Below are 252705 nucleotides of genomic sequence, written 5' to 3' on the forward strand. Positions count from 1 at the left end.
CGAAGCAAGGAAGTGAAATGCTTTGATTCAGCATGGAGGCTACTAACGCATCCAGGACAGCATATTTCTAAACAAGCGAACAGGAAAGCAAGTAATCTGGGTACATTTTAAGGTTCAAAAGGTGAGCTGAGGCAAACTGGTATCTTCCCGAAAACCAGACATCGACCCTTTGAAGCCAATAGAAAACAAGCAAAGGCATCCACGCACGTAACAAGAGATTCTCAAAGCAGGAAGCTTGCGGGAGGATCGGTGGGGCTGCTGGGTCACCAGGGCTAAAGGGAGCAATTGAGAAGGATAATGGCATTGCAGAGAAATGAATCTATTCCTTTGCATCAGTCTTTGGCCCTGAGGCTACAGGGGAGAATACCTACTCCAGAGCTTCTCTTTTGGGTAATAAACATGAGGCACTAGCAGTGAGGGAGGTGTGGGAACAAATTCATAATTTAAAGGCCTGCCCATCAAGGCTGGACAGAAGGAATAATTGAACTCTTCACACACTTACCAGTTACTGGTCCCCAGGGCAGCTGGGGCTCATTAAGGCCCCGATTCTGCAGTGTGTCAGGAGACTCCCCCCCGGATATTGGTTTGAAGTGCTCTGAAGAGGTTGACAAATGCAGAGGTTGAGTGGCCAGCAGCAGGGGAGCGAATGTACCTAACTTTAAAAAGGTTCCACGGGAGAACCAGACTATTATTGATTATTTGCATTGTGCCAGGTGCTGTACAAACACACAACACAGCCGTACTTCAGGACTAGGCAAGTCAGGACTAGAACTAGGCAGAGAGCTGTACTTCAGGATGATACTTCAGGACTGGGGTCATAGCAGACCACAAGCTAAATGTGAGTCAAGAATGTAACACTTTTGCCAAAAAAGTGAACATCCTTCTGGGCTCCCACTACAGCAGGAGTGTTGTAAGCAAGACACAAGAAGTAATTCTTCCGCTCTACTCCACGCTGATTAGGCCTCAACTGGGGTATTGGTTTCAGAGTGGTAACTGTGTTAGTCTGTATCAGTAAAAACAATGAGGAGTCCTTGTGGTACCTTAGAGACTAGCATAATCCCACGAAAGCTTATGCCCAAATAAATGTGTTAGTCTCTAAGGTGCCACAAGGACTCCTCGTTGTTTTAACTGAAGCATTGTGTCCAATTCCGGGTGCCACATTTCAGGAAGGATGTGGACAAATTGGAGAGTCCAGAGAAGAGTAACAAAAATGATTAAAGGTCTAGAAAACATGACCTATGAGAGAAGATTGAAAAAATTGGGTTTGTTTAGTCTGGAAAAGAGAAGACCGAGAGAGGACATGATAACAGTTTTCAAGTATGTAAAAGCTTGTTACAAGGAGGAGGGAGAAGGATTGTTTTTCTTAATCTCTGAGGACAGGACAAGAAGCGATGGGCATAAATTGCAGCAAGGGAGGTTTAGGTTGGACATTAGGAAAAACTTCTGAACTCTCAGAGTGGTTCAGCACTGGAATAAATTGCCTAGGGAGGTTGTGGAATCTCTATCATTGGGGATTTTTAAGAGCAGGTTGGACAAACACCTGTCAGGGATGGTCTAAATCATAGGCGCCAACTTCTAATGGCGCCAGTGGGTGCTCAACCCCCCTCTGCCCCTGCCCCAATTCCACCCCTGCCCTGCCCCTCCTGCCCCCATTCCAATCCCTTCCCCAAAGTCCCCACCTCAACTCCGCCCCCTCCCTGCCCCTCTTCGACTCCTTCCCCAAATCCCTGCCCTGGCCTCGCCTCTTCCCCACCTCCTCCCCTGAGCGCACAACGTTCCCGCTCCTCCCCGCTCCTTCCCGGAGCTTGCGCTGGGAGGTAGGTGGAGGAGCAGGGACACGGCATGCTCAGGAGGAGGAGGGGGAGGAGAAGGGGCGGGGGGTGAGGGGAGCTTGGCTGCCAGTGGGTGCAGAGCACCATTGATTTTTCCCCATGGTGCTCCAGCCCCAGAGCACCCATGTAGTCAGCGCCTATGGTCTAAATAACACTTAGTCCTGCCTTGAGTGCAGGGGACTGTGCTAGATGACCTCTCGAGGTCCCTTCCAGCCCTATGAGTCTATGAAATTGGTCACCAGGGACCAATGAAGGAAGTTAAGTGCATTGCTGGGAAGCTAAATGATTTATCTCATCAATTTTTCCCACTAAGGGTGTTGCAAGAATACCCACCCTGCACCTGCTGTTTCCTGGTAATAAGGATGAGGTGTTGTTAGACACCCAGGTATCAGAAGAAGAGATACAGGAATAAATTGATCGTTTAAAAAGCAACAAGTCACCAGGCCCAGATGGCCCAACCAAGAGTTTTAAAGAGCTATAGGCTGAGCTGCTGGGAAAAGGAAGCAATCTCTCCTGAAAAGCAGCGCCGGTCCCCGAGCATTGAGCGGGTAAGCACTGAACCTGCATTTAAAGAAGGCCTTAAGGTAGGCGTGATGTGGGGAATTACAGAGCAGCAAGTAATCCGTCCCGGGCAGAGAAACAAAGACAGCAGAATCAAACCTTGGGAAGGTGGTGATGTAATAGGGGCTAGCCAGCCTGGTTTCTGCAAAGGGAACATACTAATTCTTTAAACAGGTCAATACGGTAGTGGACAAAGGACAGCCGGTTGACGTAGGACTTTCACACCATCCCTCCCAAGAGGCTGCTGAAGGGGGTGCGTAGACCCTGGGCGAGAGGCGAAGTATTGTCAGAGATCATATACAGTCTGGTTGCCTGCACAGCCGTAATTCAGCCCCGCCGTAGCTGCACCGTCCTGGAGCACCTGCTTGTGGCACGCCACGGTATTTCATCCACTCCGCCGCTCTCTCTGGACTTCACTGGTCTAGGACAGCAGCGACGAGGCCCTCCGGCCAGGTAAGGCTACCTTTCTGGGGTAGCAACGTCCCCAACTAGCGATGTCCAGTAACACAGCGTCTTCCGCCCCTACTGGGTACCTTTTCAGCCTCACATGTCTTCCAGAGCAGCCGCTCACAGGGCTTCCCTCAGCAAGACTCGGACCCAGCCAAAAATACAAACTAAGCAACTTCCACCCATGGACTCCCTTGTAGGTTCTCCCTTCACCTGCCTCCTGCCAGGCCTTTCCCAGAGAACAGGGACTCCTCCCAGCTAGCCTTGTAACTCCTTCCTGAGCCTGACCAACCCTCCAGGGTGGGGCTCTCTGGGTCTAATGAACACTTCTCATTCCGTGTGGGTCATCAGCAGGGTTGGAATCTTAAGCTGCACCCTACAGACCTCTTGAGCCACTTGAGCTAATGAGTAACTCTCAGTAGTAGTAGGTTGTTATCCTCTGTGTCCAGCTACTGGATGCGTATTATGCAACACACACTTTATCAACAGGTTTCACAGACCTGTGCTTCTAACAGAGGAACACTGAGATTCAGGAACCTTGGGTTCCATTCCAGGTCCGGGAGGGGAGTGTTCTTTAGAGGGAATAGCCCCTTCTGCCCTGTTACCCCCCAAGACTGACCCCATCTCCCCTGTCCCCTCTAGCTTGTCCCTGACTGTCTCTTTGCTGGTGTCCAGCACCACAGTGCCAAGCACCAATTGCAGGGAGAATCCTTCTTAGCTCGTGCAGCCTCGGGATGGAACATGCTCCATCGCTCTGTGGGGATGGCACATGCACATGTGGGGATGGCATGTAGGAGCTTTGACGGGATGAAGCATCCTCAATGAACATGAAATCTAGCCACCCTACCAAACTCTAATAAATCCCAAGTGAGCATGTGCAAACTGCAATTTTTCAAAGCCTTGCAACTTGGCCAAAGTTGGGTGAATTTTCACATGGGGCAGCACCTGGCACAACTCTGACCCGAAGGTGATCTCTCCACCAGATTTCAAGCCCCTGCTCCAAAGCATGCAGAATCTGGGGCTTCTCAATGAAACTGCTGAAAGAATTTTTTTAGTTGGGGGGAAAAAACTGTATTTTTTTCCACTTCATTTGGAGAAACTGCTGATCCATTTTTGTTTAAACTTTCCCCCCAAAATTCAGTCTGTGGCAGACACCCAGCCGGAAAGATTCAAATTTGGCAAAGTTATAAGCATCTGAAAACAGGCTTTTATCATGGGAAGTGTCAGCCGACCTTAACTACATGTGCTGTTACCTGTAATAATAATTGGTCAAGAGACAGGAGACTGGGAACCCAGCTTCTGTTCTCTCTGTCGCATAACACAAAACCAAGGGGGCATTTGATGAAGTGAAGATGCAGGAAACCGATAAAAGGAAAGAGTGTTTTGCACAATGCACAATTAGACTGGGGAACTCTCTGCCACAGGATGCCAAGCCTTTTGCAAGTTTGAAACAGAGATTGGACATTTATGTGGCTAGCCAGAATATCTGGAGTTCATGTTAAAGCTAACATGCATTAGGGGTAGACCTAAATGGGGGCCAGGTTATCCCACATCTGCTACCATAGGGTACTTACTCCTTTCTCTGCAGCATCTGATGCTGGACAGGCTACTGTGTTGGCTGGATCTCAGTCTGATCCAATTTGACCATTCCTGTGACTTGCAAAAAGCCTTTGGCACAGTCCATAAAAAGAGGAAATCAATCAGTCATAGATTGGAGGGGCAAAGTTCTGGTACAGCTTGGAAACTGGCCAACTCACTACTGATTAATTATCGTGATGACCATCAATGACCAGCAGGTGCCATGGGTGGTGGTGGTGGGGGTCTATACTAGGTCCAGCTTAGCTCAGTATATTAGAAGGCGTCTCAGACAATTTGACCCATGCCAGATGGACCCCATGCCACAGCGCCTCGACGTGACACCTGTGCAGTGACGCCAGCTTGGACCAAAGCAGCTGGGAACAAACGGAGATGAACGCGGGGTTCTGCTCTCTGAGTGCAGAGGCCCACCACTCGCCTGTGAGCGAACAGACAGAGGCCCTGGGCTGGAAACCACCAGCTGTTTCTGCAATTGTTCCCACCTGCCTGGCGCTGAGCTGTGGTCCCCGCCGGGGGCCAACCGCCAGCCCGGGTGAATCAGAGAAGCCAGCAGCTGCAGTGAGGAGGCTGGGAACCTGGAAGTCACCCCAAGCCCACCCAGCTGCAATGAAACCACCTGCTGGTTGGGCTCACAACCCAGTGCTGCCTTGCTGACATGAACAAGAGCAGGCACTAAGGGGAAGATACCAGAGATGGGGAGCAGGGAGCCCATAGAAGAGGCAGGGGGAGAGGAAGCCAGCCCCCCAACAGAGCAGAGCCTGTGGTGGTGAATTTCTGCGTCTGGTTAGTTTCTGTGGTGAGCATCTCTGCAGAAAGCCAGGGGCGTAGGAGGAAGGAAGAGCAGCAGGGGTCGGAGGAGGGAGGCGCTGCAAGACCTCAACACTCCTTTTTAAGGTCTCTCTGGCTTTCAGATGCTCCTACTGGCCCAGCCAGACCCCTCCGCCTCCTTCACTTGGGCTATAAAAGCCACCATAAGAGCTCTGGCCGGCCATTCCTGCAGCCGTCGGGCTCCAATGGCTTCAATACTCGGCCTCCTATTGCTCTTCATTGTGGCCACAGGTAAGAAGCAAGGGAGGGGTAGGCTTGCTTCCCATCTCCCCCCACGTCCATTGCCAGGCCCCAGTCAGGAGCCAGCCAAGAGCACCGAAGGGTTTTAGGATCCAAGCGCTGCTAACAGGCAGGTGCATCTGCTTCTGGACCAGCGAGATGGGAGGGGGCAAACATCGTTATCGTGCAAAGGGCTCTGGGGTTTGCTGGCCAGCCAGCCGCGGGTCGGGCCCAGCCATGCTGGTTAGAACAACGATCCATTTGCTAGTTTCGCTTGCACCCCGGCTGCTGGGATCAGGTGATTAGATCAGCATCTCCGCTTTCCTTTCAGAAAAAAAGGGAGTTTCTCACCTTTGAGGCTGAAGAGAAACACGTGGACCCCAAAACATGCCAGCCCCAGAAGGCCAATAAAAATACTCCCCCCCTTATTAATTTGAAATCTCATGATTTTGGAGGCCAGACTCCTGATTTTTAGTCACTCAGGGTTGACCGCTCTGGTCCCTGAGCTAGAAGAACCCACGGAGCATTTCAACAGAGTCGGGTAGGAAGGGAAGCCAGTGAGCTGCTTTTGGATTTCCCTGTCTCTTCCTTTGATGCCTCTGGTCTTGGGTATTATTAGAGGCAGGATCCTGGGTGGGCTGGGCCCTGGTTCTGCTCTGGTCTGGCAAGTCCCACCACGTTTCTATGGACAAGGCCCCCACATATTGCAGTGCAGTTAGACCAGTTTTCCGTAGCTTATCAGCTCCTAGGGCAGGGGCTTTGTTTTTGGGGTGTGTTTGTACATTGCCTGGCATAACGGGGTCCTGGTAATTCAAATACATCATCCTAATAATATAATATTCCTCTTGAGGATTTTGGGATGCTCCAGACAGCAGCAGATCCCGCTTAGCCTTTCCTTTTGGTATCTGTTACTAGAAAGGCTCTGTTTGATTTCTTGCGCGTTAATGGAAAGGCTAATGAATGACCCACTGGGGCAGACTGCCCCCCCGGCATAACCCCACGAGAATGAACACAGTCACACCCAGGAAGACCCTGGTTCTGTACATCCCGGAGAACCTCTTATCCCATAGCCTGCCCTTCTAGGGTCTCTTTGTATCTTGAGACATCCCATCGGCAAGGTGGGGCCAGCTCTGCTCCAGGGAGACTGATGCATGCTGCATGCAGAACCTGTTGTTATCTAGAGCTGAAGATTTACCCAGCTGAATGGCAGAAAGGCTGATTGACCAGCTGTGGGGCTGGCCATGGGGACAGAGCGTGACACACCAGATAGGGGTTGGGAGGTCACGTTCTCCGGAAGCGCTCCTGGGCCAGTGAGAGGGCGTTATAGGTCCGCAGGGCTTTGCCCCCCTCCCACTTGTCTCTTTGTTGGGCAGCGTTGGCTGGGCAAGATTTGGTTCCCACGCGATGTTTGCAAGGACCCAAGTTCTGGTGCCAGGATGCGGCCACGGCTATAGAATGCCAGAGGGAGCAGTACTGCATGAGCCTCTGGGCCGCCGTTCCTCCAGTGAGTACTAGAGCCGCGTTCGTCTCTCCTCCCCCTTTCCTCGGGGGGTGCTGGAGCCGCGTCCGTTTCTCCCCTTCCCCATTTCCATGCCTTGTCCCTTCCCCACTGGCTGTCCATGCAGGGAGCGAGGGGAGGGGAACTGACTGCAGTTGGGTGACAAAAGATGGGGCAAGGGGCAGTGCGGAGGGGTGCTGGGTGCCCAGCCTGGGTGCTGCAGGCGCTCGGGGGCTAAGGGAGGGATTCTCTGGGAGCGGAACTCAGCAGGGCCCGGAGAGGGGCCTCAGGAGACACAGGGATGAAATTTCCTGAGCTCTGGGCTGCGGTGGCAATGCACCGGGTGCAGAAGGAGTTGGCTGGTTTGGCAATGGAAGGCGGGGGCCTGGATGAGTCAGAGAAGCTGGGGAGGAGTGGAAACCCCCTTCCCTGGTCTCCAGCTCTGCATGACTCCCAACCCAGCTGCCTGCGCCCCCCCTCCCAGTCCTGCAGTGCCCAGATGGGGCAGGGAGAGGGGGTCAGGGCAGCTGATGGAGCGGAGCCAGGAATGATCCCTGCTGCGGGAGCTGCTCCTGGCTGCAGCGGAGGTGGCAGGAGCCACTTATGACCCACAGGGGGGTCAGCCCAGCCAGCTGCCCTGCTCTACTCCCTGCCCCCCAGCACCAGGGAGGAGCTGAGGTAGCTAGTGAGGCAATGGCAGGAGCCAGCCACTGCAGCAGCCCTTCTACTCCATGGCCCAACTGCTACGCCCTCTGCTTCTGACCCCACTACCCTCCCTTATCCCATCTCCCTTGACCTCCACCCCCCCCCCCAGGTCAAGGTAGGTAAAACTTCGCTTGTGTTGGTGAGGAAGGGTGGTCCAGTGGTGGGGGCACTAGCCTGCGCCGCCACAGGCTCCCTGAGTAACCTTCAGCAGGTCACTTTGTCTCTCTGTGCCTCAGTATCCCTATCTGTAAAATGGGGAACATAGCACAGCCCTGCCTCCCGGGGGGGGGGGTTTGAAAGGATAAATGTAGATCTGGTTTTTTTCCCCCCATGTGAAATTTCAAGTTTTCAGCCAAAATATTGAAAACCATCGTATTTCAGTTTTTCAAACTCTGCTGCGGTGCCTCATGGGAGTCATAGTTCAGGTGCCTCATGCACCCATTCACCTCTATGGGCTGACTGGACTACATCTCCCATGATGCATTACAGTCTCTCCTCTTATTGTGGCCGCTGCCTCTCCCCGGTGCATCATGGGAGACGATGTTCAGCTGGGGAGCCCGGGCCATAGAGGAGGCTGGAAGCAGGAAGCACCTGAACTACAGCTCCCATGAGACACTTCAGCATTGAAATATTTTGGTCGCTCCGTTTTTTTGGATGAACAAGCAACATTTCTCACGGGCAGCAGACGCTTTCCGGGGAGCATTTCGCTGAGTCAAAAACCCAGTTTCCCACTGAAAAACAGCTTCAAGGGGAAACGTTCAACCAGCCTTAATAAATACACTGAAGATTGTGCGGCCCTCAAAGATTGTCTTTGGGGGCAGGGAGCGTGTCATTTTGTTCTGCGTTTGTGCAGTGCCTGGTACTGGGGCCCTGCCCCATAACCACCTTCCTCAGTGCTCCTACACTGTGAATAATGACTAAGAATAATAATTAGGGCTAGACCAACGATTGAGATAGATAATGGCGGGGATACTGCTGCCCTGTGGTCAGAGGAGGTAACAATAGACCACCTGGCCCAGCCCCACTGAGAACCCCTCTTGGGCTGGGCGTTGTCCCCCGGTTAGTGCTGCCCTGGGCCTGGCCGCACGGGTCCCTGGTCCGATAGCTGCACTACAGGGCCTCTCGGTTCTCTCTGGGGCAGTGGGATCAGCTGGAGGAGGAAGATGAGGCTCAGTCCTCTGCCAAGAAGTGCACGTTCTGCACCCAGATGGTGGAGATGCTCAAGTCGAAAGTTGGCGACGATCCCGACGAGGTAAGTCACCCAGTGCTGCTTGCGCTGCGGGTTGGCCTGCCCAGTGGTTAGAGCGGGGGGGCCTGAGGAACGATGGGATGAGGAGGGAGATGATGTAGGGAGAGAAAGGAGAGGGCGTGACGGTGATGGGAGAGTGGGGAAAGAGAGGGAGAGATGGGGAGCGGACCGGGGCATGAATCCCTGGCTGATGGTGAAGTTATGGGAGAGCAAAGGGTGGCCGGAGCATGGTGCCATAGCTTACGGGCCAGGGATCTCGCCGCAGGACACAATCAACAAGGCCCTGAAATCCATGTGCAGGGCCGTGAACAAACGCCTGGCCCGGATGTGCAGATTGCTGCAGAAAAAGTACAAAGATCAGATCACAGAGGGACTGCAGGATGGCAGTGAGGCCGGAGAGATCTGCACCAACATCAGATGGTGCAAGGAATCCCCAGGTGAGAGCACGAAGGTGGGCCACAGTTCATCCCCCACGGGAAACTTCGGGCCAGGCTCCTCGGGTCTTCTCCCAGAAACATGGACTGGGCTGTCCCTCTCCCGGCCCAGCAATTGCCCCCACTCCAGGAACTGTCCCCTGCAGAGTTCACCCCCTCCCGCATCTCCAGGGATCCTCCCCCAACTTGTTCTTCCCCCATCCCCTGGATTATCCCACTAGGGCTCAGCTGCCCCCCGGCCCGGCTCTAAGGTGCCGCACTGAGGATGCCTAGGCCGGCCTGCCCGGAGGGCTGGAGCTGCTCTGACCCGGAAACGCTGTCTTTCCCTCCAGAGTTCTTGAACTGATGCCCGCCGCTTGCCCCGAGGCCACGCCAATTCCCCAAAGCTTCTCACTGCTGCTGCTGCTGATTGTGCCCACCTGCGTTGCACAGAACTGGCTGGATGGAGCATGGCATGGGGCCAGCTGGGTACGTGATGCCCCCAAGGCAGATCCCTGGGCTGGGGGAGTGAGGTGGGGAGCAGGACCCACTGGCGCTCAGGTCTGACCTATGGCACCATGCCCTGGAGGTGACGCTGGAGCAGCAGCCGGGGCTCCTTCAACCCAGTGCCTCAGCCCGGCCCGGCCCGCTTGAGGGCTGCGGTGTCTCCGGGGCCCACGTGCTCCTTGGTCTGTGATGCCCTGGGCGGGGTGGCTGCACATCGGGGACCGGCAGAGCTTAAAGCAGGAGCTCACGGCTCCACAGCTGGGGCTGCCCCATGCTCATCTCTAGAGATCGGGCACAGAGGGGGGCCTGGAGCACACAACTGATGGCTCCATGTGCCCATGGGGATGGGTGCTCTGGGGACCCGCTCACCAGTGGGTGCTCCAAACAGGACCCAGGGTTATGTGCCCCAGGCAGTGCGGGCAGTGGGGGGCATATGGGGGGCTAGCCCAGTCAGGGCTGTGGATGGGGGTATAGCCTGGAGCTGAAGGCGGAAAGCAGGACCCTTCCTGGCTAAGCTCACAGGCTGACTGCCCCATGCTGCTGTCTCCCTCATCCAGGACCGAGGCAGGCCGGAGCAGACAACCCGAGGACCGTGGCTTTGCCAGCTCTTGGCCATCAGCTTGGCTCTGGCAGTCTGGCATCTCTTCTGCTGGATATCTTGGGCCGGATGCTGAGCTGGTGCACGTGGGCACAGCTCCAGGCCATGCCGATTTGCACCAGCCGGGCATCTGACCCCCTTTCCCCACCCCACTGCTTTTTGCTTCTTTGTGAATAAAGTGCTTTGGACAACTTGACGCTGGTTTAATGCCCCTGCTGGGCAGGGAGGGCGGGCAGGTGGAAACGAGCCTTTCGGCCCCAGAGCTGCTGATGCTGCTTGAGAAACATTTGTCCCAGCCACAATCCTGCCTCTCTCCGGTCCAGCGTCTGCATTTCCTTCCTGCGCTCCTTATCCCAGGGGCCCTGACGATGTCATGGGCTGGGCGCGGGTGGGGTGGCCCTGGCCCCTGCAGCTCCTTCCCCCCTCGCCCTCCAGACCAGAGCTGGGAGCGGGGAGCAGGAAAGGGAGCGGAAGCTGTTGGCTCAGAAGACGACGTGCCTGAGAAATGGTGAGCGCAGGAGGGGAAAGTGGCCCCCAGCGAAGCAGAAACCGCCCCGTGTTCCTAGCTCACCGTGGAGGGAGAAGAGGGACGGGGTGGGACATGGTGACTGTTGCGTGTTGGTCACCCGGCTCCCCTGCGCAGAGGAGCCTCTCAGGCCAGGAGACGATCCTGTGACAGCCCTTCCTCTGCTGTGCCAGGGGGGAGCCACCCCCAGGGTGTGGACAAGGGGCCTCCCCACGGGCGTGAGCTTCAGATTCTCCCCCAGGCTGGTTCCCGCAAGGGCGGATTCCCAATGCCCCCTGCCTCCATCACGGGAGAGCGCCCCTGCAGGACTTGCGTCGTCCTCCGTCCCGGGGCCTGCCCGCCACTCCCCACCGGGGCCCAGCGTGGAGGAGGGCACCATGGGCTGCATGCCCAGGAGAGGCCCTTTGCATCCCAGTCCCCCACCAGCCCTTGTGCCAGGATCCCCCTGGCCTCACACCCAGTGCTTAGGGAATGGCCTCGAGCTGTGCCTGGCCCTTTGAAACAAGCCCTTAGCTTCCCTCTCCCCACTGGCCCCAGACGGGGCCTCCCTCCATCCTTCCCCACTGGTCACACACAGGGGGCTGTCTTGTTTGATGGGCTCGGGTTTTTATTTCAATGGGGCTAGGCGTGGGGCACATGCCGACTGGCCGCATCACCCGTCAGTCCTCCTTCTCGTCGCCGTGGGTGATGATGTAACAGAGGGATTTGTAATCGATGTTTCCCGCCACGTCGATGGGCGTCACCGCAAACATCTGCTCCACCTGGGCAGGAGAGAGCAGGGGTGGGGACGTGAGCAGGGATCTGCTCCACCTGGGAAGGGATCCCAGCCACTTCCCGGGGTCGGGCCCACCGGGGAGGCCTCAGCCGGGGCACCAAAGATCTGAGTGGCTGGCGGGCATCCAGATCTGCCACGGGGGGCCTTGTGGTGCAAAGCCAGCGCAGCACGGAGGGGGTTCCTGCCAACCGGTGGGGTTAAAGGCAGGGGGAGCTCCTGGGACCCACACATTTGGCAGGGGGGAGAGCAGGGGCCGTCTCACCTCCTCCGGGGTGAACTTGTCTGCCTGGGTCAGCAGGAGCTGCTTAAACCTGCAAACGAAACAGGACGCGAGTGAGAACGCAGAGCCCTGGGTTTGTGCCCGCTGCCCCCGGGGCCAGGCAGGGACCTGGGGGGTTGGGGCCTAAAGGGGGTAGGGGCCAGGTCGGGGTCTGACAGACAGGGCCTGGCAAGGGGCAAGGTGGGGGCTGGAGGGGGGCAGGGGCTGGATAAGGTCTAGAAGGGGGGCAGGGTTGGTAGGGTGTGGGGGGGCGATTCCAGGGGCCAGGTCCCGCAGGACTAGACAGATCTGCCCACTGAACACAGAGACTCTTTTTCACCCCACATTTTCCAAACTGGCCTCTCAGTTGCTGGGACCCGTTCAGCCCGGCTGCTCCCCAACTCCGCGCCCCTTCCGGGGCTGCAGCTGTGGCAGCCCACGTCGCCCCCCCACGGCTGTTTCCCCATTGGGGCAGTGACCAGGGGGGCCCTGGCCCTGGAGCCCTTCTGGCTCCAGCACACTCCCCGTTTGGCCCAGGACGCCCCCGGCACTAGGATGGCACAGAGCCGGCTCTGCTCCTGGCGTTGCCATTCACCGGAGAGGCCTTGCCCTTCCCCGCGAGGCATCGGGCACCTGGGAATCTGGCCCTGAGAGCCCAGCCTGAGGCACCCCGGGCTCTGATTTGCAGCCTCCACCCCACCCCCATTGAGTTCAGTCTGATCTGGGGGCGCGCAGCCCCCCTCCCACCCCGAGACACCAGGCGAAGGGCATCTCCACCGGGGCTTCCAAAAGCCGAGGCCCCAGAAGCAGAGGCTGCTCATGTCCCTTTGGGCCAAGGGGTGCTAGGTCCCCCAGGCCTGCGACTCCCCCCCCCTCCTCCTCCCAGCTTGGGGTGCTTTGACTCACTCGTCCTTGTTCACATGGCCGGTTCCGCTGGGGTCGAAGAGTTTGAAAGCGTTGAGGATGGATTCCTCCGGGTCGGTGCCTGGGGAGGGCAGGGGGGGCTGGTTAGCTCAGGATGAAAGGCCGAGGCTCCCCAGCCACGTTCCCCTGGCTCTAGGCCCCCCCATTCCTGTCTCGGGGCCGGGGCGCGGCACTGCTTCTCTTTGCACTCCGAGCCTGTGAGGCAGGATGAGCCGACGACCCTCCCTCTCCTCAGAGGTGCTGGGAACCCACATTCCCTGCCTGCGCCCCGACTGCTCTGAGGTGTCAAAGCCACATCTCAGAGGGCAGCTGCAGCCCCCGTGCCCGCCCCCGGGGCCCCGGGGTGGGGGGGTTGGGTTCCAGCAGGTAAAAGCTGAGTTAAGCAGCAGCAGGAGACCGCACGGCTTTTCCAGCATGGATCACGTGGAGCCCGGCAGCACTCAGCCATGGCTCACGCCCAGAGCCTGGGACAGGGGACCTGGCCACGCCTAGGAGGGGATGCTGGCAAAGCTATTGAGGGAATCAGTGAGGATGCTGCAGCGGTTTGGAGGCTCGTCTGGGATGCGGGAAACCTGTGCCACCCCAGTGTGACCTTGGGCAAGGCACCCAGTCACTCCGTGCCTCAGTTTCCCCATCTGTCCCATGGGAATCATAACCCCGTGTGTATGAGGATCAATAAATCACGGAGGGTGAGGCGCTCGGATGCTCTGGCGATGGGGCCCGGAATGTCCCAGAGGTATATAGAGCCCAGATTTGAACGGACCCCCTCCAGCTCTCAGCCCCATACGGCTCCCAGAGGAGGCACCTTGGCCTACTCACCATTCAGCTTCTCCCCAAAGAGTGCGAGGAAGACGGTGAAGTTGATGGGGCCCTTCCCTTCCTTCAGCATCTCATCCAGCTCCTCATCCTTCATGTTCAATTTCCCTGGTGAGGAGGGGAGGCCCGGTGAAAGCCCATCTTCCCCAGAATGCCTCTGGCCCCCCGGCCGGAGCACCGTTCGCTTTCTGGCGGCAGGAGCGGGCCCCACCCCATGGAGCCCTACTGCTGTACAGCGGGAGGCCCGGATCCCAGCACAACCCAAGCAGGGAGGTAGCTCCAGCCAGGGAGCTGGCACATCATGCCATCGGATGACACGACCCACGCTGAGCTCTGTTCTCACTCTCTGCTACCTCTGGGGCAGCGGCTGGCTCTTGCTATGTGTCTGGGCAGCACCCAGCACGATGGGGGGCCCCTGATCTTTGTCAGGGTCGGAGCAGGGCCTGGCATGACAGTGGTACCCCCGATCTCAGCTGGGGTGGGTGCAGGGCCTGACACGACGGGTCCCCTTGATCTGGGTCGGGGTGGGTGCAGGGCCCAGCACGACGGGTCCCCTTGATCTCAGTCGGGGTCTATAGGCCGATCTCCGTGGCAGTGTCGACGGAGAGAGCCATCTCCGCAGAGCCCCCTTGCACCCTCCCCCTTCGATTGCCTTTGATAAAAGCACCAGAAGGGCCGGGCCGGGATCCGAGCTGAGCTGGGCCCGCTTCTCGGGCTGCTCTAGGAGGAGGTGCGCTTCGCCCCTGAGCTGGCCCCAGCCCCGCAGCGGGCGGTGGGCTGAGCCCAGAAGCCGATCGCCTCACTCCCCCACAGTGCAGGCAAGCAGAGCCAGCCTTATCAGCGATGACGCAGGGGAAGGAAATCATGAGATGCCAAGCTCAAGTGCCCGGTGGAAAGAGCGTGCTGGCTACTTAATCAGCGGCCCTGCCGATAAGCAGCCAGCTCCCGCTGTCAGCCAAGGGGGTGAGGGGCTGGGTATTTTTGGAGCTAGCAGCTAGCTTCCTCCATGGATTTGTAACATAAAGGCCGCGTCTTGCTAGAGCTGTGCCCCCCGGCCCCACCCGCTCCCCGGCGGTGCAGGATCCCCCAGCAGCCCATGTCCCCATTCACAGGTGCGTTACCCACTGGCCGGACCCTCCTTTACTGGGCACCAGCCCATGGGCCCGTGGTGGTTGAGAATTCCCTGCCTTTCTCCTGCTCCGAGGGCTCCCCTCTTCCTCAGGCCCAAGGGGTAGGCCCGTGCTCAGAGGGTGCGGGGGGGGGGGGCCGCATCAGCACCACAGGGCTGAGGAAGCAAGAAGCAGCTTTGTTCCTGGGGTCCCAGCGTAAGTGCAGGAGTCTCCCAGTTTTGCTTTGAATGAACTGAAAATTCAGCCCCTTTTTCGCGTCCTGTGTCTGTGCAGCACCTGGCGCCACGGGGCCACGGCTGGGGAACTAGACACCAGGCTGATACAAGGGAATACCAAAGCAAATCTCGCACAAAGCTGCCATGGCTGAGATTAAGGAATTTCAGACCCTTTCGATTCCAAGCGATGCACCGGGCCCAGGTTTGGACTGGTATGGAACTGGGGAAGTCACTTTCACAAGAGATCGGGACAACAGGGAACCTCCGCTGCCTTCCCACCAGAGGGCAAGCCACTCAAGCCAGAGCGGGTGGATGGGGATAGATAGATAGATACATAGATAGATAGATAGATAGATAGAGTGGATGGGGATAGATAGATAGATGGTGATGTCCTGACAAGTTTGTCATTCTTTGGGCACCTCTGTGGTCTGTGTTTGAAGCTTGCAGCGAGATCCAGGGCTGGGGGTTTGCTGAGGCCTGGCATTTCACGACAATGATTACTGGGGATAGCTTGGTGCCTGCCCCTGGCCAAGGAGCACTGGGAGGGTGGGGGGTGAGGTGCTCACTCACCAAGCTGGGAGTAGGTCTCCTTCAGGTCTGATTTCGTGATAATGCCGTCACGGTTCTGGTCAATGCAGCTGAATGCCTGGGAACAGAACGAGACGCTGAGCCCTGACTGCAGCCCTTGGCACCAGCCCCCTCACTCTCTCGGTAGGGCAGAACCTCCCTCCAGCTGGCATCTTCCCCTCTCCCTAGCCTTGCCCCAGCAGGAGTGGGGAGCTCCAGCCCAGCTTGCCATGGCTGAGTCCCTAGGTCACATTATTCCCTGCAGCCCCAGCCCGGCTGACTTGCGAGCGTCACGATATTTGGCATTTCCCCCTTCAAGCTTCAGCTCCCGGAGTCAGGTGATTTGGGGAGAATGTCGGCTTTGGTTCCAAACAAGTGTCTTGTGGTTGGGGAGAAGAGCTAAAAAACGTGACCACGAGAGGCTCAGAAACCAGCCGGTCAATGCAAAGTGCGGTGTATTGCAAACTGTGTGAAAAGTCTGAGCTGTCACATTGAATTATAAGGGGATTCCTGGTCCTGCTTGCAGGCTTGGGGGGCTCTGCAGGGTAGCCTGCAATCTGGGTCCCGTGCAGTCAGTCTGCCTAGAGCAAGGTGGGGTGAATTGGGCCTCGCTGCCACAGGGAGCAGCCTGTTTTGTCTCTCTCTGGTTTTGGGTCTTGTGTGTTAAGCTTCTGGATTCTAAGACATAAAGTCGTGCTATGCTACCGCCCTCCTGCAAGATGGCTGACGCTTGGGTTCTAGCTCGCTGTGTGTGTGCTGTGACTACTTGGGGTAGCTAGCGCTGAATACTCCCCCCTCTCTCTTTGCAAAGGCCATGGCCGTGACCCTGCTTTCACCACGGGCCATATCCCTGCGTGGGCACCATGTGCATTGCCCATGCTCCCCGGCATGCTGGCGTTCATGCACCATGGGCCGCGGCACCCTCACCTCCTTGAACTCCTGGATCTGAGACTGCTCGAACATGGAGAAGACGTTGGAGGAGCCCCTCTGGGCGCGCTTGGCGGCAGCTTTGCTTCGGGTCCCGGCTTTCCGGCTGGCCTGCAGGGGAAAGAGCCAATCAGAGTGCAGGGAGTCCTGCTGTCTCTGGCAGAGCCAATCAAAGCACAGGGAATCCTGCTGTCTCTGGCAGTGCCAATGAGAGCACAAGGAATCCTGCTGAGCCCAGCAGAGCCAATGAGAGGGCAGGGAATCCTGCTGTCTCTGGCAGCACCAATGAGAGCACAGGGAATCCTGCTGTCCCCAACAGAGCCAATCAGAGCACAGGGAATCCTGCTGAGCCCAGCAGAGCCAATCAGCGAGGAGCCCTGTGCCACATGCCAGCCCCAGCGAGGAGCCCTGTGGTGCGTGCCAGTGGGCACAAGCGGCAGAAGGGGAGCCCCATGCTGGCGCGAAAGGTGCCTCCCTCTCCGGTGTCTGGGACCAGCGTGATTCAAACACACAAACAGTTTTAAACCACTGATAACCCCCAGCACCTTCAAACTCCCGTCAAACCTCTCAGGGGGCAATGGGGCAGGGGGAAGGAAGGGGCTCTCTAGGGCAGGTATCTGCATGGGGGGGGGTCAGCTGCTAGTGGGTGAAGGGCTCTGGGTCTGGGGGGGTGGCAAGGGCTGGAGGGAGGCAGGGAAAGGTCCCCAGTAATCTCAGGGCTGCTGAGTTCTTCCCTTCCCTGCTTTCTTTGGCTGCATGTTCCCCACAGGGGCTGTAAGCTCTGGGGCTGGGGCTGGCAATGGGGCTGGGGGAGAGGGGGCTGGTGCCGACAATGGGGTTCTAGGGGGACAGCAGTGGAGTCTGCGGGCAGTACTGGGGTTGACAATGGGTATCTAGGGGCTGGCAATGGGGCTCATGGGGGCAGCAATGGGGCTCTGGCATGGCCCAGGCTGGTCCCCCCGAGTTAGTGTCCTGCTGCATGCCGAGGGGCTGCTCCTAGCATGTGCTTTTGCCCCAGGATGTGGGGGGCTGAAGCCGTTCTCGGGGGGGGGCATGCTCAGCACAGTGCCCCAGGTCTGATGGCTCCCACTCAGAACAGCCCCGTCCAGGAGCTGGACGTTGGTTCCAGTGAGGGGTTGGGGGGCGGGGGGGACTCACCATCCTGCTGTGTCAGCTCCTCCGCAGCGAGGGGGTGGCTGGGCTTCGCTATATACTGCTGCTTATCACCTCCGTGGCTAAATTAGGAGCAGAACAGGGGGAGAGCGCCAAACTTGGCAGTCTCGGCGCAGAGCCGGCCGGGGTGATAAGGGCTGGATGACAGCGACATTCCACTGGGGTGGGCCCCGGGGAGCCTGCTCGAGTGCTATGGAAGGGGTCCCCAGGTGGCCGCAGAGCAGCCGGGGTCTTTATACTGGTCACGGCCCGGGATTTCCCTTCCTTGGGAAATTCTGAGAGCACAAAATTTGGTTTGGCTCCGAATCAGAACAAAACAAAGTCGAACGTTCCAGTGAAACGCAGCTTTCGAACCCCGGCATGTGGTTCAGGTCGACTGGCCCGTTCTGGGGTGGGGGGGCTGCAGCCGCTCGCTCGGTCCCTCGCCGGACTGTTTAAACCGTGGCTTTCTGTTATTGACACCGGCCCAACCCATATAATACAGTGGGAAACAAAAAGGAACCGTCCGATCCGATCGGGTCGAGACGGGACCTTCTCGAAATGCTTCGTCCACATTGAGTAAGCAGCAGGGCCAGGGAGGCAGGGCGGCCTAGTGGCTATAGCACAGCGCCAGGAGGTGAGGTTGAACCCTGACTTCGAGCTAGTCGTGTGCAGCCGAAACGCAAAGTGCCCCCTGTGCCGGGTTCCCCGCCTGGCGCACCCAAGTATGGAGGCCACCCAGAGTTGTGGCCGCTTGTAAAAACATTGCCCCAAGCCAGGCTGCTGGGAGGTCTGTGTGGGAAGCCCTCGGGAAACTGAGGCAGGTAGGGAGCGGGCTGAAAGTCAGCAGGGATGGTTCTGATTTACAGGGCCCCCCATGGAGACTCAGGCTGGAGAGAGGCTCTTGCCTCACACCCGGCCTCCAGCTCCTGCTGTGAAGGTTGCTGAGGAAAGGAATGCTTTGGCTTCCCTCACCCCCCAGCACCGAGGGTGCTCTCCACGGGGGTCGCCTGTTGTGTCCCTGGCACGCGGGCTTCCCTCCCATTCCCCATTGCTCACCATGGCCTTCCCCAGCGACCCAGAGAGAGCCAGCCATCGCGTGGGCTTTGGCCTTGGACACTCCCCACTGAGAACTTCTCAGCCACTCCGGCCGGTGGGTGGGAGTCCCCCCTGGAGCACGTTTTTGGAGGAGTCGCCTCCGAACAGCTGAGCTCACCACAGGAGGAGCAAAGCGTCGGCCTCCCCTCGTGTGCAACGTGCAGGCAGACCAGCCGAGGTCTGGGCAGGGGCAGGGTTCCTCCCAAACCTACCCACTGCTGCTCCTCTTGCTCTGGGCCTCTCAAAGGGAACTGAGAAGGGTACGTCTTGGCGCCCGCACTGAAGCCGGCGCGGTTCATCTGGGCTTACGGCATCTCGGGTGCAGCAGCTCAGGTCCCTGTTAGCCAATATTATAACACAAGACAGAAGGCTTGTGCTGAACTACGACCCCAGAACTCCCCGCGTACTTTGGTCTTTAGGCTAAAGCTCTGTCATAGAATCACAGAATCTCAGGGTTGGAAGGGACCTCAGGAGGTCATCTAGTCCAACCTCCTGCTCAAAGCAGGACCAACCCCAACTAAATCATCCCAGCCAGGGCTTTGTCAAGCCTGGCCTTAAAAACCTCTAAGGAAGGAGATTCCACCACCTCCCTAGGTAACCCATTCCAGTGCTTCACCACCCTCCTAGTGAAACAGTGTTTCCTAATATCCAACCTAAATCTCCCCCACTGCAACTTGAGACCATTGCTCCTCGTTCTGTCATCTGCCACCACTGAGAGCAGTCTAGATCCATCCTCTTTGGAACCCCCCTTTCAGGTAATTGAAAGTTGCTATCAAATCCCCCCTCACTCTTCTCTTCTGCAGACTAAATAACGCCCCGTCCGTGTCTCCTATCCTCGGATCAGGTTTCGGCATGGCAACGTCTGAGCAGTTCCCCTGTAATCTTTGCTCCTCGGGCGGTCCCTTGATTTGCCAGAAGCAAGATGTAGGTTCTGTTCAGGTTTATCGGACGTGAGCTGCAGGCCAGGAAACCAGTCTGAGCCAATATGATTTGCACTTGATGGTTTCTCGTCATTGGGGGCAGTATTGGTTCTGCTCAGCCCGGATGACTCTGTAGCCTAAAAAAATAAGTCTGAAAGCAGCTCAGGAAAAGGGAGCGTGGGGCATTCCTGTTCTCCCTGTCCTAAACAAAGGGTGTATAAATCTGAGTTGAATTAAACTCACACATTGAGGCAGACACAGCCTGACAACTGCTGCAAGAACAGCTTCCCAGCGCTGGGGAAGGAATGAACCCTTTCCCGTTGGGGCTGATTTCTCTATGGGCAATCAAACCCATTGAGATAAGTCATCAGCTGTCTTATCAGTGACAAAGCTGACCCAATTGGCTCTCAACCCCTCAGCACTGCCACCTTCTCCCCCATCCAGCAGACCCTCCTATGACCCGGTAGGCCCTGCGCAGCGATATTGTCCCAACCTCGGTTCTGGGGCTAATGCATTAAAGGCCAGCATGGCCTCTGATCCCGCCAGCCCCAGTCAAGACTCCAGCTGGGAGCAAACATGTTCCCGGCTCCACATCCAGTCCCCTCTCTGTCCAGGTGTGGGGGAGGGTTTGGATTACGGATATTAACCATTAGCTAGAGGGTTCATCATCTGCGGTTATGCTAAGGGGGAAGCCTGTCTCTGCAGCCAGGACTCAGGGTCAGATCCAGCACTGAGGAGCCCCTGCTCAGACGTGGGGGGAGCAGAGCTGAATTCTGGGCTCTGCCTGGTTCCCAGCATGACATCAGAGCAGCCCCTGGGACTCCTCTGACATATGGGGGCCACCTAAGGGCCAGGCCACAGCCCAGAGAAGCTGGGGTGCAGAGTGCTCCAGCCACACCCCCTCCTACGCCAGCACAGCCTGGGGGGCTCTGTGCAGCGCAGTGTCTACTGCAGCCCCCCAGGCTGGGGTGTCCCCAGGGGCCAGCTCCAGTGAAGCGGAGGATACAGGGGGCAAATCCTCCCAGCCTGTGGTTTGCTCTCAGAGACTAGAGACGGCTCCATGCTGGCCGGGCAGGATTCCTGGTCAGCTTTTCCCTGGGGAGCTGCTGCTGCGGGGAAGTTTATCCCTTGTGCACACAGTGCTGGGGATGTTCGGCTTGAGACCCTGCCTGGGATTAGCCTCAGCGCTTTCTGTCAAGCCTCACGGCATCTTCACTCCACCCCAGGAAAGCCAACCAAGGCCGAGCGAACATCACATCTGAATTACATCCCCGCCCCTGGTATCCACCGCCCACCCCGACTCCCCTGGGCTGGAACCCCTTTGGCCATGCAGCTCTGAAGCGACCGAGCCACTGCTGGCTGGCGGTACTACAGCTGGATGAAGAAAGGGGTCGTCCCCTCTCCGTACAACTGAGGAACCAGCCTCTCCCTCCCCTGGCCCGTGCGCTGAATTGATGGGTCAGAACCAGACACCGGCCCCTGGCTCAGTTCACCGAACTCTGGCTTGGCTTCCGAGCCCTGCTGGTCAAATTGATCATACCTGCACCGGGCAGCAGCAGGAGGGGCAAGAGGCCCTGGGGCAACTGGAGAACAGCTGAGAAGGGCCGGTAGGGGAGCCGGCTGGGATTTTACCCACTTCCCCCCACCCACAGGCGTATGCAGGCAGTGGGGAGACAGGAGCCCTCCACATCTCATGCCAAGAGCTGAGCGGCTGGAGATCTGGACAAAGGTCATCCCAGAAAGGCCCACCACCTCCCGAGCAAAAGGGAGAGCGTCTGCCTCGCGACTGCGGTCCCTGTCCGTGACATCCATCCCCAAGCACTGGGAAGCTGGAGGAGCGAGGGAGGCAGGATGCCCAGCCGCATCTCCAAAGGGTTGAAAGCTTTTCCTGTTCAACTCCATTTCCCAAAGCTGCGGCTCTCAGATTCTGGCAGACCCCGCTTCCACCATCACTTTTTTCAGCCCACAGGAGACTTCTCCAAAGTTGGAGAAGTACTGAAACACTGGAGAGCGGGAAACACCAAACAAAACACTCCACACTCAAATTCCAGTCATGACAGCTTTTTTTGGATGCAATTACAAGTTTGGTTGATAAAGGTACTAATGTGGAAGTAACATACTTAGACTACTACTGTGAGGTATCTGGCTTGGTACCGCACGACATTTTGATTACAAAACTAGAACAATATAAAATTAACATGGCACACATGACATGGATAAAAAACTGGCTAACTGAGAGGTCTCAAAACGTAATTGTAAACGGGGAATCAGCATCAAACGGGGGTCCCACAAGGTTCGGTTCTTGGCCCTACGCTATTGAAAATTTTTATTAATGGCCTGGAAGAGAACAAAATCATCGCTGATGAAGTTGGCGGCTCACACGAAAATTGGGAACATGGTAAATAATGAAGAGGACAAGTCACTGACACAGAGCGATCTGGATCACTTGGAAAGCTGGACGCAAGCAAACAATATGCACTGTCATACGGCTAAAGGTAAAGGTGTACATCTAGGAACAAAGACTGTAGGCCATATTTACAAGATAGGTGACTGTATCCTGGGAAGCAGGGACCCTGAAAAAGGTTTGGGGGCATGGTGGATAATCAGCAGAACATGAGCACCCCATGCGATGCTGTGGCCAAAAGGGCTAATGTGATCCTGCGCTGCATAAACAGGGAAATCTTGAGTAGGAGCAGAGAGGTTATTTCATCTCGGTGTTTGGTGCTGATGCGATGGCTGCTGGAATCCGGTGTCCTGTTCTGGTGCCCACAATTCAGGAAAGATGGTGATAAATTGGAGAGGGGCCGGAAAAGAGCCACAAGAATGATGAAAGGATTAGAAAATCTGCCTTACAGCAAGAGACTCAAGGAGCTCTGTCTATTTAACTTAACAAAGGGAAGGTGAAGGAGGGACTTGATCCCAGTCTGTCAGTACCTATATGGGAAACAAATATTTAATACTGGGCTCTTCAGTCTAGCCGAGGAAGGTCTAACACGATCCAAATGGCTGAAAGTTGAAGATAGACAAATTCAGACTGGAAATAAGGTGTAAACTTTTGACATTGAGGGTAATTCAGCACTGGAACAATTTACCAAGGGTCATGGTAGATTCTCCATAATTAAATTTTCAAATGAAGACGCTGGATTTCTAAATGATCTGCTCTAGGAATGACTGTGGGGCAGGTCTCTGGCCTGTGCTCTACAGGAGGTCAGACCAGATGATCACAATGGTCCCTTCTGGCCTTCGACACTAAAACGAACAACAAACATCCACATTTCTGAAAACATCATGCTTTGCAAAAACCAAACGTCAAGAAAAAATCCTGATTCAGAGCGAAGTCAGATTTCCTTGCAAACTTTTTCTGCCAACAATTCCAAAGGAAACATTGTTCGTTTGAAATTTTTTGTAGGAAAATTTGGAAATAAAAGTTGGATTCGAATCAGGATTTGGGGGCTTTTTTGACTCACTCTAGTGGGAAGGATAAAGGAAGCTCCCGTTCCCCGATCCCAAAATATCATCCTCTTGTCACTGCCAGGAACAACCAGACTGCATAGGAAATACTGATGGCCAGGCAGCTCTGACAGCTCGGGGATGTGACGCAGACAGTGCCAGGAGTACACTGACACAGGGGGAAAGCAAGGGGCTGGGACCTGCCAGGACAGTCCCCTCTAGGGCCAGGAGCTTCAAAAGAGCCAGAGATCAGAGGGCAACTGCTGGCCTCTTCCAGACCTGGTTTGTGTCCTACAGCTGGCTCCTACATGACAAGTTCTGGCGTTAGGAAGCATAGCTACGTGTATATTACCTACCACAATGGCACTTCCAATACAATGCCCCTAAGAGCCCTGCAGTGGGGTAGATCGTGCTATTTACAAAGGCTGCCTAGACTCCACATGCATCTTCTCTGTTCTTATGTTGTGTTGTGTTTTGATTGAGTGAGGGGGACTTTAACCCAGGAGTACATGTCCCCCCCCACCTCCATGTCAGGGAGCCATTGCTAGGGGTGGGTGGGGATTTATTTTAACATCAAACACAGGATAAAGTCTAATACGCGGTGAGGGTGAATGTCATCGCTACTAAACAGTCACGCCCAGAGCATCAGAATGATTTTATTCCGATGTACAGAAAAAAATGAATGGAAGCCCTGTATGTCCAGCTGAGGTGTACTGCGGACGGACTGGGTACACAAGGACGGTACACGCACCCATGTGTGGGTGTATCAGAGGTGCGTGGGTACGTATGGCCCGGTGCACCCAGGCATGATGCTTATCTGACGAGCTGCAATGTGACGCACGTCCCGTGGGACGGTGAATGGATGAAGGCGTGCACCCGGTGGGCTTTGTACACGTGGGTGTGCACACTGCGCGGGAACCCGCACCTTGTGTGTGCGGGGGAGGGGGTGTGGCGATGTGTCTGGCTCACGAACAGCAGCACTAAGGAGAGGTATAGCCTAATCAACGCTAGCCTGAGAGGGCGGGAGGGGTACCTGAATATTTCAAACGCCTCTGTGAAACCAGCCCGAGGACAGCCAGACAGCACAGGGCAGGATTTACTCCGTGGTAGCCCCCTCCTTGTGAACAGGAGGTGCACCCCGGGGAGGCCAAGGACTAGGAAGAAGGCGAATCCTGGAGCTGGATTTCCGGATGGAAAGGGGTGGGCTGGGGAGCTCTCCCAGAGCAACAGGGGCAGGGATGCCAGGAAGTCCCTCTGCCGCAAGGAACATCTCTTCATTGGTGTTCATACAGCAGCCAGTGCCATGGGGCCGCCGGCCTTCGGGCACAACCGGAAGAGAGAGGATCTATTGCTATCCCTAAAGAAACCCAGGCTGCAGCACGGCGAGAAGCAGCCCCTGGACGGGACGGCCAGAGAAGGGGGTAGATCAGAGGCAAAGCTTTTGGCCCTGTTCGGCAGCTAGATCTGGAGGGACAGGAAAGGGCGGGAGGGGACCTGAAACCCTCCCAGCTGCTCTCCTGCGTGAGACTCCCGCCAGCTCCATCCCAGCCGCCTCCGCCCGCCTGTCGGCTCGCCGCCCCCCCCCCCCCCAGCACACGCCAGCCTGCCACCAATCAGGGCAGTCGCTGGCTCCTGACACGCCCCGACATCCAGGCACCCGATTGGCCGAGAGAAACGCAACCCTCGACCGCCGTTTGTGCTGATTGGAAGCCGTTTTGACGCCCCCGTCTCGTTTTAATTCCTGAGCCAATCAGAAGAGAAGGGTCAGAGGACTCCCCTCCCCCCCGCAAACCAATCCTAGGAGGAGACCTCCTCAGGAACCTATTTATTGCGTAGACTGAGAGCCCGGCCTGGCAGCAGCAAAGAGGGTTGAGGAACAGCAAGGGGACAGAGTGCAGCTGGCACGACTAGCGCGGCGGCTAGGACAGGTGGGAGGCGGGTGGGCGGGGCCAGGGACTGCCCCGCCCCTTCAATTGTTGTTTCCGCTCCTGGGCACGCGCGCTCTAAAGAACTCGCCACGGAGCCACATCCCAGCCGCGGCTGCTCCTTCCGTGGTCCTTTGGCCAACGGCCCCGCTCACCGGCCAATCAGGCAGGCCATTTTGCACGCTACCGCTGAGATCAGGGCGGCCCCCCTGCCGCTGCCCTCCTCTGACTGGAGGAAGGTGATGTCGCAGCCGGGCGTCAGCTGTCTGACGGTCGCGTGGAACTGGTCTTTGAAGCTGGGGAGAGAGGAGGCGGCGGGGGTTAGGCAGAACGGTCCGCTGAGCGTACGGAGACGCTGCTGCCACATCTCCCTGCCCTGCCCGACTTCCTGTGTGACCACGAGCAACTTACTTAGCCTCTCTGTGCCTCAGTGTCCCCACCTCTACAATGGGCACAACACTGCCCAGCGGGGCAGTGCGCAAAAATATGGTGATGGGGGTCATCTAAAGATCGATTCAGGCTCTGATGGTGCCCACAGAGGTGAGGTTCCGTTGTGCGGGGTGCTGCCCGCGGAGCGTCCGATCTAAGGCAGTTTAGACTCTGGGCCGTACCCTGGCACAGCTCTACAGTTTGCTAACCCGCCCCAAGAGACCCGCAGGCTGTGATAGCTTTTCAGTTCTAATAGCGGGCTCAGAGACTGTGCTGGTAAGTCTTAGTGCAGGTCAGAGCCAAAGTTCTCCCGGAAAGGCAGCGAAGAAAAGACAGCTGGTTCTCGGGCTGACCCCTGCCCGGCCTGACCCGCTGACTTGCTGAGGAGTGTCTGCCAGCTGATGGATCCCCCCGGCCATGCCCTCTCAAGGCATTCCAGCTCCTTTCCAGTCTGTTCCTTTTTCAGATGCTGCTCTTTTAAGATTCCCAGTTTACTCCCTTCTCCACTCCCCCCTCCCCTCTCTCTCCCCCCACCATCTAGAGGTCCCAGATCTCGGTGGCTCTTCTATGGCCCAGGAAGCTGAAGTCCAACCCCCACCAGCACCTGTGAAGCTGGCCAGAGAGTGCCTCGGCAGCACGCAATCGCTGCCGGACCGGAAGCCAGCTTCCCCAGGGCCAGCCCTCAGCGCTGTCTCTCGCAGCCGCTCATTGCTAAGGCACTAACAGTGCTGCCATTGCCCCGGATAAGGGCCAGCGCTCCCTAGTGGCCCCGCAGAGACAGGCCACCCACACGCTCCTGTCTGTCAATCATTCCGTCTGATGCAGCTTTCCAGGGAGGCCGTGACGGGGCTGGGGAGGCGGCTGCCGTTTCACCTTCCCGGTCACTTCCCCGCGTGCGACCTCACCTGGGGTGGAGCTTGTAGACCGAGCCATCGACCCCCACGGTGATCTTCAGCCGCTCCTCGCTCCGGCTTTCCCGCATGCGGTTGATCACGCCGGCCAGCCCCGCCGAGCACATCTGCGCCGCCCGCGTGGAGACGCTCTCGCACGCCATCCGCACGATGTCGCAGTCCGTGAGCGAGGGCAGCAGCTCAAAGGACGTCAGGATGTTGTAGGTCTGTTTCCGGTCATCGGCGTCGCTGGGACAGAGAGCAAAAGCATGTCAGGCTCCGGACACGAGGGTGTGCTGAACATGGGGGGCAGGCCCGGCACTGCTGGGGCAGCTGGACAAAGCCAGCGGATGGGTGCAGACAGCTAGCAGGCTCCTATGGCCTGGTCGGTAGCTGGATGGAAATTGGCTTTGGTGACTCAGGAGAGGACACGCGTTTACCACTCTGGAAAGCATTCTGCTGGTTTGCAGTGCAGCTCCTCACCAGAAGTGGCTGCATTTCAGACTGCTCATACGCCTGGGAAGAGAGCAGCAGGACAGCAGCTTGTAACAGCAACACGTGCAGTTACGTGAGATAGGGTGCAACACAGACATGGGGGCAGGGCTCAGGCTACTCTGGAATTGTTCCTAGGGGGGTTTCTTGTTCCACCCAGCCCCTGTAACAGATGGTGCTGGCCAATGTGAGATACAGGAGACTGGGCGAGAGGGCCCTTGGGCTGAGCCAGCCTGGCAGTGCCTATGTTCCTAGCTCACTCTCATCTCTACAGTACCTCCTGTAAACCCGCTTTACCAATGTCTGTGAGACTCCAGCCCCCTTCCCAATCTCCTCCAGGTGCCTCCAGCCCCTCCCACCAGATGATGTCTGGTCTCGAAGGTCTGCGAGCAGGTGTCTCTCCCCACCCCTACAAACACAGCCCTTGCTTCCGGGAGCCCGCATGGCTCCGTGTTGGTAAGGCCCACAGGAATGATTTGAGGTCTGGAAAAACTGCCACACAGTGTGAGACTTACGAAGCTCCCTTTGTTTGGTTTATCCCAGAGAAGGCTAAGAGGTAACTTGGTCACCACCTGCTAGAGATCTCTGATTCTAGATGGCTCTTTAATCTTGCCGTAAACAGCAGAAGGAGGTCCAATGGTGGGAAGATGAAGCCAGGCAAATTCAGATTAAAACTAAGGTGCATTTGTTTAGGGTAGTTAACTACTGGAAGAATTTACCGAGGGACGTGGTGGGTTCTCCATTGCTCGGAGTCTTTCAGTCTTTCTCAGAGAGCCACTGTAGCTAAGAGAGGAGTTCTGGGCTAGACGCAGGAATCTCAGGTTCTCTGGCCTGGTTCTGCCGGAGATCAGACTAGATGCTCAGAAATCCCCAGCTGCCAGAAAGGCCCCTTGTGCCGTACACTACCAGGCCTAACTTGGTGCATTTTAGAGGATTAGCCTTAGAGCTGCTCTAAGTCCCGTGATTTTAGAGCTGCAAAGGGAGGATGGTTGGGCCAGGCCCGAGAAGCTGGGCTCAAGAGGCCAGGTGCAGATAAAAACAGCCACAAATAGCATGCAAGGAAAAGTGAGCTAGGCCCCCTGTCCTAAGTGACACTGGCACAGCCGTGTGGGAGTTGTGAGCACCCTTATTAAAGAGCATTCACTGAGTGGAACCATTCCTCTGACTCCCACAATCTTGGGGCCGATTCCTCATTTCAAGTACTAACAATCCCCAGCAATTTTTTCAGCCAAATTGCTCAAAGGAGGACAGTGTCATTACAGATGGGGAAACCGAGGCACAGAGCGGGCAAGTGACTTGCCCAAAGTCACCCAGCAGAGCCGGGGATAGAACCCAAGTCTCCTGAGTCCCAGTGCAGTGCTCAAGCCAGTACACTGCAAGGTGTGAGGGTATCTGCCGCAGCTGTGTGCGAGTCCCTGTCAGAGGGGGAGCTGACATACACCCCTTCCACATCAGCTCGGAGCCCAGTGGGGAACGGTTGTTGCTCTCTCTAGTTATACATATTGCAGCTCGGTGGCTGTTGGGGGCCCCGGGAGTCCACCTCTGCTCTGGGGCTGTAGGATGGGATTACAGCTGGGGCAGGGGACAAGAGAGCAGGGGGAGGGTTTCAGGAGCCCCTGAGCTGCAGTGGGTGCGGCTGGCTGTGCATTGGGCGGTTGGGGAGGCCACCCCGTACCTTTCAATCTGCGAGACGAAGCGGGTTTCGAAACTGCCTCTGGTTTTCAGTTTCTCGGACGCCTCCCCGTGGAAGAGCAGATTTTCATTGACCAGTTTTAGCAGCACCAGCCGCACGATCTCGCCTATGTATTTGCCTCCGATCATCTTCTCGTAGCTGGGTGGGAACAGAAGAGCACCACCGGTCAGGGCCGCGAGGACACAGACCCTCCGCCTGCTCTCGGTCGGACCCTGCTCTCCTGCAACGGGGGGTATCCTAGGCCTGGAAACCTGTCTCGACACAACCCTGGTGGAGCAAGGCTGCCGCTGGCTTGCCCCTTCCTCCTGAGAGGGCAGAGGCCCTGCTCGGCTTCTCCTCCCCTTGCGTTCTGCCAAGGGGACATGTCCCTACTGCCAGCATCCGTGGGGACGGGCCTTGTGCAGGCTCAAGCAGGAGAGAAATGCCTCGGATTGCAGGCAGCAGAGCCAAAGCCAAGTATCCTTAAAAAATACCCCTAGGCTCTAGTGCAAGAATGCAGAGTTCCTGGCGTGGCCCAGTGGCTCAGGGAACCCTGTGTGCTGGGTGTTGCAGCTTCGCGAGGGCTGCCATGTACCGTGTGGTCCATACGGCCAAGAGCCCGTGCGGGAGGGAGATTCAATCCTGGAGGCCAGGGGCTTGCTCCCCTAACTGCCGCATGGCAGCAGGGCCATCCCAGGCATGTGCAGCTGGCCTCGGCAGGATGCAGCTCTCACTCTGGCAACGCAGATGTGAGCAATTCCTGCTGCCTGCAGTGCCCAGCAAATGCAATGGCCGGTTCCGGGGCTTGTGGGGGGTTGGGGTAGTTACGGGCAGGCCATGCAGAGGGAACTGGAACCAGACGCCAACCACCTGGGCCCCGCCGGAGAACCTGAGCCAGGGTTTCCATCACCCCCTCAGTAGTGTGATAGGTGAAGGAGAACAGGACAGTTACATACCAAATACGCTGACTGGCTCAAATTCTCTGCTGTCTCACCCAATGCCCTGGGGCGGGGAGAAGATGGCTTTGAGCCTCCATGATCCCTGGCTCTGCTGGGGGCCCAGCTCACCCCCCACCTCAACTCAGAGCCACCTCCGGACTGCTCTAACCTGTGCCGGCTTGTATCGGGCCCCAAGGGACCATTACACTGCAGGGGATCCCTGGAGCGTAGCATTCTCCAGTCACACCCTCCTCCATCCATTGTACCCGCTGAGCTCAGGGGGGCCAAGCGAGGGGGCACAGAGCCAGCGATTCATCCTCTGCAAATGTCTTTACGGCCCCTTTGCCCCACAGCATGGGCCAGGATCGGGCCCACTCTGATCCTGCAGCTAAGGAGATGCTTAACTCAAATGGATATGCAATTGATCGCTTATTCGGATGGCCACGCCCTTCGGGCAACAGCTGTCGGCTAATTCCCCAGCCCTGCCCCGGCACTTTTATTTCAGGCCTTGGTAGGTTTTGCACTCTTCAGCTCTTAACGCCAAGTGGCGGGTGCCCTTTCCCACCAGCGGCAGGGCACTGTAGAGCCGAAGGGACGGAAGATGCCCTGGGGAAGCAAAGCTGGAGCCTGGGGGACTCCTCTGTCCGTTCAAGGTGAGTTGGACGCTGGGCTAGGGACAGCACAAGAGAGCGAAGGGGAAGGGAAAGGAGAGAAGTGAGGAAAAGCACAAGGGAGAAATGTGTATTTGTCAGGGTGTCAGGGTGTGAGTGTCGATTGCTCTGTATATTGGTGTGTGGATACGGGATGTGTTTGTGGGCATCTGGGGGCTTGAGTGTAGATTGCTCTGGGTGTGTTTGTGTATTGGTGTGTGGATTCGGAAGTGTGTTTGTGAGGGCACCAGGGTGCGGGAATGCAGACTGCTCTCGGAGTGTGTGTTGGTGTTTTAGTGTGTGTATAGGGGAGTGTATTTGTGTGTATCCAGAGGGTGAGTATAGATTGCGGGTGTGTGTGTGTGTTTAAAGGTATCTGTGCCCTGGGGTGAGTGTACTGAGTGTGCACATGGCTGGGAGTGGATGGTTGTGTACAGGGGATGTATGGAGGTGTGTGTGAGCGTAGAGTGCAGGGGTGTGTGTGTAAAAGTATCTGTGTCCTGGGGTGAGTGTGCACATGACTGGGAGTGGATGGCTGTGTATGGAGGTGTGTGTGGGGCATATGTGCGCATTTGTGTTTCTGAAGGGAGACTGCGTGGGTGGGTAAACGGACATGGTGCAGTTATGGGTGTGTGAGGGTGTGTGTTCATTTGAGAGCATGTGTGTGGGTGGGGGGGATGTTTGCACGTGCTGGTATATTTGAGGTGTGTCTGTGGGTCTGCGAGTGTGTGTTTAGACACACTTGAGGGTGTGTGTGAGAGAGAGAGTGAGCTGGAGGTCGGGCCGGCGAGTGGAAATTGCTCTTGCCGGTTTTAACACCGCCAAGACTGATTGTTCAGTTAGTGAGGGTATTTTTTCTGAGCTGCAGGAAAACATCCATTTTTCCTCTTTGCTGGGCTCTGCACATTTCAAACATCTCCAGCATATCAGCCTCCTGCTCCCCTGCTACTGCACCTCAGTGACCAGGTGAGCCCGCCTGGCAGCACCCCCACTGGGACCTCCGAGAGAGGGCCATTCAGGGAGAGCCCCGCAGACCCACTTCTCGGCCCCTAGGCCCACACTGTCACCAAGGGCCGACTTGCCTGCCAGGGAAGTTAAAGCTGCACTCTCAGAACCAGAGCTGAGCAAATCACGTTGGAGATGAACTGCGCCCACCCTCCGCTGAATTAGGAGCCGCGGCCGGCAGAGTTCGGCTCTGCGGCCCAGGCAACAGCAGGGAGGAAGCGAGGCCCAGGGAAAGCAATAATTTTATCTGTCATGTCCCTTACAGCTGGTGCCCGGGGTTAAGTGAGGTCTCGTCCACCACGCGATCGTACTCCAGGAGGAACTCGTCCAGCTCCCCCGAGGCGCCGAAGGCCCCCCACTCGGTGTTCACGCACATCCGGCCCTCGTCCCCCTCCACCAGCTCCACATTCTCCATCTCCTCCATGTAGCAAGCGTTGCAGCCAGTACCTGGCAGGGGACACCAAGCCGGGGATTAGTCTCATGATGGCAAGTCCCAGCCAAAGCACCCTGTGACAGCTGGGGATGTGGGCTGTTCGGCGGAGAAGGCCCTGCGCTTTACTCACTGCCCGAGCAGCCAGCTGACTTTGAGTCTGTGCGGGCAGCTGGTTTACAAGGGGCAGAGGCAGGGTTTACCACAGGCTGTAGCGTACATGTGCCCACGATACAATTTCACGCCCCATCCTTATAGCCTGTTTCACAGCGTTTAAAGCCAGAAGGGAGCACTAGTCTGAGCTCCTGCATGGCACAGGCCATTATATTTCACCCGATACCCATAGCTGAGCGCAGTGACGCCAGTTAGGCTAAAGGGTTTCAGTCCTCAGGAGGCTGAAGTATTGCAGCCACAGGCAGAGAAAAGGAGAGACCACGGCGCCACCAACGGCTGAGGCCCCTGCCAGGGCAGGGAATGGATTAGGTGAGACATGCCCAGATGATGCCAGCAGACTACCCATGCCCCACACTGTGGAAGAAGGCGAAAGCCCTGCAAGGTCCATACTCCTCCTTTCACCCACTCTCAGCGACCCAGCTCTGAAATAGCCTGGCCAATGCAGGGCTATCTAAGCCCTGGGTCAGATCCACAGCCGGGGGCGATCAGTAGATCTCTGCCAATTAAGCCCAGTTGAGGCTCTGCCCCACTGGTCAGTTGGTTATCGCTCCTTGGTGTCGATCATGGTGTCACCTTTTTCTCCTGGAGCAACGGAATCTGGGGTGTCTCTGGTATTATTACTTGTGTGACCATAGTGCCTACGAGCCCCCATCATGGACCAGGCTTCCCTGATGTGAGGTGCTGCGCACAACAAAAGACTGTCCCTGCCCTGAGAGAGAACAAATGGGTACAGGCAGATGGGGGAATACAAGGAAACAGTGGGACAGTATTGATCAGCAGGGGTCTCAGCAGAGCAGCTGCCTGGCCGGTATGTTTTTTGCAGGCAAAGGAGAGTTTTAAGGAGCGGTTTGAAGGGGGATAATGAGGTAGCTTTGGGGATGTTTACGGGGAGCGTGAGGGACAGCAGGAGAGGAAATGCACAGAGGCTTGTTTGCAAATTTAACAAGTGGGCGACGGAGGCTGGGACCATGGCAGTCAACAGCTCAGTGGTGACCCAGAGAAGCAGGGTGGGAAGGGTCTTGAAAGTGAAAGTCCAGGGACCATGGTGATCTTTTTCTCTGTCTCTGCTCTCTGTAATGGTGGCCCTGCAGGGCTGAGCGGTTATTGGTGTGTCCCCTGGAAGCTGGGCCCTCAGGCTGGGCAGTCCGTTCGTCCTTGTGCACTTCTTCCAGTTGCATTGGTAAGTGACGAACATGGAGCTGCTCTTTCATAATTTAATACTCCTGTATATATTCCCAGCTCAAAACTCAGGAGTCAGGCCTCAAAAAATCATGAGATTGGCTTCGAAATCACAAGATCTTTAAAAAATAGTAAGTTTGGATTCATTTTCTTTGTCTTCTGGGTTCTGAGCCTTTAGAGTTTACCCAGGTCACACTTTGATGCTTTTTCTCTGCAACCAGGAAAGCTAAAAATGTACTTTAAAAAAACAACAACAAAAGCGCAGATTCTCATTAATCATGTGACTCCAGGAACTGGGGCTTTGAGAAAAAAACATCAAGTACCACAAGACGCGTGACACAATCACAAGAGCTGACAACTCTGCTCTTTGGGATAATGATTTCTGTCGGAATATTTTGGATGTAAGTGCTTCTCAATTAAATTAGGGATCTGTCAGGCAGGAGAAAGAAGATGGCTCAAGTTGGTCACCTGTCAGTGGACTTAAGAGTCACTAAGGGACAGTGACAGACGTATGAGCTGCTGAGTTGAACAAACTGGCTTGACAAGCAATGGAAAAAGCCTACCAATGCTTGAGAGAGACAAGGCGGGTGAGACAGTATCTTTTATTGGACCAACTTCTGTTGGTGGAAGAGACAGAGACAAGCTTTCGAGCATACACAGTGCTTTTCTTCAGGTCTAATGCGATGTCGTGGATAGGGACCCACGAATGATATCTTCTCCATCCCTCCACACTGGCTTGATATTGTGGGCAGATCGACTAAGCCCAGCATCGTGTCTGGCTCACCTCGATGGGACCGGGACAGCAGTACTGTATGAAGTTCTCTTTCCGTATTTTTTCCTAGGCCTTTTTATCCCGACCCTTTTCACCTTGCAGGGAGACTTGTTTGAAAGGGGACATTATTACAGGCTTCTTGCCCTTCTCCTCCATGTCCATGTGGGACGGGGGGGCAGCGGCTACCCCAGGCTCCTGCTGCCTCCTGCGGCCCCAGCCTCCCTGGGGCATCCCCAGGGTCAGCCAGGTGCCCCAGGCCTTCAGTGAGAGGCTCCCCTCACTGGGCTGCCATGGCCGGCCCATGCCCCTGGCAGCTGTACTCCCTCCAAGGGGCACCGCAGCGGGTTCAAGCCTCCTGCAGTACGAAGAACGCTGGCAGCTGGGAACCAACCAGTCTGACACGGGAACAAGCTGGGCAGGTCTGGAGGAGCTAGCTCTGCCTACGGGGCTATCCCTACACTTCCCGCTGCCACCAGTGCATAAGCAGAGGCAGAACTGGGTCTTCCCCGAAGTACAGGCCCCATAGCACTAAGGGAGAATCTCTGCACTAGGACTCAGGGCAAAAGCTGGGCAAACGGCACACATATAAAGTATATCTGGCTCAGGTTTATGATGGCGCCTTTTTCATCCTTTAGCGTTCACATCCCACAAACTTTCAAGTAACCGAGTTTCGTTGGCACAAATGTTTGAACTCAGTGTGGCCCCAGCCTCTCCGTGCTCAGCTCCTCGTCTGCACAGTGGGATTACAGTACTTCCTGGCGGCAGGGGGCTGCCGTGAGGATATACACATTAACAATTGCAAGGTGCTCACATACCACAGTGCTGCGGGCCCGATAAGCATGCTAGATAGCAAGCTGCTTGCATGAATATTCTTGGAAACCAAGTGTTAAATTCAAGCACACAAATAGTCATCTTCGAAGTGCCTGCACCCTCCTCTAACCAATGAGTGGAAACCAGACTGCGTAATTTACCTGATCTATCACAACTAAGCCACATCGCTTGAATTTAAATATCTCGGACGAGGGTGAACTCATTGACTAAACGACCACAAAAAGATCAGCAACACATTCTGCTGGCAAATGAACTCGGAAAGCTGCAGTCAGTCGACAAGATCTCCAGCAGAAAGAGGCAACATTTGTCAAATAAGTTCTTGGGTACAGATGATTCACGCGGTTCTACGTGTGAGACATACTTGAGCCAGTCTGACAAGCCAGTCGCTAGAGGTCATAGCTACCACTTACTGCTCCTCCAGATCACTGTACCATAGTGTTGACCTTTGAGGAAAAGAAACGATGGAAACTGAATCCTTGTCCACATGAGAAAATACTGCCTACAGGTCTATAAGCAAGTCCCCCACTAGGTCACAGGTAAGAGTGCAGGAAATCCCACCTGGAGGCAGTGACATGGCAGCACTGGCCAATCCATATTGATTCCTGTATCTGGCATTGGTGTGATCGGTACTGGAATACGGTGTCCAGTTCTGGTGACCACAATTCAAGAAGAATGTTGATAAATTGGAGAAGGGGCAGAGAAGAGCCACGAGAATGACTGAAGGATTAGAAAACCGGCCTTCTAGGGAGAGACTCAAAAAGCTCGAACTATTTAGCCTAACAAAGAGAGGCTTAAGGGGTGACTTGATCCCAGTCTGTCAGTGCCTACATGGGGAACAAGTATTTAATACTGGGCTCTGCAATCTAGCAGAGAAAGGTCTAATATCATCCAATGGCTGAGAGTTGAAGCTAGACAAATTCAGACTGGAAATAAGGTACAAATGAGTGAGGGTCACTAGCCATCGGAACAATTTCCCAAGGGACGTGGTGGAGTCTCCATAACTGGCAAGTTTTAAATCAAGATGGGAGGTTTCTGTAAAAGATCCATCCTAGTTCAAATGGGAATTACTGTGGGAAGTCCCATGGCCTGCGGTCTACAGGAGGTCAGATTAGCTGATCATAGGAGTCCATTCTGGCTTTGGAATCTATAAATCCACGGCCTGACCTGGTGATGCCAGCAGTGACAATACCCTGTTGGGGGAGCCCTCGGCCCTCACCCACCGGGGAGGTCTGTGGCTGCTTGGAAGGAGCCTATGTGTTAAACTCACCTGACTGGCAGCTCCCACTCAGAGATGAGCTCATCTCTATTCTTAGTGTGTTTGCTGAGCGAGCTTTGTTTATCCAGGGCGAGTGGAAGAGGCAGCCGTGCGAAAGGTCCAGATGGAGCTGTCGCTGGAAACACTGAGTGGCTCCCGTGCCCCATGGGGGAGGCGGCCTTGCTTCTCCACCTGGCCCAGCTGAGGGGGAGCGGGCACCACACCAGGGCTCCCTCCCCAGCTGCTGCAGGAGGGGCCCCGGGCTGCTGTCGGCTGCTATTCCAGGAGGCCGCAGCCTGCTCATGCACAGGGTATCCCAGCATTTCTAACAGTGACCTGCTGTCACTGTGCTTGGCTCAGGCTCGGTGCCTCTCCGACGCCAGGCGCTCTGCAGCATCTCCAGACGGGCTGCTCGGCATCACTACCTGCTCTCCACGACGGGGAGCCCAGCTGTGTCCGCTCAGCAAGGATCTCGTGGTGAATGCAACGGGCCTGAATCTCTAATCGCTCGCACCAGTGGTGCGCCATGGAACCACTCCTGATGAACATGGGGTGAGCAGGAGCTGAATCGGACTCGCGGGTACCTCAAGGTGTCAGCCGGCCGCCTGCAGGGGTCAGGAAGGGATTCCCCCCCAATGCACTATGGGATGGCCATGGCTGGAGATGGGACACCGGGTGGGGTGGGCCAGGGCTCTGAGGGGGCACCAAGTAGTCTCTCCCCTGGTGTCACTGGCTGGTTGTTGTTCTCATGCCCAGGGTCTCTGGGGTTGGGAAGGAATTTCCCCCCTGGTCAGATTGGCAGTGATCTCGGGGTTTTTCGCCTTCCTCTGCAGCATGGAGTACAGGTCCCTTGCCAGGATTATCTGGGGGTATCTTACAACCGTTTCCCTGCCCTTGCAGGGCACGGGTGCACCCTGGTAACTCCTAACCTCAGCCTGTGGCACACCACAGTCTAGTGTCCTGTGGGCTGTGACACCTGGGTTGTTGGGTTAGTGTGCAGGTGCTGGGTGGGGTGGGTGGCCTGTGACACACAGGCTGTCGGACTGGTGGTCCCTTCTGGCCTAAAACTCTATAACAGTGACTCTGCCCATTTGCTTTGGGCCCTGCCCAGAACTTTGGGCCCCCCAGCCTTTCTTATGTCCTCTCATTCCCGAGTCCTTCCAAGGGAGCTCTGCCTCCCGGCTCCACCTGGCAGCTCTCCACCCATACAGCCCATCTGGCACACAGGGGCTGGGCTGTGAGTAACTCCCTCAGCTCTGCTCTGTCCTCCTCATGGGAACCAGCAGCTGGCAGTGACTCTCAAGGTGATGCTAACTGCTCTTGACAGGGCAGGTTATCAGCTCACGGAAGTCAGAGGTGGAAGAGGTAATGTCCACACATGGTACTGAGTCTCAGCGTCCCAGACGTGCCCCCAGCTAACCGATTACTCAGTGAACGGCGATTTCAAATCGAACAGGCACAGTCAGCAGAACGGTCATTCCCCATCCTAGATCACAATTCACACCATCAGTGAGCCCTAAGCCCTGGTTCCAGATGCGGAAGTGCAGGAGCTCACTGCGATCTTCTTGTTTGAGCCCAGCGCTTTCTCGCCACAGTATCCCCAGAGCAATGGGGAGGCGGGGAGCGAAGCCTGTCTCCAAAGAAGCTAAGAATGATCTTTATTTAGCCAGTCCTCTAGGGACTTTGCTGTCGCTATCTGTTTTATAGGAAAGGGACCCAGATATTATGGTGATGGGTGGAAGTATTCAACCCTAAGATAGATAAATAGATCGAAACCTACTGGAGCGTAGACAGGTACCAGTAGGAGAGCAGCTTCCGCAGAACAGATGAGCAGGGACTTTATTTCCCACAAGATCTCCATTACACAAACCTACGTCAATTCCAGGCTTAACAATTCAGCTGGAAGAAATGCAAACAGAGCAGTAACGTGACTCTGGGAGATGCACAAATCCATGGTTCAGCCCAACAATCAATAACAGCTGAAAGTCAGCCAGTGTGCTCAATCCTCCCCCATGACGGAGCCACCATCACAGAGGGCAGAAACAGATGGTCAGAGAAATCAACACGGTTAGTTGAAATACCAGAGACACCCCTGGTACCGACTGATCCCGGAGAAAAAGACAACTGGATCCCGCAAGGAACAACTCAAGGGAGGCGGGAATGCATCAGCAGAATCATTGCGGACCCCAGGGTTACTAAGACCAGCGCAGAACCGTTACATCACCCCAGCTGCCGCATGTAGAGGGAGCCTGACATCACAACGCCGTTAGCCTCAAGGGATGCTCAACAGTAGTTGTGTCCAGAGAAATCCAGCTGGAGAACCAGGCCTTTGAGAATGCCTGCTGCCAAACAGATGATGTCAGAGCAGCTCAGTGGTGGGGCTTTCCTCCAGCCAACCGGCCTCCTGAATGTTGCTAAAGGTGACACATGGCATGGCCTTGCCCCAAATCAACTGAATAGCTCTGCGGCCTCCCGCCCACTCCCACACTGAGCAGGACCGAGGACGGCTCTGCTTCCTCCTGCTGCCAACAGGACTGGAATGAGCCCTGAGAATGGACCGGTGGGAATTCCACTTGGACAATCCACATCAGAGAGCCCGCGGTGTCCGTGGGCAGGTGGGGAATACACCCAGTGCACTCTGGGATGAGGGGAAACACCCAGGTGGGCAGGTATCTTACCCACTATCATGCCAACCTCACACCGGTGATCTTCATAGTAACAGGAAATCATTGTAGCTACCGTATCATTGACCATGGCGACTACGTCCATCTCAAAATCCTGCGGAGGAGCATACAAAAGAGAGGTCACGATCCCCCAGGCGTCCCAGAGAAAAGCCCAGGCAAAAGGAAGCACGCGCCCGGGTGCAGAACAATTCCAGGGCAGAACCCTGCGGCTAGTAAGGGGCACATGGAGTGCCCAGTCCACTGATCCAGACTGAGCAGCCAAGAACGCTGCTGCTGAGCGAGGATCTCTCCAGCCCACCTTCCCACTGAGGCTGTCCTTGAGGCTGAAGGAGCAGGAGGATTGCAATGTGCCCCCAGTGGAGCTGGTGAGCCCGGAGAAGCCCCAGTCTTACCCCACGAGGGCGCATCTGTGCGGAGACACCAGGGGAACTAACCAGCGTGAACAGCACAAACCATGTTTTCAGCTCACCCCTCGGCGCTTGATAGCGTCCCGCAAAAGCCCCACAATGTTGTTCCCTTCAGCTCCTGATGCTTTGAAACCCTTCGTCCAGTTCAGAAGGATCCCCTGCGGGACAAAGGGACAAAAGGGTTAGATCAAAGTGCTACAAAGAGAGAAAGCAGAGAGCTAAGCAATCAGTTCTCTGATCTCAATGGATGCGGGGTGGTGCATTACTGCTCATGCATGTCCAGCTGGGCAGTCCCAGCTCTCACAATCAGAGAATCCTAGGACTGGAAGGGACTTCGAGAGATCATCTAGTCCAATCCCTTCCACTCATGGCAGGACTAAGTATTATCTAGAACATTCCTAACAGGTGTTTGTCTAACCTGCTCTTAAAAATCCCCAATGGAGATTCCACAACCTCTCTGGGCAATTTATTCCATGGCTTAACCACCCTGACAGTTAGGAAGTTTTTCCTAATGTCCAACCTAAACCGCCCTTGCTGCAATTTAAGTCCATTGCTTCTTGTCCTGTCCTCAGAGATTAAAGAGAAAAATTTTTCTCCCTTCTCCTTGTACCAGCCTTTTATGTACTTGAAAACTGTTATCATGTCCCCTCTCAGTCTTCTCTTTTCCAGACTAAACAAACCCAATTTTTTCAATCTTCCCTCACAGGTCCTGTTTCCTAGACCTTTCATCATTTTTGTTGCTCTTCTCTGGACTTTCTCCAATTTGTCCCCATCTTTCCTGGAATGTGGTGCCCAGCACTGGACACGTCATGGAGTCCCCGGGCGATGCTCTGGAACTGCTCCCTATGAAGCCGGGCAGGACTCTGGGGAAGTCTCCTTTCTGTGAGCAGACTGTCTGCAGGACACACAGCTCACACAACTGCCACCTTCCTGGGTCTGACCTCGGAGCATTCGGCATCCTCTGCCCCTCCGTGCGCTTCCCACAGCCAGTCCGCCCAGGTGGGCTCCTGGGGAAGCCAGAGGATCCTGCACCCCAAATTCCCAGTCAGAAGTGACTCTTAGCCAGCCAGTAAAACAGAAGGTTTATTAGACGACAGGAACATGGTCTAAATCAGAGCTTGTAGGTGCAGAGAACAGGACCCCTCAGCTGGGTCCATTCTGGGGGGCAGTGAGCCAGACAACCCCATCTGCACTTCACTCCATGTCCCCAGCCAGCCCCAAACTGAAACTATCTCCAGCCCCTCCTCCTTTGGGCTTTGTCCCTTTCCCGGGCCAGGAGGGCACCTGATTCCTTTGTTCTCCAACCCCTTTAGCTCTCACCTTGCAGGGCGGAAGGGCCAGGCCATTAGTTGCCAGGAAACAGGGTGTCGGCCTTTCTCTGTGTCCAGACCCCTGCACACACCTGCCCTCTAGGGCTCTGCAATGATCACACACCCTTATCCACCCCTAGATACTTAAGAATTGCATAGGGGAAACTGAGGCACTCCCACACTATTCAGAGGAAACATTAAGAACAGTCCCGCTTCGTCACATCACAATACTCCAGCTGAGGCCTTATCAGCATGGACTGAGCTTTGGAGTCTGAAGTGTGAGATCTAGTGTAAGTGTGCAAGGGAGCACGCAGGTGTAGAGAGGAAGTGAGTGTGAACGTGACAGGGGATCAGTCATTGCTCACCTCCAAATAAAGACCCCAGCCCCTATGAAGAAAGGCCAAAGCTATTTAGGCACCTAACTCCCATTGAAATCAATGGTTTCAGAGTAGCAGCCGTGTTAGTCTGTATTCACAAAAAGAATAGGAGTACTTGTACTCCTTTTCTTTTTATTGAAATCAATGGCACTTAAATACCTTTGAGGATCTGGGCCCGAGTGTTTAAGGGATCTGCTGTGTACAGATGGGGGCTCATGCTCACACTGTGAGCCACTTTCCTGGGGACGTGGGATGCAGCTCCGTGGCTCAGGATGTGAAGGGGCAGTGAAGATCAGGCATGGTTCCTCCAGGTTGCCCACTGTCACGCTCCCTCACTATTCTTTGCAGTCTCTCTCACCCTTCACCTCTAGTTTGCCCGCGGGAGTCACCCTGCCTTGGCCTCACCTTGTCAATATCCTCATGCCTCACGGGGAAGGAGAATGTGAAGCCCAGAGGCAGTTTTTTGTGTTTCATCTGGTGTTTATCCAGGAAGTCGGAGATGCATTCGGAGATGTAATCGAAGAGCTGGAAAAGGGAGGCCCCAAGTCACTCCAAAATCATGACAACGGCATTGCTGGGCATTTCCCACCAGCCCTCCAACCACCAACCTCCTCCTGCCTCTGAGACACTGACACCTCCTCTCTGGGACAGCTGGCTCTACAATCCCTGCTGCCCCATGCTGCCCTGTTCTCTAGCCTCTACACTGGCCCATTCATTGACTTTCGGTTGCATGTTGCCTCAGTAACAAAGACTGTCAGCAATTATTGCTCAGAAAGCCACACGCACGACAAAGATTTCTATTTTTTTTCAGAGTAGCAGCTGTGTTAGTCTGTATTCGCAAAAAGAAAAGGAGTACTTGTGGCACCTTAGAGACTAACAAATTTATTAGAGCATAAGCTTTCGTGAGCTACAGCTCACTTCATCGGATGCATTATGGCGCACATGATATAGACAGGCAGATGTCTGCAGTCGCAGCATTGCCCACCAGATGGCACCCAGCCCTCTGGTATAATGTAGCAGCCATTGCAATGGCATTTCCTAATTCCAGCTTTGGAGATCAGCAAAATCTGTGCTCACGGGTAGCTCTTGCCTGTCTCGGAGCTGCCAACAGCACACGGGGTAGCACCGCTGGCCATGGCTTCCAGCCACGCCTCTTCGGCTGAGTTGATGTGTGCAGCTGCCCAGTTCTAGCTGGAGGTACAGAGGAAATGAATACTGGTAGAGGAGGCTGGGATTGGGCAGAGCCTGGTGTGTGTGTGGGTGAACATGTGTATGTGAGAGCACATGACTTTATCTCTGCCCCAAATCCAGTTGTCTGTACTCTACTGGCCTTCCTCTGACTTGCAGATTCGATGAAGGAATTACTCTTAGATAGAGCTGGGTGACATTTTCCTAGTCAAAACTTTTTTGGGGTGGGGGAGAAAAATTCTGACATGACTTTGGTGTGTCTGTACCAGGCAAGGTTAGAGGATGTAGCTGCCATGTCGTGGGTGGAATGTATTGTTACATAGAGCAGCTGAAGTCTTCAGGAACAATACCGAGATCTGTGACTGGTGAGTGCTGGAATTTGAGTAGAGGGATGGTATAATTCTGTGTTTTGATGTGAAAATTCTATTAGTTCAGTCCTCCCCTTCATATATCTAAGAATTTTGTGTCCCTAGTAATGGCTATTTTAACGCAGCCAGTAAAATTAATTATCCACACAATTATTGTCTCTCTCTGATCATGAAATATTAATCAGCTGGATGGGAGGGGGGAGACAAAAGGGTTAACCTGGGCCTCCAAAACAAAAGATTCCTAATTTCCATATGTGTCAAAAGCTACAAACCCAGAGGCAGCAGCTTTTGCTCCTCAAGACCCATACGTGAGAACTGGGCTTTCGCACCTCCGTTTTATTCTTATCACAAAGATGCTTTAGAAAAATCAAACCAAAAACACTATCTGTTTTATGGCTTGGATGAAGCTAAAACTTATTTGACCCAGCTGTCTGTCAAGCTGCCACTGAGGTTACACCTAAAAACGGGCTATCAGACACACTGGTACCCCAATCTGAGGACCTTAGAATGTACTGCCTGCCATAGCTGCCATTTGAATAACTACATATTAATAGAGCTGGTCGGAAAATGAGAAATTTCAAGTTTTTTGGCAAAAAATCATTTCAATTTGGTAATGGCTGCAGCAGTGCCTCATGGGAGTTATAGTTCAGGTCCCTAATATTCCCATTCTCCTCCACAGGCCGGGCTCCCCAGTCATACTACATCTCTCATGATGCACCACAGCCTCCCTTCTTAGTGCAGGGAGGTGATTCACTGTGGCAGCAACGTGGCCTTGGTGCATCATGGGAGATGAAGTTCTGCCATAGAAGAAAATGAGAGCATTAGACATGCAAACTACAACTCCCATGAGGCAGGCCAGCAGCATTTCACAACTGAAATGTTTCCATTTTTGAACATTCTTGTTTTGACCCCCTCCCCCCCCAAAAAAAACTCAACCCAAACCCACACACCCATATTTTATGTGGGAAGCAAGAAACTTTTTTTTGTTTTGCCTAAAACCCAATTTTCCATCCAAAAACAGTTTCAACAGAAAATTTTTGTCCAGCCCTACAAATTATATCAGAAAAAATCAATATGAATCTGCTAGGCTACCCATGTTCTGTCTAGTCTTAAATCCTAAAGTCACTGCGGTCTTTTGATCTCTTCAAGACCCTACTTCATTTTTTGTATGGCTAATGTTAGCTAAACCTGGTCTGTCCTCAGAGGCTTGTCTCTTTAGCTTTCATGAAGGATAAACAATTAAAAATCAACTAGGACAGGTTCTCCAAACTTTGTGACACAAAGAGAACTCATGCTGAGGTGCGGGAGTATAAAGGTTGTATTGGCTTTCCTTTAGCGTGGGCTGTATAACTGACTTATGGCTTCACACAGGCTCCCTAAAGGATGGCCAATTACCATGTTCCCTTGCCTTACCACTGCAGCTGGGCAAAATTTTCAGAAGAACAGCTGATTACCAAAAAATGCAGTTTTAGGCCAACTGAAACTATTCACAAATTCAGGCCAAATTTGGCAAAGAGTTCTGGCACAAAAATGAAAACAAAACAAAACAAAACATTCAGTAAAGTCAAACCATTTTGTTTTGACGTTTTTGAAATGAAACATTTCCACTTTTCCTTTCTAAACAAAGTTTCTTTTAAACTTAGTTAGATTTCAAAAAAGGATAAGACGACTTGAAAACGAAATGACACAAAAAATGAAATAATAAAAAAATTGTTTTGGAGTGAACGAAACATTTTGCTGAATGTAAAATTAAATTTTTGGAGGCTTTTCAGTGAGAAAAACAGAAAAATTTCTGTTTCGGGTCAATTTCCCCCCAAGATTTTTCAATTTAGCCACCGAACCAAAAAAAAATCAATCATTTGTTCAGCGATATTTACCACACTAAGCACAGAATATCAGAAGCCCTGCTACAGCGACTTCCTGCATGGTTCCTTTCTGGTAAAGTAAGGATATATCCATGTTTTACTCTCTGTGTTACTCTTAATATCCCATAGAAAGTGGACCCTTCCCCATCCTTTCTGCCCCTCTGAAGGAGACCTCCGATGGCCTGTTGGAGTTGGACAGATCTAGAAAATCAATCAGACAACTTAGTTTATTCTTCAGCACCTCTAGTATTGCTCCAGTCCAGTTGCCTTTTCATTTCCCACCCCAGCTGCCACCTACCCACCTTCGGTTTGGAGAGTTTGTCTAGGGGATGCCTGCCAGCATCTTGTTTTCACGGCTCTTTTGGCCAAGCTCTCGCTCACCATTTCGGCTGTTCCTGTCATGGCATCCTCTGGGATGGAATACATCTGATGCTTTGTCGTCACGCTCCACTGCCTTTCTTCCCCTTCACCCACTTTCACCAGCATCACGCGGAAGTTGGTGCCGCCGAGATCCAACGACAGGAAGTCCCCGACCTCTGCAACATCAGGATGAATCTTAACAGTTCAAGAGTTACTTAGCTGTTGTCTTGTGTTTGTACTATTCCTAGTGCAATGGGCCCTGGCCCACGACTGGGTTCCTAGGCGCTACGAAAATTAACAGTAGAATTCAGGGTTGAAAAATTCCCCCCAAAACTTTTTTTCTGTTGGAAAATTGGGGATTTGATTCAATCTGTTTTTTGGGGAGAGGGGGGAGATGTTTTTATTTTTTCCATCAAAAGGACAGAAAATTTTCAGTCCAAAACCCAAACTGTTCCCTCCCTGTGGAAAATTTCAACCTTTTGCCAAAAACCAAAACCGGAAAAACCATGGCTAAAAATCAAAAATATTTCTGTCACAAACAGTTTGGTTTTTGACTGAAATTTTAGGGTGTTTTGACCAAACATTTTCTGGCTTTTGGCCTCAAATGTTTGTTTTTTCAACAAAAGGTCAACATTTTTCATGGAGAAAAAAATCCCATTTTCTGACCAGCTCTATTCCTGACTTGTCATGTTCACCGCCTGAACCCCTGCAGAGGAAGGCAGTTAATAACTTGGAAGACTTGCTTAGAAAGCAAATGGAGAAAGACCTGCATCCGATGAATTGAGCTGTAGCTCACGAAAGCTTATGCTCAAATAAATTTGTTAGTCTTTAAGGTGCCGAAAGTACTCCTTTTCTTTCCAAGGATAGGGATTCCACCACCTCCCTAGGTAATCCAATCCAGTGCTTCACCACTCTCCTAGTGAAATAGTGTTTCCTAATATCCAACCCAGACCTCCCCCACTGCAACTTGAGACCATTACTCCTTGTTCTGGCATCTGCCACCACTGATTGATCCCTCCCCCAAGCTGCGAGCAGCACGCCCTCGGAGGAGAGGAGTGGAGGGATGGTGACCAAATTCTTATCCCAGGCTGGGTGGGTTCCTGTCTCTGTGTACCCATGGGACCAGTGATAGGTGTAGGGGGTGGGAAATTCTGCACTCTCATTTCCTCATGGGCGTCCATGCCCTGTAGGATAATGTGTTACCTGAGCCTTCAGGCGTGGAGCGTACGTAAGTGGGCAGCATTTTCACAGAGGCTTCCTCATGTGTATCCAGTTTCAACCCCCGATCCATTTCCTTTTGCATCCGACGCATCACCTTCTTCAGATCCTCCTCTTGCAGCCGGAACTCAGACAGGATCTGCTCCACCTAGGGCAGCAGAGATGCAAGTAAGCGGGGAGGGACCCAGGCGAGTTTGTGCCCGGGAAGGAAGAGGAGCAGGGGATCTAAGGCCCAAGACCTCATTCACTTACACCTAGCCTGTGCAGAAAGAACAGGCTCGGTGCATCAGGGTCCCTTGCGCAGGGAGCTCGTAGAGGCAGTGCAGAATCCAAGAGGTCTTCTGGCCGCCCAGGAGAAAGGGAAAGCCTAGAATGCAGCATGGGCATTTGGCAAGGTTCCTTCCGCACTCTGAACGCTAGGATACAGATGTGGGGACCTGCATGAAAACCTCCTAAGCTTACTTTTACCAGCTTAGGTTAAAACTTCCCCAAGGTGCAAACTATTTTACCTTTTGCCCTTGGGCTTTCACTGCCACCACCAAACGTCTAACACCGGTGACTGGGAAAGAGTTTGTTTGGAAACGTCTTTCCCCCCAAAATCCTCCCAAATCTTACCCCTCTTTTTTCTGGGGAAGGTTTGATAAAAATCCTCATCAATTTGCATAGGTGACCACAGACCCAAACCCTTGGATCTTAAGAACAATGAAAAAAACATTCAGTTTCTTAAAAGAAGAATTTTAATAGAAGAAAAAGTAAAAAGAATGTACAATCAGGATGGTAAATACCTTACAGGGTAATTAGATTCAAAACATAGAGAATCCCTCTAGGCAAAACCTTAAGTTACAAAAAGACACAAAAACAGGAATATCCATTCCATTCAGCACAGCTTATTTTCTCAGCCATTTAAAGAAAACAGAATCTAACGCATCTCTAGCTAGATTACTTACTAAGTTCTAAGACTCCATTCCTGTTCTGTTCCCGGCAAAAGCATCACTCAGACAGACACAGACCCTTTGTTTCTCCCCCTCTCCAGCTTTGAAAGTACCTTGTCTCCTCATTGGTCATTGTGGTCAGGTGCCAGCGAGGTTATCCTAGCTTCTTAACCCTTTACAGGTGAAAGGGTTTTTCCTCTGGCCAGGAGGGATTTTAAAGGTGTTTACCCTTCCCTTTATATTTATGACAGCATCCAAAGTGATCAGAGTAGAGATCAAGAAACTAACCAGAAAACCATGATAACAGCTCAACCCAGCCACTCCTGCCTGGGTGTGATTTGGGTAGTGTGACAGAGCAACCGTGGGAGAAGGAGGTGGGTAGTTATGGGTTTCACACTGTCCAAGCTTTAGGTTCATGTGCTGTCAACTGTAGTAATAATAAGGTTTTCAGGGCCTCAGTTAAATTATTTGTTAATGTTTAATTAAAATCCCCTTAACTAAGTTTCTTTTGACCTCATAGCTTTTTGATTAGAGAAAATCAACTCAATGTGGTTTTATGGCTTTTATTTAAGAGCCTAAATTACTATAAAGCTCATTAGTTAATTATACTTCCCTAAAGTGCTAAACAATATGAGAATCAGACTGAGGTTAGAACGAAAATCAGATTAATTAATCAAGGAGTTAACAATAGTACAAATTAAAATTGGTTAACTAACAATAAAAACAAGTTGAGACCAACAATGGATTCAAATCGTTGCATGAGCCCAGTTAATCATTAAATTACAAAACTATATCATACCAGTAATTGAATGGCTGACTTTTTCAATCTGTATCTTTTCCCTTGTGGAAAGAATGGGCTAAAACTAGAATTTTTACAAACCCAAGATGGCCTTCAGTGATCTGTGATAAGATTTGCATTAACATAGGTTAATTTTGTACTATGGACACACACACACACACAGAACAAGTGTCTAATGCAGGCGTTCCTGAACAGGTATCAGGAATTCTGTGAAGGAAACAAAAAGAGGAAAAGTCACTGGGGAAAAGAAAAAGGATCTGCTCTTTGTCTTGCTTGATCTGTTGAGCTTCCGAGAGCCAATGAGGAACTGCAGCGTAGGGAAGCAGGCAATGTCTTCTGGCTCAGGTACAATCATGTGAGCAGGTATCAATCTCTGGTCAACTGGCTGGTCTGTGGTGTCCTGCGCTTCACTTTCCATGAGACCAGCCCAGGGAAAGCAGGAGTGTCAGCTGTTTGGTTGTCGTTATGGGGATCTGGAGAGGAGCGCACTTCTTCCTTGCTTATCTGGTCTTTTAAGGTTGAGATTCAAGCTGGTCACACCCCAAAGGACTTCCCCAGAGATCTTCTGGGCAAATTAGGTGATCACAGGTTTTGCACCTCAACTGCATTGTCCAGTCCTGATAAAGTGAGGCCAGGCTGACCTTTTGTCCATTCTTGGGGGCCCTCCTTCCTAGGGGATTGCTTCTGTGTCCCGTCCACAAGTCCACGTGTTTATCCCAAGCAAGCGATAAGGAAATAACAGGAGCTGACACCTCCACCAAAACTGTCTCAAGCCCCCTTGAGTCAACAATCCAAGCTCCTCAATGGCTTCTTGACCATTAGGGTCTGGCCACTTTCCTGGTCATAACTCATGATCCATTATTCTTCACTCGGTCACACATCTCATGCTTATGCTTTCTCAAGGCCCAGGAGACCTCATGACCACAGTAAAAAATTACAAAACTGTCATCTGTCTGGGCAACTTCGTTAAAGGTTATTTCCCTCTATCAAAGCTAAGCTGCTTCAAAAGCGACTTTTAAACCCCATTACCGTAAACGTATTACAAATACAGCCAATTAAAGTTTATGCTTAATGTCTGCTTTGCTATAGCCTGCCAGGCTGGACATGGTAATTCCGCAGCCTTAAAACACCCTGTTTACTTCCCAGCATGTGATGCAGCATATGTTAACATCCACCCTTGCCAACAGCTCAGAACTGCAGCCACTGGTCTAATCTGTCTTTTGTAATGTTGGAATTGGCACCAGTCTCTCTGGCTGAAATGTATTTCCCAGAGGTCCTGTCCCAAAGTAAGCAACAGTGACCTTAGACAAAGAGGACCCCAGATCTTCTGGCTTGTCCTCAGAGTACGGTCACTGAGCTGTAAGGACCATCACCACTGATCTTGACTCGCTGTTTGCACAGAAAACAATGATGTGTCAGAGTTTAGCCAGCAATCTGCTGCCAGTCACTTCACACAGGCTTCAACCAATTGTGTATCTGTTCCATGCACCCACGCCTCTGCTGTGGGGCAGCAGCCGGAGCAGAGGTCACCTCTCCGGGAAGTCAAGCTCCCACTTGGAGCATGACTCTCCGCCGCTCAACCTCTCTTTCCCTTCCAGGGTGTCCTATTCTCCTTGGGAATAAAATCCCCCAAGTGATGGAATGAGTCCCTCTCCTCCCCCATAATGACAGCTTTCAGAGTAGCTGCCGTGTTAGTCTGTATTCGCAAAAAAGAAAAGGAGTACTTGTGGCACCTTAGAGACTAACAAATTTATCTGAGCATAAGCTTTCGTGAGCTACAGCTCACTTCATCGGATGGCATCAATATTTCGTGTGGGACAATCTGGTAAGTGTAAAAGATACAGGGCCTGATTTTGTGCCAGGATCACTCCCCTGCTTTCAGCGAAGTTACTCCAGATTTGCACCTGCCGGTGAGAGCAGAATCAGGTCCATTTGATGTTGTAGAGTCGTCTCATGATTTGGAGAGGGGATGGGAGGGGATTTTAAACTCATCTGCAGTTTCCTTAACCCGCCATGTCCCACTTTCTCTTTGTTTGATGTCACTTTGAATTTCCTGGTGTCTGGGTTATTAATTTATAAATTCCTTTTAATGGTTTCTTTTCCATCTGGAATGATGGCTATGTATTTCCAATCTCAATTTCATCGTAACCATTTTGTTTGTTCCCGGACACACGTACAAACAATGGCACATCTCATCTGCATCCTGCTATATTTACCGTAGACCAAATATGCTTCGATGTGAAATGAAAATGGACCATAAAGCAAATCAATCAGACAGTGGGTCCAATGGGTTTTGAGGCTATTTTAATGGGTAGAACACAGCCATAAATACTGTGAAGGAACCACATACGCCCAGTGAGGGCCAGATACACACCATGGAATAGAGAACACTGTGCACACCCTCCTAGAGCTCAGAGGACAGTTCCCAGTTCCGATGCACTATGAAAACATCACCACAGCGAGACGATCACCATTGCTTCCCAAAGGGAAACGGCTGGAGCATAACCCTTGGGGCATTTAAACTGAGCCTGGAGAAAACATTATACAAGTCCCCTAGGGAAGGACTTTGCACTGGTCCCCCAGGGCGGTACTGGATGGGACCTTGGGCGCTCTTCCACATCTAATCTAAATGGAGCGGTTCTTTCATAACTTGAGGGACTGCCAGCGGTCTGCAGGGAGGCCAGCGCCCCATATTTCGTGCTATATTTAGGACAGGCTCATGCCAGTTCCTAAATATAGAAGCCTTGCATCACCCTTGTGTTTGCAATGCCCTGCCGTTTGGTAGCCTCCCTACCTCGCCTGCTCCCAAGAGTTCACGCAAAGAGCCCCTCCTCTCCACTTTCCACTGTGCATAGTGAATGGCTTGCGAACTCCTGGGCCTGGCATTTGCACTGAGTGGGCCCCACCAAGGACACTCCAGAGCCTCAAGAGGGGCGAGAAGTGGGGAATTTAATCCCAGTGGTCAGGCAGGGCCATCACCTCTCGCTGCACCCTCTGCAGGAAGGAGAAGACACAGGATGAGATTCGGATCCCATTTCTGGAAGGAGCATGCCACAGCATCCCAGTGCTCTGATCTGTCAGCCAGAACCCCACAGATCCCTCGTTACACACTACCCCCGACCCTCTGTCTGTGGCAGGCCCTGGGGTAATCCCCATTTTCCTCAGCCAGCAGCTCCGCCATGGGTTCATCTGTGATTATAGGACATGGCCCCCTTTTTTCTCCCTTTCCCCAACTTTCTCCTCTTAGGTGGGCCCATGACACCATCCTCTTCTCCCCGTCCCACCTGCCCCTTCCCCTTTGGGTCTCGACTACCAGTCACTCTCCCCACTCCTCCCTGTTCTACTGTTTCACTGCTTCTTTCAAGTCACTTAGATCTAGCCTGGCTCTTCAGCTCAAGCTGTAGAGATCATCCCGCTTTGAGCTCTGGAGGTTCCCGGTGTTGGCCCACACAGTGGTCTGCCATCTATGTCTGGCTAAGACTAATAATCACCAGTACCCCAAACCTCTGCTGATGACCACTTTCCGCTCCGAGTGCCAGGTGGACCCCTCCACCCTGCCCTCTCTGATATAAACACAGAGTTGGGGATGAGGGCAGGAGGAGAAGCTGGATAGGACAAAAAGAAAAGGAGTACTTGTGGCACCTTAGAGACTAACAAATTTATTTGAGCATAAGCTTTCGTGAGCTACAGCTCACTTCATCAGATGCATTTGGTGGAAAATACAGAGGGGAGATTTATATACACACACAGAGAACATGAAACAATGGGTTTATCATACACACTGTAAGGAGAGTGATCACTTAAGATAAGCCATCACCAGCTGCGGGGGGAGGGGGGAGGAGGAAAACCTTTCATGGTGACAAGCAAGGTTGGCTATTTCCAGGAGTTAACAAGCATATCTGAGGAACAGTGGGGGGTGGGGTGGGGGGGAGAAATAACATGGGGAAATAGTTTTACTTTGTGTAATGACTCATCCATTCCAAGTCTCTATTCAAGCCTAAATTAATTGTATCCAGTTTGCAAATTAATTCCAATTCCACAGTCTCTCGCTGGAGTCTGTTTTTGAAGTTTTTTTGTTGAAGTATAGCCACTCGTAGGTCTGTAATCGAGTAACCGGAGAGATTGAAGTGTTCTCCAACTGGTTTTTGAATGTTATAATTCTTGACGTATGATTTGTGTCCATTTGTTCTTTTACAAAGAGACTGTCCAGTTTGACCAATGTACATGGCAGAGGGGCATTGCTGGCACATGATGGCATATATCACATTGGTAGATGCGCAGGTGAACGAGCCTCTGATAGTGTGGCTGATGTGATTAGGTCCTATGATGGTATCCCCTGAATAGATATGTGGAGAGAGTTGGCAACGGGCTTTGTTGCAAGGATAGGTTCCTGGGTTAGTGGTTCTGTTGTGTGGTGTGTGGTTGCTGGTGAGTATTTGCTTCAGATTGGGGGGCTGTCTGTAAGCAAGGACTGGCCTGTCTCCCAAGATCTGTGAGAGTGATGGGTCATCCTTCAGGATAGGTTGTAGATCCTTGATGATGCTTTGGAGAGGTTTTAGTTGGGGGCTGAAGGTGATGGCTAGTGGCGTTCTGTTATTTTCTTTGTTGGGCCTGTCCTGTGGTAGGTGACTTCTGGGTACTCTTCTGGCTCTGTCAATCTGTTTCTTCACTTCCCCAGATGGGTATTGTAGTTGTAGGAATGCATGATAGAGATCTTGTAGGTGTTTGTCTCTGTCTGAGGGGTTGGAGCAAATGCAGTTATATCGTAGAGCTTGGCTGTAGACAATGGATCGAGTGGTATGATCTGGATGAAAGCTAGAGGCATGTAGGTAGGAATAGCGGTCAGTAGGTTTCCGATATAGGGTGGTGTTTATGTGACCATCGCTTATTAGCACCGTAGTGTCCAGGAAGTGGATCTCTTGTGTGGACTGGTCCAGGCTGAGGTTGATGGTGGGATGGAAATTGTTGAAATCATGATGGAATTCCTCAAGGGCTTCTTTTCCATGGGTCCAGATGATGAAGATGTCATCAATGTAGCGCAAGTAGAGTAGGGGCATTAGGAGAAGAGAGCTGAGGAAGCGTTGTTCTAAGTCAGCCATAAAAATGTTGGCATACTGTGGGGCCAGGCGGGTACCCATCGCAGTGCTGCTGATTTGAAGGTATACATTGTCCCCAAATGTGAAATAGTTTTGGGTGAGGACAAAGTCACAAAGTTCAGCCACCAGGTTTGCCGTGACATTATCGGGGATACTGTTCCTGACGGCTTGTAGCCCATCTTTGTGTGGAATGTCGGTGTAGAGGGCTTCTACATCCATAGTGGCTAGGATGGTGTTTTTAGGAAGATCACCAATGGATTGTAGTTTCCTCAGGAAGTCAGTGGTGTCTCGAAGATAGCTGGGTGTGCTGGTAACATAGGGCCTAAGGAGGGAGTCTACATAGCTAGACAATGCTGCTGTCAGGGTGCCAATGCCTGAGATGATGGGGCATCCAGGATTTCCAGGTTTATGGATCTTGGGTAGCAGATAGAATACCCCAGGTCGGGGTCCTAGGGGTGTGTCTGTGCGGATTTGTTCTTGTGCTTTTTCAGGGAGTTTCTTGAGCAAATGCTGTAGTTTCTTTTGGTGGGATCAGAGGGTAATAGCTTGTAGAAAGTGGTGTTGGAGAGCTGCCTAGTAGCCTCTTGTTCATACTCCGACCTATTCATGATGACGACAGCACCTCCTTTGTCAGCCTTTTTGATTACGATGTCAGAGATGTTTCTGAGGCTGTGGATGGCATTGTGAAATAGCCTACCTTGCTTGTCACCATGAAAGGTTTTCCTCCTTTCCCCCGCCTGCTGCTGGTGATGGCTTATCTTAAGTGATCACTTTCCTTACAGTGTGTATGATAAACCCATTGTTTCATGTTCTCTGTGTGTGTATATCAATCTCCCCTCTGTATTTTCCACCAAATGCATCCGATGAAGTGAGCTGTAGCTCACGAAAGCTTATGCTCAAATAAATTTGTTAGTCTCTAAGGTGCCACAAGTACTCCTTTTCTTTTTGCGAATACAGACTAACACGGCTGCTACTCTGAAACCTGTCATTATGGATAGGACAGAAGAGGTTTGGCATTTATTTCCCCTGTGGGTTAATTTTGGCTTTTTAATTTCATGCATCTATTATGATGATAGGTCGTCGCCCCAGTCATGGTCCAGGTCCCCGTTGTGCCAGGCGCTGTACAAACATAGAGCAAAAAGATGGTCCCCGCCCCAGAGAACACACTATCTAAGGGTCAGACAAGATGCAACAGATAGATGCTGCAGACCAATGTGGGAGTACAAGGAAACAATGAGACGCTGGCCAGCCTGACAGAAGTGGTCTCAGCACCCCAGCGGCCAAATCGTTGTCAAGTTTTTGCAGGCGTTGTGACAAAGGAGAATGTTAAGGAGAGATATGAAGGAGAGTGTTTACGGGCAGCTCCTCCCAAACACAAGGGGCAGCATGGGAGAGAGCACGAACATGCTTGCTTTGCCTTCACGGCTCTGTGTCTCAGTTTCCCCATCTCTAGATGGCAAGTTGCAGTGAGCAATTTACAAGCCTTTACACCTTTCCAAAATACCAAGCCGGTTTTTTCCAGGACCTCTTTGAGGACTATAATGTGAGGCCGATTTGAGGATCCAAGCTCCCGTCACTTGAGAATTGAGTACAAAACCTCAACTGGAACACAGGGGAAACTGGTCTTTTTTCCCCCCACCCCCTGTTCACATCACTCAAAAGTGTCTGATCTGATTTTGCTCAAACTTTCCAGGAGCATTCCTTCCTCTTTGGACTGAGTCCGGGAGGTATTACTGCCAAAGCAGATTGTTGGGGTGAATTAGGAGCCACTGAAAAAGGGAGTGCAGGACAGACACCACAGCTCCACTTTAGCAACTGCAATTTATATGTCAAGCCAAAATATCTGAGACACGCTTCCTGCTGTATTGCCAGCGAAGGCCAATGCTCAGTTCATGGCAGTAGCTGAAGGTCTCACTGGCATTTAAAGTACTGTTGTATTTGGGCTGAGTCGGGGAGAAAAGAAAGCTTTTCTTCTTAAAGTAATATAATATCTTTCCCAGCCTGGGAAACAGATGGAAGCAGAGCACGATGGTGGCTATCCAGGAAGGATGTATTCAGCAAGTTTTCTTGTTGATGGTCAAAGAAATTAGCCCGAAATATTTTTCCCATTATGCCGCGAGCTGTGACTCTGCTCTGCCACAGAGGTCCTGTGTGACCTTGGGCAAGTCACTTAGTCGCTCTGCCGCTCAGCTCCCATCTGTGAAATGGGGATTACAGCCTTGACCTACCTCTCAGGGATGTGTGACAATAAATGTGCTAAAGACTGTGAGCTACTGAAATGCTCCAGTGATGGCGGCCAGGTAAATCTCTACCTAGTGAGCCTTGCTCCAAGTTGAGGAGGTGCGCAACCATTTAGGCTTTCATTTATTTCTAAGATTTCCTCTGGCCCTGTCATATAGTATGGGTGCACCACTTGCATTAATAAATTTATCCTTGCAACCCCCCCCCCCACAGGGTAGGGAAGGGTTAACGATCTTCATTCTAGAGATCGGGAAACTGAGGCACAGAGCACTGAAGGTCAAACTGACGTCTCCGGGAGCTGGAAGTGCTTAACAACAATCAGACCCCTGTAAATGATGGAGCCGCTGGTCCAAGAGGGCAGGAAGAGTACCTGCATCGCCTAGGCTCCAGGCTAGTGCCCTCGCTAAAACACCATCTGTGCTCTTGCTGCTGTGATGTGGAATCAACGTGCAGGTTGCCTCGTTATTTAATGAGATGCATAAAAAGCAATAAGCTGCATCCAATGCCCTGGGTCCATTTCCATAATGGCTGTCTCACAGAAGCATAAGATGCACAAGACACAAGGGGGCACCCTACAGTTACAAGGGTATTTCCAACATAGGACTGACAACCCTGACCCCTCAACCCTGACCTCCCCTCCTCCCCTTAACCACCAACACTGACTCCCCCTTTCAACCTCACACCCCAACAGACCCCTCTTCCAACGCCCACATCCCGACCAACCCAAAAGAGCAAATTCATAACATCTAAAACCAAAACAGAGTTTTGACTCTGAAAAGGAGGAGTGCCAGAGACACCACGGGACTTCGCTACGGCTACTGATTTCATGTGGAGGGTGCCCAGATACCAGGGTGACGGGCAGAAGGAGAAAGCCATCAAATAAGATAATCTTTCCTTCCTGTCCAAAAATACCTACCCCAGCAGATCATTATGAAAGCCCATCCACACGGGGCATCTCAGTCTGACCTCAGCAAAATCCCCTGCACGTGCCCAGGGAAGAGATGGGCTTGGCCTTGTAACTTCTGTAATTGAACTCACATGTTACATGCACCATTGCAATTAGCTGTGAGACCAAATGGCCCAGTGTTCATCGTGACCTGTCCAGGTCAGACTCGCCGGTTGCCATATTGGAGGCCCGTTTGGAAACGTGGCACTTAAAAGAATTAAGTTCCTGGTGTGTGTTCAGAGCTTGGGGCCACGTCCTGGCTGTGACCTCCAGGACCGCAAAACGTGACTGATTTAAAGGATGAGAAGAGCCCTCAAACAAGAGCAAAGCGGGCACAAACGCTGTCTTTCTGGTTGTGTTTTACCCCCGCTTTGCACTGGGCTGAGCTAATCTGAGCCCCTTTCCCTGTCTATATTCCCATTCTCGTGCTGCCCTGGGTGGAATTCTCCGGCCTGCGATGATATATAGGAGCTTGATGACCTACCAATCCCTTCCACCCTTAAATTCAGTGCGTCTGTGACTCTATGAACTTCCCCATCCTTTGGATCCCCTGCAAACAACCTACGGCTGGTGCGATGCTGCCTGAGGAGTTCTCTCTGGTACCCACAACTCACTGGTGTTGAGTGCAAGGATACAAAACTCGGACACGTTTTTTTCTAGATTTGTGCAAGACTAACAGTCAGGGGAGCGCTCACACAGCTGCCAGCTAAGCCCTGCAGAGCTAATGCTTTCTGGTTTGCTGCGGCCAGGAAAGCAAGCCCATTGCCGGTGTCTAGACGGAGCTCTGCAGTAACCACAGCGACAAGCTGTTTGGCCAGGTCTTCCCCATTCAATTAGGAGCGTACGCGCCTTTGGCATGTTGTGAATGGCATGAAAGGGCGTTGCTGAGCTGGGATGCGGAGAGGCCAAGCCCCTAAGCGGTGGCAGCTAGAATGTGAAGCCATGGATGGAGAATCCACCACCACCCTGGGTAATTGTTCCAATGTTTAAACTTACAAATGGGGAAACTGAGGCACAGAGTGAGCAATGACTCGCCCAGTGTCACCCAGGCAACTAGTAGCAGAGGCGGGATTTGAACCTAGGGCTCTGAAGTCCCATTCTGATACCCCAACCACTAAGCCATGCTGCTTCCCACCCGGTGCAGCAGCCAGCAAAGCTGGCCAGGCACATGGATGGGCACAGGAAACCCCGCACCCATATCGCGAGCACTCCGAGTTTGGGGAGTGTCATCCCAGCCCCTCCGGTTGAGAAGCACGCAGAGCAGTGCCCCTCAGGGATTCTCCATCTCCCCTGCCCGCCTTGGGCCTTCCGCACAGCTGCTGCTCTCCAAGGGTCCAAACAAAGGGGAAAGGCATGAAGCCCCCAGGGTCATTCCCAGCCACAGTGCAAGACCCCAGGAGCACTCACTGCTAGGGAGGCACCTGCCAATTTCAGACCCTGCCAACCATGGGCAGGACTGAGCCTGCCCTTGGCTGATGCCAGTCTTGGACTCTCAGCTGCCCTTGGCTGCAGCGCCCGTGGCAAGCCAGGCACTTGCCCCCCAGAACTCACTCCTGCTCATCTCAAGCCCTGAGCCCAGGTCCCCAACAGCCACCATCCAAGCTATCCCTGCCCACCACAGGGACTGACACCAGGCCCCCAGGGTCCTCCACCCAGGCACCGCCACTCAGCAACTGCCGGCTCAAGTGCCCTAGTTTCTCTTCGTCTGAGGTCGATGCCAGCTGGGATCTTTGGTTCCTGAGGCGTTGCCAGGAGCACCCCGCACTGCTCTGCCACAGACAGCATGCTGGGGAAAGCAGGAGAATGATTAACCCAGCACCCACTGCACCATCTCTGAGACCCTTGCTGGGAGTCCCCAGGGCTCAAAGGGGCTCTGAAAATGACCAAGCAGGGCTGCGTGCCTGAGACGAGGGGAGCGAGGAGGAGTCCCCGGGAGATGCTCTGGAACTGCTCCCTACGAAGCCAGTCAGGACTCTGGGGAAGTCTCTTTTCTGTGAGCAGACTGTATGCAGGACACACAGCTTCCACCTTCCTGGGTCTGACCTCAGAGCATTCGGCATCCTCTGCCCCTCCGTGCGCTTCCCACAGCCAGTCCGCCAGGGCGGGCTCCTGGGGAAGCCAGAGGATCCTGCACCCCAACTTCACAGTCAGACGTGACTCTCAGCCAGCCAGTAAAACAGAAGGTTTATTAGACGACAGGAACATGGTCTAACACAGAGCTTGTAGGTGCAGAGAACAGGACCCCTCAGCCGGATCCATTTTGGGGGGCAGTGAGCCAGACAACCACGTCTGCACTTCACTCCATGTCCCCAGCCAGCCCCAAACTGAAACTCTCTCCAGCCCCTCCTCCTCTGGGCTTTGTCCATTTCCGGGGCCAGGAGGTCACCTGATTTCTTTGTTCTCCAACCCACTTGCAGGGGGGAAGGTCCAGGCCATCAGTTGCCAGGAAACAGGGTGTCGGCCATTCTCTGTGTCCAGACCCCTGCATATACCTGCCCTCTAGGGCTCTGCAACAATCATACACTCTTATCCCACCACCTAGATACTTAAGAACTGCATAGGGGAAACTGAGGCACCCCCACAATATTCAGAGGAAACATTAAGAACAGTCCCGCTTCGTCACAGGTCTTTCACCTGAGGACCACCGAGGCCTTTCCAGACATCACTCAGCACAGCAGCGTTGTGACCAACGGAGAATTAATGCACCCCCATTTGACAGGGGAGGGGCAACAGAGAAGTTAAACACACTAACCATGGGCCAGCAGCAAAGTTAGGAAGAAAGGCTGGGAGTCCTGACTCCCAAGCTGGCAGTAGAACCCACTCCCTTGCTCTGCTGCTACCTGTTTGGGCATATCCCTCCCCCTCCATGCCTCAGTTTCCCGATCTGTAAAATGGGGGTGATGCGACCGACCTCCTTTATAAAGAGCTTTGTGATCTGCTGCTGCAAAGCAGCATGACCAGAGCTAGGCATGACTCCCACCCAGCATGGTCTGACAGGCAGGGAACAGCCCACCAAGTGCCTGCTTGTCCACACTACCTCGAACAGAAAATCACGCAGCATAAGGGAGATGGTGGAGGTTCCTGTGGGCAGGATTCTGAGCTTACCAGGTGCAAGGCGTCCTCCTGACTCAGTTTCATCTTTGACACTGCTCCGGTCCTTCTGCCCCCAAGAGATCGGCTGGGTCTGCTTTGCTCTGAGGACAGGAAGGAATCCTCTTGCTCTCCGCAGGCACCAAAGGTGTCTTTAGATGCCTGCTGTGAAGCTGAACAGCCTGGCTGAGCCCGTGTCTCTTGGTGCTGCACCGCTGCTGAAGTTCAAGGCTGAGGGCTGCAGATAGCACCGACAGCTTCTTCCAACCCAAAGAGACTAAAGACTCCGGAGCTGTTGAAATACACCCAGCTCAGTGTCCTGGGACTTGGGAGGTGGGGGTCGGCCCAAAGCCCGTCACCAGATCACTGACATACGTTCTGCTGCCAGGACTCTTGGCAGAGTTTCTGTAGCGCTCAATCTCTTGCGGGCCCTGTTTCAGACACAGGACTGACTCTGGCGCTGTTAGTGATTCTGAACCGTTCCTGGTTCCGGCCCTTTTTCAGGATACAAATCAGACTGTGGAAACCTGGCCCTGTGCCCCTCCAAAGTAAAATGATTAAAGGAAAGTCTCTGGGATGAAGCACCCCAAATGTGGGCTTGAGAGGGGATTTGGGAAGCAACAATGGGAGGCAATGAGGCCTAGTGGACAGAGCAATGGACTGGAACCCAGGAGACCTGGTTCTATTCCCAGCTCTGCTACTGGCCTGCTGGGTGACCTTGACCACGTCACCACTCTCCTTGTGCCTCAGTCTCCCCATCTGTAAAGCGGGGATGATGATATTGACCTGCTTTGTAAAGGGCTTTGACATCTACTGATGTAAAGTGGTTGATCAGAGCAAGGTGGGATAGTTATTGGCAGCTGGGCAGCCTGCTCCCCGTACTGCCACCTCTATTAGCATCGCCCACTTCGCTGAGCACATGAGACTCAGAAAGGGAAAGGTCACTGGAGGGCACAGCCCTGCCTAGTTCCCCCAGGGCAACAGCTTTTCCATCTCCACTTGCTGTGATGGAACTTGTGTTCAGCTCAGCAGCGAGCCAAGCCCTGGGATACTGGGTCTCCTGAGCTAACAGTACACCTTTCTGTCTTGACTTCTGAGCGCCCTTTAATAGAACTTTCTGGATAGAACCTCCTGGAGGAAAGCGTAAGGAACTGGGGTGCAGGCAGTCTGGCCTAGCAGTCACAGCTGGGCTGGTGGTGTCCACACATTAAGGTTAGCCTCAGGACTGTAGTACATAGGCTGGGGTCAGAGGAAGGGCTAGTGCCAGGTTCAATAAGCAAGAGTCAGGGTCAGAGACCAAAAGAGATGGTGTGCTCGGGAGTCGCAGCTAGCCAGACATCAGTGGAGCTGCCCAGACAACTTCAGGCACTAGGCACTGCAGACCTAGGTTCCAGTCCCATGGATCTTGAAGAGAGGGGGTCCAAAGGAAAAGGACAAAACGAGGAAGCTCCACCATGGCCAAGCAGTTGCTAGACAGCTGCCAGCTGATCTCTCTGATGCAACGTGTAAGGAAGGAGGGAGGGTCCCTTGTCTCCGTTCACATGTAGCTTGGAAGGCTCTAAGGGCAGGGGTCTCCCAAGTTTTTGGATCGCACACCCCCACAGTGCTGCCGAAGCAAGAAGAGCAGAAGACCTACCGCAGACGTGCCACAAAAGAAAGAAGGGGGGAAGACCTGCCGCAGGCGTGCAGAGCTGCCGCGGAAGAAAAAAACGGCGGAATGTCATCCGGCGGCGCTCCTCCTGCCACGCACCCCCTGGGATCCTCGTGCGCACCCGCTGGGGTGCGCACACCCCACTTTGGAGACCACTTCTCTAGGGTACCAATAGAGCTCTGAGGCAAAGAGAGGCATCATGGAGTTTAAGGCCAGATGGGAGCACTAGGTCATCTGGTCTGACCTCCTGCATATCACAGGCCACCAGCAGCAGAAAGGAGAGAGACTACTCCATGCCACAGGCAGAGAAAAGGAGGGACTGAGATGCACCAGTGCTCCAGGCCCATGCAGGAGCAGGAAACTGATTAAATGAGATACACCTTGGCAAGTGACCTGCACCCAGATGCTACAGAGGCTGGCAAAAAACCCACAAGCTCACTCCCAATCTGACCCGAGGGGGGATTCCTTCTTGACCCCACACATGGCAATCAGGGAGACCCCTGGGCAAGTGAGCAAGAACCAGGCAGCTGAGAGAAAACACTGGGTACCACCCCCAAGCCCTGGCCCACCCTGTCCGGCATCCCCATCTCCAGCTGTGGCCATCCCTGAGCTCAGTCTCGGCTGTCGTTGGCAACCCCGTAATTCTCCTTCATACATGTATCACATGTCAGCTCCCAATGTGCTGCTTTTCTTCTTTTTCATCGTTTCCTAGAGTTTAAGGCCAGAAGGGACCATGAGATGATGTAGGCTGACTCCCTGCCTAGCACAGGCATTACCGGTCACCCAAATACCCCTGTGCTGGGCTCAATTCCTTCACTTAGACCAAAACATTTCAGTCCTCAGGAGATCAAACTGTTGGGGGCTACAGGCAGGGAACAGGAGAGACCAAGGTGCCACCAATGCCTGAGGCCCCTGCCATGGCAGAGACCAACCCATACCCCGGCCAGCAGGGGGCACGGCACAAGTGGCATGGACCACTCATTTCTCAGCCAGCAGGGGGCGCTGCAAGGGATGGAAATTTGGGAGAGCCCAGCTCCCTGCATAGGCCAGCACACGGCGAACGCAGACTATGAGCCAAGCCACGAATCCCCCCGGCTCTGGGCCCTGTGTAGCTGGGATCTCCCTGCACTAGGTGCCTGCTGCCGCAGAGTTAATATTTCACAGATCACATGATGGGTGATTGCTGGGGCTCCATGGGCCCTGCCCACTCCATGCACTGCCATTGACTCCCCCAACTGCAGGGAGACAGGATGTTGCAATCCCTGAGATGGGCACACTGCTTCCCCAAACAACATCGCAGCTTGGGGGCGAGGGGACACAGACTCCTGTCTCCTTCCTTCTTGCTCCCCCACGCAGGGAGATCTCTAAGCACACAAGGGGGATGCACATGGTGTGTGTGTGGGGGGGTGTAGTTATTTGCTCTAGTTCTCAGGCTCTAACTAGGTCACATGGTAGAAGGACGCTGTAGATGTCAATGGCATGAGGTCAGTGGGCCAAGGACGCAGTGAGCCCTGTGAGACACTTCTCCTTCCTGCTACCCAGAGAAGTTAGACTCTATGGCAGCCCCGGATTGGGTGGAAATCCAAGCTGTTTGTTAAGCCTGGAGTAATCGCAGACAGGCTGGTTATAATGGGCTCCAGCGGACAGGCGGGGTGGGAGACGAGCCATTACTGGGGCTTGGAACAGGGCTGGACGGTAGACAGCCAAGCTGAGAAGCAGGCAAACAGCCCAATCGGTGATCCGAACCATAAGCCTTCCCGACAGAGCTGTGCATCGCTTCCCCGGGACTAAACATCCTGGGCACAGAACCCCCCGACCTGCAGAACCACCAAGTCCCCTCTTATATAGGACACACCTTGGAGGAGCTGTGATCTTGCCAGATCTTGTAGATTAAAAGGAACCGAGACTGCTTGCACAGGACCTGAGCCTACAGTGACTGTTGTGTGTGGGGACCCATGGGGGCGCTCTCTCTTCTGAGTCAGTGCTGGCTCCAATCAGGTGCTAAGGGGCACTGTAATACCGGGAGCAGTGTGGGGAGGTTCAGTAGGGGGCGCTCTCCCCCCTGAGTCAGCACTGCCCCCAAGGTGCCAGTGCAGTGCTGAGGGAGGGGCTCCCCTCTGTGTCAGTGACGGCCCCCATACAGTGCCATCCTTTGGATAATGAGGTACTACCGAGATGTGGATTATTAACCCCTTAATGCCAGTATAACACTTCAGTGACATGCCAACAATCCAGCTGCTGGAACCCTTCTCCTGTCCCCAAATGTCTAGACCCCTCCCTCTGCTCATCCTCTCCACATCACTTCCTTTTCCCCCAGCACAAAATAACCATTTTGGCAGCTTTAGCAGATCCACGTTCTGAGATGAGCCCAGAACCCAGTTCCACCACATCATCCACCATTTGCCAAGCGCGTCCCTCTTCCGCGCTCTTGGCACGGGGACGGCACCGAACACACCGGCTTTCAGGTGAAGCAGAACACTGACGGCCAAGCTATGCGATCCTGGGTGCAATCTCATCACAACACAGCAGCATGCACAGCTAAGACCTGCCGTCTGTTTGGACACCCCACAAAGAGTTGCTTCACCAGCGAAGCTGGAAATTAAAACTTGAACGTTCAAAGGCGCCTTCTGAGTTTGGATGCCTCAGATTTTGGGTGGCCAAAATTGACCCGGGAACTAACTGGGTCTCCAGAAATTGAGACATCCTTGAAAAATTGTGTTTCAACTTCCCTGTTAGCAGGATTTGGAGTCGAGTGGAACAAGGGATGATGGATGGGCACTAAATGAAGCTGAGGTTCCCAGAAAGGGCTGCCTTTTGCAGAGGTGCACCGAAGGAGTCCAGCACTGGCTTAGGATGGGGCCTACTGATTAATCAGCTGTTAATCCACTATCCACCCAGGCAGCACCTTCATCGTCCCATAAAGCTAAGAGAAAGAGCCAGAACTAGAAATGTTACCTTCTCCTTCTTGGAGCTGTCCATCCTGGTTCTGCGATCCAGCATTGGGGCAGCTGTCCGCAAGGGGTGGGCTGCTGGCAAATCTGTCATGCACCGAGTCAAAACACACACCACCACTTGTTTCCTTGCCCCGGAAATATTCCACCTCTTGCCCCTGAAGCAGCTGGTCCTGGGCTGAGAAGACAGGTCCCCCCTGCTGCGCTTGTGAATCCTCCACTTTCCCCGCTGGTTTATTTCAGTTGTAGGTTGATTGTTTAGTTTCCTCTTTTCTAGCACGCAAAATCAAAACCAAAGCAATTCTGCTTCTGTTTCTCCTTCTTTCCCTGGACTTTGTCTTGCCCCAGCCCCCAGGAACTCAGCCTCCTTCTGGTTTGGGGGTTCACTTGGTGGGATGGGGTGAAGGGACGTCCGTCACATCGGGATCCATTTTGTCACCCTGCATCTTGTCGGAAGAGAAGCAACGAGTCCCTTCCTGGCGACTGAAGGTCTCCTCCTCTCCTCGGGGTAATGGAGCATGGGGGATCAGCTTCACTCACCCACCTGCCCGCTTCCTCCAGTCACTTCCCAAACTACCAGGAAGTTTATTTACTTTTTCTGCTGCTGACACCCTCCCATTTTTGCCCTCAATGGGGTCCCACGTTGCATCCTGAGATCTTGAGATTAACTTTGCATTACTGGGGCAACCAGGGAAATCCTGCTGCTGTCCTGCTTCACCGAGCCCCCTCCCCACCTGGCCGTTAGGGCTGTCATGCAGAAGGCCACTGCCATGGTGATCAGTCTTCCTTCAAATTGTCATAACAACCGCTTTATCTCCTTGTTACTGAGGTAACCTCTCCACTGCAAGACTTAGCAACCTGTTCTGCTCCCATGGTGACCATGTTGGGTCAGAGAAACCCACATCCAAGTGACAAAGGTTAACAAAGAGCAGGAAGGTGCTTAGATGAGAAGTCTGAGCAAAGGCAAGGGTAAACGGGAAGCATCTGCTGTGGCAGGAATGAAACAAGGGTCCAACTCTGCATTGCTCCCCTTTCAGAGGCCAATGAGATCTGGAATAGGCAAGGAGCCGCTTGGCCCAGCGATCCTGCTAAGGCACAGTCCTGGGATCACAAATGAAGCCCAGACAGTTATTTCATTCTTGAAGTGAGCACAGCCAGCGCGAAAAGGAAAACAAGGCAGTTGCCCCCAAAAGCTTCCAGTCTAATTCAGACAGAGCCACTGATGTAACAAACCAGGTTACAGAGCACACCAGTAGGGCAGCAGATCTCTTAGGAGGCTCTGAAGAACATGTGGTGGCATCTCCGCCACTTGAAGACTTTAAATTAAGACTAGATGTAGATATAATGCAGCTCTTATAGAAGCTCGGGGCTTGATGCAGAAATTTTTGGGTAGGGTTTTCTGTTCTGTGGAGGAGGGTAAACAGCAAACAAGGCTCACCCTTGAGTATGGTGGTGCTATCACTCCACTATAATATTGACTTGAAATCAAGATGGGTAGATCTGTATTGCTCCTAGTGTGGATGCAGTTATCCCAGCACATCTGTGCGTACCCTGATATCAAGGTGATGACCCTGGTATAAAGGACCTTACTCACGTATAGTGGGGCTCATACTGGTATAGGGTGTCTACCCTGGTATAGTGGGGCCCAACCCAAGTATATTGGGGCTCACCTCAGTATAGTGAGGCCTACCCCGATATATTGAGGCAGACTCTGGTATATCAGTGCTCACCCCAGTGTTAGGGTTGCCAGGCACCCGGTCGAAAAGGGACCCTGGCAGCTCCAGTCAGCACAGCTGACCGGGCCGCTAAATGTCCAGTTTGCCGCAGCAGCTGGCTCTGCGCGGCTCCCAGAAGTGGCCGGCATGTTCCGCCAGCTCCTGGGCAGAGGGGCAGCCAGGGTCTCCATGCACTTCCCCTGTCTACAGGCACCGCTCCCGCAGCTCAGGGCCTCAACTGTGCCTGGGAGCTGGCAGGACATGTCAGCCTCTTCCGCGAGCTGCCTGAGGTAAGTGCCACCCAGAACCGCACCCCCTCCCACACCGCAACCCCATTCCCCAGCCCGGAGCCCCCCCCACATCCAAACTCCCTCCCAGAGCCTGCACCCCAACCCCCGCTCCAGCCCTGAGCCCCCTCCCACATTCTGAACTCCTCAGCCCCAGCCCAGAGCCCCATCCTGCACTCCAAACTCCTTATCCCGGGCCCCACCCCAGAGCCCGCACCCACAGCCATAGCCCTCACCCCCCTGCACCCCAACCCTCTGCTCCAGCTCAGAGCCCCCTCCTACACCCTGAACCCCTCCTTTATGGCCCCATCCTGAAGCCCACACCCCCTTCCACATTCCAACCCCCTGCCCCAACCTGGAGCCCTCTCCCACACTCCAAATCCCTTGGCCCCACCCCCCCAGCCTGGAGTCCCCTCCTGCACCCCAAACCCCTCATCCCCAGCCCCACCCCAGAGCCTGCATCCCCAACCGGAGCCCTCTCGCTCCTGCACCCCAACCCTCTGCCCCAGCCTGGTGAAAATTAGCAAATCAGCAACGGTGGGGGACAGTGAGCAACAGAGGGAGGGGCCTCAGGGCAAGGGTCAGAAAATTGGCAACCCTACTCAGTATGTTGAGGTTGATCCCTGTCTGGTGCGCCCACCCCAGTATATTGGAGCTGACCCTGATATGTTGCAGTCAATCCTTGCATAGTGGCACCCAGCCCAGTATATTGGGGATGACCTGGTGTATTAGTGCTCACCCCCGTCTAGTGGGGTTCACCCTGGTATATTAATACTGACCCTGGTATAGCAGGGCCCATTCTGATATATTGGTGCTGACCCTAGTATAGTGGGGCCCATAAAATCCTAGGACTGGAAGGGACCTCAAGAGATCGTCTAGTCCAGTCCCCAGAACTCGTGGCAGAACTAAGTATTCTCCAGACCATCCATGACAGGTGTTTGTCTAACCTGCTCTTAAAAATCCCCAATGATGGAGATTCCACAACCTCTCTGGGCAATTTATTCCAGGGATTAACTACCCTGACAGTTAGGAAGTTTTTCCTAAAGTCCAAGCTAAACCGCCCTTGCTGCAATTTCAGCCCATTGCCTCTTGTCCTGTCCTCAGAGGCTAAGGAGAACAATTTTTCTCCCTTCTCCTTGTAACAACCTTTTATGTACCTGAAAACTGTTATGTCGCCTCTCAGTCTTCTCTTCTCCAGACTAAACAAACCCATTTTTTTCAGTCTTCCCTCAGAGGTCATGTTTTCTAGACCTTTCATCATTTTTGTTGCTCTTCTCTGGACTTTCTCCAATTTGTCCCCATCTTTCCTGGAATGTGGCACCCAGAACTGGACACAGTGCTCCAACTGACGCCTAATTAGGACAGAGTAGAGAGGAAGAATTACTTCTTGTGCCTTGCTTACAACACTCCTGCTAATACATCCCGAAATGATGTTTGCTTTTTTTGCAACAGTGTTACACAGTTGACTCATATTTAGCTTGTGATCCATAACCCCCAGATCCCTTTCCGCAGTATTCCTTCCTAGGCAGTCATTTCTTATTTTGTATGTGTGCAACTGATTGTTCCTTCCTAAGTGGAGTAGTTTGCACTTGTCCTTATTGAATTTCATCCTATTTACTTCAGATCATTTCTCCAGTTTGTCCAGATCATTTTGAATTTTAATCCTATCCTCTAAAGCACTTGCAACCCCTCCCAACTTGATAAGTGTACTCTCTATGCCAGCATTACTCAAACTGGGGACCTGGACCACTGGGGGTCCACGAGGGTACTCCAGGGGGTCCACCAGTGCTGCTGATAAACTCCTCCCCGAACTCCTTCCCCTCCCTCCCACTGCCTCCTGCACATGGTGGAACAGCTGTTTAGCAGCATGCAGGAGGCGCTGGGAAGGAGGTGGAGGAGCAGGGGTGGGACACGCTTGGGGGAAGGGATGGAAAGAGGCGGGGAAGAGGTGAAGCATGGGTGGGAAGAGATGGGGCAGGGTGAGACCTTGGGGGATGGGGTGGAGTGGGGGCAGGGCCTGGGGCTGAGCAGGGGGCTTGGGGGTCCTCAGGTTGCTAAAGTTTGAGAACTGCAGCTCTATGGGGAGGCGGGGCCTCGGGGAAGGAGTGGGGCAGGAGGGTGGGGCCTCAGGGAAGGGGTGGGGCTAGGGCATTCAGTTCTGTGCAATTGGAAAGTTGGCAATCCTAATTTGGGAAGGGGCGCCCTGCGACAGGTCCCGACCAGGCCGCCTGGGTTCAGGCTGGGCTACCCTGCCCGGGTCTGGTCCGCCACGGTTGGGTCTAGGAGGCGTCTCCCTGGCCGTGGCTGGGTTCAGGCCGCACTGGCCAGGTTCGGGCCAGGGTAGGGGCGCCCCGGCCGCGGCAGGTCTGGGCCGCAGCATAGTTGGGGCTGGGGGCTGGGCTAGGTTGGGGCCAGGGAGAGGCGCCCCTCCCCCGGCCATGGCAGTCCCCGGGCGGGTTCCCTGAGTGCCTGCCAGGCACTAAATAGGGTGCTGCATGGCTATGCAGCTTACAGGGAACTTAGCCCTTAATAATGTCTCTTTGAAAAACTACCAACTCTCTTGAATTGTTTTTCCCCTTACACTTGCTGCCCATGGGATCCCGGTATATTGGTGCTGACCACAGTACAGCAGGGCCCATCCCAATGTATTGGTGCTGACCCCGGTACACTGTTGCTCACTCTGGTGTAGTCGGGGCCAATTCTGATGTAGTGGGCCCCACCCTGGCATATTGGTGCTCACCTGGGAAGAGCAGGGCTACCCCCAGGTTAGCGGTGCTCATCCCAGTGTGCAGTAGCTGACTCCACAAGGAGTGTGCCCCTGACTCCATCACACAGGCTCGGGCACTCGGACACCCTGATCTCCCACTCCCCAGGGCACTGCATGGGTACAAAACTTGGGTGTGAACCAGGCCTCAATCTGCAGCCAGAGCATGGGGGGGGGTTTCGGGTGGGCTGAGTCAGCTCCCCAGCACCTGCCCCCCCTCCAGAATCTGCCCCACTCCCCAGGGCAACTGTTCTGCCCCCTTGGGAGCTGCCCCTGCTCCTGCTCCTGCCCCCCCGGCCCTGCTCCTACCCCCCCTTTGGGAGCTACCCCTGCCCCGCCCCCTTGGGACCTGCCCCGCCCCCTTGGGAGCTACCCCTGCTCCTGCCCCCCCTTGGGAGCTGCCCCTGCTCCTGCCCCCCGGCCCTGCTCCTACCCCCCCCTTGGGAGCTGCCCCTGCTCCTGCCCCCCGGCCGTGCTCCTACCCCCCCCTTGGGAGCTACCCCTGCCCTGCCCCCTTGGGACCTGCCCCGCCCCCTTGGGAGCTACCCCTGCTCCTGCCCCCCCCTTGGGAGCTGCCCCTGCTCCTGCCCCCCGGCCCTGCTCCTACCCCCCCCTTGGGAGCTACCCCTGCTCCTGTCCCCCCCTTGGGAGCTACCCCTGCCCCGCCCCCTTGGGACCTGCCCCGCCCCCTTGGGAGCTACCCCTGCTCCTGCCCCCCCTTGGGAGCTGCCCCTGCTCCTGCCCCCGGCCCTGCTCCTACCCCCCCCTTGGGAGCTGCCCCTGCTCCTGCCCCCCGGCCCTGCTCCTACCCCCCCCTTGGGAGCTACCCCTGCCCTGCCCCCTTGGGACCTGCCCCGCCCCCTTGGGAGCTACCCCTGCTCCTGCCCCCCCCCTTGGGAGCTGCCCCTGCTCCTGCCCCCGGCCCTGCTCCTACCCCCCCCTTGGGAGCTGCCCCTGCTCCTGCCCCCCGGCCCTGCTCCTACCCCCCCCTTGGGAGCTACCCCTGCTCCTGTCCCCCCCTTGGGAGCTACCCCTGCCCCACTCCCTTGGGACCTGCCCCGCCCCCTTGGGACCGGACCGGACCGGACCTGCCCCGCCGCAGAACTACCCTAGCCCCGCCCCCGAGGGAGGGGGGGTTCATGAGATTCCCCCAGCCCCGCCCTCTGTGGGAGAGCCGTATGCCAGGGCGATGCTGATTGGCTGTCCAGCATGGGCCGGGGGGGGCGGGAGGGCGAAGCTGTCCGTCAGGCGGATGCTCATTGGCTGGTTCCCCCAGCGGCCGAGGGCATGCGCAGTGCGAGAACGCCCCGTGGCACTGACTCCCCGCCGACACTTCCGGCCGCTCCATTGTGCTTCCGGGTCAGCGCGGGGCGGCGGCGGTTCCTTCCTCCGCCCACTGCCGGGGCCGTCGCAGGAGCCGCAGGAGGGAGGCGGGACCCGCCCGGTACCGACTCCCGGGTCCGAGCGAGCGAGCGAGCTCCTGAGGGCGGGGCGGAGCCGAGCCGGGTCCGTCCTGCTTCCGGGGGGCCGGGCGGGAGCTGGAGTCTCCGAGCCCCGCGCGCCGGGGGGGGGCCGCAGCCAGGCCCTGGTCTGCTGCGGGTGTCGGGGGCGATAGGGCTGGGGGGGGGGGGGTCCCCGCGGGGGGCGGTCGGGCCTTGTTTCCTGGGTCTCTTCACCGGCCCTGACTCTGTCCTCCTCGCTCAGGCGGCCGCTGGGGAGGCACCAGGATGAAGCTTTACAGCCTAAGTGTCCTTTACAAAGGCGACCCCAAAGTGCACTTGCTGAAAGCTGCCTTCGACTTGTCCTCGTTCAGCTTCTTCCAGAAAACCAGGTGGGTCGGTCCCTGAGGCGCTGGCTGGGGATCTCTCTCCCCCGTGCTGAGCGGCCACCTCCCTGGCTGGAACCAATGGCCCCGTAAGGGCGATCGGGGGTTGGTGCGCAGGCTTGGGAGGCTGGGGTTCAAGCCCCTGCTCTGCCACGGACTCCCTGTGTGAACCCCAGCAAGTCAATTAGGTCGATCCACAAAGGAAGGTAGGTGGGTGCCTCAATCTCATTTTTGGTTTCACAGACTGGGGACAAACCCCTCTCATGAGTACAGGAGCCAAACCAGTAAGAAAGCTCAGAGGCTGCCTGCTGGATTAGGTCCCATTCAAAATCTGGCCAAAGAGGAGGAGGTGGTCTTCATGCCACCCCCTTTTATAACATTTAGCCCAGTGGTTAGAGCACTTGCCTGGGATCTGGGAAACCTCAGTTCGGTTTCCCCTCTGCTTGGTGGGGAGAAGGGATCTGACCAGAGGTGTCTCGTCTCTTGGGGGGGGGGTGTTCTAACCCCTGAGCTATGGGGTATTTGTGCTGTGGGGCTCTCTCAGTTCTTCCATTTGGAGCTATTCCTCTGTGGATAAATAGTGATACACTGGTTGGAGAAAGGGGTCTGCGTTCTACTTGCCCTGCCTCCCAAGTGGGTGCTCTAAGCGTCAGGCTGCAGAGTCGTTCTCTCTTTCACACCCAGTGGCTTGTTAAGTATTTATTCCCGGTGGAACAGTCTGTAAAACAGGGATGCTAATCTGTCCCTCTGGGGTATGGTGAGGGTAACTGCATGAGAGATTGTGTGGTGGTCATACGCTACAGTAATGACAGGTTTCAGAGTAGTAGCCGTGTTAGTCTGTATTCGCAAAAAGAAAAGGAGTACTTGTGGCACCTTAGAGACTAACAAATTTATTTGGTGAAGTGGGCTGTAGCTCACGAAACCTTAGAGACTAACAAATTTATTTGAGCATAAGGTTTTGTGAGCTACAGCTCACTTCACCAAATAAATTTGTTAGTCTCTAAGGTGCCACAAGTACTCCTTTTCTTTATACTACAGTAATGGGGCCCATAGAAGTACCTAAGATGGGCAGAATGAACATCCAATACGAGTGACCTTTTAAACGGATGAATAAGCTGTTTTTTATTATCACAGCAAAAGGCCTGTGAATATATCTGTGCCTGAGCTGGTATGTTTTTGCAGGTTTTACAAGGCTGATGCAGTGGGGTATACAAAATAAAACAGCATATATTGATGTGAATTGTAATCCATATCCTAGGTAATGTGTCAACAGATCTGTTCAGTCTCACAAGCGTCTCAGCTCATGAAGAGACTTGAAAACCAAATGGGACATAACTTGTGGGTTTCACTTTACCAATACAACTGGGCTTCTGTGACAGCTGAAGCGATCAGTGTATTTGTATTTCGCGATTGCTAGTATCATCCCACTTGTGATAACATACTATGTAGGCTTGGCACGTCCCCTTTGCTTAAGGTGTTTAGTTGTGCAGAGACTACTGCTGATGGTTCAGGCCAGAGTGCTCAAAGCTAAATGCTAATCCCAGCTCCTTGTCATCCTGGTGATTCACAATGCTCTCAGCATTAGGGTGTAATCTGTGCTTGCAGAAGAGTTTACCCATGTTACCCTTACATCAGTTAACCTGTGCTAGAAGTACAGCCCCCAACCATTAAGATGGGGTAATACCCCTAAAGCTTTTGAAAGAAGTAGTTGTATTCCCAAGTGCTTGACTGCAAAACAACTTCCCTTCTAACCTCTTGGTTTCAGATGCTCATAATTTTAAGAAACATTTGCCTTCTGCACTGAATTTTTCCATGCTTGGTGTGTGCGCAAAGGTGACTTTTAAAGCATAAGCAAACTCTCTCTTCTGTGGTTCTAATGTGCGGGAGGGCAGAGTGAGTTTGGAGGAGAAATACCATTGTTAGAGTTTATTTTATAAATGTTTACTTCCTTTGCCAAGGTTACAACAAAAATAGCTGAGGTTCGAAGCTTGGCCATTATTTGATACTTAGGCCTGCTGGGGCTTTTACTTGATGGTGGATTATGTTAGGGGGATTTGTTTAATGCTTATCTTTTAAAAAACGCACTTCTGTGCTTCTGCTGCGATTTACCTGTGCCTAAGGAAGCTGTACCCCTCTGACGTTACATATTTTCCCTGTTTGGCATGACCAGAGATCTTCCATGTACGAAGGCTGATGCATGAGGGGAAACTGCAATTTGCTAATTGAAATAAAGTTAATAAAATCCTCCCGGAAGAACTGCCTTAATGTCAGAGACAAAAGAAAATCACAGGTGCAGGAAGAAGTCACAGATCCTACAATTTGTCTGTCCAGAATCGTTGCTGCATTCTACAACAGGCTGCTAATGGGAATTTAGGATTTTTTTTAAAGAAAATCAGTTTCTTTGTATTTTTTGAAAATCACCTCAATGTAAATTGATCAACACTAGTAGAATCCCAGGAAGTCCTGTCGTATCTCCCCCTAACTCAGGCGCACTCAGATGCAAAGATGGCGTAAACTATGGGCAGTTTTCTCTTACTCATTTTAAAAAATCTCAATTGTGGGGGAAAGTAATTTCCCTGCCTTATTAATTTGACTGCTTTGCACATGCATAATCTTGTACTGATTTTTTTTTTCCTAGCTAGTATCCAAATCCTGCAAACACACACCTGCTTAACTTAATGTGCACAAGTAGCCCCTTTGAATTCAGTGTGAAAATGCTTGTAAGCAGTATTAAGGATTAACAAATTTGGCCTAAAATTTGAATTTTGTCTTAAGTTTTTAGTGTCTCCTGGTCCTGAAAAGGTAGTAAGATTTTAAAGTGAATGTTCAAATGCTTTTTTTAATTCATGGCAATCTTGTCCAGTGATGTCTTTCACGAGACTTACTGAAATGTCATAATTAAACATGGAGGGGGCAGGTGAGGGACAGAGACTGTGATCAGGTACCTCACAGAGTACCTAATTTAATGCCCCACCTGCACCTTTTTATCCGAATTGTAATTTGAGTATTTTTCAGAATTGTCACCAGGAATTAGGTTTGTTTTTTGTTGTATTATAATCAGACCTTGGATTTATTCCTTAAACCACACATACCTGGAATTTCAAATTCATACATCATCTGGCAGCCTGTATTACAAAACCTGAGACCAATAGGAATGATTCTGCAATCTTTCATTTCAAGCTCCAATGGAACACTTTCTTGAACAAAACTTCCCCTGCAGGTTTTGGAAGCCTTACGTTGCAGTACTGAGAATCTGAAAGTGACACTGACTTTTTATTCCCCATTGTCCAGACTGGGAGTAATGCGAAAAGTAAATAGTATAAATAGTAACAAGTGTATTGACTTCTTAAAACTTTCACTTTCAATAACTGAAAATGGGTAAAACAAACCGGCTTACTACACATTAATATTGTCACTTTATAGCAGTATATTATTACATTAATCCATATATTTCATCTAAGTTGTATACCGTAGAGGTGGGAGTGTAGAAGCTCTCTAAATGTGGAATGCATTGCAACAGCTTGGATTTAAACAAAACTTGTGGTCTGAACAAGTATGTGCCGAGAATGGCTTGTTATAAACTTTTTGGGTATTGGAACTTGAAAGAGGGGAGGAGAGGTATTGTGGGATGTGGGAAGATGGCTGAATAAGACAGCAGTAAAGGAGCTATAGGGGGATATAAATTATCCTTTCCAGAAGCCGTTTTTGACTTGACTTTTTTATTCAAAAAGGCCAGGTAGCGTACCTGAAAATAAAGTATGGGACTCTGGGCTTCTGGTGGGAAGAGAGCATTGCATAAAGGCCATACTTGCTACGTTTGGTTGATTAGTCTGTTCTAATCTTTGTTTTACTCCTGGGGAGTAGTCCCACTAAAACCAGTTGTGGGGTTTGAAGTTACCAGATTCTTAGCTAGACTCAAGCCTCCCTAATGGGATTCGGGACTGTGCTCTGACTAGAACCTGCTGATCCTTGCACCTGAAGCCCCTAGGAAGAGGGAGGTAGCTGGGATTTTGGCCTGGTGGACTCTGCTTAGAAGTACCATCTTTCATATGTCTGACTAGTAGGTGTCTGATAAATGTGAATGTCCACATCCTGCCTCTTCCCCCCCCCCCCCCATGCAAACCCATAGCTGAAAGGGAGAAGAATTTCTCTATTCTCAGCCCTCCAGAGCCTCCTGACAATTGGTTGGAGTGTACGTTTCTGCTAACTGACGCATGGTGCTTCCTTGTGATTAACTCCAGTGCCTGCCTGTGCTCCTAGTCTTCCCCAAGAGCAGTGTGAAACTGACAGAAGTCTTGGCAGTTTCACAGCTGCTTCCAGGGTTCTAAATGGAGGGGTGGGTTTACATCTCTCTGCAATTGTTTCAGTTTGCATGTTTCAAGACATGGCTATTGGTTTATTCTTGGTTCATGTTTTCAAGCTATCCTTATAACTGAGAAGTCTAGAAATAATGTACTTCTGAAATGAAAGCCTAGATTTTTGCAGCGTCTGAGTATACTGTGCAGGCCCCAAAAATGCATCAACCAGGGTGAATGTATGACGCGTCTATTTTAGTGCCACTTCACACTACATTAGTGAGACTGCTCTGGGATGCAGTGCATTTGCTTTTAAAGCCAGAACAAGAGGAAATACAATTTGAAGACAGCTTTGAGAAAAAGAATTTGAGACTAAGAGGAAGATTAAAGGCACTTGAATGTTTTTAAACTGAAATGGTGGTGAACTTTCACCTTCTTTCCCCTTTCCCCTCTCCTTAAAGGCAAGTCAATCTTTTCCTTCCCTCCTTTTATGGGGTTAAAACCAGGAGAAATAGCTTTTGGGGCTCTTCCATGTTAGTAATGAAGACTTCTGCTTCAGGTTTTCAATTACCACTAAAATGTCTCTCCTGCACTCCACCCCTGCAGAGTTGCTCTGGGGTCTGCATTAAGTTGGTGTCTTTCTCATGCATCATCCCCAGTAATAAAGATTCTGCAGGCCAAACAGACTCTGTGACACTTTTACAGCACCTGACACTTCTGGAAAGCCAAGGAAGGTCAAGTGATTAGGCCTTGGTAAATTCCAATGATGCACAAAAAGGGATTAAATTCAATTCACTCTCCCTGAATGTCTTGGCACTTTGGGGCTCTCAGGAGTAAAGATGAGCAATTTTTAGTCAGTAAAATCAGGAGGTCTCTTTAAATACGCACAGGGGCAGATCTTAAGTATGACGGTGTCAGTTTACTTAGTTCCTAAGTCAATGAAGGACAAATTCAACTTGGAGATTAGAAAACTCTGATAAGGCTGTGAGATGGGAATGGTCTAATGAGATTTCTGGGCTAAAGTCAGTTGTGGACAGGATATTTTAGAGTCCTTCCTGCTGGACTGATTGACCAAGTGGGCCTCTCCCTGCCACTGCACCTGTAGTTCGCCTACTCTAAAGTAATCAAAAAGTAAGTGAATACCATCCCTGTTCCCAATATCTAAACCACTGCACAAGCATAGGAGTTAATAGAGAACCATTGTAAGATACTGGGGCTTGATGGAAAAAGAAACTTGCGTACAGTATATAAGAAAGCAGAATGCCTTAGCACTGTTTGAAAAAGCCCCTCTTCATGGAGACTTGTGTCCTACATGCTGCTCAGTGGCATTCCTAAGAGAGGTTTCAGAGTAGCAGCCGTGTTAGTCTGTATTCGCAAAAAGAAAAGGAGTACTTGTGGCACCTTAGAGACTAACAAATTTATTAGAGCATAAGCTTTCGTGAGCTACAGCTCACTTCACGACACTACACGAAAGCTTATGCTCTAATAAATTTGTTAGTCTCTAAGGTGCCACAAGTACTCCTTTTCTTATTCCTAAGAGAGTAGGCTAGGATGAGAACCGAGGCTTCATGCCCACCTTTTAATGCTAGGCTGTGAAGGTGCATTGCTTTCTGTGTAGCCCTGTCTATGGGAAATGCTGCAGGCAGAGCCCCCATCCTTTGGTGCCACGCAGTACACATACTGAAGTGCATATGGTAGGGCTGGGTAGTAACACAGACCTGTGAGTTAATTTGTGTTAATCAGCAGAGCTGACGCTGGCAGTCTGGATCTGTAGTTGGCTCCTGCTAGTTGGCCCGGTTCTCAAAGTGGCCAAGGCACTATCTTGAATGCAAGATTTAAAGGAACCCTTTTTATTGGTCACCACAATTTTCCCATGAGCACCTGCTCTGCAGTGAGTTAATACAGCAACTTCTGGCAAACTCACTTTGTTCTTGGTGTCATTGCGGCGATCGGTCTGTTTGGGGGTGGGGATATGCTAGTGTAAGAGAATGTTAAGTAATGAAATGCTTTGTATTTGCAGTGTTCAGGAATTCATGACCTTCACGAGCCAGCTGATTGTAGAGCGCTCGGTGGTGTGCAGCCGAGCATCAGTGAAGGAGCAAGGTAAGAGAGGACGCAAGGGCCTTGATCACGCAGGGTTACGGTGGGTAACATACAGAATGCAGATTTTCTGTATCTTGCAAGATACAGAGCAGCTGTGTGCCTTGGAGAGTTTAATTCTTTTCCCAAGGCATCTGCTTCTCCAGAGATTCTGTTGCTGGCTACTGTCCCCCTTCCAGATCGGCAGGAGCTGTTTCTCTGGCTACGCAAGTCATGCAGGATTAGTCGAACATCCGGCCTAAATTGCTTGTTTAAAATGCAAAGCATCTAATGCCCAATGAAAAATGGACGTCTGGAGTCCTGGCTGGATGAGACACAGCTCTTAACATCCACCCTGAGGTGTGGCATGACTTGTAGGAGTTTCCGCAGTGACAGCCACGTCTACTACTGCTGTAGTACTGAACATTCCTGGCTCTGGCATCCCCTAATGGCATTGTGGCATGTGCATGAGAAATCTGGCACCAAAGGGTTAATCATGCCTATCCTTTGGGTGTGTGCTGTAGAGCAGAGGTTCTCAAACTGTGGTCCGTGGATAGTTCCCCCTAAGGTGCATGCTTGGGCGGCCACACACAAGAGATTGAAGGGCCACCCACCTAATTAGTGGAGCCGCACAGGCGTGGCTCCACTAATTAGGTGCCTGGACCCTGGAGAAGTCACACATGTAAGGTGAGTTGGTGGCCTTGTGTGGGATAGGAGGCAGGTGGGATGGAGCAGTGGGGTGAGAAGAGGGGGTAGGGGAATTTGGGACATGCAGGGCTGTGGCAGTCAGAGAAAGAGGCGACTTTCCCCAGCTCCATGGCTGCAGCTGCCGGGGAGAGATGGCCCTCCTTCCCAGCCTTGGCCATGGCAGGGGAGAGAGGGCACATCCATCGCATTAGAAAGGTAAGCCTACTGATATTAAAATATGAGTTGTGCTTTTATTTGTAGAACAAAAAAAGCTAATTATTATTAAGGTTTTTTATACAGCGCTTTTATCCAAAGCGCTTTACAATAGTTAGCTAACGGTACAAACAACATTTGGAAAGATCATTAAGCGGTCCTTCGAGACCCTCACCAATTTTCAAGTGGGTCTGTGGGGGGGGGGAGAGTTTAAGAACCACTGCTGTAGAGTATCTGGGAACTTCCTCCACTTGTAGAATAAACTCAGGGTTCCTGAGTAACCGTATTGGTCTCTGATTGGCAGTTTTGATTCCATCGGGCCAGGAGGTGCACAAAAGATTGCGAGGTGGGAGGGAGTCTGGATTTCAATCCATGCTGGACTCCGGCCAAGTCACATGCTGACTGGCGCTTCTACTGTCCCAGCTGGAAAATCAAGTAAGCGCAGGAACCTGCCTGACTACCAGATGCTGCTTTTGCGCTTCATTCCTCACCTTACCCTAACTCCACACAAGCCCTGCCGCTGAACCGAGCTCACATGTGCACTGCCTGAACTCCCCTCTCCAGCCCACAGAGCCGCTCAGATCTTCCTGCCGTTACTTTCATCCCCAGCCCTCTGCTGGCTTCTCCTGCGTAGAGTTCAAACTCCATGTCCCTGTGCTCCAGGTTGTGGACTGTGATGCTCCACCTGATACAGCCCTTGTCTTCCTGTCCCACCATTTGTACTCTTCTCTGCCATCACCTGTCTGCCCGAACTCTTGACTTCTAGCCTCATTCTGTACACCTCCCTATATGCCACATCGCCTTGCTCCAAGTGTTCTAAAATCTGTCTTCTCATGTCCCCTTACCTACACTAATAGTATGTAATAGTGAGTCATGAAATATTAACCCCCCCCGAACCAATAGAATGTGTAACCCAAACAACCTGAATGGCCTAGTTGTATGTTACCTTCTTTCCCCACCTTTGTTTAACTTAGATTGTACACGCTCTGCCTTGGTTACATTTATCACACACCATGCATGCCATGGGGGAACAGAAATTATCTAACTCACTCAGCACTCTTGTGTGCTGCCTCTGGTCTTCCCTGGGGAGAAACGCATTGCATCCCCTTCTGCTTCCTTCCTAGTGAAACCCACATGTTGCCTCTGAGCTAAACATTGCCAAAATGTGAACCCTGGATCTTAGTTTGGACAGCGGAGTGCTAGTCCATGACAGTTGGCTGATTTTTTTACACGTGGGTTGCTCTGAATGCTGCTTGATGACCCCATGCTGTGCACTTCTCTGTGAAATCTTTGCCCTTGGTCTTTGGTTCAGAATACCTCTGCCATGTGTACGTGCGGAGTGACCGACTGGCTGGAGTGGTGATCGCGGACAACGAGTATCCACCACGCGTGTGTTTCACCTTGCTGGAGAAGGTAAACTCAATTTAGGGTTCTCTTTGTTTCAGGAGATGAGCTGTGCAGCTAGGACAATGCACGGCAGGAGGAGACTTCAACTGTATATTCAGAGTCCTGAATTTGCTTCCCTTTTGGCAGAAAAGCGACTTGCTGTTGAGCATTTGAGACTCTACAAATCTTTTCTTGTCTGCTGACATTACTGTCACAAATTAGCTACATGGTGATGGTAGGAGTGAGTGGGGTAGGATCTGTTCAGGCCTAAGACTTTTTTATGGGCTGGGTGATGCAGTGGGTTAATGCATTTTACCTTGGCCATCCTGGGTTCAGTCCTGATTAGACCCCAAGAAAGAAGGGTCTGATGCTCTTTGCCTGATACTTAGTGAGTATTTGTTCTCACGGAAACATTCTGCAGTCTGGCCCAGGCTTTCAAGTGGTCAGAACTGGTGCCTGGATGTTATAGCTCTGTCCAACTTGTATCACAACTTGCATGGCCTCTGTCTGTGTTCTCATCTATGGTCACTGCTGTTAGTCACGCATCTGAACGCCAGGGTGTCCTGCATGTCCGTGAAGACCACGGGGCTCTTGGGAGAAGGGAAGTCCTTGGTATGTTATCTGAATTCTAGTGACCGTCTCCTCGTGGGACACTTAATATACTCCCAGCTTGCATTCCTCTGTAGGTTGCAAGACAGGAGTTGGGTCCCCACCCTCTTCCGTCTCTTGGTAGAGAGCAGGATGCCAAGGAATGACTCTTCCTTGACGATTCTGAGATCTCAAGCCCTGTTGTGGGTGTCTGAATGGAGAAGACAGCTGGGTGCTCACCACTGGGTTTGCTTTGCATTGCAGGTGCTGGATGAGTTCTCCACGCAGGTCAGTAGGACAGACTGGCCCTCAGGCTCTCCATCTACGATTAACTATGCAGGCTTGGACAGTTACCTTAGTAAATATCAGGTATGACATGCATTTACTGACTGTCTGGATGTGAGAAGGCAGAGAAGCAGTAGGAAAAGGGTGATCTTAGTGGGTAGGCTGCTGGCCTAGAATTTGGGAGTGCTGGATTCAGGCCCCTGTTTCTCCAGCCTTCCAGCAAATCGCTTAGTTGTGCTGGGCTTCGGTTGCCCATTTGTAAATAGGGCCCATAGCTCTGCCCTGCCCCTCGGGGTACAGAGGGTCAGTACGCCAGCAGTAGTGAGTTACCCAGCCACTGCAGTCATGGACTGGCTGAGTGCCTAAGGTGAATGCTCAGACCAGCTCTGCAGTCTGCTCCTGGCCTCTAGGCCTTCCTGGGAGTCTGAGGAGGCCTTTAGCTGGGAACTCCCAGCAATCCCACTGAGAAACATCAGCTCCATTTGCAGCCTCCACAGGAGCTTGTATCTGGGCAGGGTAAAAGACAGTCTCCCTGTGCACCCGCAGGGCGTAGAGTGCTTTGAGTGGGGGAGTCCAGCTTCCTGCTTGGCTATGTCTGGGCTCATGGGCCTGCAGACGCTGTCCTTGGAATAGCGTGTCCTACGTAATGTGCTGTGTTCTTGCTCTCCAAGAATCCCCGGGAGGCAGATGCGATGATGAAAGTGCAGGCGGAGCTGGACGAGACCAAAATCATTCTGGTAAGGGCTGCGTACACGGGAAAGGGGAGCGAGGAGGGCTTCCCGGGGGAGCTGCTGCTGTGAACCCTTAGCTTCCGTGTGTGACTCAGTCTCCTGGGAATTGGTGCTGTCAGTCTGGTATTAGACCCTGTCTGAGGACTCTGCTGTGGACACCCCCCATCTCCATTCATGAAGTCGGTTGGCCTGAGTTCCGGGGACAGCTTGACTGTCATGAGTTGTGTGGGTTCCCAGCTTGATTACTTGGAAACAAGCAGATGTGTTGGAGTCTGAAGTTAGCTTGATAACAGTCCATAGACTTCATAGGGCAGGCTGGGTCACGTAGCACCAGACTGTTCTCCATTTGAGTCCCAGGTATCAGGCTGCCAGGGCACCAGGGAAAAGAGCAAAGGCAATGGCTATCCTCCCCTCTAACGGGGAGACTGGGAAGCAGGGGCTTGAAGGACCCAAGAAGTCTCAAGCCCATGCGAGGCCTCTTCGTGTTCTTTACTGTGGATTTCCTTGTGACCTCCCAGGGCGGGCGAGGTGGCATCACCATTCACACATGCGATGTGCTGTCCTGGAGGCTAAGCACGCGGTGATTGGACAGCGCCTGCCTCTCACTTGCCCCTGGCGCGCAGTCTGGTGAGAGCTCCCCTGAGGGCTCTGGGCATGGAGAGCCAATAGCCCAGCTGGAGAGAAACTGAAAGTATTTGGCCCTGGTGCCATCACAGCCGCTGGGTGAGGCACGGGGGTCTCAGCTCTGGTGTCACTTCTCGCCCTTTGTAGCACAACACTATGGAGTCTCTGCTGGAGCGCGGGGAGAAGCTGGATGACTTGGTGGCCAAGTCGGAGGTGCTTGGGCTGCATTCCAAACACTTCTACAAAACTGTAAGTGGCTTGGCTCGGCCGCCCAACAAGCGTGAGGTGGCTAGGAGGGGTAGCGAGGGCAGAGGGCCAGCTGTGTGCTGGGCCAGGCCAGCACTTGGCATGACTGAGCAGTTTACCATGGGCAAAGCTCCAGATATAAATCCTGTTAAGTAGGCACTCGATATTACCCCGGTGTCTGATACAGGGCAGGCTGGGGCCCCGGGTGCGGGGGCTGGCTGACTAAGGCTGAATCTAGCTTAGAGTGGATGCTTAAGTGTGGAGGAGAAATATGAACCAAGACTAGAGATGGTCACCTTCTTGGGGCTGTTCTCTGGTCCCTGCTGCCAGGAGCATGCTTCTCTTTGGCGAGAAGGCTGCAGCTTTGCTCTTGCTGCAGGGATTTCCACTCAGAGTGCAGTGCCCCTTGTGCTGTGAGCTACCTTGGCTTCCAGCCATTTTATTGTTTGCATGCGCCAGTGCCTCAGAGACCTCCTCCTGGAGCTGGCCCCCATTGTGCCAGGTGCTGGGCAAAGCTGGTCCCCGCTCTGAAGAGCACAGTGACTTCTAGATGAAGCTAAGGTGCTCGGTTTGTTTGCAAACTCCCTTAATGAGTCTCTGGGTGACCCTCGAGGTGGGTGTTGATGGGAGGGGGAGAGGTGGAGGGTTCTCAGGAAGACCCTTCCCTCTGCCTCGCTCCAGCAAGCCCAGAGTTGGAGACATGGCACAGGCTGCCCCACTGGGGTTTGGAAGTGTCTGAGCTGCTGACAGGGCAGCAATGTCCCAATGCCTAGCGCGAGGCAGGAGGGCCGGGCATTACAGAAGTGCTGCGGCAGGGGGTTTCCCCAACAGAAGAGGATAATGTGGGAGGGGGTGGAACTTAGAGTGGAGGGCACTGAACTAGCTAATGCCAATGGCCCCTTGTAAAGCCATGGCCTTGCAGCTGTGCTCACTTCTGCTAGTGAGCATCAAACACCTTGGATGGGTCACAAGCTCCACATAGGTCACCCCCTCCCAGATCCAAACCCCGCCTGTCCCACGGCTGCTCCGACTCACCGGCCCTGTAGCAATGGGCAGGGCTAGGTGTCCCTGTATCTTGCTGACTTTCCGGCATGCGAACTGCAGGGTGCTCGCCGTGTGAGCTGGCCTGGGAGGAGCCGGCTGTGAGCCCAGTACATGGGCTCCAATGAGAAGCCTCTCAGTTCTTCTTTCCTTTTCAGGCCCGAAAGCAGAACTCGTGCTGCGAGATCATGTGACCCAGCCAGCTGAGACCGCTGCTCCCGACCGCCTGGCCTTCTCTCACATTCAGACCTCTAAAGTACATGGGACGAAAAGAGACGGGCCTGTGGGTGGGGATCCCCGGTTCCAGGCCGCACCACTGCGGGCGGTGGGGCTGGGACAGGGCTTTCTCGGCACCCCAGGGCCGTCTAGTTAAACAGCTCTTCCTCGGAACGGCCAGCGAGGCTGAAGACAGCGTGACCGTTCTGCCAGCCCTTTCTGGCCCCGAAGGGCTTGTTGCTTTGACCTCTGGCTTGTAATTGCAGCGCTGAATTGGCCTGGGGCTCTCACTCCTTATCTCCAGAGATCAGACGTGGACTGCATTCTGGGCACCTTGTTGTTTACAGTCATAACACTAGAGAGGGACTCCAGTAGCTGAGACCAGCCAGCACCACTTCCCAACGTTGAGGGCTCACTAGCTTAGCCTCCGACTCCTCCTCACCCAGTGACTGAACCCTTGAGCGAGGGGCCCAGTTGCTTTGGGCCTCTGAGGAGCGTTGAGAACGGGCATCAGTGTTGTGGAGTGAAGCCTTGCTGCTCCCAGGGGTGCTCAGACTGGAGTCTCTGCCAGTCAGGCCTGGAACCTGCCTTGCCACCGGCAGTGAGCAGAGAGAGTCCTGGGTGGGGGGCACCGTTCGGTGTGGAGCAGCAGAAAATGCTGGCATTTTGCCTTTCTCCCTGTTCCTTGCCCAGGGGTTGGTGGGTCTCTGCCCTCCATGGGTCTCTGGGCTGTGTCACGGTTACTGGCCGTCCTCCGGCCTCTCGTCAGCCAGCATCCCCATCACTTCGTCCTCACCTGCGGCTCTGGCCCCCGGGGCTGTGCTGTCTCCCACGGTGCACTGGGAGCTGTGCCAAGTGTGTGCCGTGCCATGGAACGCGAGTCTCGCTGATCTGCCAGGCCCTGAGCTTCCTGCTGGCTGGTGGAAAAACTAGACCATGATGTTCACGTCCCCTCTCCCTAGGGAGAGGGAGGCTGAGCGGAGCCCACCCCTTTGATCCTTCCATCCTGTCCGTGGAGCTGATTTTCTTCCTGCCTTGGGCCTGACTCTTGCTTATCCTTGCCTTTGCCTAGCACTGATGTATTGGGAGTGGGTGGGGGCGAACCAGCATCCTTGGGTGGGGCTCTGAAAGGGGAGCAGTCACCTGGGGAGGGGCACAAGGGAGACGAGACAGCTACCAGTAACAGCATGCCAGGCACCAGCTCCCTGCACGGAGGATGTGCCAGCGCCACCTCTAGTGGGCGGTTGAGCACCTGGCTCGGTCTGCACATGGGAGAGCGGCAGCGAGTGCCGATCCTCGGGGCAGTTCTGCTGTGCAGTGGGAGGTGACTCGAGTGTGCGTGCCATGGGACACTGCTCGCAGGGTGTGGATGCCATCCCTGGGGCAGCGAGAGCTCACTTGCCTCTGCAGACCTGGCTTAAAATCTCTGCTTCAGTCACCTGTGGTCTGTCCCCTGACCTGGTGTCATGAGCTGCACATCTAGTCCGGGGTTCAAAGCCACTGAACCACGTGCTAAAGCCATGGCTTGGTAATGCTCTGGGGGTGGGTGCTGCTGGCAGATCCTCAGCTGCACCCTGCTGCTGCTCTCTGTGCAACCAGGGAGGGAGCCAGCCCCAGGGATGGCAGAGCCACCCTCTCCATGGGGGTGATTTCCTCCCCACTGGGCCTGTACTGCCTGGCTCTCTGAGCTCCCTCCTGCCCCTTCCTTCCCAGGCTGGGCTCAAGGGGTGTGAGCTCGGAAGGTGGGCTTGGGCCTGAGAACGGGCTGGAGTGAGCCCAGCCCTGGGGGAAGGAAGGAAGGAAGAAGCCCCAGCTCCCAGCCATGGCCCTGGTCGCTGTGATGTTTGGTGGCCATGTTGGCTCTACACTCCATGCCCCCCTCCTACAGTTTCCAATGGAAAAGCTCTGGCTAGCGGCCGTGGAGACTGTAACGGTTGCCTGACTTCTCTGTACGTGACGTTGGCTGGCCTGAACCTGTCTGGATAAAGTTGTCTTCTCGCCGTTCTCAGCTGGCTTGGGCTCTCATTCGTACTCCGGTTCTCCAGCCAGCTGACCCGGGCCTGTAGCCTGCCAGGTCTCCCAGTCCCTGGCTGCCTGTGGAGCCATATCCAACAGCCCTGGCCACTTGTTGGAGGCGGGAGGGTGCTAGGTACAGCTGGAGTGAGTACCCCTCCCCTGCCTCTGGTGCCACCAGGCTTGCTGCTCTCTGAGCCCATAGGTCCCCTTGGGCCCTACAGTGTGGGCAGCATTAGCCCAGGGCCTGTTTACCTCAGCCCTCGCCCAAGGACAGAAGCATCCATCTAACCTCCCCGTTCCCTGCTCTGTGGGGGGGCAGTGGACTCCTGGGGTGACCCTGTAGCAATTTCTTCAGCAGCAGCGCCCATCCCAGGCAGGGCTGAGCCAGTGCCAGCCCTGGGAAGATGGTGGGCAGAGCGGAAATGGGGGGAGGGGGGTGGGAGGATGCTTCTTACAGTGGGGTGCAGGAGGTGGAGCCCCTTGCTGCCTCATTAAGCCTCGGAGCTGGAGCCTGCTGAATCCCGGGCAAGCTCTGGCCCAGCCACTGCTTGGCCTTCACCGTTCTGAGCGGGGAACCAGCCGTGCAGCAGGGCTCTTCGGTGCTGGAGTCCAGCGTGGTGCCAGGGGTCTGCTCCCACCTGGGCCCTGGCGGGTCGCTGGATGCTGCGGTGAGGGGCTGCAGCACCAAACCCGCAGGCAGGCAGCCAAGGCCACAGAATGGTAACTAACCAGCGTTGACCGGGGGGAGGCCGATCTGCCCCAGCCAATGTCAGCATGGGGTGTTTCCCGGGGCATAGAGCACAGAGACTGGGCTCCCCTTTCCCAGCCATGGCCCGGTCCAGGGGGGTGAGGGCACGGGGGTCTCGCTCACAGAAGAAGTCGCAGTCATTTCACTTCCTTTTTTTTTTTTAATTTATTTGCAGTTTCCCAAGACAAACCCCCCCTCCCCCCAAACTGGGACTCACCATTTACACTTACAAGGCTCAGAAAGAAAAGACAAGTGAGAAGCCCAGACAAAAGAACCAAAGAGAAAGCAAGAGGGAAATTCAGCAACAATCCACCGGCATTCAGGGGACAGACAAACAGCTCCTCGGTCTACAGCTGAGTAGTGAGAGGCTTGCTCTGAAAAGGGCATGCTGAAGAGCGATCCCCCCCAGTCCCCGGCAGCGCACAGAGGGTACCAAGGGCGCGCATGGAACACCTGCTTCCCCATGCGGCTGTGGAGGGCGCCCCCCACTCTGGGTTTGGTGCACAAGCAGCTGGAGGAAGCCCCCGGCCTCAGAATTCCCCCCTCTCCTCGCCTGAGCAGCCTATGCCCCCTGCCCGCCCCCAAAGGATATGCGGGAAAAGAGGGGGTGGGCGAGAGCAAAGTGAGGCCCAGTCCCTGGCTTCTCGCTGGGATCCAATGCGCTTGAGAGAGGGGCGCGGTGTAGGACTGGACGTCCCCCTCCCTGTGTTCTGTTCCCCTGCACTAGCCCTAGCCTTGGGTGGGGAACCACCCTCCGGGACACCCCTCCTGAGCCTTGTCTAGACCAGAGGTCAGCTTGTCCTGACAGTGCCCCACTGCTCCAGGCGGGTTGGCGATGCTGGGCAAAGCCCAAACTATGGGGTAGGGCTGGCAGCCACCCACTCCCTCTAAGAGCCCTGCTCTCTTTCAGCGCGGTGTCCGTGCTGGCTGGACGCACGCTGCTGAGTTGGTCCATTGCCCCTGCTGTTTCACTGTAGCCCCGGAGAGCCCTTCCTCTCCCATGGATCCAGCTTGGTGCCAGGGGGCCAGCAAGAGCCTGGCTCACTCACTGCACATACCAAGAAAATGCCCAGCTCTCTGCTCCCAGCACACCCCAAACCCCTCGGCACTCACAGGAACTGCTCCCTGCACTTTGCAGGGCCGGCCCTGGCACCAGCTGGGAGAGCAAAGGGGGACAGGCAGCCCATGCTGTGGGGCAGAATGCAGAGGCCTGCCCTCCCCCTGAGCCATGCTGCCTGCCTTGGTGACCCCCTCCCCCCGGCACAGGGCCCTGGACTATAACCCCACCACCAAGGTGCAGGAACCAAGTCAAGATGGCCACAGGGCTAGGTCCCAGCAGCCTTCTATGCAGGACACACCGGATGCCTGTTTGTCCCTGGCACAGGCAGCAGCCGGGTAGCCTGCCCTCCTTGCTCCTACCCGGGCCAGGACGGTGCAAATGGCCTGATCCAAACCTAACAGGGCTTGCGGGGGCTGGAGCAGCGGCCGAGGTGCCGATGCCATGCCATGTGCGCACGGCTGGCTCCTCTCCGAGCTAGGGCAGGATGGCCCTACAGAGCCGTGACACTGGTCCCCTACTCGCTCTCACCCCCTGCTCCAGCACTGCACCCCGCAGCTCCCCGCCAGCCACCCACCTCCCTGCAACTCCACCCGCTGTCCTGCCATGACTGAGGAGCCCCAGCCCATGCCCACAGTGGGTATAATGCCCAGGCTTCACTGGGGGTGGGGGTGTGCTCCCCGCCCGGGGTAGAGGTGGCACCTGGACGGGGTCGGGGGGAGCAGGCTGCTTGCTGAGAGCCCGACACCTGTGTCTGACCCTAGGGGATGGGCACAGGCTGGCAGTGGGTGCCCGGCGCTACAGACCAGCAGTGACGGGCTGCCGAGCGGAGGGCTCGCGTCCATGGAACCGGGTTTCAAATGGAGGATTTTTTTTTTATTTTTTTTTTTTGGTGCAAAACTTGGGCCAGGCCCAAGCTCTGTGTTTTGTGTCATGCACCATGGTACCGTAATACTCCTAATAATGGGCAGCATGGCGTTCTGGGCCATGCCGGAGAGGCCCTCCTAGAATTACCATAATACACCTAATAATGGACCATACATAACACCATGGGCCACGCCAGGGGCTCCTAGGCATTGCCGTAATGCACCTAATAACAGTGTCCAGAACCATGATACGATAATAAACCTAATAATGGACAGTACCTGGTACCATGATACCATAATACACCTAATAATGGCCCATACATAACACAAGGTCCTGGGCCATGCCAGAGCGGCTCCCCCCCTTCCTATCCTACCACGACCGTAATACACCTAATAATGGACCATAAATAATACTATAGGGTCCTGGCCACGCCACGGCTCCTAGTCACTACTGTAATACACTTTATAATGTACAGTACCTGGCACCATGCAGTCCTAGGCCATGCCAGGGGTCCCTAGGACTTCCATAAAACACCTAATAATGCACAGCACACAACACCATGGGGTTTTGGGCCATGCCATGGGCTCTTAGGCACTACTGTAATGCACCTAATGATGGACTGTGCCTGGTACCATGATATCGTAATACACCTAATAATGGACCGCGTATAACACGATGGGGTCCTGGGCCATGCCAGAGGGGCTCCTCTCCCTTTCCTACAACTACCGTAATACACCTAATAATGGAGCATGCATAACAACATGGGGTCCTGGGCCACACCAGGGGCTTCTAGGCATAACCGTAATACACCTAATAATGAACAGCACCTGGCACCATGCAGTCCTGGGCCATTCCAGGGGTCCCTAGGCAGTACCAAAAAACACCTAATAACGTACAGCGCACAACACCATGGGGGGCTGGTTCATGTCCCCGACTCTATGCCCGTTCCATGGAGGAGCTGAGGCAGCTCCCCCCTTTAGCGCCGGCATCCAGACCCCTGCTGTGTCAGCCAAGCTGGTGGCAGTCTCACCCACCCACCATCCTCCACAGCCTGAAAACCCAACCTTGTGGGGATGGCTTTCCAGGCTGCTGCACCGCCGTAGCGTCAGCCGGCCCTGCATCCGGGGCCAGCAGTGAGGTTAGCCCTGTGGACTGACTGATCCCAAGGGTAGGTCCTTCCACAGCTGTGGGCTCGGCCAGTGATGAGGGGGCCTGTCCAGTGAGTGCAGCCGGGACCCCAGGAGAATCTCTGCTCCTCCCTGTGGTGCCAGAGCTGGGACTGGAGGGGCAGCTCCACCCAGGGCTGTTGCTCATAGACAGAGCCAGGCAGGCCCACGACCCAAATGCCAGGGTCCTCATGAGGGGTTCGTGCTCCATTCGAGTGCTGCCCCAGGCAGGTGAAGGCTCAGTTGCTAGCAGGGCTCACTGCTCCGTGGCTCCCACCTTCCTCCATCAGCCTCCCACAAGGCGGCTGGCCCTTCCTGCGACTCGGCTGGGGAGAGGAGAAGGTGGTGAGCCTCCATGGCCTCCAGCACTCGCGCCTGGACGTCCAGCTGACAGCTCCGCTCTAGCCCAATGGAGTCACGGGCTCCATGCAGGTTCTCTGCTCTGTGCCATGCAGGCCGGCCGACTGGCAGAGAAGACTGGCTCCGTCTGCCCATCCCAGGAGAAGGGAAGGTGCCACATGCCGAGCCCCTCACCGGCAGTAGGCCCCGGCCGGGGCAGGTGCACAACACAGCCGGGAGCCCGTGGAGAGTCTCCGAGCAGCTGCTGCCGCCTGTCACGACCGCTCAGCACCAGCGACCAAGAGCCTGGGGAGTTTCTACTCGCCTTTGTCCTTCGTGGCTAGGACCCCAGAGCCCGGCTGACGTCCATTGGCAGCGTGCAGTGTGGGGAAGGGATGCACAGAGTGGCCCGGGGGGGGGGGGGTTGCTGTGAAACTCAGCGATTCCTCTAGGGCCAAGTCTGGGGGAAGGGAATTCTCTTCGTGGCGGTCGGCGGGTCAGCCAGGTGCAGCCCCAGGTTGCTCACCCCGCCAGCCACTGGGATGGCATCGAACGGGGCGACTGTCCTGGAAAGGCGAGTGGATCAAACGGTGGCCAGGTACGTGCTGCTCGTTGAAGGCACAGGGCCCATCGTGGGGCAGTTTCCCCACTGGTGAGAAGGGTTGAACCGGCCCCTTCAGGATCGACCTGTGGGCAGGTTGCCTAGAAGGTGGGTTCTCGCCCGGCGGCCCTGGGCCTCGTGGGTTCAACCAGCGGAAGATGCTGCATGGAGCGGACAGACGTGCCTCTCCCAGGCAAGGGGCAGTCTTGGTGCTCGGAGATGCTCTCCTTAAACCCAGGCTGCTGGGCAGTCTTTGTCTGTGGGGAGCGATCGCCCGAGGCAAGGAGACGCCAGGTCATGGTAACGACACCGAGACTAACAACTCTGCTCACACTGAGACACGACAAACAGCACGGAGATCGCCGCAGGCCCAGAGCATGCGGCCCCGGGACGGGAATGACCCCCCCAACCATACCCTCGGCTCGGCGCACGAGAGCCACTGTGCCGGCCTCTCGCGACGGGCCCTGCTTGCACGCAATCGCCCAGCATGGGCACAAAGCGCGCTCACGGCTGGCACCACGCAGGACCCAGCCCGCGAAGAGGAAAGGGCAGTTGGGGCCACTGGCTGGGGGGGAAGAGAAGTTGTGGGGGGGTTAGTTGGGGATGTGGTGCAGTTAGTTTCTCTAGCTGTAGCTCATCCCCCGGAGCCCCCTCCCAATAACAAAGGGAGGCCGAGCGTTACCGCTCCTGGTCAGCGCGGGTCCTCCCGGCCAGCCCCACAATCGACCCCCATTAACACAGTGCCTGTCCCATTCCCCATGCTCTGCCCCCTGATATAAACAATAACACCCGGATTGGCTTGCCACAATACACAGACCACCCCCCTGCACCCCATCCCCATGGGTCATGTGCCATCCTGTACTCGACCCCCATGAGGCCCATGCCCCATCCCCACAGAGCACACTGCACCCCCTATGCCCTATCCCCACAGGGCACGTGCCCCCACGCCCATCCTGTGCCTGATTCTCTCACCTGCTTCTTGCCTGGGTACTTTCATGCCAAATGGGCTTTGCCCCTTCCCAGGGCAGTTCTCCGCACTCTGCACGTCATGGCCAGTCATCTGGACCCATGGTGCCCCTCACTTCCACCGGGGAGTGCTGGCACCATGGGGCTGGAGCGACGTGTCCCCGGTTTGCTCCTCTAGGACTTCCTGCTGCCCTGTGAGCAAACTATACAATTCCCCTGGTCCTGACTGCCCATCACATCCCCCACCTGCCCCGTGCCCCCCACCCCGCCTCAACTGCCCCTGTCCTTCCCCTACTGCTCTGCCCACCACTGCCCCACCACCAGTCACACCCCTACTGCCCTGGCCCCTGCCTCACCCTGACCTACACCTGCCCCACCTGCTCACCACATCAGACCACCCCCTGCCTCCTGCCCCACCCTTACTGCCCCCACCTACCCCCAGCACCACCCCCAAAACCCAGTCACCTCCAGAAGCCCTGCCCACCTGCCTGTGACCCGTCTCTGTGCCCAAACTCTCTGCCCCCTGCTCATGCCATGGGAGGCGGGGATCCCTGAGCCATCCCATGTGTGCCAAGCCGGCCCAGGGAGTCAGGAGCCACAGGCTCCGTCCCTGCCTCCCACACCAAACCTGGGCTTGCCTCGCGGGTGCCACATGGCTCCAAGGACCCCACTGAGCGAGCCCTGCCAGGGCACACGCCCAGCCCCATCCCACACAGCCAGCGGCCCAGCTGGGAGCAAGGCTGCAGGGCTCCAGGAATGAGCCCCCTGCCCAAGACCTCAGTGGTGCCAGGATCTTCCCCAAAGGCCACATGAACTGGGACCTCTGGAGCGCGCCCCATGCGGGTACGTCACCTGGCACTCACACGGCCCACGGGCACAGCAGGCCACGGCAGCAAATGGGACAAGGCCGGGCTCACCAACACGCTGAGGGGCTGTAAGCCCAGCTGGCTCCACAGAGCAGAGCTCGGGCGCTGACGAGGGGATGAGCCCACCGTTGGCCCCTTGTGCCCGTTCAACACCCCCGCCCCAGCCTGTCCCCTTTCCCCCTACCTGTGACTCAGCCCAGACTGTCCAGCCAACCCCTCTCTGGGAGAGGGGTCAATCGAACATCCCGGGGGCAGCAGTGGCAAGGGGCTGAGCTGGGATGGGGGGGCACCTGCTCATTGAACATGGACAGGGCGAGGAGGAGGAGGCGACCCTACCCAGCCAGAAGCCCATGCCCCTGGCAGATGCAGCAGGCACGTGGAAGGGCAGCTCGGCCCCTCGCTCTTGAGGGAGTCCAGCCCTGTGTCGGTACTGACATCCCCCAGAGCCCATGCCTTCGAGCAGGAGACAGGACCAGAGAAACCCCCGTTCGGTTTCCTCTCCCCTGCGGCCGCTGGGGGAGCAGGATTGGCCCTGCCGCACTCAGCGCTCCACTTAGGGCCTCCCCGCCCTCCCCGTCCCTCTGGAAATTCAGTGTCCAGCAACAGCCAAGAGAGAGGCCTTGGCGTGTCACCCCCGTGCCAGGCCTCCAAGCTCCGCCACTCCCCACCGCCTCGGGATCGTCCCTGAGCAAATCCTGGCACAGCCACACCACCAGCAGGCGAAGGGGTTGGGGAGTGGGTTCAACTCACAAGATCTGGGCCTTGGCAAGAATTTGGCATATCTCCACTTCACGACACCCCCTTCTCCACCCCCTGGTCGGCGGTGTATAGGGAAAGCCAGCTGTTGGCTAGCGGGGGGCCGGGGTGGGCATCCAGCCCAGCAAAGCCATGGCTCCAGCGACCAAACCCACCAAAGAAGAAACGAACGAGGCGTCCGAAGAATAGTAATATCATCGTCATCGTCATCAGAACAATCCACAAGCACAACTAGAAGGGGAAGATCCGGGGAAGCCCGAGCGCTGTCGAGGAACGGTTCGAAAAACGGTTCCGCTGTCGAGGAACGGTTCGAAAAACAGGTCACAGATGTCCAAGCGCAAACACGACCACGGGACACGACCACGGGGAAGGTCCATGCTTCGACAGAGAATGCAAGTCGTCTCAGCGGAGCGCCGCTCAGTGCGGGGGCGGGCAGCGCGGGGGGCGGGCGGCGCGGGGCTTTGGAAGAAAGGTTTGTATCGGAGTTGGAACATTTTCATCGCAACACCTGTTCACCTGGCTGGACGGACACGGGGGGGGGGGGGGAGAAGAAGGGGCGGCTGGGTCTGGAGAGGTCACGGCAGGGCTTGGGCTCGGGGCGGGGTTGATTGGTTTTTTTTTTGTTGTTGATTTTTTTTGTTTGTTTTGTTGGGTTTTTTTCTGCAAACACAGGCACTGGAAACGGGCAGGGGGAGGGGGGACACGTGCATGCGGGCGCGTGCTTGGCACTGCTGCTCCCGGCTAGCGGCTCAGCTCAAATCACCGTCTCCTTCGGGATGAAACCAAAACAGCCAGCGGTAGCTCTGCAAGACACAAACACACACATGCTGTGGGCCGTGCCTGCCCCGCAGAGCCCGCCCCGGGACAGCCCCCGGTGGAGACGCCACGGGAGGCCACAGGAGTTCTGCCGGCACAGCCGCACTGGCCGCAGAGCTGCGTCTACACCAGAGTTTGGCTGGCGTAGCAGGAGGGGAGTTTTGTCACTCTCCTGGCCAGCAGAGCATCCTAGTGTAGACCGGGCCTGTGACTAGCTGCTCCTGCTGGGGGCTTCCACCAGAACCAGACCTGCTGACCCACCCCGTCGAGGGTCCCTCCTCATGGACACAGCCCCGTACGCAGAGGGATCTCTGCCAGCCCAAAGCAGGGCTGGATCAGCAGGGGCTGGTTCTGGTCTCACTTTCCCCAGAGCAGCACTATCGGTGGCCGGCGGGGAGGGGACAATGTTATACAGTGGGTTAGGTTGCGGGGGGTGGGTGGGGGGTGTTTCTGTTCTGGTCCCACCGTTTCCAGAGCAGCACCGTGGAGAGGGGAGGCCGGGTTGGGTCAGGGAGGTTCTGGTTCTGGTCTCACCGTCCCTGGAGCGGCACCGGTGGGGGTGGGGGTGAGGGTGGTCCACCCAGCGGGCGGGGGCCGCTCGGGCCCTGGCCTCACCTTCACTGCAGCGGTGCCACGGGCGCCCCCGAGCAGTGGAAGTGGACGTTCTGCCACTTGCCGTCGCGGCGGTGCCAGACGCGGGTCTCCTCGGACTGGCTGGTGCGGGGGCGGCCCTGCCCGTCGATGTACTGCGTCAGGCGGATGTAGGCGATGCAGGCGGCGTCCTCCCCGATCACGTGCACGTGGGGGTTCAGGATGGTCGTGTGGATGGGCTTGTTGTTTTTGGATAACACTGGGGAGGCAGAGAGCCTCTGTGAGCCGGGGGGGCAGCCTGCACCCCCGGGCCAGAGGGACGGGCCCAAGGGACCAGCGATGAGCCCAGGGAACGCGATTACAGCCTGGGCAGGTCCTGGGGGGTCCTGGGGTGGGAGCAGGTCATGGGGGACCCTGGGGTGGGGGCAGCTCTTGGAGGATCATGGGGAGAGGGCAGGTCTTGGGGGCAGGGCTGTGGTGAGGCCCACTGAGTCAGAGCCAGGAGGTGAGGGGTCTTGGATAAGTCTTGCTCTGAGCATCAAATCAAGGGCCAGGGCCCAGCCAGAAGGACCCTGGGTGCTGAGCTGGGTTGGGCTGACAGGACCCCTGGGCGCCAAGCCAGGCCAGCCAGCAGGACCTCCGCACGCCAAGTGGGGCCAGAGGGCAGGTCCCCCCAAGTCCTGTGCCGTGCTGGCCGATACGACCACGGGGCACTGTGCTGGGCCGGCTGCCCGGGCACTGACCAAGTCCGGCCAGCAGGACCCCGAACCCTGCGCTGGGCTGGCCAAGGTGAGCCTGGAGGCCGAGCTGGGCCGGCCAGCGGCACCCCTGGGTGCAGGGTCCGGGGGGCCCAGCCTGGCCCTGGCAGCGGGCACGCTCACTCACAGTTTTCGAAGTAGAATCGGTGGAAGTCCATCCCCTCGACCAGGTTGCCCAGGGCTTCGGGTTCGAATGACGTCAGGCCTGGGTCGCAGATCTTCCTAGAAGGGAAGAGTTGGGCGATGAGCGACCGGGCCAGGCGCCTGGCAGTGCCCCAGCCCCAGCCAGAGAGAACCCGCTGCCCCTCCACCGAGACCCCCACGCCGGCCTGGTGCCCATCTCCCTGCCCGCCCGGCGGGTGGGGCCCCTGCCTCCTCCCCCACCTGGGCTTGGCTCTCAGCATGGCCTGAGGCTGGGGGGGGGGCCTTGCCCAGGCCGCCTGCAGGGCCCCGCACCCAGCACCGCTCGGCCCCGGGGACTCACGCGTAGGCCTCGAAGTCCCCGTTGTTCACGGCCTCGATCAGCTGCTCGGTGATCTTGATGATTTCCTGCTTGCGGGCTGCAGGGAGGAGAACAGGGGGTGTCAGCAGGGGGTGGGCACCGGGGGGAGCCCGGCTGTTACCGGTGGGTGGGCTGACTCATCGCAACCCACCGTCTGCTGGTTCGGGGCAGAGCCCAGCACACGGGGCCCGCCCCCCTTCTGCCCTGGCAGAGGCGCTGTGTGAGTGTGTGTGTGTGTGTCTGGGGTCGCATATGGGGGGCGCCCGCTCTGGGACTGCCTGGTGGGCACCCCCAGGGCTTCTGCCTCCAGGGCCCAAAACCGGGCAGTGCCCAGCAGAGCAGCATACCCTGAAAAACCAGTCAGCTCAAGCCCCTTCCTCATACCCTCCCGGCCCAGCCCCATAGTCCTCCTGCACCCCATGCCCACAACCCCCCCTCGCCCCATGCCCGCCCCCCATCACTGTGAAGCAGACCTGGGGGGAGGAAGGGGCCCTGGGAGAAGCCCAGGTGACCCATTTAGCTCAGCGCCCATGCATTATGGCTCCTCGGAGCAGCGTTTCGGAAACTTCTGGCCTGCCCCCCGGCATCCGTTTCCTGCCCCTGGGCCCCCTGGGGATCCCCCCTCCTTCCCCACAGGCCCGGCAGCCGGCCAGCCCTGCCCCTTGTGCTCTACTGTGCTGGGGCAGAGTGGAGCTGAGCCTCTCCGGGGGGCAGGGGCTGGCGTCAGGGCATCCCGCCCCGCTCCCAGTCACAGCGGGGCGAGGGAGGGGGGATGCAGGCCCTGAGACACTTCAATCCAATGCAGTGGGGGGTTCTAGTCTAACCCCTCTCTAGCTGGCGCCCCCGGCCTTGAAGCTCCTGGGGGCCTGGAGCCTGCCCCAGAGGGGCTCTTCTTGCCAGGCACCCCGGTTCCCCTTTCTCTTGCTGTCTGGCCATGGTCCCTGCTCGCCCACAGAACAGCCCAGCTGGGGGAAGGGCTCCAAAATACACGGGAGGTACACCAGGCATCAATGCCAGCGGGGTGAGCGCTCACTCGGTGCCAAGGCAGAGCGTGTCCCACCTGCAGCGGGCAAGGGTTGGGGGCCAGCTGGCCTGCATGGAGGAGTTACACAGTCATGGCCCGTCTCATCCGGGCTCCTGGCTGCATCAGTGGCCAGCCCCAGATGGTTCAGCAGAAGCCAACAGTGGCAGATGGGGGCTAATCCGTCTCCCACATAAGTCGCCCTCCATCCCTGAGTTAATTCAAATTCCTGTCCTGCCACATCAGCTGTGGCTAATCGTCCTTGGCACCCAGCAGAGCCTTCAGGGGAAGGGAATACTCTGTCCCCACCCCAGCCCGCTCCAGAGACTCCCCAAATCCTTCCCTGGCCCCAGCCAAACCAGCCCTTACCTGGGAGCCTGCCAGCCATGCCTGCTCCTCCCTGGTCCGCTCCCCACCCCTGGCTCAGCGCTAGCTGCCGGGCATGGCAGCTCCCATTCCCCATGTCTGCCCCTATCGTCCAGCCCTGTAAACGATCCGTGCCGGGGCTCCCGGGACACCCGACTCTCCAGCGGCTGGGCAGGAGCCCAGAGCCCAGCACTCAGGGGAAACAAGCGTGAACCGTCAGCACCTGAACTGAGCAAAACTCTCCTCCTGCCAGCATACATCCGTGCCAACACTCCTCAGTACTGACCCCCAGCCCCCCCTGCTATCCCAGCCCTCGGCTCCCCACACAGCTCTGCTGATGCCCCTCAGTCCTGACCCGCAGCCCCCCTGCTATTCCAGCCCTCGGCTCCCCACACAGCTCTGCCGATGCCCCTCAGTCCTGACCCGCAGCCCCCCTGCTATTCCAGCCCTCGGCTCCCCACACAGCTCTGCCGATGCCCCTCAGTCCTGACCCGCAGCCCCCCTGCTATCCCAGCCCTGGGCTCCCACACAGCTCTGCTGATGCCCCTCAGTCCTGACCCGCAGCCCCCCTGCTATCCCAGCCCTGGGCTCCCCACACAGCTCTGCTGATGCCCCTCAGTCCTGACCCGCAGCCCCCCTGCTATCCCAGCCCTGGGCTCCCCACACAGCTCTGCCGATGCCCCTCAGTCCTGACCCACAGCCCCCCTGCTATCCCAGCCCTGGGCTCCCCACACAGCTCTGCCGATGCTCCTCGGTCCTGACCCAGCAGCCCTCTCTGATATCCTCGCTCTGCCCCCCACTCTGCCAGTGGCCCTCCATGCTGCCCTGCCAGCCCACTGGTTCCCACTTGGGCATTGCGGATGGGTTTGGGCTCCGTGCCAGGAGAGCACACACTGAGACCCAGCCCCGGGGCAGCTGCCAGGGCAGATTTCAGGGCTGGAGGTGGATCCAAGCTGGGTGACTGAAGTCGAGCCGCAGCCCCCACTCCCCAAGCCCCACTACTTACGCTGGGGAGGCAGAGGGTTCGTGACAGCTGGAGATGGGCAGGGCTGGCTGATGGCAGTGTCCGGGGGCCCGGAGCCCCTTCTCACCGTGTTCAAAAGGTCAGAGAACCTGGCGGCTGGGCCGGGAAGGCCGAGAGATGGGTGAGAAGATGCAAGGAATGGAAAAGTGAGACGGGGAGGAGCCCAGGGAAAGACGGGATTCACCTGACCTGGGATGCATGCCCTCCCCGCCAGACCCAGTCACGGCAGCACCGAGGCCGGGTGGAGCCCCTAGGGCACGAGTCTCTCCCCAGCACCTTCCGGCTGAGCAGAGGAGCCGAAAAGGGGAGAGCGCTGGTTGTTTTTACATTCAGAAATCCAGCTCTCTGGAGCGCAGACCACGCAGGACTGTGATCGAGGTGCCAGGGAGGGGTTCGGGAAGGGGAGGGCTGGTGAAAGCCCCCCGTTGTTGTTTATGGCCCTAGTAATCCACTGGGGACTGCATGTTCCTGGCTCCCCTCGGTGCCCGACCTGCAGGGATGAGTTTGTTCCAGCCCCAGCTGGAGAGTTTTAGCTGAAGCTCGCGTTTCAGCTTTGGAAGGCCCCGGTGCTGGACACAAATGGCCCCTCTTTGGTGGGAGATGTGGCCCCAAGACCCCCCACCACCAAAGAGAGCACCACCGAGTCAGGGACGAGCCTGCTTCTAAAGGCAAAAACCAGCAGGAGAAGCCTTGATACCTGCCCTGCCGGCCCTTGGCACCATGCTGGAAAGGAGTGAGGGGCACCAGCCCTGACCCCCTCATCCCCGCAGTGGGGTGGCTTATCGGGAGCAGAGCGACCCGCATTCGGCTTTGCTCCAACTGTGTGCAGGGCTTGTGGCCCAGCATTGCCAGGTGGGTGCTGTGATCGCTGTGGCACTCAGTTCTGCAGTGGGCGTGGGCATGGGCACATCCTGTTGCCGTTTAGCCCAGCGAAGGGAGGCCGGAGCCCAGCTCCTAGCCCGGGCACCATTCGGCAGTGGTGAAATGAGGGTGGCGGGTGCCTATGTTGGAACCTAACCAGCCTTGGCTTGGTGAGGGGCTGCGGTGGGCAGAACCGCACCAGAAGGGGCCCGGTTCCTTTCAAGCCAAAGGAGCCAGAGCATGTCTAGAGACCCCTGCTTTGGCCCGGAAGAGGGACAGTGATTGGGTCCCGCTGGAAAACCCTGGGGCCCGTTGCTTGCCCGTTGGCTGCCCCAGGATGGTGGGCTCAAGGCTAAGGGCAGGGGAGTCCCCACAAGCCATGCCCAGCTCGGCCTCCACACACAGGGCACAGAACAAACGCCCGGCGCTCAGACCAGGAGCCCCGAAAGAAGCGAGCGAAGGGGCAGATGAGCCATAGTCCCCACCGCACGCAGCCGGGAGGCACCCGACGGGCGACTTCTCCCGGTCCTGGCGGCCACAGAAACACACACAGCGCTTCCAGTGCCGAGCCGCAGGCCCCCGAGCCCTGCTACTTACGCTGGGGAACAAGAGGGTTCGCCACGGTTGGAGACGGGCAGGGCTGGCTTACGGCAGGCCGCGGCCCCTCAGCGTCCGGGGGCCCAGAGCCCTTCCTCACCGTGCTTAAAATGTCAGAGAACTTGGTGGCTGGGATGAGACAGATGAGAGAAGGATGAGGAGACAGGTGGAATGGAAGCGTGACGGAGAGGAGGAGTGCGGGGAAGAGCCTGGAGCTGCGGGGAGGCCAGGGGGCTTTTCGAGTTGACTGGCCCAGCCGCACTGGTTCCGATAGCCAGCGTGCCCTGCGTTCTGCCTATGACTCTGGGGAACGGGACTGGTCTGTGGTTTAGTGTCAGGGCTCCCTAGGGGGCTGAGAGCCAAGAACGCCTGGCTTCGAACCCCAGCCCTGCAACGGACTCGCTGCATGACTTGGGCCGGGCGCATGGCGGTACCTTGCCATTCTGGGGATGGTAATGATTAGCCCGCCCCCTCTTTTGCTCTGTGTCTGTACAGCGCCTGGCGCAGTGGGGTCCTGGGGCATGTGGACGTGCCGGTAATACAAATAATAACAGTGACCTCTCGTGCACAACGAGTCTGGAGGTTGGTACTGGGACGATCAATAGAAGGGAGCGATCCTGGCAAATCCAGCTTATAATGCTGCTGTTTGGAGGGGCGCAAGGCAGCACGGGGCTAAGCCAGCAAACAAGTTCCCAATGAAGCGGGGAGAGAAATGCTCAGCTCTGCTCCCCTGGGGTTTAGGGAAGAGTTCAGGCAGCATCCCAGGGAAAATGCCGGTTGACTTCAGACAAATACTGCAGGAACAGGCCGTTCCGATCGTGCTGGGGAGGGCAGGCAGCATGGCAGGGGCTTTAAAGCGAGTCTGGCAATGTTTGCTCCTGGGGGCAGGTGATTACCAAGAAAGGCTCAGCTTTCCCGCCACAGGCAGCACCTTCCTCGTGGTGGTGGTTGCAGAGAAAAGCTTGGCAAGTAACCTAAAGGCTCAGAAACCAGGCGGCAAAGAAATGGAGCCCAACCTCCATTGGGTCTTTTTTTTTTAAACCTCAGTCCGGTCTGACGAGGCCACGTTCCGGATTCTGAGGGCCTGGCTCATCCTGTTTAATTGTCTCACGCCAGCAGCCCTGCAACGTGAGCGTCTCTGGGAGCCAGGCCTTTCAGGAAAACTGCACCCATTGCAAGACTCGCTCTCAAACCATGAGAGACGGCAGATACAACCCTTATCTCTTTAGCTTGGCTCCTGGACACCGGGACCTCCTGCCCAAGCCCCAGGGGACAGTCATCTGCAGGGCTGATGTTCTGCCACAGACGCTGATGTTCTGCCACAGAAGCCCCGGTCACACCCGCTACTTACGCTGGGGAGGTGGAGGGTTTGTGACAGCTGGAGATGGGCAGGGCTGGCTGGTGGCAGGTTGCAGCCCTTCAGCGTCCGGGGGCCCGGAGCCCCTCCTCACTGTGAATAAAATGTCAGAGAACCTGGCAGCTGGGACACGACAGACAAAAGAATGGAGAGAAGGATGAGAAAACAAATGGAATGGAAAAGCAGCAGACAGGAGGAAAGCAGGGGAGGAGCAGGTGTGGGAGGAGGATCTGTATTGATTTCCAAGAGCAGGGCTTCCCCGGTGCTGTCAGGGACAGGGAGCAAGGCTATGGACTCCACGGCGCTAATTTCCCTCTAAGGACCCTTCGGTATTAATATCAAAACCAACCTGCCGTGGCGAAGCCCCTCGGTGCCACAAGGGGCTAGCCCAGGTCGTCGCCTTGCGGCAGGAGAAGGCTGGATTCGTCCTCCAGAACCCACCCCTGCATCCCAGTCTGGGCAAGGGGTGGGGGGCAGGCGACGGTCAGAAAGGAAAGGCTCCTGGGGCACTTCACTGTGTCGAGATGAACGCCTAACATGCTAAATGCAGACCACGCTCCAGTGCTGCCCAGTGCAGCTGAGCGGGCACAAAGGGGCCACAGGCAGGCACCCCCGGGTGCAGGCAGCCCCTCTGCTCAGGCACAGGGCTCTGTACCAGCTGCCGGCAGCGTGGAGACCGGAAGGGACATGGCAGGAGCAGAGAGCAGTGCAGCAATTTTGCACCCTTTGCAAAGGCCCAGAGGCTGGGGTGCAATTTAGGGCAGCCTTAGCTTGCTCCGGGGTGGGGTGGAGGGGATGTATCTGCCCCTGCAGCCGCTGAACAAGGCAGAGTGGCTGGGGTTACTCCCTGCCCTCTAGGTGCCCTGTCCTTGGCACGGCTAGCCATTATAATCCCCTCCCTAACCTGGATCCCGGGCAAGTCCTGCCCTGCGTCCACCCGCACGACAGCCAGACCCAACACAGCTCTCCTGCCGGAGCTTGGCAATATCCTGCTTCCCGGCTGCGTCCCCGTCGGGCACTGACTGTGGGCCCCTGGGCCTGCCTGATGCCCCACACGAGATGGCAAAGCTCCACGAGTTCCCCCCGGGGACAAGACAGGGTGGTTCCCCCAGGATGTTTTCTAGTGCTCCGGCCACGAGGCCACATGGGATGGGAGAGTGGCTGGACGGGCTGTGTAGGAGCCAGCCCTGCACCCCCAGGACGAGCAGCCGAGGTGACTTATACAGGGCGAGAGGAGATGGGCTGTACCAGGGCTCTTGGCTGGGGGAGAGCGAGTGGATACAGCAGGAGAGGGATAGATCCCAGGGAAAGGAGGAACACTGGGTTTCACACCGCGGGCTGGGGAGAGATGACAGAGTGGAGCCCTGAGGGGGCGTGAATACAGAGAGAGACACTGAGGCCCCAGGCTGGGAGCCAGGACTCCTGGGTTTTACACCCGGCTCTGCTCCTGACTCCCTAGGTGCTCTGTGGCACTGCCCGCTCTCTGACGTGGGGCTGGTGACCCAGAGCCCTGCCAGAGGCTGCGGGGAATGCTGGCTGGGATCCCGCAGCCCAGGTACCAAGGGCGCAGGAGCTGCGGAACGGCAGAGAAAATTGGTTTGAAAACCAAGCCCCGAAGCCCTGCAGGAAAAGGGGACGTTGGCCTGGATCCCTGGGGGAGTCTCAGCTCGGGCCAGCCCAGCGCCGGCTGGGAACAGGAGAGGAGCCCAACGGCAGCCACACTGGCATGCAGCAAGCTCCAGCCCAGGGCATGCAGAGGGACTCTGGCCCAGCCCAGCCCGCCCCCCAGGGCACACAAATAGCGCACCCTGTCCCAGACCCCCCAGCACACGCAGCGCGAGCCCCGTCCCAGAACCCCCCACCCCCGGCACACACAGACCGAGCCCCATCCCAGAACCCCCCCAGCACACGCAGACCAAGCCCCAACCCAGAACCCCCCACCACTGACAGACACAGAGTGAGCCCCATCCCAGATTCACCCCCTTGCCCGCGGCACACGCAGAGTGAGCCCCGTCCCAGAATCCCCACAGGTTCCACATTCCCAGCTTCTGGCAAACAGAGGCTAGGGACACCATCCTTGCCCATCATGGCTAATAGCCATTGATGGACCTAGCCTCCATGAATTTATCTAGTTCTTTTTTGAACCCTGTTGTAGTCTTGGCCTTCATAACATCCTTTGGCAAGGAGTTCCACAGGTTGACTGTGCGTTGTGTGAAGAAATACTTCCTTTTGTGTGTTTTAAACCTGCTGCCTATTAATTTCCTTTGGTGACTCTAGTTCTTGTGTTATGAGAAGGAGTAAATAACACTTCCTGATTTACTTTCTCCACACCAGGCATGATTTTATAGACCTCTATCATATCCCCCTTTAGTCATCTCTTTTCCAAGCTGACAGGTCCCAGTCTTGTCAATCTCTCCTCATATGGAAGCTGTTCCATCCCCCTAATCATTTTTGTTGCCGTTTTCTGAACCTTTTCCAATTCCAATGTATCTTTTTTGAGATGGGGCAACCACATCTGCACACAGTATTCAAGATGTGGGTGTACCATGGATTTATATAGAGGCAATATGACATCTTCTGTCCTATTCTCTATCCCTTTCTTAGGTTTCAGAGTAGCAGCCGTGTTAGTCTGTATTCACAAAAAGAAAAGGCGGACTTGTGGCACCTTAGAGACTAACAAATTTATTTGAGCATAAGCTTTCGTGAGCTACAGCTCACTTCATCGGATGCATTCAGTGGACAATACAGTGGGGAGATTTATATACACAGAGAACATGAAACAATGGGTGTTACCATACACACTGTAAGGAGAGTGATCACTTAAGGTGAGATATTACCAGCAGGAGAGCGGGGGGGGGGGGTGGGGGGGAAGGGGATGGGGGAACCTTTTGTAGTGATAATCAAGGTGGGGCATTTCCAGCAGTTGACAAGAACGTCTGAGGAACAGCAGGGGGTGGGGACGGAGGGAGGGGGATAAACATGGGGAAATAATGACAGGTTTCAGAGTAGCAGCCGTGTTAGTCTGTATTCACAAAAAGAAAAGGAGTACTTGTGGCACCTTAGAGACTAACAAATTTATTAGAGCATAAGCTTTCGTGAGCTACAGCTCACTTCATCGGATGCATCCGATGAAGTGAGCTGTAGCTCACGAAAGCTTATGCTCTAATAAATTTGTTAGTCTCTAAGGTGCCACAAGTACTCCTTTTCTTCATGGGGAAATAGTTTTACTTTGTGTAATGACCCATCCACTCCCAGTCTCTATACAAGCCTAAGTTAATTGTATCCATTTTGTATCACCTTCAGCCCCCAACTAAAACCTCTCCAACGCATCATCAAGGATCTACAACCTATCCTGAAGGACGACCCATCACTCTCACAGATCTTGGGAGACAGGCCAGTCCTTGCTTACAGACAACCCCCAACCTGAAGCAAATACCCACCAGCAACCACACACCACGCAACAGAACCACTAACCCAGGAACCTATCCTTGCAACAAAGCCCGTTGCCAACGTGTCCACATATCTATTCAGGGGACACCATCATAGGGCCTAATCACATCAGCCACACTATCAGAGGCTCGTTCACCTGCGCATCTACCAATGTGATATATGCCATCATGTGCCAGCAATGCCCCTCTGCCATGTACATTGGTCAAACTGGACAGTTTCTACGTAAAAGAGTAAATGGACACAAATCAGATGTCAAGAATTATAACATTCAAAAACCAGTCGGAGAACACTTCAATCTCTCCAGTCACTCGATTACAGACCTAAAAGTTGCAATTCTTCAACAAAAATAACTTCAGAAACAGACTCCAACGAGAGACTGTTGAATTGGAATTAATTTGCAAACTGGATACAATTAACTTAGGCTTGAACAGAGACTGGAAGTGGATGGGTCATTACACAAAGTAAAACTATTTCCCCAAGTTTATTCCACCCCCCACTGCTCCTCAGACGGTCTTGTCAACTGCTGGAAATGGCCCACCTTGATTATCACTACAAAAAGTCCTCTCCCTCCCCCCTCCTGCTCTCCTGCTGGTAATAGCTCACCTTAAGTGATCACTCTGGTTACAGTGTGTATGGTAAAAAAGAAAAGGAGGACTTGTGGCACCTTAGAGACTAACAAATTTATTTGAGCATAAGCTTTTGTGAGCTACAGCTCACTTCATCAAATGCATCCACAAGTACTCCTTTTCTTTTTTGCGAATACAGACTAACACGGCTGCTACTCTGAGAAGTGTGTATGGTAACACCCATTGTTTTATGTTCTCTACGTATATAAATCTCCCCACTGTATTTCCCACTGAATGCATCCGATGAAGTGAGCTGTAGCTCACGAAAGCTTAGGCTCAAATAAATTTGTTAGTCTCTAAGGTGCCACAAGTCCTCCTTTTCTTTTTATCCCTTTCTTAATGATTCCCAGCATTCTGTTCGTTATTTTGGCTGCCACTGCACATTGAGTGGATGTTTTCAGAGAACTCTCCGCAATGACTCCAAGATCTCTTTCTTGAGCAGTAACAGCTAATTTAGACCCCATCGTTTAATAGGTATCGTTGGGACTCACCCATGGAATTCAGCTCCTGGTCCTCTCCTCTGACTCCTGCCAGTTCTGAGCAGCGGCAGTGCCCCATTCTGGGGGAACCCCCCCAAACTGCCCCTAGATCCCACTAGATTGAAGTGTCTCTGGTTCAGTGTCCCCTCTCCTGTCTCAGCCCCCTTGTCTTCCCCAGTCCCCCCCACTTGGCCCCCATTCTGCCCCCTCGCTGGGCAGCTCCCAGCCGACCCCACAACCGCCCTTCTCCTGGCTGATCACTCAAGGCTGCTAACGCAGAGACGCCAGCTGGTGGGCACTGCCTGCCACACCTTGCTGCCCGGCCAGCCCAGGGGGGCACCTGGCTGGCTGATGGCGGGGCTGTTACCTTTCGTGTCCTCGTCCTCTATGGTGGTGTTGGTGCTGTCGGACGATTCCTGCGAAGACAGGCGGGAGAGGGAGAGAGACCAGAGAGAGTGTTAGGCAGGGCAGGGCCAGGGTCCACCAGTGTCCAGGCCAGAGCCACGGCCTCAGCACAATCCACGAGCCTTGTCCTGTGTCTGCCCCATACGTGGCCCCTCTGGGAGTGGCCTATTAGGGTCCCGCGCCTGCCCAAGGCTCTTGAGCCGGGAGTGATGCTCATCAGCACTGTGATTTGGCAACCCCCTTCAGTACCCCCCCGTCACGGAGTCCCCGGGCGATGCTCTGGACCTGCTCCCTACGAAGCCAGGCACGACTCTAGGGGAGTCTCCTTTCTGGGAGCAGACTGTCTGCAGGACACACAGCTCACACAACTGCCACCTTCCTGAGTCTGACCTCGGAGAATTTGGCATCCTCTGCCCCTCCGTGTGCTTCCCACAGCCAGTCTGCCCAGGTGGGCTCCTGGGGAAGCCAGAGGATCCTGCCCCCCAACTTCACAGTCAGACGTGACTCTCAGTCAGCCAGGAACACAGAAGGTTTATTAGACGACAGGAACACGGTCTAAACCAGAGCTTGTAGGTGCAGAGAACAGGACCCCTCAGACAGGTCCATTTTGGGGGGCAGTGAGCCAGACAACCCCATCTGCACTTCACTCCATGTCCCCAGCCAGCCCCAAACTGCAACTATCTCCAGCCCCTCCTCCTCTGGGCTTTGTCCATTTCCTGGGCCAGGAGGGCACCTGATTCCTTCGTTTTCCAACCCCTTTAGCTCTCACTTTGCAGGGCGGAAGGGCCCAGGCCATCAGTTGCCAGGAAACAGGGTGTCAGCCATTCTCTGTGTCCAGACCCCTGCACACACCTGCCCTCTAGGGCTCTGCAATGATCATACACCCTTATCCCACCACCTAGATTTTTAAGAATTGCATAGGGGAAACTGAGGCACCCCCACAATATTCGGAGGAAACATTAAGAACAGTCCCGCTTCGTCACATCTCTCCCCCTTTCGAGACCGAACTGAGCGGGGTCACTTTAGCTGGTGATCTGGGGAAGTTCGAAGCCACCAACGTTCCCATGGATGCCCCAGCATCTCTCCCGTTCCTTGGTGGGAGTTACACCAGGCCCTTCCAGTTTCATGCCCTCCCTTAGGTTGGGAGCGGTCGATAGCACTCGCATGCCGCATGTGGGAAGGTTTATGCGGCCCGTGCCCTTTTGCCACCCCAAAACCCCTGGGGTCAAACTGGGATCGGGTCTTCTCCCAGCACTCCAGTCTGGAGGCCTGCAATTCGGGCTCTCTTGGTTAAGAGCCCCCATCTTGACCTGGGCCACAGACTGTTCACTTACAGAACTAGCATGGAGACATCCCTTTCTCAACAACCTTGTCTCCCCAACAAGCTGGCCAAACACAGCCACTTGGTTAGAGGACTGTTTAACTTTCTTAACAGCTTTCACTCCATCTAAGACCTTCTCAAAGCTATCCACACTGGATCCTCCAACAGGACAGTCAAGTGGCTTCATTCACAACAGAAACTTTCTGGCTGTTAGGAACTGAAACTTTCTTGATTAAATCACTTTCACACCCTTCAGCTGCACTAATCTGCTTGCAAAGACTCCATGAGGATTCCTTTCCCTAGGGGCTTTTCTATGTAACAATTCACCCTTCACAGAAATTCTGCCCTTACCCTCGTTACCTAGGGCTTGCTCTAGAGGAACACTTCCCTGAGCAACAGCAGACTCTTTCTGGGTCTCACTTACATCCAGAATCACCTCTGGCCCATCAGGCAGATTCCTACACAATCCCCCTTCAGGCAAACTCTCAGACTCCCTAGATAAAAGGTTAGAAGCCTTCTCCTTCCCTTTGCCACACACAAGTTCAGGAATCTTTTCCTGCTTGCTACAGGTTTCCACACCCTCAGTAGGTAACACAATCAAATCACCTTTCTGCTCTCCTTGTGCCCTGGCTAGGATCTCACTCTGATTAGACAGAGTTGCTACACCCTTTCCCAGCCACACACTAGCAAAAGGCAAAATACAAGCACCAGAATTGTCTGGGATTTTACATAGACGCTAACTGGATGCGACCTAGTTACAGGGCCAGTCTCCCGAGCAGATACAAACTTAGGACCATTCCCTTCCTGGGCTTTAGCTGAATCCAGAACCAACTCTGAGACAACTGCACTATTCTCAGCCATCACAGGCTGAAAGGCCCCTTCTGTCCGCTCCACAGACAAAGCCAGAGACACTTTCTCCTTTACCAGACACACAGCTTGGGATCATTCCCCTGGTCCCAGCACACAGGGCTGTTCCCAGACAACTGCTTGGAGACCGGGGTAGCTCCCGCCATAGGCAAGTCAATACCCCTGACAGACACAGGCACGTTTCCTTCACTCTCACAACTCTCCACCCAGCTAACAGGTAAGGTTCAGGGACACTCATCTTCCACTCTCCTGGCCAGACTAGACAAAGCCATCAGCTCACAAGGCTGCCTAGGCTCATCCAAACTTTCCTTACCAAGCACCTTGCCACTCCCAACAGATCCCCTGCCCTGCCTGTGTCTCCCTCAACTCAGCTGGGGTCTCAGCTCCCACTGTGCTCAGCGCTGCCCTTGCTGGCCCAGTGGGGGTAGGCAGCGAGCTCGCTGCTTTCCTCACTGCATCAGAGCCAGCGTGAGCCCCCAGCCCCCTCTCTAGTGTGCAAGAGGGCGGGAGCATCTCTCTGTCCCACCCAGCCCCAGGGGTCTGGTTACAGGCAGGCAGATATCCTGAGCCTAGCAGCTCCTCCCTGCTACCAGCCAGGTCATCTGCATTTTCACAGGTTTCAGAGTAACAGCCCTGTTAGTCTGTATTCGCAAAAAAGAAAAGGAGGACTTGTGGCACCTTAGAGACTAACAAATTTATTTGAGTATAAGCTTTCGTGAGCTACAGCTCACTTCATCGGATGCATTCGGTTTTCCACCGAATGCATCCGATGAAGTGAGCTGTAGCTCACGAAAGCTTATACTCAAATAAATCTGTTAGTCTCTAAGGTGCCACAAGTCCTCCTTTTCTTTTTGCATTTTCACTGACCAATTCCCTCTCCGCCGATTGGTTCCCTGGATTCATATTCAAACCCTCAGCAGGGCCTGGATCCTGTCCCAAAGAGACACAGTCCTCCCCAACAGGGTCTCACAGCTGATATCTTGGAGAACCCCAAAGACCAGCCAGCCCCACTCCTCCTGGGTCTGCACAGGGATCTGGGCCATAGGCAGGGTGAGGGGCTTCATCTCTGGGACCCTCACCCAGCTCACACAGCCCCCCAGCATCTGAGGCTGCACCACCCGGGGCCTGACAACAGTTCTCTCTGTCCTAGGATCTCGCCACCCCAAGAATGTCTCCCCATTGACCATCACCTTCCGCTCCCACTGGGGGTCCGAGGGGCCTGACCCCAGAAAACTCCACACAGACATATAGGTTGGAACCAGGAGTGGGAGCCTGTCCACCTCCCCACCCATCTGGCTGACAGAGTCTATGGCCTTGGGACCCAGCAAGGGAGCTAGATACTGGGGCTTTTCCGCAGGGTCCCCCTGGTTCAAATTGCCAGCCTGCTCAAAGGCAGTGAGGGGGGCGTCCACATCCCCCCGCCTCCTTAACCAGGGGCAGCAATTTAATCTTGAGGTTCCCTGCGGAGCTGGCACCCCCGGGGTCTGTCCCCGCTCACCCCTGGGAGGTCCCCTCTGCCTCTCCGCTCCACCATCGCCAGTTCATGCTGCTGCTGCTTCTGCAGCTCTTTCTTGGACCCTCGCTGTCTCTCACAGTCCTCTCGCTCTCTCGGACTCAGCTCCAATCCCGTCCGTCTCTGATCCCCAGATGGGGAACCCGATCGTGAAGACCCCCGTCTGGTCGGGGACAGGAGTCTTGGGGATGCCTGGCTACCACTCCAACTGCTCCCAGATCCTGCTATAGCCCCATCTGGGTCAGGAATCTGCTCCTCAGAGTGATCATCCTCCTCCAGCTGCACGATTAACCGTGCTTTGGTGAACTTTCCAATGCTCAACTCTCTCTTTTTGCACAGGGTTACAATGTCCTTCTTAAGGAGATGGTGACAGGCCCTCACTCCGCTCTTCCCAAGTTGTTGTGGACTCCCAGGCCTGTGTGCTCTCAGCACCCCACGGTTTCCAGGGAGACCTCTAGTGTGCCAGCCCTTCTCTAGGTCACCACCTTTTTGCCAGGGTCGAGCTGCAGACTCCTCCGCCCCGGGACCGCTTGCTGCAATCCCCAGGGGAACCCTGTTACTGCAAAAGTCCTTCTCTCTCCCAGGGCCAAGCCGCAGGTTCCTCTGCCCCGAGACTGCTCACCGCAGTCTCCAGGGGGACCCCATTACTGCACAGTCCTTCTCGCTAGTCACACACTCCCAGGGGTTAACTGCCCCCCAAAACTGCTCCTCTCTGAGCCTTCAGCATGCCTGGGCCTCGTCAATCCCCCTTCATTTTACTGCTCCCCAGTCACTTACTGCAGGAAGCGCCATCCACGGGGTGCAGTACATCCCACCTCTGCCACCAGTTGTCACTGAGTCCCCGGGAGATGCTCTGGAACTGCTCCCTACAAAGCCAGGCACGACTCTGGGGGAGCCTCCTTTCTGGAAGCAGCCTGTCTGCAGGACACACAGCTCACCCGGCTCCCCCCTTCCTGGGTCTGACCTCAGAGCATTCAGCATCCTCTGCCCCTCTGTGCGCTTCCCACAGCCAGTCCGCCCAGGCGGGCTCCTGGGGAAGCCAGAGGGTCCTGCCCCCCAACTCCGCAGTCAGATGTGACTCTCAGCCAGCCAGTAAAACAGAAGGTTTATTAGACGACAGGAACATGGTCTAACACAGAGCTTGTAGGTGCAGAGAACAGGACCCCTCAGCCGAGTCCATTCTGGGGGGCAGTGAGCCAGACAACCACGTCTGCACTTCACTCCATATCCCCAGCCAGCCCCAAAACTGAAACTCTCTCCAGCCCCTCCTCCTCTGGGCTTTGTCCATTTCCCGGGCCAGGAGGGCACTTGATTCCTTTGTTCTCCAACCCTTTAGCTCTCACCTTGCAGGGGGAAGGTCCAGGCCATCAGCTGCCAGGAAACAGGGTGTCGGCCATTCTCTGTGTCCAGACCCCTGCCCACACCTGCCCTCTAGAGCTCTGCAACGATCATACCCCCTTATCCCACCACCTAGATACTTAAGAACTGCATAGGGGAAACTGAGGCACCCCCACAATATTCAGAGGAAACATTAAGAACAGTCCCGCTTCATCACACCCCGCCCCCAGGCTCTACAGATCCAGGCACCCAACCCATGCTGGGGCCCTCAGAGCCACGTCTGTGACATTTTCTGCTGGGGCTTTTAGGAAGATATATCTTCCCCCAGTGGGGCCTTAATTCCCCCCTGGAGTGAACGGGAGTGGCCCAGAACAGCTGTGCCCACGATGGCAGCCAGGCACAATCTAGTCAGCTGAAGATCTGGCCCCAAGCCCCTCACCGTGGTATCGGGGCGAGGAGCTCTGCTTGCCCTGACGCTCCTGAATGAGGGGCACTGCTGCTAGCTAGCCCGGAGGGACTCAGGCATGGCTCACAGTAGCCAGGTCTTTCTTGAGGCTCCTACTCGTGCCACCTGCCTGCAGCCCTGCCCCTCTAGTGCTGTTGCGGCAGGGAAGGATGGGGAACGGTGCCAGGGACCCCTGGCAGTGCCAGGCAGGACTGCAGGGAGAAAAACTGCCCTTTGACTCTGGGCCGACAGCCCTCCCCTGAACCCTTCCTTGGGCACCCCCCCCCCCCAAGCTCCATCCACTGGTGCTCTGGATCAGGGTTCCATGCAGCCCAACCCTGCGCCCCACCTTCCCCACCATCAGCAGGGAGGCAGGAGCAGCGTGCGGCCAGGCTCTTCCCCCCCACAAGAGGCTCTTGGGAAGGAGGGCGGATTGCACAGCCCTCCAGAAATAAGGAAAAATGGGATCTGCCCTTTTCCAGATGCATTTATGTCAGGTGGCTGCATCCGGACTTGACTGGACAGCAAACGTTTCCCATCTCACTCCAGGCAGCTGTCGCTTGTGTTGGAAAATCCCCTGTCGTGTCCCGACCCCAGGAACAATCCCAGCTCTGGCAGGGGGGGTCCTGGGAAGATGTGACCTTAGCTGAGAGCCTGGAGGCCAGTCTCAGTCAGCACGGACAGGGAAGGAGAGGAATTGCCCCAGTTACGGCACCTTCTGGCTAGTTTAATGCATGGCCAGTCTCTTGGGTTAAGGGGAAGTAACAGCTTGAGTGAGGGGTTTTGCTGGGAGCCCCGTCTTGTCCTGGGCCCACTGAGGAGACCTGCTCTGAAAAGTTATAGGACACGAGAGCTTCACAGCCTGTGCAGATGGGTATCACGCCAGCCTGGGCTGTGAGCCACACGAACGAAGATGGGCAGGAAGTGCCCAGGCAAGGCCAAGACTTTGGCTTCGTGTCTAAAGGACAGGACCATCTGGCCACCAAAATACATCACCAAGCAGCGAAGGAGCCTGAATTCAAGCCAGCGACCAAGGCTCCAGAGCCATTACCAACGCTCTGAGCTAGCCAGTCCCTTCAGCGAGAAGAATGTGCAAAACCATGCAGCCAGCCCCGTGCCCCGGCGTGTCGGCTAGATGAGACCCATTAGATCGCCCGGTCTCCCGCAGAAGCCTTTGTAACAATGCTGCTCCGTATGGCCCACTATCCCTTTGTGGCCTCGCTATTCACACCACGTCTTCCATTGCTTGGTAGACAATCGCCAGCCCTCGGGCCACAATGTGGTTTGGGGCAATGGAGAACCAGACCCAAGTCCCGTCTATGCCCTGCCACCAGTTGCCTTCCCTTAGAGTGACTGAGAAGTAGCTAATTATTGGGCCGGTCTGCCAGACTTGCACCTTCTCCCCCCACCCTGCCCGCCAGAGTAAAATTTTAAAATCATCAAGCCACAGCTTGGCCAGGGAAAAGGCCCTTAAACCTTCCCCTGCCCCCTCAACTGGAACAGAGACGCCACCTTCCCTCTGAGCGACACCAGCTGCCAAGTTTGCTGTCCAGGGCAGAACAACCTGCATGGCAAGGCCGCCTGGTGCCACTTGGACAATGAGACAAAAAAGTCTCTGGAGACAATAGGCTAGGTTCTGCTCGCTTCACCTTCCCTTGTTCCAGAGTAGCAGCCGTGTTAGTCTGTATTCGCAAAAAGAACAGGAGGACTTGTGGCACCTTAGAGACTAACAAATTCATTTGAGCATAAGCTTTCATGAGCTACGGCTCACTTCATCAGAGCTCTCGAAAGCTTATGCTCAAATAAATTTGTTAGTCTCTAAGGTGCCACAATTCCTCCTTTTCTTCTTCCCTTGTTTGTTCACTTAAGCGGTGAGGAAAGCGGCTAAGAGGTTGCCTTTTTCTCCACCGAATTTCTGCAATGCACGAAGGGGAATAAAACTGGCTCTGTGCTCCTGATGGTTTCCGTGTGATGCAGAAAGCCCGTCTGCCTGGAGTCTCTGCGGCGACCGGCGACCGGGCCGGATTGTGACAGCACGAATCAGAGCAGAGTGAAGCTCAATGAACTAAGGGGGAGTGTGAGAATCCCCCCGGCTTTGCAGCCTTTTTTATCCGTCCCAGAGAACCAAACCAAGGGCACAGACCCGGCCGTTGCAGGGCACCTTTAAGAGACAAGCTCCTTAAAAAGCAACTCCTTACGGACGCTGGGTGACTGGTGTGTTTAGCCCAGATGCTGGGGCAGGGTCCAGGCCCGCTCCTTTTGTATTCCTCAGGTGGGGCAAAGGGAGGAGAGGAACTGCAATGCCCTACCTGTGGATGTACCGGTTCCTGGTGGGCACACACCTGCCAGGGCTGACCCCAGGTCCCTTGATACACGGCCCACGCTGGGGACATGCCGTCAGCTATGGCAGCATCCTGCTCTCCCGGCCATCGACACAAATTAGGAGTCGCTTCCCCAAAGTCAATGGGGCTGCGCTGGGGGCAGGTTGATGCCAGGGGAAGCAGCCTATGGCCCACGGGGTGTTCCCTGAAGCAGGCTACACAACACTCTCAGCTTGGGATCAGTCAAACCGCGGGGCACTGGCCCCACAGACCGGGGTAAGAGACCGATCAGGCTATTTACAAAAGCTGCCCGGGCAGGTGGAAAGTCCAGTCAAGGGGACACTGAGGCAGATACAGTGCTGAGGCAACGGATTAGCTCCTAAGGGCCTGATCCTGCACACCCTTCACCACAAATGCACTGCCCAGCGAGGCAGGAGGCTGCAGTGTCAGACAGCTGGGCCAAGTGAGCAGGAGGGGACAGAGGGCAGGGATTTGCAAACCTGTGACTCTGTCCCTTCTGCAGCCGAACCTACTCCCCGCCCGGCATTGCCTGTGCCCCCCGCCCCGGGGAGTGGGTATGGCCAGATGCGCCGAGGGAATGAGTCGGAAGTCGGGGATGTAAAGGAAAGATAAATCCCTGCAGCGGAGGATGGGTGAGGACGAGATGCAGGCTTGGCCAGAGGTGGGGGCTGTGTGAGAGCAATGGATGAACGTGGCATGGAGGGAGTTTGTCAGTCCTCAGCCAATCCCAGCTCTTGGGCTGTCTGCTCACTTTCCTCTCTGTGGCTGTGCTTGGAGCCAGCTCAGGATCTCTGCTCTCGGACTGGCTCTTCTGGGATCAGAGCAGAGGCTCCCCACCCCTCTCCCAACCCTGAGCAAGTGCCCCACTTCCAGCTGGCTGCCGGTTGGGCCAGCGAACCCACTGGATAGCCAGACTCCCCCAGACCCCGGTTCTGCGACTACAAACATGGCTCTAGGCCTGTTGCTGCAGGGTGAGGAGCACGCAGAGGGGCACGCCCAGCAATACACCATGCACCTCTCCTTCCGAGAGGCAGCCAGCACATGCTCCAAGCACGGACCTCAATGCTCCCATGGGGCTCCGAACCCCGAGCCACTAAGGCTGGAGCAGAATGGGAGGCAGAGCCCCCAGCTGGCATCTCCCCACTGACTTCAGGGGCGTTTGTGCCTGATTGGTAACAGTGCGGATGAGGAGGGGCGGCCCGGGGCGGGACGGGGGGTCATCTCTCGCTGTGAGCAGCAATTCCACAGACCTGGTGGGAGCAAACAGCAAAACTCCCACCGACTGCACAGTGGGCAAGGTTTTCCCCAAGCTCCCCAGCGTACATTCAGGGTCTACCCTCCAGCCTGCTCACCCACAGACCCCACTCCTCTGCAAGGAGGCTGATGCCCAGCGGAAGTGTCTGATGGGACGGCTTCTGTTCAGGGCCAATCTACTCCCCTGGACAGCTCCCTGGAGCGCACCCAACTCCTGTTCTCTTACACTCCAGAGAGAGACCGGTGCACACTAAGGAGGCTCGGTCCCCAGAAGGGAGAGCGCACAGCTGTGTCAGAACCTATCCAAGATCGCAACGGGGCCAAGGGCGAAGGAAAGACAGGCAGCAGTACCTTAATGCCGTCCACGGGGTTATGGATAACGGTGGTTTGAGGCTCCTACGGAAGAGAGACAGAGGAAGGAGAAGAGAGACAGAAAGGAAGGAAAAAACAACACAGTAGTTGTTGGAAGAGAGGGAAAGATGGATCAGAAAATGGTGACAAGAACGTGATGGGCGGGGGAGACGGGGGGGTGGACGGACCCAGAAGAGAGCAGGGAGGAGGTAGGATGGAGGGAGAAAAGCAAAAAGTAATTAGTTCAGCAAAAGGCAAATGATTAAAAAAACAGAGAGTGGCAGAGTAAACCAGGAAGAGAGAAACGGGGGCTGGATCTCCATGAATGAAACCGAATCATAGCCCAAGCCATGGCGAGGGCGGCGTGAGCATCTAGGTGAAGGGGGTGGGGAGGAAATGGAGAGCGTGAGGCTGAAATTGGATCAGAGCCCTCTGAGGCGGGGGGCATGGCAGGAAGGAGGCAGGGCTGCTTGGGACCTGTGCTGCCAGCACCCCGATACAGGCTGCCCCAGGGAGCCCTGCAAGTCCCCGTAAGCCCAAGAATGGTCTCAAGGGCAAGGCCAGCACCACTCCCAGGGAAGGGGCACCCTGCTCCATATGCCATCGGGAAGGCAGCTAGTTGCCCAAGCATGGAAGGAATGGCCCTTTCAATGCACCTGTCTCTGGGGAGCACTCTCAGCAATCATCAGCCAGCCCAGGTCTCAGCCCTGAAGGATCCTGGGTCCAGCCAGAGGGGAAGGGCCCTGCCGGCCCTCCAGCTGGGGGATTGTCTTTACTGCAGCCTTGTGTTCAGGATGTGCGGCCCTCACCTCTCTCGGCACCCAAGGGCTTGCAGGTCGGCGGCACAGAGCTCTTACCTTTGCCAGAACGTGGCGGGGTCTCGGGAACTTTACCATGCGCTTACCTGGGAGTAAAGGGCTGCCAGCAAAGTCCCCGTGTCTCATCAGCCACACAGCTGGACTCTCTCTGGCTCACATGTGGGTTCATATTGATGAAACAGGTATTGGAATGACCAGAGCACGGCTGCACCATTGAACGCTGGTGAGCTGCTGCCTGGCTTAATCTCACTCGTCATATGCCTGGTCCACCCTGTGGTGTAACACTTGAGTGGCTGCATCATGTGCCTCGGTGTGGGTGCGAATCGCCATGCAGGAGAGGGACATGACGGAGTGTGAAGAGCTGCTCTTCCACAGAAATGGTCATGCCCCTTTGGAAAGTGTTTGGGATGTACACGCTCCATGGACACCGGACAGGCTATGGGGGGGAAGGTTGTACAACTGGGAACTCCCCACTTCCGGATCATCAGCAAAAGAATTCAAGACCCATGAGGTTGTTCTGCTCATCCGTGAAGATGAGTCTTGCAAGCAGACTTCTCTCATCAGCTGCATTTGCAGCTCAGAGCATATGGCAGGAAGGGGCTAAGACCTAGTTCCTTTTGTTTGGGGTTAACTCCATGCTGCATGGACTCGGGGCAGGGGGCAAGATGTTTCTAGACAGACAGCAAGAGATCCCCAGGCTGGGTTTAGCCCTAAAGGTCAAATTGTGCTTGCTGATTATAGAAGCCTTGTGATGGGGTGTCCACCCCCACAGGGCAGAGCAGCTTGTTAGGCTGCACCCGGCGGACAGCCTGAAAAGCTAACTTATGATGAAGGGCAGGCTGAGCGGGTATAAAGCCAGCAAGCTGAGAACAGAAGAGGGCTGGCTGGGTAGGCTGGGAGAGGCTGAGAGCCGGGGCTTTGGCTGGCGGCTGGCTGGCTGAACGGAGCTGGAAATCCAGGCTGAGAGGGAGAAGCAGCAAGGGATCATAGAATCATAGAATATCAGGGTTGGAAGGGACCTCAGGAGATCATCTAGTCCAACCCCCTGCTCAAAGCAGGACCAATCCCCAACATGACGAATAACTTCAGATTGGGAAGAATAGAAAGATCTGTCTCTGAAGGACAGGGAACAGATGGGGATGGAAACACGAGTAAGGAAAAGGATCGACATCTTACGCTGATGCTGGGAGATGTTAATCCCTTGAAAACAGCAGAATGGATTAGGTGCAGTATCAGAGATCTAGGATGAGCTCAAAGCGGGCAAGGTGGCAATTTAGTAGGAGAACGGACACATGACGAACAGGGCGAGAAACCTCTTAAAACTAGAATTTTATGTGCAATAAAAGTCATTTGCCAGCTACCTAAGTTTATGACAGGAGCAAGAGGGTAACGTACAGGGTTCCACTAGGCATGGCTGAGGATGTAATTAAAAAGGGGATAAGTGAGGATCGAGTACTGATTAGCAGGAGACGGGGAGACCATGAGCCATCCACAGCTGTCTGAGTAACATTTAAAGCTGCAACGCTACCTGATAGGAACTTAACTCTGCTGGGTTAAACCATATACCCCGGCCCCTTTGCTGCCCGTCAGGGGAAAGCGAGGGGTGGTAAATGTGGAGAACACTCATCTGAGAACCGTGGGGGAAGAACACAACTACAATGCAGAAGCTGTAAACCCAGCGCAGCACACGAAGGGTGTGTGGCCGCAGAACAAACTAGAGAGAGACAGAAAATTAAAACGATCCATAGAACATCCAACACAGATGCTAACACAAAATATTCACATCAGAATTTGGAGGCAGAGGACAACGAGCTACTGGTACAACACCAAGCAGTTCAAGGCAGGGAAGATGATATAAGGCAAATAGATGAAGCTGCACTGCTTGCAGGCAAAGAGAAGTGGACAGCATTTATGACCAAAGTGATTAATTGCAGTTTACAGAACAGGGAAGAAGGTGACTGAAACATTAAAAATGACAACAAGAGCGACAGAAAAGTATTTGCATATTGGCAATCTCTCGATAGACCGCATGCATGCAATTTTAAATGAAGGTAATAATGTAGTTTAAACAACACAAGTTTTTTTTGTTGGAACACACACAGTTTAATAACACATGGCCGGGAATGAAAGAAAGCTAGATTTGAAACGGAACACAAACCTGATGAGATGTGTGGCCAAGAAACATGGTTACTGAGAAAACTCATGTTTAGGCTTTTGGGATATGATGCAATCAGATGTGACAGAGAAATTCCAAGAGGAGGAAGGTCTAAGTTATGTTGGTATCGATGTGCAGAACTTACATTTTGAGTACAATACTGTTGAGATTCCTCCGGAGAATTATAACACCTTCATACAAATCTATAACGTTTACAAGCCAGATAAAAAAACTAGATTATCTAAAATTGGAAGAAGGCCCATATATTATTTGTGGAGACCTTACTCGCCATAATGAATTATTGGGAAGCAGGAAAACTGACTATAATGGCAAAATGTCTGGAACAGTTTCACTGATATGCACAACCTGGTATTGCTCAATTCTGCAGGTTTCATTCGGTGGATGGAACTTTTTCATGTTTTGATCTGGGAATTGCAACATGCAATATGGCAAGGTAATGCAGCTGGGAAACTATGAAGAAGATGGAATGGGAAGTGATCACTTGCCTATGCTAATTACATATCAAGGCCAAGGTAATGTTGAAAACACTGAAGGAATTCCTACCTGGAGGCTTCGAAAAACAAATTGGGAACTCTGAGTATCTAAGTACCAATTGTGTAAGTGATAATCGAGAGGAATTTCATAATATAATAAAAGGATAATATAATAAAAGGAATGGTAGCAGAAGCCAATCTACCAATTACATATCTAATATGTAAGATACCGAATTGCCACAAACGCCGAAATTCAGTTCCCTGGTGGAATGAAGATTGTCAAGCAGCAGTTAAAGAAAGAAATACGGCATACAAACACGCCAAAAGTACAATGAATAGCAAGGACTTAATAAACTGTAAAAGATATAAAGTAGTGGCACAAAGAACTATTAAAAAGGCAAAGGTTTCAGAGTAGCAGCCGTGTTAGTCTGTATTCGCAAAAAGAAAAGGAGTACTTGTGGCACCTTAGAGACTAACAAATTTATTAGAGCATAAGCTTTCGTGAGCTACAGCTCACTTCACTGGACGCCCCATCATCATCTCAGGCATTGGCACCCTGACAGCAGGATTGTCTGGCTATGTAGACTCCCTCCTCAGGCCCTTCGTTACCAGCACTCCCAGCTATCTTCGAGACACCACCGATTTCCTGAGGAAACTACAGTCCATTGGTGATCTTCCTAAAAACACCATCCTAGCCACTATGGATGTAGAAGCCCTCTACACCAACATTCCACACAAAGATGGACTACAAGCCATCAGGAACAGTATCCCCGATACTGTCACGGCAAACCTGGTGGCTGAACTTTGTGACTTTGTCCTGACCCATAACTATTTCACATTTGGTGACAATGTATACCTTCAAATCAGCGGCACTGCGATGGGTACCCGCATGGCCCCACAGTATGCCAACATTTTTATGGCTGACTTAGAACAACGCTTCCTCAGCTCTCGTCCCCTAATGCCCCTACTCTACTTGCGCTACATTGATGACATCTTCATCATCTGGACCCATGGAAAAGAAGCTCTTGAGGAATTCCACCATGATTTCAACAATTTCCATCCCACCATCAACCTCAGCCTGGACCAGTCCACACAAGAGATCCACTTCCTGGACACTACGGTGCTAATAAGCGATGGTCACATAAACACCACCCTATATCGGAAACCTACTGACCGCTATTCCTACCTACATGCCTCTAGCTTTCATCCAGATCATACCACTCGATCCATTGTCTACAGCCAAGCGCTACGATATAACCGCATTTGCTCCAACCCCTCAGACAGAGACAAACACCTACAAGATCTCTATCATGCATTCCTACAACTACAATACCCACCTGCTGAAGTGAAGAAACAGATTGACAGAGCCAAAAGAGTACCCAGAAGTCACCTACTACAGGACAGGCCCAACAAAGAAAACAACAGAACGCCACTAGCCATCACCTTCAGCCCCCAACTAAAACCTCTCCAACGCATCATCAAGGATCTACAACCTATCCTGAAAGACGAGCCATCACTCTCACAGATCTTGGGAGACAGACCAGTCCTTGCTCACAGACAGGCCCCCAATCTGAAGCAAATACTCACCAGCAACCACACACCACACAACAGAACCACTAACCCAGGAACCTATCCTTGCAACAAAGCCCGTTGCCAACTCTGTCCACATATCTATTCAGGGGATACCATCATAGGGCCTAATCACATCAGCCACACTATCAGAGGCTCGTTCACCTGTGCATCTACCAATGTGATATATGCCATCATGTGCCAGCAATGCCCCTCTGCCATGTACATTGGCCAAACTGGACAGTCTCTACGTAAAAGAATGAATGGACACAAATCAGACGTCAAGAATTATAACATTCAAAAACCAGTTGGAGAACACTTCAATCTCTCTGGTCACTCGATCACAGACCTAAGAGTGGCTATACTTCAACAAAAAAGCTTCAAAAACAGACTCCAACGAGAGACTGCTGAATTGGAATTAATTTGCAAACTGGATACAATTAATTTAGGCTTGAATAGAGACTGGGAATGGATGAGTCATTACACAAAGTAAAACTATTTCCCCATGGTCTTTCTCCCTCCCACCCCACCCGCCACTGTTCCTCTGATATTCTTGTTAACTGCTGGAATTAGCCTACCTGCTTGTCACCATGAAAGGTTTTCCTCCTTCCCCCCCTGCTGTTGGTGATGGCTTATCTTAAGTGATCACTCTCCTTACAGTGTGTATGATAAACCCATTGTTTCATGTTCTCTGTGTGTGTATATAAATCTCTCCTCTGTTTTTTCCACCAAATGCATCCGATGAAGTGAGCTGTAGCTCACGAAAGCTTATGCTCTAATAAATTTGTTAGTCTCTAAGGTGCCACAAGTACTCCTTTTCTTTTTTTTAAAAAGGCAAAGAGAGATTTGGAGAAAGTATTATGGGAAAATGAACAAAGATTCCAAGGATTCAGAGAGAGATAAACCAGTTAAACAAATGAATGGGTTACAGAACAAAACCAGATTAGACCTGGACTTAGAGTAAATGATAAAGTTGAATGTTCTAACTCAGGAAAAAGGGGACATTTTAGCCAAAGGTTTCAGAGTAGCAGCCGTGTTAGTCTGTATTCGCAAAAAGAAAAGGAGTACTTGTGGCACCTTAGAGACTAACAAATGTATTTGAGCATAAGCTTTCATGAGCTACAGCTCACTTCATCGGATGCATTCAGAATGCATGAAAGCTTATGCTCAAATAAATTTGTTAGTCTCTAAGGTGCCACAAGTACTCCTTTTATTTTAGCCAAAGAGTTCCAAAAAGTTAGTAGTGATACAAAGCAAAGCAAAGAGTTTTGTGAACCAAAAAGAATGTTTGTTGGAGAAAACTGATATAAAGATGACACACTGAATGAAAATTTCATCATACTGGAACTCAAAAAAGCTAATAGACAAGAGTAAAAACACAGCCCTATATAAGATACCATATGTAATGCAATGCTTAAGCACCTACTGGAACGCAGCATAAGAGTTTCTTTGAAATTATACAATAATATCCGGGAAGAGGAATACTACCGGTGAATGGAAGCAAGCAGTAGTTATACTGATAGGAAAACCTGGCAAAATACACACGAGACCTGATGTGTGTCCATCTATTCTGCGTTTCAGAGTAGCAGCCGTGTTAGTCTGTATTCGCAAAAAGAAAAGGAGTACTTGTGGCACCTTAGAGACTAACAAATTTATTAGAGCATAAGCTTTCGTGAGCTACAGCTCACTTCACTGGACGCCCCATCATCATCTCAGGCATTGGCACCCTGACAGCAGGATTGTCTGGCTATGTAGACTCCCTCCTCAGGCCCTTCGTTACCAGCACTCCCAGCTATCTTCGAGACACCACCGATTTCCTGAGGAAACTACAGTCCATTGGTGATCTTCCTAAAAACACCATCCTAGCCACTATGGATGTAGAAGCCCTCTACACCAACATTCCACACAAAGATGGACTACAAGCCATCAGGAACAGTATCCCCGATACTGTCACGGCAAACCTGGTGGCTGAACTTTGTGACTTTGTCCTGACCCATAACTATTTCACATTTGGTGACAATGTATACCTTCAAATCAGCGGCACTGCGATGGGTACCCGCATGGCCCCACAGTATGCCAACATTTTTATGGCTGACTTAGAACAACGCTTCCTCAGCTCTCGTCCCCTAATGCCCCTACTCTACTTGCGCTACATTGATGACATCTTCATCATCTGGACCCATGGAAAAGAAGCTCTTGAGGAATTCCACCATGATTTCAACAATTTCCATCCCACCATCAACCTCAGCCTGGACCAGTCCACACAAGAGATCCACTTCCTGGACACTACGGTGCTAATAAGCGATGGTCACATAAACACCACCCTATATCGGAAACCTACTGACCGCTATTCCTACCTACATGCCTCTAGCTTTCATCCAGATCATACCACTCGATCCATTGTCTACAGCCAAGCGCTACGATATAACCGCATTTGCTCCAACCCCTCAGACAGAGACAAACACCTACAAGATCTCTATCATGCATTCCTACAACTACAATACCCACCTGCTGAAGTGAAGAAACAGATTGACAGAGCCAAAAGAGTACCCAGAAGTCACCTACTACAGGACAGGCCCAACAAAGAAAACAACAGAACGCCACTAGCCATCACCTTCAGCCCCCAACTAAAACCTCTCCAACGCATCATCAAGGATCTACAACCTATCCTGAAAGACGAGCCATCACTCTCACAGATCTTGGGAGACAGACCAGTCCTTGCTCACAGACAGGCCCCCAATCTGAAGCAAATACTCACCAGCAACCACACACCACACAACAGAACCACTAACCCAGGAACCTATCCTTGCAACAAAGCCCGTTGCCAACTCTGTCCACATATCTATTCAGGGGATACCATCATAGGGCCTAATCACATCAGCCACACTATCAGAGGCTCGTTCACCTGTGCATCTACCAATGTGATATATGCCATCATGTGCCAGCAATGCCCCTCTGCCATGTACATTGGCCAAACTGGACAGTCTCTACGTAAAAGAATGAATGGACACAAATCAGACGTCAAGAATTATAACATTCAAAAACCAGTTGGAGAACACTTCAATCTCTCTGGTCACTCGATCACAGACCTAAGAGTGGCTATACTTCAACAAAAAAGCTTCAAAAACAGACTCCAACGAGAGACTGCTGAATTGGAATTAATTTGCAAACTGGATACAATTAATTTAGGCTTGAATAGAGACTGGGAATGGATGAGTCATTACACAAAGTAAAACTATTTCCCCATGGTATTTCTCCCTCCCACCCCACCCCCCACTGTTCCTCTGATATTCTTGTTAACTGCTGGAATTAGCCTACCTGCTTGTCACCATGAAAGGTTTTCCTCCTTCCCCCCCTGCTGTTGGTGATGGCTTATCTTAAGTGATCACTCTCCTTACAGTGTGTATGATAAACCCATTGTTTCATGTTCTCTGTGTGTGTATATAAATCTCTCCTCTGTTTTTTCCACCAAATGCATCCGATGAAGTGAGCTGTAGCTCACGAAAGCTTATGCTCTAATAAATTTGTTAGTCTCTAAGGTGCCACAAGTACTCCTTTTCTTTTTTTAAAAAGGCAAAGAGAGATTTGGAGAAAGTATTATGGGAAAATGAACAAAGATTCCAAGGATTCAGAGAGAGATAAACCAGTTAAACAAATGAATGGGTTACAGAACAAAACCAGATTAGACCTGGACTTAGAGTAAATGATAAAGTTGAATGTTCTAACTCAGGAAAAAGGGGACATTTTAGCCAAAGGTTTCAGAGTAGCAGCCGTGTTAGTCTGTATTCGCAAAAAGAAAAGGAGTACTTGTGGCACCTTAGAGACTAACAAATGTATTTGAGCATAAGCTTTCATGAGCTACAGCTCACTTCATCGGATGCATTCAGAATGCATGAAAGCTTATGCTCAAATAAATTTGTTAGTCTCTAAGGTGCCACAAGTACTCCTTTTATTTTAGCCAAAGAGTTCCAAAAAGTTAGTAGTGATACAAAGCAAAGCAAAGAGTTTTGTGAACCAAAAAGAATGTTTGTTGGAGAAAACTGATATAAAGATGACACACTGAATGAAAATTTCATCATACTGGAACTCAAAAAAGCTAATAGACAAGAGTAAAAACACAGCCCTATATAAGATACCATATGTAATGCAATGCTTAAGCACCTACTGGAACGCAGCATAAGAGTTTCTTTGAAATTATACAATAATATCCGGGAAGAGGAATACTACCGGTGAATGGAAGCAAGCAGTAGTTATACTGATAGGAAAACCTGGCAAAATACACACGAGACCTGATGTGTGTCCATCTATTCTGCGTTTCAGAGTAGCAGCCGTGTTAGTCTGTATTCGCAAAAAGAAAAGGAGTACTTGTGGCACCTTAGAGACTAACAAATTTATTAGAGCATAAGCTTTCGTGAGTTACAGCTCACTTCATCGGATGCATTTGGTGGAAAAAACAGAGGAGAGATTTATATACACACACACGCACAGAGATTGTTTCATCTCTCCTCTGTTTTTTCCACCAAATGCATCCGATGAAGTGAGCTGTAACTCACGAAAGCTTATGCTCTAATAAATTTGTTAGTCTCTAAGGTGCCACAAGTACTCCTTTTCTTTTTGCATCTATTCTGCAAAATTACAGAAAGAAGGATAAATGAGAGTTTAGTAGCCTGCTTGGGAAAAAAAACAAAATTACACACTATGTACAGAGCCGTCTCAGGAAAGGAAAGGAAAGGAAAGGAAAGGAAAGGAAAGGAAAGGGGTTTGCAAATTGCATCCGATGAAGTGAGCTGTAGCTCACGAAAGCTTATGCTCAAATAAATTTGTTAGTCTCTAAGGTGCCACAAGTCCTCCTTTTCTTTTTTGCGAATACAGACTAACACGGCTGCTACTCTAAAATAAGGAAAGGAAGATGCACAGCTGATCAGACTGTAAGATTAAAAGCAGAAATACAAAACCCCAGGAGGAACAGAGCGTTTCTGACAGCTGTCTTCTTGGACACCGAGAAAGCATGACATGCAGCGGAAGGAAGGCTTGCTGTAGAAACTACCCACGACTGGAATAAGAGGAAGAAGGTTCCAATGGGTAAGAGAACCATAAAAGTAAAGGTGGGGGCAGCTTTGTCAAACATTTATAAACGTACTAATGGCTCTCCCCTGGGGGGTTTTTGCAGCTCAACCCCGTTTAACTTTATGATTAATGATCCCCTGGGGAGTATACGGGCAGGAATAGTTATTACCCAATTTGCGGATGACTGTGCTATATAGACCCAACATAGAAGGCTTCCAATAGCTGTGGAGAGAGCCAATGAGATGCTCAGGGTGGGGGTGGGGGGTCAGAATGGGAGATATGTGGGGATTTAAGTTCTCACTCGCTAAAGCTAAGGGAACGACCGTCACAAAGATGAAGGTTGGGGAGGAACGGAGCTTCTCTCTCTCTCTCTAGATAGGGCCCTTCGTTTTCAGTTTTTATTTTATTTAATTTTCCCCAGGAATTTACACGGTTTATTACAACAACAAAAACAGGCAAAAATCTGTGCAAAAAGAAAAAAACTATTGATATTTTTTCTGGGTAAATATTGGGGTTTATTTTGGTGGATGGAAAGACGGGGCAGTGGTGGGGAATATTCAGTAGATTAATGCTTTGAATTCCATTCATCAACGTGGTTTGCTGCAGAACTAAAACAGAACTCAAAACACAGTGCCACCTCCAAGTTTCAGAAAACAATAGATCTCATGCAATGTGTTGTAGTTTCCTAATAAAACACGTTATTTTTTTTATATATTTGAGAGATACAAAAGTAGGGTGAACATCAGAAAAAATGGAATAATACTTTTTATAATAATACTACCACAGGATTTTTTCAGTAAAAATCGGTTTAAACTGAAAACAAAGGGGCTTATCTGTATAGAAAAAATACAGGTAGCTCAACATTTGACATTCTTAGGAGCTATGTTCAACAGCAAACTCATTTGAAAGGGTCATCTAGGTAATATCAAGATTAAATGTAAAGCTAGGATGAATCTGCTTAAAAGAATTGCTGGGGTATGACAAGGGAACGCTTGGGGTATGACAAGCCTTTAATTCCACTTCTAACTCAACACCCGAACAATCAGAGCCGAGCCGAGCCCAAGCTCTGCGAATCGCATGTGGGGCGAGTATCACAATTCCATTGTGCGTGCTGCAGGTTGCAACCGGAGAAATGCCTATAAATGGAAGGATGAAATTGTTAGATTTCACCTTTTGGGCGAAGGTTAACGGAAACAGAGAAGATCAAAGTACTAAACGAATAGACAAGGACTGCTGGGAATTAAGTCACAAACTCCCAGGGTCAAAAGGTGGGTAAAAGACTTGGGTGAAAAGGAAGGTCTGGAAGAAATTAAAATCTTTAGTCCTGGGAAATCCACTTACAGCTGGACAGATGGCTCTCCACTTCTGGAGCTGGAATTATAAGAACATAAGGAGGAGCAGGGCTATCAAATATGCCGACTACGATTTATGAGTTTACGCATAGCAAATGCGGTCAGCTTTGCTAAATCGATACTGTCATTCTAGAGATGATAGCATAGGCAGAGTGCGAATGGCCTTTGTATCCCTGAATTTGGAATTAAGAATTTGGAATTAGCCAATTTGGCGGCTGTTTGATGGCCAAATTGATGGATGTACTGTTGGCTATGGCCGTTGTCCTACCTGACTCTTTACTCGGTGTAATGGCAATTAGAAAGAAAGCCTTGGAAAGTAGGAATGACCTATTCAATGAAATATTATTCTTAACTAGGGAGATAACACGATTGGGTGTATCTATATACTAACAGTGTGGATTCCGGGGTGCGTCAGGACACTGGGCAATGAAATGGCAGATAAAGCTGCAAAAACTGCCTTACAAATTGAGGAGGTTGAGTAAACAGGGACTTCAAAAGTTTGGTTAAGAGAGAACTTGCAAAGGAATGGGAAGAGCTAGGGTCCCAAGAGAAAAAACGGATAATGGTTCCATGAACTATGTCCTCAACTTGAGGATAATGGTCTATTAATAGCTGCGATAGCACTCTGACTATAAAAAGAAAAGGAGTACTTATGGCACCTTAGAGACTAACAAATTTATTTGAGCATAAGCTAAATTTGTTAGTCTCTAAGGTGCCACAAGTACTCCTTTTCTTTTTGCGAATACAGACTAACACAGCTGCTACTCTGACTATAGTTACTTCTGTTTTTCGAAGATCTTGCTGTGACTCGAATGATCATTTATATTTATGAAACAAGCACAAAGATGTGCTGTGTGACACGCACAAAAGTTTAAGACCCAGCTGAGCAGCTGCTAATGCAGGGGGGGATGACACAGACAGAAAGAGTCATTCTCAAGAACCAAGAGGCTGCAAGGTGAAAGACGATCATCGGAAAGGACTGGTGACAGCACCAGGAAAGTGGGGCAGCCTTAAAAGAGAATCACTTCACTTTTCAAAGGATACTGGGCTGGGGCGAGGATATAGGACTTTGCTGGTGTGAGAACTGCTGCTGCAGCATAAAACAAGAGGAGAAGAAAAAAAAGGTTCAGAAGAGGGGGTTGGACTAGATGACCTCCTGAGGTTGCTTCCAACCCTGATATTCTATGATTCTGTGAAGAGGGCTGCAGGGAACGTAATCTGGAGTTTGGGCAGGCAAGCCCAGAGGAGGGGGCTGGAAAATGGAGAAGGGGAGTAGAAAAGGGTCCAGGGAAATAGCAACAGGATCTGGGATCAAGTAGATGGTAGTTGCTAGACTTAGAGTCCCTGGGCTCGAAGCTGGAGTAGTGGGGAGCCCGGGTTCCCCTACCAGCTGCTGGGGAAGTGGCAGAGGAGCTGGCCCTGGAGCAGGCACGCAGACAACTGACCCAGTGGGACTTTGATACCTTCAAGGGTAGGACTGTTAATGACCTGGCTGGAGGGCTGAGTCACAAAACGAGAGCACCGCAAGTCCAGGAGAGCGAGGGAGGGTGCGGTCGGAAAGGAGTCATGACCTGAAAAGTACTAATCCCCAGACGCGGCCACCAAGAGGCGCCCCAGCGGCGACTAAACCCTGTCACAAGCCTATATCACCTTCTGGACCCTACGCCTGTAACTCGTGTGTGGATCTACGTTCGCTGGCTTTGCCCTTGTACATAACTCTCTCATTTCCTTTTCCTAGCTAATCCGACTTCAGGATTGGCTACAAGCATCTGTGGTGGGAGATCTAAGGTGCAACTGACCTGGGGCAAGGGACTGGGGCTGGGGGTAACCTGAATATTGCTGTGATTCTTGGTGGAAGGAAGGGTCCGTCTATCACAGAGATTCACTCACCCGGGTGGCGAGACAGACCAGCGTACCCCAGGGGACTGGCTGTTATAGCACTGGAGGGGTTTGCACTGAGCGTGGTTGGTTGGTGAAATCTAAGCGTAGAACTCATCGCCCAGTCGGGGTTTGTGCCTTGGTATTTAACAGTCTGCCCTGTGTTTGGTATCACGCTCTTGCATCACTGCTGGGAGCTTTACACTAGCATGACTGTAAACTCGAGTGTAGATGTGCCATGAAGGGTTAGCCCTTAAACGTGACTGGGAACAGATGGGTGTGTCCTGTCCACATTAGAATTTCAAGGCATGTTAGTGGACATGTGTTAGAACGTGATCTGTGCTGGGGTACCAATGAAAACGATTCCAGGGCTGGACAGAGCAGGGCCACGGACGATCCTCCAGCAACAGGATGTCCTGGAGAAACAGGCCACTCCATGGGAAGGCCTAAACACAAAGGCCTGCATATTGCACTCACTTATAAGAGACTTTGCTCCCTAAAGGTTTCTGCCAAGAATACAAAACCTAGGAGCCCGAGCCTCCAGCGCTTTGCTCCTTGGGCAGATGCCAAGCTAGGTGTAAGGTGCTACCAAAGCAGACTGGGCATCTTTATATCCACTTGGCGCTGGTCTAAATGACCGCACGAGGGAGAGCCAGGCCCTCGGCCCTCACTGCAGCCCTGTTCAGTCTCTGAGGCCTGTCCCCGGGATCCTGTACTGCACAGCTTGCTACGGCCTCTCTCTGCTTCATTTACAGCTTCGTGGAGCCCAGAAGGACCTCCTGCTCTGGCCTGTCCGTGACTCCCAGCCCCAGAGGGAGCAGCTGGCAGCAGATCAGGGCTCCGGGTAGCCCTACGGAGCCAGGACAGTGCGCAGGCTGCTGGATGCTGTGTCAGCCTTGCCTTCCCGGCTCGGTCTCATCTCAAGCGATTGCCAGCGGTGGCATCTCCCCCGCCCCCCCATTCTGCCCCCTTGGCACTAGCCCCGGGGTGGCAGCTAGGGCCCTGCGCTGAGCGGGGAAGTGCATGGACCTGGGTAGAAGTGAACGCAGCTCACCCTGCTGCTCCTCACCTGGGCTACGGGAAGCTGCGGTCGGCCTAGAGCAGCTCCTGGGACGCTCGCTGCCCCGGACCGAGGCCTGGCACCCTTCTCCCCAGACCCGTCCCACCATCCCTGGGGCTGGGCACAGTGCTGGGCTCCATACATTTACCAAGGCCAGGCTGCTGTCTGCCCATAGTCCTTGGGGCCAGCTGCCCGCGGACAGTTCTCGACTGTGACTCTGGTCCCCCGCGGGGTCTGCTCTGGGGCTGGCACTCGTGGCACAGTCGAGCCAGGCATGGGGGCGGAAGGCCGGGCGCACATCAGGTGCCCAGCCGGGTGGGGTAGGCCCTGGCACCTGCCAATGGATGGGCTAGTGATGCAGAGGGGCAGGAAGCCCCCTCTGTTGTTTGTGAGCAGGAACACGCAGCCCTCCCCATCCGACCGGATTGCCGCAGTCACGTGGCAGGTCCCCAGCTCGGGAAGGGCAGCGTGGAAAGAAGTGGGTCTGTGCCCAAGGAGGCGTTCGGAGCAGGGCTGGTCCCGGAGCCAGCCAATTCAGCCCCACTTGCCTGCACACTGACCCTGCCCCATCCGGACGGTGTGCTCAGCACCCTCTGAGCGCATGCGGGCAGCTGGTTCCGCATACAGACAGTAGCCGGTGGACATGGCCCAGAGCCGTGCGTAGCAGCGCCCGCTCCCGGCCATGCAGAGCCCACGTCCAGCGCAGGAGGCTTTGGGGGGCACACGAGCAGGGAAAGCAGAGGGGGAGCAGGACAGATCGAGAGCCATACCAGTGCAGCTGGCGGGAGGGTTCCTTTCGGGCTGGTGACCCCGGCACTACCTTTGCTGCTGTTTGTCTGGGGCTGCAAAGGAGAAACACACCCTGAGAGACAGGTCTGAGCTTCCCATGGCCCACGGTCCCCCAGACCTTCCCAACCCTTTGGGGCATGCAGGGATCCCCTGCATTTTGTGGCCAGCCCGAGGTGGACATGAACAGGAAAGCCAAGTGTCTAGCGTGGATCCAGGGCTCCAGAGAAGGCCCAGATGTGGGTGGGACACAGGGAACTGGGGAATTGTCTATAGGAAAGCCCTCCTGGCCTGGGAGAGACCCCAGAGGTTCGAGTCGTGGCTCCGGGCCAGCGAGCGGCGGGCCCCAGTTGTGAGCGGCGGGCCCCAGCTCGCCACGGCGCTGGTCTGACAGGAGCCTGCACCGACAGAATCATTTCCCACCAGCCTCGGGATCTAAAACCGATCTCCCCGCAGCCCCGGCGCGCTGCTCACCTTGCCAACATCGACCTTCTTGTTCAGTAAGCTCTTAGCTGCTGCATGGGGAGGGAAAGGACAGGGTTAGTGGCGGTTCCCCCCTCGCCATCACCCGCAGTGCTGCCTGCCCTTGAGGGGCGGAGAGAGGCCCCTTCAAACCCGAACCCTGATGGGTTACGCCCGAACACAGAAGGGGAGTGCCACCCCTTCCCCCAGACTTGCAGCCTCCTGCACCTGGGGAGCCCCCACCTTCGCCGCCTGGCTCGGGCGGAATACGAGATGGAGACCCGGCAAAGGTTGCGGCGGCTGTGGCAGCCGGCCCAGTTGGCGGCTGTTCTGTTTGTGCGAGGGCAGCGTGCCCTCGGTTTCCCAGCTCCGCGGAGCTGCCCCGGGCATGCCCAAGTTCGGCCAGAGCCCACGCAAGCAGAGCCGGGGGAAGGCTTTCCAGGGACAGTGCTCAGCTCTGTCAATGATGCCCCACCCCGGTCGCCCCAGAGAAACCCTCCAAACTTTCCGGAGTGGGATTGCCGTAGGACAGCCCTGGGGTCTCTGCTCTCTTCCCCCTGGACCCTGTCGTGACCACCGGCCAGCAGGCTCTGCTAGAAACCCACTGACTCAGAACGTCTCCACCCAGCTGGACCCTTCACTAGCCCCTTCCCTGATTCCTACACGCAGGCACTGGGCAGAGGGCACCAGCTGCCCCGCCGCGTGATCTCACGCTGTTCGTCCTCTGCCCCAGTCTGAGCTACCCTCACCCCCAGGGCCCTTCTCCCTTTCTCTAACACCAGCCAGGCTCAGCGCTTCTCCGCCTCACCGCCAGTGAGCTGATAGCCGCGTGGGCCTTCCTCTGCCCCGACCCTTCCCACGCAGGATCACGCCCTCCGAGAGCCAGCCCCCAGCCACCGACTGCCCCTCCGGTCGGGAGCTGCCCAGCCACACACCACTGGGCAGCATGGCACCGAGGCATGCTCAGAACTTGGCACAATCCCGTTTCGCCCGTTCAGAACGCTTCCCCCCCCCCACCGATCTCACCATGCCCCCTCCAGGCAGGCCAGGGGGTGGGGGTGGGTCAGCCTGCGCTCCTAGAGGGGCACGTGGAGACACAGGGGTTAAGGTACTTCCCCAAGGTCAAACCTGCGCTGGGACTAGAACTCAGGGATGACGCCCAACCCCTGCTCTAACCGCTACCCCGCACTGCCTGGGCTCCCAATCCCCTGAGTGTCACAGCCTTGGCATCCATGGCCCTCCCCAGCTGGGGCCCAAACTGCAGATGCTCGCTCTCCAGGGAGCAACCCTTGGCCCCGCTGTGCTCTGCCTCCGGTCTTCACTGCCCTGCCCAGCCCTCCTGCCCTGGGGTCTCCAGCATGCTAGGCTCTGCTTCCTCGCAGTTCCCCCCCCCCACCTTTGCTTTTGTGTTTTCTTTACTCCTTGGGTCCGAATCTGCATTCAGAATAGCCAACAACTGTCCCGTGTCAGCAACATTGCAGCCCTGGCTGAGACACCAGGCATTGGCAGAGATGTGGGAACCCAGGGCTGAATATGCCAGGGGTTGTGAGTCAGGAGTGAGGGGCACTGGCAGAGCTGGGGGGAGCCCAGGGCTGGGGTAGCAGGGGCTGTGGGTTGGGAGTGAGGGGCACTGGCAGAGCTGGGGGGAGCCCAGGGCTGGGGTAGCAGGGGCTGTGGGTCGGGAGTGAGGGGCACTGGCAGAGCTGGGGGGAGCCTAGGGCTGGGGTAGCAGGGGCTGTGGATTGGGAGTGAGGGGCACTGGCAGAGCTGGGGGGAGCCTAGGGCTGGGGTAGCAGGGGCTGTGGGTCAGGAGTGAGGGGCACCGGCAGAGCTGGGGTAGCAGGGGCTGTGGGTCAGGAGTGAGGGGCACTGGCAGAGCTGGGGTAGCAGGGGCTGTGGGTCAGGAGTGAGGGGCACTGGCAGAGCTGGGGGGAGCCCAGGCCTGGGGTAGCAGGGGCTGCGGGTCGGGAGTGAGGGGCACTGGCAGAGCTGGGGGGAGCCCAGGCCTGGAGTAGCAGGGGCTGCGGGTCGGGAGTGAGGGGCACTGGCAGAGCTGGGGGGAGCCCAGGGCTAGGGTAGCAAGGGCTGCGGGTCGGGAGTGAGGGGCACTGGCAGAGCTGGGGGGAGCCCAGGGCTGGGATGGCAGGGGGCTGTAGGCTGGGATTGATGGGCACCGGCATAGCCAGGGGCAGGGGGCAGAGACTGGGATAAAAGGGGGCTGTGGGTCGGAGTGCAGGACGCTGGCAGAGCTGCGTGTGGGGACGGATTGCACACTGCCTGCCTCTATCTGCCGGCTTTTAACCGGTGCCGTTTGTCGCTCATCCGCAGACAGAAACCCTCTCTGAACGCTACCCGACTAACGGCGCTCGCCCTACGGCCCGGGGACTAGGTGGAACGCAGGGAGTGCCGCCACGGGCGGTCCCAGGGGGCTCCTCCGCCACCCGGCCCACTGCCCCACGGCCACCTCTGCCTCCCGTCCCCCAGCCAGCTCTGAGGGGAGAACCCGGGGAAAAGTTTGCTTACCTGACAGAAATGTACAGAAGAGGAAAGCGAGAGAGACAGGCAGGCGAGAGGAGAAGGAGGGAGTGGAGGGCAGAGAGAGAAGAGAACAAAAAGAGGTGTTGATTCAGGCAGAGAGCAAAGTTTCCGGGGACTCCAAGAGGGAAGTTACCACTCACACCTGGCCTGAGCACAGTCACACTGATAGGGGTGCGGGGGGGGGGGTGCGGGGAGCGAGGATAGTAGCCTTTTAAAATGCCATAGCAGTCAGAAAAGCGACAAGGCAGAACGAGACAGCTCTCCGCTCCCTGGATCGTGTCTCTCGGTGTCACTGAAGCCAAATTCTTTGTCATTCAAGCACATTGGCCATATTCCTCCCCAATGCCCCCTAATGTTGCCGCCTCCCCCGCCCCCCGATCTGGGGTTGAAGTGACCCTTGCTAGCGTCTGGGGTTCTCTTTGCCTTTGCCCCATGCAGCCAATTTCCAAACAGCTGGACGTGCCCCCGACAGATCTAGCCTGGGTTGGCTTCCTGTCACTCTGCTGAGCCCAGGGTGCATGGGAGGTCCACGGGGAAGCATTTACGGTAAGGGCGGCCGTAACTACTACAGCCCTTCACGCTGCTGGCGCATCTGTAACAATGCTGGTTACTGGGCGGCTTTCCAAGGGATGCGGTCGACGCTCCAGCGCTTAGAGTCATTAGGGACGGGATAGCCCCCGGGGAAAGATCCGCCATGGTGCAGCCAGGAGGTACCGGGATAAACACAGGGTGACATTCGCTGGCCTGTGCCATGCAGATGAGCCTGGATGATCGTAATGGTCCTTTCTGGCCTTAACCAAGCCGAGCTCCTTCGGCCCTGGCAATAGAGGCTGCAATCAAAAGGTAGCTGGTAGCTTTACCGGTAACCGGGAAGCAGAGCAGAACCCAGCTTGCGTTTCCATGGCTTCCTTGTATCCGATGAAGTGAGCTGTAGCTCACGAAAGCTTATGCTCAAATAAAAATTTGTTAGTCTCTAAGGTGCCACAAGTCCTCCTTTTCTTCATGGCTTCCTTGGTTCTGCAGCACAGATCCTGCGAGCAACCGCGTGTCACTGGGCTGCACCCAGCCACGGAGGGCACCCAGCCAGCAAATCCAACTGGCTGTGACTCAGAAGGGAGCTGTTTTGGTGTCTTTGATAAAATGCCCCGTGCAAATACCTACACAATGCTGAAAAGGCTACAAGCTTGGCCTGTAGTCACTGTGACGAAGCAGGACTGTTCTTAATGTTTCCTCTGAATATTGTGGGGGTGCCTCAGTTTCCCCTATGCAGTTCTTAAGTATCTAGGGGGTGAGATAAGGGTGGATGATCGTTGCAGAGCCCTAGAGGGCAGGTGTGTGCAGGGGTCTGGACACAGAGAAGGGCCGACACCCTGTTTCCTGGCAGCTGATGGCCTGGCCCTTCCCCCCTGCAAGGTGAGAGCTAAAGGGGTTGGAGAACGAAGGAATCAGGTGCCCTCCTGGCCTGGGAAAGGGACAAAGCCCAGAGGAGGGGGGCTGGAGAGAGTTTCAGTTTGGGGCTGGCTGGGGACGAGGAGTAAAGTGCAGATGGGGTTGTCTGGCTCACTGCCCCCCAGAATGGACCCAGCTGAGGGGTCCTGTTCTCTGCACCTACAAGCTCTGTGTTAGATCATGTTCCTGTCGTCTAATAAACCTTCTGTTTTACTGGCTGGCTGAGAGTCACGTCTGACTGCGGAGTTGGGGGGCAGGACCCTCTGGCTTCCCCAGGATCCCGCCTGGGCGGACTGGCTGTGGGAAGCGCATGGAGGGGCAGAGGATGCTGGATGCTCTGGGGTCAGACCCAGGAAGGTGGAATCTGTATGTCCTGCAGACAGTCTGCTCCCAGAGAGGAGGCTCCCCCAGAGTCGTGCCTGGCTTCGTAGGGAGCAGGTCCAGAGCATCTCCCGGGGACTCCGTGACAGTCACGCTCTATGCGATGGTCTGTCTGGAGTAGCCCCAAGATCGGACGACGAGTTACTCCATTATTAGAAAGCGTCTCGTGGACTTGGGACATCTGTGCATTGCATGTGGGGGCACAGGTCCCAGCTCTGGCTTGGGCAAAGCGTTCCTCGCATCTGGAGGGTGAAACGGTCGGTTCTGCTGCAAGCCAGCCCCCGTCTGCTGGGCCTGACAACACAGCGAGCTTCATACTTTCCAGCTGTGCTATTAAAGAGGGTCAATATCCCTCGCCGAGGGAGGAAGAGGGGCGGAGAAGTGACTCGCCCAAGCTCACCCAGCAAGTCAATGCCAGAGCTGTTAACTGAACCCAGGAGTCCTGGCCCCCAGTCGATTGGCCTATCCCCTGGGTCACCCTGCCTCCCCAGAGCAAAACCACCAAGCACATCCCCTGCCTCGTAAACCGTTGCTCTTCCACATGACACAGAAGAGCAGCTCTTCCAGGGCTGGCCCATCCCCAGGGAGCTTCACCACGCAGAACCTTGCAAATCGGGAAGAGAGGCTGCCTTCACCCCTTTCAGCAGAGCCCTGCCTACCATGGCAGCACCCAGACAGACGGTACCAGTAAGGTCCGGCAATCCTGGTGCCCTCCTCCAGGGGGTAGTCGCCTGGCTGGGAAACGAGAGCAGGGCATGCGCTGAGAGGGAACCCAACCTCAGAGACCATCTACATGCCACTGGCCATGGGCTCCCATCCCCGCGAAGGAGAAAGTTGGCCGTGCAAAGGGGACACGCTCGGATAATTTCTGATGAGTAATCCAGCCGGAAAGCAGGGGACGAGGTCTCCAAAGCCTAGCCTGACCGTGGGCTCTCCAAATCTAACTCCCAAGGTGACGCTTTGGCTAGTGGGCCACTGCCAGCAGAAATGCCCATCCACGAGGTTCAAGCTGCTGGACACCCTGCACAGCATGTGTCGGGTGAGGGACCTGGTCTCATCACATGAACTCACAGAGCCTGGCACAGCCCGACCTACCTATAAATCTGTCCCAGATGCCACAGCGACCGTCTTGGGGGCTCATCCCCAGCAGCCATGGCAAAGGGAGGGGAGATGGATGCCAGCAGACTGAGATTTCTCATGGCCCCCTGGGCGTGTCACTTTGCTATGCCTGGCTCCTAGACTGGCAGGGAGCCCAGCTGAGTGTAAAGTGAGGGATTGCAGCTTGGTTTCCCGAGGCTCTGGATTGGCAGAGGAGACAGCTTTGGGGAGGTGATGCATTTGTTCCCCAAAGGAGGACGGTGCAGAACCAGAGAGGGCTTCACACCTTAAAGTCAGCAGGGAGAACCCAACACTCTGGGCTTATTCGTTACTAGAGACAACGGGAAGGCTCTGGAGGGCTACAACCCTGGTGTGACGGGACTGGGTGCAAGAAGTGGCGAGACAAAGCCAGGCCCGTTGTCTATGGCTGAGGAGGCTGCTAGCAAGGTGGGTGCTCCGGCAGAGATCTCTCGCCAGAGGGCAGGGGAACATCTGAACATCAATGACAAGAAGCCTTGCACACCGTGGGCGAGGCTTGTCTGGAGACAGAGAGGATGGAAGGGGACAAAGCAGGGAGTGGGGTAGAGATGAACCTCGTGGGTGGAGGGGCCAGAAGGCACTCGCAGCCACTCTCCATGTCCTAGAGGATGGTGTGTAAGATGAGGAGCAAAGGGACCCTTCACTTAACCCATCAGAGCAACTGCCAGCCATGCCTACGAGGAGCCGCTGCATCAGAGCCAGAGCGGCTGCTGGGGGAGCAGCACCAGGCGGGACAGCAATGGGGGGGTCACAGGTTGTGGATCCCCCTGGAGAAGAGAGGAACAGTGCATTCAGCACCAATTGCTTCCGATCAAGGCCTGGTCTAAGATCCCGGAGCTGGGAGCAGCCCCAAACTCGCTTCAGGCCCATGTTCCTGTGAAGTCTGGAGATCTACTATTCCACCATGCCGAGCTAAGCAGCACCAGTCCCGCTCCAGGCCGAGGCCAGAAACCCCACTGCTCCCTTCGAGGTGTGGCAGCTCCATTTCTGCAGAGCTTGCTAGAACGCTAAAGGTACCAGTCCTTCCCAAACTCCCGGGCCCCTCTCCACAGCACACTGATTGTTTCCTCCAGCGGAGAACCTCGTGCGACGCGCTCACTTGTCCTCCTGGCTGGTGTACGAACAGCCCTAACATGCTCAGCCCCGCTCTAGCCACCTGCTGCTGGCTCCATGGGGGCACAAGGGGCTGGAACGGTGACTTTAACACAACGTCTTGCAGTCAGAAGGGAAGAGACTCCAGAGAGGACGCAGGCAGGGCAGGAGACTTGGGAGCTGCCCTGGTGTCAGCCATTGAACCGTCGGAGCGTTTCTCTTTTCAAACTCGCCTTGTCAGAGCTGGTGGGGCAGCTCCCGGGATCAGGAGAGTGACAGCAACTTCCCACACCAAGCAAAATCTGTTTACGGGCAAGGGTCAGCAATTTAGGTGCATCTCCGTTCAGGGGTCGCACAGGTGTAACAGGATCAATTTTAAATGGATTTCATTACAGACCCCTAATATAACCCCCCTGGGTGTCACCCTAAATGACCCCCGTTCACCGGCCTCTGCTTTTCAGATAGTCACAGGCTGTTCCCACATGCCCCTCTGAGCCCTGCCATAGCCACACAAGGCAGGGTCTATCGCCTTGCAAGCTTCCAGCCTCAAGTACATTGTGAATCCATATGGACTGAAGTCTGCATGGAGATTCAGGTACCTCCTCTTAAAGCAGATGCAGGTAATGCTGGCACCAGTCTGCTCTGAGGGGACAGGCTTATAACCGGTGCCAGACACAGTGGGCTCCTTCCACTGGATTTGTTGGCTGGATCCCGGCCGGAGTTTTGCACGGACATTAATACAGGCTTGGGGGGTCAGTTTCTGTCTCTGCCATGCAGATCAGTCTCCTGCATGCAGGAGCCCAACTAGTGGGCACCAGCGGACACAAAGCAAAGAGCCCCACCTCCGTTTTGGGTGGATAGATTAAACCGGACAAGGCTCTAGACCATGCACTTGGGTCACACAACCTCATGCATCATTCACCAAGTTCAACCTCCAGGCAAGGTCAGGGGGAGGAGCGGGCGGGAGGCCGTGGCAAGCAGAGAGCCAGCATTCACAAGGAAGAACCTTTGGGATGGAGGTGGCACGGGGGGAGAAGGGGAAGCCTGTCTGAATGCCCGCAGACCTTCCATATGGATAAGCTCTCACTTATCCCCAGTTATCTCCTTTCATTAGACTAGCCAGTCAGCCCAGCCACTTCTGGACAGCCCCGGTCACGCTCAGATGTGTTTCCCCAACACCTCCTTTAACTCTGTGCTCTGGAGATATGTGAGCTTCATGCAGAAACTTCATGCAGAAAGGCAAACGGGCCCATGTCAGAACCCATCTCCACGCCCCACACGTACCAAGAAAGGGCCCCAAACCCCTTTCTAACCCCATTTGGAAATGAATAGAGGGGAAATTTTCAAACGCCTCTGTTTAGGAGCCAAAACCCTACTGACTGGCAGTGACATGGACTCCCAGGCGTCTGCGGGGCTTTTGAAAAATGAGAGTGAGGCTCCTAAATCACTTGGGTGCTTTGGCCAATTTCATCTGAGCCCCATTTTCAGACGTGCCGAGTTGCACAGAAAGTCAGCGGGCTTCAGGCTCCTGCGGCCCAGAACCTCAAAGCCTAACATCCACTGCAATCAGTGGGAGACAGGCACCTATATACCTTGGAGGATCTGGGCGCCTTTGTAGAGGTTACCCAGAGGCTCTGCTTAGCCATGACTGGGGGGCAGGGTGGTACACCAGACTTGCATAGCTACACTGGAGATGTTCCCTGTGCCATAGCCCCGCTGGGAACTTACCCCCCTGACTGCCAGGCAGGGGATGCCCCCAGACCCTGGCACGAGGGAGAGCTCCTCTGAAAGGAACTTTCTTCAGCTCCAGTCTTTACGTTTTAATACAGCGCCACAAAGCAAACGTGTGCTCTCTGCTCTCCCCCCCTCGCTCCCTGAAACGCTTCTCCAGTGACTCTCGCCCCGTGTGAGGGCCACTGTGGGTCTAGGCCCTGCTGACGTCTTCCGAATAGTGGGAGTGCGTCTGTGGGGGAACCTCGGGCTGACCCTCTGCACAGGGTGACTGTCAGTCATTACGTGCACCCAGCACCTATCTGCTGTCTGCTCTCGGTACGAACCACGCAGTCGCCCACCAAAGTGTGATGGGCAACTCTGTCGCTGGGCCTGGGGGCGGTGCTTACACCTTATACAGTGGGCGATCTGCCTGCCTGCTCCCCGGGCTTTTTAGTCAAGCCACTCAGCTGAAGGGGCAGCTTCCTGTTTCGGCCCCTGTCTGTGGAAATCCCTCGCTGGGGGAGGAATCCCAATGCGGCAGCCGCGGCAAACCGACCGACGAATTCCAATCCCAAGTCGGGAACAGTATCTCGGGGCACGCTGGGAAAGCCAGCTGGGCCTTCGCTGCCCTGAGAAGCCACTGGTGCAGGATATTAGGCCAACAGCCTGGAAGATACGAGAGGGTCCGCAACAAGGCACGACCCCCTGCCTGACACTGGTTGCAGCTGGCATGCATGGCCCTTGCCTCTACCTGCTCTAGGGACCGATCACAAGTGCCTAAAGGGGCCGGGGATGTCCTCACTGCAGTCAGGAGGTTGGACAGCAGCATGGGTAGGCATCCCCAAGCTGGCTTTAATTGAGCTAAAAACAGCCAGTGCAGCCACCCCAGTACAATCATGCCCTGGGCTCTGTGTATGGCAGGAAAACAGCCAAGGGATTGGCTTGTTTCAAAGGGGAGTAGCACAGCACATGCAATGCTGATTATGCTCCCAAACCAATCAGCCAGGACTGCAAAGACTGGTATTGAAAATACAGAATCTGGAGCCCATTTCCACCTTCCCGTCCCCTGCCAAGCCCTGAGTTCAGGTTTTTACGCCCCCCCCCCCGCCATGATTTCACCAGCAGCTGCTCCCTGCCCTGTGTGCGAAAGGGACGGGCTTTAACTCCTGCCAAAGGGAACACAGAGCCCTGTGCTGAGCACGGTGTGACAGAGAAATGGAGGAGGATGTCACTGCCACATTGCTGGCTTTGATGAATGAATGAATAAATCAGTAGGAGCTGGCTCTTAGACTACAGCCAGGAACCCACATGCCAGAGGGTGGGGAGAGTTTGGGTGCCCATTTTACTAATGGGGAAACAGGGACAGAGAGAGGGTTGCCTAATGTCATGAGGAGAAGCTACAGGTAAAATTTTCAAAAGGGCCAGGTTGTAAAAGGGATTTAGGCACCTCTCTGCATTTCTAGGGGCCTAAATACCTTTGCAAATCTGGCCCTGAGTCACTTAGGACCCTAAGTCCCACTGGATTTCAATTTCAATTTCTCAGAGCCTAAGTCACTTCTGAGAATTGGACTCCAGATCCTAAATCATTAGGCACAGATGAAGATTTTACTCAGATGCTGCTAAGTGAATTAGGCACTTTTGAAGTGGAGTCCCTCTACTCCTGACTTGCAGTGCCCGACTCTGACCACCAGGTGCCCTGTCTTGCACATAAATATTTCAGGGCTTTCGTCAACGCAGTGGGTTCAAAAGAGGCTTTTCCCCATCAGCCATGGGGGCAATGAAAGAGCCATGTGCCCTTACAACCTGCATGTACAAGGGTGTGGGTACAAAACCAGAGGCTGGCTTTTAAAGCGTGGCCAGGGGCCTGGGCTTCTCCTCCGTCGATCCTGGTCGCCATCTGAGATTATGATCCAGGTTCTGAGTTCCCAGGGACAAGAGGCGCAATTTCAGTAACGTGGAATTTAAATAAGAACATGAGAACGGCCAGACTGGGTCAGACCAATGGTCCACTTAGCCCAGTATCCTGTCTTCCGACAGTGGCCAGTGCCAGGTGCTTCAGAGGGAATGAACAAAACACGGAAATTTACTGAGTGCTCTAACCCTTGTCATCCAGTCCCTGCTTCTGGCAGTCGAAGGTTTAAGGACATTCAGAGCATGGGGTTGTGTCCCTGACCGTCGTGGCTAATAACCATGGACGGACCTATCCTTCAGGAACTTCTCTAATTCTTTTTTGAACCCAGTTACATTTTTGGCCTTCACAACATCCCCTGGCAATGAGTTCCCCAGGTTGACTGTGCATTGTGTGACAAAGTACTTCCTTCTGTTTGTTTTAAACTGGCTGCCTACTAATGTCATCGGGTGACCTCTGGTTCTGGTGGTATGAGAAGGAGTAAATAACACTTCCTTATTCACTTTCTCCCACATTCAAGATTTTATAGACCTCTATCATAGACAGTCCCAGCTTTTTACTCGCTCCTCGTACAGAAGCTGTTCCAGACCCCTACACATTTTCCAATTCTACTTTGTAACCCTCTTTTCCTCCAGGACTTTTTAAAATCACTGCTGGAATAAACCGGAGCTTCCTCCAATGCCTGGCACCCTTCCTCAGAGCAGACCCGGCTGCGTTTGCCCCTGGTTCTGGGCGCTGGTTGGGGATGAGGTGTTAATGATGGATGAAGTTGCATGCACTCAGATTTCTGGGGGGGGGGAGAGAAAGGGGGGGAAATGGGGAGGGTCTCTTCAGGACACATCTACCTTGTTCCACCAACCCCATGGTGGCACTGGAGGCAGCTGCAGACATTGTGGTGGGAGCGGTGGTCTGTCTGCCGACTGTCAGCACCAGGGTAGGAAACGGAGGGACAAGGAGAGTGGTCAGGGTGGGGGGCAGAGAGACAGAGAACGACAGAGAGAGGGAGCGAGACAGATGGAGGGCGGGAGAGAGAGGGAAAGAAACGAGACAAAGGAAGCAGAAAAAAAGATTAGAGTTAAAGTTTAGATGGAGAGGCAAGATTGCTGGTAGCTGAGCCCCTGTTCCACATGCCCCACGGGGTGACCGGTCTAGAGCCACGGCTGGGGACATGTCCCCACTGAAATGCCTGGGGGGGGGCCCTGCATGGAGACACTGGAACTAGCTTTCAATCTCCCACCTCGCCAGATTGCCAAGCCCAGCCTGAATGGCTACACTGCAATTGTATTGCCCCCAAGCCCGGCAGCTGACACGGGCCAGCCGCAGGTGTTTAACGGCAGCAGAGACAGACCCTCTGTGACCAGCTGGGAAGCTACTCCCGGAGGTGGTATGGAGGGTCTGCCACACAGCAGCAGCCCCCGCCCCCGGCCCCGCCAGGCCCTGCTAGGGTCACTGAGACGTCAGGGAACATCCCAGCCAAGGAGCCACGACCCCGTGCTGTGTGGCATGGATGGGAGAAGGGATTCTCGCCCAAGACGCCAACTCTGAGATCCTGAGGGATGCACGGGGCAGGGCACCGGAGCCCCATGCCCATAGGTTGCCCCCCCAGCCCAGTGGGGGCTTTGAATCCCTGTGATACCGTCAATGGCTGCTTATCTCTTAACCTTTCTTGCCTCACTTGCTAAGTGACACTTGGCCATGACTCTGGAAAGCTGAATTCCCAGCCTGGGTGCTGCAGAGTTAAGCCACGGCCCCTTGGGGGAGAAACCAAAATGTCCTGCTTGAGGGATCTACCCAGCTGCCCCCCGCCTTGTTCCCTTTAAGGATGTAGATGTTTCTCCTCACTACACTAGACAGGGGCAGTAGCAGGGGCGCAAGGCAGTCGGTTTCAGCTGATACTAGGTGCCAGCCGAGGAGGCAAAGACCAGGAGAGAAGGGTACATGTTAGAGCAGCATTCCCAGGGACATCCAGCAGGCAGGGGCATGCCCCTTCCCTGCCAGCCCCCTCTCCTGGAGCACTCTGCTGGCAGGATATTTGGGAGGTGAGAATCCGCCACGCCATGAAATTGACAAAAGCGGGATTGCAATGGCTGAAAGAGACACAGATCCATCCGCCTCTCCCCTGAAACATACCCGGGCACGTCTGCATTTCTACAGGCGCCTGGCGGCATCCCGATTAGACGCCTCCACCGTTTGGTGTGCAAGGCAGCTCCATGCAAATGTTAACAGTGGGCTCTAGAGGGACTTCTTTAGCGCAGACCTGCCCAGGGCACAAAGGGTTTCTGCACTAGGCATCTGTGTACCGAGGCTGGCCAGGCACAGGTGACATGAGCTCTGTTGTTCTCAGCTCTACACCCAATTCCCCACATCACCAAACCGGCACAGCTCAGGATAAGATGTTGCCCTCTAAGGCCGAGGTTAGCTGGCCAGGAACGGCAGCTGCGTGGACTGCGTACGGCTCTAAGCCGCGCTGGGAACTCTTCAGCACAGGTCGACACTACCGATTTCACAGCTCTGCTGGTCAGGGTATGAAGAGCAGAGATTCCCTGACCGGCAGAGCAGCCCTGGTGCCGATGCAGCGGTATCGGCAAAGCTGTGCTTTTGCCAGCATCGCTTGTTTCGCCTGGGGCCTGCAGCAACCCCATGCAATGTCTTCGGGGACCACACTGTAGCGAGTTTATGTAGCGCTGTGGGAGAGGGATTGTATGCTGCTCCAGGGAGGGAGGGAGGTTACCATGGCTCCTCCAGGAACCAAAACCAGTATGTGTGTGTGTGGGTGGGGGGTGATTAAGGTCAACCAGGTTGTAAACACCTCCAGAGAGGTGCCACCGCTGGGGAGGGTAGCACAATCTGGGTTTTCCAGAGACCAATGAAGAAGGGGCTTTGGGAATAAAAAGGCTGTATTTAAACTAACACAGGGCCTTCTTTCTGATGCAGCACACAGACAGAACCTTCTGTCCAAGGGGGTCCCCAGTCCTTGCAGGAGGGTTGGAAAGATGTGCCCTGCCACCCCAGACCGATGGAGGATGCTTCGTGTGTGGTTAAATCATATTGTTCTTCTAGGTTCTCTCTGTGATGCTTTTGCCTTAAGAACAAAGGGGCTTGCTTAGAAAGCACAGGGCGGTCACCTGTGATGGCTGGCCACACCCCGTTCATAGCCCTCGGAGAGAACAGGGCCGGCTGGTAGGCACACTGCCTTGGTCGCATATCACAGTGAAAGGCAGGGGGCCGGGGGGAGCCTTAAAACCCCCGCTCACCGGGGTCCCGGCTCAGAGACGGGTGACGTCCGAGACCTGCCAGGGCCCGCACAGAGGGAGGGACACGGGGGGATGGTGCCAGAATGGTTTGCGGAACTCGTACAAGCCCAGCTCTGCCGCTCTAGCTGCACTTTTCTGGTGTGGAATCCCGGCGGAGCGCACCTCCCGCAAACGTGGCCTTGGTCCCGATGGGGGCTAAGGTCGCTCTCGTGACTCGGGGGCAAGCACTGGGACGCGCATCTCTTTGCAGCGCGAAGCCAAGCTGAGCTCTTACCCGAAAAGTTCCTCGTGGCCAGCATGGTGGTGAGAATCGCCCCCTGGAAGAGAAGAGCCAGGGGTTGGTACAACACAGTGCTGGAGACCATGGTGTGACAGGCAGCTGGCCTGAGCGGGGCCAGGATGCCAACCACCTGGGCGCTGCCCCCTGGACGCACGAGGAGGGGTGTGGCCAAGTGGGGAAGCATACCTAGCGCACGGGGATGCTGGTTTTGCTGGCCTGCTCAGCCGTGGCCTACCACGGGCAAGCCCTGTGAGCTCCTTGAACCCCGGCTTCCCACCCGTGTTGCGGGGCTGACGCCCTGGCCCCCCTCGCAGCAGAGCCCGGGATGGTGGGAAGTCACGCCAGTCCCGAGGCGGCGAGTCCGGGCACGCTCAGGGCGCGGCTCCCCGGAGCACATCCTGCGAGGCTGGGGTAACTCCCTGCCAATGCGCTGCCCCGACCGAAATCTGCTGCACATCCCCCATGGGACTCCACTGGCTGCAGCATGGCCCCCCCTCCTCTGAGAGCACAGCTGGCCCTGGCGCCTTGCTCCTCTCAGATCCTTCCCTCTCTCCTCCGTGGGGGGCCGACACTCCAGAACCTCTGAGGTTCTGATGCGTGGCACTGGCCTGTAAGGGACACGGCGGGGTCTGGAGACCCTGGGTGAAATCCTGGCCCCTCTGGCCCCATGGGGATTTTCTCACTTAGCAGCATGAGCTGGGGGGTGGGCGATGGGACACAGGAGGGGGTTCCCATGAGTCCTGCCACACGACAGTCATCAGACCTTCCTCCCACTTGGCTACTTCACAGAACGGCCCATGGTCCTGGGACTCTCCTGAGTATCCTTCTGCTCATAAAGCCAGCCAATGAGTCCCCCTGGGTGTTATACCCCCTAGAGAAACCAGCCCTCGCCAGCTACCACCATGTCCCCTCTAGCCGCCTGCAAGGGGGCACCAAACCTGCACCTTTGCACCTTAAAGCATTAGCAGGTCTGGTCTGAGCTAACCCACCTCCGTTAAGCAGGCCCGTCCACCTGTACAGGTGAGGGCTACACAAACAGTGGGAGCTGAAACCCCCCCAGACGCTGGGCTCTCTGGGGGCAATGGACTTACCCTGCCATTGCAGAGATGCCCAGCGGCCAACAGGCTGTGGCTCCTGTGAGCTCAATGGACAACGTGCAAGGCAGACAGGGCCATTCTACTCCCGCAGCACGGGCAGGCGCACGCCACCCCCGGGGAAGGGCTAGGAGCTGGGGGACTGGTGGCCAGTCCCCTGCTGGGAGGGGACCAATTCTCCAGCTGCTAGCACCGGGAGAGGACTTGTAGGGCTCCGATCTCTGTGGTGTGGCCAGGCTCACGGCCCAGGCTGGGCACGAACCCATTGGCACAGGAATTCTCATGGCAGGGGAGACACCGGGGCATGCTATGCCCTGGATGTGCCATGCTAACGAGGCAGGCAGCCTCTGCTCCTTTCTGGGGCTGTTGGCTGAGCAGCAGATATCGTGGGGCCCCCGGGACAGTGGGGACTTCATCCCCAGCCCGACCTCACTGTGTCTCTTTGCCACGGCTCTCAGGAAAGTCCGGCCCGAGAGCTCCACAGGGGCATTTACCTTGAGCTTTCTCCTGGCGTTGAACTTTTTCAGACACTCTACGGTCTCCTGCCTGTGCATCATGGAGGCCACAGTGGAGCGTTGCTGGAGGAGAGAAGGTGGGAGAGAGAAATCAGTTGCTTCTGCCTTGGCACCAGAGAACGAGTGTGGTCAGGGGAGGGAACAGGATGGGGGACTGGAGAAACGGCTCAGCCAGCAGGTCCTGCCCCACCCAGATACACCCCTAGTGCCCCCAGAGGCCTGGTCCTGGCTTGGGACCACAGGTGCCATAACACTGCAGATATGGCAGGCCACCAGCACTGAGCACCCCTGGATCCTGTCCCACCAGATCAGTGACAAAGCTCCAAGGGTCTGTTTACACTGCACACTAAGCCCGAGTGGGACTCAGGTTTGAGCCCAACTCCTGCTTTTGTCCACACACAAATCAGCCTGACTTGGGCCAGCGAGCACTCAGGGCTGGGATCCTAGGACCAAATCCTACTCACTGTCATTTGGCAGTGTGGATGTAGCTCAAGCCACGGCCCCGAGTCAGAGGAGCTGCGTAGCGCAGTACGGCTGCCTTAGCACGACTGTGAGACCTGAGCCCAGCAACTGTGAGCCTGGGTTTACGTTGCAGTTTGGCCGCTCCTGCACAGGCTTGGAAACACAAGCCCGGGTGTCACAGACCCAGATTTACAATGCAGCACAGACAGACCCTCAGGGTACATCTACATGGCGATAAAAAACCCCACGGCACTGATTCTCCTAGCCCGGGTCAGCTGCCTCAGGCTTGCAGGACTTGGGCTGCCAGCCTATCAAATTGCAGTGTAGACATTCTGGGAGCCTCCCTGATGTTGCACTCCATATGTTTTATGGAAACAGGTTTATAAGTGTGAATACGATGTAACTGGAATATGCTGCAAACAAAAGGTCTCTTGTAAGGCATCATTACAAAGCTTATGATCTACTGAGTGCGTTCATCCCATTTGTTTGCCTGTATTATTTCTATGTCTGGAGTTAGGATAATAAGAGATAAACTTGTATCACTGATGTTAACATATTAAATGGAAGCCATTAAGGGTGCTTCAGAATCAGTGACCTGTAAATGGCTCTGTTTACTTGTAAGCCTGCCTGTGTACCTACCGGCCAGTGAATGGTAATGAAGTATCACAGGGACATGTGAACATGTCACATGATACTGGAATCCACCTTTAACCTGGTGCTTTTCCATTTAGAAGAAGGGTGGGGATCCAGAGAGACAAAGGATTCCAGCCTTGTGCCAAAGCTATAAAAGGGGGTGGAACAGAACAAAGGGGGCTGCCAGTCATGAGAAATCCCCTAGTTACCACCTGAGCTGGAACTAACAAGGACTGTACCAGGGGAAAGGATTGGGCCCAGACTAGGAAGGAGTCTAGTCTATGAAAGAAGCTTATTGGAACATCTCTGAGGGTGAGATTTATCTTTATTCAGTTTTTTAAATGTATTAGGCTTAGACTTGTGTGTTTTGTTTTATTTTGCTTGGTAACTTACTTTGTTCTGTCTGTTATTACTTGGAACCACTTAAATCCTACTTGTTTACACTTAATAAACTCACTTTTGTTTATTAATTTACCCAGAGTAAGTAATTAATACCTGGGGGAGCAAACAGCTGTGCATATCTCTCTATCAGTGTTATAGAGGGCGGACAATTTATGAGTTTACCCTGTATAAGCTTTATACAGAGTAAATCAGTTTTATTTGGGGTTTGGATCCTATTGGGAGTTGGGTGTCTGGGTGCTGGAGACAGGAGTACTTGCTGAGCTGTTTTCAGTTAAGTCTGCATCTTTGGTGGCGTGGTTCAGACCCTGGGTCTGTGTTACAGCAGGCTAGTGTGTCTGCCTCAACAAGGCTGGGTTCTGGAGGCCCAAACTGGCAGAGAAAACCAGCTCAGATGTAATCTCAGCACATCAGGTGACAGTCCCAAGGGGGGTCTCTGTGACCAAAACATCACACTCCCATCGTGGGATCTCTGAACCCGGGCTCCAGCCCGAACCCAAATGTCTACACTGCAATGTTATAGCCCTGCAGCCCGAAGCCCATGCCCCCAGTCCAGACTAGGCCGGGGGTCTTCCATTGCAACAGACATACCCTGAGTGAGCAAGCTGGTCCCAGAGCTCAGAGCGCTGCCGGGGGAACATCTGCTCACTCGGTGATGGGGAAACAACAGGCTGGACATTCTTGCGGGTGGCTGAGATGAACCGGCCAAGGTTCTGATGAGCCCGTTGACAGCTGCCGTTCACTGGGGATAACGCTGGTCCCAAAGCCCCTGAGATATGGGCTAAACCGAGCTGGTGCCATCTGCGTGGCCTGGCCAGCCCCTCTCACCATCCCCCCAACACCGAGCTAGAGGGGCGTGGCCCCAAAGAAGAGGTAAAGCAAGGGAGAACCCAGCAGCCCCATTCCCTGGCTGTGTCCGGGGCAGCGGCGACACTTACGCAGACCCATGGGTGTTTCAGGGCTTCGTGGGCTGTGATTCTTTTGGCCGGGTTGATGGTTAACATCTGGTTGATGAGGTTTTTGGCTTCGGGGGTGACCGTGTCCCACTCGGGAGAAGGGAACTGCAGACAAGAAAAAAGGGCCAGGAAGGTTAAATGTAGGGGATCGCGGCTGTCGGGGGCGGGGAGCTGGCCGCTCGCAGCCAAGGCTCCAGCGACTCCACAGGAACCCAAGGGCAGCCCAAAGCCAGCGCCAGAGTCTGCCCAGATCCCACTGTGTGGCTGATGCTGCCCGCAGCCTTATCACATCTGCTCCAAGGCCAGTGGTACCTGCATTCTGCCCTGGCACAGCAGCGGGCTGGAAGCTCTGTGTCCGATCCAGGGCGACTGCAAACCCGGACTTGATTTCCTGACTTGAACCTTTCATTCCCACCCTCGCTGCTGCCCCTTTGCCTCGACAGTTATTTCTGGTTAAATGCCTTGTTCCCTGCATTTTCATCGTCTCACAGACACTGGTGCTGGCCACATGGGGTGGGTCTGCAGGCTTTGTGGGTGTGGGGAAGTTGGAGGTTCTGGCTGCTGGAGAGGGGGCAGCAGGGGTTTCTGCCCCCGGGGAGTGTGCAGGATTGTGGGATAAGCACATTGCCTGGATGTTGCTGCTGGTAGACGGGCAGTGAACTGTATGGACGTGCATTGTTAGGTTTCAGAGTTAACGGATAGACTGAACGCAATGGGGGCTGTTCACAGGCTGTCGCTGCACTGTTCTATTCAGGCTGCACTCTGGAGGGTTCCCCCAAGTCCCAGGCTTCAGAAGGGAAATCGGTGTAAAGCCGGGATTCAGGAGCAAGAGGGGGAGCCTGCGGCCAGTTCAGACGCTGTACAATCAGGAGGACCCTGCTCATATTCCATATAAGCAAAAGGGGAGAGGAGGCGCCCCGGCAGCGGGGAGAAAAATGAGCAGAGACTGTTCCCCAGGGCCCCGGCCAGCGGACCCCAAATGCGTGCAGAAGAGGCCAAGCGAACAGGGGTGAGGAAAGCACCAGCAAAGGGGGAGGAGAGAGGGAGGGGAGAGGCTGAATTCCACCAAGCTATTGGGAGCGGAGAGATACCCACTGGACCTGCGCTCTGGGCAGTCGCAGGAGCACGGCTCGCATGGGGCGTCCGGATGCTTCCGGGTCCCTCTGTGCTGCCACGTGCGTGGAGAATGAGTCGTGCCAAGGCAGGAATCTCGGCCAGGTCCCTGGGCCACTGCCCTGCCCAGTGTCTGCAAGGGAGCCAGGAGGGCGGGTTACCACACTGGTCAGCACGCCCCACGGCAGGTGCTGGCACTGCCCCGTCCCGGGCAGCACTGGGCCTGCCACGGGGATTGTGCAGACAGCCAGGCTTCTGCTAGGCTGCGATCGGCTCCCTGAGCCTGGATATGAGGGCAGGAGGGCCTGGGAGTGGGGACAGGATGGAGCTCTCTGTGTGTGATTCCTGTGGCCCCCGAGTGGCAGCATCGGTGCTCAAGGAGCCGCAGGATCCACAGCACACACGACCCTGCAGCACGGCTGGTGGGCCACAGCCCCTCCCAGGCAAAGAACTGAGCCGCCCGCTCTGCTTGGTCTCTGGGTGTAATGGAAAGCGGCTTCCCCGAGCCTCCCAGCCCCGACAGTAACAGAACGGCTTTCCGGCAAATGGGGGTAGGTTCCAGCTTGAGGAGGTGGACCTGCACTGGCCCTGCTCCTTGGGCATGAAATGATGCCCACACGCGCCAGTGCAAGATCCCCCCTGTCCAGCCCCTGGCGCAGACAGGCCCTGCCACGGAGCCTGATCCTGACCTGATAACACAATCCTAAACCCACTGTCCCCGTCTACACTGGGAACAAGTCCTGTTGGAGCCCTGCTAGCCAACACGGTTTCAAAAACATCCTATCCCCGCAGGCTGGGCACGTCCAGTGAGCGCTAACTTGCGTTAGCCCCGTGTCCATGCCCAGGGCTCTCTGGGATGCTGTCTACATGGCAGAGGAGTGGCTCTATATGCATCGTGGACAGGGCCGAGGTAACTGCACCATGATGGGGCAAGCCGTGGGGGATGCGTGGGCTGTGGGAGGAGGCTGGCCGGACACAGCCTTGTCGGCCCCCTGAGGAGGAGGAGGAGGGACGTGTCCTACCCTGGAAGGGCTGAGCACAGGCCTGCGGCTGGGGAGACACCAGCAATTCGAGGTCCGGCAGCACGTGCAGCAAACGAGAAGCCAGAGGGGCAGGCTGACACGCCGGAGACGAAGCCGGTGGCGTACGGGACTCCTGGCCCGCGGCAGCAGGTCCCCGTCACAGTGCTCTGGGACCTGGGGGCAGGGAGGTACTCACGTCGTAGGCACCAGCCTTGATCTGTTGGTACAGTTTGTGCTGGTCCTCGTCCCAGAAGGGTGGGTAACCAACTAGCAGGATGTAAAGGATCACACCTGGGGAGGGGGTGGGAGAGCAAAGAGTCAGCGCCCGCCAGCTCCTGGGGGCCCAAGCCTGGACTTACGCAGGGATATGGGGGTTTCTGCTCAGCCTGCTGCCAGCAGGCATCTCCCGGGGAACCCCGTCTCTGCCAGGCCCCACTCTCTCTCTCCTGCCTTAATGCAACTTGGCTTTAAATTTCCAGCACTGACCTGCTGCTGGTTACCCACCCCCCATCCACACCCCACATGTGGCAGGGAAGGAGCACAGTCGCTGCATTGAGCAGGTGCCCAGCAAAGTGCCCGGATGCCACCACGGGATGGGAGTGAGAGCCTGCAGCAAGGGGGTTAGACCTGACCAGGGCCCGATTGCTATCTCCGCCTCCAGTACCTCCTTGCTGACATCTGTCTATGCCTCTAGACCTCCTCTCTCTGGAGGACAGGGAGGGGTCTGTGGCTAGCAAAGGCTCCAGGGAGAGGATGAGCTATGGGGCAGAGACAGCTTTTAGCGTCCGTTATCAAGCACAGGTTAGGGACTAGGATCCAAACTGCCCACTGGAGGATTTGGGCTGTTTGGTTCATGCAGCATCTTGGACACAGAGTTCAATAAACAGCAACGTTCTGGGCTCCATGCGGGCCGGAATGGAACACCAATGGGAGTTAGGCACCTAATCGGCTTAAAAAACCCACTCAGTACCTTTCCTGTGTCTTTGGGTGCCTAAACACCTTGGGCAATCTGATTTGCCAGAGAGACACTGGCAGTGGTGAGACTTGAACCCATGTCTCCCAAGCCAGCACCCTAACTAATAGGCCAGCCCACTACCGGTCTGTGAACACTGACCGTCACAAAGAACTGAAGGCAGCCCAGAGGCAGGGAGAAGGAGACTTGGCAGATCCCTGACCCTGAGCCATTGATAAGCTGGACAGAGGGCAGAGAAGAGCCTCAAGAATGATTAAAGGATTAGAACACCTGCCTTCCAGTGAGAGACTCACGGTGCTCAATCTATTTAGCTTAATACCCAGAAGGTTAAGGGGGTCGTGATCCCAGTCTGCCAGTACCTACATGAAAGCAGAGGAAGGTCGAACACAACCCAATGGCTGGAAGGTGAAGCTAGAAATAAGATGTCAATGTTTAACGCGGAAGGTAATTAACCAGGGGACAATTTCCCAAGGATCTTGGTGGATTCTCCATCACTGACAATTTTGAAATCACGACTAGATGTTTTTCTAGGTCTGGCCTAGTTCAAACAGGGATTCCGGCAGGGCAGGCCGGGTGTATTCGGGATGCCAGACTAGATGACCACAGTGGTTCCCACTGGCCTTCCCATCTATGAGTTTATGTCTCGCGGCGCCGGCCCTTACCACATGCCCAGATATCCACGGGTTTGCCATAGGCTTCTTTGCGCAGCACTTCGGGCGAGAGGTAACCGGGGGTGCCGGCGAAGCCTGGGGAGAAAACAGAGCACAGGCTGTGTTGGCACAGCTGTCCTGGGCAGTAGGGGCAGGATGGGGAGAGAGGGGGCTCTGCCACTCACCAAACCAAGCCTGCTGATCCCCCTGCACCTCGATGGCCAGGCCGAAATCCGCCAGCTTCACCGCTGCGCCTTTGCACTTGCTGGCCAGGAGCAGGTTCTCGGGCTGTCGTGCGGAGCCGTCAGGCACAGGGCGCCGTGGGACCAGACACGTGGTCGGAGGGGGGCAGAGAAGGGGGGAGGGGGAGAAAACAAAACAGAAGAACAACACCAGACGGTTTGCAGAAGCAGGTGAGACACGTGCGAGCCTGACCAGTGGAGAGAACCGAGTGAAGTCCAGGGGGTCACACCGCAGGTGGGATGGGGCTGTTGGTGCGTCCCCACAAGCCGACTGGCTCGGCTGGTACCTTCCAGCCACTGTGCTCTCTCAGCTGATGGGCTGGGATCCAGACTGATGCCCCCCCAGCTCCCCTCCCCTGCATCCACTGCCATTACGGGGGGTGGGGGGGGGGCAGAAACCCAGCTCTGGCTTTGGGATTATTCCAGGCCAGCACAGCCTCCAGCTTCCTGACCCATGGGCAAGTGTTGGCCTGTATTGCTGTGCCCATCTGGCACGGCCTCTGGGCACATTCCAGCTACCCAAAGCCTCACGCTGCTCTGGGCTTGTGCGGGGGGACAAGCAGGGACCCTGCCTGCCCACTTTCCCTGGTGGCGCTCTGCCACCAGGCTGGGAGGCCATGTTCCCCCTCCGGGATTGGTGTCATGTCCCAAAGCCCTCGGTATGGCCTGCCAAGGTACCTGGCCTAACAAGAGAAGAAGGTGGCACGAAACAGGCTCTCAGAGCCAGGAAAACACCACCACCTTTGGCTGCAATATGGGGGACCGAAGCAGCACCTCCTTCCAGCCCCCCCTTCCAAGGGCTCCCCAGCCCCCAATATGTCCATTCGCACAATATAAAAGCCAACGCTTCTCTTCACCAAGCATATGCAGAAAGGGCCTTCCCTCTCTGCCACCTCCTGGGCATGCAGGCTTTGGCAGCAGGTGCCTCCCCAGGTTGGCCGGCCTGGCTTCTCCGCTGGTGCCCCTAACCCCCCACCTTGGATCTGTCAGAGCTCAGCAGAGCCAGAGAAATCAGAACATCCCCTAGGAAGCTCTGGAAATGTTACTCAAAGGGCCGGGAGCGCTGGCTCTGAGACAGGGGACAACAGCTGGATTGTACACATCTGACCACAGCCCCACCTCCCCTGACAAAGAGCGCTGGCCAGGGGGGTGACCCCGCATAACTATGTCAGTGAGCCCCACCCATGCCCTGCCGGGACCAGCTGCCTGCCGGGGCAGGGACGGGACGGGAGTCTTAAAATTTCCCGTTGTCCAGAGTGCCGTGGCCTGAGATCAGGTCACACAGACGCCACCAGACAGGCAGCAGGTGGGAAAGAGCCCCAGCCACACAGAGATGAGAGCCTTGGGCCCCCAGACCTCAGACCTGTGCCAGCCGGACACCCTGCCCTGGGGCTGGGTCAGAGCCGGCACCCCCTAGAGGTGACAGGCCCCATACCCCATTCCTGCACCCGCCAGTCCCCTCAACCCGGAGGTGATCCGAACCACTGTCCCCAGAAGGGGAAAGACCCTCTTGTTCATTCCCTGCTCCCCGTGCCAGCCAGACCCCCTGCACTGGGGCCGGACTGCAAGGGACACCTCTAGAGGCCAAACGCCGCTCCTTACGGAGCCAGTCCAGAGGGGGCAGAGGCTTGAGGGCTGATTGGGCTCCTCCTTGTTCTATGAAGGAGGCTGCTGCCATTCCCCTTCTCAGCCCAGCCCTTGCATCAGCATGGCACTGGCTGCACCCTAGAGCCGAGTGCCCTCTGGCACCATGCCACCACATACAACACAGCCCCCTGCCCTCACCAGTGCACTATGGCACAGCGGGCAAGAAACCAGCTCCCCCGGGTGCCACTCCAGCACGTTCCAGCGCCCGCTCCCCGGATCTGCTTCAACTCCCAGAATGCAATTCCATTTCCTCGAGCCCAGCTCCATCCCCTTGTGGGGGCACGACTCCGCTGCACCACCCCGCTCCACGATGATCCCATGCCCCAGGTTCCCGCTCTCCAGCACACAGCCAGCACCATGCGATGGGCTCCACTGTCCCCCAGCAGCACAGCTCCATGCACAAGAGCCCAGCTTCGTCATCCCGTGACAGCAGGATGGCACGAGCCACAGCCTGGCTTCATCACCTATCACAGCAGGACTCCAGGCACCAGCTCCAGCTCCCTCACCCTGTTTCAGCAGGACTCCAGGTGAAAGCGCCTAGCTGCACGATCCCATTAGGACAGGATGCCACATGCAACAGCCTGGCTCCATCAGGCTGTTACAGCCAACCATTCCATGCGCCAGAGCCCAGCTCCATCATCCCATGGTGGCATGGCTCAAGGCACCAGCATTCAGCTCCATCAATTTGCTATGGTTTGACCCCATGTTTGAGCGCCCTGCTCTAGCTACCCGTGGCATGGACTCCATGTGCCAGAATCAAGCCCCATCATCCTGACGCAGCACAATTCAATGTCCAAGAGCCCAGCTCCACCACCTCATGACAACATGACTCCGCTTTTGAGAGCCCAGCTCCATCGCCCTGTTAGATCCCAATGCCTCATGTGACAGGCCAGCTCCATCACCCTGTTATGGCATGTCTCCAGGATCCAGAACCAAGCTTCATCGCCCCAGTACGGCCCAACTCCACAGGCGAGAGCACAGCTCCATCGCCCCAGTACGGCCTGACTCCATCGCCCCAGTACGGCCCAACTCCGCAGGGGAGAGCCCAGCTCCATCGCCCCTGTACGGCCCAACTCCGCAGGCGAGAGCCCAGCTCCATCGCCCCTGTACGGCCCAACTCCGCAGGCGAGAGCTCAGCTCCATCGCCCCTGTACGGCCCAACTCCGCAGGCGAGAGCCCAGCTCCATCGCCTTATTACAGTAGAACCCCACAAGTGACACCCAACTATATAACCCCGTTCCAGCATGACTCCAGGCACCAGACCCTGGCTCAACTACCACCTTAAGGCACAACCAGGGCCTGGCTCCATCACCCCGTTACAGCACGACTCTGTGCACCAGAGCCCAGCCATGAAAACTCCTGCCCTGCCCCCCTCGCCCGGCAGGACACAGACAGCCACAAGCTCCCGGGAAACGTCATTTTTGCCCTGTAACATTTCCTGGGTTTGCAGGGGACGTTCTGTAAGGACGCCCCAGAGTGGTTCTGTGGCCTTGGGGACCCCAGCTGGCCTCAGCCAGCTCACAGGGGGGCAGGAGCCCCCTGGAAAAGCTTGGTGTGTCACCGAAAGGGCAAGGAACAGCTGAACAAAGCCTATATGGGGAAGGTGGGCCGCAGCAGACAAGAGGGAACCCCAGGGTCTACACCGGGCCTGGTGTAGGAACCCCCCCCCCCGCTTTAATTTCACAGTGCTGTTTCTGTCATAGACACATATGCACCCCTTTATCCCAGCCCCACTCAGCCACGCGAGACCACATCCCTGCTCCTCACGCTTGGAGGCCCAGCGCGATTTACGACACCCAGGGAGCTTTATATGAGGGGCAAACGGAAGACAAGCAGCCGACGGTGGGCATCACAGAGAACAGGCAACACGGTCAAACCAGACACAGGGCATGCAGACAGCTGGCGAGAGCCTCCCCCTGCAGGAGTCCCGCCTGCCCGCAGGTGCCGCCTCGGGGCGGGGAGAGATGTTGGAGGAGGCAAAGGGGAGGGCGAAACGAGAGGAAGAGGCTGGCTGGGGAGCTGATCTCATCGTCCATTAGCTTCCTGGCCCCCCAGCTCCAGTCACACGCTGGTGCCAGGCAGCGGCCACAGGAAGCAACTCCGATTAGCCAGGCCGTGCTGAGCAGCACGAATCCTTCCTAGCAACCGGGGCTGGGCGCCTGTCCAATACCAAGGGGCAGCGTGAGCCGTGGGGGCACCCAGTGGGTGAGCCACTGCACTGATCTATGCGGGGGATGGGTGCCGGGAGAGGGGTAAAGAGCCCGCTGCCTGCTCCAGCTCCAGGAGGTGGCTGTGAGAGGCCAGCTGTATCCCCCAGTTAAAGGGCCGGCTCCCTTGCCGCCCCATCACCCCCTCAGCACGATATCTTCTCTCCCAGGAATTCTCCACGTGGCCGGCGGCTAGACAGCAGCAGCTCCCGCTTTCGCCTCTGGGTGGCGACAAACCCCAACCCCCACCCAGCCTCCCCAATTGCCTGTAGGTGCCAACAGGGCGCTCTGTCCCCCCCCCCACACACACACTGGGCAGGGTCTGGCCGGCGGGTCCCCACGGCTGAGCCGAGCCGAGCTGATTTCTGATTGGGCCCCCTGCGTCGGCCCCTTTCCCACAGGCCCTTGCAGCGGCGTGGGGCTTGAACCTCTCCAGTTCTCGCTCAGAAACATGCACAAGGTACAAAGGTGGACGGACGGACAGACGGACAGAGCAGCGGGGTAGAAAACTCACCTTGAGGTCTCTGTGGACGACCCCCATTTGGTGGCAATGGAGAACAGCCTCCAGGATCTGCTGGATGCAATGACTGCATGCAAACACCAGGGGGCGTGTTAGTTCATGGTGAGTGGTAACAACCAGGCAGGCTGGTGGGGGGCGGGAGGTGAGAGGGAGGATGATGGGGGGCGCGGGGGACGGGAGGAGAAGAGGAAGACGAGGAGGAGGAGGAGGAAGAGGAGAATGGAGATAATGGAGTCGGACTCCCTCTCGGTCTCGGTCTCTAATTGCAAAGGAGCTGCCCTGAGCGGACCCGGAGGAGCCAGGGCAGGGGACGGGGCAGGGAGGCGTGGGGGGTCGGGGAAGAAGTGCCCAGTGATGGGGGAGCAGCCCTGTGCCAGGGAAAGGGGCCCAGGAGCCAGGAGGGAAGACACAAAAGGCACCGGAGCGTTAGGGTCAGGCGGTGGTGGAGGGGGTCCGCCATCCACCTGCCTCCGGCACTGCCCTTCCCCCGGCTCTCGGGGAGGACCTGCAGGCAGGGGATGTGAGGTGCCATCCCGGGAACCCCCAAATCCCCCCTCCCCAGAAAAGTCCTGCTGTCTCTGTCCCTTCAGCCCCATTCCATCAGGGAAGGAGCAGTGCCAGACGTGGCACGAAGCCACCAACCGGAGACCCACCCCGTGGTGCCCTCCTGAAAGAGGATGGAGATCAGCAGGGATACAGCTGGCACCTCTGTGCCCTGGCCTGGCTGTCTGTACCTCCTCCCCTGGCTGCCCAGCCCTGACACACCTTGGTAGCTACAGTAGAACCGATACCTTGGGCCTGTTGAATTTCTGCCCCCCCCGTGCAAGTAACCAGCCCTGCCCAGTCTGGATCCAGCCCAGCTGAGCTCCATTCCTACCCCGGCTGGGCTGAGCCTGCCAGCCTACCAGGGTCACTAATCTGACGTAGGGCAGGGCCCGTCTCTCAGCCCAGGGCTCTGCGAGCTGCCAGCCCAATCCAAATAACAAGCGATCACCAGCCGTGGCCCCCGCCCGCCCTGCCTCAGCTCCCAAGTCTCCTCGCGATTCCAGCGTGGATCCGCTTCCTGCCCAGCAGTGCCCTGATGTGTAGTATTCCCGTGAGAAACTGAGGAGAGCCCAGGCTGGACGCCGTCATGCTGGGGGACACTGGGGCAAAGAGATTTTAATACACGGCCTGTACCTCGCGCTCTCTTAGCACCTGGAGCTCAGCTCACGACTACAGGGGCAGCAGGAAGGGAGCGCAGAAGCACGTTTTGTGTAGGCCCTATAGAAATGCTGAGAATGGCTTGTCTCCAGCCCCAGGGAGCCATGTTCTCACAGGACCTCCCCCCGTCCCGCCCAGGAGGGCATCCCACATTTGGTCCTTAACCTTCTCAGAAGGTGCCCTCTTCTAGCCAGGTACCAGCCCCTGAGCACCTCACACCTAGGGGTGAGGCAGACGCTCACACACTCTTGTGATGCAGGGCAGGGCTATCCCCATTGTGCTGAGGGGAAACTGAGGCACAGGGTGACTTTGCCCAAACTCACAGAGGAAGGGCGTGAAGGAGCCAGGAATTGAACCTGGGTCTCCTGTGAGCCAGTCCAGCAGCCAAGCCACCTTCCTCACTGGGAGGCTGAGGCTAGAGCGACCCCGAGGCCTTTCCTCATGCTAGAACACCTTTGTGGGGAGCTCTCAGAGTCCCCTGAAAATCTGCCCTGAAAACCTTCCCTCCCCCATCACTGTCTCTGATCTTTGGCCCCCGGGCCTGCCCCCCCGATAACCACCTCACCCTGGACGAGGGCACCACTTGCCAACCCTTTTCCTAACAGCCACGCCAAGCCTCGCCCCTCAGCATCTGACCCCCCAGGCCCCAGGCTGAGCTCCTGGTGGTCCAGGTGCACCGCAGGAGCCAATAGTGATGTCGCCACCACGTGGCCCCAGAGCAAACGCTGTCCTTTCAAGCTTGTGAGTTTGGGGTGCTTGTACCTTTTTGCATGCTCCTGCCAGAGCTCATGTCTGGCCCGTTAGCTGTCCTATGGCTCTGCTGACCGCCTTGGTTTCCAATTCTCTTCCAGGACCAATTCCCAGTGACCTTTGAAGTCCTTGTTGCTGTGGGTTCCTGTTCTTGGAGAAAAGGCTCTTCTCCCATGGCACTGGAAAGAGGAGCCCCTCATTGGAAACATCTGGGTGCAGGGGAATCTCATCCGGGGGCCCTCGTCTCTGTGCTTTGCCAACATGGAACCCACTGGACTTCTGAACGCAGAGCAGACCCCTTCTGTCTTCTCAGATGTCTGCTTGCAGGGGAGTGTGGATGGTGGGAAATAGGTTGAGGGCTAGCAGGGATGGAACTATCACCCTGCCCTCACACAGCCTCCTCTTCCAAGCCAAGCCAAGAGTGTCCCTCTGCAAGGGGAAAGACGCAGAGCGCACAGAGCGCAAACGTCAAACGTTGATGGAATGGACCCATCATCCACAGGGCTCAGTCAGGGCGACTGACTTAGAGGGAAAGAATGAAAAATACCCTGACCGGTTAAGAGATGACCCAGGGGACGGGGTGCCATCTACACCCACAAAAGGATGCACATGGCGAGGATGGGGAGGAACTGTCCAGGGATGGCCAGAGGCTTGAATTAGGTGTATGGGGATGAACTCTGGCTGAAAATCAGGACATTTTTCCTAGCATGGAAGAGTCTTCCCTGGGAATGGTTGGGCATCCCCTCACTTGGGACATTTTAAGATCAGGCTGGGAGAAGCCTAGGAGAATCAATTGTAGGAACCAATATATATATATAAACAAATGGAAAAAAGGGGACGTTGATAGTAATAAATATTAATCAAAAGTTAGGAATTGTAGAAAATTGATAAGGGAAGCCAAGGGACACAAGGAGACATCTATGGCCAGCAGAGTTAATGACAATAAGAAGGTTTTTAAAAACATATTAGGAACAAAAAGAATCCTGACAATGGAATTGGTCCATTGCTAGATGGAAATGATAGAATTATCACTAAAAACGCAGAAAAGGCAAAAGTGTTCAATAAATATTTCTGTTCTGTGTTTGGAGGAAAAAATAGATGATGTAGTCTCATCATATAGTGATGATAATAACACGTTTTCCATTCCACTGGTATCTCAGGAAGACATTAAACAACAGCTACTGAAGTTGGACATTTTTTAATCAGCAAATTCAGAAAACTTGCATCCAAGAGTTTTAAAAGAGCTGGCTGAGGAGCTCACCGGACCATTAAGGTTGATTTTCAATAGGTCTTGGAGCACTGGGGAAGTTACAGAAGACTAGAAAAAAAGCTAATGTTGTGCCAGTTTTTCAAAATGGTAAATGGGATCATCTGGGCAATTATAGACCTGTCAGCCTGACATTGATCCCAGACAAGATAATGGAGTGGCTGATACAGGACTCGATTAATAAAGAATTAAAGGAGCATCATGTAAATAATGCAAATCAACACAGGTTTATAGAAAAAAATCATGTCAAACTAACTTGATGGCTTTTTTTGATGAGGGTAATAACGTTGATGTAATATATTTTATTACTGTATAGCGTTTGACTTGGTACTGCATGACATTTTGATTACAAAACTAGAAGTCTAAAATTAACATGGTATACATGAAATGGATTCAAAACTGGCCAACTGATAAGTCACAAAATGTAATTGTAAATGGACAATTGTCATCAAGAGGGTGTGTTTCTAGCACAGTCCTGCAGGGATCAGGTCTTGACCCTACACTATTTTACATTTTTTAATCAATGATGTGGAAAAAAAACAAAAACCATCACTGATAAAGTTTGCAGATGATATAAAATTAGGAGGAGTGGTAAATAATGAAGAGGACAAATCACTGGCCGAGAAGGATCAGGATTGCTTGGTAAACTGGGTGAAAGGAAACAGAATGAGTAAATGTACACAGCTAGGAACAAAGAATATAGGCCATACAGGATGGGGGACTCTATCCTGGGAAGCAGTGACTCTGAAAAAGATTTGGGGGCATGATGGATAATCAGCAGAACATGAGCGTCCAGTGATGCTGTGGCCAAAAGAGCTAATGCGATCCTGGGATGCATAAACAAGGGAATCTCGAGTAGGAGCAGAGAGGTTATTTCACCTCTGTGTTTGGCGCTGGTACAAACGCTGCTGGGATCCAGTGCCCAGTTCTGGTGCCCACAATTCAAGAAGAATGTTGATAAGTTGGAGAGGGAGCAGAGAAGAGCCATGCGAATGAGTAAAGGATTAGAAAACCTGCCTGATTGTGAGAGACACAAGGAACTCCATCTGTTTTGCTCAAGAAAGAGTCGGTTAAGAGGTGACTTTATCCCAGTCTGTCAGTACCTACATGGGGAACCAATATTTGATAACAGGCTCTTCAGTCTAGCTGAGGAAGGTCTAACATGATCCAATGGCTGGAATTTGAAGCTAGAAAAAGTCAGACTAGAAATAAGATGTATGTTTTTAACAGTCAGAATAATTAACTGTTGGGACAATTTCCTAAGAGTCGTGGTGGATTCTCCATCACTGATAATTTTAGAATCAAGACTGGCTGTTTCTTTAAAAGATCTGCTCTAGGGATTATTCTGGGGGAAGTTCCATAGCCTGTGCCCTAGAGCAGCTCAGACCAGATGATCACAGAAGATCAGGGTAGGAAGAGACCTTGGGAGGTTCTAGTCCAACCCCCTGCCCAGAGCAGGACCAACACCAACTAAATCATCCCAGCCAGGACTTTGTCAAGCCAGGCCTTAAAAACCTCCAAGGATGGAGATTCCACCACCTCCCTAGGTAACCCATTCCAGTGCTTCACCACAACTCCTAGTGAAATAGTGTTTCCTAATATCCAACCTAGACCTCCCCCACTGCTCCTTGTTCTGTCATCTGCTACCACTGAGACCAGCCGAGCTCCATCCTCTTTGGAACCACCCTTCAGGTAGTTGAAGGCTGCTATCAAATCCCCCCTTACTCTTCTCTTCCGCACACCAAATAACCCCAGTTCCCTCAGCCTCTCCTTGTAAGTCTTGTGCCCCAGCCCCCTGATCATTTTAGTTGCCCTCCGCTGGACTCTCCAATTTATGTGAGCATAAGCTTCTGTGAACTACAGCTCACTTCATCGGATGCATGTTTTCATGCATCCGACGAAGTGAGCTGTAGCTCACGAAAGCTTATGCTCAAATAAATTTGTTAGTCTCTAAGGTACCACAAGTCCTCCTTTTCTTTTTGCGGATACAGACTAACACAGCTGCTACTCTGAAATCTCTCCAATTTGTCCACATCCTTTCTGTAATGGGGGGCCCCAAACTGGACACAATACTCCAGATGTGGCCTCACCAGTGCTGAATAGAGGGGAATAATCATTTCCCTCAATCTGCTGACAATGCTCCTACTAATACAGCCCAATATGCCGTTAGCCTTCTTGGCAGCAAGGGCACACTGCTGACTCATATCCAGCTTCTCATCCACTGTAATCCCCAGGTCCTTTTCTGCAGAACTGCTGTTTAGCCATTCGGTCCCTAGTCTGTAGCGGTGCATGGGATTCTTCCATCCTAAGAGCAGGACTCTGCACTTGTCCTTGTTGAACCTCATCAGATTTCTTTTGGCCCAATTGTCCAATTTGTCTAGGTCACTCTGGACCCTATCCCTACCCTCCAGCGTATCTACCTCTTCCCCGAGCTTAGTGTCATCCACGATGATCACAATGGTCCCTTGTGGCCTTGGAATCTATATATCTGCATGAAACCAGCTCCGCCCTGGAGCTTGCATCCTGGCCCAACTGTTCTGCGTTTATAAAAGCCAAGGAGGGCATTTCCTCAAAGCTGCGACAAAACCACCAGCATGTGGGGGAAATCTGACCCGCTGGCAGAGATACCCTCCTCCCGCTCCCTCCGAGATGGCATCAGAGGCACAGGGCCCAGTTTGCGATGTGGCGGCCCCCGTTCTTAGAATGGATGAATGGTCCCAGCTGTGTGACACCACTGCATTCGAAATGAGTGGGGGAAGAGTGGGTTTTCTCCTAGGCTGCCCTCTGCTTTCTGCTGCCCACCAGGGCTGCCCCTGTCTCTTTATGCAGCTCTGGGCAGGCAAAGTGGGGGCTGCATTTTGCATGAAACGACTGATTTTTAAAAAGCCATGTCGGAATGGTGGAAACCACACTGTGAGTTCGGGGAGATCTCCCATGCCCGGCTTTGGGAATTCAGGGGTCCAGAGGGAGCTGCAACCATCGCTCCGCTAGCCCCGGCTCCTTCTCCGGTCAGAGAGCGGAGCTTGGAGCAGTCTCACGCTGCGGCTGGTGACACTTGCTGGTGTTGATGAGGTGCTCCCTTCCACAGGGAGGGCCCCGCTCTCTGGAGGGCGAATTGAGCATCCCTGGCACTGTCCTTGCCCTTCTGGGAGTCACGGTCTGCCCCACTGCCCGCTGGCCTGAGTGCATGGCCAGGCTCTGCCCGGCTGCCATCGCTGCGCGGCCGGTCGGCTTCCCCGGGTGGGGATCACACTGCGGAGGGCTCCGGCCCAGCTCATTAGTATTTTGAGGGTTTCCTGGTGCAGCTGCTCCAGTTGCCAGGCTCTCGGCGGAGTTGCTAAGTTGTTCCGGGCGCTCGGAGCGGATTGGTAGCTGGACAGGCACCTGCTCTGGGGCTAGTTTGATTTTTCCTTTTGGAGCGTGAATTTGGTGGGGAAGGAAGGGGCCACGGGAGATGCAGGGGGTCAGGCACTTGGAGCTCAGGAGAGGGGCGGAGCCCCATAGCCTCAGCATTGAGGGGCATGTGCCCCTGGCCCCGGGGAGGGGAAGGGAGGTCCTGTGCTTGGGGGTTCTGCAGGAAAGTAGTGTTAAATGGTCTGATCTCGCCTGTTTACATGGACAGGCTGTCCTTCCCCCCGAGGGGGATGGGGGACTCGGGAGGGGCAGAGACTGCAGGGCCCTGGGTCTTCCCTCTGCTACGATTCAGGTCACTGAGCTGGTAAGTGAGTTAGTGCAGAAGACAGGAAGACAGCAGAGACTATGAGTCACACACTGGCTCGGTGGTTTGTGCAGACCCCCCATGCTTACTGTGAGCTGCAACAGCCTATCCGCACGGACGGGATCCCTGCGCCCCCCACCCGGGCCCACTCGCACGGCTGGGATCCCTGCGCCCCGCACCCGGGCCCCTCGCACGGCCAGGATCCCTGCGCCCCGCACCCGGGCCCACTCGCATGGCCGGGATCCCTGCGCCTCCCACCTGGGCCCACTCGCACGGCCGGGATCCCTGCGCCTCCCACCCGGGGAGAGGACACTGCTGCCCGGGGCTGCCCCCTCTGGAGCCCCACGGGGAATCCCCTGGCACGGTGTTGACATAACCCACTGGTCCAGGGGTGCTATAGATCCCCTGCGCCTGGCCTGCTCTGCAAAGGGGCAGGATCTGGGATTGCCCCAGTAAGGGTGCCCTGGCTCTTTAGCCCACACAATAGCAGCTCCTGCACGTAGCTCTGGAGGTCCCTGGTTCAAGCCCTGCTGTGTCAGCCAGCATATGAGCAGGCATCTGTGTCCTGGCAGCAAAAGACCTCGCTCAGCAGGGGACAGCCTTGCCTGGCGGGTGGGGGGCTCTTCCAAACCGCAACACAGGGAGCGAGGAGGCCACCCAGGACGGAAGGGAAGAGGGGCTGAGCAGTGAGAGATGGGATCACTGCCCAGCTCAGAGGGGAAGGGGCCAGGGGAAGGTGTCTGTGAAATCCCCTGGTGGCATTGGAGAGGGCACTTTGGCATAAGACAGTAACGTGGGTAGAGGGCAGATCCGCGCAGAGCATCTCGGTGGGTGGGGAGTGGCCTTAGGCCCAGCTTGTGCACCCAACAACACCAGCAAGCCACAGGTTCAAGCTCTCCTGCCGTCACTCAGGGAGTCCCTGGCCTGGGGAGACCGTGCTGAGCAGGTGCCTGGAAGGAAAACGTGCCCGCCACAGCCCCTTGGCCACGACAGGGCGTGGCGAGCTCTGGCCTCGGAGCCAGCCGCTAGGTGCTTGGGGCTGGGAGACAGGACAGGCAGCCATGCGGGCGTGGGGTGGCAAACAAGACAAGAGACGGGAAAGAGGCGGGGGAGAGAGAGAGAGAGAGAGAGAGAGAGGGAGGGGGGCAAGGGGGGGATGAGACAGTGAAATGCGAATCGAATCAAGCCGCCCAGTTGAGATTTCAAATTATTGTCGGGGGCGGGGGGGATGGTGTCTGGTCCCACGAGTGCTGGAGTCGGGGCCGGACGTCTGCATCTGGGCGCTGCCTCCTGTCCAGGGCCTCAGACCTGCCTGGCCTGCCCTGCCCAGCCGCAGCGCCGTGCCCAGGAAGGACTCGGCCGGGCATGCTGAGAATCGAACTAAAACCCCCCCCAGCCCTGGATATCGTCTCCCTCCCCACCCCCCAAAAATAAAAAGCAGCTAGCGGGGAGGGAAGGGGGGGGTATGTGAGCGCTGGGTGGTGCCAGCACCCCCAGCCCGACACCAGGAGAGGGCGAAAGGCATATACTGACCTTCAAGTCCCTGTGCACAATGGCATAGTGGTGAATGTAAGTTACGCTTTCTAATAGCTGATGGATACAGTGACTGCAAAACAAAACGGGGAGGAAAGGAGAGAGAAAGTGGGTCAGGGAGGGGCGGGAGAGGGGGCAGACACAGGAGACGGGCAGGGCAGGGTCCCGATGAGGAGCGGGGGCCGGGGGGGGGGAGATAGGAAAGCCATGAGAGAGACGATCAAATGGACAGAAGGAAACCGAAATAATGCATGAGGGGGAACAAATTCCAGAGGTGGGATAAGCAGGTAGAGGGAACGGGGGGCAGGGGGGTCCAGAGGGACAGATGGACAGACAAAGAGGGACGGGGAGACAGGGTGGAGATGGGGGGACGAGAGAAGGAGAGAGAGAAACAATGTTGTGAAAGCTCAGAGACCACAGGGGGTTATCACAAGGGGTGCGGGGATGGCTATTAATGGCACCAGGAACTGCATGCTGCCAGGGCCGGAGGGAGGGGCGCCGGCAGAGAGGGGGCAGCCCCCTGAGAGGACAGTTGGGACCCAAGGTGCGGAGGGCAGAGCGGGTGAGCAGAGCCCCCAGCTAGCAGGGCTGAGTCCGGCTACGTGGCCCCAGATCGAGCGCAGAGCAGAGAACAGGCTGCAGGTGCTGTGGAAGGAGGGTCACCGTCTGGGGGGCTCTGGGAACTGATGACCTGGCAGGGTGACCCCACTATCTAGTCAGGGGTCGTGCGGGCTGGGGCTGCCCCGCCCCCCCTGCAAACAGCAGCTCTCTCCACAACCCCCTACTAGCTCAGTCCCAGGCTCCCCCCTGCTCTGCCAGTGCCCCTCACTCCCGACCCACAACCCCCTGCTATCCCAGCTCTGGCCTCCCCCAGCTCTGCCGGTGCTCCTCACTCCTGACCCACAACCCCCTGCTATCCCAGCTCTGGCCTCCCCCCAGCTCTGCCGGTGCCCCTCACTCCTGACCCACAACCTCCTGCTACCCGAGCCCTTGGCTCCCCCCAACTCTGCCGGTGCCCCTCACTCCTGCCCCACAACCCCCTGTTACCCCAGCCCTCGGCTCCCCCCAGCTCTGTGGGTGCTAAGTAAGGGGAAAGGAATCCCAGCTCCACAAGTCCTGCGCGGAGCCCTAGCACTTAGACCCAGCTCCTGCCCCCACCCCCAACCAACGACGACGAGCCCCGGGTTCAAGGTGTCCTCACTCTGACCCACAGCCTCTGCTGTCCCAGCCCTGGGCTCCCCATCTCGGCCAGTGCCCCTCAACCACAACCCACAGCCCTGGCTGCTATTCCTAACTGGTACCACACAGCTCTGCTCAAGTACCTCAGTCCAGCCCAGTGGCTCTCCCTGCTATTCCAGTCTGGGCACCCTGGCTTCAGCTCTGCCCGTGCCAGTCCTGGCCTCTCAGGAGCGGACACTGCCCATTATGCCCCATTGGGCTGGTTTGATACGGACCAAGAGCCTCCCGGTCTGTTCCACTGGGCTGCGCCGATGGCCAGGGCAGAGGAGGGGAGCCCTCGGCATGCAGGGGGGTGGAATCTGGGGGTGCTCTCCGGATCGCAGCCGCGGGAAGGCACCGCTCCAGCCATGACATGGAAAGGGGAAGGCCCCATCTGTGGGCCCACTAGGGGGAGCTGGGTTCCCCGCAGGGAGAGAGTCCCACGGCTCCATCCCAGCCTGGCCTCGCTGCACCCCAGGGGAGCACCGGGAGTGGGTGGAGGCCACTGGGACTCCTGCCTGGATTCTGCCTCCCTTCGCTGCAGCCTGATGCTCGGAGCAGGCCCCCACCCCCAGGGGTTTGGGCTGGTGCCCAGAGGGCCAGAATACAGCCTGGGAGCCCCCTGAGGCAGGGGGAGGCCCAGGGGTGCGGGGCAGGGGCTCACACAGGGTTGGAAGCTCTCTGGTGAACAAGGGGTGATGGGAGAGAGTCTGCAGAAATGGCCTCTGGGGGGCAGCTCCCCCATGCCCTGCCGGGTCACAAATCAACTCCGAGCCTCCTCCCCCGCCACCCGCAAAGCAAGCTGGGCTACGAGTCTAGGGCAGGGCCCCTGGAACGCTGGCGTAAGGAGCAGTCTTGACAGAAGCAGCAGGGACTAATGGGTAGAGCTTGGGAGCTGGAAACCCCTGGGATGTCCCCCGTCGCCCCTCCCTCAGCTGTCAGCAAACCCAGCAGGGATAGGCCTGAATAGCCGGATGCCATGGGAGAGATCTAACCGACGGGGCTGCCCCACACGGGCTGCCCTAGCAGGGGGCTCCCACCATTGACAGCCCAGGGATGGGGGAGGCGGGAGCTGCACGGCGAGGGATCTGCCACCAGCCCCCACCCCATTAGCCCAGCCCTGGGTTCTCCCCACACAGAGTTTGGCTGCTGCCCCTCAATCCTGACCCACAGCTCCCTGCTGTCCCAGCCCTGGGCTCCCCACACTTATAACTCTGCCACAGCCCCTCAATCCTGATCTGTTGCCCGCCCGCTATCCTAGGCTACCCCCCATCCTGGGGAAAGCATCAGACACCCGGGATGGCAATGAAGCTGCATGAGGAGGGGCCATGAGCCCGGGTCTCCCCAGCAGAGCCTAGACGGGGCGGCGTGTGAGGTCATTAGCTAGAGCCCAGCTTGGCCAGGTCCCAGGGGCTGGGAACCCATTTGAGCCTGAGAAGCGTGACGGGCGTCTGGCCTCCTCTGGCACAGTCCCGGTGGCCCCCCCACCTGCCTGTTCACAAGGGGGCTGGGGGGACGACAAGCAGCAAACAGCGAGATACTGGGGGCCCAGCACACGGCGGCAGGGGGCCAGCGTGCTCCAGTCGGACGGGACCAGGAACGGGCACGTCACCGGACAAGCCCACGCGTGACCAGTCACCAGACGCCTATGCCTCTGGCCCTGCGGGGAACCCACCGCTCAGGCCCCTGTCAGCAAGGCCCCCCAAACCCTGCCGGCTGCCCTCAGATGCGCCCTGTCCCTGCAGTTTGTTCCCAGTCCCCCGCGCTCCCTACCAGGTTGCTGCTCTGTGCCCGCTGCTCCCCGATGGCTGAGGCAAGCCCCACGGACTCCAGCTGCTTGTGGGAGGGTCAGTGGCCTCCCAGTTGCTGGGGCCCGACAGCCAAGCTGGGGCCAGAGGGAGGGACGCTGCACCCTTCCCTCTCTGGGACAGACCCCTACTCCGGTCCTGCAGCTCGGTGCTCCCCTGCCCACTCTGAGCGCCCCTACATCCCGCCCCGCTCCTGGCCCTGCCCCACAGCTCTGCCAGAGCCTCTCCAGCAGTTCGTCCGGTCCTGAGCCCTCTTCCCCAGCCAAAGCCCCTCGGTTCTGATCCAGAACGTCGTCCCCCCCGCCACTGCTGTGCCAATGCACCTCCGCCCCACCCTACAGCAGCCCTGGCCCGCGGTGCATGGCTGGCAACCGTGCCCGGCTGTGCGGTGGCTTTGCGAGTGCTCCCTAAGGGACTAGGCTAAGACCAGACTCGTCCCACTGACGACCCAGAGGGGAAAGCACGAACCCCCCTGGGTCCCACCACCCTTCAGCCTCTCTGGCTGCGCCCCAGAAGCCAGCTGGGCCCCGGAGGGAAAGTTGCCGCCACTCTCCTCCTCAGGGAGCATGGGGTAGACATTTGTTTTCAGGCCCAGGCTGGCTGGGGGCCCCTGGAACTGAACCGCAGCAGAGGGACCCAGTGCTGGATGTGACCAGCAGGACACATGGCACAATGGTGCCAAAGGCATAGGCACTTGGCTATCACCTGGCGATACCTCTGGGTTCCCCCCCCCCTGCCCAGGTCATGAATGGGTTAATGTTGATGGGGAGAAGGGCAGAGGGGATATGGGGGGTGGGAAGTTGCCACTCACCTGGCATCGGCCTCACTGTAATATTCCCGGGCCACGATGTCTTCGAAGAGCTCCCCACCAGTGACCCTGAAACACAGAGCGGCAGAGTTCACCCTCCCAGTGCCCAGGCCCCAGTGCCCGGCTCCCACCCAAACCCCTTGCGGGGCACCTGCTGAATGGTGCCAGCCCGGCACTGGAGAACCAGAGCAGGCCACAGCTCCACCCGCAGCTGGCCAGCCAGGCCCAGGTGAGCTGCTCCCTCTGCTCTCCCAGAGAGCACACCCCCGGCTCACCAGCACGACCAAGGCAAAGAGCGCGGGCTGCATGGCACACGCGCCCAGAGCCCCGGCATTCCCAACAGCAGCGGTTCTGCAGCCGCCATGCTCCCCAGCCCCGACGCCGACTGGGAAGCCCCTCGGTGCGGGCGGCTTGAAGCCCAGGGACACGGCCATAGGATGTTAGGCAGCAAGGGAATCCTGGGGCACCGAGTCCAGTCCCGTTGGCCTGTAGCTCCAGTGACTCTCCCCCTACCCTGGGGTGTTTATAGGGAGAATAATCAGCCTGGACCAGGGGCATGCCAGGTGTGGGGGCCACAGGGCAAGGGCTGGGCAATGGGGGTGGAGCCTGATCAAAGCAAGCTCCTTGCAGCTAAGAGGAGTCAAGTCCCCTCTGGTGATGCCCACGGAGCCCCACGCCACCCCAGTCTCTGCCACGGCTCAAGTCCCCTCTGGCTGGCTGAGGTCCCAGTGCCAGGACACCCTCCCTTCAAGGGACGCTGGACTCCCCCCATCCCTCTTCGCTCCTCTCCGATCGCCAAGCCCTGCTTTTCCTGGCACTCTTCTGCTGCCTGCCTAGGCCCGTCTCCACTCTGCCCACGTGGCAGCCGGCCACCCGCCTCATCGCCCGCCCCAGCGTGAGGGAGCTCAACTCCCACGTGGCAGGAAGGGAGACAACTCCATGTTTCTCCGCCATCTCTCCCCACGTCTCTGCACCACAGAACTGCAGGCACCCGTCTGCACCCCGACGTCCCCCCAGGTGCGTCTCCCCCTCCCTCTTGTGGTGTGACTTTCCACGGGCCTCGTGCGGACAGGAGGAGGGGCAGGGCAGCTTGCAGGCTGGGTTCCCGAGGAGGCCAGGCACCTGCCCGCTGATGGCGACGCCAGCTGGGCTTGTGGGCACTTTGGTCTGTCTCATAATCAAACCCCTGTGGAAGCCAACGCAAATTCAGTCCACAGCCGTGGCAGGCCAGGAGGGGCTGAAAGAGCCGACGCTCCTGAATGGAACGGATGGCAAAAATCAACACAAGAGTGTGATCACGGGGACCGTTCTGGCTTCTCCCAGCAGGGGGCGCTGTGGGGGGCGGGGCAGGATGCTGGCAGTGGGGAGAGCTCCCGGCTACTCCAGCCTCTCCCAGCAGGGGGCGCTGTGGGGGGGGCAGGGCAGGGGCGCTGGCTGTGGGGGGAGCTCCCGGCTATTCCAGCCCCGGCCTCTCCCAGCAGGGGGCGCTGTGGGGGGGCAGGGCAGGGCGCTGGCTGTGGGGGGAGCTCCCGGCTACTCCAGCCTCTCCCAGCAGGGGGCGCTGTGGAGGGCAGGGCAGGACGCTGGCAGTGGGGGGAGCTCCTGGCTACTCCAGCCTCTCCCAGCAGGGGGCGCTGTGGGGGGCCAGGCAGGACGCTGGCAATGGGGAGAGCTCCCGGCTACTCCAGCCTCTCCCAGCAGGGGGCGCTGTGGGGGGCCGGGCAGGGCGCTGGCTGTGGAGATAGTTCCCGGCTACCCCAGGCCTGGCCAAGGCGGGGAGGAGGAGCGAGCTCTGCTCCGGCTGAGCGGTGACACGGTGCTGACTGTGTATTAGCAGGGGACGCAGTACTGGGGGGGGAGCGCCGTTCCCCCTCCTCCTTAGCTCAGGGCAAGCCCTCCCCAGCCCTCCCATTTCACTTTCCTCCAACCCCTGGCTGGCAGTGGAGGTGCAGAGTTCATGTCCCGGCCCTACGGCATGGGGGGAGCAGGTGACTGGGGGGAGCTCAGCCCCCAGTGCCAAGTGGCCCGGGGCAAACCCCGTGTCTCTTGATTCCCCTCCTGCTGCAGGCTGGGGACGCGCCAAGGTCGGTGCGAGTCCAGCACAGGGAACCTGGAGCTGCCGTGACTCAGAGGAGAGCTAAATATAACCCGCTGCTTCCCTGGCGCTGTCAGAGGCACCGTGCGATGAGCTCACCAGCTGCTATATCTGGAACGAAGCGAGAGGCAGCTGAGCACAGCACACCGGGTCTCCGCCACCCCCCAGATGCGCCGCACCATCCCGGCACAAAGCACCGGGCCCCAGGGCTCCCCGGAGCCGAGGTGCCAGGCCTAACCGCCTCGTGCTGGTCGCCTGCCTTGGCACCAGCGGTGGGAGAGGCAGTGCAGCCCGTGCTCCACGCCTGGCCTCAGCCCCGGCCTCCTCCGAGCAACCAGGGGCCAGGGCTGCTCCGGATAGAGACTCCTGTGTCCGATCCTGACTGGCACCCATGGGCACGACTGCAATACAAAGAAGCGTGGTCATCCGGCTAGGCTCCACTCGCCCTTCCTGCCAGGGGCCAGGCCTGTGCATCAGACAAGCTACTTTCAAGGCCCTGCCCGGCCTCTCCCCACCCTGCCTCTGCCCTGCCAGTCATGCCAGCCCCCTTGTTACATTTCATACACACATTTCTCTCCAGCTGCCCCTCCCGCCTGGGAGATGCTCCCCTGAAACAGCCCCAGAGCCACCTCCTTGTCCACCTTCCGATCCCTCCTTAAAACTCGATTTCGGTAGGCCTCCCGGCGAACGCGTCCCCAGCGTGGGAGACCCCGCCTGCCCGGCTGACCAATACTGTCTCATCACTAAGGCGAAGGTTTGTCATGGATATTTTTAGTAAAAGTCGGGGGCAGGTCACGGAAAATTCACGGAAGCCCTGTCCCTGATTTTTACTAAAAATATCCATGATAACATGGGAAAGGACTGGGCAGCTGCAGGGTGGCTGGGAGCTCTGGGGCCCCCCACCACCTTGGGGACTCAGAGCTCCAGGGTCCCCCTGCCCCCTCCCCAGCGGTGGAGAGCTGCAGGGTCCCCCTGCCCCACCCTCTGCAGCATCAGGAGCTACCGGGGTCCCCCTGCCCTGCAGCAGCGGCCCGGAAGCTGCCGGGGTCCCGGCAGAGGCCGGGAGCTGCAGGGTACCCCCCTGCCTGAGATGGCTGGGAGCTGTGGGGTACCTCACAGCTCCCTGCTGCTGCGGGAGGTGGTGGGACCTGGGAGCTCCCAGCTGCTGGGGCCGGAGTCACGAAGGTCTTTGGAAGTCACAGATTCTGTGACTACCGCGACCTCCGTGACAAAATCGTAGCCTTCCTTATCGCTTCCATGTACTCTCCCATCTGCCTGTATCCACCAGCTGTCCCTGGTCTTAGACTTGGAAGCTCCTAAGACCAAGCCTAGCCCGACGAGGTCCTGGTCCAGGAGTAGGAGCTCCAACAATGTAAATCGGAACAGTAACTTCCCTCCCCAGCCCAGGAGGAGAAGCAGAGAGAAAGACGAACCTCCTCGGGGGGGAAGAGACGGGATTCTCCTTCCTGCCCAGAGGGGCAAAAGCTCCCCAGCCCCTTCCAGCCTATGCCATAGCCGGCCCCCACCCCCATCTCACCCTCACACCAGTCCCCGCCCTGACAGCTGCTTCAGTGCAGCTATGCTAGAACTGAATTCAAACCCTTGGAAAAACACAGCCAGACACGGCTGTCCTGAATTCCCTGTTACAGCAAATGGACGACGCTACGGCTGGTTCTGCGGGCGAATTAAGAGCCGCGTGCCCCAGAACCCCCCACCCCCAGGAAGGCGCTTTAGCTACTTACAGATCAAAGATGAGGTAGTGGAAGCCCTCCTCGGAGATGCTGTCGTGGAGACGAACTGCAATGGAGCACAGAGGAGACATCAGGCCCCAGGGAAGCGTCAGCTGTTGCCTTGCTCGAGGAACAGGTGCCCGAATGGAGCCCTGGGGACCAGCCTCCCACTCGGTTGCGGGATGATGCCTCCCACGAGACACGTTTCCAGAGGCTCACAGAGCTGCCAGGACTCCCCTCTGGAATCGGGCACTAGCAGCCGGGCCCAGGAATCCGTGGTGATGCTTGGGCAGTCCTGGGGAATCTTAGTTCCCTTAGGGCACAGGAATGGAGGGACAGTCCCGAGGCTGGAGCTCAGCTCGGAGAGTGCTGCCCCCTGCCATAACGGGAGAACTGCCCTGGAGTGGAGAGGGGATTTCAGCCTCTAGTCTGCCCAGCCATCATTGACCCCCATTCCCTGCCCCAAGGACAAAGAGGGCATTGCCAATATCTTCTCCAGGGATGGTTCTTCACCAAGCCCAGATCTGGAAGTTACCAAGACCTGGGGCCCCAAGGCTGGCAATTCAGTATCAATGGCATATCTCAGCGCTAGGGCATATGGTGCATTATGGTACATAGAGGACAAAGGATCTATCTGCTAGGGGCAGGCGGCCTAGGTGGATCACCGCCCTCGGTACCAGCTCCAGCCCGAGCCACAGCCCAAGAGAAGATGTGCTTTGCCATGGGTCCGAAAGCTTAGCAAATCCAGGCTCTGGTGGAGTGAGGTCCTTCCCCAGCCTCCAGCGCCTCCACTGATCCTACCTACAGTGGCACTCCAGAGACATCCCCCAGGCAGATGCCCCACCAGAGACCCCGTTTGCTCCCCCCCAGAAGCCAAGCAGCAGCCGGTGCCCATCTCAGAGCACAGGGTCTTCGACAACCTCTGCCCACGACCTGCTCAAGAAGCAAAGCAGCCACCTTACACTAGCTGCAGCTTCCTTATGGCTCCACCACGCAGCCTTGCCGAGCTCATCTCTGCGGGCAGGGCTGCAGGATGGACGGGGTGCAGGCAGCCACGCTTCCCAAAGATGGGGTGCAGGCTAGTGCCCCATTGCTGGGGTGGTGTGGAGAGGTGGATGCCCAACCCCTTAGGAACTGGACTGAGAACCACAACTAACTGTACACACAGGAGCAGGGCAAGCTCGGGAAGAGAGGCTGAGCGGGGGATTGGGGCAGCGATGGCAAAAAGGGGGCCGGGGAAAAGAAACAGAACAGATGCAGCTGGCCCCGGAGTACAGATGCCCAGGGAGAGGCTCATTCCAGACAATCCGTTTCCACTGGCAACTTCTCGGTTTCTTTGCAAACCACTTTTCCTGCCTTTAGAACCTCAGGCCTGTGCGATTCAGATCCCAATTCAATTCAGCGCCTAAAAATCTAAGCCCAGAATCAGGCTCTCGATGAGATCCAGGGAGACGGAACCAGGAGAAACCAGGGAAAGGAACAAATGGGGGAAGCATCCGGTTAGAAACACGAGCAGCGTGTGCTAAAGCTAGCACATGCGTCTCAAAGCTAACGCACTGACACAGTGGGCTTGGCAGTGGTGAGAGCCTGTAACTGGCACTGCGGGGGCTCTCCAGAGCTGGCTGAAGAGGAGCTCAGATACCTCCCTGCAGAGGCTGGAGCGCTCCGAAATCGGCTTTCCTGATCAGTGACTTCAACGGGGCCCCTTTCCCCGGCCCCTTTGTGATGCCATCAGACCAGGAAGGGTTTGACAAAGAGCTTGGGGCCAGGGAAGAAGCGGGACTCTTCCACTGCCAAACAAAAGCAATCCGATTCCTCTGGAGGAAAGGGAAGCGACTCCAGTCTGAGGGAAGATGTTTTGGCTACTTGGAGCCCTTGTATTTTCAACTTGTCCAGCCTCAGGGCTATTTCATGTTAGAATGTGGTTAATTGAAGATCAGGTGGGATGGGAATGGTTTTTGCAATAACTACAACATGGCAAAGGTTCTGCAGATGAGTGGAAAGGGTCCCTAGTGAGAAAGGCAGATCTGGATCCAGGGCTGTTCCAGCTGCCAGAAATACAATGAATAGCGCTTAGGCTTGGTGCTGCAACTTACATGTGGTGATGCCCTAACTTCCTAGGCCCTCACGTGGCTATTAAGGGAATGTAAGACACCTCCAACCCTGAATGGGCATATTGTACACAGGCCGGTGTTGAGGGCTTCATAAGGAAGGCTTTATTGCGTCTCTTTGCCCTTAGGTGCTTGTCTACACTGATGTTTTTTACTGACTTGAGATAGCCAGCTAACTCAGGGTGATTAACACAATGGCTGGAGACGGGACCCTGGATGGGGAGGGCCCTGAGTTACTACAGTGAATTTTTTCCCAGGTGTCTGGCTAGTGGGTCCTGCCCACTTGCTCAGGGTCTAACTGATCACCAGATTTGGGGTCGGGAAGGAATTTCCTCCAGCTCAGACTGCCAGAGAGACCCTGTGGGGGAATCGCCTTTCTCTGTAGCATGGGGCACAGGCCACTTGCAGGGTTAAACTAGTGGAAATGGCGGACTCTCTGTCACTTGAAATCATGAATTGAGAACATCATTGACTCAGCCAGAGGTTCGGGGTCTGTTACGGGGTGGGTGGGCAAGGTTCTGTGCCCTGCGGCCTGCAGGAGATTTGACTAGAGGATCGCGATGGTCCCTTCTGGCCTTAAAGTCTAGGTGAAGGCCAGTCTAGATGCTCCCCAAACATTTGTTCCAGGACACAAACATTTGTGGTGTACCCTTAGCTGAGCTGGTGTGTGTCTGTCTCACCCCCGCCCCCACCCCCCGTGCCCACCATTCGCATTCCCACGTCTCCCAGGGTCAGTTTCAGCCCATTATATAAACTGATTTTCTCCTGCACTTGTGGCTATCTCCACCTAGAAGGTGGCTGTGAAGACACAGTTTCCATAGCAACTGATGTACTTCAAAATGGGGGGGGGGGACCAGAGGAAAACTAAAAAAAAAGAAGAAGAACAAGAACTGATGCAAATAAGTGGCATCACCACAGCGCGCTGGTGCTGGGGGTGGGGTGGGGGGGGTGAAGTTTGAATTGGCCACTTGCATGGGAGGAAAGAACTGCCCAGTACTCTGCTGGTTAAAACCTCCTGTTTTAATCACCCCCTTGTCAGCAGCAGCTGGGGGCAGGCGTGGGCTTGTGGCCGTCTTCCATAGGGCTGTTAACTTGGCCATGAGCAATGCAGCGCCGTGCTGGGCCCTGGATCTGCACCCCCACGCTGCAATGGCTCCCCAGGGAGCTTGGATCACGCCCCATGCAGGGCGGAGGCTGGACATGGGGATGCTGTGTTGCAGGAGGGCAGCCTGGCTGTTCGGGGTCAGCCTCGGTTGCGTCCCCGTCAGCAGCTTCTCTGCATTTGAGCCGATGTCTTGAAACGAGCAAGAAACTGGCATGCGGCAAGCACTGGTGCAGCCTGCAAGATCTTTCTCCTGGCGCCGGGCGGCTCCCGCATGCTTCCTCTGGTCTCAACGCGCTCCACCAGACCAGCCACCTGCACACCTCCCCTTCTGCTGATGCTCTAAAACCCAGGCCCTGAGCCAGAGGGGCTGCCAAAGGGCTCCTGCCATTTGCATCGGCTCAGTGGCCCCTCTCTCTGCACTGGGTTCGAGTGTGGCTGGGGTAAGGACTGCCCAGGGTGCACGGGCGAGGTCTGGCCAGGGTCCCAGGCACGCAATGCTCCAGCTGAGCTCTGGTAGATGGGGAGGATCCCGAATGGCTGAGGCCGGCGGCTGGGGCAGCAGGTCTGAAACCCCGGCTAGGCTGGGCCTTTGGAGAGGGCAGGGTGGTGAGCGACATGCACAGTGGCATTCTGGGAATGAGAGACATCCCCCCCACCCCCAGCATCCCAAGGACATGTCTGCACGGCCTGCTATTTCTACCCTATCTGGCTAGAGCTGGGTGACATTTTTGGGGCAAACAGTACATTCACCGGAAGATGCATTTTTGGGCGTGCCAATACTATGAGCAAAACTGGGTCAAATTCAGGTCGTTTTGGGTTAACCAAAATCCTGGGGAGAGGCATCCTTCCTCCATCCCCTCCTTTGGCCCTCCTAGGGGGGTTGTCACCCTCCCCCGCCCCGCGGCAAGCACTCCCCATCCCCTCCCCGCGGCAGGCACTCACCGATGTTGGAATGCTTCAGGAGACGGCAAATCCGGGCTTCGCGCTCCAACTTCTGATGGTCTGGAGACGGAACAGAGAACAAGCCGCATTAATGTAATCACCTGATGCAGCAATTCCACATGCTCAGCAAGCCCTGGCGAGCTGGGGGCAAAGAGGGGCACACATCCCCTATCCTGCTTATCAAGGGCCACCAAGCATCCCGACCAGAGCCCAAGCCTCCCGTCCCGAGAGCAGGACGGGGCCAAAGGGCATGGGCTTTAATACAGCAAGCAGATTGGCGGGGAAGGGGGAAAGGGTATCAGAAGCCAAGCTACATCAGCAGTGAAGGCTGCCTAAGCCCCCTCTTGTCCACCCAAGGCCGCCAGGGAGCTCACGTGGGAGAGGGCTTTCAGGCGGGCCCAGGGTCATGGACGGATGGATTTCAAGGCCAGAGGGCCCATCGTGACCATATAGTCTGACCTCCTGCATCGCACAAGCCAGAGAACCTCCGCCAGTGAGCCCTGCGGTATTGGGATTTCTTCTCCCCTGCCGGGGGATTGATGCTAGCCAGAGTAACCCCTTATGAGCATGTGGCGTTTAGAAAGACATCCGCTCTCTCTGTGAAGAGCCGGTGTGGCGGAGAGTCCGCCCCATCCCTCCCCTTGAGGATTGTTTGGAGTGGCTACTTGCCCCCCACTTCAGAAGTTGTCTCTTGTTTCCAGTTTGAATTTTCCTAACATCAGCGTCCAACCACTGGAGAGTGTCTCTTCAGCTAACATGCCCCAAACATCGGAGATCTCCCTACAGACCAACTTGATTCCCTTACCACCTCTGCCACCCAGCTGGGTCCCCTATACCACCAAGACGTGGGGCCACATCACCCCAGACTCACCCTTAGACACCCCCAAAATTCTCAGTCAGTTCAAGCCTTCCCACATCTCCCCAGTAATCTGGAAAAGCCTTCCCCAACTTGACACCTGCCAGGGAGGTTTCCCCCAGCATGGCAAGCCGGCCTTCACTCTGGGGGGAGGGATAGCTCAGTGGTTTGAGCATTGGCTTGCTAAACCCAGGGTTGTGAGTTCAATCCTTGAGGGGGCCATTTAGGGATATGGGGCAAAAATTGGGGATTGGTCCTGCTTTGAGCAGGGGGTTGGACTAGATGACCTCCTGAGGTCCCTTCCAACCCTGATATTCTATGATTCTGTGCCCTCGGAGGATCACCCTGTTGGGAGGGAGAGAGAGTGGCTTCAAGTGAAAGAAGCACACTGCCCGACGCAACGTTGGCCTCATTAATTGCATCTGGGCAGCAGGGAAAAAGGCGGTAGCGTGATCTCTGTAAACTGGCAGCAGCTGCTCCGTGTATTAGCGCTGACACATGGCAAGGGACCTACAAAGCTGTCTAACTAGGAGTCCAGATGCGAAATTGTGGTGGATCCAGAGACAATGGCTCCATTTGTAAACGAAAGGCTAGGTACTGTAATGTTCTTATTGCCATCTCTATGGGGTAGCGTTAGGGTTTTGTCGTCATCTTGTGTGTGAACTCGCACCTTAACGGTTAATGCCCTCCTTGCCCCTAGCACTGCATGACATTCTGATTTTAAAAACGTACGCAATCAATTCACCACGGTAGACTAGAAACTGGCTAACTGATAGATCTCCCAAAGAGCCTGTGAACAGGCGATCACCATCCCACAGGGGCATTTCTAGAGGGGCCCAACACTATTCAATATCTTTACCAGTGACCTGGAAGAAAATGTAGCCTTGTTGCTGGTCAATTTGACAGGTGACACAAACACGGGGAACCGGGGGTAAAAAATGAGGGCAAAAGTCAGTTCTACAGAGCTTAGAAAGCTAGACTCGACCATTGTGCGTTGTAATGCAGGGCCATCCATCAAGGAACAAAGAATGCAGGTCACGCTTGCTGGATGGGGGTGGGGGGGGAGCTGATTCTAGAAAGCAGCGTCTCTGACAAGGTCTTGGGGGTCAGGGTAGACAAACAACTAAACACGAGCTCCCAGGGCAGCGCGGTTGCTAAGAGCTTAAGGTGATCGTCAGCTAGAGAAACGGGACTAAGGTGTAGGAGTCGAACTACCACCGTGCATCGCGTCAGTAAGACCGTTGCCGGAACGCGGTCTCCAGCTCTGGGCTCCAGGCTTCCAAAAGGATGCTGAGAAACTGGAAAGGGTCCAATGCAGAAGCGCAAGAACAATGTGTGGGCTGGAAAAGCTGCCTCGGGGTGAGGGACCGAGAAGAGGGTGGGAGAGGGGCTTGCAATGGGAAACACCCGGATCCCCTGACCCGTGGCATCCATGGAAACTCAGCTGGATGGAGGTTTGTGCAGCAAAGCATGTGGCTGACGAACAAAGACAGAGAGGGAAGCGTGCCGGGGGAATCCAGTCCCCCTGTGTGATGGGGCGGGGGGGGGGGGGGACGCAGGGCTCCCTGAGCCACTTGAGCTCAACGTGGAATCAATGCAATACATGCCACAGTGTTCATCTCAGTGGACACCACCCCTGAAGGTGCACCAGGCTGTGCCTAGGCAAGCGAGGTTAGAAATCAATGGGGTGGCCTCCCACGTGCAGGACGGGGCATCTCATCTCAGAAAGGGTTTGCCAAATTAAACCAGGCTTCAGAGAAGGGTAATGAGAATGATCAAGAGCTGGAAAAACTCTCCTCTGAAGAGAGGTTGGAAAGACAGAGGAGGCAAATGAGAGGGGCCAGAATAAAAGCATATAAAGTAATGACTGGTCTAGAGGAGGGAGATCGGGGGCATCTATTCTCCCTATCTCAGAACACAAGGGCAAAGGGACAGTTTGTCCATCCTGCCTTTATCCCCGAGGATCCTGAGCAACGAAGGAGGGAAAGAACAACCCCACTCCAGGGCACAGAGCTGCTGCCTCGGCTAATGTAAATAGCCCTTCCCGAGTCAGAGAGCTGCTGGTGCAGTGACTCCAATGACATTAGTAGGTGGAAACCCAAAACTGTTGCAAGGAAAAGCTTTTTCACACAATGCATAGGTGAACTGTGGAACTCTCCGCCACAAGATATCACTGGGACAAAGATTCAAAGAGGGTTAGGATAACAATATCCAGAGTTAGAATCATTAATGGTGACTGTCACGGAGTCCCTGGGCGATGCTCTGGCACTGCTTCCTATGAAGTCAGGCAGGACTCTGGTGAAGTCTCCTCTCTCTGAGCAGACTGTCCTCAGGGCAAAAAGCTCACACAACTTCCACCTTCCTGGGTCTGACCTTGGAGCATTCAGCATCCTCTGCCCCTTTGTGCGCTTCCCACAGCGAGTCCGCCCAGGCGGAGTCCTGGGGAAGCCAGAGGGTCCTGCCCCCCAACTCCGCAGTCAGACGTGACTCTCAGCCAGCCAGTAAAACAGAGGTTTATTAGACGACAGGAACACAGTCTAGAACAGAGCTTGTAGGTACAGAGAACAGGACCGCTCAGCCGGGTCCATTTTGGGGGGCAGTGAGCCAGACAACCCCGTCTGCACTTCACTCCTCATCCCCAGCCAGCCCCAAACTGAAACTCTGTCCAGCCCCCCCTTCTCTGGGCTTTGTCCCTTTCCTGGGCCAGGAGGGCACCTGATTCCTTTGTTCTCCAACCCTTCAGCTCTCACCTTGCAGAGGGGGAGGGCCCAGGCCATCAGTTGCCAGAAGACAGAGTGTCGGCCATTTATGTACCTGGCTCTTTGCTCTGCAACAATTACACCCCCTTATCCCACCACCTAGAGACTTAAGAAATGCACAGGGGAAACTGAGGCACCCCTACAGTATTCAGAGGAAACATTAAGAACAATTCCACTTCATCACAGGGGCAAAGCAGGGCTGGTCTCTGTGGGCTACCGTCCAGGATTCTCAGCACTGAGCTCTTGTTCAGTGTCCGTCCTGCCTTCATCCCCGAGGATCCCGAGCAATGAAGGAGGGAAAAGAACAACCCCACTCCAGGGCACAGAGCTGCTGCCTCGGCTAATGTAAATAGCCCTTCCCGAGTCAGAGAGCTGCTGGAGCAGTGACCCCAATAACAAGCGTGACAGAGGTGTGGTCCCAGTCCCTGTGCAGCCCCGTCCCCTGTCTGCTTCCACACACACCGGGCCATCCTGAGTGTCTTTTTATAACTCACTGTTGGCCAGGCCAGGCCAGGCCAGGCAATCCTTCTGCACCCTTACTATGATTTCATCCCCAACTGCCCCTGTTAGGTGTCCCAAGTCACCTATGTGACTTACTTAGGAGTCAACAGTGGGCCCTTGTTGCCAAGAAGGCTAATGGCATTTTGGGCTGTATAAGTTGGAGCATTGACAGCAGATTGAGGGACATGATTGTTCCCCTCTATTCGACATTGGTGAGGCCTCATCTGGAGTACTGGGTCCAGTTTGGACCCCACACTACAAGAAGGATGTGGAAAAATTGGAAAGCGTCCAGCGGAGGGCAACAAAAATGATTAGGTGGCTGGAGCACATGATTTATGAGGCGAGGCTGAGGGAACTGGGGTTATTTAGTCTGCGGAAGAGAAGAATGAGGGGGGACTTGATAGCTGCTTTCAACTACCTGAAAGGGGGTCCCAAAGAGGATGGATCTAGATGTTCTCAGTGGTGGCAGATGACAGAACAAGGAGCAATGGTCTCAAGTTGCAGTGGGGGAGATTTAGGTTGGATTTTAGGAAAAACTTTTTCATGAGGAGGGTGGTGAAGCACTGGAATGGGTTACCTAGGGAGATGGTGGAATCTCCTTCCTTTGAGGTTTTTAAGGTCAGGCTTGACAAAGGCCTGGATGGGATGATTTAGTTGGGGATTGGTCCTGCTTTGAGCAGGGGGTCAGACTAGACACCTCCTGAGATCCCTTCCAACCCTGATATTCTATGAAGTCCCAGCACACCCCACCACCGACGGTCACGGAGAGCAAGATCCATTTCTCTGTTCCCTGACCCAGAAATTCAGAGAGAGGAAGAGCGCAAAAGGCTGGCGGAGCCCTACGGCTCAGTGCCCAGCAAAATTATAACCCAGGGAAGCTCCGGACATAGCGGGTTCATGCATTTGATCTTTAACCCCTTGTGGGCTCGATCAAAACCCTCTCCAGGTCAGAAATGAAATGAACGCCGGGGCCCTGGTGCAGTCAGCAGTCTGTGCCAAGATGAACCCAGGATGGGTGGATGCGGGCTGGCACTGAGGAGCATCAGGAGTGGGGTGGGTAGGGGCAGAGTCCAGGATAGCAGGGATGAAGGATGGAGGGGGCATCAGTGGAGCTGTGGGGGAGGACCAAGGCATGGTCCCTCTCTATTGCTGATCCACAGCACAGTTGCTAGTCAGTCTGAGCCCCATAGAGATTTGCCAATTACATGCCATGGCATATATGGACCCCCAAAGCAGCAGGGCAAAGACAAGAGGGGTTTTTTCACCTCTGCCAGGACTGCCCCCTGACGTCCTGCTCACTGCCCAGCAAGCAACAGCCCTCTCCCCCAGACCCTTCACCCCCTCTGCAGCACTGAGCGTGGACGCAGCCCCTTCAATGGGTATGCTAGGGCTGCATGGACCCAAGGCACTTTCCCTCCGTCCCCGGGGTCAGCTGGAAACCTGATGCCAGGATTGCACGGCCAGACGGATCCCGCTGCTATCACTCTCCTCCTCCATGCTTCCCCTGTCTGCACCAGCTGCTCCGCCTCCCCAGCAGGAGCCGCGAGGACAGATGGCAGCTGTGCCATGCCCCCCCACGAGGAGAGCCGGGGTGTGGGCGGGAGAGAGAAGGGAGGGGGAGAGATCAGAGAGATGGAATGGGAGAGAGAGGCTCAGCACTTGGGCACCGGCACTGACACACTCACAGCCAGCAGCCTCCCTCCATCACACAGCCGTGGCCCACTCCTCTTGCCCAGCTGCGCCACACCGAGCAGGGGGTCTGGAGGAGATATGGCTCGCTCTCTCTGGAAGCCCCTGGGGTAAAGGTCCCCACTGTGAACCCTGCTGGCTCCAAGACTAGAAGGAGCAGGACTTTCCCCGTCTTCAGTCCCTCCTGGTGGCTTGGCCACTTGTGATGCCCTAAAGGGCACAGCAGGCTGCAAACGGCAAGGCTGGGCCAGGCAGTGGCTGGGTTTATAAACACTTGCGACAGCACGCCCAAGGAGCCCAAAGCACTTCGCCCTGCTGAGATGGAACCACCTCTGGGGTGGAGCGCAGCAGCTCGCAGCAACGCCGCACAGCAGGGAGCGCAGCAGAATTAAAACTCCGACTTCAGAGCACTGCGAGGGTCCCACAGTCAGCGCCTCCGGTACCAATGTGGGGACCCACATGAAAGCCCCCCTAAGCTTATTTCTACCAGCTTAGATTAAACCCTGGTACGCTGCCACCACCAAGCGATTTAACAAAGAATCCGGGAAGAGCCCACTTGGAGATGTCTTCCCCCAAAATATCCCCCCCCAAGCCCTTACACCCCCTTTCCTGGGGAGGCTTGAGAATAAACAAGATGAGCACAAACCAGCCTTGGATTTTTAAGACCCAAAAAACCCAATCAGATTCTTAAAAAACAGAACTTTATTAGAAGAACAAAAAAAAGATAAGAGAACAACTCTGCAAGATCAGAATGGAAGATAATCTCACAGGCAGTCAGATTCAAAACACAGGGAATCCCTCGAGGCAAAACCTTAAGTTACACAAAGACACAAAAACGGGAATACACATTTCCTCCAGCACAGCGAATTTCACAAGCCAAAACAAAGAAAACCTAACACGTTTTCTAGCTAGATTACTTACTAACTTTACAGGAGTTGGAGGGCTAGCATCCTTGATCTGTTCCCGGCAAAAGGTATCACACAGACAAAAGCCTTCCCCCCCTCCAAATTTGAAAGCATCTTGTCCCCTCATTGGTCATTTTGGGTCAGGTGCCAGCGAGGGTACCTGAGTTTCTTAACCCTTTACAGGTGAAAGGACTTTGCCTCTGGCCAGGAGGGATTTTATAGCACTGTATGCAGAAAGGTGGTTACCCTTCCCTTTATATCTAGGACAGCCAGCTGGGCACTTCTCGCCCCTCCAGTGCCTGGCAGGGGCATGGTGTGCACCCAGGAAGGCTCGGCAATCCAACTGGGCACGGGTCCATCGAAGAGGCCGTGGGACCACTGCAGATGCTTTCTTGCCGGCGTGCAGCCCAGCTGCCGCCTGCCCTCCCTGCCCCAGCTGCTGTGGCTTGTCATCAGCAACATTTGCAGGGAAATTGGACCCCCCTCCGGCCCCGCTCCATCAGTTACTCGGGGGAGAGCACTCTCTGAGGCAGAGGAGACACCTGCCCATGTGCACCACCCTGAACAACGGCCCCTTTCTGGTCTCGGGGACACGGAGGGGAACCCCTGATTGGCAAGTGTTCTGGGGCAGCTGCCCGCAGGATTACAGGAGACCCACAGGGACAGGAAATCTCTAACCGCTCCAAAGCAACCCAGCTTCACTGCCAAATACACTCGAGCGGCTGGGCAGGACACAGGGAGAGCCCTACCACTTTGACTGTGGGCAGGGAAGATCCAGGCTGCGCTCCTGGCCATCCATGTGCCAGTCCATTGGGAGCCCCCCAGATCTCTGCCCCTTCCCCTTGTGGTACCATAGTAGTTCAGCTGCTGGGGTTTCTCTTCCTCTTTGCCCTTATATAAAGGCTTCAGGGGTGCCTCAAAGGGGTTGCTGCTCAGAGGGAATGGGGCCAGGGCAGGCGTTTTCAAAGGGCTGGGCACTTGGATGAGAAGTGGGTTTTGAGGCACAAGGGAGACAAGCTCTCCCACATTGGCAGCTGAGGTCTCAGCTGGGTGGGGTGACCAGATGTCCCAATTTTATAGGGACAGTCCCGATATTTGGGGCTTTTGCTTATATAGGTGCCTATTGCTCCCCACCCCCAGTCCCGATTTTTCACACTTGCTACCTGGTCAGCCTACAGCTGGGACATCCAGCCCCCACCCCCTACCCCGGTTCTCTGGGGTGCTGAGCTCTGCCAACCTGAGAAGCAGGGAGAGGGCTCTTTCTACATACCATGGCCAAGTTTTGGAAGGCTGGGGCAGATGCACTGAGCCGTCTGTGGCTTAGGGCAGGGGGCGGGGTGGGAGCTGGGTGCCCGCTGCATTTTGGAGCTGGTATTCGGCTGCACCCAAGTTGCCTGAATGCCCAGTGGTCAGGGCTGGGCAGAAACGTTCATGCTCTGTGGTGAGCGGAGGAAAAGCGGGCCCTTGTCAGAGTGGCTGAACCCACAGGGTGATGGGGAGATGGCAGAGGATGCAGGGGAGAAGAGGACATTGAGACTGACTCCATCATGCAACTTGGCTGCGGATGAGCAGTTGGGCAAGAGCTCAGAACCCTCCTCACCCAACAGAACAGGGGTGTTGGGCTCCCGGCTGCACCCAAACCCCAGCCTGGGTCCTCTCTCCTGATCGAGGCCCAAGCAAACCTCCGAAAGGGCTTGGGGGACCCACCTCCCACTGCAGCACCAGACTCCAGCAGGGCTGTTTGAGCCACTCTCACCGGGCCAAATTCTGGCCGTGATGCTCTCCGAGAGAGCAGGGAGAGAGAAGTCACCGCCCATGGCTATGGGGAACCAGCCCAAAAGGAGTGGGACGGAAGGGTGAGTAGGGAGGATGATCCACCCCCAAACACTGACTGGGGAGGACAGCTGAGAACAGATGGCAACAGGATGCAGCAGCAAGGCGAAAGGAACATGCAAAGAAAGCAGAGAGAACTACATAAAATCGATGCGCCTGCCCCCACAGAATGTGTCCATTGCCCCCCCAGCCCCAGCTGTAATGGCCCTGCCCCCCCATACACAGTGTGTGCATTGTCCCCTGAGCCCCAGCTGTAACAGCCCCACCTCCCCCTTACAGAGTGTGCACATTGCCCCACTCACCCAGCCCCAGCTGTAACGGCCCTGCCCCCCCAAAGCATATCCATCACCCCCTCAGCCCCAGCTGTAACGGCCCTGCCCCCCATACAGAGTGTGCCCATCGCCCCACCCCCTGCCCCAGCTGTAATGGCCCTGCCCCCCATACAGAGTGTGCCCATCGCCCCACCCCCCCAACCCCAGTTGTAGCAGCCCTGCCCCCCCCATACACAGCGTGTCAATTGTCCCCTGAGCCCCAGCTGTAACAGCCTCACCTCCCCCTTACAGAGTGTGCCCATCGTCCCACCCACCCACCCAGCCCCAGCTGTAATGGCCCTGCCCCCCATGCAGAGTGTGCCCATCACCCCACCCACCCAGCCCCAGCTGTAACGGCCACGCCCCCCCCCACCACAAAGCATATCCATCACCCCCAGCCCCAGCTGTAAGGGCCCCACCGGAAGGAAAGCTGCTGCATACAGACATAAATGAAACTGACAGAAGTCTGCTCTCCCCATTCAGAGAAATAAGGTGAAATTCTTAACACTCAGGGCAATCCACCATGGGAACAATTTACCCAGGGTGCGGGAGATTCTCCGTCCCTGGCAGTTTATAACTCACATCCAGTGCTTCTGCTAACAGATCTGAGCTGGGAATTATGTGAGCCGTTCTCTGGCCTGTGCTATCCAGGGGGTCGGATTAGATTGCAGTGGTCCCTTTTGGCCTTGGAATCTAGCATCTCCGGACATTATTATTGATTGTCGGTATTGCAGGCTCTGAAATCCACCCTCCTCCTTGGGCTTCACAGCTCGAGCCACAACTCCAAAAGGCCATCTACATACTTTTTTTTAGAGTGCTAACATGGGCCCCATTAGCCCATGTTTACCAACCCGGGCTAGGAGTCTCGCTCCCATGGGCTCGAAGACAGTGTGGACAAACCCTACAATACTGTAGTATTGGGGAGTATATAAGTGTGACAGATAGACAAACAGTCTGTCCATCCAGGGGGATGCAGGGACCGACTTATGAGAAATCATTCCAGGAGTTTGGAACCTGCAGAAACAGCTCCGTAGAATGGAACATCGTCTATAGGGTTTTGGACCATTTTATAGGTTAACTAGAAAATTACATCCCTGAATACAAATGCCTTATAGAAAGGGCCCTGCTCACTGTCATGCTTTTAAGAACAGCTTCCTTAGGTTTCATCCCTATTCAGTTCTACTGGGCAGTTCCATCAGGGGACACGACATGCGGAGGGTGTTAGCAGAAATGGGGCGGACGGATTACTTTGGGCAGCACCAAAATGTATAATGTGGAGGAATGGGGTGACATTAGAAATGGCTGAAGAGCTGGGACAGTCCTGCGTGGGGCTGTGGGATTGAGTTGTGGAGGGAAGAGCTGGGGAAGGTAAACTCGGCTGGACAAAACCAAACATGAGCTGTAGGGCAGATTCCTGCCCTGACCCTGGGGAGAGCTAACGAGGGATTTCCCAGCTGTACTTCTGCGATCACAGGAGCGCTCTCCGTCCGCCCCCTGCCCTTAGTGACGCTGTAGCGGGTCACATCTGGAGCCATCTGAGCGAAGAACGGCACGTTCAGGCTGCCTTGAGCAGGGCGACCGCGTGCTTCTGCTCATCCAAACACCCAGCCGCCTGCTGGCATATTCAAACCCATTTTAAAGGCGTTTAAAAACTTGGTAAAGGAACGGAAGCTAAACCCTGCCAGGGGCAGAGGAGGGAGCTGCATTTCTATAGTCTAAAGAGAGGAGGCGCGGGGGACACGGTCTCTGTCTGTAAATACCTCCAAGGTAGCCATGGAAATTAAAGGAGGGAATTACACCAACTCAGATGATGGCAGAAGGAGCAGCAATTGCCCGGAGCAGGAAAAGGAAGAGCTTAAACCAAATATTAGCAGTCAGAGCAACTGGGGCACCGAGACCGCACATCTCCCTGGACAGGGAAAGAAGCCTGACTTGTGTGGCTCCTATCCGGGCCGGCTTATCCCCTTTGTGATTCCTCCAGTCCCCTTTAGTTCACCCCCCTTGTGTGTGTGCGTCATGATACGGTCATGGAGTCCACTTTGTGGTCACGGGCCTGGGAAGCCCAGTGTTAGTTCCAGCCTGTTTCAACGCCATTCCTGGATGACAGCCCCACATGAAACAGGACAGCTGGCTCCAAGCCAGAGGCAGGAAGCTGTAGGGCTCCAAAGCAAATATCCAAGGCATGGCAGGAGTGTAACCAGTCCCAGTCTAGGATGGGATCACGTTAGAAGGATCTCTGGCTCTTATCTAGCACTCTTCATCCACAGATCTCAAGGAGCTTGGCAAAGGCGATCTGATGGGGAAACTGAGGCACACAGCAGTGAAGTCACTTGCCCAAAATCACCCAGCCAGCAGGCCAATGGCGGGAACAGGATCCAGATCTCCCAAGTCCCAGTTCAGAGCTCTGGCTACCAGGCCACACTGCCCCCAGGAAGATCCCTCCAAGTCCACACCGCTCCTTTAAAAGCAGAACAGGTGCATCAGTGGCGCAATACAGGCAGGGCTGTGGCGATCCCTGCAGGGGAGAGCTCAAGCACCCCACTTTCCAGAGGCAGAAGTGCCATAGAAACCTTTTGAGCAGCTGGCAGAATTCTGGAGCAGAGGCTCAGAGACTGATCTCATGCCATTATCACTGACACAGGCAAAGTGGGTCAACCCAGAAGAAGTAAGTTTTACAGCTACCTGGCAGGGGGGGAACCAGGGTCCTATAACTTTCTAGGGCAATTTCTGCACAGCCCTATTTGTTTTGTCCCTGTTACGTGCCACAGGGCTTTTCCCTCGGCGTTCCCAGCACACAATGAAACAAGACCGGAGAGCATTTTGCTCACTGACTACCTTTGCCTGGCTGGAAAACAAGGCGTGTCCAGATTTGGGAAGTGAGGTTCAAACCCAGCCGGGCCGTTAAGAAGGAAAAACTCCTCTTTTCCGAGGCTGGCCCTAGGAGGCCACGGGGGCAAGAGAAAGCGGGGAGCTCTGCAGACTTTGACGGCAGCAGCGAGCCTGGGGACGTGGCCCATTTGGCCTCCATCACAGACAAAGGGAAATCAGTGGGAGACACGATCCTGATGGAGGCGCTCAGATTCACAAGGTCTTGGACTGAGGAACCCGCCCGCCCAAGCACTTCAGAGGAGACTTCCTTACGCCTTGGGAGACTAGAATATGGAACAGCCACTCCCAGCGGCCCACAGGCGCTCCTGCAGGGAAGGGTGCAGGCTGTCGGGTGCACCCAGACACAGCAGTTCTGGCCTGGGCCAGCACGGGGTGCTGAAGGGGGGAAGGCAGCATCATTGGTACTGGACCTTCGTGGGTTCCAGCCCAAGCCAGAACATCACATTGCAATTGTACAGCCCCGCAACCTGAGCCCAAGTCAGCAGACCCGGGCCAGCCGTGGGTGCTTTATTGCAGTCTAGAGACGCCGTCGCACAGGGGTCGCCAGCAAGGAAAACCCTGGGAAAATCTACCTAGCGCAGCCAAATAAACACTGTGGGTAGCTGGACGGAAGGCCAAACAGAGAGCAGGGCGAGCTCACACCACCCAGCTGGCTGCCCCAAGGAGAATCATAGAAGATTAGCGTTGGAAGAGACCTCAGAGGGAAGCGTGATCTTGCATCAGTGGCTTGAAATAACTAGCTGTGGGCGAGGAATATCTGAGGCCGAGGGGTCTTGTCTGGGATAGAACCCCTAGCCCAGGGCTTTTTCTGAGATTCTCTCCCCATCCAGCATGTGGGGAAAATGCTATTTCTACAGGGCACAGGGAACACGGCTGGGTGCCAGTGGAGGTACATGCCTCCTTCTCTGCTAAAGGATAGAGACAGCATGGCCGAGCCAGTGACCCAAACCGGAAGGCTGTGCTCTGCATTGCAAGCACCCCCCACGGATGGGGCATGTATTTCCTGGCACGTGTCGGGAACATCTACACTGCAATCAAAGATCTGCGCTACCCGCCTCACAGGGTACCAGAGAGCCCACCCCCCTCACGCGGTCTCAGAACCCGGATTCCAGCCCAGACACCTACACGGCAATTTTTAGCCCCACTGCCTGAGCCCAAGTATATTGATCTGGGCTTTGGGAGTCAGTGCCAGGGGTTCCAGCTCCTGGACAGAATCAGAGAGGAGGGGAGAATGGAGGAGTTGATGGTTGAGCCCAAGACCCCAGCCTTAGAAACTATCCCAGCCCACCGCAGGCACGGAGCCTGGTGAGAGGCCTCCGGCCCATATTTATGGCCTCCATTCATGTTCATGCTGGGTTTATTTTATTTCACACCAGCAGCATGCAATCTGGGCTCCCAGCACAGGTCGGAAACAAATGACACCATTAAAATCAGCCCAGCTGCAGGCCCCACATACCCAGTGAGGAATAATCACCCCACGTCATTGGAGCACACACACAAGGGAGGTGAACTAAAACTCCCTGAGGGCAACTTTCACTCTGGCCTTTCCTAACTTTTGAGCTGACTTTGCAACCTTATAGATTCCTAGATTCCAAGGCCAGATGGGACCATTGTGATCATCTAGTCCAGGGGTCTCAAACACGCGGCCCGCCAAGTTCCCCGCGCCCCCCCAAGTTATTTCCTGCGGCCGCCAAGCTCCCCTTACCTGTCTCCCTCCCGCCCCAGCACGCTGCGTCCCCGGTCCTCTGCCTACCTCCAGGCGCTTCCCGCCACCAAACAGCTGTTTGGCGGTGCTTAGTGCTCTCCAGGAGGGAGCGGGGAGGAGCGGGCAGCCATGCACTCAGAGGAGGAGGTGGAGAAGAGGCGGGGCAGGGGTGGGGATTTGGGGAAGGGGTTGGAATAGGGGCAGGGAGGGGGTGGAGTTGGGGTGGGGACTTTGGGGAAGAGGTGGGAAGAGGCAGGGCAGGGGTGGGGCCTCATGGAAGGGGTGGAGTGGGGGCAGGGCCAGGGGCAGCCGGGGCGGGGTGTCGGTGATGCGGCCCTCGGGCCAATGTCCTCCTGTGGCCTTCGCGGTCATTTGAGTTTGAGATCCCTGATCTAGTCTGACCTCCTGTGGAACACAGGCCAGAGATCTTCCCTGAAATAATTCCTAGAGCAGAGCTTTCAAAAAAGCATCCAGTCTTGGTTTAAAAATCGTCAGTGATGGAGAATCCACCATGGCCCTTGGTAAATTGTTCCAATGGTTAATTACTCCTCCAGTTAAATATTTACACCTTATTTCCAGCCTGAATTTGTCTAACTCCAACTTCCAGCTGTTAGGTTGTGTTAGACCTTCCTCCGCTAAACTGAAGAGCCCATGATTAAATATTTGTTCCCTGTGTAGATACATATAGACTGATCAAGTCACACCTTAACCTTCTCTTTGGTTAAGATAAATCTATCACTACAAGGCAGGTTTTCCAGTCCTTTAATCATTCCCATGGCTTTTCTCTGACCCCTGTCCAATTTATCAACACCCTTCTTGCACTGTGGGCACCAGCAGTGGACACAGAATTCCAGCAGCAGTCACACCAGTGTTCTTTTAAAGAGGTAGTTTGTGTGAGCACACGTAATTTCCTAGGCTCTTAAAAAAACCCTAAAACCCCCCCAGACATTTCATCATGTGGCATCATATTGACGCTCACATGATTCATCAGCAGGGGTGGCACCTGGAGATCCACCCCACAACCCCTGCTGCTTGACCTAACTGAGTAACTGATAGCAGTAGTAGGTTGTCATCCTCTACGTGGATCAGCACAAGAGAGGGGATGAGATGTGCATCCTAATATCCCCGATGCCAGGGTGAGCCCCCATGGCCAAATTTTAATTCCCGGTTCCAAAGCAAGAGGGTGCTAGAGATTCTGTACTAAACAGCTGTACGATTCTTTTAAAAACAGGGGCAAAAAATATCTCATTCTCAGAAACTATCACACGGGTTTTTGCTCGGTTTCAGAGTAGCAGCCGTGTTAGTCTGTATTCGCAAAAAGAAAAGGAGGATTTGTGGCACCTTAGAGACTAACAAATTTATTTGAGCATAAGCTTTCGTGAGCTACAGCTCACTTTGTCGAAACTTTCCCCAACAATTCAGCTTGAAGCAAAGTCCCAGCACAGAAAATTTCAGCCCAAACGGTTACAGTTTGCCAATGCTATAAGCAACTGAAAACAGGGTCTTGGAGTGGGACGTGTCAGGCAGCCCCAGCTAGAGGTGCTGCTATCAGCGTCATCTGTAGTTAGGGTCTAGTTAGCTGAGCATGGGTCCGGGAGCCAGGATTCCTGGGTTCGTTTCCCAGCCCTGCCACTGACCTGGGGTGGCCTTGTCTCCATCACTCCGCCTCCCTGAGCCTGTTCACTCACGCAGGCAGGGCGTGTTTCCCAGTCAGCATCCGTGACAAGCCCTGGTGTAAAGCCTGGGCTATAACAAAGCCCTGGCCCAGCGCTGCCACGCACGTGGAGGGACAGTGAGTGTGCCAGGGACGAGGTCAAGAAGTGCTCCTGCTGTCATTCGAGCCGATCAGCCCCTGCTGTGGATTAACTGTTTACAACAAATCCATTAAAGTATTGTTACATGGTAGAGTGCTGGGGAGGAGACCCGGGGGAGGGAACAGGGCACATCCTGCAAGTGGGAGACAACGGTCCATGGTGCATACAAAAAAGGACAGCCCCCTCCACCCCAATAGGAGAGCACCCCTAGGATCCTGCGGGGGCCCTGAGGTCAGCGTTCCCAGAGGGAATCACCAACATGACAACAAGAAACTTTTCCTGGGCCGGGATAAAAGCCACTGTAGCTTTGAACATCCTCCTGTGACCCAGCCGGGCCATTCCAGGGCCGCTGCTGGTTGCAAGGTAGAAGTCTAGCTGCTCTCCCGAGGCGGCACCAGGCACCCTTACGCCTGCACCGATGGCGTTTTGAACTAGCGATTCTCCTTCCCATTTGCTTTTTGGGGAGTCCCGGCAGTTGCCCTGTAGCACTGGGGAGAAGCGTAGCCGGGCCGGCCAGCCCGGGCATGCCCCGTAGACAGCGCAGCTCCAACAGTGCATGCTCCCCCCTGCACACGGACACCCACCCAGCCGGCTGTCATGGGGAAGGGTGGTGTCCGTATGCCCCTCGGGCTGGGCTGGAGCCTGAGCCACGAACAGCTGGGAGCCAGTAGCTCTGCACCAGAGGGAGGGGCTGCAGGGCGTGCACAGAACTGGGACATCTGAACGGACCTTTCGCTCTCATTTCAACAGCCTCAGGACCATCCCCCTGCGCCACCGGGCAGAGCAAACCCGGGCAGCAGAGAGCCTGGAGGGAGCCGACCCCGGAGCCCTGCACCCATCCCACCAGGGAGAGTGACTCGGACCCCAGGGCACTCCCAGCGCCCCACGCATGAAGGGGCCCGCCAGGAGCTGGCCTGGCGGGCCGAGACCACAGCCTCATGCCTGCTAAAGTCAGACCAGACCCGAGCAGTCGTCCCAGGGCTCGGGGGCTGCCAGTCAGAGGAGCCGGAGCTGGGCTAGTGCTGGCAGGGAAGCGGAGCCCTGTGACTGAGCATGCTCCATTCTACCTGCAATGCAGTGGCTCAGTTGTCCTCTGTTAACCCAGCTGCATGCTAATCCCACCATGCCATCTAGGACCCTTATTAGCACAGCAGCAGAGCCGAAGGGGGGAGCGTTCGCCTGGAATGGGGGGCGGCGGGGGAAGGGACAGGAAAGCAACTATTTCGAACTCTGCCAGAATGCAAATCCCAGCTCAATCCCCTGCCGCCGGCGTTTCCGCAGAGCCAGGCCCCGGTCGAGGGGCTAATTGGGGCCCACGAGCCGTGCCAACGGGACGCTGAAAGCTGCGGCCACAGATGGAGCCTGGCCGGCAAATGCCACCTGGGCATGTTAATGCTAATTCCACCCTGACCCCAGGAATTGGGTGTGGGGGCGGATCTGAGATGCAGGAGAGGTACTGGGGGAGCAGAACACATTGGGGGGTCCTGTTCCGGGGGGAGGGGCAGAGGTAAGAGGGGCTCCACCTACATGTCTCAATGGGTCAGAGGCAGCTGTTAGCCCCAGACCCGGAGGAGGCGGGTGGACAGAAATCCCTGGGGAGGGAATGGCCAGGCTGTGCCCTAGGGCTGCTGGTGCCCCTGAAAGGGGGCCAAGTAAGGGGCTGGGGCCAGGGACGAGAAGAGACGGAGGGAGCCAGCCTTTAATCAGCTCCATTCTTTTTATGGGCGACTATAGCCAAGGGCTCCTGCGAAACCTGCCATTCGGCTCACTTGAGAGCAAGTTCCTTCCACACGTACGCGTCCCCCGTCCCCCTGCTGCGTGCGCCAGCCACATCTGCACCCCCCAATGCTAGGGTCTGCACGCACCTGCCCTCCCGCACAGCCGGCACGCACATGCCACCCCCAAACGACATCCCGCACAGTGCCTGCCACATCTGCATGCCCCCCCAGCCAGGGTCTGCACGCACCTGCCCTTCCGCACAGCTGGCACGCAGACACCACCCCCAAACGACACCACCCCGACACCCCGCACAGCGCCTGCCACATCTGCATGCCCCCCCAGCCAGGGTCTGCACGCACCTGCCCTCCCACACAGCCGGCACGCAGACACCACCCCCAAACGACACCGCCCCGACACCCCGCACAGCGCCTGCCACATCTGCATGCCCCCCCCGCCAGGGTCTGCACGCATCTGCCCTTCCGCACAGCCGGCACATACATGCCACCCCCAAATGACACCGCCCCGACACCCCGCACAGCGCCTGCCACATCTGCACCACCACCCCCAGCAAGGGTCTGCACACACCTGCCCTCCCGCACAGCTGGCACGCACATGACACCCCCAAACGACATCCCGCACAGTGCCTGCCACATCTGCATGCCCCCCCCACCAGGGTCTGCATGCACCTGCCCTCCCGCACAGCCAGCACGCACACGCCACCCCCAAACGACACCGCCCCGACACCCCGCACAGCGCCTGCCACATCTGCACCACCACCCCCAGCCAGGGTCTGCACGCACGTGCCTTCCCGCACAGCTAGCACGCACACACCACCCCAAACGACACTGCCCCAACACCCCGCTCCGCCCCGACACCCCGCACAGCCCCTGAATTCTGCACAGGCACACAGGACAGGAGGCAAAAGCTGCGGACGTGTTTCATTGTGTGCACAAGGGGATCAAAGGGAATGGCAGAGGTGCTCCAGAGAAGCCGAGCCGTCGCAAGGATCGGGATATTTACAGCTACCCACGGCACCTTCTGTCTCTCCTACACCTCGGCCACTCGCTCGGAGCGAGGCGAGTCCCAGACCTGGAGGGCTCCTTATTGTCCCTCTCATGGCCCAGAGCAGGGTGTGGGACAAGGTTCTCGGTGGGTAAGGGGGCAGCAGGAGGGAGGCTGCTCCGGACAGGGGCAGCTGTGGATAAGTTAGCTGTACCTGAGCTAACTTTGGTCGAGCTAGCCCAGGTATTGACAGCAGCATGGGCTGTGCCCCCCAGGTGCCGGGTGGGCGGCCGGCCTCGCATGGCTTTGCTGCGATGGTACCCACGCCAGCCAGCTGCACGCTCGCCGCACTCACACCTCCAGTGCAGCAGGGACGTACACTCGGTCACAAGGGATTAAAAACTCAGCCCCCCGGTTGTTCCCAGAGTGGGCAGAAACCAGGCAAATTGGTGGGCAGAGCCCAGCCAAAGCCCTCAGGCGGTTCCTTCACAAGACAACCCAGAGCCTGGCAAACGTTTCTAACCCCACACGCTGGATTTCGTGTCTCACGCCGGGGGGAGCTGATCCCCACCAACCCTCCGCTAGCTACAGCGACGCCAGCCCACTCACAACGTGCCCTACAGTCCTCGTTCCCATCCTAACTGTGCCCCGCGAGTGGTGTTGGTTGTTTCCGGAGAGCCGGCACACACTCTGGTCGCAAGATCTGCTCGGGAGAGGGATTATCGGATATTGGAGTTTCCAGGCATAATATTCTGCTACGATGGAGGAGGTCTCTGCTGACTCCCCCAGAGCCAGTGACGTAGACAGTGGTTGGGTCTCCAATCGGATCTTTCTTTTGTTCCTCCCAAGATGGCTATGGCACCGCCAGCACAATTACACACAGTGTAAGTGCCCCTTTGGTTGACTACGTGGAGAGACAAGCTCCGAAAGCGGAGTTAAGCCGAAGACACACGCTGTCTGGGTCTTCAGCAGAACTCAGCAATGTCCAAGTTTCGGTTTGGCTTCGTCCCGTGTGATAATTGCTGACCTCGCCCATTGCTACGGGACATGCGCCTCAGGTAGCCAGGGTAAAGATATTCCATGGTAAATCCGCATTGTGCCCACTCCAGTATGTTTCAAGAACTAGAAGGCTCCAGATTTTTCTTTTTGGGCAAGTCTTTACGTAGGCCATGTCTACCCACTGCTGTAAGGTCTCTCATGTAGCCGCTCTACGCTGGTGGGAGAGAGTTCTCCTGTCAACATAATTAAACCACCCCTAACGAGCTGACATCACGCTGTGCGCACTACCACTTATGCTGGTGAAATTTATGTCGCTCGGGGGGGAGGTGTTCTTTCACCCTCCCGATCGACAAAAGTTTTGCCGACATCAGTGGTAGTGTAGACTTGGCTTAAGAGAAAGTGCGTTCTTAACTCAAGTTAGCACACACCAGTGGTAAGCCCTAGTGAAGACATGGCAGCGTGTAGGAGTGCTCTAAAAGTGTCGGGGGGCATAGGCACCCGAACCATGGCTCCGTCCCTACATGCTGTCTCCCCTGAGCCCCTGCCACTGCGCCACCCCTTCTCCCCGAATCCCCACCCCCCTGTGCCACCCCTTCCCCCCAAGGCCCTGCCCCTGCTTGTTCCTCTTTGCCCCCTCCCCCCATCACTCACCCTCTGCATAACCCTCCCCCTTTTAAAAGTGGGGAGGGGGCATGGCCCCCTGGCCCCGCCTGTTCCAGGGCCCCTGGTCTAGGGTCTACTGTGAACTGCAACTCATCTGAAAGCTACAGAGGGCCTTGTCTTCACTAGGGTTTTACCTTGTGCCAGGGTATGCCTGCAGTGCAATTAGACACCCCAGCTGGCCCATGCCAGCTGTGGGGCTTGTTTAATTGGGGCTCAGGCTGCAGCCTGAACTCTGGGACCCTCCCGCCCCACACAGGCCAGTGGCAGGTTTTTAATGGCAGGGTCGACATAACCAACACGTGTCTAACTGAGGGGAACCCAAACTAAGAATAAAATAGGCTCCCCAAATCATACATTCTAGCATGCAGAGCTACCAGCAAATCAGATCACCCAACCCTCGCACCCCTTCCTGGCCAGCTCAGTGTACATCTGTCACTGAGGGCTTGTCTACACAGAAAGTTACACCAGTATAATTACACTGGGACAGTTAAACCACTATTGTCAGCCCAGTATAACTCCCCATATAAACACTCCCACTCCAGAGATCATAAGGCTGAAAGGGACCATTCTGGTAATCTGGCCTGGCTTCCTGTATAACACAGACCTCAGGACTTCCCTGAGTTAAGAAAGGCTTTTACTGCTTTAGCTTACTTGGCTTTGGAAGCAGCTTACGCTAAACCAGAAAAGGCCACTCTTAAACTGGAACAAGCATGTCCACATGGGAGTTATACTGGTGTCACTCTAGCAGTTTAAATCCACACCTTGTATCAGCATAACTTCCCATGTAGACACGCCCTAAAGAGGATTCAGAAATACCCCCAAAATGTCCCAGGGACTATTATGGACAGTGTCAAGCACCCTTCTTTCACTAAAGAGATTCCAAATTCCTCTCTCAGCCTGTGGTCAATGACCTCTGGGACAAAGCGTGCTCAAGGTATCTGCGTTACCCCTATAACTATACAGAGTAATTTAACAGAGTGACACTGAAAAAGATTTGGGGGGCATGGTGGATAATCAACTGAACATGAGCTCCCTGTACGACGTTGTCACGGCGTTCCTGAGCGATGGTCTGGAACTACTCCATATGAAGCTAGTCAGTGCTCTGGGGGAGCCTCCTCTCTGTGAGACACTGTGGCCAAAAGGGCTAATGGGATCCTTGAATGCAAAAATAGGGGAATCTCGAGTAGGAGCAGAGAGGTTATGTCACCTCTGGGTTTGGCACTGGTGTGACTGCTGCGGGAATCCTGGGTCCAGTTCCAGTGCCCACAATTCAAGCAGGATGTTGATAAAATGGAGAGGGGTCAGAGAAGAGCCACAAGAATGATGAAAGGATTAGAAAACCTGCCTCCAGTGAGAGACGCAAGGAGCTCTGTCTATTTTAGCTTAACAAAGAGAGGGGTAAGGGTTGTCTTGATCCCAGTCTGTCAGTACCTACATGGGGAACTAATATTGATAACAGGCTCTTCAGTCTAGCAGAGGAAGGTCTAACATGGTTCAATGTCTGGAAGTTGAAGCTAGACAAATTCAAACTGGAAATAAGATGTAAATTCTTAATGGCGAGAGTAATTAACCATTGGAACAATTTACCAATTGCTCTAGGAATTATTTCAGCGAAGGTCTTTGGCCTGTGTTGTACAGGATGTCAGAGCAGATGATCACAATTGTCCCTTCTGGCTTTGGAATCAAAATGATCTGGACAAATTGGAGAAATGGTCTGAAGACAACAGAATGAAATTCAATAAGGATAAATGCAAAATACTCCATTTAGGAAGGGACAATCAGTTGCATACATACAAAATGGGAAATGACTGCCTAGGAAGGAGTACTGCCGAAAGGGATCTGGGGGTCATAGTGGACCACAAGCGAAAGATGAGTCAGCAGTGTAACGCTGTTGCAAAAACAGCGAACATCCTTCTGGGCTGTATTAGCAGGAATGTTGTAAGCAAGACACGAGAAGTAATTCTTCCGCTCTACTCTGCTCTGATTAGGCCTCAACTGGAGCATTGTGTCCAGTTCTGGATGCCACGTTCCAGGAAAGATGGGGACAAATTGGAGAAAGTCCAGAGAAGAGCAACAAAAATGACTAAAGGTCTAGAAAACAGGACCTCTGAGGGAAGACTAAAAAAAAAAAGGGTTTGTCTTGTCTGGAGAAGAGAAGACTGAGAGGGGACATGATAACAGGTTTCAAGTACATAAAAGGTTGTTACAAGGAAGAAGGAGAAAAATTGATTGCGTTAACCTCTGAGGATAGGACAAGAAGCAATGGGCTTAAATTGCAGCAAGGGATGTTTAGGTTGGACATTAGGAAAAACTTCCCAACTGTCAGGGTGGTTAAGCCCTGGAATAAATTGCCCAGGGAGGTTGTGGAATCTCCATCATTGGGGATTTTTAAGAGCAGGTTAGACAAACACCTGTCAGGGATAGTCTAGAGAATACTTAGTTCTGCCTTGAGTGCAGGGGACTGGACTAGATGACCTCACAAGGTCCCTTCCAGACCTACACATCAATACTTCTGTTTCCCCAATTTGTGCCCCATGTCAGCCATCTGCAAAGTGAGACTAATGCCACCAACCTGCCCCATCTGGCCCCGGGAGGCTAATGAGCTGCGAGACTGTTCCAGGGCCTGCTCTGCTCAGCCCGAGCTGACTGGGAGGATGCAAGGGCTGCCAGAGGGACTGTAGAGAGCATCCGCCCAACAGACCAGTAAGTAGCTGCCAGACAAACCACTCACCAAAGCCGGGCAAGAAGCTGGGGAAGGCCTGGGGAGGGCCAGAGGTGGGGAGCGGCTGTGAGAACAGCAATGAAAGTAGAGAACTAGTTCGGGCACCCAGGGGAGTGGATGGGCATGGGGTCCCCTGCCTACCCCAGCCAGGGACTGTTAGGGAAGAAGCCCCTAAACCCAGGAGTATGAGAGTGAACTAGCCCCAGTTGGAGCCATAGAACTTCTGCTTCCCCTTTATCCTAAATGGGGCCAGAGACTATTGAGACCCATGCAGAACTAGCTGTGACAGCATGGCAGGAATGGAGCCAGGTCAGGGTAGTTCCCCATCCTGCCACGAGAGGGCGCTAACAGATAAAGCCCCCTCCCACGTCACACAGACCCTCAGGTTGCGCTAGGGACAGGTGGAAGGAGGCTATTATTCCTATGGTCCCGGGCACTACGTTGAGAGAATTTCTCTTACTTCCAGGGTAAAGCGAATGCCGCAGAAATGCACCACGGTGCTGAATGGACCGAATGTCTAACAAACGCCAAGATCCGCCCGCCAGCCCAACAGGCCTCTCTCCGAAGTTCTCCAGAAAAGACGGGACTATCCGGGACGTGCAGTAAGAAGGCAGACAGAGGGTCCGTCTACGCTGCAATGAAAACCCTGCAGCACCGAGTCTCAGAGCCCAGGCCAGGGGCTCCAGAATTGCAGGGTAGATGCTCCCACTCGGGCTGGACCTGACCCCATGATCAGGACCGGGCAGAACTTAGCACCTCCTGCCTGCAGTACTCTGGGAAGCCCAACTCCCCTGCCCTCTCACAGCATTCACAGAGCATCGGACGACACCAAAACTAACCCATTGGCCTGCGCCCCAGACGCAGGTACCGGCCCGCCCTGGGGACAGCAGAGAAAAGCACAGAAGCAGAAACAGGAGGGCTCTTTTCCAAAGGTGTCAATCACTGCCATGTCCTGGGGATGCCGTGACACACAGACCCCTCGGCGAAGGGTCCCCTGTTCCTTGCAAACAGCTCTCATCTCAGACCTGACCAACTCACTACATCCAATGCATTGCTTTCAGGATATGTGTCCGTAAAGGGCAACATGGGAGGTCTCTACTGAAAGCTTGCAACCTATTGACGTTCATAATGATGGCATGGCGCATGCACAGGTGATATTTAAGGAATAATGCAACGGTGCGAAAAATTTATGCCCTGATGGTCTTAAGGAGGCATAGGGGGTAATGTTCCTTGGTGACGACCTATTCACGCAGGAGAGAGATGCCACCCCTCCCGGGTTAGCCAGTGATGTAATGCCAGGCTCAGTCGTCCACTCTTGCCCCATCCCGAACAGTAAATGGAAAACCGTCCCAGACAGCTACAAACAATCCAAGCCACTGGGAGGGTAAAAAGGACCATTAATACGAACAGGGGGTCGCCCTGTCTGTGAAGAGACAAAACTCTCTTTCAGCAGAATGTCAGGCGGGGAAGAGGCATCCATTCGCTGAGGAGACCTCTGGTTGAGCAGGGGATCCTGATTCCTAGGAACCCAGCCAGCTCTGCAACCGCCTGGACGTTGGGTGGGGAACAGGGAGGGAACCCCTTTATTAGCCAGGAAAGGGAAGGTTCATAAGTACCAGCCCTAGGCTGCGATTTCTGATTTGGTTCCGTATTGTAACCATTTGTCTCCATCTCTCTCTCTCTCTCGTTTCTAGTGGAATCTCTGCTCTTTCTTCAATCAACCTGCTTTTGTTTGATTTCAAGTGCTGCGTGGGATACAGGAACAGTGATTTCAGGTTAACCGGGGTCTCGTTGCTCCTTTGCGGGCCAAGGATCCGGGATTTCTGTGACCAGCCAGTGTGAGGGGCTGGATAGCGCAGGGGAACACTTCAGAGGCACTGGGGCGCACTGCTTGTTAACCTGAGACTCGACTGGCAGAACCCGGAGGAGAGTGTTTGAGTAGTTAACAGGCTGACAGCCACTTACTGCCAGCAAGGCTCCCTCTCGCCACGGACAGGGGGCACAAAGTGACTCACAGTCCTGGATACCCCGAGAACCGTCACAGACGCCCCTGGACTCCATTGCTGGGGGGAGAACCCAGGACAGCTGGACCTGCCCAAGGCCAGGGCCCTCCACCAGGTGAGGAAGATGAGTCAGACTCTTCTCCGTCCTGCTCACCCCACAGCCAGGCTCCTGATCATGTCCTGCCACTTCTACCTCCTGGTCCATGTCCTGCCTCAGTTACAGTACTGTCCTCCCCCCTCCTTCCTGGTTCTCCCCACCCGAGTCTGTCTCAGACACTGCTGCTCTAGCTTATCACTGTGCAGCCCATCGGAGCTACGTGAGCTGTATTTAGTGGAGCTGCATGGAAACCTCCAGCACACTGTGGACTTCCAGCCCTCCGACTACGCTGAGAACCGATTTCAGACACGGTTAGCACAGAGGGGTGCTGCTTTGAACCAACATGAGGGAGAGCCAGCCCCGGAAGAGGGGCTGAGGTGCAGCAGAGTGAACACGAACTATAAGATTTCGTCCTTCTCTAGTGTGTTTCACTGGCGGATCTCCACAGGTGTTTGTCATACAGCCCGCCAACCCAGAGAGGGTCGTATTATTGCTGGGCTATAGACAGGGAAACTGAGGCACAGAGTGAGTGCCTGGCAGAGCTAGGAAGAATACCCAGGCGCCTGTATAGACAGGATCTTTGAAGCCAATAGAAAAGCCATTGCTCCTTTATCTGAAGCACCCCCCTCCCCCATCAGCTGGTAGATTTCAGTAGCAACCACAGGGCAGTAATTTCCAACTACAAATCTCACTGCGCGGGTGAACGGGCCACCTCCTGAACTCCACAGCCCGCCCTGGCCCAGGAATAACTCCCAGTGAAGTCACGACTGGAGCCTGGATTAAAAGGGTGCTAAGCCAAGCACGCAAAAGTTGGATCAAGCCAGAACTAAGGTGGTCTCTGCCTCCTTAATTCAGTCCCCTTCTGCGTGTACATTATGGTGCAGTCTTTCATTACAGGATCACATACTATTTTCCCCACAGTACCCGGCCCCAGGATGGACGGTGCTCACTTACTGAGCGGCTACCCAATGGGGGGAGGGATCGCTCAGTGGTTTGAGCTTTGGCCTGCTAAACCCAGGGTTGTGAGTTCAATCCTTGAAGGGGCCATTTAGGGCAAAAATTGGGGATTGGTCCTGCTCTGAGCAGAGGGTTGGACTAGATGACCTCCTGAGGTCCCTTCCACCCTGATATTCTATGATTTCATTTTATCTCCATTGTCCAGGCCTTATTTACGGCACACGGGTCAAACCCTGCTCTGAAGGCAGAATTATTAATCTCCTCCTGGGCTTTCTATGGCGCTCCTCACTCCAGTAGCTGAAGGGTCCATAGACGCTAGTGGATTGATCTTCACAACACCCCTGGTCTACATATGGGGTATTGTCCCATTTTACAGAGGGGGAATTGAGGCACAGAGAAATTAAGGACAAAAGCGTCCACTAACTCTGGGTGCCCAGTTTGGGGCGTCTGTGGCATCAGAGTATTTAGCATTACTGAGCATGTCATTCGTCCAAGCACAGTCCCCAATGACTTCAGCTGCAGCTGTGAGTGCACTGATCAACCCTCAGCTGGAGTATTATGTCCGGTTCTGGGTGCAACACTTCGGGAAAGATTTGGAGAGAGTCCAGAGAAGAGCAACAACAATGATTAAAGGTCTAGAACACGTGACCTACGAGGGAAAGATTGAAAAAAATGGGTTGTTTAGTCTGGGGAAAAGAAGATTGAGGATGGACATAAGAACAATTTTCAAGTATGTAAAGGTTGTTAGAAGGAGGAGGGAGAAAATTGTTCTTCTTAGCCTCTGAGGACAGGACAAGAAGCAATGGGCTTAAATTGCAGCAAGGGAGGTTTAGGTTGGACATTAGGAAAAACTTCCTAATGGTCAGAGTGGTTAAACACTGGTACAAATTACCCAGGGAGGTTGTGGATTCTCCACCATTGGAGATTTTTAAGAGCAGGTTAGACAAACACCAGTCAGGGATGGTTTAATACTCAGTCCTGCCTCAGCACAGGGACTAGATGACCGACCTCTTGAGGTCCCTTCCAGTCCTACATTTCTCTGAATCTATGAAATCAGCCCCCTGGGAACCCAGGAAATGAGGAACATTCAGTGGCCACCTGTGACAGGCTGAGTGTAAGTAACTTGCCCAGCATTGCCTGGGAACTCTGGCAGAGGTCGGGCGTGAGACACACATTGACCAGATGGATGGCAGCAAGAGCTAAGGGAGGGGAGCCCCAGGGCTCCTACCCCACATCAGGGTCTGGCGTAGGAAGCAGGGCATCGGCATGCCCATCTGGAGAGGTGTGAACTGCCACATTCATCTCACTGGCTGTTCTCCTCCCCGCCAGTCAGAGCACCATGTGCCCGTTGCTGCACTAAGCTTGCCCAGTCCCAGCTCAGATCGGGTCCATCATGCCTAGAGCTGCCTGGCAGGAATTTGGCAAGTCTCCTAGCACAGATTGGTCCTGCCTGGAACTCTTGCAGTGGCCTTTCTGGTGTTATTTTCAATTCTCTCTGGTACCAGATATCACATCCTGGACATAGCCCTGCCCAAGAACCCAGGGCAGGACACAGACAGGAACCTCTTGCCCAAATGACCTCAAATGTGCTCCACAAAGTCTTACCCCACCCCTGTCTTGGGCCAGTTTTCAAGACAATCCCTTAGAGCACACTGAGCGTATAGCACTTGGAACAAAAATCAGCTCCGCTCAGCCTCCATCATGGAAAGCCCACTACTTCACTTCCATAACACTGCCTGCCCCCTGGGCCAACCTTCCTAATGGAGCATCGTTGCAGCCCGAGTAGGGAGCAGGCCCGAGAATAGTAATACATGCAGCAGACATTCTCACAAGTCTGCAAGCGGTGGGACTTGAACTCATAGGCCTTGAGTTAGGCTCAGGCTCTATTGCCAGAACACCTGTGAGCTGACCTCCAATCCATAGATGGTTGCTATAGCACACCCAGCTCAAGATTTCCTCATCTCATGGCACACGAGTGGTTCTTTTCCTCTGGTGCACATCCCAGATACGGGCCAGTTGGCAGATCTGGATGCACCTCCGAATAACGTTTTCAATCTAGCTCCCCTCGATGGGCCTCTAGCAGAGATCAAACCCAATCAGATACGCTCAGTTAGGTGCCACAATCTGAGCAACAGATGGGCACACACAGAGAAAACGTTATAAGAATGTGTTAGTACCATAGGACTGTTTGTTAGCCTGAGCTAGAATTTTGGTATGACTTTTGATACTTTTATATCCATCCTAAGATGTGGAACAAAGAACACAGATGCCGTGTGTTGCTTTTCCTACAACCAGATGGGGCTTTTAGTACAATGAGAAACATAAGGGATAGAGGGTATGGTGGGAGTGTAATATACCAGCGTACACTTGAAAGACAGTCCTGCTCAGCTCCTCTCCCAAGATAAGGTCAAGCAACCAGTAGGGAGGGTCAAGTGGGAAGTATAAGAAACACTAAAAGCCAAAGAACTGCCTGACCTTGGCCAGTGCACAACCTCGCTTCCTACCCGTCCATGGGGTACAAAAGAGGTGATACCAAACCTCAAGACTCATGAACCTCCAAAACAGAATATGACCATAAGTTGTAAGGGGTGGGACCAGGGACGTGCACTGCAAGTATATTTGGGCCTGCTAAGGAGGAGGAGGTGGGATTCTGCGGCATCGTTGCCTGCCCTTCGGACTTCCGGACTTCTGCTTTCTGTCTGTGTGACAAGAACCAGGGGAAGGGGGGAAAGGAATGCCCCTAACAGAATGGAAACATTTGACCAAGTGGTCCTTCCCACCAACCATGCCCCAAACACTGTATCTCAGGAACCCTTTGACCCCAGGCCTCAGTGAGGCCTAGCCATTTTTAAGACAATCCAGGTATGCTCGCAGGATTTAGAGCACTTTGGGGGGGAAATAATCAGCTGTCCAGTACAAAGCTTGTCTCAGTCAATACTCTGGAGCTGCTAGCACTCATCCAGAACACACACAAAAATTGTGATAAAAGAACATGGAGGTTGAAGAGTCAAGCACTCAGAAGTTAGGAGAGGCCAGAATCCAGGTTGTCCGGCAATCTCCATTCAGCCCTCTCGTGTGTGGGAATTGGGATAATCTTGTCCCACCTCACAAGGGCAGAGCGTGGCAGAGACAGGAACAGAACAAAGCCCTCCTGGATCTTTAAACACAAGAGAACAGCGAACCTTTCCTTGCAACCTCCAGTCGCCGCCACCGTCCAGCCTGTGCGCTGACCTAATTCAGGGCCTACAGAACAAGTCGTGTGCTATCGCACCACTAAAGATTGTGTCGTAACGCACATCTAGATGAAGGCTGCAAGGGCAAACACTTTCCATAGGATTAAATTTGAGTTTCTAAACTTGGCAGATTTACTGTAGGGTTTTTAAATTCAACTTCTTAGTTTTGTTTTTTTAAAAAGCAAAAAAATTCAACCTCCAAACTGCACAGCTGCCTAAGAGACCAAGGCCAGCAGGTCACCCAGGCAGACCTCCTGTCTACCACAAGCCATTCATTTTCACCCAGATCCCCCCCATCAAACCCAAAGACTTTAGCTAGATTAAAGCATTTCAATCTTAGTAGACTAAACTACGTGCCATAGGGAGCAAACAGGCGAGACCGAAGTGCCACCTCCCAGCACGTGGACCCATGCTGATGCCCACCCTGCCTGGACCTAGCCCAAGGAGGTGCCAGCAGCTTCGACTTCATCCACCCATCTGAATTCAGTTCTCTGCCTCTGTGAGCATGCTCAGAGAATCTAAGTGAGAAGGGACCAGCATGATCATCTAGTCTGACCTCCTGCACATCAAAGGCCACAGAACCTCATCCACCCACGTCCTGTAACAGACCCCGAAACTCTGGCTGAGTGACTGACGTCCTCAAATCATGGTTTAAAGACCCCAAGTTACAGAGAACCCTCCATTTACACTAGTTTAAACCTGCAAGTGGCCTGTGCCCCATGATGCAGCAGAAGGCGATTCCCCCCAGGATCTCTCTGCCAGTCTGAGCTGTGGGAAAATTCCTTCCCGACCCCTAACATGGCAATCAGTTTGACCCTGAGCATGTAGGCAAGGCCCACCAGTCAGACACCTGGGGAAGAATTCTCTGTAGTACCTCAGAGCCCTCCCCATCTAGTGTCCCATCACCAGCCTTTGGAGATATTTGCTGCTAGCAGTTGCCAATCGGCTCCATGCCATTGTAGGCAGTCCCATCATCCCAGCCTCGCCATAAACTTATCAAGCTCCATCTTGAAACCAGTTAGGTTTTTTGCCCCCACTGCTCCCCCGGGAGACTGTCCCCAGACCTTCACTCCTCCGATGGTTAGAAGATGCTCAGGAGTTCCGTGGGGCTGGAGTATACTCCATGCATACAGGACGTGACTGATTTAGCAGCAAGCCTGTAACAAGCCCTACTGAGCATATAGATGGCAATTGGCCAAAGTTTTATAACTTAGCCAAAAGTGAGTGGATGTTCATGATCTGGAGGATGGCGTGGACTGCACCCTCAGCAAGTTTGCAGATGACACTAAACTGGGAGGAGTGGTAGATATACTGGACAGTAGGGATAGGACCTAGACAAATGAGAGGATTGGGCCAAAAAAATCTGATGAGGTTCAACAAACACAAGTGCAGAGTCCTGCAATTAGGACAGAAGAAGCCCATGCACTGCTACAGACTAGGGACCGAATGGCTAGGCAGCAGTTCTGCAGAAAAGGACCTAGGGGTTACAGTGGACGAGAAGCCGGATATGAATCAACAGTGTGCCCTTGTTGCCAAGAAGACTAATGGCTTTTTTGGCTGTATAAGTAGGGGTATTGACAGCAGATCGAGGGACGTGATCATTCCCCTCTATTCGACATTGGTGAGGCCCATTGGAGTACTGTGTCCAGTTTTGGGCCCCACACTACAAGAAGTATGTGGAAAAATTGAAGAGAGTCCAGCAGAGGGCAACAAAAATGATTAGGGGGCTGGAGGACATGACTTATGAGGAGAGGCTGAGGGAACTGGGATTCTTTAGTCTGCAGAAGAGAGGAATGAGGGGGGATTTGATAGCTGCTTTCAACTACCTGAAAGGAGGTTGCAGAGAGGATGGATCTAGACTGTTCCTCAGTGTAGCAGATGATAGAACAAGGAGTAATGGTCTCAGTTGCAGTGGGGGAGGTTTAGGTTTGGATATTAGGAAAAACGTTTTTACTAGGAGGGTGGTGAAGCACTGGAATGGGTTCCCTAGGGAGGTGGTGGAATCTCCTTCCTTTGAGGTTTTGAAGGTCAGGCTTGACAAAGCCTGGCTGGGATGATTTAGTTGGGGATTGGTCCTGCTTTGAGCAGGGGGTTGGACTAGATGACCTCCTGAGGTCCCTTCCAACCCTGATATTCTATGATTCTATGAGAACTGCAAAAACCACCTCCCTGACCAGGGACCATCCCTCTGCCAAATTTCAAGCTCTGGCTCCAAACCCTGGAGGAAACTAACCAAGGGGAAACCACCTATTTTACCCTGTCCTTATTCTTGGAAATGGCTGAACTATTTTTGCCCAAATTCAGCCTGAGGCCAACACTCAGCATGGAAAAATTTCAGCCCTGAACAGTAAAGATCTAAGCATCTGAAAACAGGGTTTAAATAAGATTAAGTGTCAACTTTGCCTATGGGCATCACGACCGGCTGTGCCTAGAATGGTGGGCTCCCTGAGTTTATAAACCGCCAAAGAGCGAGGTTCACCAGCGACAAGATGTTTGATGCCCTCATCGCACTGGGACATCACTGGAATGGTCAGAATGGCCTGAACAGGATGGACCCAAGCCGGGACTAGGAGGAGACTATTCCAGTTCGGGGTCTCAGGGCATTATCAAAGCTACATGAATGCGTGCAGCTGCAGCCAGCTGTTGTTCTCCATCATGGCCGAGCCGTTCCCATTTGTCTTTGGGGCAATCGTGCCCCCGTATAGCTGGGTTAATGGAATCCAAGAGGCTGAGAAGCAGTGGTTCAGAGCTGCCGAAATGCCATAGTTGGTGTTGGACCCAAAGGGCCTGGAATTATTGGGCCACACAGACTGGTGTAGAAGAGCCGTGGGGGTCACCTCCTCTGTCACCCCCCACCGGGTTAAAAGTTCCCTTGAGAGGCTAATTCGCACCTCATAGCCTCGTTCCCCTGCTTTCCCTCCACACCTTCTGTTCTCATCCAGCTGAGGCCTCCGTGTCCCCCTCCATCCCCGCGAGCAAGATGGAGACAGGGGAGGCCGACCGGTCAGGGAGCTACCTGCGGCAATGGGGTGAAAGGTGGAAAGGCAGTGCAAGCATCCCGGCAGTGAGACGTGGCAGGCTGCGAACTGGCTCCCTGGGGAAGGAGGGAGAGCCCCATAGAATCCTAGAATATCAGGCTGGGAGGGACCTCAGGAGGTCATCTAGTCCAACCCCTGCTCAGAGCAGGACCAATCCCCAACTAAATCATCCCAGCCAAGGCTTTGTCAAGCTGGACCTTAAAAACCTCAAAGGAAGGAGATTCCACCACCTCCCTCGGTAGCCCATTCCAGTGCTTCACCATCCTCCTAGTGAAAAAGATTTTCCTAATATTCAACCTAGACCTCCCCCACTGCAACTTGTGACACCTCATCCCTTGAGACAACGGAAATCCTAGAGCTCGTCCTCTAGGGAATAATCCCGGCCTGGGCCCAGGGAAACCAGGGATGGGACGAGCCAGCCAGCCAACTTTAGCTTAAAGGCATTAATGCTACTTGAGTCCGCCACCCTTGTCTGGAAGGTGATAGTACTTGCTTTAACGCCCTCCTCAAACACTTCTTCCGAGCGCTGTGCTCCTGATTACCATAACCCCCCAGCCCCTAGCCCAGGGCAGCATGACCTCCCACGGATCGCCAGGTTTAGCCTCAAAACAACCCTGAGCTTGTTCAAACACGTCAATCGTGTCATCTCGTAATCATCCTCTCCCCGGACCTCCATAAACCCTGTCTCATCAATCTTTCCTTCGACCTAAACCCCTCTAATCCAGTTAGTGACTTGGTCACCCTCCAGCCCCCGGAACTTCCCTCCAATGAAACTATATCTTCCTTTAACCAGGGCATCTGGAAGGAGACATTGCCTTCCACTAGGTTTTCTCTCTGCCACGCCACGTGTGGCAGAGAATTTTAAATGCTGGACCACTACGATGCACCCAGACCCTTCCCTCCTCAGTGCCATTTAAACTCCCCTTAACGAGCGGAGTGCATCACTTTAAACAGACATGCTCCATTCCGGGTCTACCTGTGAGCCCATGCACCTAATCAAAATCATCAGGTGAACAGCCGCATCTGTTGAAGTCTTGGTCATGCGCCCCCAGCCTCTTCCCCTTTGGGTATCATCTGCAAACTTAATGACCTTGCATGAAGGACCAGCCACCACGAAGAACACACTCACTGATCCAAACCCAGCTCCCAGTCATGCCTGTATCAGCCCTCTGAACGCTGACAAATGACTCCGTATTCACTGCAGAGGGACATGTAGCCTGACTTTGGTCAATTAAGTCCGCACATTTCGCTCTCTTTACCAATTGTTCTCACAATAAATAAAGCGATCAGAGGTGGCTGACAAGGTTTGCCCATCACAGACTGGGCTGGCTCGCCCCACTGACTGGTGCCACTGAAAGAATACAGCCTAGACATCCACGAATCTCCCCTCAAAGAGTTTCCGAGTACAGACGTCAGAGCTCCAGATCTGCCATTTTCAGCCGCTGGTTAGACATAGGCTCCAACTGGGGTGGCTATGTCTACACAGCAATAAAAGGTCGGTGGCGCTGTCTCAGAGCCCAGGTCAATAGACTTGGTTTGCAGGACTTAGGCTGCAGGGATAAAAATAGCCGGGTAGACATTCCACCTTGGGCTGGAGCCTGGGCTGTAAGAGGTGTGTCCGCCTCACCCCCTCTCCCCCCCGGCCCATTGGGTTTCAGAGCTTGGGCTCATCTCCACGGCTATTGACCTGGGCTTTGAAACTTGATGCCACGAGTGTAGATACACGGGTGTTTCCCAAACCCTGGATGCTTCTCCCACCTTCTTCCGGCCCAGCTGCTCGCAGCGTCCTGCACCCCTCTGGCTTCTGAAAGCCAAAAGCCTTTAGAGCAGCAGCTGCTGTTGGACCCATCTTCCCTCTCTCTCCCTGCTCCCAGCTTTTGACAGTGCTTTTCTGACGTCCACCTCTGCAAACTCCCCCTGAGATTCCCGCTGGGCTCTTCTCAGCTCCCAGCCCTAGTTATAAAGGATCTGCTGGCCAGCCTCCAGCCTCACAACCTGGCTGGGCAACTTGTGGCATGAGCTGGGTCCTACAATTAGCTAAAAGCTCCGGGAAAGATTTAGGGCTCAGATTTCAGTTCAGAGACTCATAGACGTGGAGGCCAGATGGGACCAAGACCTCCTGTCTAACCAGGCCAGAGAACCTCCCGCAGCGATTCCTGCATCTAGTCCAGAACTATGTCAAAAAAGCGAACAGAATGTTGGGAATCATTAAGAAAGGGATAGAGAATAAGACAGAAGATATCATATTGCCTCTCTATAAATCCATGGTACGCCCACATCAGAAATACTGCGTGCAGATCTGCTCGCCCCATCTCAAAAAAGACCTATTGGAATTGGAAGAGGTTCAGAAAAGGGCAACAAAAATGATGAGGGGTCTGGAACGGCTGCCGTATGAGGAGAGATTAATAAGTCTGGGACCTGTCAGCTTGGAAAAGAGTCGACTAAGGGGGGATATGCTTGAGGTCTATAAAATCATGACTGGTAAGGAATAGGAAGTGTTATTTACTCCTTCTCATAACACAAGAACTAGGGGGCTACCAAATGAAATTAATAGACAGCAGGTTTAAAACAAACGAAAGGAAGTATTTTTTTCCACACGATGCACAATGAACCTGTGGAACTCCCTGCCAGAGGATGTTGTGAAGACCAAGACTATAACAGGGTTCAAAAAGAACTATATAAATTCATGGAGGACAGGTCCATCAATGGCTATTGCCAGGATGGGCAGGGATGGTGTCCCTAGCCTCTGTTTGCCAGAAGCGGGAATGGGCAACAGGGGATGGATCACTTGATGATTCCCTGTTCTGTTCATTCCGTCTGGGGCACCTGGCACTGGCCACTGTCAGAAGACAGGACACTGGGCTAGATGGACCTTTGGTCTGACCCAGTCTGGCCGTTCTCATTTCTCCTGGCTGAAGCTAGAGCCTACATTTTAGAAAGAGACACCGATTCGTAACTGACAGACTCCAAGGATGGAGAATCCACCATATCCCTAGGTAAGTCAGTTACATTTCCTGTTAAAAGTTTGCACGTTATTTCTAGTCTGAAGATTTCAGCTTCAGCTTCCAGTCACTGGATCTTGTCTGGCTTGGTCTGCTAGACTGAAGAGCCAACTACTATCGATCAAGTCACTTCTCTGTCTTCTCTTGGATCATCTAGACTGAGCTGCTTTTGTCTCTTGCTGTAAGGTCTCCCCAGTGCAGTATGCAGAGGTAAGAACCTCATCCTTACTCCTACTCAATATTCCCTCCTTACACAGCTCTGGGTTGCATTAGCTCTCCTAGCTACAGCCTCAGACAGGAAGCTCACATTCAACTGGTTACCCACCAGGCTCCCCACTTCCTCCTCGGAGTCACTGCTTTCCAGGAGCCAGCCCAGAATCTTGTAAATGTGACCTACATTCTTCGTTCCTAGATGTACGGCCTTGCATTTGGCTGCATTCAAACGCTGGCTGTCCAAATGAGCGCAGCTCCGTCGAGCCAACCTGCCATCGTCTTTTACCACTCCGCCAATTTTTGTGTCATGCTTTTATAGTTCCTGCCAGACCAGTGTGTGACAAAGGAATTTTCTGTAATATTTTTATTAAGCCAATGTACGCCTCAGTTTCCCCTATCTTGTGCGTGGCTAGCCCACAGGCCCAGAAAGTGCTGTTTGGTCACTGGGCAGGCTAAGAGCCCTAGGTATGAATGTCACCTCGCTGTCTGACCCTGAATGAGCCATTAAAAAAAGGACTAACCAAGACATAGGCATCGACTTCGCAGGTGATCCGGGGCTGGAGCACCCGTGGGAAAACACCAGTGGGTGCTCAGCAGCTCTGTGAATCAGCTCCTCCCTCTCCCCACCCCTCCCGTGCTTCCTGCCAGCCGCGATTTGGTAGGGTTGCCAACTTTCTAAGGCACAAACCCGAACGCCCCTGCCCTGCCCCTTCCCAGAGGCACCGGCCCCCGCTCGCTCCATCCCCCCCCCTCCGTCACTTGCTCTCTCCCACCCTCACTCACTTTCACTGGGTTGGGTGCAGGGGGTGGGGTGAGGGCTCCATCTGGGGGTGTGGACTCTGGGGTGGGGCCAGAAATGAGGATTTCAGGGTGTGGGAGGGGGCTCTGGGCTGCGGCGGGGGTTGGGGTGTGGGCTCTGGCTGGGAGTGCAAGCTCTGGGGTGGGGCCAGGGATAAGGGGTTTGTGGCACAAGAAGGGGCTCCGGGCTGGGGCAGGGGGCTGGGGTGTGTGGGGTGCAGGCTGCGGGAGGGAGTTTGGGTGTGGGAGGGGACTCCGGGCTGGGGCAGGGGCATGGGAGGAGGTTTGGGGTGCGGGGTCCCAGTGGCGTTTACCGTGGCTCCCGGGAAGTGGCCACCAGGTCCCTGCAGCCTCTTAGACCCTGAGGGAGGTGGATTTCCTCGCCTCTCCCCCGGGAAGCTGAGCAACATCCGCCAGCTCAGAACAAAGGACTGGAGAGGTGTGAGGTGAGGGGGGTAAGAGTTGGCTGCTGGAAGGAGTCGGGGCTCTCACCTGCAGGGGATCTGATGAAGGTCAGATAGAGACAGAGCTTGAACAATGGGGTCACCACAGCTTGGCTGGGCTCTGGGCTGACCAGAATGGTCTATGCTTTAACTTTCAGTTCTCTGTGCTAACACAGGGACTTCCTATGCTGTGTTCTCAGTGATCAATAAACCCGCCTGCTTGGACAACGCGACTGGAATGTCACTGCAAATGCTGGGTGAGGCGCAGTAATCCCTGAAGAGCGTACACATCTCCACCAGGAGTTCCTCAGCTGGACTCGCTGAACAGAGCTCACGGTGTGACGCGGGACGGCTGGAGCCCCGGAGGTTCAAACGAAAGAGGCCACAAGGCCTATCCTGGGCAGGAAGAGTGAGACCTGTGGGGATCTGGCAGGCTGAAGGGATTCCTCCTAGAGGCTGTTGCAAAGCTGGGGCATAGCACTGACCCTGTGGATCCATGACCCAGACCACTGACTAGCCCTGTGCTGGGAAACAGCAAGACCCCACCACAACTGCCCTGAGAGGCCCCCTAGAAATGTCCCCAGTGGATGATGACTCCCCATTTACAACTAGATTTTCAGATCTATCAGTTGGCCAGTTTTTAATCCATGTAATACGTGCTCCACTGACTTTGTGTCATGCTGGCAGCTGACCTAGTGCCGATACACACAAGGAGCAACAGGGGCTTGCTGAAGCTAAAGGAGAACAACTTCCTAATGTTGGCCTTACGAGACATGCCCATTTTGCGTGGCGTTCTGCCCTGCTCTGGTGATGAGCCTGCGACAGCCTTGTGTAAGAGATTGAAATCCTTCAGCTCAGGCAATAGCTGTGTGTATGAAGATCCCTGGATCTCAGATTTGGCCCTCACTGCTGCCCACCCATCCAAGGACGTTTGCGGAAACACGACTGGGGGCTTTTCCCCATTTCTTCCTTCTAAAAGAACTGCTGCAACGATGCTTGAATGCATTCAACAGGTCACTGTTCAAAAGACAGGAGATGCATCATCCTAACAAGGCCCCCTATTCTTCTTAGTTATGATTTTGGCGACTTGGAATCCCAGTCCTGGGCTCTATTGCGCTAGACGCTGTATAGCCCAAAGCAAAAGCCCAGTGCCTCTGAATGAGTGAGTCTATTCGCTTACCCGTGGAATTTCAGGATGCGATCACATCATTCCAGGTTGGCTCGGAATGGACAAAGGGGGCAGATTTAAGATGATGCCTGAAATCTTCACTTGTACTTTCCTGACTCGAGCTTTAACTCCGCAACCTTACCACCACATTCCCCGCGTATTTATTCACTGCCTGCAGAATAGCTCTCCATGGGGAGCTGGTTAACCGACAGAGCCCTGGAGTGATTTGGATCTACAGCTAGGCGGCCGGGTTGTGCGTTAACCCAACAACTGGGAGTTTGGGTTCAAGTCAGATTTTCCTTAAAAACACGGGGTCTCTTTTTTTTTTTAAAGAAGCCCCTTTTTAAACCAAGATTTGCAAAAGAAAAGAGACAGTTTACATAGGACCTACACAAAACACTTGTTCACGGTTGTGCCCAGAGGTGGTGCGTAACTGTTGATAGTGGCGGGGGGAGGGCACGGATTTTTAACCCACTGCCCGCAAGAAAAAAGGGAAATAAAATACAAATATAAACCCTGGCAGAAATCTGGGGGTGGCACATGACCACGCAGGCCCCCCTCCCTTTGTTGCCTCTAGTTGCCCCTCTGGGACTGGGTCTAACCATCTGACCCCACTGCTGGAGCTATGCCAATAGCCTAAGGGTAATACCATAATCAAAAGCATTAAACCATGTTAATTTCAGGCTCCTGAAATAAAAGAAAGGCTAACCCAGTGGCTAGGATGGGGGGCCTAGCAGTTGGAAGACTAGGGGGTTGATTCCCTGCCCTGCCACAGACTTCCTGTGTGACCTTAGGCATGTCACTTAGTCTCTCCGTGCCTCCAGTCCCCAGGGATAATAACACGGGGAGGTGTTAAGATAAATGCATGAGTGTGTGTGAGGTGCTGAGAGACGCTGGTGCGGGGGCAAGACAGCTGGGAAGAGGCGAGCGACGCTTACCCCCAAACTCTGTGCCCATGAGAGAGGCTGTGATTTCTCCAGCTTCCAGGCAGGCGTCGCACACACCGGAGCGTGCAAAACGCTCGTACAGCTGGTTCCTCAGAGCCCGTGAACTCCAACAGCTTCACAACACAGTGACAGCGGGGCCTGTCCCGAAAGGCAGGTGGATGGGCTTGATCCTGAGCAGCATGGCCCTCGCCCCCTTCAATTCCCATTCGCTTCCTGGAGAGGCCCAGCACTGGTCAGGATTGGGCCCCCAGCAGCGAGCATGGTACAAAAGGGAGAATAGCCGGGCCAGTACTTTACAGGCCCCCTTTGCTGTTATTTATTGCTTGGCATGGCCCCTTCTCTCCAACCCGCTGCCGGAGTTGGCCCTGGAGTCACACGCTGCGGTTGTTATCTCGCCGTCTGTAGCCACAGAGATGACTGAGGTCTCAGACACGGTAGGGACGTGTCTCCCCTCCGGAGGAGAGGGAACATGGTTGAGAATTAACAGGCTCAGCAAGCAAAGGCAGGCGAGCCAAGCCATAGGGGAGTGGGCTCGTGGCCAGTAAGGGATCGCGGGTACTTTTCCTGCACCCATCACCGTGATATCTGGGCACCTCACAGTCTTCAATGCCTTTATCCTCAGACACCCCTGGGAGTTATCCCCATTGTACAAATGGGAAGTGAGGAACAGAGAGTCTAAGTCACCCAGAATCTGTGTGTCCCCCCCACCCACCTCGTGACACCATTGAGGAATTAATGCAATTTCTGTTAAAAGACAGTTGTGAAACTTCATATGTCATCCTAGCAAAGCAAAACAGGCCTGTGGAATTCATATCCTCACTTCTCCTATAACTCAGCCATAGACCACGCCAGGTGCCAGCTCTGTGGGCGCACGCTGAACGGGACAGGTCCATCGCGAGACAGCAAGCGTGGAGACCATGGTCGGTCAGGAAAGCCCACAGGTACCACATACTGACCGGAGTTATTTCATGTCTGTTACAGGTGATTTTCAATTTACCCCTCGGTAACTGTTTTGGCAAATGCTGATTCTTTAAACGCAACCACTGAAATGGCTTGATCTGGCGCCCAGTGAAATCAGCGGGCGTGATAGTGTCACCCGCATAGGAGAATCGACACACACACACAACCCTGAGGCCGGAGTTCTGCGGCCGGTGCGAATGCAGGAAGTCAGACAAAATGATCAGCGTGTCGCCTGACCTTAAAGCCCATCCCCATGTCGGGGCGGCCGCAAAGCGAAGGATTGCCCCCTCCTCCCCTCTGCGGCCGTGGAGAATGCAGGTGAGAAGGGGAGGCCGGCAGATTTCCCAGTCGGAGCAGCCATGGAAGGGAAACAAGCCGAGCGCTAAGCCTACCTCTTGCAGAGAGCTTCTTGGTGTTGATAATCTTGGCTGCGTACTCATGGCCGGTGCAGAGTTTGACGCAGCGTCGCACGACCGAGAAAGCCCCCCTAGAAAGAGGAAAAGAGAGAAAGAGAGAAAACTAACTTCCCAAACTCTGCACCTGGAGAGCTCAGCAGCAGCCCGCCGGGCCGGCTGGGAGAGGCCCTTAGGCTGCTGATTATCTCATTGGCTTAATTTCAGTGTAACCAGCACACAGACATGGAGACTCCTGGTGCCAGCTCCGACATGGCACCGTGATGGGCAGGTTTGCTGCCAGAGGATCTAAGGCTGCAGCAGGGCCAGGAGCCAGGGAAGAAAGGCCTGCAGGTTTCGCAGGGAACGTTTGGGGGGTATTCCCACTATACGGGGGTGACCCAGGGACCGCTTGATGTTCAATGTCAAGGGCTCCCTCCATACAGGGTCCGAGGGGGTGGAGCCTCTCCCAGCACAGGGGGCGGAGCCTCTCCCATTCAGAGGGAGGAGCCAGTCCACAATGCATTGCAAAAAAATGAACATTAGCATATCACCCCCCAAACACCCATCAATCCTGGTCCCAAGCCAAGGCCATCAGTGCCCCATAGTGCAGCTGGGCAGGACTCACCCCCCCCACACGCACACACACACTTGCTCCCATACACCCTGGCAGCCCCCCTGCTCCCTTTCGGGACAACCAGCAATTAGCTGCTGCTGCGCTCTGTGCTGTACAGCACACCAGATACCAGCGGGGCTGGCCCAAAGAGCAGACGGGCATGGGGACCGAGGGGCAGCCAGCACCATGCAGCCCTCAGACAGGAAGGCAAGAGCTTGGAGCTCCGGGTTTTAGCATCTGGGATAAAAATTTTCTAAAGCAACCTAAGTGATTGAGACACCCTCCACCCTGTTTTCAAATTGACTTAGGGCCAGACTGCCCAAGGCACTGAGGTGCCTGAAGACACAGGACAGCGCTTAGTAGGACATTCAGAGGCATCTAAGCAGGTCAGGCACCCTGTCTCCCATGGGATTTAGGCACCCAACCTGCTTAGGCACTTTTGTATCTCACTAGGTGCCTTTCTGGGTCTTTGGCAATCAGGGCCGGTAGCACTCAGCAGCCTCTGCCTCCCAGACAGCCAGTGGGAATGGGGCTCACAAGGGCAGGTCCACACTGCAATGAAAAACCCAGCACAGGCCCTAGCCAGCTGACTCCAGGGGCCGTTTAATTGCAGTGTAGACATTCAGGGACCCTTCCCCCTTGCAGGGTCCTACAGCCCACGCTGCAATGAGACAGCCCCTTGGCCCACGTCAGCTGGCCCAGGCCCGCCGTGGGCTTTTAACTGCAGCAGAGACGTACCCTAAACGCCTACATCATTTCTGAAAGTAAGACTTAGGCTCCTGGGTCACTTCATTGCTTTGAAAATTTTACCCCTTTGACACTTGAAAATTTGATCCATGGTGCGTATGTTGCACCAAAAAACCTGAAGCCATCTTAGGCCCTGCGAGACTCACTCCTGCTGGAGGATTCATTCCAAGGGCAGTTCCCTTTTTCTTTAGCTGCACTTCCAAAACGCTTTTTAAACCCCGTTTCCCTCCCCAGCTACAATTCCCTCATCAGGAAACAGCATCTCCCTGAACACGGGGAAAACCAGGTACGGGGAGACCTCCCTGACCCAGCCCGTCTCCCGCTGCCTGGCTGGGATTTTGTCAGCTCCCCAGCCGCGCATCTGGAGATGCCCCACCCCCACCCCCCCGCTCAAAGGATAAAGGACAAAAGATGCTGAAATCCAAATGTGCTAATGCCAGGATTGTTCTGAATCAGGAAAAGCGGCTTCCAGGGATGAGGGTAGTATTTACTTGTTAAAGCCTAGTTATCAGCATACACAGGTGGGCAGTGCAGGCCCGGTGCAGCCAAAGAGGGTCTAGAAAATACTGCCAGAAAGTGGCAGTGGGTGGATTGGCTCCCGGGAATGCAGGCAGCTAGCCAGAGTTGCTACGCAGACTGCAGCCTGTCTGAGGCTCTCTAAAAGCCAGAGCGGATCACCGCAGAGCTAAGCACTGAGCGTTCCCCAGGTGCACAAGGGGAAAGCGTTGGTGTCCCTAGTTCCTGGATTTCTCTCTGCATTGTGATCAGCTGGGAGGTCTCCTTAAGACAAGCCAGTGGCTCTGGGGGGCGTTAAAGACCTCGGAGCCCCAGCTGAATTCTCCCCTTCGCCACAGTCATTGCTGGGCAACCGGCTGCTGTCCTCCACCCCAGAGGTGGCCGCATCGCCAGGAGGTAACTTGCACGAGGGAAGCACCACTAATAAATCAATCCCAGCTCCGAACAGCATGTGCTGTTGACCTCAGGCTGCCACAGTCTGGTGAGGGTAGTCTCCCTTCCTGCCCAGGAGATCCTCACCAACAGTCTTGGACACCTCGAGGGTCAACACCCCCTGGGAGTTTTTTTATTTATGCTTCCACCCTGTGGAAGAGCCTCTACCGACAGCGCCCTTCAAACCAGGGCCCTTTCTCCCAGGAGAGATCTTGCCCTTCCGGTGGTCCCGTCTCCCCTCCCCTCTGCTAGCCTTCTCCCTCTGCCACTTCCTTCCCCTGCTTTTTAACCTCCCCTCCCAGCTGATGGGACAACCACCTCTTTAGCCAGCCAGCCTACGCTCTGATTAGGAAATAAGTACTCTCCATTCCTCCCTCAAGTCTTCTCTAGGGGAAACTAATCAGAGCTTAAGTGACCGGAGTGCTGGGACAGCTGTTAGTTCTCACTCTGTCACACTCCACATCATCTTGCCCACCCCAGCTGCTCCCCAGAGACTGCTGCTTCTTCAAGAGCTGCAGCTCCCCAGAAGGATGAGCTTCATCACCAGAGATTCGGGAGTGCCTGGCTGGGGGAACAAGGGCTGGGGCAGGATCACACTTCGCACCTAGCAGGGCTAAACTCTGCCCGAAGGGGGCAGAACACAGACTTGGGACGTGTCTGTAGCTTTGAGGCCAGGCCCCACAATGTACTTCCAGCCCGCCCAGCTGTATAACACCCGCCTGCAGAGCGGGGCGGCCGATGGCTTTTCCGGTTTGCTGGAAGTTCTGAGAAAAACATCAACCCGAAAACAAGATTTGCCAGAATTTCCAGCCACCAGCAAAAAAATCAATGATAATAATTTCAGGGCGAACAAGAATGTTTTGTTTCAATTTCGAGCGCTCTTTGCCCCATTGTTTGAAAACTAAAAGGAAAGGCCATTTCCCAGCAAAAAGTCATTTCCAATGGAACCGATCACCCCGCCCTCCCCAGCGGTCTTGGCCCAGTTTAGATTGGCCCTGGGCAGAGCCGTGGGGAGGGCGGGGTGACAGTTTTCAACTGAAACTTCTGAGTTGCTGTCTGGGCAGGAAGGCAAAGGGCACCCAGGGTTCCTGGGGCACAGGGAATGGAGACAGACCCCCCCCATGCTCTTTGCTGCCCTGATACACATCTAGCTATCCTGGCTGGGGGATGAAATGACTAGCTGGGGGCTCAGAGCCATAGAGTGAAGCCAGGCACCCCGTTCTCCCTGCAGGCACCCATTAAATGCCTTCCCTTTCCTCTTTATTTATTGCCTGGATCGCAGCAGTGCCAAGAGCACCTGGCATGGGCCAGGACCCCTCTGCGCTAGGCGCTGCACGAACAGCGACGGCAGAGAGAACTTCCAGCAGAAACCAATCTCAGCAAATCTGGGCACCTTCTGCAGGGGGGAGCATGAGAGTCGGAGCCCCCCTCACCAAGTCTCTTCTGGGCAAGCATCTCAGTTACTTCCCCCTCAGTCTTCCCTACAGGGAGCGACGCCTCAAGGAACAGGGGCCCCAGTTGCCAAGCAGAGACACAGCCCCCCACACACACACACACAGCCAAGGGGAAGCCAGGCCGTGCTGCGGGAGGCCCCTTGGAGCAATTCCTGCCACGCATGGCACGGGATCCCCACACGAGGCTTTCAGCTTGGGAGCATTTCTAATGATCTCTGCCCCCGGCTCCTCCTTTCTTTGCAGCGCGGAGCGGAAAGGCTCTGGCCGGACCTGGCATTGGCACATTCCGCTCGCAGAGCCGGCGAGTGCAGATGGGCGAACGCCATGCTGCTCTGCTCAGACGCCTTCAAAAGCGGGAGGAGCACAGGCAGCAAGAGGCGCCTTCCAACCGCAGCCAACAGAAAGGCAACCTGCAGAGAGCAGGCCCTGCAGGAATTCTCCAGGGCTTCCCCCGGGACCAGCAGGGGGGCAGGCAAAGCAGACCGGCTCACCTAACGGAGGTGGGGCTGTGGGGATTCCCAGATGGGGACGTGGCCCAGATCCGGACACACCAGGACAGCAGCAGCTACGCCCAGCCAGGGGCCGCAAGGAGCGGCTTACTCCCCCGGCCCTGTATTTCCCACCCCGGGTCCCCGTTCCCCAAAACCATGTGCAGGGTGCGCGATTTTTGACCCTGCTCAGCGAGGTTTTCTGCTCCAAACTTCTGGACTTAGGAGCTACCAAGGGGTTGGCTGGAAGAGAAGAACAGCCCGAGAAATTCCTGAGGCCCTGACCTCGGGGAGGTCACATGGGCAAAGCAACCCTCCGGACCATGGGACAAGCAGGCTCTGGACTGTGGGAGCCCTTGGGAGTTCAGCTGTTTGTAGAGCACCTGCCACACCAGGGCTCTGGTCCCACCCATCGGGCTCCGAGGTGCTACAAACACATAACAAGCAACGCGAGGATCTGAGCACCTGGCAAGGGATTTGTCCCCTGGAGCAAGGCATCAACCATCTCCATCGTACAGGTGGAGAGCTGATGGCCAGAGACAGCCACCCAAGGTCAGACGGGAAATCAGTATCAGAGCAGGGATAGGATCGTGCTCTAACCACTGAGCCATCCTTCCTCAAGGGCTTCCTCCTACCACTGCGGGGCACATGGCTCCTTGGAGTCTGAGAGAGGAGAGGGGACATAAGAACGGCCATACTGGGTCAGACCAGAGGTCCATCTAGCCCAGTGTCCTGTCTTCCAACAGTGGCCAGAGGCCAGGGCCAGGGCCAGGTGCCCCGGAGGGAATGAACAGAGCAGAGAATCATCAAGTGATCCATCCCCTGTCGCAGCTTCTGGCAAACAGAGGCTAGGGACACCATCCCTGCCCATCCTGGCTAATAGCCATTGATGGATCTATCCACCATGAATTTATCTAGTTCTTTTTGAACTCTGTTATAGTCTTGGCCTTCACAACATCCTCTGGCAAGGAGTTCCACAGGTTGACTGTGCATTGTGTGAAAAAATACTTCCTTTTGTTTGTTTTAAATCTGCTGCATATTAATTTCATTGGGTGACCCCTAGTTCTTGTGTTATGAGAAGGAGTAAATCACACTTCCTTATATACTATCTCCACACCAGTCATGATTTTATAGAACTCAATCCTATCCCCCCTTAGTCATCTCTTTTCCAAGCTGAAAAGTCCCAGGCTTGTTAATCTCTCCTCATACGGGAGCCGTTCCATCCCCCTAGTCATTTTTGTTGCCCTTTTCTGAACCTTTTCCAATTCCAATATATCTTTTTTGAGATGGATCTCCCAGATCTGCACACAGTATTCCAGATGTGGACGTACCATGGATTTATAGAGAGGCAATATGATATCTTCTGTCTTATTCTCTATCCCTTTCTTAATGATTCCCAGCATTCTGTTAGGGAGGATGTCTGCTAGGGGCCTGGTCGGTTCCCCAGGGGCTCAGGCTAGGCCAGAACGGACCTCTAAAGAAGCAAGACACTTCAGTACCATGGAGAGAACACGCTCAGGTTCCATCTGTACCTGGCAGAACAAGCTGCCCCGGTATCATGACATGAGCCCGAAGGGTGCCAGCAGCTGTGTCCCTAGTTGTCTGAACTGTTCGGAGTTAACAGGGGGATTATGGCAGCGTCTAAATGCACCAGTATCAAGGCTCGGGGCCCCTCTATGCCAGGTGCTTCACATGCCCCCCTGGCACCACCTTCAGTAACTCCTCTTCTTCCTCCCACCCCAGCAGGTGTCTGCAGACTCCCCTTAGCCATCGCTTCGCTGAGCCTTCCCTGGAAGTTCCCCCCTCCAGCCTATCTGTGTCTCAATGGCAAGCAGGCACCCAGGACCAGATGCTGTGTCTCAGGGACAGTCGCATCAGAGCTACCTCAGATTGCTTCCTCCCTGCTCTGTGACCTGATCCTTCCTGGTACAGAGCCCCAGACTGGGCTGGCCAGCTGTGCTGCCAGGTTTGCTGTGCCTACTGGAGGCCTTGTCTGCACCACACACCAAGCCCCATAACTATCGCTGGCCACAGCTCCACTGGCAGAAGCTGTAGTGTAGACGAAGCTGGGTCTAAGACAACACAGAGGTGAGTCCTGTCTACACTACAGAAGGCACCAGGGCAGCTGCACCCGTTGGCAATTCCCAGTCCTGATATTGCTGGGGCAGTTGTAGCCTACATGTTCCGGGTGTTACTGCCTCTTCCATGGTGGAAAGGGCCAGTTTAAGTGTCTAATCAGCATTTGCTGATCACAGTGCCCAGATCTGCAGCCGGAGAACCAACAGGAGACACGGCCCCCGCTTGGCAGACGGCATCAGTGACTTTCCTGAATCCAGTTAGACATGCCAACCCCAGCTCCTACTTCATCCACCTCCCAGACCTTCCTACCAGGTTCTCCCTCCCAGGGGGATAACATGCCCCCCACCCCACCTCCGATCGGTGTGCCCAGCTCAGCGTTCAGACCAGCCCACCCCTGTCTCTACTGCACTGATCCCAGCCCCAGCCCCTTCCTGTGCCCAGGGGAGTGGTCCAGTCCCAGCGTGCGAGAAAGGGACGGGGACTGACCAGAGCCCGTCTCAGGCTGCTCCGGGGGGTGAAATCCCTGGACACGGCCCTGACTAGCAATCGACGACAGGAATGGCCGACATGCCACGGAGCATTTAACCCCCAGAGCAGGGCTCCTGTGCCTGGTTCAGCACCCATTATTCCAGGTGCAGAAGGGCCTATCCAGGAGCTCTTGCTTCTGGCCTGCCGGCAAGAAACAGCATCCTGCATGGACTGACCAGCGAGATTGCCCCCCACGCCTCCCCCATATTAAAGCATAGAAACCGCCACCCAACCAGCACCGGGGTCTTTATCAGAGCCCCTCCTGTCTATCAGGCTGCTCCTCTGGCCCCCATCGCGGCAGCGCACTGCAAGAGATGGATCATCACCCCCCCAGGTGGTGGGGCAGGAGTCAGGGGAGACCCAAGGCCCAGCTTAGAAGGCCCAGGTTTATAAAGGTTTCCAGGCTCTGTTACGCTCACGTTGCAACACCTAATGGGTTTAGGAACTGACATCTCATTCCCAAAAAGGGTTTAGGCATCTGAATGCCTTCAGAACTCTGGGCCTCAGTGATTAGCCCACAGCCCCCCAGGGAATCAGTCTGGGGCCGAGTGGGGAATTGAACCAAGTGCCAAACTAGTGCCAAGTGCCAGACTAGGCCACCCTTTCTCTCTGCCCTCACCACCACCCAGCACCAGTGCCCAGAAGCAGACCCCAGGTTTGCTCCCCCTAATCCTGCAGCCCCCTCCACAGAAGGAATCCCCCCAAAATCTGGCACTCCCCTCACACTATAAACTAGAAGCAACAATGCTGAGACCAGCAATCTCCCCGGGCACATTACAACCTCGGTGAGTTACAGGAGCATCTACGCCGGCCAGTCACAGAGCAGGGCCCTCATTGTGCTAGGCACTGTACAAACTCGGAACAGACAGACACTCCCCGCCTGGGAGAGCCAGTAAGCAAGACAAGAGACAATAGGTGCATACAGAGGGGAGAGCACAGTACGAGTCAGTGTGATGGCCACCTGCCCTGTGGCAGAGACCTGGTGTCGGGGAGTGCGGAGATCTGGCATCCCCATCCCTTCAACTGGAGTTAAAGCTGAGGCTTGGCTGGGAATAAGGGCGACCTCCTCTGCCCCTGAGACCTGTGCAGGGCGACCCCTTTGAGCACCCTCCCCAGGCAAGGCAGGCTTGGGGTGTCCCCCAGCAGTTCTCCAGCGTCAGCGCATCTGCTTCCACAAATCCAAAAGCCCAGACCAGCTTGGAAAGGCCCCCTGAACAGGAAGCACCATCCAGGCCTGCCAGGAGACCTGCTCACCCCCTTCTGCCATTCTAATTGCCCTTCCCCACTGGCACCCGGGCCCCACCCGCTGCAAAGATGGCACCAGCTCTCCCAGACAACCCAGCCCCGGGAGAAGCTCACCCAAGGCTCTCGGTGGGCTGGGCTGGTGCCTGGGGAGAGCTCAGAACCAGCCCAGCCAGCGCTCCCATTGGGACCGACAACAGCAAACTGGGGCAGGCAGCAAGCAGTGGGTCAGAGGCCCCAGCATGGGCACCCTGGAGAGAACAGGGGGAAGAGGGAACCACTCAGTGTCCCTGGTGCCTCTGATCTGGGCCAGCAGCAGCTAAAGCCAGGACTCCTGGGTTCTTCCCCAGCTCTGCCCCTGGGTAGGTCTGACCTTGCCCATGCCCTGCCCCTCTGTAAAGGGGAGGGGGGCGGGTAATGTAACCCACCTCGCTGCAGGAGAGGCAGCGGGTGCTGGGCTAACGCCAAGGAAGGGGCAGGCTGAGGATGGAAAGCGCTGGGGAAGGATCATGGCTGACAAGCCTGGCAATGGACAGGGGGCAGCGGAGGGCACTGCCTCCTCCTGGAGAGAGTCAGCGACGTCAGTCGCCTCCCTGTGTGTCATAGTCCCCGTACTGCTAACCGCTAGGGGAGATTCCCAGGTGGGCGGGGGGTCTGCGGCCCCGCGGAGCCACACGCCTTAGAAACCCCAGCAAGCGAGGGCAGGAGCCGCCGCCGCGGGCCCGCACAGGGCGCCGGCTGGGGCCCGGGTTCGCGGGCGCAGTCTGTCGTCGTGGAAACGCCGGGCGCCCCGGATTGCCGCAGGGGGGCGAGGAAGCGAGCGGGGGCGGACAGCACCGGCAGGGGCCCAGGATGGCCGGGGCCAGGAGTTCCCCCGGCTGGGATGAGGGGGGCCCTGACCGGCCCCCAGAGCCAGCTGCAATCGAGGAACCGCCCCCGCCGCGCTGCTCGCGGGCCCGGAGGGTCTCTGCAGAGCCTGAGCCCTCCCCGTCCATCCAGAACCGAGCCTACCCCGGGGGGTGGGGGCCAGGCTCGCCTCCTGCCCCGAGCCAGCTTGCCCGTCTCCACGCCTGGCATGTCGGGGGCAGGGGACCCGCACACTCTGCTCCCCCGCCCAGCGAGATGCCCCATCCCGGGCACGCAGCTGGGGCACGGAGCGGGCTGGCAGAGCCAGCAGGGAGGCCGGCGGGGGGGAGCGGCAGCTCCCAGCTGGCCCCCCCGGGGTCCGGTTTGTTCTGCCCCGCGGGCGGCCCGCAGAGGGAAGGGGCTGGGGGCCTCGAACTCGCAGCCCTCCCTCCCCCCGCTGCTCCTGGCCCCGCAGAACCGCGAGCGCCGGGGGGGGGGGGGATTTTCCATCCCGCTGTCTAATCCCTGCCCCCTGCAGCCCCGAGACCCTCGCCCGTGGCCGGGCTTCAACCACGGCTCATCGCCGCCTCCCCACCGCGCACCGCTGCGCTGCCCGCCGCCTTTGCTCCCCAGCTCTGTGCCCCAGCGGGGCTCGGGCCCCCGGGGCTGCAGCGGGGCATAACCCAGCCAGGCAGCGCCACGTCCACACGAGCCCGGCCGTGCTCCAGGCCAGCTGGGGCTCCGCGCACCCCAGGACGGCCAGGCTGTAATCCCCTCGACTGCACTCATCCCGCCGTGCGTCCGCCGGGATCCCCCCTCCCCGCCCCCCAGCCTGGCAGCAGCACCCCCGCCCGGGGGCCGCCACAGCCTGGGGCCCTCGGGCTGCACGGGAGCTGCAGGGTCGCCCCGATGGCTACGGCCCCCCGTGGACGCACCGCTCGGCGTGGCCTATAACCCCCCCGCTTGCCAGCCCTGCAGGGCCGGATGATCCCAGTGTCTCCCCCCCCCCCCCAGAACAGCAGATTCCCCCCCCCCCATGAGGGTGCTGTCACCCCCGGAGGCGCTGCCCAGCCAGGCATCCCGTCCACTTCTGCCCACGCCCCCGCTGCTGCGGCTTCTGGGCCGGGCGCCGTGTTTCTCCCGGTCCAGCCGGCCACGGGGAAGCGGGCAAGAGCCAGCGGCTCGGGGCAGCGCCACCAAGGCCGAGCCTTAACCCCCCTTCCCGAAACCCGGAGCCGAGCGCCCGCCGGTGGCTAGCTCCGCTGCGGTTCAGCGATGCCCGGTGTCCCGGCAGGGAGCCGGTGGCCCAGCGGGAGGACGGGCAGTGGCAAAGGGAGGGTGGGTGGAGCCGCCACCTGCTCCGGAGCTGGCAGAGCCCCGCAGGAGAGGGAGGATGGCAGCTCCCGGCAGGCCTGACTGGCACCGCAGCCCAGGGGTGGGATAACAAGGGCAGGGTGAGCTGGGGGGGAGGCCGCCAGCTTCTGAACAGGGCCTAGCCCGGTCCTGGGCTCAACCAGAGGGTTTGGGGCTAGTCAGACTAAACGGTGCCCACTGGTCTCGCCCCAGAGGCAATGCCAGGCCAGATCAGCCGTGGGACCCCACTCCTGTGTCAGACACTGGCACCCTGTAGCCACCAGTTCTGGGGAAAGCCTGCCCATGGGGACATTCCCCCTAGAGACTGGTTCCCGTGCTGAGGCCAGGCTGGGGTGTTAGGTGGGACCCCCTTCTTTTATACCTAGCTGTTAATGCCTGTAACTGAGAACCGTCTATTTCACCGTCCAGCTAACTGTCCAGTCCTCTCGCGAACCTCACTGAGCTCCGGACCTCGGTCAGATCTTGGGGCAGTGAGTTCCACCGGTGTGCAATAATTGTCTTTCCTGGTTTCAGGCAGCTGCCTTTCAGTCCCACTCACCGCCCCCTTGTCCTTGTATGATGATGAAGGGTAAATATCGGCGCACCTGCTCTATCTTAGACCCCTGTGTCTTGCACCTGTGTCATTCACTGGTTGTTCCACCGGTCTTCCCCCCAAGGTAGCAGATAGAGCACTGGAATGGGCCTTGGGAGACGTGGGTTCTATTCCAAGCTTTGCCAATGGCCTGCTGGGTGGCCATGGGCAAGTCACTCTGCGCCTCAGTTTCCCCATCTGTCAAATTATACTGACCAGCCCCCTCCCCGGGAAGCACTGTGAGAGCTACTGAGGAAAAGTGCTCGATAAGAGCTAGGTATCATTATTAGCTGGGTTGTCACAGTGCCCTCTTTGGAGTCTCCCCCATGGAAGTCTCTACCCAGGCTCGCTGCTCTCTGACCCCCACCCCGGGAGTTCTGCCATACCTGCGCTAACCTTGCATGACCCCCACTCTACCCGCCTTGCCTGGCACCTCCTCCCCACATTGACTTGACAGGTAAAGGAGACCCTCTCACACCTCCATTGCTGGGGAGAGGAGTGAGCCCTCCCCACAAGGCCCTGCAGCTGGGTGCAGCCCTTGCTACGCTAGGACAGGCAACGTGGCCTAGTGCCTAGAGCAGCTCAACCGGAGAGATGGGTTCGGGTTATGCCACCGGCCCACTAGGTGAGTCATTCGCCTGCTCTGGCCCTCAGTCTCCTCACTTTGAAATCCACTGGGGGGGAGTGAGATGGAAGAGCCAGGCCTTCCTTGCTTCTTCGGGGGGTCGGTCCTGCAAACGCCCCTCGCCAGCCCAGCTGCTGCTTTTCACCTCCTTGGCCCCGTTCCTTCCCCAGCACGAGCCTCGTCCTTTACTTCTACGCCCCGGAGGGTGTGCCAGGGGGGCAGACAGGCAGGGCCTGCGCCCCAGGAGCCAGGCAACTGTCCTGGTCTCCGCCCAGCCTGAGCTTCCCTGGGAACCCAGCAGCCCCAGTTCCAGCCTCTCCCTAATGGATCCTGGAAGCCACCCGCTGTTTATTCCGCGATTTCCACACACCGCAGCCGAGGTGGGCTACTATGTATTGGCCGAGCTGCCTCGGGGCAGGGACCTACATGCCACACTATGGCCTCGCCCCCACCCGCCAGCCCCCTCCACGCCAAAGGGCCTTCGTGCAAAAGTGACCCTCCTAGTCCCCCAAGGGATCAAAGCTCGGCGCCCCCGAAGGACAGGCTAGCAGGGGGCGTGCTGCAGGAGACAAGAGGGCAGCCACACCCCTGGCATGGGTACATCTGCGCAGGACATAGGAGCCTCACAAAGACAGTCCTGGAGTGCAAGTGCAGGCACACTTAGCCAGGGGCAGGGAGCCAGGTCACCTCTTCAGGCAGGCTGGGCCCAGACCATACAGAGACCCCAGGTCGCACTGGGCTCCGAGCAGACTGGCAGCCACAGTTGATCCGCTTAGCTATTTCGAACACACCCGTCACCCTGATATCTGAGCTCCACCACGGTCCAGGAGCAACCCCACTTCGGCACCCGCCGGGCAGCTGCTGTGTCCCTGCAGAGGGGCTTAGTCCTCAGGCCTGGACACACCCAGCGTGGCAAAGTGAGAATTTGCTGTAGTATTTTTATGAGCCTGGCCTACTCTGAAACCTGGCGTGCCTCAGTTTCCCCATGCATTGGGTGGCGACCCGATGGGGGGGAAGAAGGATTCCATTTGCTCTCAGGGAAGACGAAGGGGCATCAATGCAGTGGGACGAACAGGGGGGCTCTGGCTGACCTGGGCACTGAGTGAGAGGGAGACGAAGTTCACAGCAGGTCTGCTCTGGGCTGACCCGGCTGGGCTACACTTGACCCTTCCTTTCTCCAGGCCAAGCTCGGGCCGTCCTGCGCCGCCTTCCAGGGGACCCACAAACCCGCCTGCTGCAAAGGCGGGGCGCGGGGCCTCCTCCCGGCACAGCGTCCCCGGCTCCGGGCGACGGGCCCAGCGGAGCTTGAGGAGCCCCCCGGGGCTCAGGCTCCGGCGGCTGCGAGGCCCAGCCCCCCCCCCACCCCCCCCCCGGGGATCTGACCCAGCCAAGAGGTTCCTCCGGGAGGCTGCTCCGAAGCCGGGGCGTAGCCAGGAGCGGAGGAAGCCTGCCCGACAAGCCCGTTCCGGAGCAGCCCTGCGGCCCCCGGCTCCCCTCGGGCCCCCCGGCTCCTCTGGGGGGCGGGCTCCTGGCCGGCATTTCCAAGGCCCCCGATCTGGGTTGCGGCACCCACGCCGAATTCACGCCTATCAAAGAGCCTCCAGAGAAAGGTGGAAACCCGGCGGTCGGGGCTGCAGCAGGAAGGGAGGGTCCCCCCCATACAGCTCTGGCAAAGACCCCCCCACCCCCTCTCCGCGCCATCACTCCCGGACGCCTCCAGGGCACATTCAACATCTGGGCCCGCCCTGACTACGCCTCTGAGCACCCCACAATCCTTCGCCTGTTTCTCCATCTCCGGAGGGACGGGCCGAGCTGCTGTCCCCGGTGAACACATGGAAACCGAGGCCCCAGAGACGGGGTGACTCCACAGACGCCAGTTCCGGTCCCCCCCCCCCCCGTGAGCGAGCCCCCGGCCCCTCTCTCGGTAGCAAAGAGGGGACAATCTCTCTCCACACCTCTGGGCAGAGCCCACCTGGCATCTCGTGTTGGTTTCTGGGCACCCCCGACTAATACAGAGCATTCTCCGAGCGCCTAGAAGCGCCAGTCGGGGCCCGACCCTGTTGTGCCAGGCGCTGGACAGACACGGAACCGAAAGAGTCCCCACCCCAAAGCGCCGGCCGTCCACGTAGCAGATGTAGAAAACCGGCAGGGGCTCCCAGCCGGGCAAGGCAGGCGGCTGGGAGCTGGGGTAGAAGGAAAGTCGGTGAGAGCTAAATCCGTACGGCTCAGCCAAGCGGCGAGGGAGGGGGCAGCGGGATAACTACTGGAGGACGTTTAAACCTTCCAGGCACGCTGCGAAGTCCCTGTCCGTTTGCAGGTCTTTGGGAAGGGGGGGCGGGGGGGTTGAGGCAGGTCGTTATGGGGTTGCCAGACTTGCATTAAAGATGGAGCAGTTTGCAAGGAATGGAGCATTTTCAGGGGTTGTGAAACGCCAGGGCCAAGATTACCCCAGTTGGGGAGGGGGGCTCAGCTGGGGCACCCCAAATTCACTGCTCAGCTTGAGACACCCCCAAAGGTCCTGAGTCTGGGCTAGCGCCAAGCACCGCCTCACAGGAAACCTCAGCCTGGAGACGCCCCCAAAGGCCAGTGACTTCCGACAGCCATGGAGCTAACAGGTGGGGGGGCCATTCCAGGAGACGCTCCCCAGCAGCCGGACCTCTCGGGGGGGGCAGCTGGGGTGGGGAAAGCCCCCTTACTAGGCAGCACTGAGCGCCGGCCCCCTGGCATGAGGCCGGGTCCCAGCGTGGGCGTGCAGATGGCAGGGTGCCCACCTCGCGCGCTCTCCCAGTGGCACAAGGGGCAGAGACCATGGGTCGGCCACACACGGCAGCCCCTGCCCCTTCTCACCGGAGGGGCAGCTATGCCAGCCCCCAGCCGGGCACGAGCGACCTGTGGGGGGGAGGAGGGAGGGAGGGGTGCTGAGCCAACCCGCCAGGGCAGCTCCTCTCCATGCCCAGCACCCACGGGCTGCCCGCTCTGTGGCACCGCTACACCGGAGCCCTGGGCGCAGGGTATTTCCCCGCTGATCCTCCCAGGGGTGGGGGGGCCTCCCTCCAGCTCCCCTCCCCCTCCTCCAGCGCCAGGCCATGGTGCGGAATGCAAAGAGGGGCGATTGCTGCCAGCCTGGGGCAGGGTGCCAGGGTGGGTGGAGCCTTCCCCAGCCCAGGGGCATCACCAAGAGCGCCCCCCCAGCCAAAAAATCAGCGGCGGCGGGGGGGGGGCGTTTCTAAATGCAACTAATGACCGAGGAGCAAGAGCAGGCTGGGGAGGGCCGGTCCCCGGGGCTGCGCCGGGCCAGACAGACAAACCACTGCAGTGGGGGCGAGGGGGCTGGATGAGCCCCGCAGAACCGGCTGCAGGAGCCTATAAATACGCTGCGAGCCCAAGCCGGAGAGGGGGTGGGGAGGATCCAGCGCCGCAGGGGAGCCGAGGGCGGCGGTGGGGGGGGGGGTGGGGGAATTGGTCTAGGGTTTCTGGCACAAGGCACCAGCTGAAGGGCTAGTGCCATTCTCCAGATGGTTCCCATTCCTCCTGCATAATGCGTCATGGCTGCGAGCTCCGGCCGGCAAGCGAGCCCCCAGCCCCTCCGCCCTGCTGCCACCCGCGGCCGGGCGAGGGCTGCCCACTGCCCAGCTCCGGCACATGGCAAGTCGCAGGATGCCCAAAGAGGAGGTGGGGACAGCTGGCAACCAGAGCAGCCTGGGCCAGGCTCCCCCCCCTCCCCCCCCCCACACACACGGGAACCCCCAGCACGGTGGCACCCCAGAGCCAGCAGCCACCTTCCAGCCACCCCCGCGGGGCTTCCCTCCCCCCCAGCCCGTGCGCCAAGGCGCAATGGAGAGCGCACCCCTGCCCCGCACCCGTGCCGGGGGGGGGGCGCAGTACCCCCGGCTCCTCCCATCAGGCCCTGTAACGGGGGGAGGGGGAATGACCCCCAGCTTCCCCCCCCCCGAGGGGCGCAGGCTCCCCCCCGCCGCCCGTGCGCCCCGCCCCGGGGCGCGCCGCTGGTTCCAGACGCGGCTCCTTACTTGCCAATTTCCTCGTACAGCTGATACTCGTCGGTGAAGCGGGTGCAGGTCACGGTGGTTGCCATCGCGGCTGCCGCTTCGCTCCGCAATGAGCTGGGCTCCGGCTCCGCCTGGCAGCGGGGGAGGGAGGGGCTGGCAGGGGCGGGGGCAGGAGCCACCCAGCCCGCTGCGCTCCGAGGCTCCCTGCCAGCGGCGATTCCCCCCCCCCCCACCACACACGCCGGTTCCGCCCCCCCCCACACACACCGCATCAAGCACCAGCTCCTCGGGGAGGGGTACGGCCAGCCCAGCGACCCCTGCACCCAGGGCATGGGGTGGTGTCAGGCCCCCCAGGGCAGCCCCAGTGGAGGGGGTAGTGCCAGCCCCACATCGTTAGGGTCCCCCCCCCACCAGAAGCCAAGGAGCCTCCCCATACACAGAGAGCCCCCACTTAGAACCAGCCCCTCCCCCCAAAGCACCCCCCCAAGAGCCCCAGGGTCCCCAGACTCCACAATTTCCTCCCCACTGGCACCCCAGGGAGCCAGAGCCCCTCCCTGGAGACGGAGAAGGACACAGACCCCTTGGTGTTTGGGACCTGGGCTCCACTGGGAGGGGAGGTTGGGGGAGATGGGGCATGTGGTCTGGTTTTTGCTTGACCCGTCTCTGTTTCTTAATGTGGCCAGCCAGGCAAAAATACAGGCCATGCCCCAGACAGGGCATCTGCTGAGGGCCAGGAGCTCTGCTAAGGAGGTGACACCTTCCTTCTGCCCTAGGCCCCTCCCTTCTGTATCAGCCCCTCCCCCCTGATCCAGAGGTCATGGGGCTGGATGATAAAAGGCCATTAAAGCACAATATAGCACCGCTGCCCGGTCTGAGAGAGGGGGCCCATCACCCTGCACCCCCACGTGCCAGCCTGTTGTACCTAGACCCAGGGAGCGATGGAGCTGGGAGCCGCACGGCTGTAAGGGTATTTCAGGACCACCATCCAGGTTCCCATAGGCCCTTTCCATCCTTCAAGGGGAGGTGAGGGTTCACCTGGTCATGGTGGAACTCGGGGCGATGGACCCTCTACACAGCAAGGTCAGTGCCTGAGACAGGGCTGGCCCAGGGCCTGGTCCCTGCCTGTGCAGCGAACTCCCCCTCCACCAACCCAAGCAGTGTTGCCAGACCCCCCCAGAGCCCCCCCATGCCCAGAGGCCCCCACTTCTGCTCCAAGTGCCCGGTGCATTCCCTTGACCTTATCTCCTCCAACAGAAATACACACCAAGATGCACATTTAAATAAAACATACAATCCGACCCAAACAAGCCACTCCCCCTGCTACATCCCTCTCCCCCCCTGCAGGGAGAGGCTGGAGAGCAAACACCCCCACAGATGTGTCCTCAAGCATGACTGGGAGGTGCTCAGATCCTACAGTAACGAGTGTGGGAGAAGAACCCCTGTGCCGGCAGCCGAGCTATCCCTCGAGATCGGTTGGGAATCATTCACTCTTCGGGGCTGCTCAGCAAGGGCACAGGTGTGATCACACTTCCGCCCGTGGGCCCCAGAAGTATGCGCTGACTAGCCCTGAGTGGCCAGGCCCTGTAGTCCCAGTTGTTCCCAGGCTCTGGCAGGGGGTTGCACCATCCTAGTTGCAAAAGGGGCAGAGGCATCCTCATGGCCACCACACTGAACCGGGTTAGAGCCAACGATCTGCCCTGGGTTAAAACCACAGCCGCCAGGTTGGGCCCCGACCCACAGACAACCATCATTTTGGTTGCTAAAAATCTGAACTAATCCCACGTCGCTCTTATCGGTAGATCTCCAAGCACTTTACAAGAAGGTCAGTATCTTTATTCTCATTTTATAGATGGGGAAACTGAGGCACAGATGGCGGGGGAGAGGAGTGACTTGCCCAAGGTCACCGACAGGGGAGTGGCAGGGCGGGGAGGAGAATCCTGGTCTCCTAAGTTCCGGTCCAGTGCCCTGTCCAGCATCCCCCCCCCCGCCCAATTCAGCATGGACACCATTGCTAATCAGTAACAGTGGGACTTATATGGCAATAGTGGGGCTGGGGAGGAGTGTTCACACTCCAAAGGGTGTGAAGGCAGATTCCTGTTATAGCTTCTGTGACAAGGCTCAAGGGAACGCTGCTGGCTTTAGACCTAGAAAATTTCCACGTCCACAGTTAAGGGAAGGAGAAAAAGTTCTGCTAACGAGACCCACTCAGACCCTGCTCTGGCTCCATCAGGGAGCCTGGGCTGATCACAATATGGCTTAGCACCACTGCAGCCTCTCCTGACCTGGCGCATCCTGACTCAGCCAAGCTGGCTGTCCCGGTCAGGGAGAACCCCTGTGCGGCGAGCTGGTTTTCAAGGCCAGGCCAGCATAGCTGGAGAGCGGGGGTGTCTACAGAGAACACGGCCCAGGGGTCCCTCCTTTGAGGGTGATGCTGCGTAAGGGGCATCCTGCCAGCATCATCTGGAGCAGGAAATGGAGCCATGGCAGAACGTGCAACGTGGAGCAAAGACCGAAAATGAAGGATGCAGAATTAGCCCAGTAGGAAACTCCTGGGGGAAATCGTGCCAGTTGACTTGGAGCCCAGAGCCCCACAGCCCCAAGTCTGCATGTCTGATGAACCATGTAGCCCTGGGGATGTGGCGGGGGGGAGGGGGTCACTCACCAGCTGGTGCACCCCCTCATGGCTGAGCAGGATGTAGCAGCTTCTTCATCTCCGGCACCCCTGTCCATGGTCACGCCAATCCAGGCTTTAAACCCCAGGAGTCAGCCCTCCTCAGAACCATGAGATCATCTTAAAAATCAGGAGATTTTAAATGATGACATTAGAGGGTCTTTCGACTGGGTTCCTGGGCGCGGAGCCTGGAGGGGTCACCTTTGCAAGCTCTTCTCCACAACTTGGAGAGAGATGCTTGCCTTTTTAAAAAAATGAAGTGGAGAGTCTCACGCAGTCACCTGACTCCGAGAGCTGGGGCTTTAAGAAACACAGCAGCGATCACAATGGAATCCAAAGGAACTGAGATAAGAGGCACAGCCCAAAGCAAGGGACTCGTACCAGCTCTGTGTGGAGGGATGCCCTGAATGCTCCCGAGATGTATCCCTGTCATTTCTTACACAGCAGCCTCGCCACTCAGCACACAGGAGCCTGTGTCCTGAGGGGTACTTCTGGGGGAGCTAGGCTCCTAAGCACCTTTGAGGATCGGGGCCGGGCTGCCTTCTTTCTGTGAGCCCTTGTGTCTCCAGCTGGGTGCCAGATATGGGACATGCTGTTTGCACGGGAGTTTTTTGGCCAAACGATTCCCATCGATGCAGCTCGTGCATCTCACCCTTCAAGCCAGCCACTGTGTGACAGAAGCCACTGAATTAGTGTGTTCTTCTACCCAGGATCTGTCTTGCCTCGTAGATCAATAATAAATGTCTATATCTTCTATAGCCCTTCCTGTCACTAGATCTGTTACTCCTCCCAGTGCCCCTGGGAAGTAGGAAGCGTTAGTATCTGTAAAATGGGAAAATGAGGTACAAGGAGGCTAAATGACTTGCTCAAGGCCACAGGAAGTCCGTGATGGAGCAGGGCATGAGCGCTGGTTTCCTATGTGCTCTAACCACTGGGTTGTTCTTCCTCCTTAGAAGTGTGGGGGACAGGGACGGTCTGCTCTGCTCTGCAAAGGCGCCCTGATCGTGGCTGGTCCCTGGGCACTCCAGTAATAAACAGGATTCTGTGCAGCCAGGAATCAGCAGTGGGTCTGACCGGAGGCTGGCTAATCCCTAGCTCAGCTTCTCCCACCTGAGCTGAAGGAAGCCTTGTGTACATTCAACGCTGTCCTCGTTTCACTGACAACGGGACTGAAACCCGATTCATTAAATCGGCGCCAAAGGCCGTGTGGACTCTAAATGTGGCTGGATCCAGGTGTATTTCAGTTCGGCGTAAGTCACTTGGGAATTGATTTAAATGACCTCAAAGCAAGCCACTTCATGAAACAGGTACAAGTTAAAGCATTGCAACCCTCTCGGACAGACGAGGCCTAAATTGTCCTCTAAAGGGACCAGCCACTAGAGGGCGGGATGCCGCTGTTTGCCAGGCAGCAGGAGCAAGGTGGGAAGCAGGATTCCTGGGTTCTATTCCGGCCCTGGGAGGGGAGTGATGTCTAGTGGTTAGACCAGCAGTGATCTGTACATAGGTTTGGCACATTCACTCTAAGCAGCAGTGTCGTACGAGAGATGTGAAACTCAGGTGTGTCGTACGAGAGATCTGGATTCTAACCCCAATTCTACCAGGACTGCCCTTGTGCATCCTCTCGGCACGTTTATTGGGGAAAAGGGTCGTTTCCTGGAGCACAAGATCTTGCTCAGGAGCAGGGACGATGGCGGGCACAGAAACAAACAGGAGCGTGTGGAGGGGAGCTTAGAACTCATGGTCTCCAGCGGCTGCTGCGTCACCTGACCCTATTCAGAGCAAGCCCAGAGAACAGAACGCATGGCAGTCACATTCATCTCAGGGCTCCCCCAGTTGCTTGTGCCCTTCAGTACACTGGCTATCGGTCTCTCCCTGAATGCGCCCGTTGCATCTGCTCCTACCACCGCTAGGCTGTGGTTTACCCAGCTAGGCCCCCCAATATAGCGATCAGCCTTGTAAATTCCCAGTGCAACTTCCTACTTAGACTGTCAGCGGCGTGGGGCAGGGACAGCGCCTGGCACAGTGCAGTGCTGCTACCATAGCACACCTAGTAATCTTTAATTCAGTTTGCATCCATCTTTGCACTCGGGGGGGGGGGGGGCAGCTTGTGCTGTTCCTGTGACCAGCTGTGCAGAAGGGCAGCCTGTTATGGGTTGGCCCACGACTGTGCTACATTGAAGAGGGTTGTAAGTTGCTGCTAAGATCCTTTATGGAGCCCTGTGGCTCAAATAATAGGGCCCGGCTTCTCATGAACCTAAATACCTTTGAGGATCGGGGCCTCTGGGGGCCTCCAAGCAAACCCAGGCATGTGTCAGTGCCCAAAAGAGAGGCACAGGTGGGCGGAGGGGCAGTGCTTAGTACAGAATGAAAGAAGGGTTGGGGCTCGAGCAGTTTTTGGACGTTCATAATGGGTACGGCAAGCAGGGGTGCCGGGGCTAAGCACTGTCAGGCCCAGAGGCGCAGGGGCTCTGCACTGATGAGGGGGGTTCCCTGGCTCTGACTTTGTGAGGGATTCTGTGGCTGGGAAGAGAGGCAGAAAAAGACCAGAAAAGGGAGGGGGGAGAAAGCAACAAGCAAGCACCGGGCATAGCAGTGCTCCCAGCATGGCCTGGGCAGAGGTCAAAACTCCATGGCCAGGTCCCGGAGCTAACGGACGGCCTCCGTATCTAGGAAGCCCACGCCTTGTAGACCATCCTCCAGACGCCAAGCTGGGCAACTCTTCCACCACAGGAGCCACTGTCTGCGCCGTTGCCCCACAAGTCACAGCCTGGGGAAGAAGCCAGGTCAGGGCATGGCTGCCGCCAGGCTGGCCAAGCCAGAGAGTAGTCTGGGAAGCCTGCTCCAGGAGCTACAATCAAGTGGACAAGGAAGCCGACGCGGGATGGACTCCTGGATTTATATCGTGTGTTGGACTCGCTTTCTCACCCAGGCTTCCACTCTGTAAGGACATAATTGTCGTCTCCCAGGTGGTGCTGATCACCCCGGCGTGGGTGGCCCACAGTAGCCGCTTGCCCAAGAGTGCATGAGCTGCCATAGCACAGGGGTGTCAAGAGATCTGCTGTGATGGGTGGCTTGAGAAAGAGAGCGCTTTGGGCAGAGTGTGGGATATAAAGGGGCTGGGAGCAAAGAAATTGCCTCCTGTTTGACTGTTGCTTTGTTCAGGGAAACAGGACTTTGTAAATAAACAATAATGCCCAGGATACTGGCTTCAGCATGAGCATCTCCTCCTAGTGGAAACAACTCACAGGGCCTCGTATTTTGGCTGTTTATGTCAAAAAGGGGGTGACATGGTGGCAGACCAGGTGCCAACTGATGCCAAAGCCCTTAGGTCTCCACTGAACTCTGAAAAATAGATAGCTGGAACCAGAGTGGCTCGCCTGCGTGTTGCTACTGTTAAAATAGGTATTAGAATTAGAAGAATGCGTTAAAACTTTATGAAATCCTTGTAAATTGCTGAATGCGTTAATTTCACTCATGAATATTACCTTTTCACACAGGATACAGATTTTAAGTGTTTGCTCAGCAACTCATAGAATCATAGAATATCAGGGTTGGAAGGGACCCCAGAAGGTCATCTAGTCCAACCCCTGCTCAAAGCAGGACCAAGTCCCAGTTAAATCATCCTAGCCAGGGCTTTGTCAAGCCTGACCTTAAAAACCTCTAAGGAAGGAGATTCTACCACCTCCCTAGGTAACGCATTCCAGTGTTTCACCACCCTCTTAGTGAAAAAGTTTTTCCTAATATCCAATCTAAACCTCCCCCATTGCAACTTGAGACCATTACTCCTCGTTCTGTCATCTGCTACCATTGAGAACAGTCTAGAGCCATCCTCTTTGAAACCCCCTTTCAGGTAGTTGAAAGCAGCTATCAAATCCCCCCTCATTCTTCTCTTCTGCAGACTAAACAATCCCAGCTCCCTCAGCCTCTCCTCATAAGTCATGTGCTCTAGACCCCTAATCATTTTTGTTGCCCTTCGCTGTACTCTTTCCAATTTATCCACATCCTTCTTGTAGTGTGGGGCCCAAAACTGGACACAGTACTCCAGATGAGGCCTCACCAGTGTTCGAATAGAGGGGAACGATCACGTCCCTCGATCTGCTCGCTATGCCCCTACTTATACATCCCAAAATGCCATTGGCCTTCTTGGCAACAAGGGCACACTGCTGACTCATATCCAGCTTCTCGTCCACTGTCACCCCTAGGTCCTTTTCCGCAGAACATCTGCCGAGCCATTCGGTCCCTAGTCTGTAGCGGTGCATTGGATTCTTCCATCCTAAGTGCAGGACCCTGCACTTATCCTTATTGAACCTCATTAGATTTCTTTTGGCCCAATCTTCCAATTTGTCTAGGTCCTTCTGTATCCTATCCCTCCCCTCCAGCGTATCTACCACTCCTCCCAGTTTAGTATCATCCGCAAATTTGCTGAGAGTGCAATCCACACCATCCTCCAGATCATTTATGAAGATATTGAACAAAACGGGCCCCAGGACCGACCCCTGGGGCACTCCACTTGACACCGGCTGCCAACTAGACATGGAGCCATTGATCACTACCCGTTGAGCCCGACAATCTAGCCAGCTTTCTACCCACCTTATAGTGCATTTCATCCAGCCCATACTTCCTTAACTTGCTGACAAGAATGCTGTGGGAGACCGTGTCAAAAGCTTTGCTAAAGTCAAGAAACAATACATCCACTGCTTTCCCTTCATCCACAGAACCAGTAATCTCATCATAAAAGGCGATTAGATTAGTCAGGCATGACCTTCCCTTGGTGAATCCATGCTGACTGTTCCTGATCACTTTCCTCTCCTCTAAGTGCTTCAGGATTGATTCTTTGAGGACCTGCTCCATGATTTTTCCAGGGACTGAGGTGAGGCTGACCGGCCTGTAGTTCCAGGATCCTCCTTCTTTCCTTTTTTAAAGATGGGCACTACATTAGCCTTTTTCCAGTCATCCGGGACTTCCCCCGTTCGCCACGAGTTTTCAAAGATAATGGCCAAGGGCTCTGCAATCACAGCCGCCAATTCCCTCAGCACTCTCGGATGCAATTCGTCCGGCCCCATGGACTTGTGCACGTCCAGCTTTTCTAAATAGTCCCTAACCACCTCTATCTCTACAGAGGGCTGGCCATCTCTTCCCCATTTTGTGATGCCCAGCACAGCAGTCTGGGAGCTGACCTTGTTAGTGAAAACAGAGGCAAAAAAGCATTGAGTACATTAGCTTTTTCCACATCCTCTGTCACTAGCTTGCCTCCCTCATTCAGTAAGGGGCCCACACTTTCCTTGGCTTTCTTCTTGTTGCCAACATACCTGAAGAAACCCTTCTTGTTACTCTTGACATCTCTTGCTAGCTGCAGCTCCAGGTGCGATTTGGCCCTCCTGATATCTTTCCTACATGCCCGAGCAATATTTTTATACTCTTCCCTGGTCATATGTCCAACCTTCCACTTCTTGTAAGCTTCTTTTTTATGTTTAAGATCCGCTAGGATTTCACCATTAAGCCAAGCTGGTCGCCTGCCATATTTACTATTCTTTCGACTCATCGGGATGGTTTGTCCCTGTAACCTCAACAGGGATTCCTTGAAATACAGCCAGCTCTCCTGGACTCCCTTCCCTTTCATGTTAGTCCCCCAGGGGATCCTGGCCATCTGTTCCCTGAGGGAGGTCAAAGTCTGCTTTCCTGAAGTCCAGGGTCCGTATCCTGCTGCTTACCTTTCTTCCCTGCGTCAGGATCCTGAACCTCAACCAACTCATGGTCACTGCCTCCCAGATTCCCATCCACTTTTGCTTCCCCCACTAATTCTACCCGGTTTGTGAGCAGCAGGTCAAGAAAAGCGCTCCCGCTAGTTGGCTCCCCTAGCACTTGCACCAGGAAATTGTCCCCTACGCTTTCCAAAAACTTCCTGGATTGTCTATGCACCGCTGTATTGCTCTCCCAGCAGATATCAGGAAAATTAAAGTCACCCATGAGAATCAGGGCATGCGATCTAGTAGCTTCCGTGAGTTGCCGGAAGAAAGCCTCATCCACCTCATCCCCCTGGTCCGGTGGTCTATAGCAGACTCCCACCATGACATCACTCTGTTGCACACACTTCTAAACTTAATCCAGAGACACTCAGGTTTTTCCACAGTTTCGTACCGGAGCTCTGAGCAGTCATACTGCTCCCTTACATACAGTGCTACTCCCCCACCTTTTCTGCCCTGCCTGTCCTTCCTGAACAGTTTATAACCATCCATGACTGTACTCCAGTCATGTGAGTTATCCCACCAAGTCTCTGTTATTCCAATCACGTCATAATTCCTTGACATCACCAGGACCTCCAGTTCTCCCTGCTTGTTTCCAAGGCTTTGTGCATTTGTATATAAGCACTTGAGATAACCTGTTGATCGCCCCTCATTCCCAGTATGAGGCAGGAGCCCTCCCCTCACAGACATTCCTGCCTGTGCTTCCTCCCGGTATCCCGCTTTCCCACTTACCTCAGGGCTTTGGTCTCCTTCCCCCGGTGAACCTAGTTTAAAGCCCTCCTCACTAGGTTAGCCAGCCTGCTGGCAAAGATGTTCTTCCCTCTCTTCGTAAGATGGAGCCCGTCTCTGCCCAGCACTCCTCCTTCATGGAACACCATCCCATGGTCAAAGAATCCAAAGCCTTCTCTCCGACACCACCTGCGTAGCCATTCGTTGACCTCCACGATTCGACGGTCCCTACCCAGGCCTTTTCCTTCCACGGGGAGGATGGACGAGAACACCACTTGCGCCTCCAACTCCTTTATCCTTCTTCCCAGAGCCACGTAGTCCGCAGTGATCCGCTCAAGGTCATTCTTGGCAGTATCATTGGTGCCCACGTGGAGAAGCAGGAAGGGGTAGCGATCCGAGGGCTTGATGAGTCTCGGCAGTCTCTCCGTCACATCACGAATCTTAGCCCCTGGCAAGCAGCAGACTTCTCGGTTTTCCCGGTCAGGGCGGCAGATAGATGACTCAGTCCCCCGGAGGAGAGAGTCCCTGACCACCACCACCCGCCTTCTCCTCTTGGGAGTGGTGGTCGTGGAACCCCCAACCTCAGGACATCGCATCTCATGCCTCCCAACCAGCGGAGTCTCCTTCTGCTTTCTCCCCCCAGACCTATCATCTGGTCCACTCTCCGCAATGGTACCTGTGGAGAGAACATGAAAGCGGTTAGTTACCTGTGTCTGTGTTACTGGAACCCGGACATTCCGCTTACCTCTTCTGGAGGTCACATGTTGCCAAGCTTCTTCACTGGCCTCTTGGCTCCTCTGTGCAACCTGCTCTACATCTTTAGAGCTTTGTGCCCCTAGAAGCCTATCCTGAGTTTGGTCCAGAAAATCCTCAGTCTCTTGTATACAACGCAGGGTCGTTACCTGTTGCTCCAGACCTTCAATCTTCTCTTCCAATATGGAGACCAGCTTGCACTTTGTACAGACAAAGTCCGCTTCTGTCCTGTGGAAGAAAGACAAACATGGCACATCCAGTGCAGGTCACAACAGCTGAACCCCCCCCTTCCATATCACCTACCTACTATGAGCTTCCTCAGAGACGTTGGCAAGATGTAAGCCTCACTGGGCTCACTCCAGGCGAACTCCCAGGCAAACTCCTGCTGTGAGCTGCTCTGCTGTCCCCGCTGCTCCGCTGGTTCGCTGCCGCTCAGCTGGTTCGCGAGGCTCTGGCTATTTTTAAACTGTCAATCACCAGAGAGGAGAGACTCATGAACAAGTGCGAAATGCTCTTTTCCAACTGGAGGGTTATCTCCTGCCCAAGAAAGGCGGCCTATCAACACCAGACAAACCCTTGTGGAACATCAGGGAACAAAAAGACTTGGTTGCTTCTCCCACCCTAGCCCCCTGCATCAAGAGGAGATGTGCCACTGAATTCCTCCCACCAGCTGAATTTGCAACTAAAAGCAGAAGGAATAAAAAAGCCCCATCAAGGGGGTACTGTCTCTTTAATGCTGCTTGGACTCTGAGGGGCAAGGATTAATAGGCATAAGGAAAAAATCCCCCGCGCTTGGCCTGGGTTAGCCCTAAAGGACACAGAGAACCTCTATTACTTTTGAAATGTAAGATTGGAACTCATTTGCATGTATGTATGTTTACCTGCTTTAACCTTGTAAATAATTCTGGGATTTCCTTTTCCTAGGTAATAAATCTTTCGAGATAGTTTGTTATAAGATCAACTCCAAGCGTTGTCTTTGGTGGGAGACCCAAGGTGCAATTGAGCAGGGGTAAGTGACTGCTCCGTTGGGATTGGGGGGAAAAAACCTGACTATTGCTGTGATTTTTGATGCAAGGGACCATCAATCACAAAGGCCGGCTTGCCTGGGTGGCAAGACAGATCAGAGTGCCCACGGGGACTGTCTGACTGCATGGGAAAGATGTTATAGGGGCTGAGGAGTTTACACTTGATAAGTGAATTTTAGTCTAAACTCCCAGCCAATTTGGGGTTTGTGCCCCCATTCCTGACAGTCTGCCCTGGGGCTGGCACTCACGCTCTTGAGCTGCTGTAGGAGAGCTTGACAAGGGGTAGCAAGCCCAATGTGCCAGGACCTTCCCGGGAGGGATAAGGAAAACTGCATGCTATCCATGCCCCAAGGAGGACATTGCAGAGTCCCCTGATTTCCCTTGTGCCCCAGGTTCACTCAGCCCATGTGCTGCTTCTGCCTCCATCTCAACAAGAGAGTTTTGTTCCAAGCGCAGTCACGCAGGGACCCCCAGTAACTGGGGCACAAACAGCTGGGCAAACTCCCCTCCCCTCCCTTGAAAGGGACTGAGAAGCAACACGAGAGAGGTCAAGAGGTAGAAAATCACAACTGGATTCTAGGTCCCCTAGTGCCCGTACCCACTGCATGGCACCCTCCGGCCAGGCTGGCCAACGGCCACGTATCACTGGCCCTGCACCCCAGCACTGTGCCCCTAGACACATTCCCAGCACATATCGCTGCCCCCTAGCTCACCCTGCACATGCCATGCCGCCTGTACCAGGGTTGCTGCCTCCTGAGTACCCCTTCATGGCCAGGGGTGGCTTTGCAGCAGCCCTGCCTCAGTTTCCCTCCAAGGCTCCCAGAAATAATCTCCCAAGGCTTTCTCACAGCTATTCCTCGCCCCCTGCCTGGGGCAGGGTTAACGACATGAACAGTTCAGAACATTGCTCAGAGTCCCAAACTAAAGTCCATCCCCATCCCCCCAGCCCAAACATTCGTACTCTCTTCCGGCATTTCTGCCAGTCCTGTGGCTCTTCCCCAATGGCCACACCCAGCCCCAGCTAGCTGGAATCCTCATTCCCCCGAAGGCCAGGATCCAAAACTCTCCCTGGGTTATTGTCCCTCAAGCTCAGACTGACCAGTGGGCAAATGCCCTCTGCCACTTGCCTTACAGCTCAGGATCCCCACACAGCCTGCTCCAGGCTTGGAGCTGACTTTTCTTATCCCAGGCCTGATTGCCTCATGGGGCCCTACCTCATTTTCCCCACCTGGGGAAGGGAGGAAACAGTGTCCCAGGTGAGGCTGCGCTCCGGGGCCCGTTAAAGGGCCAGGCACCCCGTGACGCCGCCTTTTGTATGAACTGTGCCAGCTCTGTGGGCTTTGGTGAGTCTGTCTCGAACCGCTGCCCCGCCCACCCTCCACTCCAGGCCCTCCGGACCTTTTCATCGGGCCCCTGCCCTGTGGACCAGATGACCCCCCCCCCGCCCCTTCACTGTGAGCCGGCTACAAGAGCTGCAGCTGGTCCGTTTCCAGACCACGCAAGGAAACATCTATACACGCTCGTGCTCCACAACCTTCACGTCCTCACCCTTGCGTCCCGCCCCGACACAAAGTGGCGGGACCTCCTGCCACCTCTAGACGGTGAGGAGCCCTGGTGGGCCAGCCTCTATTCCACCTTGGTCCCGAGGCTCGCCGGGGATATCAGTTGGCGGCTCCTTCACAGAGCCGTGAGCATGGGCATGTACTTGGCGCGGTTCACCCCAATCCCGGACACCTGCCCCTTTTGCGGTGTGAGGGAAACCCTGGCGCATGTCTACCTGGAGTGCGCCAGGCTGCAGCCCCTATTCCGGCTCCACTCAAATATTTTGTTAAGATTTTGGTTGCGCTTTTCCCCTCATCTCCTTATCTATACACTCCCTGTCTGTGGCCTTACCAAGTCACGGGACCTCCTGGTCAACCTCCTTCTGGCCCTGGTTAAAGTGGCCATCTATAAAACCAGCGTGAGGAGGTTGGCCGATGGAGTCTCCTGTGACTGTGGAGCCTATTTCCGATCCTCTGTCCGTTCACGCCTCTGGGCAGAGTTCCTCTGGGTGGCATCCTCTGACTCCCTTGATGCCTTCGAGGAGCAGTGGGCTCTGTCCGGGGTTCTCTGCTCGGTGTCCCCGTCCGGTTCCCTTCATTTGACCCTTTGACTGCACTCCTGTCCCTGTTGTTCATTAGTTGTCCCCCGTAATTATTTGGCTTTCCAGGTCCTGTGGACCCCCCTCTTAGGCTGGGGGGGGGGATCCACTTTGCCCACCCACTTCTTGGATCCCAATAAGACTCCCGCTCAGAGCCAGGGCTCCTGCTTTGGTCCCACCCACTGTCACCATGGGGGTCACGTCTGCTCGTGGAGGTCGGGCTGCAGAATAAAAGCGGGTGATTTGTTCTCAAGCAGGACCAGTCTGTGCTGGGATTCAAACCCTGCTGATAACCCAGGGCTGGGGGGGGCCAGGGCTGCATGTGTTGTCATTTGGTTTTTCCTGTTTAAAAACCAGGTTGATTTAAGTCCCACCCTGAGACATGAATCCCTTCCCACTACTGCTATCGCTTAAAGCCAGGGCGCCCTGCCAGCTGTGGTGCAACTGAACCCAGGGTTTGAAGGGGGCTGCTGGCTGGGCAGTGCCAGGGGGCTGGGCTGTGGGTGTCGCTGCCCATTATTAGCTCATTGAATCATTTGCATGAAGTGTGACCCATGGAGCTGCACAAAAGGTGGCGTCTCTGGAGAGGGCAGCAGAATCCCCCCACCCCAGCCTCTCTTCCTGGTGACACACGCCCAGAGGAACAGGTGCAGCCCATGTGCAGGGGCTCCGGCACCGAATCCCCCCGTCCCGGAGCTAATGGACGGCCTCCGTATCTAGGAAGCCCACGCCTTGTAGACCATCCTCCAGACGCCAAGCTGGGCAACTCTTCCGCCACAGGAGCCACTGTCTGCGCCGTTGCCCCACAAGTCACAGACAGTGGCACCTGTGGCGGAAGAGTGACAGATTCCCTGAGCAGGGCAGGGGAAGGGGCTGGCAGAGAGGATACCAGGCCCTGGTTGGTGGGGGCAGAGCTGGGATGACCAGGCACCTTCCCCCACTGCAGCTGGCCAGCAGGGAGCAAACCCACTACTGCCCTCCCCAGAGGTGGGCTCCCCATGGGCCTGCACTGGGCAGCTGGAGGTGCTGGGTGTAGCCCACAGAGCCCTTCGCGGTCTGGTCCCCATGTCAGTGCGATCAGTGGAGGGTCTGCTCTGGCCCAGCCCCATGCACCAGAGCTGCTCTTTTCTGGAGCGCTGGGAGGTGGGGGGGCAGGCTGAGGGTTTTGGGGGGGCTGCAGGGCTGAGAGAGATTATTCTGCTGGGCGGGGGCTCACTTGGGCAGCCTGGCTGAGGCTGTGTATCTTGTCTCTAACTCGCATCCGGAAGCCAGGTGGGAGAGTCCCAGGTAGAGCAGCCTCGGGGTGACAGTGGCTCCCTCGTTCCAGCAGAACTCCTTGTTCAGTGCCAGAGGAAGGGGCAGCGTCAGGGCACCTCAGGGCATTTAAACCTGGGCTGCATTAATGAGCCCAGCACGGGGAGGTGCAGGGCAGGGTTTGCTCACGGGCTGGGGCAGAGGGGCTGGGAGGCATGTTCCCCAGGCTGGGGCTGACCCCCTGCAGCCAGAGTGCACAGGGAGCCCTGCCAGGAGGGCAGGCATCTGGCACTGCTGTTGCCATGGGCACTGGGGGCGGCTGGGGGGGGGGGCTGCACAGAGTCCCGTTATATTTGTGCTTTCGTTTGCTAGCGCGAAATTGTCCCTCGGCTCCTGGGAGACAGAGGCAGCTGCAGCCCGAGCTCAGTCGGGGGTGGGAAGGACACCCCAGGTGCGGGCACCACGGACCCTGCCTGGGTAGGGCTCAGAGGAGTCACTCAGGGGGCGAGAAACGAAGTCAGTGTGAAATACTGGTGCTGGGGGGGCCTTTCCCTGCTCGGTGCTGGAGCCTTCAGTCGCTCCCCAGGCACCGCCCAGCTCTACCCTTGACTCCGGTTTCCTCCTGTCACCCTGTCATTTCTGTGCTCCCCCAAGGGTGCTTTCCCACTGCAGCCTGTGTCCTTCTCTCCTCCCGGCTCACCTGCCCCCTGAGCCTGCCTCAGCTACCCGCTCAACTCCAGCTGCCCCCACCACCCCACTGTGGTTGCATTAAGACCTCTGCTGAACCCCTGCTCCCCACATGCTATAGGGATGTAGGGCTGCAGCACACCAACCTCCTGCCCCCCCTCTGCCTCCCACCTAGCCACCAGGGAAATGTTCAGTCAGTTCTGGCCTCCCACCGCCATCTGGGTGACCTGGAAAAGCCCCCCACACCCTGACGCCCCCAAAGAAAAATCCAGGCCAGGGGCTGCTTCCCCAGCATGGCAGGAAAACTCCCGGTAGGGAGCTGCCACATTGTGCTTGTTAATTGCGACAGGGCAGCTGGAAACAAGGTGGTGGCAGCTCAGTGAACCTGCAGCAATCGCTGCCCATGCTGGGGCTGCCACATGCAGAGGGTCTCTTCTGCCCTAAATCCCCAGCCCCACAGCCCCCAGGACCCCTCTTCTCCCTGCCCCCTTCCCCTGCATAGCGGAGATCTACAGGCCGCCAGCTCCAATCATCCCCATTACCCGAAGCCCCCTTCCCCTGCAGTGTCCCTGGCCATGTCTTAGGGGGTTGTTAGGTGTCATTCCCAGGCTCACCTCTCATCCTAGTTCCAGGGCTGGGCCTTGGGGCGGGTACCAGGGGAGGCCAGTGCTGGGGACCTGGTGCCCTGGCAGGAATGAATCCCTTGGTACCCCTCCCTGATTGGGGAGCTCCAGGTTGGGAACCCCCCTTCGGTCCACATCTGCCACCCCAGGCCCTGGCCTTGCCCCCCAGGTTCCAGGCCAAGCCAACTGTTTGATGGTGGGTTTGTAGAAGCTGGGAGCAGGGGGCGGGACTAGCTGACCACCTGAGGTCCCTTCCCACCCTGATCTTCTGTGATTCTGTGACGCACAATCTGGCTTTAAGCCGAAGCCGAGATGCTGGGGTAGCGTTGGCCAGTGGCTCACGCCCAGGAGATCCTCCCACGGTGAGTCTTGCTGCATTTCGTGCATGTTTCTCTCCTTGCCCCCTGGGAGGTTCTGAGAGCCTTCAGCCAAGGACCCAGCTCAGCCCCCTGGGGCCGATACCTCACTGCTGCCCCCACCCAGGCCTGCCCCTTCTATCCCCTGGGACAGAAAGGGAGAGAGACCGTGATGCTCTCTTCTGTACCCTGTGTCCTCTTTCTGCCCTGCACCCTGGTGCCCACTGGCCTGGTGTCCCCACCCTTTGGGCTTCACCACACTCTTCTCCGTAGCCCCAAATGCCAAGCGGGCGGGCTTAAGTTTTGCTTCCTAGTTACGAGTGCGAGTTCTGGGGATTCGCCAGCCGCTTGCCTGCGCCGTGACTGCCAGCTGGAAAGTGCCAGGGAGGAACAGCTCTGAGGCGGGGGTGAGACCAGCTCTCTTCTACTCCCGAAGAGCCCGGCTTCCCCCCCGCCGTCTCCCCCATGCCTTCAGCTGGCTGAAGACGTTCGCCTGACGTGGCTCGGGTGAGTTGGCCTCGCGCTCCTGTTTGCGGCATGTCTCTTCCCCCGGCTCTTCATCAGCACAGGAACATTAGTGTGAAAACAGGATCTCGCCTGCTGCTCATGGGTCACGTCAGCGTGAGTCAGGCTTCGGGGGAGGCCAGGGGCTGGTCGGTGGCTCCCAGCTGAGAGCAGCCATGGCCCCTGGGAAGGGGCGGGGGGTACTAGGAGGCTGGCTTCAGCTTATTGAAAGGAAGATCAAGAGGTGACTTGAGCACAACATCTAAGTACCTTCATGGGGAGAAGGTCCCGGCGCTGAAGGGCTCTTCAGTCTCGGGGAGAAAGGCAGATCCAAACCCACCGGCTGGAGCTGAAACCAGACCAGTTCCAATCAGAAATCTTAGCAGCGGGGGTGACTAACCCCTGGAACGATCTCCCACAGGACATGGGGGACTCTCTCTTTCTGCAAGAAGTGCCCATTAAAGCCAGGCTGATGGGCTCTCTCCAGGAGTAACTGGGTGACGTTTCAGGGCTTGTGTTCGACAGGACGTCGCACTAGATGAGCACAATGGTCCCTCCTGGCCTTAAACTCTGAATCGATGAACCCCTGGGAGAGGTGGGAAGCAAAGGGAACAGACAGGGCAAAAGTCACCCTGGCTCCTGGCGCACTCCATGCTCTGTGCACGGTGCTGGCACTCACCACCCTGGCTCCGCGTGGGCCCAGGGATGTGCCCCTCGGACCAGGCCAACGGGCGCACGAGGGAACGAGCGACTGGTGAGGAAGAGCTGCCTCCCGTTCACTCCCCCCACCAGGATTCAGCCAGTAACAGGGCCACTCCCCACGGCCTGAAATGCCCCCTGTATTCCTCAACAACCTACCCCCGGGGAGGGCTTCTCCACCCCACACTGCCATGCCACCCAACCCTCCCCTCCCCATGACCAGCCGGCTGGACTCGCCGCTGCCCAGGGAACAGCAGGCAACCCGGACGGAGGGTGGCTGCAAAAAGGAAGCAGCTGGTGGGAAGATGTGGACAGGGCTGAAGAGTGAATCCAGCGGCCAGTAGAAAATATCACACACCTGAGCCCTAGCTCCTTGCTGAATGGCAGAGTGTTTCCTTGCCCCCAGGGCGATCTATCTAACTCCAGTTCTTTCCCGCAGGGGTGGTGGGAGCCCCAGCCCTGGGGGAGGTTTAGCTCCGGCTGCTGGGCATTGCTCTGCTTTGTAGCTCAGCTCTAAGGCAGGTCCCAGCTGGAGCCTTGACTGTCCCAAAAAAGCAGCAGGAGGCTGGATCCAGCCCAAAGCATGTCCCCCAGTGGGGGAAGGAGGGGTTCCTTGCTGAGTCACATACATGTGCACACCAGTTGCTCAGATAAACATGTTTATTGTAAAGCAAGGGGGAGGTGGACAAATCCCAGTGCGGCCGTGTGTGGCGGGCACAGGGTGCCGGTCACTGGCTCCCGGGTGCGACTTGGAGCACGCTGCCAGCCTCTGGGGGGCTCACGGAGCCAGCGGAGCCGTACCGTGAGAATGAAGCAGGCTGTGCCCATGGCAGCCCCGGCAACTGGAAGAGACCCGCAGAAGAGGAGACAAGGAAGAACGAAGTGAGAATAACCGCTAGGTAGCCTCCAGGCTGAGGGAGAGGAGCTACAGGTACTGACCCAACCGGGCCTAAAGGAGAGGGGAGCCGGCCAGCAGAACACACAGGCTGGGCTCCTTTAAACAGGAAGGGGAACTGAGTTAACCCAGGAGTCAGAGACCCAGCTGTGATGGAGAGGGGGGCCAAGGGGCTTTTCTAGGGGATGGCCCCAGGCACGGACAGAAAGCGGGTGTTGATCCCAGCCTGAAGTCCTGTGGGGCACACACACCCAGGCTGGCTAGGCTGCTCCACTCATGCTGGGGCAGCAGCAGGGCTAAACCAGCAGGATATGGGGAACAGGCTGGGGGGGCAGAGCAGGCTAAGTGGGGCTCGCCCAGCAACACGGGTAGCAGAGCTGCAGTTGCCCATGGCTAGTGACCAGCGCTATCCAAATACATGGCTATGGGCATAGCTGCAAGCCCTCCCCCGCCGCAATCGGGCCCTCGGGGGGGGGGGTCCAGTGGGGCTCTGGGTAGACCACAGCGCCTGCCACGTCCGTTTGGAGCTGCTTCCAGCTTTGCCAAACTGCAGCCTTTCAGGCTGAAATTGTCCACAGCAGCAGCTGTCAGCTCCAGGCTGAACGTGACTGGAAAGTTTCAGCCAAACCAGCTCCAGAGCCCAAGGCTAGGGGAAAATACCGTGGCCACATTCCAGAATTCGGCACCCTTGTCTTTAAGACGCTCTAACGCTCCCGCAGTTTGGAGCAGGGACTTGAAATTCGGCAGGGGGGTGGCTCTGGAGTCAGGGAGGGGCCTTTTGACGTCCCCCTTAAAAGCCACACTAATTTGGTCAAACAAAATCACAGCTCGCACATGCTCAGTAGACTTCTTAGAGCATAGCAGCTAAATTCCCCCCCCAAGCTGAGCAGCGGTGCAAGTGCCCCTCGGAGCTGGGTCAGGTTCGCGCACCTGAGCCGAGAGCAGAGAGCCTCTCACCTGCGCTCTCAGGGTTCGTCTACACTGCAGCTGGGCACACGCCGCCCAAGCGGGACTTGAGCTAGCAAACCAGCGTGACCACGGAGGCTGGGGCTCTCAAGCCCAACTCAGCCCACCGCTGCAGGAGCTGCAGCGCCTGCCCCACTAGTTCTAACGCAACAGACTTGTGTTTGAGCCGCTCGACGTGTCTACCTGAGTTGGGAAGCTTGCTCCCGGCTGCAGTGTAGACACACCCTTAACGACCCCCTGGGGCTGGGCCCCCCCCCGTAGCATGGAGGAGGCTGCCTAATGGATATGGAGAGGGGACAAGTGCCAGACCAGCAGGGGGGAACGGATTGGCATAAGGAGCCAAAGGTGGGTGCTGCTGGGGAGGGAAGGGAAAGTGGGACTGGGGATTTGAGTAGACTAGGGGCCAGGGAGGGACTGGAAGTCAGTAGGTTGAGCAGAGGAAGATGTACATGGAGCTGGGGGTGCAGGGGACTGGCTGGGCAAGAAAACTGAGGCTGAGTCAGTGGGACAGGGAAAGGAGACAGATATGACACAGATGCAGGGGGAGAACTGGTATCAGTGAGGCAGAGACTGGGACAAGAAGCCTGCAAGGGGGGTGGGGGTGGAGGGCACAGCTTGGGACTGGGCGCCAGTGGGGAGGGGGCAACTGGTGATCATGGAGGGGGAAGAGAGAGCAGATAAGGAGCCAGGAGGAAGAGCAACTGGGACTGGCTGGGCAAGGATCCGAGGGGCAAAGAGCCGGGAAGAGCCTGGGAGCTGCAGGCAGATTAGAATGGGCTGGGCACAGAGCCTGGGACTGTAATAAGAAGCCTGAGGAGAGAAGATTGGCTAGGGTAGGAGAGGAGAGTGGGACCAGGGGCAGGGAAGATCCAGACTGGAACAAGGCCAGTTTGGAAGGGACAGAACAGGAGGAGTCAGGCTTGGGGGCAAAATAAGTTGTGCCCACAATATTCCTCTCCTGCACCTGGAACCCAGGAGTCTCGAGTCTCACCGTTCCTCTGCCATCCGCAAATAGCTGTAAAACCCACTGGCAGAGCATCCCATCTCCCTCTCATACTGGTCCAGAGCGAGGATGACAACCTACTACTGCTATCAGTGGGTCCATAGCTCAAGCAGCAGAGGTCTGGGGCAGGATTTACAGGTTTCAACCCTGCTGATGATCCACAGGGGAGCCAATATGATTCCACATGCTGGAATTCCTGTTGGGGTTGTTTCCAGCTTGTTCTTTTAAGACCCTAGGAAGTTACACATACACACACAGTTTCAGAGTAGCAGGCGTGTTAGTCTGTATTCGCAAAAAGAAAAGGAGTACTTGGGGCACTTTAGAGACTAACAAATTTATCTGAGCATAAGCTTTCATAAGCTTCAGCTCACTTCATCGGATGCACTCAGTGGAAAATACTGAAGGAAAAAAAAAAAAGTATTTTCCACTGAGTGCATCCGATGAAGTGAGCTGTAGCTCACGAAAGCTTATGCTCAAATAAATTTGTTAGTCTCTAAAGTGCCACAAGTACTCCTTTTCTTTTTACACACACACACACACACACACACACACACACACACACACACACAACTAGGTGCAAGGAACATGATTACGGTCGCAAATCAAAAGCTAGGAAATGCCCAAATGAAGGTTGCCTAGACAACCTTTTCAGCCCCCAGCGTGTGTGCATTAGGATACGGTCTTTAAGGACACAGTCACATACTATTATTTCCGCTGAGTCCTGTGGGGCTTGCTGCTACAGCAGGTACCGGCAGCCTGCCGGTGGCCAGACTTCCAGGCTCTGACCCTCCTTGGAGAATGGCGGGGCATCAGGGTGTTTTCTTGGCGATGGATAGGACACAGGATTCAGTGGTCTGAGCAGTTGGCTTTAACGCCTTCCGAGGTCAGGGGAGCAGTGGCAGACCAGCCCCACCATATCTTGCTTTAGCAGCTACATTGCTGACCACTATGCTGGCTAGACCGACACCCGCTAGCTCTGCCCACCCGCTCATGCTGTACCCCTGCTGCAACCCCGGCCGCCATGACCACCCTGCCCCTTTCAGCACGAGACCTTGAGCAGAGCTAGGATGTGGCTCCCAGGCTGGGAAGTTCACGCCGAGCTGTGGCGTAGACACCCCGCCAGTAGCTGGGGACACGATTCTCAATAAAGCGGCTGCTAGTTTTGGGTGCCCAAGGCAACAGCCCTAGGGCTTGGTTTTCAGAATCCCAAGCCAAGCAAAGACAGCGAGAGAGCTTGCTGCCTCTGGAAATCAGCCCCCAGGTGCTTTAGGCAGCCAAAACTTTAGGCTGACAATGTGAGCCCTAGGGGGTTGTGTAACAAGCTTATATTTGCAAAGGCTGGCACAGGGCAGGCCTGGCCCCTTGATCTCCGCCATAGCTGAAAACCTTGTTAATATAACCAGCAACTCACAG

General features: G+C 55.5%; 5 protein-coding genes across 17 annotated transcripts; 2 read left to right on the forward strand and 3 right to left on the reverse strand.

Moving 5' to 3' along the window:
• Positions 1-5334: 5334 nt before the first annotated feature.
• Positions 5335-10644, forward strand: LOC119848735 (pulmonary surfactant-associated protein B-like). The gene is made up of 6 exons (XM_038384904.2): positions 5335-5495; positions 6857-6987; positions 8828-8938; positions 9201-9372; positions 9702-9837; positions 10413-10644. Exons 1-5 carry the CDS (start codon positions 5348-5350, stop codon positions 9713-9715), a joined length of 576 nt encoding a protein of 191 aa, XP_038240832.2. The 5' UTR covers positions 5335-5347; the 3' UTR covers positions 9716-9837; positions 10413-10644.
• A 924-nt stretch (positions 10645-11568) lies between these two features.
• On the reverse strand, positions 11569-17797 carry MYL7 (myosin light chain 7). Its single transcript, XM_043503051.1, has 7 exons — positions 17751-17797; positions 16593-16703; positions 15669-15744; positions 13757-13861; positions 12920-12998; positions 12017-12065; positions 11569-11740 (listed from the first exon to the last, which is right to left on the reverse strand). Exons 1-7 carry the CDS (start codon positions 17751-17753, stop codon positions 11639-11641), a joined length of 525 nt encoding a protein of 174 aa, XP_043358986.1. The 5' UTR covers positions 17754-17797; the 3' UTR covers positions 11569-11638.
• Positions 17798-25288: 7491 nt separating this feature from the next.
• On the reverse strand, positions 25289-66558 carry GCK (glucokinase). Of its 2 annotated transcripts, none has more exons than XM_038384751.2 (10): positions 66497-66558; positions 45617-45779; positions 44435-44589; positions 41038-41157; positions 39008-39103; positions 38533-38632; positions 31477-31660; positions 28624-28779; positions 26472-26705; positions 25289-25433 (listed from the first exon to the last, which is right to left on the reverse strand). In XM_038384751.2, exons 2-10 carry the CDS (start codon positions 45723-45725, stop codon positions 25289-25291), a joined length of 1299 nt encoding a protein of 432 aa, XP_038240679.1. In that variant the 5' UTR covers positions 45726-45779; positions 66497-66558. The 2 variants fall into 2 exon arrangements, with proteins under 2 accessions (XP_038240679.1, XP_043358894.1); XM_043502959.1 differs by lacking the exon at positions 66497-66558 and adding an exon at positions 63342-64296.
• Positions 66559-69363: 2805 nt separating this feature from the next.
• On the forward strand, positions 69364-84323 carry YKT6 (YKT6 v-SNARE homolog). 4 transcript variants are annotated; one of them, XM_038384989.2, is made up of 8 exons: positions 69364-69547; positions 69808-69934; positions 76244-76326; positions 78515-78615; positions 79441-79545; positions 80133-80198; positions 80964-81065; positions 82262-84323. In XM_038384989.2, exons 1-8 carry the CDS (start codon positions 69391-69393, stop codon positions 82295-82297), a joined length of 777 nt encoding a protein of 258 aa, XP_038240917.2. In that variant the 5' UTR covers positions 69364-69390; the 3' UTR covers positions 82298-84323. The 4 variants fall into 4 exon arrangements, with proteins under 4 accessions (XP_038240917.2, XP_038240916.1, XP_043358896.1 ...); XM_038384988.2 differs by having other exon boundaries at positions 69452-69609; XM_043502961.1 differs by having other exon boundaries at positions 69453-69561.
• Positions 84324-87034: 2711 nt separating this feature from the next.
• On the reverse strand, positions 87035-231467 carry CAMK2B (calcium/calmodulin dependent protein kinase II beta). 9 transcript variants are annotated; one of them, XM_038384708.2, is made up of 21 exons: positions 231265-231466; positions 215719-215813; positions 176101-176160; positions 171955-172009; positions 168121-168186; positions 155807-155879; positions 151382-151484; positions 151209-151292; positions 149770-149864; positions 147421-147543; positions 144968-145051; positions 143374-143416; positions 140691-140765; positions 129639-129676; positions 129149-129220; positions 113986-114030; positions 104517-104565; positions 94351-94426; positions 93994-94088; positions 93133-93367; positions 87035-92504 (listed from the first exon to the last, which is right to left on the reverse strand). In XM_038384708.2, exons 1-20 carry the CDS (start codon positions 231327-231329, stop codon positions 93135-93137), a joined length of 1629 nt encoding a protein of 542 aa, XP_038240636.1. In that variant the 5' UTR covers positions 231330-231466; the 3' UTR covers positions 87035-92504; positions 93133-93134. The 9 variants fall into 9 exon arrangements, with proteins under 9 accessions (XP_038240636.1, XP_043358897.1, XP_043358899.1 ...); XM_043502962.1 differs by having other exon boundaries at positions 91885-92504; positions 129639-129679; positions 231265-231420; XM_043502964.1 differs by lacking the exon at positions 155807-155879 and adding an exon at positions 164284-164356 and having other exon boundaries at positions 91885-92504; positions 129639-129679; positions 231265-231420.
• Positions 231468-252705: the final 21238 nt, after the last annotated feature.

The sequence above is a fragment of the Dermochelys coriacea genome, chromosome 26, assembly GCF_009764565.3.
Source record: "Dermochelys coriacea isolate rDerCor1 chromosome 26, rDerCor1.pri.v4, whole genome shotgun sequence".
Classification (NCBI taxonomy): domain Eukaryota; kingdom Metazoa; phylum Chordata; order Testudines; family Dermochelyidae; genus Dermochelys; species Dermochelys coriacea.

Bases quoted from the DNA above. Each gene is read 5' to 3' on its own strand.
- LOC119848735 (XM_038384904.2), top strand. From the start codon at position 5,348: ATGCTCCTACTGGCCCAGCCAGACCCCTCCGCCTCCTTCACTTGGGCT. The intron at 6,988-8,827 runs GTGAGTACTAGA...TCTCTGGGGCAG, and splicing joins TCTGGGCCGCCGTTCCTCCA to TGGGATCAGCTGGAGGAGGA. The intron at 8,939-9,200 runs GTAAGTCACCCA...ATCTCGCCGCAG, and splicing joins TTGGCGACGATCCCGACGAG to GACACAATCAACAAGGCCCT.
- MYL7 (XM_043503051.1), bottom strand. The intron at 12,066-12,919 runs GTGAGTCAAAGC...TTTCGTTTGCAG, and splicing joins GGCCATGTGAACAAGGACGA to GTTTAAGCAGCTCCTGCTGA. The intron at 11,741-12,016 runs GTGAGACGGCCC...TCTCCTGCCCAG, and splicing joins ACAAGTTCACCCCGGAGGAG to GTGGAGCAGATGTTTGCGGT.
- GCK (XM_043502959.1), bottom strand. From the start codon at position 63,431: ATGACAGATTTGCCAGCAGCCCACCCCTTGCGGACAGCTGCCCCAATG. The intron at 44,590-45,616 runs GTAACACATTAT...CTGATGTTGCAG, and splicing joins CTCCACGCCTGAAGGCTCAG to AGGTCGGGGACTTCCTGTCG. The intron at 39,104-41,037 runs GTGAGGCCAAGG...TTTGTCCCGCAG, and splicing joins GGCATGAGGATATTGACAAG to GGGATCCTTCTGAACTGGAC.
- YKT6 (XM_038384989.2), top strand. From the start codon at position 69,391: ATGCGCAGTGCGAGAACGCCCCGTGGCACTGACTCCCCGCCGACACTT. The intron at 76,327-78,514 runs GTAAGAGAGGAC...TCTTTGGTTCAG, and splicing joins AGCATCAGTGAAGGAGCAAG to AATACCTCTGCCATGTGTAC. The intron at 81,066-82,261 runs GTAAGTGGCTTG...TTTCCTTTTCAG, and splicing joins CCAAACACTTCTACAAAACT to GCCCGAAAGCAGAACTCGTG.
- CAMK2B (XM_043502962.1), bottom strand. From the start codon at position 231,329: ATGGCAACCACCGTGACCTGCACCCGCTTCACCGACGAGTATCAGCTG. The intron at 151,293-151,381 runs GTGAGTGGCAGA...TTTTCTCCCCAG, and splicing joins GGATCAGCAGGCTTGGTTTG to GCTTCGCCGGCACCCCCGGT. The intron at 94,427-104,516 runs GTAACAGCCCCG...TCCTCCCTGCAG, and splicing joins AGAGGACGAGGACACGAAAG to CCCGCAAGCAGGAAATCATC.